The following is a 274,929-nucleotide window of genomic DNA, read 5'->3' on the forward strand; positions in this document are numbered from 1 at the left end:
CCACTTTGTGGAACTTTCTCATGTCACTATTAATGTGGTGAGAGAAACCATTGTCTATGATCTAGTCTTTGTTATGTCTAGCGCTTGATATTAGGGCTCTTTCCACCATTTATTATGTTATAGAAATGAATGTATATCATCATTTTTGTCATTGTGATCTAAATTGGTTAACTCCTCATTAGTCTCATTTTCTTCAAAAATGTAGCAGTGCTTCTTCTCCTTGCCTTTGAAGCATGTCCATCTTTTATTCTTTTCTTTCTTGATAGGTTTAAGACATGTAAAAGTTATATGTTCTATCTTTTTATAGTTGAAAAATTTGAAAGGTAGTTTACCTTTATACTTTCCTTTACCTCTTGATAGCCTCATTGCAAATAGAGATTCCAACTCTTCTTGTTTGACTTATTCAGCTCTTAAGGTATCTTTGATATCTAAAAGTACCTTCCATCTCCTTTCCTTTTTGGGGTGCAATAGGTGCAACTAAAGCTTTGAATGCAATTTCACCCTTTAGTTGAATATTTTCATAGTTTCTCATCTCAAATGCCATCAACTTTCCTATCAAGGCATAGAGATACCTTGATCTCCTCTATTGATCTCAATTCCTGAATGGATGAGACCATTATGGAATACTTTTTTAGAAAGGTTCTCAATATCTTTCTCACTGCATTGTCTTATAGTAGTGTACCTCAAACAATTCTAATGGCTAGCATCACATCCTTCAACCTCTTTCCATATTATGTGATGTCTTCTCCTTCTACAATTCTCATTTCATCATACTTTCCTCTCAAACTGTCAACTTTATCCTTTTGGACATTCTTGTCTCCACCATTTATGATATTAATATTTTTCCATGTCTCATATGACATCTCCAATTCTTCCATATTAGCATATTAAATGTAAGATAGAGTTCTCACAAGAGAATCCATTGTAGTGTGAACCTCTTAATCCCTTACATGATCTTCACTAAGTGGTGTAGCATGTTCCCCATATTTGATCTCGATATGACAACTGTATGCACCTCCAAGAGTGTTCAAATGCAACCTCATCTTTCTACACCATACAGTGTAGTTTTCTTTTGAGAACTTTGTTGCTTATCTTTTTAGCATCTTGATCTTTTAATTTGAGTTGTTAGACTCATTTCTTCTAAGGACATAGGCACAAATACCAATTGTTGTTCACACATAGGCAAACATATTGAAAGGGGGAGGGGGATGAATTAGTATATTGTACATAATTTTAAATTCATTTACCTTTCTTCAATTCACACCAATTTGTAGTTAGCGATGACTATAAATCAACAAGTTAGGATGAATAAAATACAATTAAGACAAAGACAACATCAATAACACATGTATTTATCTAGTGGAAACTAGACTAGGGTGAAAACCACCGTATGTGAGGTGATACTAAAAAAAATTGCATTCTTCTTAAGTGTGCCTGGTGAAGAGCTTATCTCTATTAAAAGATTACAAAGACATTGTTAAGTGCCACCTGGTCAAGGGATTTAGTAAAGACATGTGAGAATATTTCCTAGTTAAGAGAATTCTAGTTAAAGGAATTTGACACACAAACTAATGTGGCATCATATTAGGGGATTTAGTACAAAGGACTTGTTAAAGTCCACCCTCAATGGGATTTTTTGTTGTAGTGGTTAGAGAAAAAAAGAAGAGTTTGATCTAAACAAAATAACTATTGTACTTAGCTTGATATAGATCACTATGATGTTCTTTGGGACTTATTTGCAACTTTCTCTACTCTCTCTTATCTCTGCAACTTAGATAAGATCTCTATGTGCTCGACTTTTCTGGCTGCAACACACTCCATCATGATGTTGCTTTGCACATTGGCTCTCATCAACACACTTCAACTTTACCCTATTCACTTATCTCCTTCTCTTTGAGATTACATTTATCTCACCTTGGTGGTATTTTCCTTGTCAATATTAAATCTAGTTGTTCTTTCAAAAATGAAAGTATTTTTTATGATCCTTCCGTATTTTGTTATAAACCCTAATCTGAGAATTCAAAATTTGAATTCTCCATCCTATGTATAGCTTGTATTCCTATCACATTTTTGTGTCATTCTTATTAGATGTACCTTCTGAGAATGAAAGTCACATATGATCTATTACTTGATATCTTTCTCCTTTGGAAAGAATTCAAAGTTGAATTATTTTATATGTCCTTGATGTGGCAGTACTCAATGCTTTGATTGGTATTTAAGGCATGATCCACCCAATTTGTGACATGGCAAACATATGTATCTTTTCTCTACACTTCATCCTACTGACATAGCTCAAACCTTTCTTCATAAAATTTGATCACATCACATTGTTTGCTTTCCCATCGCCTTTCTTCATATCCATACCTAATTAACATGATTTTATCTAAGTATGGTTGTTCTCTTCATTGCCACTATTTTTCTTGTCCTTTTTATTTCTTCATTCTCACTTGTAGGTTAGATTTATACTTGTGCTCATCACTCTTCATCAATCTTGGCTTCATATAGGTCCATTTTTTGTCTTCTCCTTGATAGTAATGACAACAAAGCCATAACTAGTCCTACTGGTACCTTCATTGGTCTAGTTCCTTAGACTTTTGACAATTATGCCAACAACATATTCTATATATGAATTATTATAATCACGATAATACATTGAGTAAGTATTATCAATAACTAATATGAATCAAGAAGATACATGTCTCTATGAGATACTTGCCTCTTCATATCATATACAACTTCATTGTAAGAGTAACTTGAAACACAAAGAAAAATATATAAGTGCTATTATAAGTTAAAACAAAAAACTTATCTATTTAAATTTAGCATGGTATCAAAGAAGGTACTATCTTGAGAGCCTTTTGAGATTCTAGTGGGATTTGATAGAATTATCTATTACAAGTGTTTCTCTTAACTATGTATTATTTAGTTAAAGATCACTTGCATTCTTCCAATGACTCTTTCAGTGCTTCTACCATGCAATATTGATAGGGAGAGTCTAGGATCTAAATTTCCTTTTGTCTTTCTTGGTAAGGTCTTCACTTTCATCAACCTTATATTTGGACACTTATATTGCATCTATGAAATTTAGGGTGAAACCTACCCCTTAGACACAATTTTAGAAACTCTCAATCAATTCAAGTAGATTTACTTTTCTTTCTAGGTGTATTTTCCCATGCATCCCTAAAACTTACTAAAGGTATTCATGATTCCACCCAAGAGTGGATTGACTTGTAGCATGTCTATTTATAATTGTTTCAACTTAATTTGATAGATTATTGAACTCAAAGCTCACTAATTGAAAAGATTGACAAAATAAAACTACTTGGACAGAGCCCCAATTAAGTCTCTTTTTTTTTTGGATCTTTTCTCCCAAAATTTCCAAAAGACCTTCCAAACCAATTAGAAATCAAGATAACCCCAAAAGATTTTGTGGGTTTTAGGGTTCCAACTATCGTACAATATCCTAGTTCATTTTTTGGGCCTAAATGGCTTGTAAATGACAAAGACTAGGGTATTCTTATAAATAGGTGGTAAGATGACTTAAAGAGATTACTTCCTTCACTCCCACAAAATCTTCTAATATAATACAAAATAATTACACCATTCCATTATCTATTTCAATCCACTCGTACTTCTTAATCATATTATTATGCCTTCAACATAGTTGGGCTTAATATATTTCAATCCTTCAACCATTGATCATGTAGTTTTATATATGCCTCCTAGACCTAATTCAACCAATTATAGGTGTTGGTAGTTATTTTTTGATTGAGTTTCACAAAGTTGCTAAATGTTGCATAAGAAACAATTGCAAAGTTCCAAAGTTGCAATGAAAATTTAGCACAAACTTGTATACCTACTTTCATTTTGGTGCAAAATGGTGCCATTTGCCTCACAAAGCATTCTCAAACTCTAACCATGACCTTACACCCCATATTACACTAATTTGTAACTATGACCAAATTACATCAAAACTAATAAAAATAACCTAGTGGACTATCAACCACCCTTATTACATGCATGGACCCATATAAGGGACTTCAAGCGAAACTTTTGAGGATTTTAGTGTCAAAACCTTAGGTGCTATTGCACCATTCTCCCCATCTAAAAAGAGTTCAAGTCAAAAGAGGTGACAAAAGTGTCATATCAAATTCCACCTTCTTAAACCCATGAATACTCTACATTTGGTAAGCCCTTCCATTTAATTAGGCACTCCATATATGTTTGCATAATGCTCATATTTTTAACTCTAAACCCTGAGATCTTCTCATCCTATGGCTAGCCTTTATAAGGTATCAAATCTGCCACATTGAAGATAGGGGACAATGTTATGTCATTACATAAATCAATTTTGTATGCATTGGACCTATACTTGTCTAGAATTTTGCATGGGCCAATCCTTCTCATTTTGAGTTTGTTGTGAGTTACTTTAGGTAATATTTCTTTGTTCAAATGCACCATCACAAAACCACCAAATTGGTATTGAATGTCCCTTTTCTTCATATCAAACATGTTCTCAATATTTTTGGTGGTATTTATTAGGGCTCATTTGGCTTGTTCATGAACCCCCTACATTGATTGTCCAAAATATTTAGCCTATCTACTTTTATTCTCTGTACTTGTGAGGTCTCTTAATCTATCACTTCCTTGGGGTGTATCACATGTACAATGTCAAGTGGACTTCTACTTGTGCTCTTTTTCACTATGTCATTGTATGAAAATTATGCCTAATGTGTAGCTTGATCCTATGTCTGTCCATGTGCCTTCGTCAAGCTCCTTAAGAGGTTTCCAAGGGTTTTTTGACCACCTTAGTCAATTCATCAATTTGAGGATGGTACAAAGACCCAAAAGAAAAGTTAGTGCCTGATCTTTTCCATAGGTTTTTTCAAAAGTGTCCCACAAACTTGGGACCCCTATCTGAAACAATAGTATGTGGTAAGGCATGAATCCTTATGACCTCCTTGAAGAAAAAATTGGCAATCTTCCAAGAATCATTTATGACCATGCATGAGATGAATGTGGTAATTTTTCTAAATATGTCCATAGCAACATAAATACTATCATCGCCATTTCTAGTCTTTGGCAATCCAACTACAAAATCCATATAGATACATTCCCAAGATCTATTAGGAATTAGTAGAGGCTAGTAAATCCCTACATTTGTGGATGTCCCCTTGGATTTATGGAAAACTATACAACCTTCCACATACTTTCTGATATTCCTTTGCAATAGTATAGCCTCTACACTAAATCCAAGGTTTGATTGATTCCAATGTGCCCTTCTAAGCTATTGTTGTACTTTTCTTGTATCAAATTCTCTCTCATGGACCCCTTAGAGACACATTATTGTCAAACTAAAAATACTAACCATTATGCAAGGTATATTCTCAATGTACACTATGAAAATGTTTCTCAAAAGCTTCACATACCTTATATGGTTTAGAAATGTCCTCATCTTCCTTGTAAAAATCCTTGAAATTGTCAATCCTAATGTTCTTTATTCATATCTCTTGGATAGTTAGTATGGTTCTACTCAAACCATAAACCACTTTATTTCTTTGACCCATTTTGTGGTTAATGGTGAAGCTATAGACCTACATATAGTCCACCCACTTCATGTGACTGTAATTAAGCTTATCTTTTGGATTTAAGAAACCAAGGGCCTAATTATAAGTATATACCAAAAACTCCTTAGGCAACAAGTGGTGCATCAATTTCCTTAAGGCTTGAGCAAGAGAATACAATTATAGATCACATGAAGGGCATCTCATATTAGCTCCATTTATATTTTTAGTGTAGAAGGCTACTAGTCTGCCTACTTGGCTCGAGACTTCTCCTACTATAAAATTTCTTACATCTCATTCAATGGTCAACAACTTGTCAACACTTGGCAATACTAAGATTGGTTAAGTAGACACCTTATGCTTCAAGGTTTCAAACCCCTTAACATTTTCCTCTATCCATTGAAACTTAGTCTTCACACCAACTTTAATTGTGTCTAATATGGGTGAGTGGATCTCACTAAAGTTTCTTATGAATTTCCTATAAAATTGAGCCAATCCATGGAAACTCTTGACTTCACTAGCAGATTTAGGAGGGGGGTTTAGCATTTCCTCCACCTAAGAGGGATCCATCTTTAAGTTACCTTTTTAGACCACATAACCAAGGTACACCAACTCCTACTTCATAAACTTGTACTTATCCAAACTTATGGTTAGCTTTTCCTCATGCAATTTATGAGTGCCTAAGATGATCTTCCTTAGTTTTACTGAAAAACAATATGTTTTAAATGTGTAACCACAAATTTACTTATCCAGTCCTTCAAGACCTCATTCATAAGTGATAAGCCTCATAAATGTGATAGGGGAATTTTTCAACCCAAATGGCATAACTAACCACTCATCCAATCTCTTTGTGGTTTTGAATGTTATCTTCCACTAATCTCGCTCCTTGATTTTGATATGGTAGTAGCCACTTTTAGGTCTATTTTAGTGTAATATTGTGCACCCTCTAAAAAATCCATAAGGTATTCAATTCTAAGCATTGGAAACCTATACCTAATAGTGATCCTATTTATTTCTCTTGAATTAGTACACAGTCGCCAATTTCCCCAATTCTTAGGTGTCAAAACCATAAGTATTGCACAAGGGCTAATGATTTTCCTTATCAAACCACTATCTAGAAGTTCTTGCACTTATCTAGCCACTATCTCATTTTGTAGAGGTTTCATCTTACAAGTTACTTTATATGGCAAGGAAGTGCCTTGTATAAAGTCTATCTAATAGCTAATTTCTCTCTATGGTGACAATGTAGTAGGTGTACCGTCACTCACTATATCCTTGAATTTGTCTAGCATGGTTTCTACCTTTGTAAGAACTTATGTCTTCTTATCATTCTTTTCCTCCACATGCTTTAGAACAAAGGAAAATCATATCATCGCCCTCTTTCAAAGTGTTCAAGAAATCTTTCTCCCCAATTAATAATAAACTAGGACCAATAAGTTTGGGTTCCTCCTCATCTTCTATAGGTTGAATCTTATAAGTGACACCATCCTTTTGAAATGAATAAGAATTTTTCTCACCATCATGGATTTCTTTTCTATCATATTTCCATGGCTTGTCTAACAATAGGTGGCATGCATCCATTGGTAATACATTACAAATTATCTTATCCTTGTACCCACCTATCACCAAAACATGTTGACCTTTATTCAACCAAGTAACCATTTATGGATTGCTATGTGGAATCCTAATTAGTTTCAATTTTTTGACTACTTCAAAAATAATATTATTAGTTGAGCCAGGATCTATTATCATTTTACATACCTTGCTTGCTATTTTGCAGTTGATCCTAAATAAGGACCTCCTCTAGTTAGTTTCCTCCTTGAAATATCTTTAAGAAATATCCTCCTTAGCATGAGGTTTTCTCCAACCACTAAGTCTAAATGCACTTCAAGTAAACACTAGAAACATCCTCTTGAATGTAACTCATTCTCTTATCCCCTCCTTGGGATGAGAAATCCTTCTCAGGGAATATAAAGTTGGGATGTCCAATTTGGTTTCAATTGTATCATTTCATAGTGGAGAAGTAGGATCCTCTCCCTGATCCTCCCGACCTTACTGTATTGCTATTAGATCCTCTCCCTTTGTATCTTCCTCTACTACTAGAGTCTCTATTTTGATCCTATGGTTTAGATTCCACTTGGGATATATGGAATGCACTTCTCCCTCCATATCCACCTTTATGACCTCTTCTTTATTTGTCTCTACCTCTATGGCCTTGCTCCTATCTCTTCTTTCGGTTCTCTTCCACCTTAAGTGGTAGTTGGTAACACATTTTCATTGTGGTAGGCCTTAAGAGTCGGATCTCCTCTTGAATATGCCACTTCAACGCATTCAAATATTTGGCTACTCTAATACTTTCATCTTCTACCACACTAGAGCTCAAAAAAATCTTTTGGAACTCCTCTATATAGGTACTTACATCAAGGTCTCTTTGTTTCAAATTTTGTTTATTTTTGTGCAGTTGGATCTCATAATCCTCTTGTTTTTAATTTCCTTTAACCTTGGCTACCATGCCCTTCCATGTGGAAATTGGGTTCTTTCCCTCCTCTCTTTTTTCTTGAACAAATTCCCACTGAGTTAGGGAAGCTCCCCTTAACCTGGATTTAGCTACCTTCAGCTTTGGACTTCATTAATGCCTTCACATTCAAAATGATTTACTAGCCCTTCAATCCATTTGATCGCGAAGTTCAGTTCTATCTGTTCACTAAAGAAGCACATCCCTTCCAATGATTTGTCACCCATGGCTTTAAGAGCTTCAAGAAATGGCTCCTCGCATAAAATAGGGTGTGATTCAAGGAAATCCTCCTCCTCTATGACTTCCTTTCCTTTTTCCTCCTTTTTAGTAAACTTCACACTCACCTATTAAATCTTTCTCTCTACCTCACCAATCTTTCTCTAAAGCAAGTCTAACTATCTTTAAGAATCCCATTCTCCTCTTCTTTATCTTGCACCTTCTTGGCCAATTCTATTGGTTTCACTAATAGACTCTACAGCTGACATGAAACTTTATTCTTGCCCAAATCTTTAGGCTCTAGTACCACTTTAATAAAGAGAGTCTAGGACCCAAAGTTCTTTTTTTTCTTTTTTGACTAGGCCTTCACTCTCATCAACCTTGTGTTTGGACTATGATCTTGTATCTACAAGATATATGATGAGACTTGCCCTTAGATACAATCCTAGAAACTCCCAATCAATTCAAGTAGTTTCACATTGCTTTCCAGGCCTCATTTTCCATGCATACGTAAAAATTTCTCAATGAAATTTGTGGTTCCAATCAAGAGTGGATTGACTTGTAACATGTATATTTACACTTGTTTCAACTTATTTTGATAGGTTCTCGGACCTAAATCTCGTTGATTGCAAAGATTGACAAAAGGAAACTAGTAGGACAAAGCCCCAATTAAGTCTTATTTCTAGATTTTGGATATTTTCACCCTAACTTTTAACTTCCAAAACCAATCAATATTCAAGATTCCCTAAAATATTTTTGGTTTTTAAGGTTCCAATTGCCCTACAATTTCCTAGTTCATTTTTGGGCCTAAATGGATTGTAGATGACAAAGAGTGGGATGTTCTTGCAAATAGGTGGTAAGATGACTTCAAGGGATTACTTATTTCACTCCTACAACTTCCTCTAATTTAATACAACACAAATCCATAATTCCATTATCTATTTCAATCCACTCTTTTTTCTTATTCACACTATTATGCCTTCAACCTAGTTAGGCTCACTAGCAACTCGCCTAGGGCTTAATGGTAAAATTCACCATTGTGAGTTTTCCACAAACTACCAATTGGAAAAGAAAGATGATTTACCCTACTATAATTTCCCCAAAGGCCATTAATTTCCCATGGTGGAATCTAGAGTTAGGGCCTCATTTTGAAACCAACCCCTCATTCATGCAGTGATAGGGTACTTTCAAAGAAAATTTTATACAACACTCCAAACTGTGCACAAATACAAACAATGTACAAAATGAAATAAGTAATCTAACTCTATCTAAATGCAACAAAAATAATTAACCACTATTCTTATGTACAACAATTGCACGAGTTGTAAGGTAATCATTGTGTAAGAAATTGCAAAAAACTATCACTTGCTTGTATTGCCAAAATGTGCTTAATGTCTTCCAACCCTTCAATCGTCAATCACGAGGCCTTGCATATGCCTCATAGACTTGATTCCATCAATTACAAGTGTTGGTAACTATTTTTTTTTTTTAAATTCATAAAGTTGCAAAATGTGCCATAAGCAATAATTGCAAAGTTGCAATAAAAATTTTGCAAGTTGCAAACCTACTTTCTTTTTGGTGCATAATGGTGCCATTTGGCTCCCTAAGCATTATCAGCTCACACAATGACCTTACACCCCTGTTACATCAATTTGAAAATTTGACCCCTTACATGTGACAACTTTGACAATTTTGGTATACTCAGTGTACATTAGAAATGTGTCACACTCTAAACCATTCTATCCAAATGATTCCATGAGTTGGAATGCTTGGATGCCGACTTAGAGCTCCCTATCCACGGAGTGCAAGAGAGTGTATTTCAAGTTCAAGGGCTCTCAGCTGAGCCTTAGAAATGTGCTTCTTGCTAGTAAACCATGCAATGAGAGGTTCTTTGAGACAAGAGAAAGAGTGAAAATATCTTCACGGAATCCCTCAAGTATGCAATGCAAGATGGAAGACTAAACTAGAATGGAAATGCAAGATGTAGCTATGCTAGAATATGAATGAGTGTTACAATATCATTATTTAAACTATGTGAGATAGATCATTATAATAAAATAACTAAAATAGCATGTAAGTATGAATCTAAACTAGTGTGCAATGGTAATGAGAGAATGAGACAAGAAATGAGAAGTTCTCCACAAAGCTCCAAAGAAACCTGTTAGAAAACCTACAGCATAACAATATTCAAAAGATGGATCGGTCCTTTGAGGGGGAAAGCTCTCTCCCTTTTAAATTCATACGGACGGTAGAGATCAAGATGAAGATGGTGGATGATCAACGGTGGAATTCGAAAATAGGTGTGATCCATGTGCACACACAATTCAACCAATAGAATATAAGTTGACTTGTCATATACGACAAAAGTCTCACAAGCCTTTTCTTTTAATTGTAAAATAGAAAAAGGACTTTATGTGTGCATTTTAAGTGGGTTAGAAGAATGGGGTGTTTTATTTAATTAAAGAGGACATGTTCTTTTTATCAAATAATGAACTTAGGATAGCATAGTCAAACTATAGGTTATAATCAAATAAATTGATTATTAGCAAGTTGGTCTAGATAAATGATTAAATTAATTTAGCCAAAATGTTGAGAAGGGGGCTAATAGTCTAGATGACTATTTTTAGGTGATTACATTTGTCCCTCTTTGACTAATGCGTGATCGATCTGGGAACACATTATGTCAAAGAAAATTGAAGCCAAGTAGGCAATGGTAGATATAGATGTCTAATTCTGAAGAGTGAAATGCAGAAATAGATAGCAAGTCCTGAATGCACAACCTAATAGCGGTAGTACTGAACACTAGGAAGATGATGTTAGGATCCAAAAATAATTCTAACACCTAGCAAAGTGAATAGATTGAGAGCAAGTGATAAGGTCAAACAAATGCTCCTAAGAAATAGATAGCTGTAACAATCAGCAATAGAGCATTTCTGCCCCCTCGGGATCAAAAATGAAATGAGGTAAGGGGATGTAGAAATTGGCTAGACATGAGAAAATTAGAATATAGAAATTTCCAAGATGACAGATAGATTATTAGAACCCAAGAATGACTATAAGAAACTGATAAAATGCCCCAGTTTGACTAGAGTTGACCTTGAAGGATATAGTATAAAAATTAGGTCAAAATGAGTAGAAAGGTGTTTTTAGACATGAAACGGTGAATTTAAGTAGATATGAAGTATGGAAATGATGAAGACATGAAAAAATGAAGATGCCCCAGTGATGATTCAAAGATTAGACCTCAAAAGGTCAGCTAACTGCTCAGAAGAAAGTAGAATTTTAAAATGCAATTTTGACCATCAAGATGAACTCAAATTTTGATTTTGATCCTGAAAATGGATCCAGGATGTCGAAATTAGCTAGGGGTGCAATTTTTGCGCAATTCTGAGGAGTTTGAAAATTAGGTCAAAAATGAGGTTGGAGGCTATAGAAGGGGTCCAAGTGTCATTTTCACTATTCATTTATCTTTTTGTGATTTGAGAGATTTTTTGTGGTCCACATAGCATCATGGCTCAGGCGAACATTCCTCTTCATCAACACCATTTTGAGTGCAGTCGGTTACACAATCGGCCAGAGAGATATGGGGCGCCAATAAGTAATTACCTTTTTGTCACTTTTTTGAGCTTTTTCACACGTTTTAAGTGTTTTTTGAAAAAAGGTTGCGCAATACTTTTAAAGTATCGCATGGGCATTGAAAAAATGTCTTGCAACACTTTTTTTCAAAAAATGTATTGCACCTCTTAGTAAAATGTGTCACTGCAGCTATACCCAAATGTCGCACGAAATGGTGCGAAATATCGCATGATAGAATTATGTCACGCAGTTTTAGAAAAAGTGTCACGTGACACTGTTGCAAAAAATTGTGTCACACGTTTTATAAAAAAGTGTCGCACGGTTGGTTTTGTTGCTTTTCTTAATGCTTTTTTTTCGTCATGTGGCTGTCGCATGCTTTATAAAAATGTGTCGCACAGTTTGTTACTAAGAGTTGCATCTTTTAACTGGACAGGAGGTATTCCTAGCATTACAGATCAGAGCTCCCAGGGTGGTGGGCTTGCACATTTTGCAACATTTGAGCAATGAGGAGCAGACTGCGCTAGTGGTTATGGGCTTGTGGTGGGTTGTATGGATGCCCCGTATTCGAGAAAACCATGGTTTGCTTTCTGCGCTGGCAGAGAGGTGGCATAGTGAGCATAACACCTTTCATTTATCGATCGGCGAAGCGTCTATTACCTTGGAGGACGTATATCGCATTTTGTGAGTGCCATGCTATGGTAAGCCGGTAAGTTACTTGATTAGTAGTTTGTTGATTTAGCAATTTTGATGTTGGATGCCAGGTGTACTGATGTTAAGTTTGATGATGGCACATGTGTATTATGATTCAACCCCAACAGAGGGGTGAGCGTGAGTGCAGGAGCTTTTCCACGATGTGACCATTTTGGTCTATTGCCTGAGTTAGGAGAGATTGATGACTGAGTACGGATATGATTATCCTTTTCCTAGCTTGTTATGTTCTTTGGTAGCTTAGGCCCTGGTGACAGACCGAGGCCAGAAGGGCTTTCCACTAGGATGGGGTTGACTAGTGTATGATTTGATCTCCTAACCACATAGGATGGCATGGGGGCCTACCATATTGGTAGAGATGTACCACAAGCGCCATGAGATAGTATACCATGAGGGTGGGTCATGGGCATGCGGAGTAGTGTTAGCACAGATCTGGGCTTGGGAGCACATCGCTGTGATCCAACAGTGGGTGCATCCACGAGAGCGCAACCAACCTTATATTTTTTGTTATAGAGGTTTTATCCCACAGAGACATAGTGAGATGTGACCTATTATTGGTGGGTACTTGATGAGCTAACGGTGTTCACATGGCGGCCGTACCAAGAGTGTCATTGGTGGTCAGATTCATGGGAGCTAGACTACATGCAGTATAGCAGACCACTGGTGGGTCGGAGCACAGACATTGTGGAGTGGTTTGTGATCAGTTGCGTATGGCGGCAGTTTGCAGAGCGACAGGTGGTATCAGTGGAGACCACTACCTATGCTCGGATGTGCATAGATGAGGGATTAGGGTGGCTACCGATGTTAGACTATCAGAAAATAGTGCGAGATACAACGGCGCTAGTAGCGACTCCCTGGGATTATCACCCAGATGTGGCAGATGCAAGGGCAGATCCAGGGTATCTTTATGAGATGCAGAGACACCCATTCCCTCGGTTCACAGATCCAGATGTCCCACCTGCAAGAGTGGGAGGCAAAGGTGGCAGGGGAGGAGGAGGCAGAGGGAGAGGGAGGGGGAGAGGTGGCAAGAAGATGGAGGGGGAGAGCTCCCGAGCAAGGCAGAGGAGAACGCGAGCATAGATGATGCAGGAGGCAGAGGAGTCATCAAAGTTTGATGATGATGGTGGTGGGGAGGAGGAGGTGCCCCTAAGGAGACGACGAGCAGTGAGGGTTGAGGCACCTGCAGAGCGGCCAATAGGAGGAGAGGATCAGGGTGCGAGGATCTGTGCCTTGGAGGCAGAGCTGTAGGTAGCTTGGGTGACCATCACAGTATAGGATCAGCAGCTGATGGATGAGCGGGTACAAGCAAATGAACTGCGTCGAGAGCGAGATACTGTGAGGCGAGAGGCAGCACATCATGGTGCATGAGCTGCATACTATTATGCCACCTATAGGAGTGTGCTACCACCAGGACAGGGTCTTCCTAACTATTCAAAGTGAGCTGGTAGATTAGAGGGTGCAATGTAGGCACCAGATAGGAGATAGGCTCCTCCACCAAGGCTAGCACCAGCCGCAGAGGATGGTAGTCAGACATGACATCGAGCGATAGCTATGTTTTGATTGTACCCCATGTATTTTTGAGACATATATCCAGATTTTGGATCCCATATTTGTATATGTACCATGACACATTTGATATATATATGAGATACTAGATTTATCGATATTCTTGTGTACTTGTCTCAAAATGTATGTTTCAACTTTCATGTGGTGTTTCAGTTTTTGTTTTCAGCTCATGTATGTGTATATGCTCATGTGTATTGATTTTGATCTCTCATATGGATGGTAAAGACTTAAATGTTTTTGTGAAAATATGTGACACTTGGATAGATCGTATGTGATGTTTTTGGATTAACCCCTTGTGATGACAAGATAGCAAAGAAATGTAGCAAAAGATTAAGGAGGTGAAAAGATATGAAGAAGTGAAAGATGAAAGCAGCTAGCTGATATGTCCACAAAGAAAAAAAAGATGAAGAGAGAGCTCTTCCCACGTGTAGGAATGCGCTACTAGATTATAAATGACATGAACCTAAAATGCAAGCTAGTATGCAAAGTGGTTTACCAACAAGAAACTCATAGCATTTAGACTCTTAATTTCATCACTGAGCATTTATTAGGGACATCATGAGATCATACAATCATCACTAGTATAACTATGAGGATACAAATATGATCGATATCAAATAGGGATGTGGAAATCCAATCTAAGCATCAGAGAAATGTAAGTCAAGATAACTATGCGATTTAGATTCTCTAAGTTTAATTTAGCAAGATTACATCTGTATCAAGGCATAAGTGCCAGGATAAACCCCAAGTGCAGTCTTGCAAAATAGTCAAGGATGATACATTTGTAAGTCAAAATGTTGAATAGGTCAAGCATAAATGCTTACAACACTATAGACAAACAAAGTATTCCCACAAGCCGAAATCAAGAAAATATGTCCCATGCCCCCAGTCTTCTAGTCAATGACATCCTCGAAAGACTATTAGGGAGGGAACACATGGCAAAGAAATTGTCGTAGACAGCACACAAAGTAGACAAAGATTAGCATAGCTCAGTCATTTAAGTGTTAAAGTGTGTGTGTGTGTAAGTTACTTGGCCATTTCTTCAAGACTTGATTCTGATAGTGAGAAATATCGCGACATCAGAGACTGTAGGTAAACTATTTGAAAAGTTTTGAAAAACACTAGATGTCAAGGTGGGTGAAGTGTTGAGAAACATTGTCTTGTGAGTTGTCAAAGAAACCCTAATTCACAAGAATACCTCAAAAGGCCAAGTAGCTATGCCCCCAAGACAAGGACAAGAAACAATTCTAAGCCAAGAATTGTGTAGTGAAGGGGGTGATTGAGACTGATAGACATAGCTGCAAGGGTTTCAAGTAGTGCATGTTTCTAGGTTTTCACCACTTGACAAATTTTTATTTTTATTTTTATTTTTTTTTCAGGACTTTTTTCAATTTTTTTTTGTATTTTTGTATTTTTGTATTTTTGTATTGTTTTGGTGATACATCAAAGTGCCTATTGCTAGGTTTTCACTAAGATGATCATTTTTTCAGGGCATTTTTTGATTTTTAGGAATTTTTTCAAGATCATAGATATGTACAAGATAGCTGAGCAACGAGCTTCTAAGCATAGAACTTCTTCAAGTGTAGGATGTTGATAGGTTCTGCAAGCTCTTCCCCTTCAGGAGTAGACAACTGATAAGCACCAGACCTTAATGTTGTTGTGATAATATAAGGACCCAACCAGATAGGTTCAAATTTCCCTTTCTGCTCTCAATGTTGCTAATTTTTTGGATTCTCTCTAAGCACAAGTTCACCTACTTGAAACTCACGGGGGTGAACCTTCTTGTTATATTGTGTAGACATGCGCTTTTGATAAGCTCTCATGTGATCAAAAGTAGCCTTGCGACGTTCATCCAGAGTTTCCAGTTCTTGTACTCGCATAGCTCTATGATCTTCATCGGTTATTAACCCATGTAATGAGATGCACAAGGAAGGTATCTCAACTTCTAACGGGAGAATAGCCTCAGAGCCATAGACTAGAGAAAAGGTTGTAGCCCCTGTAGGAGTACGAATGGTGGTTCTATAGGCCCAAAGTGTCGGATTTATTTGCAAGTGCCAATCTTTCCCAAACTTGTGAACTGTGCGGTGTAGGATTTTCAGTAGTGTTTTATTAGAGGCCTAAGCTTGGCCATTCCCTTGGGGATAGTAAATAGAGGACCAGTGTTACTTAATTCGAAACTTTTTGCACATCTGCTTTAAGTCCTTATTCTTGAACTGTCCTCCATTATCTGTAACAAATGATGTGATTCAATATAAACAGGGAAACATGTTTGCCTGTAGCAGCAAATAATGGTACAACTTCAACCCATTTAGTGAAATACTCCGTTGTTGTGATGATGAATTTATGACCGCTAGATGAGCTTGGATGAATCTTTCCTACCAAGTCAAAGGCCCATTGCTGAAATGGCCAATATGTCACAGAAGGGATTAACTCTCACCCGTGAGCATGTATCAAGTTGCCATGGAGCTGGCATTTTTGACAGGATTTTGCATAGCAGACAGCATCAGCTTGCATGATGGACCAGTAATAACCCATCCTAAGCAGTTTTCAGGCAACTGCAAGGCCATTAGAATGTGCCCCACAAATGCCATCGTGGACTTCGGCAAGTGCCTTCTCAAACTCTTCTAGCTCTAAACACCTAAGCAACATTCCGTCTAGACCCTTCCTATACAAGTCACCAGAGACCAAAGTGTAGTGTGAGGCATTACGAAGGAGTTGGCATTTTTGGTTGCGCATGAGGGTTTCAAGAATAACCTGATCACACAAGTAGGAGAAAATAGCCACATAGCGGGAGGAATCATGACCCACAATAGTGCAGATCACCTAGTTATCCGAGGAATCATAGGTTGGATGACGCAATTCTTCCACTAGGAACTCAAATCGTGATTCATGTTCTTGCAATTGGAGGATAGATGCTAAGGTGGCCATAGCATTAGTAGCCTTGTTTTCTGCTCTAGGAATCTGTTGGAATGTTACAAAGGTAAAATAATTCCTTAGAGCATCTATCAACTTTTTATAAGGGATCAACTTGTCATCCTTTGTTTGATATTCATTATTCACTTGGTTCACAACCAGTTGAGAATCCCCACAAATGTGTAGCTCAGTTATTCGCCATTCAAGGGTCATTTTGATCCCATTTGTTAATGCTTCATACTTTGCAATATTGTTTGTACATGGGAACAATAGTTCGTAGGACTTTGGGATCGTATAACCATGAGGGGAAATAGACAAAACCCCTGCTCCAGCTCTATTCTGTGTATGGGATCCATCGAAAAAAATCTTCCATGTTCTATCAGTAATGTACATGATCGAGGCATCTGAAAACTCAATTTGCATAGGTGCTACATCTTCAAGTGGGAAGTCAGCCAACTGGTCAGCTATGGCCTGTCCTTTGATTGCCTTACATTCAACATACTGAATGTCAAATTTGGAAAGAATCATTATCCATTTAGCAAGATGACCATTAAGTGCAACTTTACTTAATAAATATTTCAAAGGGTCTATCTTGGAAATCAAGTGAACTGTATGGGCCAACATATAATGTCAGAGTTTTTGGGAGGCAAAAACTACAACAAGGCATGCCTTCTCTATACTTGTATAATTTAGTTCATAAGCCACCAAATTTTGACTGATATAGTATAGGGCTCTTTCTTTACCCATCTCATCACTTTGGGCTAAGAGTGCTCCTAGAGAAGAATCTGTAGCTAAAATGTACAAAATCAAAGGTTTTCCCAGAATGGGCGGCATCAAAACTGGAGGTTTTGTCAAGTAGCCTTTGATTTGATCTAAACTTTGTTGACAGTCACTGTTCCAAATATGCGTAGATCCTTTATGCAGATTTTTATTGAAAGGTTGAGCCTTATCAGCTAATTGAGAGATAAATCTTCTTATGGATTGTAGTTGTCCTTGCAGACCTCTAAGCTGACTGATAGTCTTTGGTGGAGGCATATCCATGATAGCTTGGATCTTTTCAGGGTCAACCTCAATTCCTTTTGCTGAAATGATATAACCTAGCAATTTTCCAAAAGTGACACCAAAGGCACATTTTTTTGGATTTAGCCTAAGTTAGAATTGTTCCATACGCTCCAATATCAAACTAAGGTCTTTGAGATGTGTGTCTCATTTCCTTGATTTTGCCAATGTGTCATTAACATAGTCTTCCATGTTTTTATGCATCATATCATGAAAGATAGTTGTCATTGCTCTTTGATATGTAGCGCCAGCATTTTTAAGCCCAAAAGACATGACATTCCAACAAAAGGTACCCCATGCACATGTAAAAGCCATCTTTTCTTGGTCTGCTAGAGCTATCTTGATTTGGTTATACCCAAAAAATCCATCCATGAGCAAGTACATCTCATAACCTGCAGTAATGTCCACTATCATATCGATGTTTGGTAGTGGAAAGTCATCCTTGGGGCACTCTTTATTGAGATCTCTAAAATTAGTACAAACTCATATGGATTTTTCATGCTTGGAGATAGGTACAATGTTGGAAATTCACTCTGCATAATCAATGGCCCTAATGAAGTTTGCATTCAATAGTTTTTCTAACTCTGTCTTGACCAGTAGGGCCACATGTGGATGCATTTTTCTCAACTTCTGTTTAACAAGCTTGACATCTGGTGAGATTGATAAGTGATGCATGATGAGATCTGTATCAAGCCCTGGCATATCAGAGTATGTCCATGCGAATTTGACCTTCTTGTCTTGAAAGAATTGAGCAAATTGTGTCTTTTCTTCGTATGACAAAGATTGAGCTACATGGATAATCTGAGGACATTCTTCTGTTCCCAAGTTGATAGGCTATGTAGGTTCAATGAGAACCAAAGATCTATCCTGGAAATAGCTTGGAAAACTACCAAGTACCTCATCCGCAGGTGCCTCAGAGAGGTTTTCACCATTAGATATGCCTTTATTTTTACTTTTTTGAGGATCAAACACTGCCACAATGTGGTTTTCGCCATCTAATTGCTTATTTTTCCTTTTAATTTTTTGACTGATGTACTTGATATCTGATTCTATCATGTTAACCGTGGGTTCACTGGTGGAAGAAGTGATAGGTTCAATTGTGTTCAGATAACAAGCGATCTCATAGTCATTTTAGAAAGACCGTATTTTAGGTCTTTGATTTTGGATAGACCAATCTATGAGATTTGGGTGAATTAGCGAGAGTGAAGGGGAAGTTTCAATGTGATTGACATGGAAGGAGTCATCTCTAGTGACCCGTGAAGTTGAGCCTATAGAAAATGTCGCAAAGGAGTCTAGCTTGGGAATAGTCCTGTAGGGACTAGTGTGATGCATTGAGACATGTTGTGAGTCAAACTCATCCAACCCTATACTAGACCGTTCAACTACATTGGGTTGGGTTGTATAGGCATGAATGACATCCACCCCTAGATTGCAAGATACATTAGAGAGACTTTCCCACTCATACTCATGAGAATCTGTACTCTGATCCCTAGCTATGAGATGAGTAATATTCTACCTAATTCATCCTCTATTTATGTCCTCAAAAGTAGACCCTTCTTGTTCCTGTTTTTGGGAGGTAGAAGCTTCTTCATTATTAGTAGTCACTATTTCTTCTCCCAAAAGGAGGGAAGTGAGAGGAACACATCTTGTGCAGTGGTAGCAATTACAGGAGAGTCATCATCCTCTGATTCACTAGACATGAGCAATCTTTGATAACAGGTTGGTATATCATTGTTTAGCCCAAAGCCTAGACCAGCGGTGTCTCGAGTATCACGACCTTGAGTGTGACTTAAAAGTTCAACTAGAGCATTCTCACAACCAGTTAAGGACTCATGGCCTTGGTAGCCCATTTTTGTCAAAAATTTATAGCCTTTTCCATATCTTTTGGGAGAAATAGGAGTAGTCACTGTAACCTCCTTGACTTCCTCTTCTCTGTAGATCCAGTCCCTAAAGGCCTGTTCTTCCTTTTCTGCTTCTAGAGGTATTGAAGACTACACAAAAGTGCCAAAAAGTGTCATAGCAAAAGTAGAAGACTTCTTTGCAATAGTTGGTTTCCCATAGGACTGAGGGGAAATTGGTAAAGCAACAATAGAGTCCAAAGTGTACTCGCCCATACCGAGGCTCATCATTTTCAATTTTTGTTCACATTCTATAAAAGATGGTGCTAGCTCATGAGAAGAGCGATTGTGTGGGACTAGCATTTCAATAGCAGATAATGTGTTGATAGACATGGATTTGTCACTGGGGACAACTACTTTAGTACCATTAAAAGGGAACTTAATGCACTAATGGTACGTAGAGGGTACTGCTTGCATATCGTGAATCCATGGTCATCCCAACAACAAGTTGTATGCAAGTGGTATGTCTAAGACTTGGAAAATGACATTCTTCTCAACTGGACCAACTTTGATTGGAAGTACAATTAGACCTTTAGAAGGCCTTTCAACCTCATCATAGGCCTTTATAGTGATCTTGCGCTTAGGATCGATGGAAAATTCAAACATACCCAATTGTTGGATTACATTGAACGAAATGATATTTAACCCTGCACCATTGTCTATCAAGACTCAGCGGACACAGGTACGAAAGATTTGAACTTCAACGTGAAGAGCAAGGTTATGGGGATGACTGAGAGCTCGGTCATCTTCTTCAAAAAAGGTGAGATAGTGAGGTGAGGAGATGTGGTTCACCATAGCTTGGAATTGTTCCGCATCAATATCTGTGGGAACATTGGCAAAACGTAAAGCTTTCTCAATGATATCCCTGTGCAAAGGAGATAACTCTAGCAATTCAAAAATGGAGATTTGTGCTTGTGTGCATTGCAGTTGGCTAACAAGATCATAGTTGGAGATCTTGGAAGTAATTGGTTGCTTAGATGATGAAGCATTTTTAGGATCATTAGCAACTTTGAGGACAACCTTAGATTGCCCCCTAGTGACAGCGTTAAGTGGTTCACCTTGAGAAGATGAAGACTCAGCCACTCGGAGTACCACCTTAGGTCTAGTATTAGTATGATCTTGAGGAGTGGATCGTGTCCTTAAGATAACTCTTGGTCGTTCATCTTCAGTGTCATAATTTGGTCAGTTGTCATTGTTGGAGCTTGCCATACATATGTATTCAACGGGCTCAAGCATGCCTATAACATTATCAGTGTCAGCGTAAGCATAACTAATTTTGGCATCATGATTCTTTTTGGAAGCTACCCTTGAGGTCTCACCCTTTTCATATTCAGGTAATGGTTTTTGGAAAGCCTTATGATCAGCATTTTTAACAAGGCCATCTGTGACAACTTTTCCAGCTTTAATGAGGTCTTGAATTACATCTTTGAGTTTGAAGCAATTTTCTGTGTTATGTCCTTTACTTCAGTGATAGCTGCAAGTATGATCTTCTCTCCACCATGGATGTCTAACGGGTGGATCATAAGGACGTGAGTTGTCTAGTAAGGTAACCAATTTGTTTGCAATTAAGGTTTTTAAAACTACTTTATAAGGTTCGACCATAGGTGTGTAAACACGTCGCTTCCTTGCAAATTTAGAGCCTTTGTCAAAGGGTTGTGGCTTTGAACCTTCTTTTTGTTTTGTTGCATTGATGGCATTGGAAAGGTTAAATGCAGGCTCCTTAGTCTTAGGAGTGTCCACTACTCCATCATTGACAACATACTTGTTTTTGTTCCAAGGTTTGCCTTTGTCTTTACCATTTCCATTGTTAACTTTATCCTTGTTTATGGCAATGTCACCTCTTTTGATAGCAACATCCTCAATGCGATATGCACTTTCCACCATGGCGTTGAAGGATGTGAATAACTGTTTTCTTATATTAAAGTATAATTCAGGTACAAGCGTATTGAAAAAATGTCAATTTTTTCAGCCTCAAGCACTTGCCGAGGATACCGAGAGTATAAAGATCTCCATCGTTGAAGGTATATTGTAAAAGATTCTCCTAGTTTTTGTTTGATGTTGCATAAGTCTAGCACAGTCATAGGATGTTGAATGTTGTATGAATATTGCTGGATAAAGCATTGTGCGAGTTCATCAAACGTCTTGAGAGGGGGACTCAATTTGGTAAACCATTCCATGGATTTTCCTCTCAAACTTCTGGGGTACAAATGCATAAGAAAGGTGTCTTCATGCATAAAGTCCATGCTAATAGCATAGAAATGTCTCACATGGTCATAAGGGTCACCACTTCCATCATATTTGTCATACTTAGGAACCTCTATATCCTTAGGAAATGGTAGCATGTATAGACTCCAATCAAATGGAAGAGTTCAAATTGATTCAACAAATGATGTTTTAGGTGGCTCTTTTGAAGTTTGTAGTTGTGCAAATTGTTTCCTTAGTTCCTGTATTTCTTCCCTTAAGATTTTAGCCTCAGTAGGCTCTCATTTTGGAATAATATGCTCAACATTAAAACCTTGAGGCAGTTTCCATCCCCTAGCTGCCATGTATCAAAAGTATTGGTCTCCATTTTCCTCTAAAGCTCTAAGCATTAGTTTTTGGGCGAAGCGATCTTATTGAAATTTGATCACGTCTTCGCTAGTTACTTCTTCATCACTATCATGATGAGATGGTTTAGGTGGTGAAGGACATGCGCCAGCAGCAGCTCTAGGAGTCCTTGGAGGTGTGTGATTACCATCATTGTTCTCAAAAGGATTTCGAGGACAAGTTCCTTTATATCCTTCATAGTGTGCTTGATTGTCAGTGTCGACTTGTTGGTTTTCTCTTTCCATAGTGTATATCGCCTCCAAAGTCTTTTTGGTTTCATGTGCTTGTTCTTCTAGGCGACGCTTAATTTCATCAGGGTGCACCATAATGACTATACCACTTGTATCCTTGGGTGTCTCAGAGGGTGTACCAAATGGATTTTCAAAACTATAGAGCGGATTATGCCTAACGTTAGCTGTTTGTGTTTGAGTAGACTCGGGATCTTCCACACAAAGTTGTTTACGAGGGAGCTTAGGTGGTGTCTCCAATTGCTTGAAAATGAAAGGCATGTGGCTACCATTACCAACTTGATATCTAGTTGTGGCCGGCATGTAAAGAGTTGTCTTTGTTTAGTAGGAAAAGAAAAGCGAGCCGAATTTGAAGCTTTTACAATTAGGACTAGTCACTTGTCAAAATGTGATAGATGGCTTGTCAAATAGTGCTCAAGATCTTACAGCATAGGTGACTCGAGCCGAGCGAACGAGCGAGAAGCTCAATAGCGGATAGCTAGAATAAAATAATAGCTAAATTTTGACAAGTGATTCATCAAGATGTTTCAAGACTTACATTCAACGGACTAAACCCATCTTTTCAACCTAGAACGAATTCTTCACACACTTATACGTAGCCAGAATCAAGGGTGACCAACGTGACGCTCCTTAGACCAAAAAAATCTAACTGTAAACTCTGTTTTTGACCCAAATTGACTCTAGGCGATACTTTCTCAAAAGGAGGGTGACATAAGTTCAGCAAATAGTGTCGTGTTACAGAATTTTAACACGGGTGCGACACTTTTTGTTTAAGCGACAAATATTGTAACTGAGTGCGACAGAATTTACTACTGATGTAGTGCCCCGCCCAAAGATCCTTGGAAACAAGGATTCAAATCAAGCCAAGATATTTTTTTTTTTTTACAAGTATGAATGCACAAGACAACATCATACAGGGATCACAAAGATCGCAACGAAAGACTTCAACACAATCTCGGCAACCAACGAATCTTCGAACGCCACTACCCAACTGACACACCCAAACAAAAGCCAACAACCACCACAACAAGATGAGGGCACAAGAAATGACCACTCATCAGCAAAACACCAAACTAGGGTAAAATGCAGAATCTCAAAATTTGGCTAAGCCTGAAATCTTGAAGCCCTAAAAATTGGCTAAGGCTAGATTTCTAAAGCCTTGAAATTTCCTAGAATCCATAACTTATCTCTGAGAGGTCTGAAACCTATCTCAAATGATTTGTCGCATATATTAAAATAATCTATTTACATCACTCACGTTCGCATAAAGCATAACAATGCAGGAATGAAGTAAATAACCATAGCATTAATTCCATCACATAACAAAATCAGAGGTATGTCCAAATACCAGATAACCAGATATCATCATAAAACACACTGTCATCTCGAAATGGCATCATCATGCAATATGATTAACTGAACAACTTAGTAGTCTAAAATCCATGATACTGGAATCAAGATGTAACATCTGACCCTTAGGTCCTCTCAAATATAAACATAACATGAGTAACAAATATCTCTCTAATCATAAATATAACAAGGTAAATGCCCACAACACATAACCAAATAATCTCACATGAACAATCCATTCAATTACTTATGCATTTAATAATAATTGTTTAAACAACATTAAAAAGGTGCTTAAAACACATAAGCAAACACAATCATAAACATGACTAACCACTGCTATAGGAACCTCGTCCAATGTAGCATGGTAAAAGAACATAGTGCAATCCCTGCACACATCTCAGGGTACTCACGGAACAACCTCATGATACCACATCGATCCTGGTAACCACTAGCACAAACCTCAATGAACCAAAAATCACATCATAATCTCAAAGATCAGTCAAAAGCATAATCAAAGCAACTGATACAGAAACATAAATCCAAACATCTCAACGGTGTAGACCACTCAGGGTCACAATCATGATCCCATCACAACAAAAGATCATCAAGGTTGCATCCATTAGGACAGCTTACAAAAGTCAAATGGGAGAGGCACTACAACTGACATGCAACAAATTTTTGGGTAAAAATATGTCGCGCGATATTTCTTGTGAGAGCGTGCAACAGAGTGCCAGTTTTGTGCAAAAAAAGGTCAATTTTTGGTTTGAAGTTTGTTTCAATTTGTCAATCAGACAGTTGTTTCAATCAGATAGTGTTTCGTTTCAGTTCGTATCAGTAAATAGCAAGGTTTGCAAACAGTAAGTGTTTTAACATGTCTCAAAACAATTGATCAAGGGTAAAAACAACCTTGTCAATACACATTTGGGATATCAGAACGGCCTTCCTAACAACTTTTTATCAGAATGTTTATGTTGCAAGAACATTAACACTGGCCAAAACATCAAAAATGATAGCCAAGCAATCTACCTTAGAGTCACGGTTCATTACTCAACAACTTGGCCCATGCTTGATGCTCCTTTGCCTCACACCAAGTGGTTTCCCACAAGAGATATTGGCTTTGTCATAGAAGTGCCATAATCACAACCAAGGGAACACATATGGTGAGTGTAAAATCTTGGGGTGATCTGAGTATTCCACTAGGATCGATCCTTGCACCAAGAAGTTGAGCGGCTAAAAAGAGTAGTTACTAACTTAGAGTTTTAGATCGAGCTTCCATTCATAATGTTCCTCTTGCTCCTAATCATGGGACACCTCACCTTGCGATGAGTAACCGATCTTGTGACCACAAGAGTACCTTAAGAATTCTTGCCTAGTGATCTCCCTATGATCGGAATCTCATAAGTGATCACACTAGGCGAAGACAAACACTACGTCTGCCAAAGTTTTGTGTCCTTGGTAGCCTTGAGTTTATAGTGGGTTGGAAGAGCCAGGTAATCGGCTTGTTCCCACTTGGGTCGTTCCTCTCAGGTTGTCTGAGAGCAGGCCCTCTAAAGGATTCTAACTACACAGAGTGGATCAACTTTTGGAAGTCAAGATTTCTAGTTCACCACAAGGGTGAAGAGCATACTTTCCTATTCCAATCGTTTTCTCCCAAATACACCAAGAAGATTCAGTTACCCCTTTCTTTTGAAACCAAATGGCAAGTCAAGATTTTTGATTCACCACGAGGGTGAAGAGCATACTCTCCTATTACCAAAAGACTCCAATCACAAGTTTTATGTGCCTATAAAAAAATGAACAATTAGTCAATGTCGCACATGGAAACAAAAAATCAAGCAAGTTTGGATTTTTATGTTTTGGGCAACCTTGCAAACAATGTTAGTAGCCCTTGTGCATTTGAAGCTTTGACATGCGTTCTTTTGTATGCACGGTTTCAATTTTTTCTTCACAAAGAAGGCAACCTAAAATCACAACCTATTAGCACCAAGTGTTAGTGTGAAATAATATAAAAACTATGAATTAAATCTCTGTAAAACAGCCTAGAGATCTGCTTAAAAACAACAGTCAACCAGCTAAGAAGAAATTTGATCAAATCCCTCAAGGAACAAGCAAAAAATTGTCAGGCGATACTTTTTGCTGAACGAATGTCGTGCGATACTTTATAGTATAGCAAGGTGATAGTTTATGTTTAGGCGATACTTTTTCTTTAGCCGTGTGATAGAGTTTTGCATAGAGGGCGATAGACTGCAGGCTTCAAGTGCGACACTATTTCCAAAAAAAAGTGTCACACGACAGTATTGTGAACTGTCGCATAAAACTAGAAAAATGTCGCCCAACACTGCAACTATTAAAAAAAATAAGAATGCAGAATAGTAAAGGAAATGCAAGCGAAACTAAGAAAATGCAGGGCGAAACGTACAGTCTGGCCCCACGGTGGGCGCCAAAAATGTACACTAGAAATGTGTCACACTCTAAACCATTCTATCAAAACGATTCCATGAGTTGGAATGCTTGGATGCCGGCTTAGAGCTCCCTATCCACAGAGTGCAAGAGAGTGTATTTCAAGTTCAAGGGTTCTCAACTAAGCCTTAGAAATGTGCTTCTTGCTAGTAAACCATGCAACGGGAGATTCTTTGAGACAAGGGCAAGAGTGCAAATATCTTCAAAGAATCCCTCAAGTATGCAATGCAAGATGGAAAACTAAACTAGAATGGAAATGCAAGATGCAGCTATGCTAGAATATGAATGAGAGTGTTACAATACCATTATTTAAACTATGTGACATAGATCATTACAAGAAAATAACTAAACTAGCATGTAAGTATGAATCTAAACTAGTGTGCAATGGTAATGAGAGAATGAGACAAGAAATGAGGAGTTCTCCACAAAACTCCAAAGAAACCTGTTAGAAAACCTGCAGCATAACAATATTCAAAAGATGGATCGATCCTTTGAGGGGGAAAGCTCTCTCCCTTTTAAAGTCATACGAACGGTAGAGATCAAGATGAAGATGGTGGATGATCAACGGTGGAATTCAAAAATAGGTGTGATCCATGTGCACACACAAGTCAACCAATAGAATATAAGTTGACTTTTCATATAAGACAAAAGTCTCACAAGCCTTTTCTTTCTTTTTTGTTTATTTATTTATTTTTATTTTTTTTAAATGCGCCTGATAAACTTTTTAACGTGACCGGTAGCGCTGGTGCGACACGCCCATCGGTACCACCAACGCTTTGACCTGGAGCTATGAACCAGTGAGGCCACAAATGGGGGACCTCATCCCCATAAGATTTGAACCTGGATGGCAAGGATAACAACGCAACAACTTAACCATCACAAAATGCCACTATTGGCCAAGCCTTTTCTTTTAATTGTAAAATAGAAAAAGGATTTTATGTGTGCATTTTAAGTGGGTTAGAAGAATGGGGTGTTTTATTTAATTAAAAGGGGACATGTTCTTTTAATCAAATAATGAACTTAGGATAGCATAGTCAAACTATAGGTTATAATCAAATAAATTGATTATTAGCAATTTGGTCTAGATAAATGATTAAATTAATTTAGCCAAAATGCTGAGAAGGGGGCTAATAGTCTAGATGACTATTTTTAGGTGATTACACTCAGCAACATTTTGCCAATATTAACCCAACAATGACCAAAGGAAATCAAAACTAATACAAACTAGTGGGCTATCAACCACCCTTATTACATACACGGGTCCACACAAGAGCCTTTAAGCAAAAATTATGAGGGTTTTAGTGCTCATGCACCAGAGATTCTTAGATCAACTTAGATCTGTGTTGTTTCCTTTCTGACTCAGTGCATTAGGTGATTGGATGAAGGATCAGTCAGTCTTATTAATATATCGAGCTTAAAGATCTTCATTCCATACTGATTGTTCATAGTTCATTGTTGAAACCCACATATTGGCAGGTTCATTTGTTGTTGACCTATGCTAAATTGTGCTCTGTGTGAATTCATGTCCCCTACGTCAAGTTTACAAGGGCATATGCAGATTGGCCTTGCGAGAATCATTTGTGCTACTTCTTCTAGTCTTGGAAATAACAATATCGAGTTAATGAATGCAAAATATTATTCCAAGTGATGAATTTGCTAAGGACGTGGCCCCCTTTAACTCTAGTCGTTGCATTCTAAAGATGGGAATTGGTTTGGTAAATGAATTGTCATTTTTTGAAGTCTAACATGGGTGCAATAAAAGGAGGCAAGATATGGAATGGAGGTTCAAGCCAATCATAAATGATACTTGGTGTTTTATAAGGATCGAGTAGGTTGAAGACTGCTAATTTATTAGCCACTACCTTATGTTTTGAAAAGAGCCTAAAGAATATGGAGTATGGATGTCAAAATCATTGAAGACATCAACTATAGCAATTAGTACAAAAGTTTGAGGAGGAATACATAGGCATAATTAGAGAAACATGTACTAGTATCCATGTAACATTTATTGAAAAGTTGTCCAATAGCGGTGGAGAAGAGGATAGACATGAGGAGTTGGACAAATAGCTTGTCATGGATGTTTAGATAGTGTGCGGGTTTTCATATGATGATAATGGAGCTACAATTGTAGACTTAGTGAAGTCATTAGAATGGGATGCTATGGGAGAGCGTATGTTGCTCTTTGTCTAGAACAAGTAAACTTGTGACTTGAAACTAATGTCTATAGACCCAAACAAAGCACACAAATAGTACCTATCAGGAGTGATTATATTTGCTAATATAACACACCATAGTATCATTAATATTTTGGGATGTTGTCATGGAAAGGGGAAAGGTTTTCTCATCTATGAATTTGCCCCCAACAGAAGTCTTGATAGATATGTTTTTTACAATCAAGAGTGTGATATGAATTGGGATGAATGATACGCAATAGCCTGTGATGTAGCATCTAATTTTATTTATCTTCATCACAATCATCAAGATAGTGTCTTTTCCCAATGACTTCATGTCATAAATAATAATGTTAGTGATGACTACTAGGGATATAGTAGGATATAGTAGTATTTACTAAGGTAGTAATTATGATGAGAAATGAAACAACAATTACAGAACATTGATTGTCAGGTGTCTTCAACCATCAAAAAAAAAATGATGACTATAAAAGCCATCAAAACAATGAAATTAAGTCTATTTATAAGAAGGTACAACTATAGTAAAAGAAAATGATCTAATTTGGAAGTTTTGATCAATATTAGTTAATTACAGTGAGTTATGATTAATTGATATAATAATGAGACTCTTGAATTGGAAAAGTTACACCCTTCAAATGTGTGCAATTCAATAAGAGATTTTATTGGCAGATTGAATGTTGGCAATATTATATATATATATATATATATATATATATATATATATATATATATATATATATATATATATATATATATATATGAATTGTGAATAGAAAATTCCAATTTTGAAGTGTTTCTTGAAGGTGTTGTTTTGGCTATTGTAATCATTCATGAGGTGGGAATCTTTGGAGGATAGAAATTGCATTGGTTGAGTTTTGATGTGATTGTGCAAATTGGTTTGACTCGTTGGACATTTTGATATTCCCTCCTGCATCTAACTCGTCTATTGGTTTGGCTAAGAAGTTTGGGAATAGATAATTTGGAAGTTACTATTACTATGATTCAAAAGAAAATTTTGATAACCTATATATTATCCAAAGTTCTAAACAACTCCATTGAGCAAAATAGATGAAGAGGAGAAATTTTTGGGCCTTATATTCCTAAAGGCTTAAATAAGAAGAGAAGATTAAAATTAATAAGTTTATAATTTGAATGTATAAATAAAGAAGATCACGTCAAACTACATACTTACAATGACTTTCAATAAGACAAAGAATATTGCATTAGGAAGGATGTTAATGAGCATCTTGAGATAAGTATTGTTGGTTATTACCTCTTCAATACTAATTTTATTTGCATATCATAATCAATCTCTTAACTATATCCATGCATGTAATATAAGAGTTACTTTCTTTACTATGCTCTTGTTCTTTTCATTCCCATTTGAGCTATCCTTAAAAGAGAGATGTTAGAGAAGAGACAACATCAAGGATGAAAAGGGATGTTCTTCCAAGAAAAGAAGATAGATACATTAGGCATGCTACCAAATATTGTGCAAGACTCAATCTTATGATAGTAACTTCGATGAAGCTTTGATCTAGGATTCATTAATCATTGGTTGATCATGCTAGATAAACTAAGACTCTTGAAGAGAACATCTTTGATGATTGAGATTATGAGTGTCCTTCTATATCAATAGGGAGTCTGGAATTTCATTATAGGAAACCCTACACAAAGAGGTCAAGAGGTTAATAAACATACTTAAAAGAACCACATTATCTTAATATCTAATGTTGTCAATCCTAAGGATAAATTCACAGTTTAGCACATTCACTCATGTTACTATGAATCAAGGTATGCTATTGTGATAGAGGGAGTAGATAGGGGATATGTTGCAGTTGACTCTTGAGGATCTTGATCATATTTATTCATAGGGAGTTAACCATGTCAAGATGAACTCTATAGCGATCAAGAAACTATAGCAGTCAGAGGATGATGATTCATGAGATGTTCCATATGTGAAGACTAAAAAGCCTTTATGCAAATGGTTAAATTGTAGATGGATACTTGGAAAAATATTCAAAGCACATTATCACTAAAGATCTAACAACTGATATTTTCTCCAAGCCTTCTGTCAAAGTGAAGTTTGTACATCATTGAAGACAAGCTTGAATCAAAGCCTTTCGTGAGAGGGAGCTTCAACATCAGTGATTACCTAAGATGTACTTTGAATGAGTCTTTTCTATGTAAGAGAGAAGTTCATAGCAAAATTCCTTGTAACATTTTCCTCTCTTTGAGAGTGAAGTTTGAAGTGAAACTCTTTGTTCCACCCTCTAGAAATGTTCACAATTGGTATTATGTGAGTTACTACATGACTTTGTGGAAACATCATTGAAGGGGATGATATTTCATTGATGTTTGTTTATGGTTACTATAGTAAGGTGACAATATTAGAATAGTCTAATTTTCTATCATGAAAGATGTCATATGGTTGATATCTAAGTAGATCATGATAGATTATATCTTATAAGTCAATATGAACTAAGATATAGATGTCATCACATAGATATCTATGAGTTGTATTGTATAGATATATCATGGTGGATTTAATATCCATGGACAAGCCATGATTTTAATGTTCCTATGGTAAGTATCACAAGGTAGTACATGTGCATAAAACTTACAAACATTTGAGTACTTGGTGAATATCATGCGGCTTGACATTTGAATATAATTACTCTGAGTACTTGGTAAAGATCACATGACTTGATATTTGTAGGTCATTACTCCTGATATCATGAGATGATATCATTATGGTGTATATATCTTGATGAAAGATAGTTGTGGACATGTCATACAATCTAATAATGCATATCTCATGTATCTAGGTTACTAAGATATGACATGGTGTATGTTATGAGACAATATATGGAGACACCATGTGTAGTTTTTTTCTTTGGTAAACATCATGAGATGTGTTGTCAATTCACATACCAAGAAAATACGAGTATGGTGAATATCATATGGTTGATAATATTGGGTCTAGCATACTCCTATTATTACAGTTAGATAAAAATAATACATTGTGTTGTTTATTTGGATAGAGATCATCCTCCCCAGCTAAGAGGGGATGTTAATGACTGTAGCTTCCATCAGATTGTTCCAATCAATAAAATCAAATGTTTAAGTGGTGTATTGGCATTAAACATTTGATATCTATGTTTTCTATTATTGTTATCATGGAGCATTATTATTTTTTATAATAAGTTATTATGTATGTGTGTGTGTCTATATATATACGTACATTTTCTATATATAAATTATTATCATCTTGATTATCCATTAAGTATATTAATAACTTATATGAATTAAGAAGAGACATGTCTCTTCATATCATATACATATTCATTGTAAGAGTAACATAAAACACATAAAAATCAATAAGTGTTATTACAAGTTATAGTAACATAAGATAACATAAGATAAGATAAATTTATTAATGTCCAATGAGAGACCACAAAGGTCTAAGGGACTGAAAAGCGAACAAGATAAAAGACCACTAACAACTAGGGCACCAAGAACTTATCTATTTAAATTTATGAGACACCACAATTTGCTTGCAACCATATATATGCATGAGATCTTTCTAATATAGAAGTAATCAACCCTCTTGAATACATATTCCTAATGGAGAATTGATTGGTGCCACTGTTAATGATCTCTCATAGTCACCTAGTTCAAATACTTGCAGCCTCTAATCCCATCTTCTAGAGATGGCGGATCTACATCCCATAATGGATGTACCAACTCTGAGTCGATCTCCACAAGTGCCTCATTGAATCATATACGTGTGGATCAAAAAAAAAAGTGATGAGCACACCCCACTATCTAGTTACGATAAATAACTCCAACCTCCAGCAATGGATCATTATACAGTACAATCTGTCCACTAGAAGTGGACAAATCCTGCCCAACCTAAGCAACCTTACCACTATCATCACTAATAACCTCTTCAACGATCATATCTAAATGTTGGGCTAGATTAGAGTGTGCCAAATCTATTTTTTTATTTAACTTGACAATCTAATTTTTGGCTTCATAAAATGCCACTAAAGTACCCTCTAGTGTGTCCTTTGCATTCATGAGCTCATACATATGTGCATCTTACCTTCACTTCCTTCTTCCTCAGTGCTTTTGAGTGAATCTTTGCAAGGTCAAAGAGATTATCACAATCTGAAGGAAGGTTTAGGTATTTGATTTCATAGTTTTCAACCCTTCTTAGAATATTAACAAGTGTGAAAAATCCTCTTTAAGTCCCCTTTATTTTCCCTCCATCTATTACTTCCAAAGGTGCTCTTCAAACATCCCACATATGTCATCAAAGCATGATAAAGTCACAATAATCACACTTTTAGTTCCTTTCATTTGACTCACAAAGTAAGGTGAGCTAGTAGGTATATGAGAGAAGTCAAATGGATGAAGTGGGAGAATCCAAACTACATGTAGAGACCATTAAATCCGGATCAGCAATCATAAAAGATGTAAGTCATCATCATTGGTGAATTGAGAAAATTTTCTCATATGCATTATAAACATACCTATCAAGAGCACTATTGTACGTAGCCCCACAAGAAACATCTACCTCCCAATACCAATTAATAGACCTATACTATGATAACGAGAAGGTTGCAAATAAATGATTTCTCTTCTTCTACAAGACCGTAGGTTGATTATTATTTGCCAAAAAATCCTGATACAATTTGTTCACTCCTTTGTTATTATCTTCTTAATTTGAAGTTTATGATTAAAATCCATGTAATCATCATGCGGGAGCATCTTGGGTGTAAGAGCAATCTTGCATCACCCAAAAATATTTTATTTTCAATCTTTTTTATTTTAATAAGTACTAGTAGATAGGGTGGTTACTATTTATGGGAGCTTTCTATTTTTAGTAAGGTTGTCATACGAGCTCAGAATGTTCTCATTTACTACATGAAGGCTCAATTTAGAGTTGTAAGTCTACCATAAAAATATCATTGCTCAAGCTTAAGTATCAGAGCAGTTATTGCGGATTTTTGATGGAAAAGTTTGTAGAAAAATCTTCAGGCTCACCATTGGAGGCCTTAGAGTGCCCGGATGAGGTCTCCAAACTCAATTGAAGGGCACTTGCATTGTTCTAAGCATATAGATCAAAAGTTGGCATTTCTGAAAAGTGGTTATAATAGCCAATCGGAGCAACGGTTCACGAGTTATGGCCATTCAAAGTTGGGCTACCCAAAATATCTAAAGTAATTGTCAAAGATGTATTTGACCAACTCTATATGTATTGTTAGGGTCTATTGGCCCTAGGTATTAAGTTTCAATGTCTAGAACCTTCTCGGGCGGCATAAAATTGCCTATTTAAGAAAGACTCGAACACTGTCTAAGACAGCTCTAGGTGATAGTTCACAACTTGTCTTGCAGATTATTGTAATGAAGGCACCCATGTGGGTTAGCATATCGTACTTGTGAATTTTGTAATACCGCATTTGTGGCTCAAATAAGAAGTCCATATTTTGTTCTCGTGTTTGATGTTGTTTCTTTGTTTCTATTATGAGTTTATGGTATTAAGGGGAGCACCCTTCATCAAGTGGTATTAAAGCTAGAGTTCTTAAGTGTGGACAAATTGCCGACTATGATGCAGTTTGCACCAGGACCGTGGTTTGGGCTGAGTGTGTACAAAGATCATTGATTGTGAGGTAGTTTACACTAGGGTTTTAGCAAAAGCACAAAAATGCCTCCAGGAAGAGAGCGTGCCAAAAGAGCTGTAGGTGTTACACCTGAGGGTTTCCTAGCCCTCCAAAGACAAATGCAAGCATTGGAAGAACAAATGCACAGAGGAATAGATCTTCCTGTAAGAGATGAAAGAGAGGATAAGGGCAAAGTAGAAGAAAATGTCAGAGCAGATGCAGTTTTAAACCCAGAAGAAAAGAGGCTTTTTAGGGCCATCTCCAAGTTTGAAAAAACACCTAAGTTTGAAGTTCCCACAATTTTAGAAAATCTTAATCTAAAGGAGCTAATCGATTGGATCAATGAACTAGAAGAGTACTTTGAGTATAAAGATATCGAAAATCTTGATAGGGTCAAGTTTGTGAAGGCAAAAACGAAGGGACATGTGAAGATATGGTGGCAGGAGGTTTAGTTGGAGTGAAATAGAAAGCGAAAGGACAAAATCACCAGACGGAAATAGATCGTAGCCAAACTGAAGTGACAATTTATTCTCGTGGATTATGTGCTTGATCTGTTGAAGAAAATGCAAGAGTTGAAGCAAGCAGGAAAATTTGTTCAAGAGTATACCAAAGAGTTCTACTGAGTTCTCATTAGAACTGGCCATGTAGAAGCTGATAAGGAGAAACTAGCCTGTTATCTTTATGGGTTAAGGCCAAGCATTCAAGATAAGTTGAGTCTAGTTCGAATGAACATTATTGAGGAGGCATACCAATTTGCCCTAAAAGATGAGGAGAAATTGAGCAAGAATTTCGACAACAAGAATAGCGAAAGAGGTCGCTGTGGAAGATCTAGCGAACGATCTTATGGAGGCCATAATGATGATCAGAAGAACAAGGTGGAGGCTGGAAGTAGCAATCAAAATCAAAGGGAAAACAATTTTGATCATTTCCATGATCAAAACAATAAAGATCAGAGAGGAAGAGGCAAAGGACAAGGATCCAGAAGAGGAGGCTTTCGTGGGAAATGTTTTCACTACGGAGACAAAGGGTACAGAGCATTTGAATGTACCCAGTGCCAAGGAAGGAAAAATCGAAGAACCAAAGGCCAAGCTAGAGTTGCACATGTTGATGAAGAGGCAAGATCCTCACATTCTGAAGATGTTGAAAGAGGAGAAGTCCTAGTTAACAGAAGAGTCCTGCTAAGTGGTGAAAATGAACCTGATCAAAGAATTTTGTCTCGCAAAAGGTTCAAATGTGAAGATAATTGTTGTGATGTGATCATTGATGGTGGAAGCACTGACAATCTAGTATCAGATACGATGGTCACCAAATTGAAGCTGAAGAGGCAGAAACACTTATGTCCATACCGTATTGCTTGGGTGTAAGATGACCACAAGGTCATGGTCAATGAGCAGTGCCTAGTGAAGTTCAAGATTGGAAGCTACCAGGATGAGGTGCTTTGTGATATCATACCTATGGACATATGCCATATGTTGTTGGGTAGGCCATGGTATTTTGACAGGCATGTTGTACATGATGGATGAGCAAATACCTACACTCTGACCAAGGATGGAGTGAAACATAAGTTGAAGTTGTTAAAGGAGAAAGAAGAAAAAGTATGTAGTGCTGCCAAAATATGTTTTGTTGATGGAAAAGAGTTTCTCAAAGGTATGAAGCATGAATATATGTCTTTTGCTATAATTCCAAAAGATAGTAATGAAGAAGTAGAGGAGGTACCTGCAGAAGTTGCACATACGTTGGGAGAATTTTTTGATATTGTATCAGAAAATGTACCTGATGGATTGCCCCCAGTGAGGAAGATTAGCCACCAGATGGATTTGGTTCTAGGAGCCAGTTTGTCAAACAAGGTAGCGCATAGAATGACACCAGTAGAAAGTGAAGAGTTGAAAAGACAAGTTCATGAGTTATTGCAGAAGGGGTTGATTCGAGAGTCTGAGTCCATGTGTTGTACCAACACTATTAGCACCAAAGAAGAATGAAGAATGGAGGATGTGCACAAATTCTCACACAATCAACAAGATCACAATCAAGTATAGATTTCCATTGCCAAGGATGGATGATATTATGGATTATTTGAGTGGAGCTGAGTATTTCACAAAGAAAGATCTGAAGAATGGGTACTATTAGATTCATATTAGAGAAGGCGATGAGTGGAAGTTTGCTTTCAAGACCAAAGAAGTATTGTACGAGTGGTTAGTCGTGCCTTTTGGGCTAACTAATGCATCAAGCACTTTCATGCAACTCATGAATGAGGTACTGAAGGAGTTTCTAGGTAAGTTTGTTATTGTTTACCTAGATGATATTTTGATCTTTAGTAAGACATTGGAGGAGCATTTCATCCATATTTGCAAGGTGTTTGATAAGTTGAGGGAAGAAAAGTTATTGATAAACCTAAAGAAGTGCACTTTTGTAAAGGAATTGGTGTAGCTAGGATTTGTAGTCTCAGCATAAGGTTTAAAAATGAACCCAAAAAAAGTGAAGGCCATACTTGAATGGCCTACTCCAAGGAGTGTGACAGAGGTAAGATATTTTCATGGACTGGCTAGTTTTTATAGAAAGTTCATAAGAGGTTTTAGTAGTATTTGTGGACCCTTGATTGAAACAATGAGAGGGGATAGGAAAGAATTTAAGTGGACTGTAAGAATAGATAAGAATTTTAATCCATTGAAACAAAAAGTTACTAAGCATCCTGTTTCAACACTTCCTAATTTTATCAAAGTGTTTCAAGTAGACTATGATGCTAGTGATATTGCATTAGGAGTTGTTATGAGCCAAAAAAAGTAGACTTGTTTCTTATTTTAGTGAGAAGTCGAATGATGCAAAAAGAAAATATTATATTTATGATCAAGAATTTTATGCTATAGTTCAAGCATTGAAGAAGTGGAGACACTATCTTCTTCATAAGGAGTTTGTTTTGCATACTGATCATCAAGCTTTGCAATATTTAAATAGTTAAGGAAAATTGAACCAAAGGCATTTGAAGTGGGTTGAGTTTTTGCAGAGTTATACATTTTTTTTGAAACACAGGAGTGGAAAGTCTAACAAAGTTGTAGATGCTCTTAGTAGAAGACAACTTTTGCTGACAAAAATACAAATAGAGGTGGTTAGGTTCAAGGAACTCAATACTTTGTATCCAGATGATCTTGATTTTGGTGAAGCGTGGAAGGCTTATACAGAACCTGTTACACTTGACAAGACAAAGTGGTTGCATTTCATGATCTAGGATAGTATGTTGTTTAAAGGAAGCCAGTCGTGCGTTCCCAAAAGTTCAATGAGAGAGAATCTCATCAAGGAGAAGCATAGTGGAGAATTGGTTGGACATTTTGGCAGAAATAAAACCATTGCTTTGGTTGCTAAGAAGTATTACTGGCCACAATTGCAGCAAGATGTGAACAAGTTTGTACAGAGTTGCAGAGTATGTCAGATGACGAAAGGAGTAAAGCAAAATACAGGGTTGTATCAGTCGTTACCTGTACCAAAGAAGTCATGGGAGGATGTCAATAAGAATTTTGTTTTTGGATTACTGAAGACTCATTGAGGGAATGATTCTATTTTTGTGGTGGTTGACAGGTTTTCAAAGACGACACATTTTATTCCTTGCATGAAGACTAGTGATGTTGTTCATGTAGCCGAGTTGTTTTTCAGAGAAGTGGTGAGACTACATAGTCTACCAAAGAGTATAGTTTCATATCGAGATACCAAATTTGTTGGATATTTCTAACATACATTATGGAAGAAGTTGAAGACAGATTTGAAGTTTAGTTCATCACATCATCCACAAACTGATGGACAGACATAAGTTGTGAATCGTAGTTTGGAAAACATGCTGAGATGCTTGGTTGGAGATAAACCAAAAGGAAGGGATATGATTTTACCATAGGCGGAATTTGCATATAATAATTCTTCTATCAATAGGAGTACTAGTAAATCACCATTCCAGATTGTATATGGGAGTAGTCCCAAAAATTCTTTTGAATTGAGGCAATTGGATAAAGGAGAGATAAGTAGTGCTGAAGCAGAAGATGTTGTTAAACATTTGAAGAACATCCATAAGGAGGTGAAGAAGCACATCATAAAGATGAATACATAATATAATGCTAAGGCAGGTGTGAAAAGAGGTATAAAGAATTTCAGATTGGAGATAAAGTCATGGTTCATCTGAGAAAGGACCATTTTCCAATGGGTACATATAAAAAGTTGAAGATGAAGAAGTTTGGGCCATGCAACATAGTGAAAAAGCATGATTCTGAAAATACTTATGAAGTGGAGTTCCCTGCTGAATTGAATATTTTACCAATATTTAACATTTCAAATTTGATAGAGTATTATGAAAGAGGTAATGAAGATGAAGTTGCAAAAGCACAGTGGAGTATTCTAGTAGCTAGTTTAGCTACAAAAGAGATTGAGGAAATACTGGACAGTTGTATTGTCAAAAGTACCAGGAACAGAACTTATGAGGAATATCTGGTCAAATGGAAAAGGAGACCAATTGAGATTCATCATGGCTAACAAAGGAGGAGGTTAACCGTATTGGTTTTCCTTTGAACACTTGAGACATGATGGGGTCACTTCTCAAATTACCCCAAGAGCATCCTAGGTGTAAGAGCAATCTTGCATCACCCAAAAATATTTTCTTTTCAGTTTTTTCTATTTAAATAAGGACTAGTAGATAGGGTGGTTACTATTAATGAAAACTTTCTATTTTTAGTAAGTTTGTCATACGAGCTTGGAATGTTCTCATTTTCTACATAAAGGTTCATTTTAGAGTTGTAAGCCTGTCATAAAAATCTCATTACTCCAGCTTAAGTATCAGAGAAGTTATTTCAAATTTTTGGTGGAAAAATTTGTAGAAAAATCTTTAAGCTCACCATTGGAGGCCTTAGAGTGCCCAAATGAGGTCTGAAAATTAGATGGAAAGGTGCTTGCATCATTTAGAGATTATAGATCAAGAGCTAACATTTTCAAAAAGTGGTTATAATATCCAATCGGAACAATGGTTCGTGAGTTATGGCCTTTCAAAGTTGGGCTACCTAAAATATCTAAAATAATTGTCAAAGATGTATTTGGCCAACTCTATATGTATTAAGGTCTGTCGGCCCTAGGTATTAAGTTTCAATGTCTAGAACCTTCTCAAGTGGCATAAAATTGCTTATTTAAGAAAGGTCCAGACATTGTCTGAGATAGCGCTATGTGATAGTTCACAACTTGTCTTGCAGATTATTGTAATGAAAGCGCCCATATGGGTTAGCATATTGTAGTTGTGAATTTTGTAATACAAAATTTGTGGCACAAATAAGGCGTCCATATTTTGTTCTCACATTTGTTGTTGTTTCTTTGTTTCTATTATGAGTTTATGGTATTAAGGGGAGCACCCTTCACCAAGTCAATTAAGTGTAAATCTTTCTAAACCTATGAAGGAAGTTTGTTGTACTCCTCATATATGTTGAGTACCTTTGTTCTTCTATCGGGCTATGAATTTTGGACTAATTATTGTTGCAACTTAACAAGATCTTTTCAGACTTTCTCTAGGCCGTGTATTTTTCCCATGACAATTATCTTTCCCATTCAAAAATTTCTCAAATAGGTAGCAAATTCAATCAGCCCAAGCTCGAGGTTTTTTGTCATCTCACCTATTGAAAGTTGAGGCTATCAAAAATACCTCTCCAAAAGAGTGAACTCCAAATCACAAAACCAAGTATGTTGAAAATGAGCTACCTCCTTTTAAGAACAAATAGGCAACCCTTCACATTCCCCTTTTTGTTTCTTTATTACCTTTTTAAAATAATACTTTTCACTCACTTCAAAAAATAAAGTACCCATAGTTAATAAAACAACGTCAACAATAAGAGCTTAAGTTATAAAGTTTCTTTATAATAAATCAATTAAATCTTTAGGCATTAAAATCTTTAATCAAATGGACTTGGACATGCATGTGTGATAGCTCGTTAAAAAAGTCTAAACAAGATGCTCCTAATTCAACCCTGAAATGCCAAGAATGTTGAAAACCACATTGAAGTAACTATGATAAGCCTGCAACTAAAATCACCCAGGTCAGAAACTACTTTGACCTTATGTAAAACATAAGTTGCCCGTGGGACCAAAGCAAAATATGCTAATAGCGCAATAAGACTTGCTAGCTAAAAAGGGGGCATCACAAAAGCCCCCCAAACCCTATTTACTTTAATGGGTGTACATGTTGGTCTCCATTAAAATTTCCATTTAGCACATGCAAGGACACTAGCAACAATTGTAGGACTTGGCTTTACACTTGTCAACTATATATAATTGAAAATTTATAGTCATTTCTTGAAATCTTGAATTAGCTTCCTTATAGCCACAACTTCAATCCTGCCACTAAATTGAAGCACACAAATTGGAAAAAAATACTACTTTTGGTTATGCCAATTGCCTTATGCTTGAGATGCCCCTGCATTAGAGGAGCTCATTGTTGTGTCTTACGAGATAGTTATGTATAGTCAAGGGGATTTTCCCAAGTAACGTACAAAAATCTAGAGACACTCAAAAGAAGCAACATCATACAAATTGATTGTAATAAATATATATTATTTTTCGAGTTGGATTTCTTATAATTTATGTTCTTGCTCAATTAATTGCTTCATGTTCTATTCTTAGAAAATGAGCATGTTTTTTATGAGATTTGAATATTGTATATAGTCAAAGGGATTTGCTTAAGTAATGTATAACAAATCTAGAAAGACCCTCAAAAGAAGCAACACCATACAAATTAATTTTAACAAATATACATTATTTTCCAAATTGGGCTTCTTATGATGAATTTGTTGAATTATAGTGTATTTGTGTTTTTGCTCTATTTTAATTGCTTCATGTTCTATTATTTCAATTTTTGTACTAAAGGCATAAGTGGATGAATGTGAATATGCACAAAACTAATTCTCAATAAATAAACAAATTCAAGGATGCAATAGAATATCCATGTCCATAAAGATCAACATTTCCATTATGTTGTATACATTATTTCATAGATCCATTGCACTTACGACGTATCAACCTTCTTTGTTTGTTTATCTTTATATATTATCCTTATTTATGTTTTTTATATTAGTCAGCGGCAAAAAAATTATTCACATATTCTTCCATTCTTACTTTTATTTGTGAAAAACATAATCATCTTATCTAATTAACAAAAGTTGTGTTTACAATATGTTATCAAATAAAAACTGTAAAAATTGATAAATCAAATTATCTCATTTTATATATTAAATGACAATTAAAATATCAAATCTGTTCACTCTATCGAAGAGTTATGTTCTTTACAAATGCTAAACATTTAAATCATTCAATAATGAATTGTATATTACCTATTACTGAAGAGTGGGGGAAATTAAGGTTATATAGAGTAATGAATTGGTCTATTTTCCATTATTATATCTAGAAGCTAACAAGGGGCTACAATTTATAATCCATAATTTTCCTCCTCAAAATTTTAAATTAAATCATTATTTATAAATAAAGAATATGATAAAGTAAAGTTAAAAACAATGGATTGACCATTGATAATAAACTTATAAACACACTGATGTGCTGCAAAATACACAACTACCAATGTAGATTAAAAGGAGTATACGTCATCTAGTAAAACTTCACAATTTATATGAATTAAGAGTAAAAACACGTAGCATTGACTCACAAATGCATAGAAAGCAAAACTTGGTCTTTAACCTTGAATTGGCTACATTTTGCCTTGGATCAACCATTTCTTGTTCTCCTGTGTCTTCTTTCCTGTCGAGATAAAATTCAAAGTTCGTTTCAGCTAAAATGAATTTCACAATTGTCTCCAAATTTTTGCTCTCAGATCAGCATTCAGATGTTCAAGGGTGAAGACATTCCTGTGACGCTTGTACAATGACGGGACACATACATATATATTTTAGTTTAATTCACATGATGGTATTTATTCTATATCTATAAGATTATGATCCTTCGCATTGTCCACAAATCACCTCAAATGAACTGTCTGTTTTTTCACATAATTCACCATATAGATACTAAATCTTCATTAAAACTGAAAAACAGACAAAAAAAAAAGACTTCATTTTCCCACATAATGTGTAGCAAATCATTATCATGACTGATCTTCATGAAAAACGATTTTCTCGATGACAGTAAAATGAAGAAAAGAGAAATACAGTGAACAGAGTCCATGCCCACAAAGATGGGCTCAGTAAAATGAAGAAAAATGAATTACAGTAAACAGTAGTCCATGCCCACAGAGATGGGCTGTAAAAAAGGGAGGGATGTAATTTATTCATGGGAAGCCCTTTTCTATAGATCCGTCGTACATGCCTAGTATGGTGACTAAGAACTTAAGTAACCAATTACACTCATGAGTTAAGGTCTGGTTATCCAGCCTTTCTATTGAGCATGTGATGACAAAAAAAATGTATTTGCTCAATAAGCAAAAAATAATAATGTTCTGAACAGTCAAAAAAAAAAAAAAAATAGGCAACTTTTTCTCCTTCTCCACAACTGTAACTGTTATTAACACATCCTATCTCATTATAATCACCAATCTATAACAATAGCGAGGACGTAAAATATTGAAAGCTATCATTTACTATGATATTTGATAGTCTTTCTTTACTGGAGTACCAGCAGAAATACGCCTGGTAGCAGTACGCATTGTAACAAATTCTTCTGCAGCTGAGGGGTGGATGCCAACCTGAAGCAAACAACAAGAAAAAAGAAAATGAACAAGTCAGAATGCTTCCTGTAACAATCACGGATGACCAAAAATATAGCCTAGCTATAAAGCATTGTCTCATTGCATCTCTAACATTATTACTTTAATTGTCTCAGACTGGTTTCACTTGGTTTCTTGATTGGAATATCTAAAATATAACTGGAAGCATATACCAACTTACAGTAGAATCAAAATGTGCCTTTGTAGCCCCACTTTTCAAAGCCACGGCAATTCCCTGAAATCATCAAAGTCAAACAACTATATTCAACTGCAGCTCCAATCAACAATAAATAATTATTAACTAAGAAACATGGTTACATTTTTGCATGTTTTTTATCAGCTAGCTGTATAAGAAATACTAAAGTGTCCACCCAGAACTTCAGCAACATTAGCCAACATTAAGAAAGGGCATCTAATAGAAGATATATGAGAAGGAGACAACGTCCTCACAAGTAATTGTTTTCTAGTTCTACTCTTAGAAGCTAGTAAATGGAGTCGAGTATAAATAAATAGCTAAGTTGCTGAATCGGGAACACGAAAGGGTACGAAATGCCGATACAGAAAGCACTTTTTTTTGGGTGGGTGGGTGGGGGTCGGGGGTTCAAGTACATTTTTTGGAGTGTTCATACATATGTATGTATGTGTGTATGTATGCAGCTAAACAATAGTATTAAGTTAAGAATGTCATATACCAATATATATGCTAAACAAAACCATTACAAATTTCAAATTTTGAAACATATCATTCTAATTTAAATTCAGGTTTCTCTATCAAAAAGATAAAGCCGGAACTAGATGATAGATAAGTTCAAGAGTTTGCTAATCAGCAGTCTAGGTCTTAAAAATATCTAAAAGATCAAACTAGAATCACTAAATATTTTGGCATTTATAGAACACAAATCCCAGATGTGCACCCACAGAAGATTCATTTCAGAATCTGATTCCAGTATGTTTCATATTTGGAATCAGCTGGAAATATCCCACGATTCAGCAACTTAGATAAATAGCCAAACTAGACCAAAATTCGGTGCTTCATATTCATAAGCAGTTTTATTAAAGCACAAGCATTGCTGAAAAAGTAAAGAATCAGAAAAGTCTCTGCAATCATTAATTGAGAGTCTTTCAGTGTAGGAGAATAATCCATTAAAATAGGTAGATTATAAAAACAAAAATATTAGTCCTGTTAATATTTAAAAAGTACTCATTAATTTATATTGATAGCATAAAGATTGGATCTGTTCTTTCTTTCCTCGAGTAGTTCCAAATACCAGATGTACTAGTGCAGGCACAAACCCTTCCATACTGAGCTTCAGATCAGTTCGCAGTCGCAATTGAAATTGGGGAAATATATGAAAATCAATAAACAAACTTCAGGTTCATGAATATATAGTGGAGGGACAAAAATCTGCTAGGATTATTGGAGGATAGTGGAATCAGATGCAGATAGGAGGATCAATAAGCTACAGATTTGCCAAAAAATTGCAGTATATAAAAATGAAACAAAAAGATTCGAACAAGGCAAATTGTGGAATATATTTAAGGAAAAGGGAAGGATCAAAAAAGAAATGAAATTGTTGAATGAGAAAGTAATCGTGACGGTATGAAAGCATTTCATGAAAAAAACAAAATGCAGAATTGACAGAAATTCTGAATAGGGAAGAAGTTTATTGGAGAGATAAGTCAAGGGAAGTATGGTTAAAGGAGGGTGATGCAAACACCAAATTTTTCCATGCATCAGCTCTATCTAGAAAAGCAAAAAACCAAATTGAAGAAATTGCCAATCTGGATGGAGGCATGGCTTGTGGTCCCAAGGAGGTTGGGGAATCAGCAATAAAAAAATTAAAACAACTTTTAGGATGTCAGGAAAAGTTACAGTTGAGGAAACTTATTTGATCACATTCCCAGAATGGTAAGAGAAGAGGGCAATCTAAAGCTTTGTGAAAAAAATCTTCAAAAAGCAAGCTCTCTTCCAATTACATCCGGACAAAGCTCCACGACCGGACAGAGCTCCAGAACCGGACAGTTTCACGGCTTGTTTCCTCCAAAACTATTGGGGGTCCATGCAAAATGAATTATGTCAGTTAGTAAAAGATTTTTGAAAGTCCCAGAGATATGTAGAAAGAATTAAATGATTTTGTTATTGCTCTTATTACCAAAAAAACGGAATGCACCTTCTTTAGTGATTACATGCCAATCTCTTTGTGTAATACAATAAATAAAATAATAACAAAAGGGTGGATAATATCAAAAGAGCAAAACGGATTTATTCCGGAAACAGAAATCATAGATAGCATTATCTTAACAAGTGAAGTGCCACACACATTGAAGACAGAAAGAAAATCAGGAATGATTACAAAGTTAAGACGTCAACAAAGCATATTACAGGGTGGCTTGGGACTTCTTCTTTAAGGTTATCGAAAGGATGTGTCGACTCTCAACAGACATTGGATAGAACTACTAAGAATTTGCATATCCACTGTCAGCTTTTCTACTTCAATCAATGCGGACAATGTGATTGGGAAGAGATGCCATGTCCATCCATTTCCAGCCACTACCAATTTCTGAAATAACAACCAAGCTCAAAATGTGATTGAGGAAGACTTTCGGGGTACATAAACTGTGTAAGGAGATGACAGAGCATGTGGATGGATTTGACAGAGGCTGGAAAATTTAAAGATTGTGTGTCCACTGAGCCACAGTCGGATGAACAATCACTGCACAATCACTAAACTTGGCGAATAGTGAAAGGAAAGGATGGTGGAAAATCTGCTCTTGCCCTCCAGAAATGGTCACCAAACCTTAATTTTAATGATTCAATCTTTGACTCTGCTCCTATCTAGATTAGGTTTCCTTCGTTGCCATTGGAATATTGGAACTAGGATGGCTTTTAGGGATTAAATAGCGCCTTTGGTGAGCTTCTCTCCATAGACCCTATGACTGCTTCCAAATCTCGAAGAGCTTATGCTAGAATCTGTGTCAATATCCGCCAGGGTGTGGACCTTCCACTTTCCATTGAGATTGTTTCAAAGTTGGGGAAGTGGCCCCAGCCCATTGCAATTGATTCCCTGCCTTTTGCTTGCTATGTCTGTAATAAATCTGGTCATTGGGGTAAGAAGAGCCCCAAGAAGAAGCAGAAACAAGATGACAAGAAAGAACAGAAGAAAGTCTGGAAAGAAAAGAAAAGTGATGGAAACAAAGTCAATGACATGGCTGAGGGGAGCAACTCTGGCCTTTCCCTTCCTAAGTCGTCTACCAAAGGAGATGATGTCAACCAGAATAATAACTGTCCTTTGGTGACAGCTCTGGAAAAAGATTCCTCAGATAACCCCTGCCCCCAGGACCAGGAAGGTGAGGCGGTTGTCTCTAATCGCAACAAGAAAATGCCATTGGAAGAAAGTGAGACAAATGAAAGTGTTGGATCACCAAGCAAAACTGAGGAGATCCCATCAAAGGTTGAAGACTCGTTGTAAGGAGATAAGGACAGCCAGCTCTCAAAGTTTGTTGAAGTTGCTCGGCACTACAATATTTTGGAAGGTGATTGTTCTTTCTTCTCCTCTGATTTAGGAGCCTATGATTACGTCAGATCCATGCCACCCAATTTTCAAATCAATTACCTCTCATGGGGAGATCCCACTTAGGAAAAGGATCAAAACAAATCCAATAAGGAAGGAGAGAATGATGAATAGTGGACAAAAGGCAGAGGTAAAAAAGGGAAGAAAAATGGGGAAAGCCATGTCACTATTTCCTCTTCACAAACTGAAGTTGCAAGTAGAAGAACAAAAGCAGATGTGGGAACTATACGAGGGAGCAGGCAAGCAAGCAGAATGTTGCAGATGGGAAACAGAGAACCATCCAGGATGTCTGTTGACCAGGTAATGAATGAAGATTCCTTTGCGGAATATCAAGGGACTAAATGGCCCTCACAAGCAGGATTTCCTTAGAAACATGGTTGGCGATCATAAGTCGGAAATTATTTGTTCAAGAGACAAAGACGTCTAAGGAGAAGGTTGCGAAAATCAAAGTTTTAAAAAACTGGAGTTGCAGGCTATAGTTCTAATGGGGCCTCTGTTGGTACAGCCATATTTCTGATCAGTCAAATTTCACCATATTAGGGATGATTTCACATGGGTTACATCTAATATCCATGCACCCAACACTAGGTCTGCTAGAATCAAATTTTATATTAAACTTGCTGGATGTAAATAACATAATTTATTAATGCAGAAGAAATTTCAGGGATCTTATCTGGATAATTATGGGAGACTTCAACATTTGGCTTTGTAATGATAAAAAATATGGTGGGATTGCATCACAGATGGATGATAGACTAGATCTTTATGGATTTTATTAGCCAACATGCTCTTACGGACCTTTGATATCCAAGGGAATAACTACACTTGGTCCAACAGGAGGCAAGGAAATGACCTTATGCAAGTCAGATTGGGCAGAGCTCTCATTACTATTGACTAGTTATTTAAATATTTTGTAACCTTACTTTTGTTGCTAGAATTGGATCAGATCATGATCCCATATCTTTCATGGCTAACCCGGTGTCTGTCAAGAGAAATTTACAGTTTTTATTTGGAAAAAATGTGGTTATCTCATCCTAAGTTTGAAGATAGAATTAAAGAGTGGTGGAATGTCAAAGTTGCTTGCCCAACTATGTTTTGCATTGCCCAAAAATTCAGGGTTCTCAAAGACAATATTAAGAAATGGAATAAAGTTGTGTTTGGAGATATTTTTTCTTCCGAGAATGACTTCTAGAATCAACTCAAAAAATTGCAAGACATTATCCAGATTCAAGCGTACTCTTCAGATATTATGGAAAGGGAGACTGATATCTGTAAGTTTTCTGCAAATTCTGATGAAACAATACCGATATAATACCTTTAGCCTTGCTGGAGATGGTTCTTATATATATTCAGGACAGAATATTTAGTGTTCTCGAAGTATGATGTATTATTCTGAAAATGTTTGTATCCCTGCTATAAATCGCATAAGGCAGCAATGCTAAAGGAGCAGACTTATTGTGTTTAGTGTGTCCTCTATCCACATTATTACCTCTTATATATATAGCGCCCAAGAGGCATGTCCTTAGAAAAGGACATGACCCTTTCCAGGTCGGCTCTATATAAACAAAAATATATTTTGCCAAGATCGGCGTCTCTAAGGATTTGCAATTAGTTAGTAATTACACTAACTATAAATATGCAATAAAACATTTAGTAATTATCAATTTGCAGAGCCATGTTTTGACTACCAGACCTCTGATACCATGTAAGTTTTCAGCAAACTGTGATGAAACAATATCGATATAATACCTTTAGCCTTGCTGGAGATCATTCTTATATATATTCAGAACAGAATATTTAGTGTTCTTGAAGTATGATGTATTATTCTGAAAATGTTTTTATCCCTGCTATAAATTGCATAAGGCAGCAATGCTAGAGGAGCAGACTTATTGTGTTTAGTGTGTCCTCTATCCACATTCTTACCTCTTATATATATAGCACCCAAGAGGCATGCCCTTAGAAAGTACATGACCCTTTCCAGGTCGGCCCTATATAACCAAAAAAATTTTTGCCAAGATTGGTGTCTCTAAGGATTTGCAGTTAGTTAGTAATTACACTAACTATAACTATGCAATAAAACATTTACTAAATGCTCCCAAGGAAGGTGCCGATCAGGTTAATAACTTAAAATATTTAAGAAGCAAATCCACTTAAGGATCTTCATGCTTTAACAGATCTGTTAGATCAAAGAAGTCAGATTAGAATGATTGTCAGAGTTACTAATATATATAACAATCTCTCTTAACTTGATAATCATAATGAGAGATAACATATCTAGCTTCATCAATTATGATGATTAAGCATATATTGATACTCTATATCTATCTGAATCTTCTAAGCATGTGATATCATTGTACACATGATACCTTGTCATATTACTATACCTGTGATATGACGTATCGCATATACTGTGATAATAGTTTTGCATGGAATGCAATATACTAGATAAAATCTGGAGAGTGATTAAATTCATCCTTTATCCAAGTTGTGACTCATAGACACTGACAAAGCCTACATCACAATATGATCCTGAGTTAAGATCTGTCAATATACAAGATAAAATTTGGAGAATGGTTAAATTCATCCTTTATCCAAGTTGTAACTCATAGACATAAAATATCTATATCGCAACATGATCTTAAACTCATCCAGATCTACCAGTAATTCTCTACTATTTAGTACATTATCTCAGAGATCGTCATCTCTCATAATGTCTTCTAGACAAGTGTTCATTATCTCAGAGATTGTCACCTCTTAGATAATAAATACAAATGGTGAAGCCCATAACAGTCAATAGCCTAACAATAATAATTTTAACACAAAATTATTTTATTAATAATTAAAGAATACAAATGTATTATAATTCAACCATACCAAGTCTTTTTCTGAAGTGATCTATCTTCACTAAGAGAGAGAGTGAGGTTTGGTAAGAATATCTGTTGTCTGATTTGCAATGCAAATGTATTCTAACTTGACAATTTTTCCTATCTACCATATCTCATACATAATGGTAAGGAATTTCAATATGCTTGGACCTGTCATGAAAAACTGGATTCACAGAAAGCTTGATGGAACTCTAATTATCACAGTGAATAATAGAGGGATTCATGGATTGACCAAATAATCCCACAAGTAGCTTTCTAAGCCAAACTGCTTCCCAAGAAGTCATTGCAGCTGCAATGTATTCGGCTTTTGTGGAACTTTGTGCTACTAATGCCTACTTTTTTGCATATCCATGATATCATCATTGAGCCTAAACTGAAACAACATCTTGAAGTGCTTTTCATATCAGTAACACGTCCAACCCAATCTGAGTTTGTGAAAGCATTTAAGTCCAAGTCAACTTTCTCATACTTGATCCCAAGGTTAAGAGTGCCTTGTAAGTATCTCATAATGTGTTTGATTGCACCCAAGTCAATCTCCTTTGGCTCATACATAAACTGGCTTATGGTATTAACAACATAGCGAATATCAAGTCTTGTATTTACTAAGTACATAAGAGACCCAATCATCTATTTGCAAAGAGTAGAATCTATGGAGGGTGATTTTGATGTTGCTTCCTTAAGTTTGTGATTAGTCTCCATTGGAGAAGACATAGGTCCGTAGTTCCACATTCCAAATCTCTTCAAGGTCTCTAATGTATACTTTCCTTGATTAAGTATGATGTTGTCAAAGATATGCCACACTTCCAATCCGAGGAAGTAATGAAGGAGTCCAAAATCTTTCACATCAATTTGATTAGATCTTTCTTGCATTGATCTATAAGATGATTATCACCTATTATTAGTAAATCATCAACATATAGTGTCAAAATTAACATATCATCTTTATCCCTTCTATACTAGAGATTTGGATCAGCTTCATTCTTATAGAATCCTCAATTGGTGAGATATGTGTCGATTCTTTCATACCTTTCCCTAGGAGCCTATTTAAGCCCATAGAGAGCTTTCTTGAGTCTACAAACAAAGATTTTAGGATTATGAGTTTCAAATCCATTAGGTTGTTCCAAATATACATCTTCTGTAATTTTTCCATTCAAAAATACTGTTTTCACATCCATCTGATGTACTTTATATCCCTTCGATGCTACAATAGCTAGGACATCTTTTACAGAGGTGTATTTGGCAATTGGAGCAAAGGTTTTTTCATAATCAATTCCCTCCTTCTGAGAGAATCCTCTAGCTACGAATCTAGCTTCATATTTTTCAATGCTACCGTCAGCAGCATGCACGATTTTAAATATCCACTTAGAAGAAACAATAGATTTTCCCTCAAGCCTTGGAACAATTTCCCAAACATCATTCTTAATAATGGATTGGTATTCTTCCGTCATAGCATCCTTCCAAATTGTATGTTTAGTAGCATCTGAAACATTGGTTGGTTCTGATTTAGATAAATCACTCATGTTTGTTGCATAACTAGAAAATCTTTTGAGTCTTTTGCTTTCTCTGAAGGTTCAAGATGGTGCAATGAAGTCTTGTGCTTCCTCTACAGTCTTAACGGCCCAAAGTGGTCTTTTCCTTGGATTTTGAGTTTCCTCAAGATTAAGATTTTGAATTTCATCTTCAATTTCTTCTATGTTCTCCCTCTAAAACTCAAATTTAGTATTTTCTTCAAAACTAAGTAAGGGAGAGGGATCTTCAGAACTTAGGGCTCTTTTGAATGCTAATTCTTCTTCAAATATTACATCCCTACTAAGTTCAATGTTTTTTTGACTAGGTATGAAAATCCTATATGCTTTAGATGTTTCACTATACCCGACAAAAATACCTTTCCTCCTAGAGGGCTCTAATTTAGTTCTCTTTTCTTCTGGAACATGTATATATACTAGGCACCCAAATATCCTAAGATGGCTTATTAGATTTAACCTTAGTAAAGACTTCTTCAGGAGTTTTATCTCTAAGGTGGGAGTGAGGACTTCTATTTTGAATATTCCAGATGGTTCAGTGAAGTCTTGTGCTTCCTGTACAGTCTTAATAGCCCAAAGTGGTCTTTTCTTAGGATTTTGAGTTTCTTCAAGATTTTGAATTTCACCTTCAATTTCTTCAATGTTCTCCCTTTGAAACTCAGATTCATGACTTTTTCAAAACTACGTATATGAGAGAAATCATCAAAAATTAAGGTTCTTTTGAAAGCAAGCTCTTCTTCAAAGATAACATCTCTACTATGTTCAAAGTTCTCTTGACCAGGTATGTAAATTTTGTATGCTTTAGATGTTTCACTATACCCGAAAAAAATACCTTTCCTCCCGGAGGGTTCTAACTTTGTTCTCTTTTCTTTTGGAACATGTATGTATATTGGGCACCAAAATATCCTAAGATGACTTATATTTGGTTTAATCTTAGAAAAGACTTCTTCATGAGTTTTATCTCTAAGGTGGGAGTGAGGACTTCTATTTTGAATTTAGACAACACATGAGGCTTCTGTCCAAAAATAATATTCTAAATTCCAATCAAATATCATAGTTCTTGCTACTTCTATAATTGTTCTATTCTTCCTTTCTACTATCCCATTTTTTTGTGGATTATAAGGAACAGTATACTCCCTCTTAATTCTTGCTTCTTTACAAAAATGTTTAAACAAATCTGAAGTATATTCCCCTCCATTATCAAACCTAAGAGTTTTAATTTTGTGTCCTGATATGTTTTCAGTTAAGGATCTGAATTCTTTAAATCTCTTACGAATTTCTTCTGATTCTTTACATTTTAAGTAAATCCATCATTTCCTAGAGAAATCATCTATAAAAAGTATATAGTACTAGAATCCTCCAAGAGAAGGAACAGACATAAGTCCACATAAATCTGAGTGGACTAATTCTAAAACATTGTTAGTTTTTCTAGTGCTAACTTGAAATGGACTTTTGGTGTACTTACCTAGAGCGCATCCTTTGCATATGCTTGAATGATCTTTATTCAACTTAGGTAAACTAGTAACCATCTTCTCCATAGTCGATAAGGCTTTGAAGTTTAGAACCTAACCTTCTATGCCACATTTTGTTTATATCAGCAAGTTCATGAATTAAGGCTTGAATAGGTTCTATATTTAATTCATACAAGTATCCCTTTCTTTGACCAATCAACTTTGATTTCTTAAAGGAAGAGTTCTTAGACCAGGTCATTACTTTACCATCCATGAATGCAACCTTGTGTCCAGCATTTTATTTTACATAAATCTCTCTTAGGTTTGTCATTTCTTTGATTACCCTTCTTCTTGAAGTGCTTCTTCTTACCTTTATACGAATTTGTGTTGAGAATGAGGTTTGTCATCTTCAGTTTTCAATTTTCATCCTTTCTTGAGTTGCCTAGATTCTTCTCGAAGGCAATCTCTTTTAAGTTTATTGAAGTTCGGAAGTTTGTCTCCAGCACTTACTAGTTGTGAGAATGTTTCAAATGAATCCGGTAACCCATCTATAGCCATAATTGATAGCTCTTTGTTTTGAATTACAGTCCCTATACTTGCAAGTTCATCTCTTAGACTAGCCACCCTAAGGAAGTATGAAATCATAGATTCTCCCTTCATTATCATTATATGATTTAGTTGCCTTTTTAGTGCAAGGGTTCTAGTTGCATTGTTAACCTCATATGCATTTAATAATGCACTCATCATATTAAATGTTGTCTGATGTTTCATTAGCATAGGTACTATTTCATTTTTAACTCCATCTAATATGATTTTCATGGCTTTCCTGTTTCTTTTAATCCAAATAGTTTTATGACGATCAACATCAGGTTGCTTGGATTCCTTATCAACAAACTGTATTACATCATTGTCTTCAAGAGTCATCATAATTCTGAATTTCCAAGCAACAAAGAGTTCTTTTCCATCAAACTTGTCTTCGAGTCTGATTGTGCTGGCCATTGAAGGTAGAAGGATGTTTGCTAGATATGTTTTAAATCTAATTACCAATTTGCAGAGCCAAGTTTCGACTACCAGACCTCTGATACCATGTAAGTTTTCTGCAAATTCTGATGAAACAATATTGATATAATACCTTTAGCTTTGTTGGAGATGGTTCTTATATATATTCAGGACAGAATATTTAGTGTTCTTGAAGTATGACGTATTATTTTGAAAATGTTTTTATCCCTGCTATAAATCACATAAGGCAGCAATGCTAGAGGAGTAGACTTATTGTGTTTAGTGTGTCCTCTATCCACATTATTACCTCTTATATATATAGTACCCAAGAGGCATGTCCTTAGAAAGGACATGACCCTTTCCAGGTCAGCTCTATATAAACAAAAACATATTTTGCCAAGATTGGCGTCTCTAAGGATTTGTGATTAGTTAAGAGGCCTGTAATGAGTAGGTGTGGCCCTGCGGGGCGAGTTGGTTAGTTCCCAGGCTAACCATTGAATGACCTGATAGAGTTCCCTGTGCTGTGGCCCATAGGGGAGGACAGACCCCCAATTGTCCTCAAGTGCGTACTGCAGGAGCCCTTAAAATATAGTGGCCTGCCCGAACATAATAGTTGCTCAGCTTGGGGTGAACTATAGTGCCATTGCTGGATTGACTAGATTCTCTTTTGAGCAAGAAACATAACTTGTTTCTTGATCCTTTACAGTGTAGGCTAGCCTGGAGTTTTCTTCTCTTACACTAAAGATAACTATGCAATAAAACATTTATTAAATGCTCCCAAGGAAGGTGCCAATCAGGTTAATAACTAAAAGTATTTAAGAGGCCAATCCACTTAAGGATCTTCATGCTTTACCACATCTATTAGATCAAAGAAGTTAGATCAGAATGATTATCAGAGTTACTAATATATTTAACAATATCCTTGTCAAATACCATGACATTATTTCCAAAGAGGAGACATTTTGGAAACAATGATCTTGGGCACTATGGCTGAAAGAGGGAGATGAAAACACTAGATTCTTTCACTTAACTGCTCCCAAACATATAGAGCGGCTAATAGAATTCCTCATTTAAATACTAAGAGGGGAGCTATCAATAATGAAATGGAGATTAAGAGTGAGATGGTTAGGTTCTTCTCTGGCTTGCTGTCTTCAAATGGCAATCTGAATATTGAAGACCAGAATTGCCTTCTTGATTCAATCCCCTCTATTCCAAATGAGAACCAAAACAAACTGTTAACTGCCATTCCCTCTTCGTTGGAAATCAAGCAGGCTGTTTTTTCTTTTGAAGGGGACAAGGCTCCTAGTCTGGATAGCTTCCCTACGTCTTTCTTTCAGGAATTCTGGGAGATCTTGAAGAATGAATTCTCTAATGCAGTTAAAGAGTTCTTTAAGAGTTCTGTGGGGCTAAATCTCTCTTCAAGGAGATTGATACAACCTTCCTGGTTCTTATTCCCAAGAAGCCAGGTGATGATTCCTTAGACTTCATTCGACTGATCAGCCTCTGCCATTCAGTTTCTAAGATAATCTCTATTGTGCTCACTTCTAGGCTGCTCAAGATTCTCCCAACTATTATCTCTCCTTAGCAAGATGGTATTATTTCTGGTAGACAGCTTCTGGATTCCATCATTTCAGTCCATGAGAACATTCACTCCCTTCAAGTCTCTAATAACCAAGGTTTTCTCATGAAGCTTGATCTTTCCAAAGCCTACGATCGGGTGGACTGGAATTTTCTTTGCAAAGCCTTAAGGCCTTTGGTTTCAGTGATAAGGTTATCCAAATTGCTATGCAACTGATCTTTACTTCGACAATGGTCGTGATTGTGAATGGTTCTTCTTTGCACTTATTCAAACCTTCCAGAGGTCTAAGACAGGCAGATCCCATCTCCCCTATCCTCTTCGTTATATTAGCTGAATGCCTTGGAAGATTTTTCCAGAGACTTATGAACTTGGGAGAGCTGCAGGGGATCAGGTATTCTTTGACTTATTATATGTTCCCATGAGCAGTTTGTTGATGATACAAACATGATGAGTGCATCCTATGTTAAAGAAGCTACACACATGAAGGTTGCTCTTAACAATTACACTAGGGCTACTAGACAATGGATTAACTGGAATAGGAGCTCTCTATTTTTCATAAACACCCCTGTTGGCAGGAACAGAAAAATTTCTAATATATTAGGATGTACAACTGTTAATCTTCCTTTAACCTACCTGGGGCTTCCTCTTGGCCTAAAGGCTCCTGATTCATTCTGGCTTTCTTATTGATTCAACAAAAAACTAGTTGGGTGGAAGGGAACCCTTCTTAGCCAAGCTGGCAAAGTTCAATTGCTCAAGGCTACCCTTCAGAATTCACCCATCTATGCCTTTAACCTCCTTAAAATTCCTCCAAAATATGGTGAGGTTATTGAAAGAACTCAAAAAAAGAAAAAAAATCAGAAATGTTTTCTTAAAAAAAGAATTCAAAACCGTTTCATGTGGTCAGCTATTGAGGAGAAGAATTGTATGCCTTTGGTGGCATGGAACATGGTCTGCAAACTTATAAACATGGTGGCCTTGGTATCAGACCGGCATATTTCTTAATAAGGCTTTACTGGCCAAATAAATTTGGAAGCTCTTTAGCGAGGACAAGGAATGGACTAAGATCTGGAAGGGTAAGTACCTGTATTTTCTCCCCACTTTGGAAATTTTTCTCAATGCTCCCTCAACAACTAATAGCTACTATCTTTGGAATAATATCCAAAAGGCTAAATATATGATTCCCCGGGGAAGGAAATTAAAACTTTGTAATGCAGCAGAATTCGATACTGGGATGATTGTTGGTTGTTAGACAAACCTTTGACTGAGTTTCCAGCATATTCTCAGCTAGCAGAAAGGTGCAACAGCATGCTTAGGAGTAAGGTGGTGGACTACTGGACAGACAATGCTTGGATTAATCTCCCAGCCATTGGCCCATCTCTTTGTACTATCAGGTTTCCTCGAATACATGGTTCATCAAAAGGAATGTGGAAGACTGCCTGGTGAGGAACTGGAATTCTAGTGTAATCTATTCAGTGTGTGCTGCTTTCTCTGTTGGTAATGTTGGTAATGAGTCCCCCCTTTTTGGACTGCTTCATGGATTACTTCCTTGACTCCCAAAATTAATATTATATACTGGCTCTTCTGTAAAAACCCTCACTGGTTCTGACCTTGACAATCACTATTTTTTCTATTTTTTTAGTTGCTTGACATTTCGTCAAACACTTGGGAAGCAAGCTTAATGCTACTATAATGCTGATGGGATGAACAATGAATTCTTTGTGTTTTGGAGATTGTCTCTTGAATAATTGACGAATTAAATATGAATATATTTAATGGGAATGACAATGCTGAAAATATGTTAGCAATCAACTCCAATGTGCTCAAATCAGAAATAATCATCATTTTTTGCCAACTACATTATGACAGTTCTGCACATAGAGTAAATAGCAGCCAGTTCTGAAATGAAATTCAACTGCAACCTTATTCATATTATTTTAATAACCTTACACAAGAGTCCGAACAAGTAATATGAAACCTGAAATTCCCAGCTATGCCCAACTTGCAGCAGGTACCCGACCTAGCATCAATGCTCCACAATAATGCTGAAATGATGCCAAAGAAAACATTGAACTGCATATGCCAAGAATGCTAAACAAGTGATTTAATTAAGACACCCGTCAAGGCTCACAATGCTGCCCAAGTCTCAGCTGAAACTCACCACAGGTAAAGGAATAAATGGTGATCAAATGCAGGTGAGAGAAAACACCCTAACAGCTGCCAATTCCACGCTAATTAGCAGATCACCAGGCAGCTTGAATTTGCCTGTCTATAACAGACTTCCCTCAAAGTAAGTATGGGAATATAATACCAATACCGAGGCCCGATATTAGACTGGAAATGATGCTCGAACAGTGTTAGATGCTTGCACAAAACTCGCACAACCCAGGGTATTGAGCACTAAATATAATTTTCCTTAGGTGTTTCACTTTCAGAATTTACAACGCCTGATTTCTTCAGCAGATACACTTGCCGCCCAATCCAAGATCAATTAATACCAATCTCTGCTCAATAATGCATCCAAGAAATGGTGAACACAGAATTGCAGGACGTCCATCCAGATTGGGTTATCAATTCAAATCAGATGCTTCCCAGTCACAGTGATAACAGGAGAGAACACTCCAAATTCAGATTCGCAAAACAATTCAATACCACTTTACCTCAGTAGTGGATTGATGCGCCAGCTTAATCTTCAACTCTCAGAGCAAACCCTTATACCTCAGCAAGGGAATGGAAAACAATTTCAGAAAACTCAGAAACCCTTCACAGGAACAATAAAAAACAAATAGACAATCAGATGATTTATTTCCTTTATCAAGCCACCTTTTATCATCCCTTGGCTTCATCAACACACCATTAATTAGAAGCTTCCATTAGATCCTTTTAATAAGAAACAATTTCTTGCACTTTTGTATTTAATACTTGGCTTATAACTAATTAAATAAATGGCCTCCTTCCAATGTTGACTCAACCCTCTAGTGAAATTATGAAGTTATATTATAAATTTATACTAAGCCATTTAATAATTTAATAATAATTTGGCCACTAAAACTATAATAATTCCCAAAATACTCATCATTTAAATATGTCGTCTGAAATAGGAGTGATACCTATTATTTGTCCATGTGACCAAATCCACTTTCTAAAAATAGAAAGGGTCAATCTCAATCAACACTTGACTTACCACAAATAGAAAGTACACAAAACTAAGCCCAAATGAAGTCCAATCTGAGTCAAACAAAGACCAACTTGTAGCTTACTGAATTGTGGAGAAGACATGACCCTCTTAAGCCAAGCCTCTGTCTTAGAAGACCCTCTATCCCTAATAATTAGCCTACGAGAATCACAATAATAGGCTAATCTCTCAAACTCAAATGTTGACAAAAATGGGGACATTACAGTCCACCCTCACTAATATTGCTTGTCCTCATGCAATCTTGAAAACCAATAACACATCAGTCTACCTAGGTCCCAAGTGTAGAATCTTGTACTGTTCCTATAATCGCCAACTAGCTCCTGTAGCATCACCACTAATGCAACTGATTGAATGTGCCAACTTGAATCAAACCTAACTCTAGATGTCTCAGGAGTGAACATCTCATAGGGAAGCAACTTTGCAAGCTGACAAACCTCACCCTCCCAAATTGCACAAAGTGAGTTGTCAAACACACTATCTGACACATGCGTAATTGAACTGTGCACCTGAAAAGGATCCTGCACATGAGACTCAAAAGTAAAACCATATGTACTCGGCACCATGTACACATCCCAAAACTCCTCTGCAAGCCCTCTTTGAAATCCCAATCCACTAGAAGGATCTCAACTTCACCACCAACGCCTACAAAAGATATAGCTAGAGGAAAATTGAGTGCAACATGGGGTTCTCTACTACTCATGACAAATACAATCATCTCAACTATATTAACAATAGCCACATCGTCATCAGAATCTATAGATGCAAGAACATCACCAATTGCCACTATTAGAAACCAAACCGCGTTTGCTAATGATGTAAACTGATGAAGTGCAGCATCATGTGTGCTATCAACAACGCACACCTAAACACCTAAGGTATTATGGCTCATCTAGCATGGAAGTAGCTGCTGATATGACAGTATGATCGCACACTCCCTTTCACACTGTCATTGCACCATCATCAAATGCACGATCCTAGGAACTCATTCCAATAACTACATCATTTGGGTCATCTTGACATGATTTCCAATCACCCTCCGCATCCACTATGTCCAACTCATGCAGTGTCTCATAAGAAATGCCCCACACATCTGTACCCACCAATGTATCATCACATTTCTTCCTTGGAAAAAGCAATATCACGCTCTGCTCAAATTTTGGATTTGAAATTAATTTTGTCATTTGTTTGTTTTGTTTCAACTCATCCACTAACATATTCAACTGTTTCACAATATTGAATTGTATCTCAAATCCTCCATCAGTACATCCACTCGGGTATAATGTCTACCTGGAATGACTCTCTTGTCACCATCCATGTCACTAAATACCAACCACAAAGTCACTCTAATAATCTTAGAGGTAAGCATTGATCAATATAATAACTAAGCCCAATTTCTACAGGCTGGTAGGAAACCGCTTTGATGCCATTGTAAAAACCCTCACTGGTCTTAACCTTGACAATCACCAATTTTTCTATTTTTTAGTTGTTTCACATTCCGTCAAACACTTGGGAAGCAAGCTTAATGCTACCATAATGCTGATGGAATGAATAACGAATTCTTTGTGTTTTGGAGTTTGTCCCTTGAATCTTTGAAGAATTAAATATCAGTAAATTTAATGGGAGTGACAGTGCTGAAATATGTTAACAATCAACTCCAATGCGCTCAATTCAGAAATGATCATCAATTTTTGCCAACTACAGTATGACAATTCTCCAGAGTAAATAGCAGCCAGTTCTGAAATGAAATTCAAGTGCAACGTTATTCATCTAATTTTAATAGCCTTACACAAGAGTCTGAACAAGTAATATGAAACCTCAAATTCCCAGCAATGGCTGACTTGTAGCAGGTACCCAACCTAGCATCAATGCTCCACGAAAATGATGCCAAAGAATACGTTGAACTGCATATGCCAAGAATGCTTAACAGGTGATTTAATTAACACACCTGCCAGAGCTCATAATGCTGCCCAAGTCTCAGTTGAAACTCGCCACAGGTAAAGGAATAAATGGCAATCAAATGCAGGTGAGAAAAAACACCCTAACAGTAGCCAATTCCACGCTAATTAGCAGATCACCAAGCAGCTTGAATTTGCCTGTCTATAACAGACTTCCCTCAATATAAGTATGGGAATATAATACAAATACCCAGGCTTGATATTAGACTGGAAAATGATGCTTGAACAGTGTTAGATGCTTGTAGAAAACTCATGCCACAACCCAAGGTATTGAGCGCTGAATACAATTTTCCTTGGGCTTTTCACTTTCAGAATTTGCAACACCTGATTTATTCAACAGTTACACTTGCTGCCCAATCCAAGATCAATTACCAATCTCTGCTCAATAATGTGTCCAAGAAACAGTGAACACAGAATTGGAGGGCGTCCACCCAGATTAGATTATCAATTCAAATCAGATAGTTCTCAGTCAAGGTGATAACAATAGAGAAGATTCCAAATTCAGATTTGGAAAACAATTCAATACCACTTTGCCTCAGCAGTGGATTGATGCACCAACTTAATATTCAAACTCTCAGATCAAACCCTCATACCTCAGCAAGGGAATGGAAAACAATTTCAGAAAACTCAGAAACCCTTCACAAGAACAATAAAAAGCAAATAGACAATAAGATGATTTATTTGCTTCATGAAGCCAACTTTTATAATCCATGTGGCTTCACCAACACACCATTAATTAGAAGCTTCCATTAGATTCTTTTAATAAATAATAATTCCTTGCCCTTTTGTATTTAATACTTGACTTGCCTTATAACTAATTGAATAAATGGCCCCCTTCCAATGATGACTCAACCCTCAACTTAAGTGAAATTATAAAATTAAATTATAAATTTATAATTACTCATTTAAAGATTGAACATAATTTGGCCACTAAAAATATAATAACTCCCAAAAATACTCATCATTTAAATATGTCATCTGAAATAGGAGTGATACTTATTATTTGTCCATGTGACCATATGTAGCTTTCAAAAATAGAAAGGGTCCATCTCAATCAACACCCAAGTTACCACAAATAGTAAGTACACAAAACTAAGCCCAAACGAAGTCCAATATTAGTCAAATGAAGACCAACATGTAGCTTACTGAAATGTGGAGAAGACAAGACCCTCCCAAGCCATGCCTCTACCTTAAAAAACCCTCAATCCCCAATAATTATCCTACGAGGATCACAATAATAGGCTAAGCTCCAAAACTCAAATGATGACAAAAACGGGGACATAACATCTTCCTCAAGAATAAGGTGCTCACTATTGATAATCCTTGTGAAAGAGGCTTTTGTTTCCATAACAGATGTTATTTATGTATGCAAGAGGAACATTCAGCTACCCATCTTCTCTTTCATATCCCTTTCTCTAGGGAGGTCTACTCCTCTATTCTTCAGAAAGTGAATGTTTGCCGGATTTTTTCTGCTCATATTGAGAATTTTTTCTTTCAATGTAAGTGTCCTCATCCAAACTTGAAGGCAAGATCCTTTTGGTCTTCGATTGCTCCCGATGTCATTTGGAGCAAATGGAAAGAACACACTAATAGGATTTTTAAGGACAAGGCATCTCTTCCTATGGTGGTTTCAATTCTCGTTCAAAGTCCTAAGGGCTCGCTATAAAATTACTTCTCTCTTAAAGGCTATCTAGATTTCAATCTTGGGAATGTGATGGGATATTTTCTCTTGAACTATAGTCAAACGAGCAAAAAGTATAGGAAAAGGACTGGTTTGGTGTCAACCGCACCCCCCCACCCACCCCCCCGAATGATTGGGTTAAAGTTAAGGGTAATCCAAGTCCTACTGGATGTGATGCAATTGCTAGGGATTAGTATGTCAATTATCCAAGAGTGATGGCTTATCTTCTGGGAATCCAATTTAACCATGTTTTCGAAGTTGTGGGGGCTCTCAAAGCTCTTAATTTGGCTAGAGACATAAAGTGCAAAAATGTTTGGCTTGAAGGAGATTCCAATAACGTTGTAAATTGCACTAAGGGTATCCATAAGGCTTCATGGTCTGTAGAGCACATCATTAGTGAACCCACCTCTATCATTTTATATTTTGATAAATTCTTCATTACCCATGCTTACTGTAAACTTAATTGTATGGCTAATGGTCTAGCTAATTTGGGTGCCCAAATTAAGGAAAAAATGACATGGTGGTGAGAAAAGTACACTGGAAAAGACATCATATCCCTAATAAGATATAATAAGATCCATAGTAAAGTTGGAGTCATTACTTCTAATAATGGATATGGCAGCTAAGTTTTTCGTAATAAGAGATATTAAGGAGATGGGTTCAGACAAACACGTTGATTTAATTGACAGTTATTCCCCACAAGTTTTGCGAGTATTCATGAAGGCCAGGTTTTTATATATTGATAGAAGCTCTACTTTGAAGACTATTGAGAAGTTTTGAGTTACTATTAATTGCAAGATGGGAGGTGAGCTCAATAGAGAACTTGCAACCTATGAATTATGGAAGAGCTATAAGAAGATTTGTTGAAAGTTGCATAAGGGGGGTGTCTCTCCTTACTTGGAGTTATTGCATGCATATGATAAGGAGGTAACAAAGCTTTTTACTTAAGGTACGAACAATGAACTGTCACCCTCTCATGAAAACCATCACCATTGATGAAGATTTCAGAGCGGATATTACTGATCTTCCCATTACAGGTATGAATTTTTTTTTAAGGAAACAAACTGTTTTTGATAAGGTGGTCATCAAGTTTCCTAAGACAGAGGATGAAAGGGAAATGCTTGTGAAGGTCTCCATTTTTTTGAAGCATAGCAAATCAAGCCTGTTTGGAATAAAGTTATGATGGCTATCACTAAGTACTTTATTGTTCATAGGAGATTTTTAAGAGTTCATAGCTACCATTTTATTTTTCTAAACCACTTTAGGCATAAAATCCTCATGTCGTTCCCCTTTTCCTTGTCAATTCTCTTTCTCATAGCATTATGGAGAATAGGAAAACCCCTAGGAAGCCTTTTCTTCATGAAGGTTTAATTTTCCTTATCCATGATTATTGCCAAGGCCTTTCACCTATGACTTCTCTTAATCCCAATAATCCAAAGGTCGTTGGTAAAAGAAAGCTTTTGTGTTCTGAAAACGAAGGAAAGGTTAACCCCATCTCCCCCTCCTTAATTGCGAGGAAGACTCGTAAGAAGGGCAAGAAGTTAATCGAGGAAGAAAGGATGGACACGAAAGATGAAGGGGCGGATAGAAATGCTTCTTCTGAGTCTAAGAAGATGAAGAAAAAGCTTAAGTCTGATCTAAAAGTCTTCCCATTGAAGCCTCTAGCCAACTAAGTTTAAATGATTTTGATGATAACAAAAAACCAACTCTAGGAGTCCTTCACACTAGTGTTCTGGGACTCTGCGAGTCCGAGGCAAATGGGCCTCTGGACTCGCACTCGGCCGAGTCTTGGCAAAGTCCACGTGGACTTGCCGAGTCCAGGGACTGGCCGAGTCCCGAGCCCAGGACTCTCCCAAATTTTTTTTATTTTATATTTTATAATGCTTTTTTTTAAAATGATAAAGATCTATGGAAGATGTTTTTTTCAATGTATATTAATTCTAAAAATGATGTTGTGGGGCTCACTGCCAATATTGGTTACTATCCATATTTCATTATGAAGAAGTCGCTTTCAGCATGTAGAGTTCAGTAATGTTGTACAGATATTTTCAGATTTACATATATTTGTGTTAGAATTCTATAATGATGTATATGAGGTTTTTTTTTTCTTCTTTTTTTTTTTTTTTTTAGACTACGTGTTTATGAATTTTAGAACTCTCTAGTGTTGTACATAAAGTTATAAACTTTCAGACTTACGTGTATATGTGTTGTTGGCTATGTCCTTCATCATTTTCTTGGCAAATATTTGTAAGCCAACTATAATTGTTATTAACAGACTTCTATTGTTGAAGGTTGTGTTTCACCAAGCAAATTGATAGACATACTTGAGAGTCCTGTTGTCTACAATGTGCACATAAGCTGTAACAAACATATTTCTCAATATCTAAGTCTTCCATGACTTATCTTAGGCGTATTCGTAGGAGGGAATAGGCTACTATGAACCTTACTCTTCTACACTAGCTGATATTTTGATATATGTTTTCAACTTTTGATTCCATGGATTTCATATATTGTAGACATTTGAGAGTGACACTATGTTTAACTTTATATTATGTTATTCAGTTTTTTTCCTTTAGAAATTCGTTGTTATACTTATGTGATCTATGCAAAATTGTGTATGACTGTTAAGCAGCTTCAATTTATCTCAATTATTGTGTATTTGATGTTAAATGACTAAATGATGCATGAAAAAATCTTTAAATCCTTAAAAATCTTTGAATTTCATGGGTTTTTCGATTTTCCAAGTCCTGGCCGAGTCTAAGTCAAAGTCCGAGTTGGATTTTGACTTTCCGAGTTAGAGGCGAGTTCGAGTCTTGTAACTATGCTTCGAACTGCGAAGGCTAAGTCCACCTACTCCTTTAGACTAAATAAATAGATTTTTCGTGAGATCAAGATGCTCAACCTTAGGGTTCGGGCTTGATTGACAAGGTCGAGAAGATGTAGAAGGACAAGGGGAATGAGGTTGTAGCTTCTCAAAAGCCTGATGATTATACATGGTCTCAGGAAGAAAAAAGAGCAATGCTAGAGGAGATGTTTGCTGCTAGAAATAATAACAAAAAATTCAAAGATAAATTTCAGTAAGTTAAGCAAAAGATGGACAACACTGATAATAGTCTAAAAAGGATTTGTAGCATAGCTGAGAAAGCATGGTCATTGCTTCCAACTTGAAGGCACTCGTGGCTAGGCTGGAGGCCCCCAATCACATTAAGTCTATAGTGAATGTGGGCAAGGATGTTGATGAAGCTGGTTAGACTGTTGGTCCTAAGAAAAGGACCTATGCGAGCCTCAAGAAGAAGACTATTGCAGTGCCTGCCGATATCCAAGAGCTCAAGGAGTCAATGCAGAGGATGACTACCCTAGAGAAGGTCACTGAAACCATCAAGGATTGGCTTAGTGTGATCTTGTTGTCTGTTCATTTCCTTGTCGATTTTTTGTTTGTTTTGGGTTTGCTGGTGTGTTGCTTGTTACTTGTCAGCTAGCTTTTGTGTTTCTTCCAGCTGTGTTTTGTCTTGGGAGTCTTAATGCTTAATCTTTTGTAATGTGATGTAAAGGGTTCAGGTCTCTTCAAAACCTGTTAATCAATTAATCAAAAACTAATTTCACCTCAACAAAAAGTGAATTTCTACAAAAGAGTGGCTTAAATACCTTTTCCATCATACTGGTTATAAAGCAATATTTACACATTGTTGTGAGGTTTTCACACCATCGCCCCAAAATTTTGGGGACCCCCCTTTTTTTTATCGCCTCGGCAAATTTTTGGATTCTCCAACAATTTAGATTTTTCGAGAATTTTGAGCCTTAGATACTTTCAGGCCAATGGGAGAGACTTAGCTTATTTTCACCCAAATTTTTTTAACTTGATTTTCTAGAGCCACCGATTCTATCCTTAGGCCGAACAAATTTCAAAGTTAATTCCAACTTGGCAAGATAAAATTGTGAATTTTGTACTTAGACATTTTCTTTTGAAATTTTGGATATAATGGTATAAATTTGGATAATTTTCAAAAAATGAAAATTTTGTTAAATTTGGTCTTTTGGAAAATCTTAATTATTTTTTGGTGAAGAAAATTAATTTTTGTGATGGTGAAGTCAAATTCCAAAATCAATTTTTAGGCTCTAGAGAAATAATTTTATTTGTGATGCTAAAATTGCTTAGCTAAATCGATTGGGATTTAAATTGCAAAATTTGGCTTTAAATGAATTAAATTGCCTTGAAAACTTTTTAGCCTTTAATGAAATTAGTAATTTAATATTGAAAAATGGCTTTTGGCTAGCCAAAATCCGATTTTAATGACGTATTAATTACTAAATCCTCATTAAATGGAAGCATTTAACATCTCCAAGGCATTGTTTACTTTTCTTGTGCAATTTAGAACTAATTGGCAATTTTCATCATGGCAAAATTAATTTTAGCTAAGTATTTAATTGTGAGCCATAATTTTGCATTAATTATTTGTTTTTCTTTCTCCCAGGGTCCAAGTCGGCTAGCTTGGGGGGAGTAAGAAAGTTGGGTATAAGAGGAGGCCTCTCTCCCATTTCCTCCTCACTTCTCACTTCTCCTTCTCAGGGTGTTGGCGATTTTGCAAGAGCAGATCTGCACTCTTCTTGCTTGGCGAAATTTGTGGGGGCCAAAATTTGTGGGAGCCAAATTCTATGGGAGATAAAATTCTGATTTTTGCAAGAAGCTGTGATTTTTGCCCTAAGTTGGGTAATTTTATTGGGAGGTGAATTACACGATAAATTTCTAATTTGCAAGTGGATTTGAAGTTCTTGAGGTCTACTCCTAATTCCGAAAAGTCGCTGTACGATTATTGGTTAAGGTGAATTTTAATCATTTAGAGTTGAAAGGGGTCCTTAAGCTGACATCCTTCTTTCATTCTAGTCTAAGGATTGCTTCCCTTGGTTCTACTTGCCTTCTGGTCCACCACTCTACCATCTCGTAATAGGGCAACGAGCATGGAGGATGTTAATGCAAGTAAGAATCCCAAGTGGACAAACACTAAGAAAGACAAAGAGGATATGATGCCCAAAACACCCTTCTTCTTGAAAATAAAGCAAATAACTGACACCAATATCGATGCAGTGGACATGATACGGATGAAGGACAGACTAAAGGACAATCCCCCTTGGCTATTGGTAAAGGTAATTTCAAATCATTTAGAGTTGAAAGGGGTCCTTAAGCGGATTTCTCTCTTTCGTTCTAGTCTAAGGATTGCCTCCCTTGGTTCTGCTAGTCTAATTGTCCACCACTTTACCATCCCGTAATAGGGCGATGAGATGGAGGATGTTAGTACAAGCAAGAATCCTAAGGGGACAAACACTAAGAAAGACAAAGAGGATATGATGCCCAAAACACCCTTCTTCTTGAAAATGAGGCGAATAAACGATACCAATGGTGGTAGAATAAAAGGATATACAAAAGGCAGTTGCACATCACAGCCTAGGCATCGACACTTCGATTACGACCATGATGAGTGACAATGGAGCAACCCTTGATTTTGAAGACATCCGAGAAGAGGATATCAATGAGATAAGACTTGGATCGAGATTGGATGAGCTAGAAAAGGTTGCCATCAGGAAAAAGCATCTAAGCACCCTTTCCTCTCTCAATGCTCTTATTGGATTTGCGAAAGAATATGAGAAGGATCATGAAAAGATGCTACAAGCAGCAAGCAGTGTGGTGAAGTCAATGGAACTTAGGGCAAAGCACACACCTTGTCCTCCTATGGAAGAAGTTAACGAAAGGCTAGCTAAGTTCATTGCCTTCGCTAAGAAAATGAAAAAAAAGGGAAGATTTATATTAGATCATTTAATGTAAGCCCAAGTGGCAATTTCCCTTTCTTCTAGAATAGGACAAGTGTCTATTTTTTATTGGCCACCATTTTGGTGCCTTCTCATTGGTTGCCACTTTTTGCACTTTTTTCATTGGTCCATTGATGAGGTGGCAGCTTCTCATTGGCCGATGGGGTGGCAACCCTAATTAGGGTTTTGAAGATCCAATCTAGATCGTTGATCTTGTTTTGATCTCCACCGTCTGTTGTATTTTTGGCCCCTATATAAGGCCATTTGCTCTCATTTGTAAACTGTTGGAGAAATTGTTGCGAAGATAATACCAAAATTGCACTCTTTTTCATTGTTGAGATTTACATGGTGATTAAGAACATTGGGTATTGCATGCTTTCTACTTCCACATAGTTAGATTTTCTTCCAAGTTGTTAAAGTTGGTAGTATTTGAAGATGTTTAAGTGAGGTTAAAGTAGATGAATAGTTGTATGGTAGTATTGGTAAATGTTTGATAGAGACCAATACTAGACTACTAGCATCCTAGCGGCTGGTTGGGAAGCCTTGTGTGGTGAACTAGTTTATTGTTCCTTTTTATCATTGCACCTGTGGAAGTGAGGCCGCTGGTCAGCTCTCATTAGGTTCGATCCCAGTCCATTTGCTAGCCTTCCATCCATAGGAGTAAGAGTAGGATAGCAAGTAATTTAGGACTTAGAATTTAGGAGAAGAAAGTTAGAAAAACACTAGTCGAAAGAACCATTCACCCTCCACCACCATCACTTTCCATCAACATCATTTAGCTTTCACAAACCCATCACCATCATTCCACCAAAGTCCAAGTCATCCTTGAATGAATAGCGTAAGGCCGCCTACGTGATTACCAGCGAATCACATCAATAAAACTGAGCGAGTATCCAACGGTGTAAGGAACATTGGAGTTATACTCATGTCCCATGAGCAATAACTTTTCAAGAGAGGAGTTGCATGTTTGATATTCCATATCGAATATTCAAATCCTAACATGTTATGTAAGTGATACAAAACACGCATCAACACACATGTGAGTAGCAAAATTACACATCCCTAATTCTTAAAAGCGTGGGTGGGCATTTGTGTATCCTTGTTTGTGGCTGTTTATAGGTACCTATTCAGCAACATTTACATAAGAGCAGCAAAATTGCACATCCCTAAATTCTCAGAAGTGAGCATGGGCTTCTATTCATCTTTGATTGTATCTATTTAGGGGTACTTGCTTCATAAAATGCTATATCCAAGACTATTATTGGGATGTACATTATTGAGTTCTCCAACATGTCCTTCACAAACTTGTACTAAAAGAATAGCTAGTTCTACTGTTCTTGTAAAGAACCAAAACTTTAAAAAAGTATTTAAATAAATTTAGCTTACAACAAAAATTATAATCATATCTAACCTGCTAATAAATATATAATATTGCAAGAAAGAACATAACAACTATGCACTGTGGCTCAACATAAAAATATGGTGTTGCTTCTGCCTCAAGGTAGAATTTCACAATACAACTATCCTTATTCACTTAGTAAATAATGAACATAGTAATGAGAATCGCCATGAAATCACCTAAATTGCCGGTTTGGCAATTCGATTCATGGTTCCTGATGTTTTTTGAACTGGTGAATCAGATCAGCGATTTCATCTCATGAATCGCCTATTCATGCAATTCATGAAAAAAATGGTCAAAATCACCTTTGTGAATCACAAAAAATCGGAAAAGTGAGAGATTGATGATGAGGCTTGAGCTAGAGCCTTGTTTCTTGTTTATAGATATTGATAAACATGTGTTTCATGGATCTTCATCTTACATACATTCCATGATTTGACTCATTATGATCCTACGATTTCTATTTACTTCAGCTACAATTTACATTTTATGTGTAACATATGTGATGGATTTATCATTTATGATACATGTTTATGTATGTTAGCTTCTATGTGACGATGTTATAGTGTGTTTAAGTTATATTCAACAAAGGGTGCATCAAATAAGTTTTAAATTGTTAAAATCTCTAAATGTCAAGAGTTTTTTAAATTTGTCAATTCAATTCCAATTCATGGCCGATTTGCGATTCGATTTGGCCTTTTTCGTTTTCGATCAGATTCTGATTCTCGTTGCTTTGGTAAATATAGAACATTACTGTTTACCGTACAAGTAAAGAAATTAACATATACAGATAATAATAGCCGAATAGCAGAATAATATTCGCAATAGTATATTCATGATGATTTACAATGATCCCAAACGGGATATAAATACTACCGCCGAACCTTCCCGAAGGAGTCCGTCGGCCACAATTATTTTATCCGCTACAAACAATTTACCGTCGAACCGTTGGCTACAGAATACAGAAACATCGCCAGACCGTCGGCTACAGAAACACCGCCGGACCGTCGGCTACAGAAACATCGCCGGACCGTCGGCTACAGAATACAAAATACCGCCGGAACCATCCAGTCGGCTAACAATTACAATAAAAAGAGCATAAAGAGTTTAAAGTAGTCCTTCAAAATGGAAGGATGAGATGCCACATTAACCTGAAGATAAAATTTCACCTATCAACTATCTTTAAGGATAAACTAGAAAATTAAGTAAAAGGCTGGAAAGTGTCAAAAGTTTTTTTGAGCAAATTCAGTTTTGACTGGAAAGTGTGAAGCCAACATTGGCTAGAAGCTTATACATTATACATATTAAGATTACAGCAGTGTGGACAGCTAAGTATAAGGAGATCATAAGATAATAAGGTGGTCTGAGTGTTTGGGAAGGTGGAAATTTAACAGCGAATGTGAGAAGAGCAGATTATCTTATCAGGCAGTGTTGAAGTAAACTTCAGTGGAACTGTATTTCATGCACGTGGATGATGCAATTGTAACAACACATTTCCTGTTGATAGTACTTTTTCTTAATGGGTAGTAAGCCCTTTTGGTAGTGAGCCCCTTAAAATGTCTCCTTCCCCGTACTAGGCCTTTCTAATGTCTTGTTGCTCTATCTTTCCATCCGGATAGGCTAACAGCATTAATCTAGAAGATATCAGCCAGCCACAAGAATTTATTTGGTTTCTGTGAGTGTGTGTGAAGGTGGAAGTTTAACAGCGAATGTGAGAAGAGCAGATTATCTTATCAGGAAGTGTTGAAGTAAACTTCAGTGGAACTGTATTTCATGCACGTGGACAATGCAATTGTAACAACACATTTCCTATTGATAGTACTTTTTCTTAATGGACAGTAAGCCCTTTTGGCAATGAGCCCTTTGTAATGTCTCCTTCCCCGTGCTAGCCCTTTCTAGTGTCTTGTTGGTCTATCTTTCCATCCGAATAGGCTAACGACATTAATCTAGAGGATGCTAGCCAGTCACAGGAATTTATTTGGTTTCTTTCGGGGAAATATAAAAGCTGAGGAGCTTTTCTATAGTTAAGTCACTTTATTTATAAAGTTACTTTATGACTTAGTCATTTTATAACAAAAGTAACCTAAGTGACTAAAAGATGAAATTGGTTTTTATCCCACATTGCCTAGTTGTTTGTGCTCTCCCTCACATCGAGGTTATGAAAGTAATGGGCTTTCTTGGGATTGTCACCATGAAATATATCAATATAATGCAAGATAAGATTGGTTACTTAAATGTGACTAGCTTTTTTAAGGACGAAACCCCTTAAGAAGATTTGGGAGATTGGACGTAGCCCCAGTATCTCCTGGAAGTTTGCACCCCGGTTCAAGTATGGAAAATGTAGTATAATACATTGTTCAATCAAACTCACATTCAGAAGTAAATCGGTTAGCAATGAAAAGTATTTGCGAACTCGTTTTATACTAGCTAGTAAAACCATATGACCAAGGATCCAATGTATATGAAGAGGTGGGAAGTGTGCGGTAGCAAAAGTGGCAAACAATAATCCCTGTACAAACATGCAGAAGAAGAACAGAGGTAGTCGGGTCACTACTTGAAGGAAGACAATAGTAGTAGTGTTGTAGTAGGGAGTGTACAACAATGTGGGGCGCAAGTAACATCAATACCAATTGGTAGGTATTCATAGTACTTACTATCAATCACGCCAACCTGGGAGGTCCGACCACTGCGATAACAGGGAGCTAGTGCGGCATCTTAGTGGCATAACTGCATGGCCGCAAGTTCTACAAATATCGGGTGCGTGTATGCTTTAACTGTCGTAGGGAATTAAGGAGGCCGCAGGCCCAAACACGCCAACTCCAATGGTAGGTTCCAGCAGCAGACATGGGGACAGTAGTGGCATCAGTGTCAGGTCTTCCAGAACTCATACCCACTGAAGAGCAGGCCCAACTGGAGGCGCATAGACAGCCAGCTCACCCATGGCTACGCCCAGGTTCCATTGTTGTTTCATTTTGTATTTTGTTCACATAGTCAATATATCTAATGTTCAGACCCTGAGTATAAGTGTATGACCTCGCCAAGTAGTTGTTCCCGCAAATCCAATAGTAGATACATCGAGTACTTGGTATGATGCATTTTGGAGAATGATGTGATTTCAGCTTTGTTTTCTTTTCAAGCATTCACATTATATTGAATTAGATTAGTCATATTACTACATCACCGGGATCGGATTATTACACCCTCTCACAGAGAGTGGGCATCTTCTGTAATATACTATATCTAATGATATATTCGGACTTAACACTTTTCATGATTTTTGCCTCATGGGTTCCCACATAAAAATCTGGTGTCACCTGTTAAGGAATGATAGATCAGTAGAGTTTTACCTTTCAATTAGTCTCCAGATAATGATAGATCTGAATGTATCTGAACGCCTCAATTCTATTATTAATTAACTGCAGAGATATAGATGTAAATTCTGATATCTTACTGGTGCTTGAATCTTCCAATGAGCAATACTAATACTTTATTATTTATGATGAATATATATATTATATGCAGATTGCTGGTAATAACACGAGATGTTTGATGTGTTTCCTAGCGATCATAGTTTTTAACATATATACGGAGTGGAACAGTCATGTCTCTATATAAGACAACTCTAAATAACATTAGTTATCATTTATTAACTCAAACAACACTCAGTGATTACATGCTTTGATGGCCCAATCATAATCGGTGTCTGATATCTTATGACTACTCGATCTCAGTCAGTGGATGGAATAATCACAATTTAACTCACGATAGTGGGGAGTAGTGAGTGACAGGATCAGTCACATCCATGATCCACACAAACTATTATCACAGTATGATCGCTGCATCCTAACAAGGATTTAGACAGACCAAATCATCTTGAATAGTCAAGTATAACACTCTCAACACACACACACACACACACACACACACACACACACACATATTGTTTTCTCTGAGCAATAATCAGATATTAGATATCCAACAGATGCTACAAGTTCAACATCACTTTGTACATGTTGTCTCTCTTTAATTTACTTTATTGGGTACACCTTTCACTCTGATGCATGTAAAAAACTAATATGAATCTGCGAAGTAATGAAGCATGAGAAACAACACAGAGATGATTGCCATTATCTGTGACCCCATTTCTCTCCTGTTTCAAGCGAGAAACAAGGATATGGTCCCACTAGGGCATTGCCATTCAACAACAATTGTATGGCAACAATAAGATTCTTGAAACACTTTCCAAATGCAACAAAAGCTTTGTACATTTGTCAAGAAGAAACCCCAGAAATCTGTAGTTAAAAGACATTGAAAACCATCACTTTTGTTAAACCTCAGTCTCTAATATTAAGATCGAAGAAGGTGATTCTTGTGAGAAATCACTTCATAAAATATAACACTAAGTTAAATAACAAAACATTAACATTTGAACTTCAGTATTTTATATAGTCTTCATAAAATTGTGGAAAGCGCTACCAAGGCACCATTAACCATCATGCCATGAGGTCATAGAAGTTAAGGAATGATATTAGGAAATTAAAACGGTGCCTACTAAGAATAGGTGGACTCTTCAAGAAGTGTGAAGAATTATCCAACAAGCCAGCATCACTGTAGTCCCACATACCAAGATCAAAACCACCATCAGACACCAAGAAAAAACCAAAACCAAGCTCTCCAAGATTATTGGAGCCCCCTTGCCACCACTTAATAGCCTATGGAAACTCAACAAGGCTAACAGTATAGCCTACTAAGTAGGCTTGAGAAAGGGATATTTCAAACCTCCTTCCCCAAAATTGCTTGCCCTCAAGCAATTGCAAGTCTGAATGCTGTAAAATTTGCTTACTCTTAAACTTAAACAAATAGTCTCTAATGGTCCTCTTCTTCAAAGTCTTCCACATCTATCACCCCCAATGCATGGTAGGAGGGTCTCTACAATTCTATTGAAGTCATCAATTTCCAACTTCTTAATTAAGATACACTGATTTTGAAATTGACCAGCAAGAGGTAAATCTAGCAGAAAAAGGCATATATCCACCCACCTGCCCCCATCAACTCCCAACATTAAAGTTATGTCTTGCACCTCAATAAAACTTTCTTGTAAATCAAATCCCTTTGGGACTAAATTTCCCTTCCCCATCTAAAGGGGCCAACTCAAAAGAGAGAACAACGTTATGTCCAAGTGCCTTCTTGTAGTGAGACACGTGGACGTCATTTTGCACCTTGTTACTCTTAAGTAAGTCCAACTCAAGCCACTTCTCCAATCTTTATAGTAATCCTAACGGGGTAGAGAGGGCTTCAACTTCTCGGATCCACTCTTCTTGAGAATGGGTTGCCAGTAGGGCTGTAATGTCAAATAGAGTACGTCTCATACCTCAAATACACACTCTACAGAATGCTACTTTGCATACAAATTTTTTTGCTCCTCAGCAAGTTGGAAGTTATCTTTCAAATATTTTATAATACCCTATCTCTTCTGCAGTAAACATTTAGCGTTAGGCACTCTACTATCACCAAACAATAGATCATTGTAGGAGTTTCATATCCATACAAAACCATGAAAGGATACATCTCGATGGACATGATAGGACAATACTCACTTGAACGCTACCACTTCGCCCAGGCCTTTTTCTGTCATGAAACATAATTATAAATGTCTCTTTCAACCTGCTTGTTAACAATTTCTACTTGCCCATCTGTCTGTGGATGTTAACTAGTGCTGAGAATGAGCTCAATCCATCACGCTCTAAACAGTTCCTACCAAACAAACACAACAACTTCTTTTTGCTATCACTGACAATGCATTAGGCTTTCATGCAACTTGAATGCCTCCTTGAAGAAACAAATCTACGACCTGTACAATTTGTAGCTGTTGAAAGAGAAAATAAAAGAGCAAATAGCTTCTCCACAAGCTCATATATGCAGTCCTTCCCCTGCACCTTTGGAATTCTTAGGCTAAAATTCATAGAGATGCTTTCTCATTTTATATTGGGAATAGGCAAGAGCAATAACAAACCAACAAGGTAATTATGCTCATTCTGAGATCTGCCCGTGAGAATTATAAAAACCAAGCTCACCAGCCATAGGTGCATCACGAAATGTTCTCAATATTTTAATCTTAACCTCAATTCAAGCACTAAAAATACCATCTCCTTTTAAAGTACAGGTTCATCAATTGCCTTGTCATCAAGTTCATTGCCATGAAAAGAATACTACTGACAAGCGAGTTATTGGTATACTCGAGAAAACATGTAAATCTATTTTCATCATATTGAACACCATACTCACACTAGAATAAAACAATCACATTATATTACTCATTTCCCTTGCTTAAACCAATTAAATTCTCCAAGATTTTACACCAGTTCAAAGTAACTGGAAAGATAAGTTCATAAAAATGCATCAGTATAAGAACGATCCTATCAATAAATACACAGGTAGTAAATGCCATATGGTATAACTTAACACAATTAAAATAAAATTAGATAATCAAAATTATTCATTGGTGATTGGCCAATGCTATCCTTGGTATAGAAAATTAGGAGCCAAAATTCCTACAAGAGGAAACCTTTTAAAGAGAAGTAAGAAAGCACTGAACTAACACCTGAAAAAAATTCCATATAACATACCTGCATTATTTCAGGAGCATCAGGACCACACATTGATGCTCCAAGGACTTTGTCTGTCTCACTATCAACAATAAGCTTCATGATTGTCTTTTCTTGCCTCCTGTGTTTAAAAGGTTAAAATTAGGAAGACTGGAGATTTGATAAACACCATTGTAAACAAACAAAATGTCTACCGATACAAACAATTATATAAAACTAGAAACCTAAGGAGAAAACTATCCATACAATGCTTTTTTATTGGGTTATTAAAAAAGGTGAAATATAATTTAAAAATGCTACAACTTTCTCTCACCTCATTACAGAAATTGTCAATTTATTTAAAACAGTATAAGCAATTTTTATAATCAAGATTTCTAAATGATTGTCCATTATGCATACACATTGAAATGAATATGACCTGAAGATTACATATAATTGAAACATACATGCTCCATTAATATAAAGAAAGAATCTAGTTCAGAACTCGGGACCTAGAAAGAAACCACTAAGCACTCATCCAAACAACATTGTATTCAAGAGTGTATTCAAAATATAACTGAAACACTTAATAATAGAGTCAATTACATTATGATCAAAACTTCTAAACTAATCAAATTGCAAAAGGGATAACTGTGTAATTTTAGAGTTCCATTCAATAGCAAAGAAATCACTGAACTTTAGGTGGATAAAAGTAAAAATATCAAATATTTATTCAAAATATAGCATTTGTTTAACTTACGCTGAAATTGTATTTTTCATAGGTGTAAATGCTGAAGTGAAGATTGCAATATCATTCTTAGCTTGCTCTATTGCTTGTTGCTCTGTAAGGCCAACCACAGAGAGAGGAGGCATACTGCAGATATAAACCAATAATGTAAAATTAGAAGAGGGAATTAAGCAGGCCTGCAATCAACTTACGGAAACAATGAGCACATGTTTAAGCAATGAAAACTCAGCAAGTACAAATGTATACCCTCAAAAAGTGAAAGCTAAATAAGCACGAGTGGAATAAAAGGAATAAGATACAATCTGTAGAATACAATATTCTGTGCCAGGACCATGCATGCAAGGCAGACTGGGACAGTCAATCTTATCATTAGAAGATCACAATTGTAATCCTTGTAATGTTGGAAATCACATTTGAGGATAAAGAATATCACAACCATGCAGATCCAAAATTAAAAACTGTGGAACAAGTCCTCAGATGTGATTTGTACTCTAGCCAGCAAAATATGATACAGGTCTCAATGATAATTAGATAATTCAATTCAGCTCAATAGAGATAGAGCCTACAACACAACGGTAAATTGTGAGCCTCTTATCTTGGAGGTCTTGGGTTCGAATTTACTTGAGCTTAACTAATACTCGTAATAATTAATCACAACAAATAATAATAATTAACCTTGGCTTCGGCCTTTAACCAATCAAAAAAAACTATAAACTATAAACAAAAAAAAATAGTGGTATTCACTCTTTGTCAATTCTCCAAATCACTTTCTTAAATTGAGGTGTTTCTTATACATAGGACACGAATACAATGGTTGAAAAAATCAGACTTGGCAATTACTCATCAGCCCAATTTTTAAAAAACAAATCAGGACTCAACAAAAGATAGTAGAAATTTGCCAACAACTTGGAGAATTCATCAAACATTTAAAAAAGCATAATTATTATATGTAATGTCCCCATTTTTGCTAGCATCAGAGTTTCAGGGATTAGCTTATTATTGTGATCCTTGTAGGCTAATTATTGTGGATAGAGGGTCTTCTATGGCAATGGCTTGGCTTGGGAGGGTCTTATCTTCTCCACAATTTGGTAAACTACATGTTGGTCTTTGTTTGGCTCAAATTGGTATTTGTTTGGGCTTAGTTTTGTGTACATACTATTTGTGATAAGTTTGATGTTGATTGAGATGGATCCTTTATATTTTTGGAAAGTGCATTTGGTCACACAGAAAAATAACAGGTATGACTCCTATTTCAAACAACATATTTGAATGATGACTATTTTGGGAGTTATTATATTTTTAGTAGTCAAATTATTATTAATTTACTAAATGGCTTATTATAAAGTTATAATTTAACTCTATAATTTCATTTATGTTGAGGGTTCAGTTATCATTGGAAAGAGCCATTTATCAATTAGTTAAATCAAGTCAAGCAAAAGAATCTAATGGAAGCTTCTAATTAATGTTGTGTGGAGAAACTTGCTTCATGAAGTTACATTTTAGCAACAAAAAGGGCATCTAGAGGTTATAAATACAAGCCCATTTGTTGAGAAAAGTACACTTGAATATTTATTTGACTTTGTTGCCTTTGTGGCTTTCCTGAGTGTTGATTTTTGTGCCCTTGCTGAAGTATAATGTAAAGTTTCTGCTAATTCTGTGATCTTTGATCAGAATGTAATCAATCTTTTATTGGTGAATAATAACCTTCTTAAGTTCTGATGTATGGAGGAGTGATCAACTTTATTCTGATCTGAATTAGTTGTATCTCTGCAATATAATCGCTGGATATTGTTGCTTGAAGGAGCAGACTGAATTGTAATTGTGTGTCCTCAAAACTACAACAATAACCTCCCCAAATATCCTTGCTAAAGGGCATGCCCCTCAAAGGAACATGACACTTCCTAAGTTAGCATTTATAATCTCCCCAGAAGTCAGCGATCTGCAAGATAAACATAATAATTACTAACACAACGTGTTAGATTAGTTAATGATTATCAAATTACTCCTTGAGAAATCGTCGGCTCACAAGAGAAGTATATAATCTAATGCCAACCTTATGATATATTAGGTAAGAAGATCAAGGGCGGTTTGCACTTTCAAACCTGTAGGTTATCTGGTTATATACTTAACACTCCCTCTTAACTTGATAATCATACAGAGAGATATCATATCTAGCAACATCAATACAAATGAATAAGCAAGAATTAATACTCTACATCTGTCTGAATCTTCTTAGTATGTGGTATCATAGAACACATGATACAATGTCATATTACTAAACCTGTGATATGACAAATCACTGCTACTAGTGATAATATACAAGATAAATCTGAAGAGCAATTTAATTTCTTTATTTATCCAAGTTGTGACTCATAGAAACTGGTATTTCTATATCATAACAAGATCCTGAGTTTAAGATCTACTAGAATACAAGATGAACCCGAAGAATACTAAAATTCTTCTTTTATCCAAATTGTGACTCATAGACATAGCAATGTCAACATCACAATATGATCTAAAACTCATCTAGATCCTACAGTAGAACTCTACTGTTTAGCACATTATCTAGGAGATCATCATCTCGCATAATGTCTTTTATACAAGTGTTCATTATCTCAAAGATCATCACCTCTTTAAATAATGAATACAAATGTTGGAGCCCATAACAATCAATAGCCTAATAAAATAAAATAAAATTATTTTATTAATAATTAAAAGAGTATAAATGGATTACAACTCAACCATACCAAGTCTCCTCCTAAAGTGTTCTATCTTCACTCTAGATAGAGGTTTGGTTAGTATGTCTATTGTCTGATTTGCAGTGCAAATGTATTCTAATTTTACAGAATTCCTGTCTACCATATCTCTTACATAATGATAAGGAATTTCAGTATGCTTGGACCTGTCATGGAAAACAGGATTCACTGAAAGCTTGATAGAACTTTGATTATCACAATGAATAACCATAGGATTCATGGCTTGCCCAAATAATCCTACAAGTAACTTCCTTAGCCAAACTGCTTCTTGAGAGGCCATCGCTGTTGCAATGTATTCGGCTTTTGTGGAGCTCTGAGCTACTGAAGACTACTTTCTGCATATCGAAAATATCATAGCTGATCCTAAACTGAAACAGCATCCTGAAGTACTTTTTCTGTCTTTTACAGTTCCACCCCATTCTGAGTCGATGAATCCATGCAAATCTAAAGCAACTTTCTCATATTTGAGTCCAAAATTAAGAGTGCCTTGTAAGTATCTCATAATGTGCTCAACTGCAACTAGGTGAATCTCCTTTGGCTCACACATTGGCTTAAGGCATTAACAGCATAGCAAATATCTAGTCTTGTATTTACTAAGTACATAAGGGACCCAATCATCTGTCTGTAGGGAGTAGGATCTATGGAAGGTGATTCTGCTGCTGCTTCCTTAAGTTTATGTAGATTAGTCTCCATTGGAGAAGACATAGGCTTGCAATTCCACATTCCAAATCTCTTCAAAATGTTTGATGTATACTTCCCTTCGATTTAGTATGATACTACCAAAATTCTGTTGTACTTCCAGTCCTAGGAAGTAATGGAGGAGTCCCAAATCTTTCATCTCGAATTCTCTAGTTCGATCTTTCTTGCACTGATCTAAGAGATGATCATCACCTATTATTAGTAAATCATCAACATACAATATCAAAATTACCATATCATCTTTATCTCTTTCATAATATAAATTTGGATCGGCTTCATTCTTGAAGAATCCTAAGCTGGTGAGATACTTATCAGTTCTTTCATACAAAGCCCTGAGAGCCTGTTTAAGCCCATAGAGAGCTTTCTTGAGCCTGCAAACAAAAGCATTAGGATCATCAGTTCCAAATCTTTCAGGTTGCTCCAGATATACTTCATCTGTAATCTTTCCATTTAGGAATGTTGTTTTTACATCCATTTGATGTACTTTCTATCCCTTCGATGCTGCAATTGCTAAGACTGCTCTTACGGAGGTATATCTGGCGACAGGAGCAAAGGTTTCTTCATAATCAAGCCCTTCTAAAAAAATCCTCTAGCTACAAATCTAGCTTTATAATTTTCAATGCTACTGTCAGTAGCATGTTTTATTTTAAATATCTACTTGGAAGAAATAACAGATTTTCTGTTAGCGATAGGATCCATTAAATCTGATCTATAACTTGTAATAGCACTTATAGATATTTATGTGTCTTCCAAGTGATTATATGAATGAATATATATATATGAAATAAAGAGCATGTCTCTTGAAGAGACATGTCTCTTTAATATATTAACCTACATTAGTTATAGTTATAATACAAGTAATATATTCTCAATATATTATAATGGTTATATATATATATAACATAAGTTAAATTTTCTATATATAATATCTGCCATATATTATTTATATATCTCATATATATAATATAATTTATCCGACAGAATTATAACATTAACACTCCCTCTTAATGAAGAAGGATAAAACACATAGATATTATACCATAGGTAATATTTCAAAAATAATACATATAGGAAATCTTTGATCAGAAGATTTCTAGAATATGATATCATGTAAGTATTGGCCTATCAGAATATCAACATATGATATTCACCAATTACTATTTGATATCATATATGGTAACATGAGCATTGGCCTATCAGAATACCAATCAAATGATATTCACCAAATGCTCCGAGTAATGGCCTATCAGAACATCAACTAAATGATATCCACCAAGTACTCAATGTAGTAATGGCCTATCAAAATATCAGGGCATGATATACACCAAGTACCAAAAATATATATATACAAACAACTTGTAGATAATCAAATTAATGATATCAACCGCCTAGTTGTTGATTTACTAGATAAAGCCCTTACATGAAACACTTTCACAAAAATGAATCATGTTACAAGTTATTGTAAGGAAATCACTTAACAACAACTTCTCCTAATACAAGTGATAATCATTTAGAAGTCGTCACTTCTTCATGATGTACACAGGGGGCAGGCTCATATATGTATGACATCAAAAGTTCCCATGAAGTCTCCATGAATACTGTCACGTGGTGTTGTCACAACATTCACCATAAAACATGTCAGAGAATAAGGTTTCTCCCTCTTAGTTTGATATCACCTTTTCTGACCTCTTAACAAAAGGTTCTTTCCGATGAAGTATCAAACTTCCTCTGAATCTATTATCATCCTTCTAACCTCTTGGTAGCAAGTCATCTAATGCTTCCCTAGTTCAATATGTATCCTGATAGCATAAGATCTCCAGCCTACAAACATGAGACTTTATCCCATGAATCATAGTCCTATAGCTGTTATAGTTTCTGACTAGTGGAGAATCCATCAACAAGGTCTACTCCTTCTGAACCAAGATCATCAAAAGTTTGATTGAAGCATTTTATTTTCTGTTCCCTCTCTTTCTCCAAGGTTGCCTCTAGTGAACTGTCAGACTCCCTCTCATAATGTCAATTATCAAGGATATTCGCTTCAAGAGACTCAAATTATCCAACCTGATCATCAGATGATTAATGAATCCTAAATCACAGCTTCTTTGAAGCTACTATCATAAGATTGAGTCTGCACAATATTTAGTAGCATGCCTAATGTACCAATCTTCTTTTCCTGCAAGAACATTCTCAGAGACAAAGGAAAAGATCAAGGCAAATAGCTCTTTATAGTAATTATAAAAATACAAAATAAGATAGAGACTACAATGAGTAGATACATGCAATACCCGAGGATAATAAATACTTATCTGCAATAATAATATAAGTTGCTCCAATGAAGGTCCATATGCATCAAATCAGAAAATGCCTCCATGTAAGAATTAAACAATTTGAGTACGTCTTTTCTGCTCCCATATAAGGACAGTTCAAATGGGAATAGAACATTGGTTATCATTCCCCCTTACAATGCTGAATTCCCACTCTTATATTATTGAACATATAAGTATGCCAACAATGTTGCATATATATGGACATACAACCTATCTCCTTGTAACTCAAGCACATTGGTATAGCTTTCGCAATGTGTCCATACCCATGTATCAAACAATGCTTGCTTACCATCATTTCTTTCTCCATTGCCAAGAAAGAAAATCATTATATCAATATGCACACCATCTTAACATCAATGTTGTTCGACCAAATACATCAACTCCTTCGATGCAAAGCTTATTCCTTATTGTCATCTTTAATTGTATGTGAACATTTTAGATTAATTTCTTGAGGAATCCTCAGATGGTAGAAATTTTTTGTCGATGCCTTTTCCACAAGGTCTCAACATTTCATTGTTGATTAGTCTTTATTTACCTTCTAAACCTTGTGGGACGCAGTGGACAAGTTTTCCAGGAACTTAATTTTCAAAATACTCTTTGAATGTTTCTTTCCTACACGAGTATTTCTTTTGTACTGTCCTACCGGGATTATTACCTCCTCTCATGACGTCCACTTCATTTGTTTGTCTAACTCTCGTGACGTCCACTTCATTTGTTTGAAGTCCTGCCCATATAATTTATGTTTATTGTACATTTTACTAATGTTGATTAGTTTACTTTGGCACCCTTCACATTCAATGCTTTTCTATTTCTATCCCCGATTGGAGAATTTGATATTTTATATCTTTTACCATATACTTCTTCTACGCAGAATCTTGTAGGGGCAATTGTACAATTAATTGTGAATATTATTTCGTAGCATATCACCAATAATATGTGGCTTGCATATCCCTCGCACTTCATCTCTCTCCATATGATTCAGAGTTTAATCTCTTAGCTAAGCCAAGTCCATTCATTTCCAAAGAACTCAATCAAAGATTAAATGTTGAAGTTCACGCTACAAACAGTTGTCATTGCCATGGTCGTTGTTCCCCTAACTAGATTTAGTAGAGTCCTAAGGTTGGATTGAATGTAAATATTGTGCACGAGCAATTTAGGAGACATGCTTTCTGGCAGTCTTTCTTTGTGGTTGCAGGGTACGACGATGCGGATTCAACATTAGACAAAGTGACAGTGGGTTACATGAAACCGTCTGTGCTGCCATTTTTAGGGTTGCAATTTAAGGGGCTTTCTCGAACACAACTGCCCGCCCATGACTCTCGCGACTCCCAGGAAAGCTTCTCTTTTGGAGTGAAACCATCCACGCAACTGCAGAACTAGAGATTGTTGGAGTTGCAACTTTCATAGGTGCCGCAGAGACCGTATACGGTACACTGATCCCTCGGTTGAGACCAGAACGTGTTCCATGATTTCCCGTCAGTGAACAGTGAAAATTGTTGTAGTCCTCCAGACTAGACTAGGTCAAAATGTGAGAGGCCATTCTGATAGTCCTCACTATACATGTGGCATACAAACCAGACTTTGTATCTTCAATGCTAAGATTGACAAAGCCCACCTTGCTCGACATTTCTGGAACTTGACTGAAAAACATTGTCGTCCCAAGTTTCGCTTGCCCAATACTGCTTTGAATTGTTCCATGTCAGCACAAATTTCTTGGAATCCATGTGATAGGAGAAGAGCTCGGGTGCAGGATCGAAGGAGTTTTTTTTTTTTTCTTTTTCTTTTAATAGACCAGTTTCTTTTGGATTGAGTGGCACCAACAGATGTAATTATCGATGCATGGATTTGATATCTCTTTATCGAATGTCCCGCAGGTTCCACCTTCTAGTACTTGCCATGCATCTAAGTGTAATGGTTTTTTTTTGAACTCTATGTCTTGTCTCTTTGTATATTTTGAATTTGGGAATATCTAAAACTTCACAGATCTGGTCCCAAACTCCGCTCTCCCAATATCTTGCAATCGAGTATATGTCATGTTTTTCATTTGCAGTGAGGCTCTTTTATGCAAATATTGTTATTTGATTTGGCCATGTCTTTATTGTTTGAATGCAATTTATCCTGTGTTTTCTCCGAGTTTCACATTGCTCAATTTCTCCATACGCTCCAAACCTTTTGTTCCAACATCTCCCCACAGATCTCTTTCCAATTCTGAGAGAAGCTGGTTGTTCAAATCTCGAAAGCATGGCTAACTTGGATTGCTCAATATATTTACGCATTCAAGGTTTATTGACTGTGCTTTGATCTGCTTTAGTTTCCTCAATGGAAAATTTAAGATCAAGTCAAGGATAGAGCCAAAGACTAAATAGCAGATGGACTTGATAGTGATCTATCCATTGCATATAGACACCAATTTGAATTGTATTAGAATTCTAGTTTGGATATTTTCCTTGATCTTCAACATCTTTATTGAGATATTCATCCCAGGCTTTGCTCTGATACCATGTTAGTGATAGGATTCATTAAATCTGATCTATAACTTGTAATAGCACTTATAGATATTTATGTGTCTTCCAAGTTATTATATGAATGAATATATATATGAAATAAAGAGCATGTCTCTTTAATATATTAACCTACATTAGTTATAGTTATAATACAAGTAATATATTCTCAATATATTATAATATATATATATATATATATATAAGTTAAATTATTCCATATATAATATCTGCCATATATTATTTATATATCTCATATATATAATATAATTTATCCGACAGAATTATAACATTAACATTTTCCTTTAGGTTTAGGAACAATTTCTCAAACATCATTTTTCATAATAGATTGGTATTCTTCTGTCATAGCTTCTTTCCAAGCTGTATGTTTAATAGCATCAAAAGGATTGGTTGGTTCTGTTTTGGATAAATCACTCATGTTTCTTGTATAACTAGAGAATCTTTTAGGCCTTTTGCTTTCTCTGATTATTCCAGAAGGTGCAGCAAAGTCTTGAGCTACTTCAACTGTTTTAATGGCCCAAAGTGGTATTTTCTTTGAATTTTAAGTTACCTCAAGATTCAGATTTTGAATTTCATCTTCAATTTCTTCTAAGTTCTCCCTATGGGACCCAGATTCACTATTTCTTTCAGAACTAGATAAAGGAGAAGGTTCTTCAAAATTTAGGGCTCTTTTGAAAGCAAGATCATCTTCAAAAATTACATCCCTACTTAGTTCAATACTTTTCTATCCACAGGTGTTTCTCTATATCCTACAAAAATACCTTTCCTTCCAAAGGGTTTCAACTTGGTTCTCTTTTCTTTTGGAACATGGATATATATAGGGCACCCAAAAATCCTAAGATGACTTATATTGGGTTTGACCTTAGTAAATACTTCTTCAAGAGTTTTATCTCTAAGGTAAGAGCGAGGGCCTCTGTTTTGAATATAGACAACAGTACAAGAGGCTTCTGTCCAAAGATAAGGTTCTACATTTTGATTAAAAATCATAGCTCTAGCAGCTTCTATAATTGTCCTATTCTTTCTTTTTGCTACCCCGCTTTGTTCTGGATTATAAGGAACAGTGTACTCCCTCTTAATCCCTGATTCTTTAGAAAACCTTTTAAACAAGTCTGAGGTATATTCCCCTCCGTTATCAGTTCTAAGGGTTTTAATTTTATGCCCTAAAAGGTTTTCAATTAATGTTTTGAATTCTTTAAACCTCTTTAGGATTTCTTCTGATTCTTTGCATTTTAAGAAGTAAATCAATGTTTTCCTAGAGACGTCATCTATAAACAAAATATAATACCAGAATCCTCCAAGAGAAGGAACAAACATAGATCCACATAAATTTGAATGAATTAATTCCATAACTTTATTTGTTTTCCTAGTACTATCATGAAATGGACTTCTAGTGTTCTTACCCAGAGTGCACCCTTTGCATATGCTTGAGTGGTCTTTATTTAGTTTAGGTAATCCATTAACCATCTTCTCCATAGTTGATAAGGTTTTGAAATTTAGATGCCCTAATCTTCTATGCCATATTTCATTTATGTCTACAGCTTCATAAGCTAAGGCTTGAATAGGTCGACTAGATTATGTATTCAATTCATACAAGTATCCTTTTCTCTAACCAATCAACTTCGCTTTCTTGAATGAGGAGTTCTTTGCCCAAGTTAATACTTAGCCATCCACGAATGCAACATTATGCCCATCATCTTCAAGCATTGTAATTGAGATTAGATTTCTTTTAATTCCTGGTACATAGAGTACACCTTTGAGAAGAAGAGTATTTCCTGATTTTAGTTTCAAGGTGTAATTTCCAATTCCTTCAACGGAATGTGCTGAATTATCACCAATGGCAACTTCAATGTTAACCTTTTCTGATAAGGAGTCTAGTGTTTCTTTGTATCTCATTATGTGTCTAGAAGATCCACTATCAATTACCCATGCTTTACTTTAAATTTCATTTGATAATGAGGAGTACAATACACGATTCTCAGGATCATAGGTATCTTCTTCCCTAGTAACATTTGTACAATTTGCTTGTTTAGAATTTTCAGGACAATTTGATCTGTAGTGTCCAAATTTTTCACATTTGAAACACTTTATTTTAGATAGATCTTTCTTGGGTTTCCCATTCTTTTGATTTCCCTTTTTCTTTTTGAAATACTTCTTCTTGCCCTTATAGGAGTTTGTATTAAGAACATGAAATTCATCATCTTCTGTTTTTAGTTTCCCTCCTTTCTTTAGCTTTCTGGATTCTTCTTTAAGACAATCGTTCTTAAGTTTGTTGAAGTCAGGAAGATTCTCTAGCACTTATTCCTTGTGCAAAAGTCTCTCATGAATCTAGTAATACATCTATGGCCATTAGTGTTAATTATGTGTCACTAATAACGGTTCCTCTACTTGATAGCTCATTTCTAATGCTGGCAACCCTTAGGAAGTAAAAATTCATTGATTCTCCTTTCTTTATCCGAATGTGATTGAGTTGCCTTTTCAATGCGAGAACCCTAGTTGCATTGTTGACCTCATATGCATTTCGTAATGCTTTCATCATATCAAATGCAGTTTGATGTTTTGTAAACATGGGTACGATATCATTTTTTACTCCATCTAAAATGATTTGAATGGCTTTTCTATTTCCTTTGCTCCAGATAGATTTATGAGGTTCAACTGGAGGTTGTTTGGATGTTCCATCAACAAATTGTCTAACGTCATTCTCTTCAAGAATCATCATGACTCTAAATTTCCAAGCATCAAAGTGTTCTTTCCCATCAAACCTGTCCTCGGGTCTGATTGTGTATGCCATTGAAGATAGAAGATAGTTGCTCGATATATATGAAGTCTAATAATTGAATTTTGCAGAGCCAAGGTTAGACTACCAAAGCTCTAATACCATGTAAAGTTTCTGCTAATTCTGTGATCTATGAGCAGACTTGTAGTCAATCTTTTATTGGTGAATAATAACCTTCTTAAGTTCTGATGTATGGAGAAGTGATCAACTTTATTCTAATCTAAATTAGCTGTATCTCTGCAATATAATTGTTGGATATTGTTGCTTGAAGGAGCAGACTGAATTGTAATTGTGTGTCCTCAAAACTACAACAATAACCTCCCTAAATATCCTTGCTAAAGGGAGGGACATGTCCCTTCCTAAGTTAGCATTTATAATCTCCCTAGAAGTCAGCAATCTACAAGATAAACATAATAATTACTAACACACACAATGTGTTAGATTAGTTAATGATTATCAAATTACTCCTTGAGAAGTCACCGGCTCACAAGAGAAGTATATAATCTAATGCCAACATTATGATATATTAGGGTAAGAAGATCAGGTGTGGTCTGCACTTTCAGACCTGTAGGTTATCTGGTTATATACTTAACATATAAGGGTCTGAATTCTGAGTTGTTCCATTGGACCTATAGCTGAAGTATTGTAGATTCGACTCTGACATTTAATTCTGGGATTGCTTTGCAAACAGTTGCTGAGGTAAAGCTATTTGCTAATATCTCCTACTGTTCATACTGTATCTAGGGAGGAGAATAATTTTGGGAATTTGTTTGGCATTGTGAAAGCAATAATTACCTGCGATTAGTTCTTGAAGGAAGTCAGTGATTTTCTTGAGGGCTGCTGTTTCATAGCAGTTGTGATTTTATTTCACACTGTATTTTATATTGCAAGGTGGTGAGTCCATTTATATACCCACGTCACTTGCAGGAGCCCTGATTTCTTCATTACCAGTGGCTGCATATTTAATCTGGGCACTACAATTAAATCATGGGACTGAGAATTCATAGAGGGAGCCTGCATTACCTTCAGCAAGGCTATGTTAGCCATTTTCTGGGCTGCGGCTTGCATTTTCTGAGGAATTTGGGGAGTATGGTCCTGTTTTCTAAGGGTTGTGATTGGCGTTTTGAGAGTGGGAGTCTCCTGCGGTCAACATTGAAGAAATTGGACAATGAACCATCATTTCTTGGGAGCTGTTATTAAATGCTGAAAATCTAGGCGGATTTCAGATTCTTCATGATTATATTTGTGTTTGTAATTCCAATTGCCATCACTGACAATAGCAATCAGATTTAAATTCAATAAAGGTGGATGTTAGTGCAAATGATAGTTAAGTTTAAGCATTGAAATTCACCATAATTGGTTGCATCATGAGTTATGATTTTGTGTTCGAACTATTTTAGAATTCCATATAAGTGTGTTCTGAATGCAACTACAACAGAGACTTTTCAAAATATTGAGTTAACTTGCAAAGTATTTGTCAAACTGCCAAATTTCTTGAATTTGTCAAAGTTATAACCAGCTGAGGGTTATCACATTATAAAATATTCTTTTACTAAAAGATGAGGTAAAAATTTATTTGATACAAAAATAAGTGCAATGTAAGAAAGGCCAAACATCCATTAGATGAAAGATCACTATACAGCCCTGTCTTTATCCACTAATTGATCCAAAATTTGAGATAATTCCAAAGATACTTGTAACCTATCCACAAAATTCCAACCCTAATCAAAAGCTTATTTGACCAAACAAATCTACTACTCCATTCCACTTCCAATGAACGTGACTAAACATGACAATTACAGTAATACCAAAAAGCCGCACAACCTGAGACTGTGTCTAATAACCGAAGCCAAGTGCCAACAAAAACAAAGATTTAACGTCATTAAAAGAATCATTTTATGCAAATTCAAAAGCAGACTTGACAAAGTTTCAATTGTAACTAGAGAAGCAGCAGCTTATTTCGATGCCTTTGTCACAGGATATTTTAGAAATCTTCTATATTGAGAATCCCAACACCACCACCATTTTTAGTAGACGCTATTCTTTAAGAGTTCTATGGATATTTATGAAATAAAAAAGGAAAGTACAGTTTAAGAATACCAATTTCTAGTGACTATGAAAAGGCAATTTGAGATGATTTTTTAGTGATTTAAAATCAGAGATAAAGTGTGACAGAAAGAAAGAGGAAGTACAAATTTACGTTTAATGAGCAAAAATAATGAGAAGTTTTTCAAACAGAATACAGAAGTATTTTTAAGTAGAAAGCAAAGTTTTTGAGCAGAGTATAGAAAGTTATTTCAGGTTGCTGCCTCACACAGGGTGCTCAGAGGGAGTTGCTGCTTCTAGTGTGTTTGAGCTCACATTTATAAGTCCGGTATCTTGTGTGAGTTGTTGCCTGTAATGTCCCTTGTTGGGACTTGACTTAATTTACCCTAGCTCTCAATCAGGGTTTGGATTGTAATGCCCCTGATAGAATTAGTCATTCACCTCATTACACTTCAATTATCTTTAACGCTCATGTCCAACCTTATTACTACTTCACCTCAAGATGGAAGGAATAGGTCTTAAACAAGCTGCCTACAAACCTGAATTACCAGATTCTCTCTAGGACCTAGGAATCCTTGGTTCAATTCTCTCAAAAGTTTGGTCCTTCATCAAATTCTGTCAAAAGTCTACCACGGAGACCGAATTTCGCTGGAAATTCTCTCAAAAGAACCCTAGCAAATTCCAGATGACTTTTGAGCGTAGGAATCCTTGGTTCAATTCTCTCAAAAGTTTGGTCCTTCATCAAATTCTGTCAAAAGTCTACCACGGAGACCGAATTTCGCTGGAAATTCTCTCAAAAGAACCCTAGCAAATTCCAGATGACTTTTGAGCGACTTTGGATTCTAGCATAGGAACCCCAACAGAATATCAGACTTGTTGATCCAAACACACCTTTTTGTTTACTCTTTCAAGAAGTTTCTAATGCCAAATTAGAGTCCGAATTAGACTCGAGCACATGACTAGACTCAAATTACTAATCATATCTAATTTGAATTATTTGCTACTTGAGAAGAATAAAGATGTATAAAAGTGTCACACATCTATTATGGAATGTATATAATACACCACAATTTCTGCATATAGCCTAACATGTATAGAAATCTATATATTGAACAAAATCTAAAGAGATCTTTAGTATGGTTAAATCTGGATCTAAAGCCTTCTTTCTCGAATTCATCCAGTCTGATCCAAAGCTGCTTTCTTTGAACCATTGAGTATCACAATTAATGTGTGACACTTATAATATGGCACAATCACAACATTGACCTTAAAAGGTCCTATAGCATTACTTTTTGTCCTAATTTGCAACAGTGGAATGATGATGATTTGCTTGATGGTTTTGTACGATATTTGATCATAATGGCTGATTATTAATGTTGAAATTATTGTTTTTGAACTGAAACATTGATATGGTGGTGTAATTTGCTATGTTGCTTCAAAATTAGCATAGTGGTCTACGAATTTAATTGCTGCTGCATATTTGTCCACACACACACACACACACAGATATACATTTAAAAACGTATATTTTTATTCTTGTATAGATGAACCCAAAACGAATCTGAACCCAACCCAAAAATTAATTGAGCAAATTTTGAACCCATATCTCGAACCTGAATCCAAACTGGCAACTTAGCTAAAAACCGACAATGGATTCCCTCAAAGTTTACAGGTCCAAATCCATATCACAAAGGCTTCAAGATGCTGACCCCTAACCTCTCTTAGGATTAGATCCATTTGCTTGGATTTATACAAGCCCCTCCTTGGTAACACTACAATTTCCCTCTTATAAATCAATAGTAATAGGATTCAGATATACATAACTTTGTCAATTTTTGATGAATATATTCATAAGAGTGTGTGTGTGTGTGTGTGTGTGTGTGTGTGTATAAATTCTGATTGTATTATTATTTTCCACATACAAGGTCATTTGAGAATCCTTGCCCATAATACAAATCATAGTTGGCATAATCGCAACTTCCCTTTTATAAATCAATACTAATAGGATTCAGATATATATAACTTTGTCAATTTTTCATGAATATATTCATAAGTGTGTGTGTGTGTGTATAAATTCTGATTGTATTATTATTTTCCACATATAAGGTCATTTGAGAATCCTTGCCCATAATACAAATCATAGTTGGCATAATCGCCAAATAATCAACGAGTTTCTACTAATCACCGAGTTTTTGGGACTGGTGAGTTTTTCCCAAATTTAATCACGAGAAAAAATCACCGTTAATCGAAGAGTTCGGCGAGTTTTTTAGAAAAACTCTTTTTTTTTTAAATAATTTTTTTTAATTTTTTTTTTTAATTATTTATTTTTTGTTAAAAACAAAAGGCAAAAAGCCTATATATATTATGTAAGATAGAGAGGTAAAGTATGCTAGTAGAGCTAGCAAGAGGAAAATGTGATTGTAATGATGTTTTTACTTCTAGTTTGACACAAACTATTTACTATTATGCTTCCCGCCGTCAACATTCGGCATGAGAATGCGATTTTGTACCCACTATGCATTTATATATATCTAAACTCCTACTTGTTTCTTTTGTGTTCTCTATAATGAACTCATTAGATGCATCTTTTCATTGAAATTTGCAAAAAAATGTTTTTTGAATTAAATTTTAACAGTTTTTTAAGGTTCCCGAGTTTTTTTTTAAAATGGCCAAGTTTTTCTCGATTAAACTTTTGGGGGGCTTGGCAATTTTTTGGCTTTGGCGAGTTTTCCAACTATGATACAAATCATATAAATCTTAGTCCATATAAATGTATGAATACCAATGAAATTCCCTATGCGATTCAAACTACAGTCATTTCAAACATTCTCTCTTTTCCTACTATACCCAATTGTATATTCTTTTCTATTCAATTATAATCATTATATTTTCTTTATATTTAGTGATATAACTCCTCTTATGGTGCCAGCATGGACATGTTTATTTGTTGGCTATCTAGTGGCTCAAAACTATCTTAGCCTCGACAATCTGTAGTGCCTGCCCCTAGTTCGCATTTTGCTAACATTGTTGAACTCTTTTAGGGCTAGTTTTATGTTGATGGTTAGCAGCATTGTTTTGGGATTATCAAATATTGTGCTATGGATTCAGTTTATTATGTGTGAGATCACTTAGACTTTATATTTCATGTATGTATGATGATTATTACATTGCTTTCAATTATTAATGATGATTAGTAAGATGATTTATTATCATATGTGTTTTATTATGGATACTTACCCCATACTTGCATGTGTATGGTGTGCGTGTTTTCTTTGCGTGTTTGCTTTTGTATGGCGTGTCTGATGTGGTCAAGGAAGGGAGTCGTAGTCACCTGCTAGTCGGGATCTACACGATGCACCACTTCTTACCATTGCCTGTTTAGCTTAGTATATATTGTGCTTGTACATGCGTGGTTTTTATGCAAGTTGCAGGTACCGGGTATCGACTTCCCTGAATTGCCAAGATCTATCACACTATTTCAATGATAAGAGAGGGGAGATAAATTCTGAAGTCCAAATCCCAACCCTTTAAGTCATTTGTTCTAATTGAAAAATTAGGACAAGTATCTGAGTTGAGTACCCTCCGAATACGTTGGATGACGTAATTCGAGATTTAAACCTTTGGTTTGATTTTGTATGTATTTTTGTTATGATGGGTTTTCATATTTTTACCTTATGAGTCTTTGAATTATTTTCTATTAATTAAGCCTAATTAAAAGTTTTAATTAATGGTTTAATTTAAATGGAAAATTAATATGATATTTTAATATTTATTTTATTTAATTAATTGGGAAATTAATTAAATAAAATAATTAAATTTAAAAATAAAAGTTTAAAGTTTAAATTTGGTATGTGACAATATTTAATAATAATATATTTGGAGCTCATTTTTTAAATAAATGACTAAATAATATTAATAAATATTTTAGCAATTAAGTTTTGGAAAATGAAATTCAAAAGTGGAAGATATATTTAAATTAATAAAAGATTCTAAATCTCATGTGATTAAAATATAAATATATTAAGATTGAAAAGTGAAATTATTAAAGTTAGTGCATGAGATTTAATAAATAAATAAATAAAATTGGAAAGAGTAAATTAAATATTATATTAATTAATGTGTATTATTTTAATATTTGCTCACATAGGAGTTGGCAAATTCTCGGGAGTTGTCACGTAGACAACACTGGAGTTTGCACTCTAAGAATGCATAAGTTGTCTACACTTAGAAGTTAGCATTTTATTTGAGCACATGGTGTCTACAACCTTAAGACTTATCTAGAAGGTTGGAGAAGGCTCATGCTTGGTTGTCATACTTATCTTCTAGTTGTTTCTAGAGACACTCTAGATGCATCTTAGAGGCCTATAAATTGAGGCTCTCCTAGTGTGTTTGGACAAGCTGAAGTAGAAGCAAAAATGAAAGCTTAAATGGAAGCTTAATGGAAGCTACAAGCTACAAGCTTTAAATGGAAGCTTCAAAGCTTACATGTATTGGAGAAGCTCATATGCTCATATGTTCCTACATGCTACTATGCTCCTTCTAGCATTTCTGGTCACTTGGAGGATTCGATTGGCTTGGATCTTGGAGGGATTGCGAATGATGGAGAAGGAAAGGATTTTCTATGGACTTCTGAAGCATGGCGGATTAGCATCAGTGTTCAGTTGCACTCGTGATATTCGCACATTCTCTTTGCACTATTTCTCTTCCTGTCTTCATCATGTCTATTAGATGTGTCTGAATACTCTTGTGATTGAATCTATAATTGAAATTGGAATCTAGATATGCTATTTGGTTGAGAAGAAAACAATAGAAAAACCCTAGATCCAATTAAGGAAGAAATTAGATCTAAACGGGTTTGGGTTCGAATTAAAATCAAATTGAAATAGATTTAAAAATGGTTTCAAGATTTATGGCCAAATCCATTAGTGAAATTATTGGATAAATTTAGAGAACAATTACCTTTAAGAGAAAAATTTTAATTCATCACAAATTGTCCTGTCGCTGCTCCTTGGATAGACCCGAACTCAGTCATTCATAACTTTTTATCGAGATCGAATTTATTCGATCGCTACGGTCAGAATTGGCGCAACTTGGCCGCCTCCAACATATTTAAATTTCAGCCCGATCCAACGGTTCATTGGGGAGATATGACCGTCGTACTGAGACTATTTTATTCAATGACAGATATTTCTCCATTTTCCATAACCAAGAGTTTTTTATGCTTAAACTTCACAAAAATAATATATCAAAGCATAGAATGAATTAAAGATATTATTGCAATCTTCTCTTATTAGAATCTTATTAATATGCATTAGTTTTATATGGTTTATTATCTAATCTAATTAAATCAAATTTAATTAAGATTAGTAAATAGTAGAAGAAGTGTAATTAATTATTAGTCAATCTAAGTAAATGGATTTTTAAATGAGAGAAAATTAAAAGAAAAGAGATTTTAATATAGTTTATATATTTTATAATATATATTAAATACTATTTAATATATATTATATTAATTTAGAGATGGTAATTTTATATTATGTTTTTAAATGAAGAGACTTTAATGATAATGGATTAAGATTTAATTGACATGGAGTCACTGTTATAACATTGTTATAATTTGAATAACAATGGTGTTATTAAAACATTATATATTATTAACTAAATTATTGATAGATATACCTTAATGGTATTAAGAGTTAGCTAATGAGTTCTATGTAAAAGTTCTCTAGATTGATTATTTATAATTGTGATAAGTTTATTATTTATTAATGTTTGTTGGGTCTAACAAACTATTAATAAATAATAGTATAAATAGTTTAAATAGTTATCAACTAATACGAACAGAGTTACTCTAAAGGAGATTAGTTAATGATTGAAGTACTGTAAAAGATATTAATCAAATTGAATTGGGTAATAATTTGGAGGAGTATCAATTAACTGAATCAACGTAAATAGGGGAAACTTACTTGAGATAATAATACTTGGTATTAGAGATTTATTATAACTTGTTATAATTAAAATATAAATGTGAACATTGTTGTAGAGTGACGAATGTGGTCATTATAGATTTATTAATAAGATTCCCAATATAGCTTGTTATTAGATATTAACAAATTATTATTATTAAATTATTAATATGATCATTATAGTTGACTTTCATCTTACAGAATTCTAGTTAGTTATTAGTCAACTAATATTAATTGGAACATTTCCTTGAATATGTAATTATTAATTAAATTAATGAGAGTTAATTAGATTTAATTAACAATTAAGTTAAGTAATGGAGATTTAATTGATATAATTCTTTTAATGAGATTGTAAAAATATCGATATCAAAATTGATAGGTCTTATTCTGATAACTTGAATAATGACCATAGATGTTTTAACGATGAGACTTAGTAGGCTATGGATTGTGTACCTAAGTTAATTGATGGATTTAATTGATCATTCTAATAAAGTTATAATTCTTCTTATTCGAGGATTGATAATTGGTTCTATTATAAAAGAATAATGATCCTTTGATAATGTTGAAATGTAGAAATAACATTAAGGAAGAGTTATTCAATTAATAATATGGATCTTGGGCAAATAAAGAGAACAAGTTAATCAAAGGTCAATGATGATCAGTTTAATGAGTAAATAGTTATTCTTAAATTATTCTTAGAATGTAATTCTTAATAATGGAAGGATAATGCTATCAAGGAACAAATGGGTTGACTTGTAGGTCAAATGATGAGACTTAGACACTTGAAGTATACTTGAAATAAAAATCGAAGCTCTACACTTAATTCAACTATGAGATAATAGCAAAACCAAAACATGTGTGTGCATCGTGTATTCTAAATGCTTCTTGTTTTGGGTTTTTGGGTTGACTAGTGTTGACCAGTCCTAGGTTGTTACCAGAGGCTCGGGGGTTATGAGATGTGTTGGCATGTTGATTTTATTTGGTCTCGATCTTTATAAGCCCAACCATGGTTATGTGATCGTATGCTCTATGAAATGTTTGTATTTGTTCATCAGTCTTCATGTGTGAAGCTGAGAGGTATGTGTATGAGACACTTGAGCTAACCATTTTTGAGTCATCGATCAATTATCCTTGGATTATTTTCTAGTCACCATGATGGGACTAAAATGTGGATTTATTTCTTAATAATGTCATGTTGTGACATGCTTTGACTCAACCATTTTTGGAGTCTTCGATCAGTATGATTTTGAGATATTCTTGGTTGCTTGTTGAGAACCAAGGGATGTGATGATTTATTTTGGTTATTGGAACCAATTGATACTTATGATTATCAGTGATGCTTTCAGTTGCCAATAGAGAACTGTTGTGATCATGATTTTCTATGGATGTTTTTCAGATGCTCATGGAGATTTTGATGATTCTTATCTTGGTGATATGATGATTCTTATTATAGATATTTGATGCTTATATTGTGGATATTTGATGATTCTTTTTATGGATTATCTTTTGGATTTTCTTTACAGTCGCTTGTACAGGACTGTGGTGATTTATGATTCCATGAGCATTAGGGTAGGTAATCTACTTGTAGTGTCGGGAAGTGGCTTGCAATGGGGGTCGGGGCCCTAAGTGGCTGCCAGGGTAACTCATTGTAAGTTTTGTTAATAAGTGATAACATTTACACACTAAATGGGGATTAAATGAACCTAAAAAGATAATTGTTTTGGTTCTCGCCCATGCCTTGAGTGCTTGTACAGGCTAGGATGGGAGTAGTGAGAACGCATGGTTGCGACCTTGCATTCCGTAGTATGCCTCGTCAGTATGAAAGGATACTAGTGGCCGCATGAGATCAGTATGGACCCGTGGAGTTTAGCTAACTGCCAGGGTAACTTGTACGTGATAAATGCGATGACACTTTCCCGCTTGCAGAGTAGGTTTCCTACATGTCATTGTTGTGCCTCTGGGAATTAGATGTCAGATTTTGTGTGACGGAACCTTTGAGTAGTATATTTTTTAGGATTCCTGGACTTAAAGAGATTTATGTTTTGTGGTTTTGATATCCTATTTGGGACTTGAGATTATCTCCTCAGCACGGTGGGAGTGGACCATTTAGGTTCCACGCGGTCGGGTGGTAGTGTATTTTCCACTCTTATCATTTGAGATCCGTCCGAGACACCGTGGCTGGAGCATTCTTGGTTGGTATTTATCTTCATTATGTTCTTGGATCATTATGATAGATGATATACCTTATGATGGATGTATTTACTGGTATGTTCTTGTATTGATGATTTGCATATGTTAGTTGATGATATGTTATGCTTTACTTTGCATGTTAGTAGGATGTTTTAGGAGTGACATTCCTACTATGATAATACCGATGATCTCTTCGGTGCTTTGGAATGTTGCGCACGGAGGGATGGCTAGGATCCACGATGGTCTAATGATGCTATTTACGGTTGGGAGGAACCGTGCACTTAATTATTTATGTTTGTGATATATGGTTATCTTTTAGGATGGATGTTTATATCTTTATGATGATGATATATCATGTATGGTTTATGGTCTCATTATGTTATTACATCATGGATTAATATTGGATGATGATGTACTTTATTTACATGGATGTTTATTCTTTTAAGCTTTTCATACCTTGTAACATGTATAGTGGATGATTGAGCAATCTAAAATGTACACTTGTATATTGTTTAAGTACATTGGATGCATCATTGTTATTTCATAAGGATGTGATGTTAGATGAATAAGTTATGATTAGAAGTAATTCAACGTTAAGGAATCTTTAAAGAATGTAACTGTTATGTATGTTATGATTACTTGCAGTTGGATGTTACTATTGCTTCCGCAAATGTTGTAAATGGTTTATAATTTATGTCTTAAAAAAAAAAATTGTTTGGTAAACTTAGTGATATTTTAGTGAAATTCTTTGGATCCCTTGGCGGGGCATTACACAATCTACTACTTGTTTGACTATAATGACTATAATGTCTCCTCAACGTAGATGGCTTATTCCATTCCATTGTTTATATGTTCTCTTCCTTAACTTAATTCAAAGGAATCCTTAAATGTATGCTACCGGACCAAAGGTCACAGGTCGTGACTTTTCCTCCAACCCAAATTTCCATTGTTTCATAGTTCTCTGTTTGTTATCCAATTATTTGTTAAATCAATTAATACAATATTTTATTATTGTCATTTTTTCTAAAAAATTAGCATCCTTGAATAAATAACTTCGACTTAATGGAGTTGATCGGGTTGTCATGTCCCTCCCCATCACTTGAGCTATAGGATAACACTTATGCCTATTCCACCACCCCGATAGACCTAAGTTTCTAGCAAGGGGTGTATTGAGGTGTGGCAATATATATTATTATTTAAACTTGTGCCTAGTGTTTTAATGTTTATTTTCCCACCAACATGCTTCTAGCTTGGTAACCGTTTGAGAGTAAGACTCTTGCTTCATTGTCTCCACAGTGGCATCCACATTGATTTCCTAGTCCAAGGTTTGAAGGTAAAGCTTGGGTAACTACATGCATGAAGAGTCATTGGCAATGCTCGATCTTGGTGACTAGCATGACAAAGGGAGCTTTAGAGCTTGCGTGAGGAGATCTTTGGACGTCTATGGTCAATTCTAAGAATGGTATGCAAGGTAACAAGCTACTAGGAAGGACGACACTCCTCTCTTTCATGAATAGGACGTGGCCCCTGTTCATGCATTTTGTTTTTCCTTAATCGATGATTGCTATTCATAACAGGATTTATACGCAAGTGGAAGGAAGGAATGTTTACTGGTCATCAAAATTGGTTCATTGTCATCCTCATGCAAATGCCCAAGGTGATAACCTAACATAGCAACTTCATCAAAGACGAATCCCGAGAGGACGTGGTTTTGGTTTGGATGTTGCAGCCAAATCAATCTGAAACCTTTTCTACCGAAATTTCCTTGGTGGGTGCCTAAGACCTATAGAATTGGTGGCTCGACGTACCTATCATACGTATGCATGGATGAATGTCTTTGCATGGGACTTCTTCCAGCACCTTGTTGCAGGTATCTGTATACTCACATTCTTCTAAAGTCTTAGTAGAGATATATCGCAATATAATTACTTTCCAGAAGGCTTTGCCTATGTTATGCATGTTAGGATGATAAGAGGCTCTCAAATTTTAAGAGACTGATTATTGGCATTCCTACTGTTATGTTTTGTAATAGCAATTGGTTGCATTTGAGTTAATTGGACAGTATTGGAACTTCATAAATTGTTTAGCTGTTGCACTTAATGTTGGTCTCATGAATCATATTTGCTCAATAGACTAGCCCCATCTGATTAAATAATAATCCAGGGAGAGGCCATTACAGTGGTATCAGAGCAGCAAACCTGCTGCCTTGTGGATTTTGTTTTTTGTGAATTTGCCAATATAACAAAGGACCACGTGGAATTTTGAAACCTCCATCAATTCCTAAAGGCAAAACAGTTTCAGAGGTCATTGTGGTACATTCCATGGCAGAAAGGGTAGCAAATGTAGTAGAGGAGGCAGACAGAGAAACAAGAGACAACCTCAGGGCTCTGCGAGAAGGATAAAATCAGATTGCTACTGTTCTGCAGCAACTCACTCGAGCCATACAACAAATGAATATTGGGCCTAGAAGACCTCAAAGTCATCACAGTATGGGTGGGAGTGTAGTTGGATCACCATGTGGCAGAGAGACATGCACTTGAACTGCAGATAGGACTTTGATGTCGATATTTGTTGAACAGCATGACAAAATTGTTGCATGAATTACAGGAGACACACCTGAAGATGCAATGGCTATACATGCGGAATGGGACTTGTTTCCTGACAATGTTAAGGCGGTTCTGGGTTTTGTCCAATATATGAATTAGCAAAGAGAAATAATGAAAGCTAGACAGTATAAGAGGCCAAGGACTCCTAGTAGAGATTTAAAACATGCTATGAACAAGCTCTCATTTCCAATATTTGATGGTGGCGGGAAAACTACAGCCAAAGCTTGGATACTCTAATAACCTCTGCTGGATTTGGATTAAAATATTGAACTAAAACTGACAAGCATTTCGTCAAACAGTTGGAATATAACCAGTTCTTTAAAAAATCAAGTAATTACTGTCCTAGCTCTTTACTATTTTATGGAGTTAATACTAAGAACATGCCAAACAAGATTCCAATAAATTCAATCAAGTCGGACTTTGAAGCTGAATACAGATTCACACAAACTTATATTCAGACCAATAAATCGATGAACTTAAAGCTGCAATTTGAAGATGTGATTTAGTCATATAATATCATCAGATAACAAAATGAACATATTATGGAATGAATAATAAAGAACAGACCCGAATCTGATGAATGCCACTAAGAGCCTTGAATCCGGTAGCAACCACTCAATCTAACAATGATTCCAGTTACTCAACTCGACTGCCAACTGTTGCTGAACTCTGAACATTGAAGGAATCTGACTCCTACTGTAGGTGTGGATAATGCCGACCCATCTTCTATATACTGCTAACTGGCTATACTTAATCACCTCTGTCTACCTTCTAACCTCAACTACGGTTTACTTGTGTCTAGTATGTGACCTAGCAGAATGATTAAGGGATCTCTAGTGTTATGTGAATGTGTCCGACTTTCTGCAGATACGTATGCCGTCCACCCTGCATATGACCCAACACCCGCAAGTTATGTCTGCTATGATTCCCAATCTGTTATACTAAAGAGATGGTCATGAAAATAGGATTTCTGAGACATTATCCCAGGGCAGTCCAACTCCTCCTACTGCTAAGCATTCAACGCCTCCACCTGATGCTAAATGGTGTAGCTCAACTGATTGGAAATTACAGTGCATTTGAGTATGAAGCCACTATCCTTTGCTATGCATTCCTTACTGCGCTATACTACTGAATATTGCCGCCACCATTACTGGAGTGTGGAGAAGGAAACTTACGTCTGAAACTCCTACCTGTCGCAGGCGAAATGACTTAATCCTTGATGTCTACTCCACTGCTAAAGAAGGGCCTGTGTGTTACTAGGTTCCTGTTGACTTCATTCACCAAATCTGACCTGGAGCTATAATCTCCTGATATTACACCAGACTAAATGCTGAAAATACAATTGTGAGTGCCAGGTTTGCATCCAGCCTCACTAATTTCCTTAAGGGTTTCGTCCTTAGGAATTATCCAGTCACTCAAAAGCAACCTTTAGGAATTTGATATAATGTCATATATTCGTTGTTTTAATCCCAAACTCCACACTTTTATAACCTCGATACGAGGGAAGACACAAACAACTAGGCAATGTGGGATTAAAAGCCAATTTCGTCTTTTAGTCACTTAAGTGACTTTATAACTTTATAACATTAAAATATTTAAATAAGTCATTTAAGTCACTTAAACTTTAATATCTCTTGAAATACTTGTCTGATTGCCATGCCGTCTGGAATAGGAATCTCTCCTCATAATTACCCATGTGAACAAATACACTTTCTAAAAATAAAAAGGGTCCATCTAAATTACCCCTAACTTACTATACATAGTATGGCGAATGGAGTCCAACTGACATTGAACGAAGGCCAAATCCATAAATCGTTGAATGTTGGAGATGAACCAATCTTCAAAAGACTCTCTAACCATCAACATTAGCCTACAAGGATCCAATATTAGGCTAATCCCAGAAATAATCATGCTGGCAACCAATGGGGACATTACAGATACGAAAAATTGGATACTTTTCTCACACTTAAACCCATGTCTAAAACTGATGCCATCAAGTTTGCTACCATGCATTTAGAGCTAACTTGCCGGTTTGGATTCGAGTGCTGATTAGGGTTCGAGATTCAGGTTCGAAACTCATTCAAATTTTTTGGGATTGGGTTCGGATTCATTTTGGGTTCGTTCATACAAGAATACATGTTTTAAAAAATATATGTGTATGTGTTTGTGTGTGTGTGTGTGTGTGTGTGTGTGTGTGTGTGTGTATATACATATATCAATGTTTCAGTTCAAAAATAGTAATGTCAAAATTAATAATCAGCCATCATTGATCAAATATCATAAAAATCCATCAAATAAATCATCATCATTCTGCTGTTGCAATTTAGAAGCACAAGAAGTAATGCTATAGGCCCACTTAAGGTGAAGGTTGTGATTTTTGCCACATTGTAAGCTTCACACATTAACTATCATACTGGATGATTCAAAGAAGGCAACTTTGGATCAGACTGGATGAAGCAAGAAAGCAAACTTTGGATCCAGAATCATCCACGGTAAAGATCTCTTTAGATTTTGTTCAATCTATTGCTTTCTATACATGTTGGGCTATATGTACAAATTATGGTGTTAAATACATTCCATAATAGATGTGCGACACTTTTATACATTTCGAATTCAAACTATATATGATTAGTAATTTATATCTAATTTGGCAAAACAATCTTTTTGAAAAAGTAAGCAAAAGGGTGTATTTTGACAAACTTCTCTGAAAGTTATCCTAAATTCTGTCTAGGTTCCTCTGCTGGAAACCAAAGTCACCCAGAAGTCATCTAAATTATGCCAAGGTTCCTCTCAAAAAATTCCCAGCAACATTCAGTCTTTGCGGCAAACTCTTGACAAAATCTGACAAGTACCAGACTTTTGAGAGAATTGAACCAGGTATTCCTAGGTCCAGGAGAGAATCTGGTAACTTAGATTTAGAGGGATCAGCTTATGATTGGTGGCACCATAGCTTGGTAACCCAAGATCATGGTATGATTTGTTCTTACAAGGAGTTTAGCAATAAGTTGATTGCTTGAGTTGATAGGAAGGACATTGAGGTCTACTATAGGGAATTAGCTCAACTCAAACATAGTGGATCCTTAGACACCTACACTGATGAATTTCAGAGGATATCTATCATGGTCCCAAACATGACTAAAAAACAGGAAGGTAATGCTATTTGTATAGGGATTACATGACAGATTCAAGAGATTCGTCAAGGTGTTGAAACCAAGTACTTTACAAGATGCAATCAATATGGCACTTGATATGGATAGCTCATCTTCAGCGGTTCAACCTTTCAAAAAGCCCTTCAAAGGATCCAAAACCAAATTGAAATCATCAGATCAGAATAACGGTGATCCACCTAAAACTAATTTTGAGTCAAGAATTGAGCTAACAAGAAATTTATGTTTTACATGCGAAGAACCTTTGCTGCCGGATCATAAATGCAAGGGAAAAGGCAAGGTTCACTATATTGAAGTAGTTTCAGATGAAGAAAATGATGGTAACAAATCTGATGACAGCAAGGAGGATGATATTCATGAGCAGCCCTAGTTGGGAAAGGTAGATAAACAGGTTCCAAATCAGCCACCTACAGTTGCTACCCTCTCTGGAGATCTTACAGGTAGTCTGATTCATCTAATAGCAGTCCTAGGATCATTTCAGCTCATAGGATGGAATCTATTCTAAGACATGAGGACACCGAGTGGGCAGCATGTTGTTTGATTTCCACCAAGTCTGATTGAGACTTGGGACAGCAGCATCACATTGATATTCAAGATGTGTTATATAAACACAAGGGAGTTTTTCGTGACATCCCCTTGGTATGCCTCCTGATCGTGGGTTTGAGCATGTGATCGAGTTAGAGGAAGAAGCAAAGTAAGTAATTACTACACCATATCGTCATCCAAGGCACTATAAGGAGGAGATAGAGCAAACTATTCGAGAGTTGATTGACATGGGACACATAAGACCGAGCTCTAGCCCATTTGCTTCATCCGTAGTCTTGGTCAAGAAGAAGGATGGGACTCTACATATGTGCATAGATTATAGGGCATTGAACAAGAGGACTATTAAGAACATGCATCCCATTCCTCATATTGATGAGCTTTTGGACAAGCTACATGGGGCTGTCTACTTCTCAAAAATTGACCTTCATTCAAGCTACCATCAAATTAAGGTTCATGAGGAGGATGTGCATAAGACAGCATCCAAGTGTCATTATGGCTACTATGAGTTTTCTGTGATGCCTTTTGGGCTCACAAACACTCCTGCTACTTTCCAGCCATGCAAGGATTACATATTTAATAAGTAGTTGGGTAAGTTTGTTTTAGTATTCTTCAATGATATTCTAATTTTTAGCAAGACATGGGAGGAACAATTGTAGCAATAGGAGGAAGTCCTAGGAATTATGGAGTGGCACTCATTGTTTGCTAAAGATTCCAAATGCAAGTTTGGCTTGACAAAGATTATGTATTTGGGGCATGTGTTTGGTGCTAATGGAGTTAAGATGCATGCTATTCTAGAGTGGCCACCAACAAAGAATGTGTTAGATTTGAGAGGCTTCCTTGGGTTGTGTTCATACTACAAGAGATTTCTAAAGGGCTTCTCACAGCTTATAGCACCTCTTAATGATCTCAAGAAGGCAGGGACTTTCAAATGGTCTAAAAATTTGGAAGTGATATTTGATAAAGTCAAGAGGGTGATAAGTACATGCTTTGTGCTAGCACTACCTGATTCCACCAAATCATTCATCTTGGAGTGTGATGCTCTAGGTTATGGGATTGGGGTGGTCCTCATGCAAAATAGGCACCCTACTGCTTATGAAAGAAAAAAACTAAAGAATCGTGAAAAATTGTACTCCATCTATGACAACGAGATGTTGGCTATCATGCACACCCTAGCTAATTTCAGATAGTACCTAGCATGTGGTCTTTTGACGTAAGAACAAATCATAATAGTTTACGTTTTTTCTTGGCCCAAAAGGAGTTGAATGAAAGGCAACAAAAATGGATCAGCGGGATCTACACTTCTGACTTTGACATTGAGTACATCAAAGGGAAGAACAATGCAGTTGTTGATGCATTATCCAGGAGACCAGCCAATGACACTTGTTGTTCTATGTCAGAGATTTCAGCTGATTGGAAATCTCAACTATTAGTTAAGTACTCCAAAAACACCTTCACCTACGTGGATATGGCAGGGCAGATTCAGGATGATAGGTACAGAGTAGTAGACGATATTATTTACTACAAAAGTAGGATTTACTTGGTCCTCAAATCCAAATTGAAGGTGCAGATTATGCATGCAGTTCATGACAGCCCTACAGCAGGTCACCCTGGGTAATTTAACAGCTATAAGCAGATACACGAGAGTTTTACATGGAAGGGTCTTAAGGACGATGTTCTCTGCCATGTTAGGAAGTGCGTACCCTGCCGACAAAACAAATCTGAACATGTACACCCCGCTGGTCTATTACAGCCCTTACCAATTCCAAAGCACAAGTAGGAGAGTATATCCAAGGACTTTATCACAGGCCTACCGAAGGTGCAAGGTAAAGACAGTATTTTTGTGGTGGTTGACAAGTTGACCAAATATGGACATTTCTTTGCAGTTGCAACTGATTGGACAGCTTCACAGGTACCAGCATTATTCTTCAGAGAGGTTTTTAGGCTGCATGGTCTTCTCCAAACCATAGTCAATGACAGGGACAACAAGTTTCTTAGCAGCTTTTGGAAAGAGCTATTCAGGATGGCAAGAACCCAGTTGACTCCCAGCACTAGTTCCCACCCCCAGACACATGGCCAAACACAGATAGTGAATAAGTGGATAGAAGAGTACCTTCGCAATTATGTTTTCGGGCAGCAGTGGGCTTGGATCAGATGGTTGTATCTGAGTGAGTACTACTACAATTCAACCCAGCATATAAAATTGGTATGTCCCCTTTAAGAGCACTCTATAGGTACAAGCCCTACTCTTTTGTAGATGTCACCTTAACGGATAGTCAAGAAACCTTGGCCAAAGATTGGTTGCAGGAACAACAATGTATCCTATGCTCACCTAAAGAAAGTATGCAGTGTTTTCAAAATCAGCAAAAGATCTATGTGGACCGGCACCAAACGGAGAGGGTATTTGAGCTCGATGAGATGGTATTTCTATGACTCCAGCCTTACAAGCAAAGTTTTCTTAAAAGGAATAGGGCCGAGAAGCTCAGGCCTAAGTTCTATGGACCCTAAATAATGGCAAGGAGGATAAGGGAAGCACCATATGAATTGGAACTGCCCTCTAACAACCGGATTCACAATGAATCATGTTTCTTCCCTAAAAAGGGCATAGGGGAAGCATATCACTACATCACCTAGATTGCCCCCACTTAATAAAGAGGGTAAATTGGAGTTGGTTCCTACAGAAGTGCTCAGCACCCAGAAACAACAATTAAGGAGCAAAACTATTAAAGAGTATTTGGTTGGATGGGCCAACTTACGAATTGAGGACACCACATGGGAAGGTGATCAGATTCTCCAGCATCGTGCTCTTCGATAGCTTGGGGACAAGCAATCTCGGGAAGGGAGAACTGTTATGTCCCTGCCCATTGCTTGAGCTCTAGCACAACTCTTATGCCTATTCCCCCACCCCGATAGGCATAAGTCTCTAGCAAGGGGTCATGGCAATATATATTATTATTTAAACTTGCACCTAATGTTTTAATGTTTATTTTCCCACCAACGTGCTTCCAATTTGGTCGTCATTTGAGAGTAAGACTCTTGCTTCATTGTCTCCAGGTTGGCATCCACATTAATTTCCTAGTCTGCAATTTGAAGGTAACGCTCAAGTCACCACGTGCATGGAGAGTCCTTGGCAACACTCGTTCTTGATGACTGAGTGAGGAAGGGAGCATTAAAGCCTATGCATGGAGATCTTTGGACATCTAGGGTGAATTCTGAAAATGGTATGCAAGGTAACGAGCTCCTAGGAAGGACAACACTCCTCTCTTTTATGAATAGGACGTAGTCCCTAATCATGCATTTTGTTTTTTCATAATCGTTGATTGCTATTCACGAAAGGATTTATACGCAATTGGAAGGAAGGAAGAAATTAACTGCTAATAAAAACTGGTTCTTGATGACTGAGTGAGGAAGGAAGCATTAAAGCCTATAAATGGAGATCTTTGGACATCTAGGGTGAACTCTGAAAATGGTATGCAAGGTAACGAGCTCCTAGGAAGGACGACACTCCTCTCTTTTATGAATAGGACGTAGTCCCTAATCATGCATTTTGTTTTTTCATAATCGTTGATTGCTATTCACGAAAGGATTTATACACAATTAGAAGGAAGGAAGAAATTAACTGCTAATAAAAATTGGTTCATTGTCATCCTCATGCAAATGCCCAGGTGATAACCCAACATAGCAACTTCATCAATGATGAATCCCAAGAGGACGTGGTTTTGGTTTGGACGTTGCAAACAAATCAATCTGCAACATTTTCTACTGGAATCTCCTTGATGGGTGTCTAAGACCTGTAGAATTGGTGGCTCAGCGTACCTATCATATGTATGCATGGATAGATGTCTTTGCGCGGGACTTCTTCCAGCACCTTGTCACTGGTATCTGTATGTTCACATTCTTCTAGACTCTTAGTAGACATATATCGCAATATAATTACTCACCAGAAGGTTTTGTCTATGTTTCGCATGTCAAGATAATAAGAGACTCTCAGATCAATTAAGAGACTTATTATTGGCTTTCCTACAGTTCTGTTCTTGTAATAGCGATTGGTTTAAGTTGTTTGAACAGTATTCGAACATCATATATTGTTTTAGATCTTGCACTTAATGTTGGTCTTATGAATCATATCTGCTCAATAGACCAGCCCCATTAGATTAAATAATAATTCATGGAGAGGCCATTACACGAGTATCGATTAAGTATTAATATTAAATATATATTGATTATAATATATTAAATTGATTATATTAACAATAGTATGGTTTAATATTAATATCTATTGTATTGATAAATACTATTAATTATGTTTATTCGTATATTTACTATTCCTGAATATTTTACCAATAATATTAATCACTTATTTATTGTAAATTTCAATTATGTTATGACCTAATATTAAATTTCATTACTAGAGGGAGATATGCATTGCCTATAGTTTATAAGAAGTTAATAATAGAAATATTTTTCTGTGGTTTCTTCCATTAGTTGTTTTCCACATAATTTCTATGTTCATGCTTGTGGCATTTGCTCTATGCTTTTGAAGTTATATTTTCATATTTGGAATTAGTGTCAAAATTTGTCCTAATACTGATTCAACCCCCTCTGAGTATTAGCATGTGCTCTTCATTAACACACAGATGAGACAACTTGGAAGGCACAAACCAACGTATTAAAGGAGGTAGAGGTAGCATGGATCAATACATGCATTCCAAAAAAAGCCATATATTAACTGCAAAAACCTACGTTACCGATGCACCAAAGGCAGATGGGGATCCTCTTTGGAAGAACACAAGATGCTTGTCTAACGGATAAGAAAGTTACCCTGGCATTGGTTTACAGCCAACGTGGTGACTTTGAATTGTTCGGGCAAAGCGATTGCTTGATTCTGATTAAATAAAAGCTCCATCTGATTACCAATGAGCAGATGGCATAGACAAGATGCGTTATTCTTCACCACAGTTACAAGGCAAGCAAATGGTTTGTTATATGGCATGAAAAATTATGAAGAGTACAATCTAAATAATAACATCTCATTGAAATAGCAGAAAGGAACGATCAACAGTGGTAATATAGTTTGGAAAGAATATTTAAGTAATTATTATGTGTCGCTATATACTTCATGGATGCTAACAAAACTCTCCATATGTTATCGGGTATTACATGTCACCAAGTCCTACGTTAAATGGGTTGTTTTTCGGTGATAGCAGATAATTTAAATAAACAACTATATATTATTATATATTATAATATATAATATATATTATTATATATTATAATATATAATATATATTATTATTACTATTATATATCGAAGCGCATCTAGAACTCTTAAAAATAGATTCACGCATCTGAGTATTGGATTCCAAATATATATATATATATCCAGATGCATCTAGAAATCCTCAAAATAAATTCACGCATCCGAGTATCGGATTCTAATACCCGCATCTGCATCTGAATTGCTAACTTGGGGAAAAACAAATGTCATGGCATTTAAATTGATACCTCCTAAAATGTGTCATATCAACCACAAGAATCACACAAGTTAAGAGCATCAACCATGGGAGTCACATCAGTGGTTCAAAATCAACTAATCTTGTGTATGGAGAAGATAAAGCAGAATGATGAAGCATGCATATATGGATGCATTACACAACAGATCACAGAACATAGACATAGAATAATTTCAAGTAAACAAAATTCACACACCATCCATGGAATTTACATGCAAAAAGCATGGTCAAGAACAAGGAATAATGTAAATAATAGTTCTCTGATCTGGTTATGCATTACTATATGTCTCAGTTTAAAATTTGCCAAAAACTGGCTTCCTCTAAAAGAAAATATATGTCCCAAGTGGCACTTCAAGATGATGTGCTAACTGAATACTGAAAACCAAGAAAGTCACTTTATTATGGCCAATACTCAAAAAACCATAGCCCAAAATTAACCATACAAAATCACCAGAAACCTAAGGGTTTATACAACCTATCAAAATTTTTGCAAGTCCATTGTACAAAATTGAACCTCAAAATAGCATACCAAATGACTTGAAATTTCCAAAATAAAGAAATCCTTTAAATTTTGAAATTTATTAAATTTAAAGCTTGCTTTTACATGAGTTTCATGTCAGGATAGACTATTGCATCATGTAAGGCATTACAAAATCAAACACAAAGGTCATTAATTTCTTTTCTTTTCTTTTCCTTTTTATAACACTAAACACTTAAAAAGGAATCGCCAGCCAAAAGTAAGGAGTGCTTTTATATGAATTTGTTATCATAACAATTTTGTCAAGCTTCTTCCCAGAAACATTTCGGAAGGTTTTACTGGATTCCTAGACAAAGTACCTCAATTATTAATTTTTAGAATAGCTAGAAGGAATTGCCATCCAACTTTAAAAAGAAAAGCTTTTAGCTTCACATCTATTCGTAAAGTTTGCTACTTCTTAAAAATTAACCTCAATTTCAATAAAGCTTCCGTTACTGTTCCATGTTGATTCTGTTCATTCCCTTTAATTTCATTAATTCTTTTATTATGCATTTAATTTCCTAACTTCTAGTGTGTTGTCCACCATATTATTATATTACCAACTATATCATGATCAATTATGTCATAACAGTTTGTTGCAAGTTTAAATATCTCATCATTCAAAGTCAGACTACAAGAAACACAGCCTCAAGAATTGCAAATTTCAAAATATGCTCCCTGACATTTGAAACAATATCAAGCAGCACTCCAATAGAAGCCCTTCAAAGATCAAAGTTCAGATTAATGCTCAAAAAACTCCTTTGATGAATAGAAGGAGACAATGGAGCAATTTGCTGATATCCTTTTACAAATGATGTCATTTGCACTCAACCTTTTGTTAAGCAGAGTCTTGGGAAGTTCAGAAAGCTTAAGCATACCAGTGAATTTAGATATCCCTCTCTTTGAAAATATTAGAGTTGGCTTCACCAATTGAAATTATATTTTGGTAATTTAAATAACATCTGCATTCCTAAAAGTTGCTTCCCATGTCATAAAACAGGAGGACTTCGATTACAAAATATCTGAAGATTTTTAGATTTAGCACAAGTATTGATACTTTGACAGGTCTGTCATCCAATCTGAATTGGATTGTCAACTTTATTTTCAAACTCAGACTTGAAATTATTGAGACTGTAATATCCCCTTCCACAAAGTAGCGGGCATGACTCATCTAGCCTATTTAATTCCCAAGGGATAATTCTGGGATATCAAGTAACAAATTAAATTAATTAAATAAGTTGTCAAATAAATTAAATTTTATGCATAAATTTAATTAATTCAATATACTGTCTTAGGTGAAATTAAAAGGCAAAAAGTCACTTTATCATTGAGCTATAATAAAGTATTTTGAAAAGGAATTTGAAAAGCCTTTCAAGAGTGTCTAAGGGACAATATAAGAAGCTCTAGGAGCTCATTTGTATTAGAAAATTTTTAATATCTTACATTCTCACTATGTTTAGCACGTTCTTCTAGAACCTTAGCTAATGGTCATTTAGGCTTTCTTATTTAGTTTGCATAATCAGTTCTTTATTTAGATGTCTTTATTTAGACAACTTTGCATTTTTGTTCATACTATAATTAGGTTTTGTAAACTCTATTTAAGAATTCATTGTTGATGGTAATAAAACTATTAACCCTCTTTTAACAATTTCATGGTATTGGAGTGAATTTTGTGGGAAAAACATTTTTGTAATTAGTATTTTGTCAACAAGTGAAGAAATATAAACTAATATTTCTACATTCAAAGGTAGTCTGCAACGAAACCTGTTTCCTGTTATCAGCAGCTAGCACTTTTTTTCTTGCCCGTAAACATCCAGCTCAATGCTCCAGCCACGCAAATGCCTCAGCCCCATCTTTTCCCCAGCAGACAAGCTCTTGATAAGCAGACTTTTTTAATCTGCACAGCCTCTAAAATTGCAGCGTCTTGGAAACATCACCCACAAAGTCTGCAGCCTGTGTTTTCTAAGGCCAATAGGGTTTACTGTTGTAACTTCCATAAAACACTTTTTGGCCTCAACGATTTTCAGTTCTGCCAGCTCTGCAGTTTTTTCTATCAGTTCAGTTCACTGTATTCCTTTTTTGAGAAGCTAGCAAGTTCAGTTAGCAGTCGCTAATTACTGGAGCTTGCCACCGATTTTGGGTAATTTATATCCAATTGTTTTTTTTTTTTTTTTTTTTTGAGAATTTCTTTCCAGTAAAACCCCAATCAGTTTTTCAGGTTCTCAGGTGCTAGGCTTTTTAACCCTAATTTTGATTAGGGTTTTTTAAATATTTTTTCTAACAATTTTTTTTCAGGCTCATCATGTTTGTTTTCTCCAGTGTTCTATCTGCCTCGATTTTTGCGTCTTCATGAAAGTAATGTTGGAAGGAAATCAACGATTGAATGGCAACAATTACAACACCTAGAAGCAATGCATAATGACAATATTTGAATATCACTATCTTGCTAAAGATCGTTTTGGGTATGGAACCCTGTCCTACAACAATCGAGACAGATGAAGATAAATGTGATGAACCTAACTGGGAAGCTGTCATGGTACTCAAACTTTCAGTTATAAATGATCAGCTCCCTCAAGTGCCTTCTGGTAAAACAACTAAAGAAATATGGGATCTCTTAAAGGATATTTATGAGATGTCTGATAAAAGTCGTGCTCCCTTCTAAAGAATTTGTTGTTCTCTATTATGATGCATGAGACGGCATCTCTCAAGGAAAATTTGTTAAAAACCAAGGATCTACATTACCAATTAAAGGCTATTGGTTGCATGACGGAGGAAGAAGATATAGAAGTGATCACATTGAAAGGCTTCCCCAATCCTACAAGCACTTCATATAGATGCTCAATATCACCTCTACTAGTGGTACCCTAACAAACTTTGATCTCTCCAACAAGCTTTTGCAACATGATATAGCAATAGTTCGGAAGTCATGCCACTTCCTCCTTTGCTAACAAATGGCCTTAACAGTCAAAGCTTGCAACAAAAATAAAGGTAAACCTCAGTCCGCCCTGCAAAAAGGGTTGGGTAAACTTTTGGTGCCTTCTAAGAAGAAGAGTATTCAGTGTCATTACTATGACTGGTTTGGTCACCTGAAGATAGATTGCAGGAAACGGTTGGCATCCATGCAGTCTTCACAATGAGGGTCTTCGCCAAAGGCCTAGCTACTACACATTCTGATCAAGAACCTCCCTCCTATGTGGTAATGGCCACATGCCCATCATCATTAGGACAAGTTTGCAAAGTTCATGCCCTTCTCTGATTCAGTTGTTTTTGGAGGGGAGAAGTATACAATTGTCAGTAAAGGAAATGTACCAATTTCATTTTGTTGGAGGATTTTGACATTTCTCAATGTCCACTTTGTTCCAAGCATAAAGCTCAATCTATTGTCACTCGATTAGATTATGCTTCATTCTCCTCAATTGAGTGTTGTTCTTAGTGTGCACAAGAGTACTATTGTTGACAGGGGACCTCATTCTACAGTTACAATTGGCCACAAGGATCATGGTCTATATAGCCTAATTGATACAAGTGATTCTCTTGAGCGACCCATGGCAGCCAAAAGTGCTTTTCTCAACCATCTTTGGCATTAGCGATATGGACATCTAGATACTCACTCTCTCTCAATTGACTCAAGATATTCTAGCTGTTGTCTTACCCGAGATTCAAACAATGGAGTTTGCAGAGCATTTCAAGCTAGGAAGAAGCATCAGACTCCATTTTCAAATTGTGATGCTTCTATGACATCCAAGCCCTTGCAATTGGTCCATGCAAATGTTTATGGGCCAATGAACACTCCATTTGTCACGTATTTTCTCTTGATTGGATGATTTCACCAGTAAAATGTAGGTCTATTTTCTTGAGCAGAATCAGAGGTGACCAACAAGTATCAGAAGTTCAAGGCCTTAATGGAAAAAGGGTTTGATCGTCAAATTGTCACTCTTAGGTCCAACAATTGTGAATTATGTTCATTGGAGTTCTCTCAATTCTATGCATCACACAGGATTAAGAATCACCTTACTACACTTTACAACCCACCAAAAGACGGGGTTGTTAAGCACAAGAATTATACAGTCACTGAAACAGCTTGATCGGTGTTGAAGCATCGCAATGTTCCAAAGAAGTTTTAGGCAAAGGCAATCTTTATAGTTGTTTATCTTCTGAATCACTCACCCACACAAGTCATTGAGAAGATGAATCTAGAGGAAGCTTGGTTTGGATGAAAGCCCAAAATCGGTCATCTGAAGGTTTTTGCTTCTATATAATATGTTTGGAATTCAGAAGCCAAGTGCCCCAAACTAAATTCCATGACTCAAAAATCGATGTTCACATGATATAGCAATAAACATAAGGCTTACTGGTTGATTGATGTTAACACTACTTGTCTCATATCCAACTGTGATGTGATACTTCCATTTTCAGTATGCCAAAAGCTTGTTGGACAAATTTCAGATGCAAGATTGCAACCCCATCACTACACCTATTAAGAAAGGGTTGAAGCTTTCAGCTAAATCGGATTCACTAGTGGAGATTGAGCCAAAGTTCAGGCAACTAGTGGGCAGCCTTATCTCATTGCCACTAGACCTGACACCAGCTATGTTGTCTATTATATTTCTTGCTTCATGACAGCCCCAAAGGTTGAACATTGTGTTGCCGCAAAATGTATGTTGCAATATGTGAACAACACTTGATTTTCGCATTTTGTGTCAAAAGTCAAGATTCTCAGTTCATTGGTTATAGAAACTCAAATTGGGGAGGTTATATAGATGATCAAAAGTTTACTTATACCAGTTTTCAGTTTGGGCACAAGTGCACTCACATGGACCAACAAGAAGCAGTAGGTAGCATCAATCTCATCTGCTTAACCCGAATACAAAGGAACAATTAAGGCAGCTTGTGCAGCAGTTTGACTTTGTTGGGTGCTTGTCGACTTGCAAATGCTTCATGCGGGCCCTAATCTCCTGTTCTGTAATAATGATAAGAGTTTTGAAGTGAGCCAAGAATTCAGTCTTACATCAACAAGCAAAGCATGTAGATCTTCATTGTCAATACATCTGCCAGCTTGTTGAAGATGGAACTGTGATGTTGCCATATGTACGCACTGAGGACAACACTGCAGACATCCTCCCCAACTCTCTCAATCTGGAAAAGTTTATCATGTTTAGGGGCAACTTGGTGTAGTTCATAGAATGACCACTAAGGGAGGGTATTAGAATATTTTTAATATCTTACATGCTCGCTATATTTAGCACATTCTTCTAGAACCTTACTTAATGGTCATTTAGGCTTTCTTAGTTTGCATATTCAGTTTTTTATTTACATGTTGTCTTTATTTAGACGTCTTTGCTCTTTTGTTCACACTATAACTAGTGTTTGTAAACTCTATTTAAGAGTTCATTGTTAATAAAATCATGAAGCCAATAGGCTTATTCCTGGGAGGATCGTGGTCGGAATGTTATGATTTCCAGACATTGTCGGATGCCAGGAACAAGGAAACATTGTTGAAAAATGTGAAACGGGGTAAACCATAATCACTTCTCAAATTTTCGTTGTTTGTTTCTTCCAGTCATTTTCTCTACAATTTTGAAACCAATAATTCCCATTTTTCGCTTGTAAATCTCCATAACATTTGACAGGATTCGCAATATGATATATTTGCTCTGTTGATGATTTTCTATAAACATTAATATAAAATGCTTCCAGTATTTGCAATTTCACTTCTGTTGGCTTGCTGAGAATTCAGCCATTTTCAAGATAATACTGTGGACTTGTAGAGAATACATGGACAGTCATTAAAGGTCTGTCATTTGAAACCAACCTTGCAAAATATGGTCTATTTGGTCCAGGAGATTGGCTTCCCTTCGAGTTTTATTTCAGATCGAAGGATGTAGATGGCGTTTATGGGAGAGCTTGTAATAGATATTTTGGCTCCATTGGTCTGCACACTTCTGCAATGCTACCGAAACTCAAATTGGAAAATGAAGGTAAATCAGTGGTGAATTAGTTTGCAAGGAAAGGTCCTAATCTACTTGTTTTATCTCTGTCCAACCGTGATATATATATATATATATATATATATATATAGAGAGAGAGAGAGAGAGAGAGAGAGAGTATTATAAGTATGTACTAAGTGTAGATAGAGTTCATTCAGTTAAAAGAATTGTGTTCCTTTGGATGTATAAGACATAATACAATTGGCCCACAAATTTTGTAAACTACGAACCAGCGAAGGCTGTGAAGTTTGAAATCATAGTTTTCTTTAGTATTGCCGTGTAATATCACTTTTATTTCCAATAGAGTAACTGAAGCCAAAAATTTACTTGTTAAGATGTCCTCATCTGCTTTGTTTTGTCTCTCACCATGTCATGCTTGGTGTAATGCTTGTGCAGTAAGTGCAGGTAGGTTTACTTTTGTTTGATACCAACATCTCCAAATCTCTATTTGGAGTTAAGAAGGTTTCCAAAGTTTAAACTTTTTATTTCTCATAGTTAATTTGTCAACTGATAAACTTGCACATATACAATTACAATACGATTTTAACTGTTTATTTTGTTCTTACAGATCAGCTCGTAAAAGTTAATTTGTTAAAGACATCTATCAATTTCAATTAAACATTGCATAAAAATAATACTAAATAAAATGAATAAGTAGACAAAATTCGCTCCATGAACCTGCTGTGGCACACTGATTGGGACTCAGGACGCGCACTTCAATAATATTACATTATAGGTCTTAAAGTGTTTTCTTTAATTTTTAAAAGTAATCTGACAAATGAGGATTATGGCTTCACTCTAGGGCTGGTATATGATATTTGTGAAAAATTAATAAAATTAAATTGTATAATCTTCAATATGATATTGTGCCAATTTTGTCAAATAAGATTTCTTATAATTGTCTCAATATTAAAATATATTCGCATAAGATTAACACTCCTCTCAAATGCGGATAGGAACAATTTCTATTGCCATATATTGGACGTACAATTAGCTTAATTAAATATTTAAAGGTGACAAATTTAAGAGTAACAAGTAGCATGACTCTTAACCTTCCCATTATATCCCCTTGCCAACTGGCTGTGCTTTTGTCGTTTCTTGATGTGTTTTTATATTTCTACATTTAACTTGTTTAATTTTTATGGCAAGATGACCTGTAAAAAGTCCATAAAGTTTCCTGTGATTCTCACTGGGTTTACCTGGAAGTTGATTGGCAATATTTGGGATTTTAAGATTACTTCTGGCTGTTCGTAAGATTCAAGTAGAATGATATTTTGCTCTATAATTTGTAATACCCAACAGTTGGAGATGCCCAATGCAACATCAAGCTTAGATCACTGTTCGGAAAGCTCCCATTTTTAGCAAAGCAATTTATAAAGATTTCAAGTCATCAGATGGTCATGTAATCTGACACCACATGATGCAGGTATTAGATATCCCCTTTACTGCTAAAGAGGAATGCTTCATGGCTGGTGCGAAAAAAAATACTTGCAATTCCTAATTCCCCGTTAAACTATTCATCATTAAATCATTCATTGCTAAGCTTAAAATTTAATACATTCAAACCATTATAGCTTGTATAGAATTGCAACATAAAAAATTGCCTTCTTGTGTTTCTTACAATCTGGTTATCACCGTGCCATTTTAATGACTTGGTCAACAGTTTTATAGATCTTCTTTAAAAAAAATCTAAGTTCTAGGTAAGGCTGAACATTGCCATAGAGACAATTATACAACTCATCAACTTACTCCTTCAAATCTGTTTTATTATTTACTACCCTTCTTAGAGAATTTCCAAAAAGCATAAGAGATCCACGTATAAAGGCTTGGGATCAGTTTATTTGAAAAATCTGAAATTAGTTTTATTTAGTTAATCCTTAAGCTAAGATAATTAGGTATCAAATGAGAAATGTTTAATAGATGTAATTTGAAATTAAGGATTTAGTTATTTAATGAAGATAGATATGTATAGATTAATTTTAATGAGTGTGGATCTCTAAATTATTTTCATTAAATTAAGTAAAAATTGAGGTTACGAGTATTGCATTAAGATGGAATTATATTATTGAAGTTTTTGGGGTATCTCTTTATAAATTGTCAATTGATATGATGGATGTGGTTTATTTATGCTATAATATTAGCTTAAGTAGAAATTGCTTAGTAGGCATTTGACAATTGTTCTTTAGTATCTTTGATTAGTTTTAGTTAGTTATTGAAAGATACAAGGAAAACAACAATGTTTTTCAAAATATACATATTTACTAAATTAGCATTTCATTTGCCCGCCAACAATAAATTGACAATTCTTAATATGGTTCTACATGAAAAAATACAAGTTATGTTTTTATATTTAAAATTTGTTTACTTAATTTTTTTATCTCAATTATTCTTATTATAAATAGGCAAGAGCCTACACAAGCTTCTTATTAGAGAGGTCTTGGGTTAGAATAATAATTAATCTTGAGATAAGTCAACTTCTCTAATATATTATATACACAATGTGATTATTTAACAAGAATATTTTTTAAATAATATTTAAATAAATATATATTAATATTCAAGTTAAGAAATTCAGACAACGAAATCATATAAAATTAAATATAACAGAGACAACAAATTTCCAACAGAATGAAGGGTGGGTAGGACCTCCTTTATGTAATAGATATGATGTCTGATTAATAGTTAAATGATTATTTTCAAATAGTAACTTTGTAGCATTGCAATTCAATATTTTCTATATTATCAATATTCAATACAATAGATACTTTAATTTTTATTTTTTTTGCATTATTAAATTTTTCAATAATATAATTTTCTATCATCAATCTTCAAAATTGTGAGATTTGAATTTTTTTTTATCAAATTCATTTATCTCATAAGTTCACAAGAAGACAAAATAAGAGATGAAAAAGGTAATTTCATAGTCTACAATACTAGGGCCTACACATGAGAGATAGCAATGAGTGATAAAGTGCACCATTCATTGCATGAAAGATGGATTCTCGTGAACCATACTAATAAAATATAGGTCAACGATTTTGAATCAAATGACATAATAATATGTATAATTTGTATATTTTTATTAATATGATCTATATTTTTTTTGTGTACATTTTTCATCACATGTTAACATAGTTAGATTATAAAAAGACCTAAAAATGAAACTAATTAAATAATTTTATTTGAGAGATTCCTGACAAAATGTCTATGTTTTCTTATTGATTTGTAATACATAATATTTTAGTTTTCCCCAACTTATTCCCCCACTTCACACAACCATTGTTTTTCCACACTTCAAGATCAACTTTTTATTGTTCCCTTCTTACAAAAGTTCTGTAAAGATGAAATATGGTGATTTAATTATTTTTAAAATGTTAATTTTTGAATGTTCTTAATATATTTCAGTGAGAAAAAAAGTGAGCATTTATTTTCTTAAAAATAAATAGGATGTATTTATGATTTTTTATATGTGAAAGATTCAAATCTAAATAAGTAACATGATTAAAAAAATATATATTGTATTTAAGATTTTTTTTTCATTTTGATTGAAATTTATGAAGACTTAAAGATATGATGATTGAAGTGTGTCTATACATACATACATACATACATGTATTTATGTACATATAGATTCATACATAAACACACATTTAGATATACATATGCATATACTCATATGTATCTTATTATTATTTTTTGCCCAATTAATAATAAGTAGTAGTTTATATATTTTAATAATCTTTAAATAAATTATATTTCTAAAAAAATTCTAAGATTGTTTACATCCCTCACTTTTAAAGTCTAAGAATGTGAGTTTGAGTTGGAGTTTAGAAACTAGTAAACTTTACATACTCATTGTACTAAATTGTATGACTCTAAATAAATCATTCCCAAATTGATACTTATTGTTCTAAAGAAATAGTTTAACTATCATAGTTAAGCCAAATAATATTTTTATAGGAACAATTATTATTATTTATTCTAAATCTATAATGAATAAGTGAATACATTCTTAATTGTCAAGGTTTGTGACTCAAACATGAGAAATAAATCTTGGACAAAAACCATAGTTGCACCATGACCTAAAGAGTTATGAGGGAGGGAGAGATGTTCAAAGAATGAGAACAAGAATACAGAGAAAGAGATAGACATGGGACGTTATATATGAGTGGACTGAGACCAATAAATAGTGGGATGGAAGTGAAGGGATAAGTGTCAGTATGACAGGGGAAAATGGGGGGAGAGTGTAGAGAGATGGATCAAAATAAAATATCAAAGTTTCGTATAGTCATGAAGGGAGGCCCAAAGAGGAAGAAGTGGGTGGGAAATAAATAGGAAGTGGAGAGAGTAGAGGGAGGAGATGACGAGATCAAAAATGGGATATATAGATAGTGGCTATATGGATCAAGATAGATCTTGAGAGATAGATAGATACATAGATACATAGATAGATGAGAAATAGAGGAAATGAGATATGTATAGAGAGGGGTGAAGGGTAAATAGAGGGGTAGGATAAGAGTGATGCAAAGGGAGAAGAAAGGGTATATAAGAGGTGATAGATGGATAGTAGATAGATAGATAGATAAATAGATAGAGAAACAAAGGAATTAGGATATGCATACAAAGGAGAAAAAATTAAATAGGAGTGAGATAAAATAGAGATAGGGGAAGAAAGGAGTGTCTATGTACATTTAAGAAAGATATAAATAAGGAGGTAGGAAAGTAGGCATGAAGAGTTTATGAATAACTATTCAAGGACATCATTAAAAGTATACAATACTATTGGCTTAATCTTTGCACCCTTCAAAGGTGCAAGTGCTAGTTATTCTACTTTTAACAATTTCATGCTTGTTTACTTTCTCTATTGTAATTTGGAGCTTCTAATAAGAGTAAACTCCTAAGATGGGAATCCTAATCAAAACTGGTTTTGGTAGTGAGAGATCTACCCTACTTGGTTCAAGTGTAATCACATGGGTTTCACTCAATGATTTAACTATTAAAGATTCAAATTAAGAATATATGCATAGGACTGCCAGAAGAACAGAACTATTTGTTTTGGATATGGCGGCCTGTATTAAGGAGCTGCTCTGATGCTTCTGGTGTTCTTGTGGATGGTTGAGTCCTTGGTCTGGTTTCTGGTTTTTGGCTGGTTGTTTTTGCTGGGTTTTGGCTCTGTAGGTTTTGCACGTTCACAGAATAGTTTCATTGTGGGTTTCTTTCTGAATATTTCTCTGTAACTTTTTGTAATGAGGTTTTGGGTCCCCTCAAAATCTGGTTTTGCTATTAATCCAAAACAGAACTATTTGTTTTGGATAAAATTTTCAGATTCTGACTGAGATTTCTTTACCTAGCCCCCAATCTTCCTAAGTGTTAAGCAATAGAGTCTCATTAAAAGTTGGAGCAATAGAATTATTTTTACTAGCTGCCATTTTTACTCCAAGCTTTCAAGTAGCAGGACATGGGTCTTTGCCTTCAAAATCTCAATACAGGAAGTCATCTGGGGATCATTAAGCTGGTTGATTCATCTTGTGTAGTTGGGAATTGGCTTTCAATGGTATGTTGTCATCTTCTGACAGGGTGAATAGGGCAATTGCTTTTAGCATGAGTGGTCATACCCCAACTGGGCTATTGATAATCACAATATTGGACATATCATTAACATACAGTTCGACGATACTATCCTCTATGCTGGGTGTTTAGCATTTCATTCTATACTGGGCTTTGAAGTGCTTATTGCTGGGTCTGACTTTATCTTGGCCGGGTGATTATGTTCTTCTGTATGTGTGGGAATATTCCCAATTATATTCACTTAGAGTGTGGATCATAACATATGAATTGGGAATTGCTGTTATAAATTTCAAGACTCATTCAATGGTTAAATTCTACAAGGTATTGAGGTCATGCATTGTTATTGTTTGATTCTGTTATTTTACACAGTATGACAACATACAGTTCTATTCATTCAGACCTTGGAGTGGTATAAACTGTTTGATATTATGCTCATCAAATCTGTACATGTTCATTTTAGTTTCACAAGCATTTATGACATTGTGGTTCGAAAAAATACCAGAAACTTTTGTAAGATATTAAATTCTATAACTCTTCAAATATGATGCATGCAAACTGTTTGATTTCATGTCAATCTACTAAACTATTAAGGAAAGGACTAAAAGATTTGTTGTAGAAACAGCTCAGGCTTTTATAGGGACTAGCACTACCTTTACTTGAAGAAGCAAAATCTTTTTCTAATAGAAAACTTGATTAAAAAGAGCCTCCCTTTCAAATAAAGGTGGGGAATACAAGTTGCAAAGGCAATTGTTACCTTTGAGAAATTCATTTGATAAGAAGGAATTTCCAATAAGATGACAATCCAAGAGCCACAACCCAATTTTACAATTTTACTAAAAATCATGCAAATAGGCGTTAAAAAAAGTTAGGACGCACAGAAATGCTTTAAAGCCATTAATCACATCATGAAAATTATAAACAAAAAATAGTTACAAAATAAAATCAGGGGCCTAAATCTCAACATACAGATGTAGATTACCAGAAAACTGCACAAGGAACATGCTTGTAATCTGGCTTAGTAGGCTGTCCACCAAAAACAGTTTTCTGCCGGCATTATCCATTACAGCAGGTTAGTCATTAGTATACATAGAGAACAGCAATGGCAGGATAAAACATGTCAGCCACAATACAAGAATGAAAAGAATGAAACAATGTTATCGAACAGGATAACATCAGGTTACGCATTTGTAAACTTACAGCAAAACAAGTGCCCTCCATTAATGCCACAGGTGTAAGATTGATTCGATTTGTTACATCACCAACTGCCCATATGGTAGGCACTGTGCTTTGAGAGAACTCGTTAACCTGAATATTGAATAAAAAATGAGAAATGAAAACAGAAAATTACTCTCGCTGCCTTGAACAAGGTCAAAATATAAATCCACCAAAAAATGTAAGTCCTCAGAGATGTCATGAGCTGGAAATGTAAAAACAATGAGTGAAAACCTTCACAGCTCCTATTTTATCAACTTCAACTCCCACTGCTCCTAGATTGAGCCTCTTTGTGTTTGGCAGTCTACCTGCAGCAGTAAAATACAGTAAAATGCTCATTTAGTGTGTCATCCCTAAATTATTTGACAGTGTCACTTCAACAATGACATTTGGAGTAGACTATTCAACAATAGATATTACAATATTATGAAAGAATTGTAGAAATGGCACAAGTTTGAGAACTTAATGGAATCAATAATATTTTACCACATATAATAATTTAGTTTTCAACATAGAAATTAAATAAGACTCAAAAATTGATTATTTAAACAAACTTTGATTACATGCAGTACTCTTTGGTCATTGCCTAGTCTCCTTTCCGATGTTGTGGGTTTGGCTTACATTCTGGCCATTATGGCGACTCGTGAGAGTCTCACCCATCCTCTTCCTAGTGTTGCTGGATACTAGTGGTTGTCGGTGTGCAAAGAGGAGATTTGGGCCTCAGCGGGGTGTGCGGTTACGGAGGTGTTGCTTGTTTGGTTAGAGATGGCCTTTTCAATGTTTACCTCAGTGGTTCATTCTAACACCACTGCTAGGTTTATGGGGATCCATATTATTTTCTGTATTAGTCGTCATCTCGGAGATATCTTCGTGGTGGTATGTTACATCCCGTCGGCTTCCTCTCTGTATTTTGTGCATGATGTTGTGCACAATCTTGAGGATGGTGACCCTTTTATAGATTTACACGACTGTAACTCCAAGTTTTCTACCTTGGGTGACATCATTATTTTGGGTGACTTTAATGCATAGAATAGGGATATACAGGTTCCTCTACACAATAGTGACTCTGACCTGATTTGCACTCACAAGACTGAGCCCAAAAATTTGGGTCTCTAGCACCTCTTTAACGATTGTCATGACCCTCTTTCATGCTACAACTGACACCTTCTTCAGTTCTGTAAATCCTCTGGCTTGGTGATCTTGAATGGTCCTTATTACTACCTTGGTTCTGAGCTTTTTACTTGTTGGCCTCACTCTCGAGGAGTGAGTGTTGTGGATTATGTGTTAGCTGGCACCTCGTTCATCTCCTCCACTAGCCATTTCACCATCACCCGCCTCTAGCTGGTCTATCACGCCCTCCTTGGCATCTCTATCCACTTTCCCCCCAGTCCCTAGTCCCCCCTCATCAACCCTTGTCAATGATTGCTAGCCCCCAGTACATTTTTCCAGTATCTTGAGAGCAATCAGGCACTCTTTATCCTCCATCTTAGATATCTCCACCCCATAGATAGTTTTGCAAATACTAGCCAACTTTCTTCTATGTTTGAGTTATTAGCTACTAGGATTTGGGAGTCGGCTCTCCTTTCCATACCCCACCACATCACTCCTTCCCCTCTTAGCCTAATGCATAAGAAGAACCTCCCTGTGAACTAATGGTTTGACAATGACTACAAGCCTTTCCACCGCTCTCCGCATTTGGCTTTCGCTGGTCACTCTCACTCTTATTCCCATTAGTAGCTTTCGTATCACCGCTTTCTTCACCATAAGAAGCAGCTATACATTGCTTCCCAATGCAAATTCCTTTGTGATGTGCTTGTTTATTGGCCAAAGTTGTTCTAGCGCACCCTGTTCAACTCGACCTTAATTCTCTCAACTCACAAGCCTCCACTCTCTACAACATTCCCAACCAACCCTCCATTCACCCCACCCCCCCCCTCTAACACTTATCTACTCCCTCCAGTATTTATGTTGTCGTCAGATCATTGAGATGTAGCAGAGCGACTAATGAGGAAGGATTCCAGGCAATGCTACTCAAGTTTCGTATTCCGGTTCTGAGCCTCTACCTTCCTATGCTCTTAAATAGGGTACTGTGCACCAATTTTCCGGACTCTTGGTCAAGACACATGATTTATCTAATTCATAAATCCAGGTTGGTTTCGGAACTCAATAACTATAGGACCATCATGATCGAGCATAACTTTGGGAAACTCTACGCCACTGTGCTTATTGTCATTCTTCCCGTTGTACTTGACAGTGGACATTGTACGGCGAGAGAATAGGCAGATTTTTCGAACAAACTTTCAAACCATGGACCATATCTTGACGTTGCGAACTATAATTGAGGAGGCTCGTCACCGTTCAGCAAAAGTATAATGACATGTTGTAGACTTTTGTAAGGCATTTAATTTTGTTCCCCAGGGGGCACTTTTCCAGAGACTTGGAGACATTGGGGTTTCAGAGACTTTATTGATGATGATCATGAGGCTCTACGAGACTATTATGAGCAGATTTAGGGCTCCCGAGGGCCTTTTGGACCCGATCCAAAGCACCATTGGGGTGAAACAAAGCCTCCTTCTCTCCCCCACTTTGTTTGGCATCTATATTCATGAGCTTGAGGCTTACCTTGAGGATTCCTCGCTCCCCCATGACGACTACTACTTACAACAAGTCATGATCTCTATTCTCCTCTTGTCAATGATGTGATTCTACTAGCATCTTCCACTAAGGGGCTTCAAGGACTTCTTGATAGGCTGGCCTCTTTTTGCGATTAGCGTCACCTCGTTGTGAACCTGAGCAAAACTCGAGTTATGGCCTTCAACAATCTGAAGACTTCAAACCTCCATTTTCATTTACACAACCAAGAGAAAGATATTGTTTCTCCGTACACTTACCTCTAGGAGAAGTTCCCTGGCCCCCGTTTCAGCTTGAGCCTCGTTGTTCGTCCTAGGATTAACAAAGGGTTGGGCTCCCTTGACGTGTTAGAGCGACGGTGCTTCAAACACCATTTTCATGACACTTCCTCCAAATTGTCCCTCCTAGACTTTTTGATCAGACCCACAATTTTATATGGTTTAGTGGCTTGAGCCCCTCCCTCCTGGAATGCCACTGCTCCTTTGTAAAGCATGTTCGGATGCTTTTCCTCAAGCTTACCATCAAATGTCACCATTCCACTCCCTGTAGTGTTATTTAGGCCGAGTTTGAAGCTAAACCCTTCAAACTTGCGGTCATATTCTACCTAGATTAGTTTCTTCACTGTCTTCGTGGCTCTGCAAATTCGACTAGCGGCCAACACATATCCATACCTAGCTTACTGCTCTTTGATCACCGTTGTTGATTCTAATCCATTCACTACGGCCCGCTACTGGTATGCTAAGCCCACTACTCTAATGGGTTCGATCAAGAATGAGATTGATCGTCTTTGTCCCTATCTATATTTTCTCAATGCTCCCGCTCACCTCCTCCCCTCTTGTTAGGAGCTAAACGAGCATGTGAGACTCGATATTTACAAACAGTCCATTACAACAACTTGGATCATTCCTTTGGGAGAGCTGCATCCACGGATGGCCTTTTATGCCCAACACTTCTTAGATGTCTGTGATGGGATTATTTCCCGTCCTGCATATTTGTCTCTTGGTTCCTTCAGAGTTGGAGCCCATTGGCTTAGATAACAGAATGACATCACATCTACAGAGAGGACCATATTTGTCGTTTATATACCTTAACAGGAAAGAAGAATGGAGATTGACTTCATATTTTGTTAGCCCATCTACTATGAGATGAAAGGGAGGTTCTACAATCTTTTCCGAGATTGGAGGTCCTTATTGGCTTTTTCCAATTACATTAACCAACATTGTCTAGCGCTCTATCTTTGAGAGGCCACTCAGCTTCAAGACCATACTTAACAGTTGCTTTTTCCTCAACACCAAGCTTTGGATCAATGTATCACCGACTTCTACACACCCATGCCCCCACGTCAGGGGCAAGAAGCATTAATTCTGCAATCCTACCCCTAGCCACATCATATCAACGAGATCCTGTTTTAGACTCACCAAACAACAACACTCCTCATCCAATAGTATTGAGTGACATTCTGGAACCCTTAGTCACCCTATTCCTTATCCTTTGGTGATGGACTTCTTTCCTTTGTTTCTTTGTAGCTTTGTTCTTTCATCACCATCATTTGGTGCCCCTGCTATGAGTGGTTTTCATTGTTTGTAAACATTCAGTCCCTTAGACCCAATTCCTAGATTAATATTTGCTTGAATATTATAATCTTCATGTATGCTCTCATGTGAAGCTTGTTCTACTTTTGAACACTTTTCCCAATGTGATGCACGCTCTTGTAGGCAATGTGCGATAAAACACTTTCTTTTGTCCTTTAGTCACTTAAGTGACAGTAACTTTTTAAAATAAAGTGACACATTAAATGAACTTTAATAATCACTTAGTTAAAACCCACATAGTCATCAGGCATTAAAATAACTGATCAAACGACCTCGGATAAGCTCAGAAACAGAATTGCAAGGAAGGAGGCAGCCTTGGTAGAACAGATCATCTGTGACGAAAATTTTTGCAGATCCGTGATCAGAAACAGAATTGCAAGGACTGAATTCAAAATTGAGCTCTTTCCCGGACGAGGATGATTTCAAGACTCACTTGCAGATATTTATCACCAATCTCCATGGCTGAATTAGGGATCTTTTCTTCTTCCTTTTATCTGTGACTGACAGATCTACCAAAGATGGAGCCTCGTCATCTGTTTCAAGATCAATTCCTTGACCAGAACCAGTAACAAATACAAAATTTTCCATTCTTAAATTGTCTAAATCATTAACAAGAAGAATTCTCAACAATCTGTATGGACAAATGTTCCTTCCCGATGATCAATGGAAAATGAAAGGAGAAAATTAAATTGTAAGCATTTATTGCTGAAACCCCGTATAAATTAATCCATCGGATTTGCCCTTTTCCAGAAAAGCCAAAAGATTTGTATTGATAACTTCATAAGGCAATTGCACAATCCAAGAGGTCCAAAGACTCAATTGCCTCCATTAGGATGATGTCCTTGTCTACAAAAAAATACAATATTGCCCATATATTTCCAAACTATATCACTGGGGATCTGCTCTATTTCTTGCATGTTCTGCTAGAATGATTTGAAGAAGCTCCAATCAAATGTGCTCCTCATAGTGCCATAAACTATAAGCTCTCTACAATTTTCTACTTGTTTTTGGGCCCTTGCTTTAGTGTCCATTCTCCTTTGTCATTTCAAGCTTATTTGGGGTCCTACCACATCCCACATTTTTTTCAGATAGTCAAATTAGGACATGATTTGGCATCACAAACCATTCCATTCTGTGCACCTTTCAAGGGTCCAATTTGTATAAGTACATGTTGCCAAATAGGTCCACAGTGCCTATTTGAGTCACCAATAAGTTTTATGGTGCCTATTAAAGTCACCTATAAGGTTTGCGGTACCTACTGATGTAGTCCTAGAAACATTAGTCGAAATTTAAGCCCATGGTATCATCGGCTTTTCCATTTGCAAATCTGGTCTTGATTTTTACATGGGAGCATTGAAAGCTTGCCTAAATGCAAAAATAGCTTGAGAACTCTATATAAAGGAATCATCTCTAATTCATTTGAGCATCTTCATAACCCCAAAGTTTCATTCAGGCACTCTATTCCTTGATTGAAGAGAAAAATCTGCAGCATCAAGCTACAATTGTCTTCAAGTATGTTTTCATGTTAGATTTTGTTATGATTTAAACTTCACATTGCTAGCAACTGAATTTGCAAACTAATGGTTCAGATTTACCAATATAGCAGCTGCTGCGAGACAAAAAAGATCCTTCTCTAAAACTAAAATAGCAATGTCCCTAAAATGCCTATAAATAAAGGACAGCATTTTGAGAGGTCAAACTGTTCTATACAATATCTTGCAGATTCTTTTGTTATCAATAATTTTTCAGTATTTGTTTTCAGCATAACAATTTTACCACAAAAAAAAAAGGAATAGTACACACCCAACCATTATGGTCAAATAACGTTTGTGAAAACTGTACATAACGGAGCTGACATTTACCATTTGGGAAGTATCCATGGTTGTCAAACACGTTATAGATTCACATCCCATTATGATCAGAAAGGGGGGGAATTACATTAACAGCTAAATCATACCCCACCTTGCTAATTGATATCATATCCAAAGAAATTAAAAGTTAGATCCAAATTCAAAGAAACTTACCAATAGCAAATAACACAACATCTGCTGTCAATTCCTCCCCATGATCCGTGAAAACTTTAATCCCCTCTTTGGTCTTTTCCAGCTGGAAAATAAACATAATGATTACAACAATGTTATTTCAATATAAATCAGGAATCCAAAGGTAATCAGGAGGTTTCTGTGAAATACTTTTGATAAACTTGTACTGGGATGCAGCTTGACACCCCTATTTTCTAAGTTCTTTGCAACAACAGCTCGCATCTCATCATCAAAACCTCTGCAGTGTGCATTAAAGTTAGAACATTAGTCATCATAGATTTTCAAAGACTATACTGCACAACATCAACCAAGACAGGGTTAACCAAACAAAAAACAAGCTGAGAAATGTGTTTCTAAGAAAACAGACTCTATTAATGAGGAAAATTCTTGCAAGAGTACCGCATAATTCATACACCCTTTCATTAAAAAGATATAAACAGCTTCATGAATTCGTTAGTAAAATAAATATACAATGTTAGTTTAACATTCAGCTTATATTGACTATTATGACCAAACAATTACACAAGAAATGTTATTCTAACAAGAAATTCAGAAATGGTAATAATTTGGCACTAGGCAATATATAAAAATAACTAAAATATATCAGGTTGAAACACATCACTAAAAGGAGATGTCCTACCTCAGTGACAGGTGAATAGAACAATCCACAATGCAAGACAATTAAATGAGAAATTTTCTATAGACAATACATTATATTTTTGCATTCATCTCCCAAGAACACCAAGGACAATAAAACACCTTGTAATTATATGCATCATAGAGACCTGAAGTTCAGAACAATGTAAAATGTATTCTCAGATCTGAGAACCTTATAACAAGAGATATATTACCATGTTGATGCCAATTAAGACTGGTTCCGAAATGTTACAAATGTAGCAATATCACCAGTGTGGGCCCTTGGGAAGATCCAAGAGTACCACATACCTCATGCACTCTTTTGTTAGAAAAGAATAAACAACTTCATGGACTCTATGTTGCCGGATTCGGACCCTAGAGCTCAGGTCCGGGTCCGGATTCGAGCCTGGGTCCACGACGGGTCTGGGCAAGGTCCGCGTTTTGGCCTATGGGTCCGCCTGGGTCCGTGCTTGTGGACCCACAAGCCAAAATGCGGACCCGTCGCAGACCCGGGTGAATCCGGGCGGACCCGTGGCAGGTGGGGCCAAAAAGTGGCCCAAAAAGCATTAAAAATATGTTTTTTTTATTGTTTTTTTTTGCCAAACCCTAAAGTAAGGCTTATTAGATGCATTTCATTCATCTAATCTCTCATTTGCTTTGTCATTTTGCTCTCTCATTTTGGTGTGGCCATTTTGCAAGTTTGAAGAGAAGGTTGTAGAGATTGTTTGTGGAGTCTCAAATCCTTCAAATAATCAGTGTTGAGTGTTCCAGGTAGGCATTTGATCCTTCTTTTTGCTTCTTTCATAGTTTGTTTTTAGTTTTTTTTTTTAATTTATTGTTCTAAATTTTTATCAAATTTTGTATAAGTTTTGAAATATTTTTTTAAATTTGTTTTTATAGATTGCAAGAATCCAAGAATGAGTAGTCAAGGTTTAGTGGGTGGGGTGGGATCCCAAAGATTTAAAATTGATAAAGGCTCTCCTTTGTGGAAGTATACAACAAGAATTGAGCAATGTGCTGGTGGGGGAGGGTATATATGGAAATGCAATTTTGGCCAAAACCAATATAGAAGCTCCTATTACTGGGTTAAACATCATTTGATAAGTCCACCAAGTCAAGGGAATTCCATGTGTGAGGGGCCCCCAAAGGGAGGTAAGTTGTCGGCTGCTCAAATACCAGGCATGTTAAAAGAACAAGAAGAGGCTGATAGGTTAGTGTCAAAGGCAAAAAAAGATAAGTCAAAGCAAAAACCACCAACACCACCCTCTCAAACAATTAGTAAACCACATCCCTTCCTACCTACCCCATCTATGGATGAAGATGAAATAGAAACACCCGCATTCCGCAAGAGAGGCCCATTAGATATGGCATTTGAAAATGACAAGAGAAATTGCTGCAATAAAGATTAGGCATTGCCTCATTACAAATGGCGTTTCATTCAATGTAGTGAGATCCCCTTATTGGAGAGAGATGGTGAAAGCAATAAATGATGCACCTCATGGTTACCAATCCCCTGGATATGAAAAGTTGAGAACCACCATATTGCATAAGGAGAGAAAGAATGTAGAAAACCTCCTCAAACCAATAAGAGATTCTTGGATCCAAACGGGGGTGAGCATTGTCTCTGATGGATGGAAAGATTGCAAAAATCGTCCATTAATAAATGTGATTGCTGTTTGCCCCAAGGAGGCAATGTTTTTGAAGGCGGTTGATTGTGAAGGGCAAGTAAAGGATGCAAATTTTATTGCCCAACTTCTCATTGAATCCATAGAGTCCGTGGGAGCTGACAATGTTGTCCAAGTAATAACAGACAATGCTAAAGTTTGTAAGGCTGCAGGTGCTTTGGTAGAAGCATGATATGAGCATATCTTTTGGACACCATGCACTGTCCACACCTTGAACTTGGTGATGAAAACAATGGGCAGCCAAATTGAATGGATGAAATATGTGTATGAGGAGGGTGAGCAGATCCAAATGTTTGTGACAAACCACCATATGTCACAAGCAATTTTCAAAACTTTCTCCTGCTTGGAATTATTGAATGTAAATTTTAAACTTTATTTAGCTTCATTTATCATTTTAATTTTTGTGTCATACTTTACAAAATTTAATACATATTCTTAAATTTTTGTGTTATCAACTTATCATATTAACTTACAATTTGAATTAACATGGTAATAGGTTGTTGAAACAAGGTTTGCTTCACAACAATCGTCCTTAGATGACTTGTGAGGGTGAAAGAGGCATTGGGTCAAATGGTTATTAGCAACAAATGGGGTGGATGGAAGCAAGCTGATACAAAAAAGGCCAAACCTATAAAGGATTTGATCTTGAGTGATGATTTTTGGAATAGGGTGGAATATGCATTAGAACTCACCGAGCCCATCATGTTTATGCTTCGGTATGCGGACACGGATGAGCCTTGTTTGGGGAACATATATGATGCCATAGACTCCATGCTAGAAAGAATGAAATCAGTAAGTTTAAATTTTTATACAATACTTTATCCTTGTTTATTGAGAGATTTTGATTTTTTATTTTAATTAAGTTATTAACACTACATCAAGATAACTTACATGTACATCATTTGACATCCCAGGTTATTCAGAGGAGAGAGCAGGATCCTAATACCTTGTACACTAAGCTGGAGAAAATTGTTTTACATCGTTGGAACAAGATGACTACACCTTTACACCTCCTAGCATATGCACTTTCTCCTAGACATTATAGCAGTGAGATACTTGCTATTCCTGGTAGAGTGGCACCATATACAGATCATGAAGTTGCTCCTGGGTATAAGAGGGCACTTAACAGGCTCTTTAGTGATCCTAATGTGGCATCAAATGTTAGGAGAGAGTTTTTTGATTTTGTCTCAAGCAAAAATGCAGAACTTGATGCAATCAATGACAAAAGTAGATTGGATGCCATTGGATGGTGGTACTTACATGGGGAAAGTTACATGTATCTCCAACCTCTTGCCATTAAGATCTTGTCACAAGTATGTATTTAAGTTTTTTTTCCTTTTCTTATGGCCACTTAGCTTGTCGAATTAGCACTCTCAAATTCCTATTGTATTGTAAAATTACTTAGCCAATTTTTTTAAATTTGTTGGTTGTCTCTCTAGGTTGCGAGCTCTTCTGCTGCTGAGCGGAATTGGAGTACATACTCCTTTATCCACTCAGTGAAGCATAACCGGTTGGGTTCGAAGAAAGCAAAGGACTCAGTATTTATTCACAACAACTGGCGCCTCCTATCATGCAAGAATCCTGGATATAAGAAGGGACCAGAGAAGTTGTGGGATGTACTACCTAAGACTTCTGACTTGGATATGACTGTCCAAGACATATCTAGAATTGCCTTGCTAGATGTTGAGGAGGACAAGGAGGAGGATGTGGCTGCATCTGGGGCTAGTGGAACCGGTTTGGATTCCAATGATGAGGAAAATGTCAATGATATAGATGAGGATAAAGCCATTGATCCCTCATATTTTGATGACCCATTTGACCCTTGAAGGGCATTTGCATCTTTGATAAACTATGTTTAAACATTTGTCATTGACTCGTTGAGTTATTTTTGATTTATCACCATGTTTCACAGTTTCAAACTTTATTAAGTCATAATTTATTATCTATCAATCTGATGAAGTAGTCTATGTTTTGAAATTCCATTTTGCATTTTAGTAATTCAATGTATGATTTTATTTACAACATTGGCATAGATTAATGAGTGAGTATTTAATGTTTATCTTTGACATTTGGCATTGATCAATAACCAAGTAGCATTGATATATTCATACTATGGAATGACTTAGTTTTACTTTTACAACTATGTGAGTTTTTTTTTTTTTTGCATATATATATATACACTCACGAACCCACCCACGAACCCAAATGGGGAAAAAAAATTTTGCTCGAACCCACAAACCCAAACCGCGAACCTGAATCCGTCCCCAAACCTAAATCAACAACTTAGCATGGACTCTTAAGTTAAAAAATAATAATGCTAGTTTAACAGTCAGCTTATATTGATTGGTTTGACTGAACAATTCGACGAGAAATTTAATCACCACAACAAATTACAGAAATGATAATAATTTGACACTAAGCAATATGTAAGAATAACTAAAACATGTCAAGTTGGCCCTATGATTCTAAGTGCCATGTTGTAGGTGTATTCTATAATGTTTACTGTTTATAGACTATAGGAGATGGATGGAGCAGCCAGTCAGATAGGTAGGGTCACCTCCACCAATCACTATAGTATATAGGTAGGAGTTCATAGGGACCCTACTGAGAAAAGAAGAGAGCTTGAAATATCAAACAAGAGTTTCCACCCTATGTATTCTATCATAGGATAAAGGCTCCTATAATAACATCGAGAACCCTAACTCCTCCCACCACCTTGCGAGTATTGCCCTATCTATGGCACCTATCCCAAGGAAGGTTCCCCAGGCCCTACCTATCATATCTTGATCTGAGGTGTTGGTTTCTAACATCGAGAAAGGGTGGTCTTGTTCTCCTTTCAAAAATGTGGTTGTATACCATATAGAATAGATGGTCATATTGCTCTCTTATATACAATACCCACACAAAGCTTGGACATAAACAACCCAACACCTACCAACCCAAGGAGATCCTAGGGGGCTCACCTACTAACATTGAATTGAAATTGAAGCTACTACTAGACATTTGAATATAGGGTGACTTATCACCATCATTTTTTGAACATTCCCTACAAATGGAGTTAGTTTGCTCAAAAAAAGATTACATTCACAAACTTTACATTTTAAAAATCCCTCAATTTTGCACCACTATACGGACTACAATCTCTCTAAGGAGCTAAAATGATCAAACATTCACCTTAAAAGGAGGGTTCAAATTTAAGTAAAAGTAAAATATGTCATAGAAACTAAGAATGTCCAAAGAGTGTACCCTTCAACTTAAGAGGGAGAAGGTTGCAATGGAAAGGATATTACCTAGTTTCTTTGAACCCACAAGCTCCATAGATGTGGAAACACACATAAAATTTCTTCTAGGCTAAGGTAAGGCTTATCACAAGAGACAATCTAGACACGGGTACCATTCACTATCATAAATGCATATACAAAAAAATTAATGTAGTCACTTTCTTTGAACAGAAGTATAATTCCCTCAATGTCAAAACAAAATAGATCCACTCTACACCTAGAATAAGATTATGGCCTAGGGCAGACTAGTCCTAATACAAGAAGAATGGTGTTTCACAAGCTTTTTTTATCATCCCTGTATGAATCAATTTTATCATATGTTAGTAGGTCCTTGTATTTACCTTGCGATGCACAAATGGTTTGAAACAAGACTAATTCAACTCAGATACACGCAAGCAACGCCTAGGCATCTAGGCTCCCTAGGGGGAAACCCAAGATGCCTGGCCAATACTCTACGCATACATTGACAAACCCAAACACACCTATAGCCCATGAATCTTCAAAAATATATAAAGAAGTAAAAATAAATGCATTGAAAAACAATCTTCTAGAAGTATAATTACTTAGAGACCCATCTCTTACCCCCCCTCCCACCTGGAGACACGTCTTGAAGGCAAGGACATGTTTCCAATAACAGAGACATAACGAAGACATCCCCAAAGGCATCTCCCGCCCTCTCCAAAATCTCCCAACCAAAAATTGGCATCTCCCGCTAGAAAACATAGGGCATAAGTTGTTATAAAAAACTCTCGTTCTTATTCTCTCTCATTACCCTTGAAAAATATATTACTTATCTATTAGTAATGATAATTTTAGCCAGCAAAGTCTTTGATCAATCTACTTAGTTGCCTCTACAGAAAGACTCATTACTGATGCACAATTACTCACTTTTCTTGTACTGGCATGATTTACCAATAATTGTTCTTTTAAAGAAGTCACCAAAATAGTAATTAGAGATCTTTGTGTAACATCAACTCAATATCTTCAGCCTTATCAATACAAATCCAAGCAAACCTTCTCCACAACCAAAATGACAATATAAAATTTCTCACTAGTATGCATCTCATCTCCTTCAGCACATGCATCATCATCATCAAACTATCAATATTTTTGAATTTCAGTATCTAATGATAAGCTAATATGAAATATGTATTTTAAGTTTTTAACTCCGATTCATCAACATAAAGACATTTGTATATTTAAACATTAACTTCATGATAATCTTTGTCACTGTAGTTGTTTTTAAATTCTATGCAATCATATGCTCTACAGATTATTAAAACACATTAAACAAAAATTGGTGTATCCAAGTACCTCGTCTCCTATTTTGAAATTAGTTGTACTAGTATCAATACTAGTATGTAGTCTTCAAGTACCCTTATCTCTTGATAACCTTTCCTAAAAGGCTTTAGACGCCCTAAAGTGAGGGCATAACGAATACTTCACCTCATTTGGCAAATACAAGGGCAAAATTGCCAATGTTGGATTTTGAAGGTTGATTCATTTATTACGAAGTTGAAGACCACAAGAGAGCTCAAATACACCAATTAGGCAGAAATATTTGCACAAAGATGTAATTATCAAGGATGAGTAAATATTTCCCTTTTTCAAGTTTTGAATTTTCTATTTTTTGGATAATTGGCAAGTTTTTGTTTAATTTTTGGTAAGCCTTGAATAGTTTTTATAATTTTTATACAAAGGGAATAAAATGCCTTTTTTTTAAAAACTGAGTTGTAGATTTGTTAATTTGTAATATTTTTATTGTTTTAGGTTCAAACATAATGTAGTAGTTCTAGTTTCATTGCCCCAGTTACGAAGAGTTCATTTAAATTTTATTGTCACCTCTTTAGCAACATAGGTCAATGATTGAACAACTTCTTAGAGGTGTGGGTTATCTTTGTCATTGTATACATTGTGCAAAAGAATATAAGAGCTCACAATCCTGATTGAAAGCTCAACTGCACACTATTCATTTAACAGGAACAAGAGTTTGCCTTGGGAAAAACAAAAATGGGTAATATTGACTAATATTATAAAACAAAAGGATGTAAATATTGCAAGAAATAATTAAAAGGCTCTAGCACATCCTCTTCTCAAGAAAATTATAATGTCCCCTTACGATCCCTTGGGATTTGGGCTAATTTCTTTAAATTCAGTTGTAGACGATTTCTTTCTATTATATATTATACAATTAAAGAAGTGTAACACGGCCGCTTTGGTACATTGGTACGTTGAAATGCAGAGAAGAGTTTCCAGAACATGGGTACAAAGGGCCTTAATTTTGAGATAGTGACAAGGTGCTAGAACTTGATATGCTAGTTACGAAATAATGTTTCAGTATAACAAAGAAAAAATACAACATGAACCAGAATCATAGAACATTCAACGTAGTAACATAGTACATACCAAATAGAAACATTAAAAATTCAGAATTAAAAATGATATTCAAGTACTATCCCTGTCGGTGGCATGGTTGTGGAATGGTGAAGGTAAGGGTGCTTGGTTACTCCAAGTATCCAGTACGACTACCTATCAGAGATGGGCATTTCAAGAGGTATTTTTGTTCTTTTTTTGGGTCGGGGTGCAAGTCGAACCCATACTCATACCTGAGGGTAAATTAATTGCTGTAACAACATACTCAGTACCCATGCCCATACCAGAAATGATAAATTAGATTTTATCCAACAGCTATGTGAGACATCTATGTCCCTTAGTGAATTTAATAAAGAAAGCAATCAGGTTGCCAATGCAGAGGCATCACTCCATGGAATTCCATCTATGAACAAAAGTCTCCCATGAAAAAGGGGCCAAAAACCTCAAATCATGATACTAAATGTCATTCCATAATGAATAACTCAAATTACCATACAAAGAGTAGCATCTCCTTTTGATGTCATAGGAGATAGCATACATGTAAACAAACTGTTCCTTACACTCCACCTGCTTAAGGAATACAGCTGGAAATCATGTCCACGTGAAGAATATGGTACTCAGGCTCAAGTTCAAGTCATAAAAGTTCCTTAGCCTCCACCTTGTTCATGCATAGAACCCATTGCTCCATGACTCCAGCATCTACTTTTAGGTTGTATAAATACTATATTTCCCAGACCATATTCAATTTCTGAAACTCCTTTACCAATTTATTTAAGAAATAAAGAATTTGTTTATGATGAATTTTAAGCAACATTTATCATGTAGTTTGGCCTGGAAATATAAGGGCTTATTTTTAAAGATTTCTAACGAAAATTATATATATTATTTCAAGCTCAAGAAATCAGCCATTACATGCCACCAAATGCAGATTCAGAAACTTATAGAAAAGGGGATATTTCTAATCATATTTTTCCAGGCAGAATTGCTGTTGCAAACACTCAAGAGTTCAATGATACGTATGCAGTTGTTTCTGGTAAAGAGATCATGGCTCCTACAACACTTCAAACTCTGGCGATATATACCAGACCCTTAATATAACTGCTGTGCTTTTGTATCTCTGCCTACACCTATCTGACTATATTCCAATGAAGCTGATAATTTCTGCTGTCCTGATGGTTGTCTCAGATTGGGGAAATGAGTTATCTGGGTCTGAGAAAAGGATGCCAAATCACTGTAAACTCTTTGTTTGTTTTCGGTGATTGCTGCAAATGTATTTACATTGCCTATTACGGTATATGTTTTTGAATGGCAATGATAGCGCTCTTATTTATATTAAAGAAGAGACATGTCTCCTCATGAGACATGTCTCCTTATGAGACAAGTCTATCCATTATTATCTAATTAATATAATACCAAATGATTATTTAATTATATAATATCTCATATTTTTAATATATATATATATATATATATATATATATATTTCTCACTTCAGTCTCATAGCTTATCCAACTGAAGCTACCAAACATCAATACTCCCTCTTATCTAGGGAGGATAAACACATGACCATATATAACCTCAATGTAATATAAAGATATTGGGAGTAATGGCCTCCTGAATGGTGAGTTGCAAGATATTCACCAAGTACTCTGAGTAATGGCCTCCTAAATGTCAACTCATTTTGATATTCACTAGGTCCTCTGTGTAATGGCCTCCTAAAAATTAATTTGCATAGCATTCGCCATGTACTCAAAATGTTCATAAGATATGTGCACATGCATTCTCGTAATGCTTACCATATGAACATCCACAATGCAAATTATAATCTATCATGATTTGCATAGACATCATAAGATATCCATCATAATAGAAAATTAAGTTATTGTAAGATCATCAACTTTCAATAACTTTTGCAAATACAAGTGATGATCATTTGGAAGTCATCACTTCCTAGTAATGCACACAGGGGGTAGTCCCATTAATCTTGTAGTCACACACATGATACCAAAAAATTACATTAAGTCAAAATTCCCTCTCATTATGATATCATCAAAATCTTCAAAGATCAACTAACATAATCTTCTGGGCTCCTTTACCTTTGAAGAAGCATCAGACTCTCTCTGAATCTGATATCAATCTCCCTCTTCCTACAATAACATTTTTGGAAGAAAAGATCAAGGAAAATAGCTTTACTAGTACTTATAGAAATACAATTAAGAGATTAACAACAAAAATAAAGGTAGTTTTCCAGATATAATAATCTGAAAATACTTCTCTTTTGTAGTATAAGGATAATGTCATTCAGACAATACTTGATCCACTTTAGCACTATTGATAGATTATTGCTCCAAGCTCATAGATACAATATTAGTTTCAGTCCTTATATCTTCCTTATAAAGAATATCAAATACAAATTATATTCTCTTATTCTCCCATATTCTTTATTTCCATATATAACTCAATTCCATTATACACTATTATGATTTAAACTTAAAAGTTATTAATTTCATCATACATATATAGCAATCACTATAATAATCATAACAATGAGAATACCATCTAATATCATAACAACAATAAAATTATGATACCTAGGAGGGTGAGCAATCTTGTACCCATGCCTACACACTTATCCTTATAACCATCCTATCACAATGACATCCACGTCACCTTTGCTTGGCGGTATCATGCGTGCCTCTTTGACTTTCCTCACAAACTCTCGTCTTCGATGCTAGTGTCAAGCAATGGGCTTGGATGATTTTGTATGGACCCATGCATGACTTTTGCATTTATTATCAAGTTGAGCCAATAAAGGGGTTGCATTTGTAATCTTTTAACACCAGTCACATATATGTTATGTCTTAGTAGTTATTTTGCTCATTTCAAATTATTTCATTTATCTGCCTTTGTTGCGTGTTATCCATTCAATTTTGCTACGTTACCATATTTGCCTAATCTCTACAAAAATCGCTGCAAAGTCGACGTGCAGGACCTTGGTTGATTTGGCAATAAATATGGGATAACATTTGTTTTTGAGTGCAAAATGGGAATGACTTGTCAACAAATTTTGCGATTGCGAATATGTTGACTTTTCCAAATTCATTTTTAATGTTTTCTACCAAATGAAAGTATAAACCTAATTTTTAAAAAGTAAGAAGCGAAATCAGGATGTCCTAAACCGTTAAACATTAAGACTTAACTCTTCCTCCCACAACGGCAAACATTACATCAGACGTTTCAATGTCTCAATGCCGCGACTCATGATTGATCTTGCGACTTGACGTTTCACTGATTCATTTCGCCGCCATGAAATTGTGGTATGATCCTGGAAAAACCCAGATGGATCTATCAAGAACCGAAAGAAAGAATTCAAATTTCAAACCTATGCAATAATTTGTTAATATTTGGTTTTGTTTTTTATTATTACTCTTGACCTTGTCTGGGGAAGACAGAATTGGGTCTATGTAAGTAGTTTGCATTTTTAGTGCCACATTTGTAATGTTTTCTACTCCTACAAATTTAAACATGAACTCTAATTGCCTTTATAAATCAACAAAACAAGAACATAAACCTTTGTTCTTTATTTATTCGAGTTAAATCATGTTTTACCAAAGTTATTAATAACTAGCATTAATCAATTTTTAGAATTAATAACATATTTATATTAATATTAACTTTATTTATTATTTGATTGTTATATTTTATATTAACTTTATTAATATTGTATAAGGCTCATAAATAATCCTTTATATTTAAAAAGGATTAGGAAATATATATATTTACTCTAATATACATGTAAGTAATTTTCCTTTTTTTTTTTTAAAAACTTGTAGGAACGAACCCAAAAAGAACTGAACCTAGCCCAAAAAAAATTGAGCGAATGCCGAACCCGAATATCAAACCCACATACGAACCAGAATCCAAACCGACAACTTAGCATTTTTGTCGTTGATGATTATTTCGTTTTATATTATATGCTAGGCTATTTTCTAAACCTACATTAATGGGTTGAAGCACCAAGGAAAATGTCTTCCTATTCAATGATGTTATTTCTCTCTACGTTATATATCTCCTCACATATTTCATAATATATCTCCTCACGTATACTCATCCTTATCGCTCTATTTGTGGGTGTCATTTAAATGATGATTCTCATATTTATTTTTTTCGGAGGTTATATCCCATTTGCACAACATCGACAAACAAGACCACATTTATGCAAAGCGTCAATGCCTAATTATATGGAGATGTGTAATGGCTTTCTCTATGCACCTAGATTATGTCCAACTTATGCCCAGTTGTATATAAAACTCTGTTAAATGCAATTGGTAGTAACCATCTATTTTTGTATGATGATCGTACTGATTTTCCAACAGACTATGATCCCACCTTTGATGAAGTATGGACATTTGCGCCTAGAACAATTGAGACCTGCTGACTGTACTCCTTTGTAAATTCCAAGTGGTTGCAAAATTAATTTGCTCATGACTCAATTAAGGTCTCCCACTGTCTATTGCTTTTTATAAACATTGGTGGTTCTTGCACAGATTTTTGTCAACTCTTGAGTCTTTGGTCAGACTTAATATCCTTTTGCCCTTCGCTATTCTCCTCCATCATTGATTACCTCCCATCTTTGCATTTTTTTTAATGCCAACATTGGTAGATATTCTTATTAAATCTTCCTCCCAAGAGAGATCTTCTTGTATTATTGATTTGTGACTCCTTCATTACTTCCTAAGACTAGAAGTAAGACAGAATTCTGACAACATTATACTTAATCAAGGGAAATATACATTAGATATCTTGAAGAGATTTGGAATGTGGAACTGCAAGTCTATGTCTTCTCCAAAAGAGACTAGTATACATAAACTTAAAGAAGCAACAGCAGAATCACCTTCCATAGATTCTACTGTACAGATAGATGATTGGGTCCCTTATGTACTTGGAAAATACAAGACCTGATATTTGCTATGCTGTTAACGCCTTAAGTCAGTTTATGTGTGAGCCAAAGGAGATTCACCTAGTTGCAGTCAAACACATTATGAGATACTTACAAGGCACTCTTAACCTTAGGCTCAAATATGAGAAAATTCACTCAGATTTACATGGATTCAGAGACTCGGATTGGGGTGGAAGTGTTAAAGCTAGAAAAAGTACTTCAGGCTGTTGTTTCAGTTCAAGATCAGCAATGATATCTTGGATATGTAGAAAACAGTCTTCAATAGCACAAAGTTCCATAGAAGCCGAATACATTGCAACAGTGATGGCCTCTCGGGAAGCAGTTTGGCTTAGAAAGCTACTTGTGGGATTATTTGGTCAAGCCATGAATCCTACAATTATTCATTGTGATAATCAGAGTTCCATCAAGCTTTTGGTGAATCCAATTTTCCATGACAGGTCCAAGCATATCGAAATTCCTTACCATTATGTAAGAGATATGGTAGACAGGAATATTGTAAAATTAAAATACATTTGCATTGCAAATCAAACAGCAGATATTCACACCAAACCCCTCTCTCGAGTAAAGATAGATCACTTCAAGAAAAGACTTGGTATGGTTGAATTGTAATCCATTTGTATTCTTTAAATTATTAATAAAGCAATTTTATTGTCGACCTATTGACTATTATGGGCTCCACCATTTGTATTCATTATTTTAGAGGTGATGATCTCTGAGATAATGAACACTTGTATGAACAACATTATGCGAGATGACAATCTCTTAGATAATGTGCTAAATAGTAGAGTTCTATTGTATAACCTAGGTGAGTTCAAGATCAAATTGTGATGTAGATTAGGCTTCTTGGATCCGATCCATAGTACCATTGGGGTTAAACAAGGTTGTCCTCTCTCTCCTACTTTATTTCGGTTATATATCAATGAGCTTGAAGACTTTCTCTTGAAGTCTTTGCTCCCAGGGGATGATCGTTTTCTTCATTAGGTTTTGATCTCCGTCCTTTTTGCGGATGATGTGGTTCTTCTTGCTTCCTCTCCTGATAGGTTACAAAGACTTCTTGATGGCTTAGCTTTATTTTGTGATCAACGACAGCTTGTGGTTAACTTGGGTAAGATTCGGGTCATGGTCTTTAATGGTTTAATGACTTCTCATCTTCACTTCATTTTTCAGGGCCAAGAGATTGAGATCACTTCATCCTACACATATCTGGGGGTTATGTTTTCCGGTCCGCGGTTTAGTACGAGACCAGCTATTCAGCCTAGAGTTAATAAGGGTATGGATTCTCTTGCTTTGCTCGAGAAATAGTGTTTCAAGCATCACTTCCAAGATACCTCATCTAAGCTATCTCTCTTAGATGCTCTTGTGCGGCCGACTGTTCTTTATGGATCTGTGGTCTATGGCCCTTCTCTTCTTAGCTCTAATTGGGCCTTGATTGAGAGGGTTCAGACTATGTTCTTGAGGCACATCATCAGATGCCATAGGTTCACTCCTCACAGGGTCATTTTTGCTGAGTTTGGTGCTCATCCTTTCAGACTCGCGGCCATTTTTTATTTGGTTTGGTTCCTTCATCGTCTTCGTGAGTTTGTGGATACTACTGGGGGCCGGAACCGCTACTCCTATTTAACTTACTATTCTTTTGTTTCTACTGCGGATGCTAAATTTGGTTCTCGCGCACGATGTTGGTATGCACAGGTTTCTTCTTTACTGTGTTCAATTGGGATTGACATTGAGCGTCTCCCCCCTTTAAGTTCTCTTTGGATGCCCCTTTTTATCTTCTCCCCTCTCGGCAGGAGTTGAATGAGCATGTTCATTTTGATATCTACAGACGTTACATTACCACTACCTGGGTTAACACTCCTGGCGGGTTACGCCCACGGATGTCCTTTTATGCAGAGCATTTTTTGGAGATTTTTGATGGGAACATTGTCTGTCCTAGCTACCTTTCACGGAGATGATCTCATGCCCTATGGATCTCCTCAGGTTCTTTCAAAGTTGGTTCCTCTTCGAGCTCAGACTGATCATCATATTGATAGTGGGCAGCAGATCTGTATGCTATGTACTTTAGGGGAGATGGAGAATGAGGCTCATTTCCTTTTTCGATGCCCTATTTACTATGAGATCAAAGAGAGATTCTTCTGTCTTTTCCGGGAGTGCTTTTCTCTTTACGACTTTTTCAGCTATTATGATCAAAGATGCCTTGCACTTTATCTTTGTGAGCCCACCACGCTCCGTGATAGCACGATCCAATCATTGCTTCCTCACCGAAACTCATCTACTCAGCTCATTACTGCCTTTTTTACACCATTATCTCCTTTGCGGGGTGTAAAAAGGCCTTCCAGCTCTATTTGTTCTTATGGGCTTTCTAGATGTGTCAAATCCCATTCTGGGTATTTGCACCGGTGACACTCCTCTGCGAATAGCCAGAGACAATCCAGTGCCTCACACATTAGCATGTGTATCATTCAATGACTAATTTCTTCTCACCCAAGAAAGACTCCTAGCGTTTTCTGTGTTCTTTGTTGGTTGTTATTGTTTTGGTTGTTTTCGTTTATTTTCGGACACCTTTGTGTGTTCCTGCTAGTCTCAACCTAACTGTTTGTAATCTTTCAATCCCATAGACCTCTTTTTGGTCTTTTGTTGGACATTAATATCATTATCTTATCTTATGTCTATAAGTCACAATTTGGATAAAGGAAGAATTTTATTATTCTCTGGAGTTTATTCTATGTTCTGGTAGATCTTAACTCAGGATCATGTTGTGATATAGGAATACCAGTTCCTATGAGTCACAACTTGGATAAATGAAGAATTTAATTATTCTCTGGATTTAGCCTGTATATTATATTCTTTGCAATACTGTTATCACTACTATCAGTGATATGTCATATTCCAAGTTTAGTAACATGACATAGTATCATGTGTTCATGACATCACATACTCTGAAGATTCAGATAGATATAGAGTATCAATCTATGTTTATTCATCTTAATTGATGATGCTAGATATGTTATCTCTCAGTATGTTTATTAACTTAAGAGGAAGTGTTAATTCTGTAACTTATTAATCATGCTGATCTGACAGTAAAGACCGTACAGATCAGAGTAAGTAACCTATGCCTTCATTGTGATAGGCTACATATATAAATTGCCTTGTCTTAGTAAGGATAGGCGTCTCCCTTGGGTTATTTAGATAAGTCTAACTTGTCTTTGATTAGTTAGGATAAACACTAACTAATGTCTTTTCCCTTGAGCGCTGATTCTAGATAAACTAACCATGGCCAACCTAGATAGGGACATGTCTCTTAGAGAGACATACCCTTTGGTTTGATATTTATATAAGATGGAAATGTAGTTAAAGGACACACAAGAAATATAAGTCTACTCCTTTAAGCAATTCTACCTATAAGAATTTATTGCAGAGATGAAACAAATTTCAGAACAGCATTTAATATTCTGATAACACCTCTTACATTCAGAAGATAAAGAAGATCATCTACAACAAGCATAGAAGGTATTATCTAAGTCTGATTTAATAACAGAATTTGCAGAATATTTACACTATTATGGTCTATGTTTTCCAATGGCAACGATATCACTCTTAATTATATTAAGGCAGAGACATGGAGAGACATGTCTCCTGAGACATGTCTATCCATTATTAACTAATTAATATAATAACAAATGATTATTTGATTATATAATATCTCATATATTTAATATATATATTTAATTTTTATATATCTCACATATATGTAATATATATTTTCCTGCACTTTAGTCTCATACTTTATGCAACTGAAGCTACCAAACATCAACACTCTTCTTATTTTCCCTAGCGCTAACCTTATATCATAAAGTGCAGCCTCCCCAGCTCAATTACATCATTAAATCATTTGTATGCCTCCACTGGACTAGGGTTTCGTCCAGACCACAGACAATACAGGTGTTTCATCATGTAATCGGAAATTGCAAAGCTCCACAAACCTTTGATACGATAAAAAGAAGTAATGAATAATGATCCTGTCTGATTGTATTCCAATGAAGCTGATAATTGCTGCCATCATGATAATTGTCTCAGATTGGAGAAATGAGTTGTCTGGGTCTGAGAAAAGGATGCCAAAATCACTGTAAAGTCTTCTTATTTTTCCCAGTGCTTACCTTATATCATAAATTGCAGCCACCCTAGCTCAGTTACATCATTTGTATGCCTCCATGGACAAGGGTTTTGTCCAGACCAGGCAATACAGGATTTCATCCTGTAATCAGAAATTGCAGATCTCCACAAACCTTTGATATGATAAAAAGAAGTAATGAATAATGATCCTCAATTCCCAACCCATACTCTAATTCAAACTCCAGAAAGCAGTCGATATCTCTAGATGTGTCCTTCCAAGTGACTTAGAAGAATTAATACAACTTCATTCAATATTTAAATAGCTCCCTATGTAATATTACCTAGGTTGATATAATGTTATATCTTAGTATGGCCCCCCTCTTTATATTTTAATGAATAATTATAATTATTATTCATTGTAATTTAGCATTTTGGCCATATTTCACTTGTTCCCTTTATTAATTATAAATTGTAGCTTATAATTTGAGATATGGCAGCCTATAATTTGACTCCCTATGACCAGTCATTTGAGAAGGGACATTACAGTTTCATATGCTCCAATTGAATGTTCTGCTATGGATTTCTTACCAAAAGAAAATTGGGACAAAACCAAAAGACATTTTGTACTAAAGATCTCAAAAGAAGCTTCATGATTAAGAGCTATGAATTAGTAATTAGGAATCAAACAGAAAATCATTCAAGCTCATAACTCAGGGCATTTTCTTCTTCCAAGGTGCAAAACGTGTCACCCAAATTTGCTTGCAATAAGCGAAGAGCATAAGCAAAGAGCTTAACTTCAAGATATTTGTATTGGTTCTTTCATAATGGAATACCTAATTTGCTTGCAATAAGCAAAGAGCTGAACTTCAAGATATTTGGATTGGTTCTTTCATAATGAAATACCAATTTGATCATTCAATGTTCGAGATACTAATAGTAATTGCAGACAATAGGATAGTGAATGAGAAATCTAGAAAGCAAAAAGAATGATGACAGCAAATGAATGAATTTTGCAGTGTTCCATAAACATTTCAAACAAATATTTATACCTTAATGGAAGCTCTTTTCTATATAATAAATCTACTTTGCTGCCCATTCCATTCCATATTCCAGCGAATTCAACAGCTATATATCTGCAAAACAATTCCAGAGGTCAATGGATTCATCAACTGTCAGACAAAGCTGCATCAAAGCAGGGAATATTTAACTTTAATTAGCATGAATCATATAAACTTAAGTGGGCATCTTCAATATAAATCTCTAAAAAAGGTCTCGTAATGCAAAGAAGGTTATACCCTCCACCCAAAATAACAACTCGTTTAGGTAGCTCTTCCAAACTTAATGCCTCGTCTGAAGTTATTGCTAAATCCTGCACATTAATCAATGAAAAAGTAATGAACTTGGAGATAAAATAATGTAGTTTTATAATGCTACAGTACAAAGCTATCTGTTAAAACAAGGCAATCTTGTTACATACTACTATAGGACAATCAATTGATAAAACAACTAGTTTGCTTCTCATACCAAGATCAACCAAATAAATGCATACATAATTCTGTTTGCCATGATTGTGCACATTGTATATTCAGTTTACTAAGATTCAACAGTAGTTGGACAGCTCTATAAGACAGAACGATAGTATACACTTCAGCAGCAGCTTACACAGCTACGACAATTGAGCATCACATCCAGATTTTGACCATGCAATATAACTTGCCCTTGACAAGACTAAGAACAGTTTTCTTTTTGTTTTAAAGTCAATTTTCTTTGCATTAAGTAATAGAAAAGGGTCATGATTATGTGTTAAGATCCTTTAGTTAGATGGCAACTTCAATTAGAGAGTTACACCAACAGTTTTAATATCCCAAATAAGATAAAGAAAAATTGTCCTTGAAACAAATCTGTAATATTCCCACCAAATAGATGGCCTCCATTTCTTGAAATGGTTCAACAAAATAGTGTTCCATAAGAGAAACTCTGTGTTACTTGTAAATTGGAGAGAATACAACACAACAACAAAACTGAGAGACATTACCCAAACAAGCAACATATTTCATTGTTCACGTAGTTGAAAATCCAACCACATTATCTCAGTTTAATTGTGCAATGCTAGAGTGTCACCCTCATTTGCTCACAATAGAGTTTACCTCATATCTAGTTTTGTGTTGAAATAACTCAAAATTTTCAGATGGTTTTTCTGCAATACATCCAAGAAATCCAGGGACATTACAGAAACACAGAAGGCACATCTCAAAAAACCCCAAGAATTTCCCAAAACATAGGATGTACCACACAGCCCCAGAAGTGTAAGAGTTCCCCACCTCCAAGCGAAAATGAACAAAAGAACAAAAGATACGATTTCCTTTCAAAAAAGAAAAACAGTGCCTACAAATGCAATGACTAGTCGAAGTATTGAAATCGATAATCAAAGATTACATGGCCAAGTGGCTCGATTAATATTATAAGACAACGTACAAGCAAGGAAGCTTACTACTAATAATATTTAGTAATTATTATATGTCACAAGGCCTAATAATGATAGATAATAGACTAAAAGATATAAACTAATATTATTAATTTTGGTCTAATGATATAATATATTACTAATATGATAATGATAGATTATTAAGAATATATAAGCTGTCATGGACTTTCATTAATGTACACCCAATATATTAATCTAATAATACACATAATTATTTTTCTTGTAACTAATTTAGTAATACACACAATTGCTTTACTTGCAATTTACATATAATCAATATAATTGTAATAATCATTTCTTAAATTAATAACATCATTATATAATAATCATTATAAGGTTAACAATAAATTTTAATAAATGAAATAACAAAATATAATAAACTAACTTCATAAAGTTAAATAGATGAATGAATCTTAATATCAACATGATTCAATAATCACTAAATGCAAAATAACAAAGATATTAAATAACTTATTAAACTGATAATGTTTTATAATAGAATGACAAGAATTTTAATAATAAACTATTTTACTTACCTACACAATGAACTACGTAAACAAAGGGGCATGTCCCTTGAGTCCAAAGGCATATATAGCCATTGACATAACGGGGTCAAAGGGCATCAGACAAAAACACAGAAACAAAAAAGAAGACATCATCCATAGCGATCAAAATACAAAGGAGGTTACATTCTCTATATTATATTTGACATGGATATTAGTTCCAAAGGAAAATCATAGAGTAAAACAATTCATAATAGTCAAAACCGAAATTGTAGGGGGGTGAAATAAAGAAACTTGTAGCCACGTAGCAAGATGACTGCACATCGTAGGTAAGGTGATGAGAATTATTAATTACAAGGGACATCTTTTTAATTAAAACATTATGTTTATAAAGATGTATACCCATTAATTTTAGCAAGATGAATGGATATTGAGTTGTATTAGGATTTTTAATATATGACAAGGTACTCAATACATAAATGATAATTTGATAGAGAAGATTATAGAAATATATTATGGGACTATTTATATTTATTAGGGATATATGTGATAGTAAATGCTTATATAATAATAAATAGATTTATATGTATAAGTAATTGCAAAGGAATTAGAATGTTTAAAGTTGAATCTCTTATTTTCTTATTATACTCTTTAGAATTGATAGATGGTGTTGTGTAGGTAGAGGCAGAGTAAAACCAGAGGATGTATTGGTGTCCAGCACCCTACAACAAGTAAATCCACATTCTCCTTAGGATAGGTGTAGGAGGGATGTAAAGAATCAAGGTTTAAACATGTTAATTACTAGATGCATTACAGGATATATATTGTTTACTTAAAAATAATCAAATTGTTTGTGTAGTAATGGATGATAAAAAATAGTTATTGATAGCCTCCAAATAGGGGACATTACATTATACAACTCAACACAAACAGATTTATTGCGTATTTGTTATGAAGAGATGTGAGGAGCCATACACACATCTCTTAGAATACAACCAAATTCGCAACAATTCCCAAAATGCACTATATATAATACCAATCAAACTTAATTGAAGCTAGAAAAAAAAGAAACAAAAGAATAGGAGATTATTAAATATAATTCATATTGATCACTGAATAGAAAAAAAACAATTATTTACATCTGATATTCAAAATACATATCAATAATACCTATTAAAAGAGGATTCATTTTATTAGATGTCTGGCATGTATCATATGACAGCATAGTGATATACAGTAATTTATCTATAAATCAATGATGAATTGCAGAATATTTTATTTGCATTCTATTAGGATGAGAGATCCTTATATATATCATTGATAATTGTATACAGAAATTATATTTAAATCCTATTACTATATGATTAATAGAAGGGAAGTCTGTGATATTACCAAGGAGGAGCTTGTATGAATCCAAGCAAATGGATCTTTTCCCAAGAGAGGGTAGGGGTCAGCATTCGATAAGCCTTCATGATATAGACTTGGACCTATAAGTTTTAAGGGAATCCATTGTTGTTTTCAAGGCATCTTGGATAACACCTACACCTTCCATCCTTGGGTGGAAATAGTAATAAGGTTGGATATGAGTGTTAAAGATAGCTTAAATCTAATAACATGAATAACAAATCCTATCAGGGAACAATACAATTCAAATCTAATACAGAAATTTAGTATAAATTAAGTCCCAACAGAAGACAATACAGAAGTCAGAAAAAAAAAATAAAGAGTTCAGAATGTGTAATGCATGAACATTAGGAAGGTAATTATATGTGATGACAACACACAATAATGTGTTCTGATGACAAGCAAAGAAGAAAAGAGCTGGAGACTGCAAGAATATTTAAACATACAGCATAGAAAAGATGAAATATAACAAATCACATAGAATTCCGGAAATACTAGATCATACAAAGAGTTGTGTAAATAGATGGATGATTTAGCAGAAAACTACCTTTCCGGGAATATTTAGTTGTGAAGCTCGACTACCAGTCGCAATTAAAATATGCTGAGCTGTGTAGTGCTTGTGTGCCCCATCTGGAAGTATCACCTCAACTTCATGCTGTTCAACTAACTTGGCTTCCCCTTCCAACATTGTAACCCCAGAGTTGGTAAGCAATCTTTTGTAGATTCCATTGAGCCTTGTTATTTCTTTTGTCTGTAATAGTCGAGAAAAAGCAGTTAAAACATAATTATAATCAAGAAAGCTATCTCTTTCACTGTCTTACAATGGGGATTCTAGCAGGTTTCTTGCCCTCAAATTTTAAAACTATCTCGTACTGTGCAATATATTATCAAAAAAGAATTCAAATGATAAGTATCACTGAATAAATTTTTAGATGTCAATCCAAAATAGTAAAATATTGGATGGTTTTGAACACAAAGTGCACAATGGGATCAACCCATTAGATGAGAAAAATGCACTTTTGGGAAGACCAAGTAGATAACAATTAAAATGAAGGCATTACTATTTAACAATCAAAGAGAAACGCATTCTTCTTAAAAGATTAATGTTACAAGGCATGATAAGCTGTTGTATCAGCTTGAGGAAAACATAACATAGAATATATCTTACTACTTGCAGAATAAGTCGGACTAGATGATCAACTTAAACTACATGAGAAGTCTAAAAAAAGTTTAAAATCAGGGTAAGTGTTAAGGCCATACATTTTAAACAAATCCTAAAAAGAAGCTATAAAGCTCAACATTGAAAACTACAAGAAATTTGGACTTCCGTGTAGTCTTCTCTCAGGGCAAGGCATTATAATCATGTTCCATCAACAGTAGGAAAAAAATGATTCCTTGCAGTTTACAAAGAAGCCAAATATAACTGTTGTGAGATATTGAAAGCAGAAGCAACTCTAAAGATATAGCTAGAAACAGCATTAGAAAAAGGAACAGACTGTATGCGAAAATTTAGCTAATATTTGTATTCCAAGCTGCTAACAGAACACAAACCAAAACCTTATTCCAAAAACATATTCTCAACCAATCCCTTTATGTAAATATCAAAAAAGCATTGAAATGAGTATAATATGGAAATCTAGCTCTACAATCCTTTCAAATAGAAAATCATTTGGACCGACCTTGTGTAAACCAATTACAAGAATTACATGAATTTGCCCTGTAGCATTCTATCTATCATACTAAACATGTTTCAATACCTTATTTTCCAGAAGCCTTTTCCAGTCAAAAGTGATTGGCCCATTGATATCCCATCCAAAATTTCTTGAATCCTGGATGTCATGCAACAAGGATAAATTAAAGTATTTCCTATAAATCAACTGGAACAAATTCAATGGAACCCCAGTGAAAATCAAAGAATAAAACAAATGAATAAGTATTTCCCCCAAGTCCTTTAACTCTCATCTTAATTATATATTTGATTGAGTTGTCAGTCCTGATATGTGTGTAGGTATGAGGATCCAGTACTTTTGTCTTCTGTTTCTTGTTTTTCTACATGGGTTTGTTACATCTTGTGGATGGCCTTACAAAAGTATGTATGATATTCAAAATTTTGATATTAATGGCAAATCAATATATTTCCATAATATGCATAAAATAAACAAAATTATCCATAAAATACTACCAATATATTGTAGTTCGATATCTTTTTTCCCAGCATTTCAACTTTTTCTTTTCTCTTCTTAAAAGTTTGTGTAGTTTAATTAGGAAATTTAGAGATCCAGAGTCAACCTCGGTAATGATTTCATACTATATGATTTAAAGAGTGACTCTGCTCCCTGCACATGTAGCCCAATTTTATCTTAGAGAAATCGCACAGAAAATGCAAAATCAGGGCAACTCAACTGTCATGAAAAGAACATTATGCTTAGTTCAAAAAAGGTCCAGTTGAATCCCTGTAAAACAGTATTATTGCCATATCCAAGTCTTGTCAAACCAAATTAGAAGCTGCACTAAATATGCAACTCCCACTGACAGAATCTGTTATTATTGCTATGAACAATGTATAGCATTCAGAATCATATTTTCAAGGTGGTTTTGATTATGCATATATATTTACAATATTTCCCATTTTTCCATAAGTTGTAGTTACTTTGTAGCATACTCAACTCATAAAAATTATTAGTCAATAATCACAAATCAAGTGGAACCCGCAAAGCGCACAAGCACCTCTAAAGCATATTTGTTATACCTTGGAGAGTAAACATTGATTTCTCAAAAATTAACAGCTTTGGCTTCTAACCCTCTAGCATCTTGCCCAATTAATAATTGCTGCTGGTATGTATGATGCATCACATTTATTGTGAATGTGTGATTGTTTCAAAGCATACTTCGAGAGAGTTTCATGATGGAAGGACAAAGGGGTGAGTTTCAGGGTCAAGTGGCCCAAGGGCCTCAGTTTGGTTATGGTAGGGGAATGGTGGAGTGGGGCGATGAACATACGGCGCAAACTCGTGGTACTTGAAAAATCAGTTACAAGATGTGTAAGAAAAAAACTATAAGAATTGCACATGGAACTTTGACATACAATGTAAAATTTACCCTAATAAACAATGTTAAGTTTATGGGATGGGTACAGCAGCAGGCAATTTTCTCGGACGACAATTTTTTCTGCCAATTTGGGAGATGGCTAGGGGACGGCAAAGAGGACAGCTATATGACAATAAGGAAAATTAAAATATGTAGAAAAATTTAAAACATTCATATTAAAACATGGATAAAGCATGCACTGATGCATAATAGAACCTTAACATACAAGAATGAGCAGAATTCATATGCCAAATTTGTGTTACTTTGAGAGTCAAAATCAGATTTCCTCTAGAAGTCAAAGTCAAAGTCCCCTAGGTGTCCCCCGTCCGCAGAATGTTTCCCAGACATGCACGGCTGAAAAAAAAATACTAGGGATGCATCCCTGGCTAACACTTGCAATAAACATTAAGAACATGACAATGATAACATTGACATTCAAACATTAACAATGGTGGAGGGAGATTTCGAACTTTGTGAGAAAATCAAGAACAAGAATTGTAAATGAAACTTGGCATACTAAGTGAAGTTCAAGCTATTAAACATAAAATAACATCGCAGCGATTGAATTAACAATAGCAACAATGGGTGGAAGTATGGAGTCAAGGGAAAGTGCCCCTAGTGCTGTCAAGGAGCACATCCCTTGCAAGAAAACACAAATAACTCCTCCAAAACCACACAAACCTTCATTATGAATGTCACTTTCACGATTATATCACCTTTTTCTGTTTGAGTTGGAGTTTTTGACTAGGTACCATGGGAGATGCTTTGGCATCCCCAAGATGGTTAGGGGACTCCTAGGTGTTCTATGGGCACCATGAAGGAGATGGTAAGGCAGAAGGTGAACATTTCTCCCAAGTCACTGCATGCCAAAGTTGTTCCTATCCTAGAAATCATCCTCGTGGTTCACCGTTTCAAAGCCAATATGTTGTTTGACTACACCATGTAATCTCCCATTGCTTATAACATATGATACATTTTCTTTGAGATATTTGAGACATTGTGTTCCAATATAGTAGTCTCAAACAACACAAAAGCCAAGGGTCCATGTTGCTCTTCCAAGAATAGTCAGCATTATCATTAGTAATTGCCTTTGGCTTTGGCACCCCAAGGATCATCTCCTTGCAAAAATTAGTCATTGGCATGGTTTACACCTATTGGTTAGAATCACCAAAAAAAAATTGTTAAGATAAAAATTTATATCAAGGAATATTGCAAATGAGTGGTCATCAAAGAAACTAAAATGCTCAAATGAATGCTAAGAAATATTTGTTGGGGTCATAAACGATGATGAACATATTACTAACAAAACAGTTCTGTATTCATCTCTTTGCCAGTCTCTCTCTTAACAATCCATCAAAACAATCAAATTTCAGATAAGTCTAAAGAGTCGACTCAATTGAAGGTATAGCATTTGTGGCATGTAGGTTGTGGTCAAAGTAAAATTTACACATTTAACTGTATGGTATTATTCAACAAAATCAATTTGTTTCTGACCCTCAACAATGTATCCTTACTTTTTCATTAGAATATGCAGTATAAGTATTTTCCCCATTGCATAACGAGTATATCAAGAAAGGCTGCGTATTCATTTTTTGGAAAAGATTTAAACGCAGAGTAACAGTTCTTTCTTACCATTACATAACAAACTTTCATCAACTACAGGTTTGTGTCCGTGTTTCATCTATGTATTTCTTATTACAAAATCATGTGGGATTACAATTGACAAATGCCTTATTTTGAAAAATAGGAATCAGCATGCAGATCACATGGTGAAGAAATCACAAATTTGAGAACTTACTTCCAAAGCTCCAAGCAAAAAAACACAAGTAAAACATAAAATCACCTCAAATTCAGAACTAAAAGATGCACCATAGACCAAAATTTTCTTTGGGACACAGCCACGAATAACGCACCTGTGATATCAAAAAAATAAAATGAAACAATTCAGTACAGCTATGAAAGAATAATATGACATGAGACGATATCAGAATTCAATGCATTAAGAGCATAGAACAAGATCATATCAAAACCAGGAAATTGTCAGCATTAGTTTACCCTTCTTTTCCAATTTATATATATATATAGGCTTCAACAATTTACAGCAATAATTTTCTGATATAGCTCTTTCCTTGTAGCACATATTCATCAAAATTATATCATACAAAAATAGCATCAATGACATCAAATATTCTTAATGCGGCATTTCAATAAAAGTGCCATGCAAATAACATATCAATCTAAGACAGTTGCCTGCAGACTGCATAAATATATGATTATGAATATTCCCTTTTGAGTCTTCTCACAAGCAAAGCTCTGACGGATTTCAATTTAATTTGTACAAGTGTGTAAAATGAATTCTTTCTCCCAGCTTAATCGCACCTTTTGTTCAAAATAATTGATATTACATCTCTGCATCGCAAGAAGATAATATAAGACCTTCCTAATCCAAATTCCTTCACAAGTAATATTCACAACAACTCTAATTCAAATCAGTTTATATTGATTAGAGGAAAGTTTGGTTGTTTCATATTAATTAAAGGAAATTGCCAAAATTTAAAGCTATAATAAAAGAATACAATGAATAGATCCTTTAAAGTTTTTATCCACCCAAATTGGAACCTGTGTATCCTTTTATGACTTGCAAATATTGCATGCAAAACAACCATATAACAAAGATTTTGTCAAATCTATCATCCCACCAACCACTCGTCTTGAATCTGCAATATTATAAATTGTGCCCTTGTGTACTTTACCATTATGTGATGTCCCTACCTTAGCCGAAATACAGAATTCCATGCAAGTCTTCATTTTGCCTTGTCCTCCATTTAGATTCTTGGTCACAAGCCCTAGTTGACCCAAATAAGTGCACCTAGCGGAAACGTCCAGGCAACACTCATTGTTTCTGCAAATCTATATGCCTGCAGTGATGCATTGAACCATTACAACTACCACCCCAACAGTGCAACACCTCTTGCCACCACCCATCAATGCCTAAAGTCAAACCAGCAACCTTAAAACTCCATTCTTGAGCTTCAATTGGCCGCCTTCAACTTTCTTGATTCACTTTGGCTCTTGAGGTATACCACTTGGTCTTCAATAGCTTCTTCACAATCTTCTTATTGTATTGGGACGGTTTGAATACAACCTTCTGGTCTTCACAACATTGAATCTTCATCATTGTGGCCTCTTTTCCTTTGTTCCATCAAGCTTGATCTTCGAGGGAGGTCATTCATGTGATGTCCCCAAAGTGGGCCCCTAACGGAAGGTGACGTAGGTCTGTCCGTGCGGTTTGTCGCTACCACGTGTCCGGGGTCCTCGCCAGCGAGGCTATCCTGGGGTTGCCCCCTTAACGCGGGGAGGTGCCGTTTACTAACAGTCCGTTGAGAGGGTGGATTAAAGCTCTCAACCCTCCCACTTTGCAGGAAGCCATTAAGAAGCTCGTGACATGGATTCCTCTTCAGCTTCTAAAAATAAATTCCAGGCAAAGAGTTTCCCTTCAGGAAAAGATAGGGACAGGAAACCCTTTCATAGAGAGGCGCAGCTACCTAAGGAGGAAAGTAAGAGGTTGGACAAGGAGACACTTAATGACTTGCGTAGGAAGAAGCTATGCTTCTATTGCAAAGGCCCGTATGAGTATGGCCATGACTGTCCTATGAGGCCAAAAGGGAAGACCAACCGAGCAATGTGGGCTTATTACGAAGGCTCAGATTCAGATAGTTCAGAACATCATGATGAGGATCTTGATGAAGCAGAGGGAGAGCAGGAGATAGACAGTGCAGGGCAACAGCAGGGAACAGAGCTACATTTACAGGAAGCACGACTGTCTAGTATCCAGAGAGAGGGATCTTTCAGACTTCGGGGAGTTTTGGCTGAGTAGAAGGTTATTACATTATTGGACACAAGTGCCACACATAATTTCATTGATGCACGATTCGTGGAGAAGCGTGGACTCATTACTGAGGAGTTCGTGGGACTAAGAGTCAAGGTAGCTGATGGATACACTCTTCGTTGTGACAGGATGGTATGAGACCTACCTTTGCGCCTGAACAACTATGAGTTTAAGGCGGACTATCATGTGGTCAACATGGGTGACATGGATATAGTACTTGGAATGCAGTGGCTACATTCATTGAAGGTGGTTACCCTGAGACTAGAGGATATGGAGATACAATTCGAAGTGAATGGTAGGACTCATGTGCTTAAGGCTATCCGTAATGGAGACATCAGGACTATCTCATTTAGGCGGCTGGAGAGATTAACTAGGCATAATGATATAGAGTGGGCAGCAGTTTGTACTTTGACACCTACACAGGAGGAGCAACATAAGACGGAATATCATCCTAATATTCAGAAATTGAGGATTAAGTACGAAAAGGTATTCAGTGAGATTCCACCAGGCAGGCCACCGGACAGAGGCATTGAGCATGTTATTGAGCTAGAGGAAGGTGCTAAGCCTATCATGATCACACCATATCGACACCCAAAGCGACTCAAGGATGAGATCGAAAGGACCATCGAGGAGTTGCTAGCTATGGGGCACATCCGACCAAGTAAGTCACCTTTTGCATCTTCTGTTGTTTTGGTAAAAAAGAAGGATGGAACTCTTCGGATGTGTGTTGATTACAGGGAATTAAATAAGAGAACCATTAAGAACAGGTATCCCATTCCTCGCATTGATGAGTTGATAGATGAATTGCATGGGGCTTGTTATTTCACGAAAATTGATTTGAGATCAGGATATCACCAGATCAGAGTCCGTGAACAGGATATTGAGAAAACTGCTTTCAGATGTCATTGTGGGCACTTTGAGTTTGTAGTCATGCCTTTCGGCCTGACCAATGCACCTGCCACCTTCCAGTCCACTATGAACAGAGTTTTCCACCACCAGTTGAGGAAATTCGTGCTGGTGTTTTTTGATGACATTTTGATCTATAGCCGATCATGGCAGGAGCATCTAGAGCATTTGGACACAGTGTTGAGCATTTTACAGAAGGAGTCCTTGTATGCAAAAGAGTCCAAATGTGACTTAGGGATGACCGAGCTGTTATATTTGGGACACATTATTAGTGCAGATGGAGTGCGGATGGATCCTGAAAAGATTCGCGCTATTGTTGATTGGCCTCCACCAGAGAACCTTACACAGTTGAGGGGGTTCCTCGGTTTATGTGGTTTCTATCGCAGGTTTGTCAGTGGCTACTCACGACATGCAGCTCCCATTACAGATCTACTAAAAAAAGGGGAATTTGTGTGGACTCAGAAGGCACAGGACTGTTTTATGAGATTTAAGGAGATAATGACTACGTGCCCAGTTCTAGCATTACCTGATTTCACGAAGCCATTTGAGCTTCAATGTGATGCATCTGGAGAGGGAGTAGGTGTTGTACTTATGCAGAATAAGCACCCCATAGCTTATGAGAGCAGGAAGCTCAGAGGCCCCGAGCGTTCATTCAGTATATATGATAAGGAGATGTTGGCCATCATGCATGCTTTGGCCAAATTCAGACAATATCTTGTGGGTAGCAAGTTTTGTATTAAAACTGATCATAACAGTTTGAGGCATTTCTTGGGACAGCGGGACCTGAATGATCGCCAGCAAAAGTGGGTAAGTAAGTTGCAGGCATATGATTTTGACATCTCATATGTCAAGGGAACTCAGAATGTTGTTGCAGATGCTCTTTCTCGAAGGCCACACCTCACTCTTATGGTTCAGATATCAGAGGATTGGCGACACTTGATTATAGCAGAGTATGCCAGGGATACATGGGCCTCCGATATAGTGGAGGGAACAGTGATTGATACCAGATACACACTTGTAGATGATTTAATCATTTACAAGAACAGGATTTACCTAGTCCCAGGATCGAAGGTTAAGCAACTGATTTTGAGAGCATTTCACGACTCACCGACAGCAGGCCATCCCGGGTACTTCAAGACTTACAAGTCAGTTCGTGAGCGGTTCACTTGGAAGGGGCTGAAAGCTGATGTTTTGCAGTACGTTCGAGAGTGTCTTGTTTGCCAGCAAAACAAACAAGAACACACCTATCCGGCAGGGTTCCTACAGCCACTTCCGATTCCTGATAGGAAGTGGGAGTGCATCTCCATGGACTTTATCACAGGTTTGCCCAAGGTACAAGGACGGGATTGTATTTATGTGGTGGTAGATAGATTAACAAAATATGCTCATTTCTTTCCTATCACCACTACCCACTCAGCAGCTCAGGTGGCAGAGGTTTTCTTTCGGGAGGTTTTCAGATTGCACGGATTGCCTCGGAACATTGTGAGTGACAGGGATAGCCGTTTCATGAGTCATTTTTGGCAGGAGGTATTCCGGTTATGTGGCACGGAGCTTACACCCAGCACTAGCTATCACCCACAAACCGATGGTCAGACGGAGATTGTGAACAAATGGGTGGAAGGGTATTTAAGGAATTATGTGGCAGCTCAGCAGCGAGCTTGGGTCAGATGGATATATCTCTGCGAGTATTGTTACAATACTACATATCACATCACTATACAGATGACACCCTTCATGGCACTTTACGGTTATGAAGCACCTAGTTTCTTGGATTTGTTGTTGGGCGACAGCCGGGTACCCAGTGCAGGAGAATTATTATAGGAGAGTAAGGATATAGTTGCTACTCTCAAAGATAATATTGCGAGAGCTCAGAACCAGCAGAAGCAGTATGCAGACCAGAAGAGGACTGAGCGTAGTTTTGAGGTGGATGATATGGTTTACCTCATGTTGCAGCCATACAGGCAATCTACTCTTAAGAAGAGTGGTGCAGAGAAACTCAAGCCACGCTATTACGGACCATTCAGGGTTATCAGGTGAATTGGTGAGGTGGCTTATGAGTTGGAGCTTCCGGCAGACAGCAGGGTGCACAATGTGTTTCATGTGTCCCGCCTCAAGAAGGCGTTGGGTCAGAATGTGGTGCCTTCCGCAATATTACCTCCTTTAGACGATGAGGGAAAATTGATTTTAGTGCCAGAATCTATCCTGGAGAGCAGAGAAAAGCAGCTTCGCAGAAGAGTGATCAGAGAATACTTGGTTAAGTGGAAAGATCTACCTGTTGAGGATGCTACTTGGGAGGGGGAAGCTATTTTGCAGCACCCGGCATTGAGATTGCTTGAGGCCAAGCAATTTCAAGAGGGGCGGACTGTAATGTCCCCTCTTTAGTTCGACATGACATTGATCATGGATTTTGCCTATTCCAGACTCTCGTAGGCAAATGGTGTGGAGAGAGAGTCAATTCTACGGATCAGATGGTCATATCTTGCTCTTGAAGAAGTGTTAAGAGGTTATATTTTATTATTATGTGTTATTGGGGCCTACATGTTATAATTTTAAGTTGAGTTGCCCTTTTTATTTTATAAAATTACTTTATTATAAAAAGTGCATTATAATGAGATTTTATAAAGGATGTTTCTAAAAGTTCTAGAAAAAGTGCATTATAATGAGATTTTATAAAGGATGTTTCTAGAAGTTCTAGCAACTTCTTAGAAAAGTGAATAAATAGAGGGCTTGGCCTCTCATTTTGGACATGCTTGGATTTGAGATTTCTTCTACTTCTTCCATTGTGGAGCAAATTTGTAGTCTCTTGGGTCTGCAAATTATTATTTGATCTTTGGGAACGAATCGTTCCCTTGGATTGGCGACTTTGAGGGTGTGAAATATCACCTGAATTGTTGCATTTGAGGAGTTGGTAATGCAGCCATCTCATTTGAACTTCATTGAGATTCAGTTATAAGGGTTTACTTTGGTTGGAATAAGGGTTTCAGTTGTGCCCTAGCATTTGTGGATTGATTAACAGGGTTTGAAGACACAGTTGTGCATTATTTTCAAACTGCCAGTCTAGGGTTTGGACCCACGTTTTTGCTCATAACTCCTAATTGGCTTGACGGATGAATTTCATATTTTAGGGGGTTATTCAGCAACCCTAGGCGCCAAGATTTATTGGTTTTGGAGTGGCAAAAAACGCTGCAATATTTTTATCTAGCAGCCGTACCAGGCAGTACCTGTACGGCCCTGTCAGTTGGGCAGCAGCAGCAATTTTGTGAATCGGTTTGGGGGCAGATTGTGAGGTCTTCGTGTGGCATTAATCCAGCATTCATATCCGGCAAAATTGGAGCTGTTCCAGGTGCACAAAATATTGATTGCCAAAATATTGCATGTTAAGGATTAGAACAGTCAGCACTGTCATTGCATAAATAGTTATTTCCAGTCATTAATAACTGTTGTAAAAGTTTCGTCATTTGCATTCCAAATCTGAACTGGGTTATTGTTCATGTCATAACATTGCATTGTCAAGAGCTTGATGTATTAGAAGTGCATAGTTGTGACAGTCTCTCATTGTAATCAGTTCTATTTGTTGTCATAAAATCAGAATCATCTATCTCTTAGATTGGTAGTGTTATAATCTGGAATTGTTGTTCATACATTATTGGCATCATATATTGAGGTTTCGTTGTACAACAATTAGTAATATTGCAGCCTTATTCGGTTACATGCCAACTGTTTGACAAAATTCCTAAGTCCAGTTTGAGGGTTTCAGTGGCCTTTATAGTAAGGGTCATTACAATTCACACCATTCTTATTCCGTATACGAATAGCATATTGTAGTCTCTTGATCTCATTCTTCTTATACTATCAATTATATCATTTATCTTTTATTGTTTTTTGTTATCTATCATTATTGTCTATTTGGCTGTTGTGGAGGTGGAAACACCAAAATAGAGACTTGAAAAGCAAGTCTTGAAACAGCTCAACTATTTTCTCATTTCCATGTGTGCAGTTTTTTATAAAAGGAAGGAGGGGAGCTTCTCTTGTAATTCTTCGACCTCCTCCAGTTATGAGTTTCTTTATCATCCTCTATCCCTTTGTTTCATCTTGACTTTTGCAATATAATTGTTTTTTGTGTTTTCTGCTATTAGAAAACTTTATCTCTATATTCACTTAGTTTGTGGGATTTATGTCTCAATTTTTGTACCATGTCCATATTGGATGACTGTGCATTGCGATCATGTTGTGCATCCGCGTTGTTGCCCTCAATCCACACAGGTGTTCATGGCAGTGAGACTTCGACAATTAATCTGTAGCCAGCAAATCCATTTTTAGTATTCAAAAAAAAATTATCTGTAGATAGTGAGTAGCTATTTTCAGTTTCTTGCATTTTGCATCTTAGTCTTTTAATGTTTAGTTGTCTTGTTCTGCTAGCTTACAACAGCACTAGTTAAAGTGAGGTGGCCCAAGGGGTAGTTCATCCCTTCAAACTTTAACTAGTCTTGAGGCTAGTGAACTTTTCCTTTGTACTGTCCCCTTCTCCGCGATAGGCCTTTCCAACGCCGTGTTGGTCTATCTTTCCATCCGGCATTGATCTAGAGGATACCAGCCAATGCCAACCAGTCACAGGAATTTATTTGGTTTCCTTTGGGGAAATATTGAAGTTTGGGGAGCTTCTCTATAGTTAAGTCACTTTATTTTAGAAAGTTACTTTATGACTTAAAGTCATTTTATAAAAAAGTTAAGTGACTAAAAGACGAAAAAGGTTTTAATCCCACATTGCTTAGTTATTTGTGCTCTCCCTCATATCGAGGATATGTAATGTCCCCTTTTTCTGGGACATTAAAATACTGATAGGCCAACCCAATATATTACCTTTGAGGACTTAATACAGGATTATTAAGTCAAATTTTAATTAAAGGAGAGTAAAAAAGAGATGAGTTGACATGAGGGACACAGACAAGAATACATGAGCTGAAGAGTCACAAGTTGGATCTTTAAAAGGAGAAGGAGAGGTTCATTTCTCTAAGCTTGGTTTATGATTCAGATTTCAGTTTCTCTCTTGAGAGAGTTATTTGGAAAGTTCAACTTTCATCCAACGTGAGGACGTAAACCCTCGTGCTTGTAGACAATGGACGCAAACCCATTGTCCGTGGAGACTTCACATCAGGTGTCTCGCATGTGCTTATAGGTTCCTTTCTTAGTATTCCAATCTAACTGTAAACTGTGTTTAAGATTGGACTTTTGAATATTAGTTATTGTATTGCTGTTGTATAATGCAACAACATATTTTAAGGTGTTTTATGAGAATCTACTGGTTTATATTGTTGGTTTATAATGCATCTTCATATGTTTATGTTCTGAGAATTATCTTGAGAAAAAATCGGGTCAATATCTATTTAGGATATTTCAAGTTATAAAACCAATAGGCCTTCTTGGGATTTGCACCATGAAATATACCAATATACCGAAAGATGAAGTTGGTTTCTTAAATGTGACTGGTTTTCTTAAGGACAAAACCCCTTAAGAAAAGTTGGGAGGCTAGACATAGCCCCAGCATCTCCTTAAAGATTGCACCCAAGTTTAGGCATGGAGTTTGCAATATAATACATTGCTCAGCGAACCTACATTCAGAAGTAAGTCTATTAGTAGTAGAAGCATTTGTGAGTGATTTACACTAGCTAGGAATCCGCACGATCAGTCTCCAATGCATCTAAGAATGTGGGGAGTGAGTGGCATTGGAAGCGACAAGTGGTAATACCAATATAAGCACACAAGGGAAAATTAGAAAAGGTCAGGTCACTATCTGTAGTAGGCCAGTAGCAACGTTGCAACCAACACCCGTGGGAAGTATAACAGAAGTTGCAGGTAAGAGTAGCATCAGCAACAGTTTGGGAGTCTTGGTAGTCATTACCATTGGCACCCAAGGCCATGTCATAGTGTAGTGTCCCTTGCTCCAACTAATGCGGAAAATGAGGACAATCCGGACAATCCCTTTAAAACTTAATTTCCAGATATCACTTCCCCAATCACGTTGTTTTTACCTTTGATATGGAGAGTATGTATAAGATGGTTAGGTATGTATGCTTGTATTGATAATGATCAGTATTACACTTACAAACTGCTAGAGTTAATCTTCTTTAACATTGATAATAATTATGCATGAACTTCTCACAATGTTGTTGTGCGAAGGTGAGATTCTATGTATGTAATAAAGATGGCGATATGGCTCAAGTGATGGGACTTATTCAATTTAAATGTGTATTCAATAATATTGATATAGTCACCAATAGATACTTGGATACTGATTCTATATGACTTCTGTTTGGATGCTAAATTGATTACGAGTCTCTTGTTTGATGTTCTCTTTTCCCTTTTATATGGTTACCTCTGCCCTAGAGTTCAACCGCTAAATGTCTAAGATGTTGATCAGATTCCCTTCCATCACATCTCTGATTTGTTTCTCTTAAATAAATATGAGACTCTGCTAGTAATGAGTTCGTCCACCATTGTGTTGCTTCTTTTATTATTTTCTACTCAATGGTTCAACTAATATTACTGATTGAAGTTCCTTATGTCCCGTTTAAGTATTTCTCCTTCAAGTTAATGAGTCTATGATGATTCTATCATTGAGTTGATATTTACTAGTATATATGGTTCTGATATGTCCTAGAGTTACCTTCTAGACGTTACTTTATAATGGTACTAAGTGCTACTTCAATATATATGTGGTATTGATGTTTCCAGCTACCCATCTCAACCGTTGGCAGCTCAAAGAGTGTTGGTTGTATTTGTCCCTCTTGACTAAGGCCCCTGCGGTGTATGCTCGGAAATGAAGCTGACGTTGGGGATTTGGGTAGAGATAGATATCCTACCACACTATCTTCTTTCTCTGTCTGTTATCTCTGATTCTGCTGCTGTCAATATCAATGATTAAAGTGTTCGACAGTCCTCTTTTTCTTCGGAAACAATAATGATCTCTCTCGACTAACTATATTATTTATTTATTCATTTTGATGCCCATATATTCTCCTCCATGTTCCTTACTTCCTCTCTCGTGAACTGGTAATCTCTTCCATGCGATGGCTGACTACTCTTCATACGCAAACCAAAATGTGCTACGCTGATAATGAAATCATTTGTATCACCTTCGATTCCCGAGATACTCCTACGGTCTGCGTTGCTTGCCCCATCATGCGGGTGTGTGTCCACTATGCAAGTGGGTGGTTTGCTTCGCTCAAGTGTGTGAATCTTCTGTCTGGGATATTGATGCACAGCCCTCCTCTCCTCCCCGACCATCGATACTCAACTCTTATATATATTAAGGTCAATTGGTAATGTGTTTGTTTGAAAAGACATGTCTATCTATACAGCTTAGGTTTATTAGTTTATTATCTTAACTATTTTCTTCTTAATCGATGTTCTTAGATGGGTTTGAAATATTATTTTCCATTCTTAATAATTATTAATATACTTATTGTATATCTCAACTTTTGTACATATATGTTTATATATATATTCCACCTAATGATTATGTATAATATTTATTATATCTTACCTATAATAGGTGTTTATCAACTATAGAATATAATTACTCATTCTATATAATTTGGTTAACTATTATCTTATTTATTGATAATACTAAATTATTATAATTTATTATTTATCATCATATTAATCATATTTAAAACCATATGATTATATCAATCAATATAAACTATATGTCATCAATTTTCTAGTTTATTTATATTGTTATTTTATTCGCACTATTATTTTGTTATAAATCTTATAAATATGGGGACATGACACATAGTTAGAAGAACACACGGCAGGATATTATCGGAAGGTTTCATCACCCCAGCAACAAGAAACTAGCACAGCACCTGATTGACATAGTTGTTGGCCACAAGTCTCTACAAGCTCACAACTATCGAGCATGAGTTTGACTCAAACAGTATCATAGGGGATTGGGAAGACCGCAGGCCCAGGCACGTCAACTCCAGGTTCCCTCCTTATATATTGTATTTTGTTTGCACAACAATACTATATCTGTTGTCCAGGTTTCTAGTTTGCGTGTTTGAGATTTCCATTCACTGGGTATTACGTGCTCTCTATTTGGATAAAAATACATCAAGGAAAATGAATATGTAATGTGATGCAATTTTTTGGAGTATTGTATGATTCATGAATTATATTTCCACCTTTTTATATTAGTGCATGTTGTCACTAACATAACATTGGAAGACTGAACTCATGGTCTGGTTTAACGGCACTCTCTCTTCATTGTTTGTTTTTGCTAAGTGTTTTTCGTTGCCCCTCGGGTTCCGGATTTTCACAACCTTCTCCTTAATTTAGTGAACCTGATATGAAGCTTTTGTTAAAATCTTGTCTGTTACTTTGGATTTTGTAAACTGTTATGAGTTTCATGACCTAGACTACTTTAAAAACAGTTGTAAGGAAATCTTTGAGACCTAGTTTCCCTCTAGACCAATATAGTCCAACTAGACTAGGCCCAATGTTTGCTAGGAATAGGGATCCTAATGACCCTGGATCCCATTTCTTCTCCAATATTGGGACTAAATACTTCTCCAAAATTTGAGTCCAGGACTGCTACTCCAACAAATTCTCCTCCTGCACCGCCTCCCATGGTGGCTCATGAATCTGCTCTTACTGCCCAGTGTGACCAGAATCAATCCCTCCAGGAAAATCCAAGTGATTTCTCAAATATCAAGAGCTTTGCCTTGAGGCTTGTACCATTGTTCGTAATCCAAGAGAATTAACAATCTCCGACCAGCAAGGCCTTAAGGTATGATGGAACTCTAGTTTTTTGAGTTTCCACTTTTAAATATGATGGAATATAATAGTGGTTTGCATCTTATAAGCCATATACACATGGAACTGAAAATAAAAGAAAGCAATGCACAAATAATTGGGTTGAAAATCAATATTTCCATTCACAGTCAATATCAGAGTTGTGGTTGTAAATGACACAATCTGGGATAGAGGGCGGCCTTATACATGGTATTTCATTGCAAGAACAGCCCAACACACATAGATAGTGATTAAAGAGATTGACAGAATGAACAGTCAGCTATTCGAAACAATGTATATCTGGAACAATGAACAGTCTATGTTAGAGCCAGTGATTTAATATACTATAATAGGGAATGTTTTGCATTAAGCAAGTAGCAGGGACTATATTTCAGATAGCAGCAATTCTGATGGTCAAATTCTTTGATGGCTCACTTAGAACATAATGCCAAGTAAAATGATTCAGCTTGAAGCAATAAAAGAAAAATATAAATCATACTCAATGATAAAGAATACAGGTATCGAATGGATTGCAGCAATAATAATTTTGAAGATTTTAGCAACAACCAAATGCCATGATGGAATCAAATCTATTACTCAGTGATGAAGGTATCAAAGACGTTAGAAGGAAATTACTGCCGGCAGTCAGAGTAGCCCTATAAAAATATTGAACGCCCAGCATCACAATACTCTTCAGATGGACATTCAAATACACTCAGGATGTTTATTCGATTTCACTTCAGAAACAATATGGTCTCTCCTTGTTGCGATCACAAATGTCAAGACGTGATTATTCTAGGAGGGATGGAAGGTGCTCGATACCACAGCCCTGCAATGTCAACCCTGTGCATATGCGTGAGGTTTGAGTCTAGCCATAATTTCTGAAAAAACAGGTTTCACGACATTCATGAGGCATCGTATTTTCTGAGTCACAGTATGATTGCCCGCTGTTTTGTGAGAACTTGCGGCAGAATACAAAAATATATATACATTACAGGATCATGGTCTGCGATAGTAAATAATATCAATCTGAAGGAATATAAAACATCGTGCCAAAAAACCAAAGAATAATCAAGTTCCAGATGTGATTAAGAGACTTTAATTGATAGATTGAGTAGTGATTAAAGTTTATGCAAGGAAAAGTCTTCATATGAATCAACGGCAAGACAGAAGAAGCCTGATAATCAAAATGGTTAAAAGGGAATGCTTATGATAAAAGATGTTAAAGGCATTAATAGTGCCATTAGGGTCTCAAATATTAAAAATTTAATTCAAATGGAAAGTTGTGTTGTTAATAAGGGACATCTTGTTTCAAACAAATACAACCCTTATTTGAGATATAAATAATGACACATCTACAGACCAAGAAAAGGCAGACATTGTAAGATTCATATATCCAAACATTCATACACTCTAAAGGAGTATTTTATGTTTATTTATTGTATAGAGGAATAAGGGGCTCATTATGACTTTGTAATATAAATTCTATTATTTTATTTTAAAAATAAAATAAAATGTTCTTTGTTTATTATTAAAGGCGTGGAGATTTAAACTGCAGATGAACATTTTAATGTCAAATAAGTGGACATGGTCATTTAGCATTTCAAATTTGATCATCACAAGTGGTGTGAAATAGTTAATTGTTTCTGCATCTGTGTCCAGTTTGTCTCCCTACCAAAGGAGTTAAAATTCAATCTGGACTAATTTAAGATTGCGTATATATTTGATCTATCGTATCTTGATTATTTAATTGTAGGCAATATAAGTGCACAAAAACTTTATGAAGTTGTACGTGAAATTCACTGAAGTTGAGTCTATTGCCCAGATAAGCAGAGGCACTAGTCTTTCTATTATTGAAGTCAGAAAATCTATATATTCCTTCTACAAGCATCAGATCCATTTTTAAAAACCTTATACAAAACATTCAACCATTACTCAGCATTCAATTTCAAGTTCAAGGACCTTGCTAGTTGGAGAACTCCAAAGTTTAAATTTGCTTTAGAAAAGTTGCGAACCAGGTGATCAAGTTTGAGGAGAAGGTCTACCCACCTAGGTGTAGCGGAGCCTGAAGTACAAGGGAATCAAAAAGTATTCCCGTTCGTTGGCCAGAACTGATTGAGAAGTCCTATCGGAGAAGTGGCAGGCTCTTGGATTTCCAATCTACAGTTTTGGGAACCAACAGGATACTCACAGCATTAAGATGGATTGTGGATGATAACATATCTCTTCTCCTTCAAACTCCCAAGGAAATCATCATAATGTTGTCAAAAAATAGGTTAGCAATGCTCTACTTAGGGTGTCTGTACAAATAGTGGAACCAACATCTAATGCTATCCCTTACTAGGACTAGCATTAGTGGGAGTAAACCCCTCTTGGGATACAATTCACAAAACACTAGTGCTAATTTTGTTTCTGGTCAAGGTGTCCATAGTGGTTGGGTCAATCCACCTCCACCTCCACCTCCACCTCCTTGTCCTCGTGACCCTATTCTCAATACCATATTGCAAAATATGGGGCACTTTTAGAAACGAGCTAGAAAATTTATCCAATTTGACTCATCAGACTTCTCTCACTCCACATTCTCACCACAGACCCTTGAACATGCATTATCGAGTACTTAACAACCACAGGGTGCTAAATTCCTAAAGTTTGAAAGCTACAACATTGATGGAACCTGCATCTTCATATCAAATCTTTTTGTACTCAGTGCAATGATTACCATAATCTAATTAAGTGCAGCTTAAGTTCTCTCAATCCCTAAAGTGAACTTCCATGGAATAGTACAATTCCCTCCCTGACATTTTGTTAACACTTTTAATCAACTAATGAACATTTTGCTTACTCGGATCTAGGATAACATGAGCAACAAGATCACTATTGCTAATCTTGTTCATTGTAAGAAGATGAACATAAATATTAAATGACTTCCTCTAACTATACTAGTCTATCTCTATAAATATTCCTTACACCCTACCCAATAGTGACCTCCCAAGGATGTTCATCGAAAATTTACAACTAGCATTGAGGGAGACACTTTCTCTAAACAATATCCTAATTCCACAAATCCTTCTAGTGTTTTTACTAGTTAATAGAATACAATGGCTTAATTTGACGATTACTCCTTCAATGCTTATGGAAGAATATCTTCCTCTATGGGTCCCAAAACAACAAGGTTGTGGCTAGTGTTTGGTACTCATATAGCCTTCGAAGAGGAATATTATAAAAAAAAGAAAAACATAATAGAGTTGGACATTTACTAAGTCGGTTGATTCTTAAGCGAGTAATTTCTGAAAAGGTTGTTAAGGGGCAACCTAGTGACTCCCTAAAAGTAAAACTCTCCCTAGTAATCTGTCATACCCTTGTCTGTATGACGGATCAAAATTTTGTCAATACCCTCATGTGCCCAGTCATGGCACTAAACATTGGGTGCGCCTTCAATAAACAATCCAAGACCACATAGATAGCAATGATATCTAGGTAAGCAATTGGGAACCAAAAACAAATCCATAACCTACCAAGACACACCTTTGATAAGCCTTATAAATGTAGTGACAAATTGATGTAAATATGCTTGTTGTTTGCTAGATTCATGGTTTTCTCCTCCCAAAAAAATCTATGAATGTTCTGTTGTAGAATCACACTTAAGTGGTATCTCACACCTGTGGGCGATTAAAATTGTTAGTGTAAATAATTATTATTTACACTTAAGTTTACTTAGGATAAATACATTTTTTTATTATTTCTTAGGTTAGACACCTAGGAGTTTGCGTACTCATTCAAGTTGTCATATTGATAACACAGGAGTAAGCAACTCTATTTTAGCACATGGTGTCTACAACACTGGAGTTTGCATAATCAACTGAGTTGTCATGTAGACAACATAGTTGTTCGCACTCTTAATTAAGCACATGGTGTCTACAACATAATTGTACGTGCTACACCTTTGTAGGCTTATCCTCTCATCATCGCACTAAATCCTGTGCTTAATGGAGGATAACCCACCCCTGGTGGACATGTGCTTAGTTGTGAGGCTTATCATATGGCTAACTCCTAGACATTCTAGATGCATCATAGAGGCCTTTTATATACAGGCACCTCTAGTGTACTATCATATCAATTACAATCAATTGAATACTATATTGTTATTCTAATCATACTTTGTTGGTCTATTCTGTGCTTGTGCTCGAGTTCCTTGATCTTGGGTGAATTTTCCCCGAAGGCAAATTCTTACAAAAATCACACAAATTCTATTCTCAGAAGCTTGGATCTGCTCAAAACTCCTTTCAGAGATCTCTCACAATTAAACAATTTGTTCTCAAATCTGGATGCCCCCCAAAATAGCTATTTTTCTTTCTTTCATTTCAATTTGTCCTCCTTGAGCTAGTTTGAATTGCTTCTAGGGGTTCCCCACCCTTTCCAAAAAAATATATTTTTCTCTAATCAAAGTCCCTTCCTAGGGATTATTCAATATATAGTTTGTCCCACTTTATTATGTTATAACCTATTTATTAAGTAGGGAGTTTGGACAATTATTTTGATAAGTTATTATATCATAAACTCAATCTAACAATCACTTTTATTATTAATTTATTAAGACTAACTTAGGAAGTAATTAAATTATTTCCAAATTATTCATAGCCCACTTATCTAGACCCCGGTCTGAGATTTATCTAATGATGCATGTCTATTGATGTTGTCTGACCACTATGAGATGTTAGTAACTAAAATTTAGGAACCTTCCCTGCCAATAGGAACTACAACAAAAGTCTTCAGGTTAATCGTTGAGGTCTCTTGGTGTGTCCTAGACAATGCAATTCATCCCTAAAAAATTGGGATTCTTTCTAAAATCTAGGAGGCTCACAAACTAGTCAAACTGGCTCACAAAGCCATGATCAACTTCATAAGCTCCTTAACGGGTTCCCTACATAGTTTGTTGGCCTATTAGAATGATACAATAGGCCAATCCCAATGATCAACTAACTTGCCAAAGGAGGAGAGAGTAGAGTCTGCCCTCCCTGAGGTTACTTGTCCCTAAGCAACCTCAAGCCCAAGTGCTATAAAATTTGTTCACTCTTCCATGTAGTTTCTTCGACCAGCAAATCCTTCTACTTAATAGATAATCCCCAATAACCCTCCTCAACGTCCTCCCACATGTATCCACAATAGCCTCAGGAACTAAAATCAAAATGCCCTCATCAAAGTGTAGTAGAACTGTAAAGGTTATCACATTATGTCCAATTCTTCTTAAGACAAGACACATGGAAAACATTATGTATCCAACTATCAGCTCGTAGCTCCGATTCATAATCCACTTCACCTAAACGCTTGATGACCCTGAATGGTCTACACTAATGTCCCTTGAGCTTTTTAGTGCCACTCTTCTTGAGAATGAACTATTTGTAAGGTTACAACTTAAAGTATGCCATATCATCCACCTGAAATGAATGCTCAACCCTGCACTAATCAGCATGTTGTTTTTGTTGATTCTAAGATTTTTGGATGTTCTAGGCCCCCATGATATCCTATCTCTCTTGTAAAAGGTCCTTAGCACTAGGTACTCTACTACGGTAACCGAAAAGAAAATCTAGAAAGCTAGGTGCACCATATCTGTATAATGCAATAAAGGGTGACATCTGGATGGACATGCAGTAGGTTATATTGCAAAAATACTCGCATCTATATAATCACCTACTCATGTGAGTTTTATCCAACTACAACATGCAAAATTGAAAAATAAGTATCCCTTAATGAAATACCAAATTTCCAACTCTCTCCTAAATAAGGATGCTCAAATGCTCAACAATGTACAAGACTATGATCAAATGAGACAAGCCTATGGTTCCTTCTTATTGTAGACTTTCCCTCAATTTTATGATGTGATATATTGGTTATCACAAAGTGACTTATGTTGTTCAATCAATGGATATCAAATTGACCTTTGTCAAACAAGGATCTTTTCTACAGAATAATCTAACCTTGTAATCTATCAGACCTGAAACTGACTACTAAATATGCTTTTAGTATTTATCAAAACTCTGAATGTATTAATCTGAAATGAACAATTTCTCTAAATATAATAATGGTGAATTTAGATGACTGTTGAATCAACTAGATGCCTTGGTGATTAATCGATTGTCTTTTCAGCAGTCACCAGTCTCTTTTTTATACTATGCTTGAGGGTCACGACCATGAAAAGTTGTGACTTCTCCTGTGGCAAAAGCCATGGGAAGTCATGGCCTTTCATGGTCGTGACTCTCTTTAGAGAATCGATTACTTTGAGATATAATAGTCACTAAGACTAATCTGCCGATTCAAATGGAAATATCAAAGACTGATAATAATATATATATTATATATATAAGATAACAGAGTACATCATATATATTGTATTATCACATCATATATATCATAAAAATCCATATTACATATATGGATAAAAAAAGGATGCTCCAATCTGAATGAAGCTATATCCTTAACACTCCCTCTTAGAAGAAAAGACGATTGAAAGCATACTGTACTTGACTTAAACCATTATCACTATTCCTGTCTAAACCATAAAAGAATCTAGTGATAACCATTGTATCAATAAATCAAAGCATTTTGGATTATCAATCCAATATAGTCAATCTTGATACATCCGTTATTATGTATTTCTCAATTTTAGAGATACATAACAAGTCAAACTATTGTTAAGATCGTCACCCTACAACAATGACCTCATCCACAAGGAAGATCATCACCTTTCTTGCCACAACATATACACAATATTGCAATATTGATTTTATTAAATATTAAATAACAATTTTGTATAATATTGAATTATAGTTTGCTTAGACCAAGTTTGTTCCTGAAGTATTCAAGTTTCAACTTTGCTAGAGGTTTGGTGAAGATGTTTGCCTTTTGCTCTTCAGCGCTAATGTACTTCAGTTTGATAACATTTTTGTCTACCATATCTCTTATATAGTAGTAGTGAATCTCTATATGTTTAGATCTGTTATGAAAAACTGGATTGACTGAGAGTTTAATACAGCTTTGGTTGTCACAATGAACTATGGTGGACTCTAATGGTTTGCCAAATAAGTCATATTAAAGTTTCCTTAACCATACTGCTTCGTGTGCTCCCATGGAGGCTGCCATATATTCTACTACCATAGAGCTCTGAGCAACAGCGGACTCTTTTCTACTGAACCAAGATATCATAGCTGATCCCAGACTAAAACAGCACCCTATTGTACTCTTAGGATCAATGGAACAAACTGCCCAGTCAGAATTAAAATAACCTTGAAGTTGTAGTTCAGTATTATCACTTTAATCCAAGTCCAATAGTTCCTCTTAAGTATCTTAAAATATGTTTGGCAGCCATTAGATGAATCTTCTTAGGTTCACACATGAAGTGACTTAATACATTTGTAGCATAGCAGATGTCTAGTCAAGTGTTTACTAAGTACATAAGGGATCCAACAATTTGATGATAGTGAGTAGGATCTACTAATTCTAAGTATGCCACTTCACTCTTAAGTTTATGAAGATTTGTTTCCATTGGAGTAAATAAAGGCTTACAATTCATCATCTTAAATCTGGTCAATATATTTGTTGTGTACTTTTCTTGATTTAGGAAGATGTAATTTCCCTTCTGTCGTACTTCTAGACCCAAAAAGTAATGTAGAAGGGCTAGATCCTTCATGTCAAATTCAGCTATGAGATCATGTTTACATTCGACTATAAGATGATTTTCCCCTGTTATTAACAAGTTGTCAACATAAAGTACATGTATCAACATATTATTATTAGATATTTTGAAACATATATATATATATATAGATCTCCTTCATTCTTGGAGTACCCTAATTTGAGAAGATAGTTGTCTATTCTATCATACCAAGCCCTGGGAGCTTGCTTCAACCCATAGAGGCCTTTCTTTAATTTACATACATATAGCTTTCGATCATGTGTAGTGAATCCTTCTGGTTGTTCTATAAATACTGACTCTTCAATGACACTATTCAAGAAGGTTGTCTTTACATCCATTTAATGTATTTTACATCCTTTGGATGCAACAATGGCAATTATCGTTCTTACTGAAGTATAGCATGAACCTGGAGCGAATGTTTCTTCATAATCAATTCCAGCCTTTTGAGAAAAACCCCTTGCAACAAATTTGGCTTTGTGTTTTTCAATGCTTCCATCAGGTACGTACTTGATTTTAAACAACAATTTAGAGGATACAACTAATTTTTCTTTAGGTCTAGGAACAATATCCCAAACATCATATTTTAGAATGGATTGATATTCCTCTACCATTGCATCTTTCCATGCTTGACATTTTAAAACCTCCTCAACATTAGTTGGTTCTATTTTTGTGAGTTCTGTCAATAATGCAACATAGCATTTTTTATTTCTTGTTTTCTTATTTTCTCTAGAAACCTCATCTAGTTCCACATTGATCTCTTCAATCATTCTCCTTGTCCATAGTGGTCTTTTCTTGTGATTTAAAACTTCATCATTCTCCCCATTAGATATAGGTGTGTATCTGTCTTCGAAAAGACTCTTCCTCAGATTTCTAGTTGAATTTTCTTCTACAGTGTTTACCCTCTGATTTTCAGTATTATAATCCTCTTCTATGATGAACTCCCTCTGATTCTCAACTTCCTCATCTTCTTTGTTTAAAGATGTTTTGAAAGCGATATCTTCATCAAACTTAACATCCCTATTGATTTCAAAAGACTTTGTACTAGAACAATTACTCTATATCCCTTAGTTGTTTCGCTTTAGCCAACGAATATGCCTCTCTTTCCGGAAGGTTCTAATTTAGAAATTTGTTCTTTGGGAATGTGAAAGTAGACTGGGCAACCGAAAATTCTTAGATGACTAAGATTTGGTTTGTTCCTTGTGAAGGCTTCTTCGGGAGTTATATTTTCTAATGTTACATGTGGACTTCTGTTTTGAATGTATATTGATGTACTTGTTGCTTTGGCCCAAAAAGACATAGGGAGATTTTAATCATGAATCGTGGCTTTTGTTGCTTCTATAATAGTTCTATTTTTCCTTTTTGCAACCCCATTTTGTTGAGGATTATAAGGCACTATAGTTTCCCTCTTAATCCCAACAGAAATACAAAATTCTTTGAAGATGTCTGATGTGTACTCACCTCCATTATCTAATCTTAATGTTTTTATTTCCTTTCCAATGTAATTTTCCAATAGGGCTTTAAATTCTTTGAATTTTTGTAAAACTTCATTAGATTCTTTAAGTTTTAAAAAGCATATCCAAGTTTTCCTAGAGTAATCATCAATGAATGTTACATAGTACAACAGCCCCCCTAGTAAAGGTGTTTACATGGGTCCAAGTAAATTAGTGTGGACATGTTCTAGAACAATTTTTAACTTGTGTTTACTTAAAGGAAAGTATCGTTTCTTCTTTTTTCCTAGGGCACGCCCTTTACAAATACTAATGTGATCAGATTTGAGATTAGGTATGCCTGTAGTGATTTTCCCTATGGTAGGAAGAGCACTAAAGCCAAGGTGTTCTAATCTTCTATGCCAAAGTTCATTTGTATTATGGACTTCATGATTTAGTGCTTGTTGTTTTGCTTTAATATTTAATTTGTACGAGTTTCCATCTCTTGATCCTATACTAATGGTGTTCTTAATGTTGGAGTTTTTAGTCCATAGTAACACTTTATCCTCATTGAAGGTGACGATATATCCTTGGTCGACTAGGCCTAAAATGGAAATTACATTTCTTTTTATCCCTGGTACAAATAGCAAATCTTTTAGTTGAAGAGTCTCTCATATTTTTATTTGTACAGAGCAGGTCCCAATTCCTTTACTAGATAAGCGGAATTGTCTCCAATTGTGAATTCTTCCATTCAATACTCTTTGAATGCTTGAAACTGATTTGTGAATCCAGTTATATGTCTTGAAGCTCCACTATCTATTATCCAAGCATTATTACTTGTATTTAACTCACTTAACAAGGCTAAATATAAAAGAGGATTTTCCACTTCATGAGATTCAGATATGGTAGCTTGAATTTTCTTCCTTACAGGAAAAAAATTCCGGATGTGACCAAATTTATCACATCAGTAGCATTCAACTTTGGATAGATCCTTTTATTTGTGGTATTGAGAATTATTTCCTCTCTTTGATTTGAACTTCCTCTTCTTTCCTTTGTTGATGGCATGTAGGGCTTGAATTTCCCCTTCTTGATTTGTGCAGATTCCTCTAGAGATTAATCGAGATTCCTCTTGAATGCACTCATTCTCGAGTTGATCAAATTTTGGAAGTGAGGGACAACTTACACATTGAATGAAAGGTTCCCATGATACCAATTAATGTAAGTTCCTCGTCATCTGCATTGTTACCAATAATGGCAAGTTGGTCTCTTATCTCAGAGCTTCTTAAGAAGTAATTTGTCATTGACGCCTTTGCTTATTTTTATATTTAGGAGTTGATGTTTTAATGTCAATATTCTGCTTGCATTGTTTATTTCAAATATATCTTTTATAGTTTTAAACACTTCATATGTTGTTTTCAATCATGCTATGGAAGGAAGTATGTGATCCCTTACAGCATCAATTATAATTTTCTTAGCTTTATTGTTACGTCTTTTCCAAGTTGTTTTTTCTAATTCTTCTTCAGGCATCTTAATGTCTTCTTCTATAAAAGACTCTAATTCAAGTTCTTCAAGTAAGGCTATATTTCGAATTTTCCATGAAGAGAAGCTTGCAGCCCCTTTCAATCTGTCTTCTACTTTGATTCCGTTCACCATTTTGATTTAGGTTGAGTTTGATTTCTATAAGGCGAGGAACAAATCTGAGTACTGATTTCAATAAGACAAGGAACAAATCTGAATACTGATTTTTCTCTAGTTAAGCTCTAATGCCATGTTAAACAAGGATCTTTTCTAGAGAATAATCTAACCTTGTAATTTAGCAGACCTGAAACTGACGACTGAATATGCTTTTAGTATTTATCAAAACTCTGAATGTATTAATCTGAAATGAACAATTTCTCTGAATATAATAATGCTGAATTTAGATGACTGCTGAATCAACTAGATGCCTTAGTGATTGATCGATTGTCTTTTCAGCAGTCATCGATCTCTTTTTATACCATGCTTGAGCGTCACGACCATGAAAAGTCGTGACTTCTCCCATGGCAAAAGCCACGAGAGGTCACAGCCTTTCATGGTCGTGACTCTCTTTAGAGAATCAAAAAGTTTGAGATATAATAGTCACTAAGACTAATCTGCCGATTCAAATGGAAATATTAGAGACTGATAATTATATATATATATATATATATATATATAAGATAATAGGGTATATGTATATATATATAATATATATTGTATTATCACATCATATATATCATAAAAATCCAAATTAAATATAAGGATGCTTCAATCCGAATGAAGCTATATCCTTAACAACCTTAACTCCTCACCAAACAAACTACAAAGGATAAGGGTTTGGAGAATCTAATCTAACTCTAAGAATGTAAAAAAAATGTTGATGATGAGGGTGATCCTCTAGCCAGTCCTTTCTTTTCTATGTCAGCTAGACATAGGAGGGTGCTATCTTATAAGGATGTGGGAATGGTTTTCACATTGACGATACTCACTTAAATAGCCTATCAAGGCACAATCTAGATGAACATCTTCAAGAGAAGTTAAGCACTTGCAATTTAGGCTCAAACTAACCTTGCATTGTTACTTAAATCAGAAAGTACCAAACGGTATGGACATAAGCTCCATTATTAATCACCATTCAACAATATCTTCCATTCATCTACTTCTACTTCTACATAACATGAAATGAAAACCTAATCAAAGTGAGGAAATAAAGAAACCATTTAATATTCCAAACCAAGACAAGAAATACATCATGAAGACCACCAATGATTGGCAACTATTTTGATAGCATTACTTGAACAATTTCAACAAATTTCTCTCTGTTGTACTCTATCTCTAATCACTTACAAATGGGAAGGCCTTGGCCTTATCTAGTGATCCCCGACACAAAGAATGGCCAAGATTAATCCAACACGACCCTAATTAGGGTTTCATAACTGTCACTAACAATTATTAAATGCTCACCCAATTATAAAGCACCACCTTGTGGGCCAACTGGAAAATTACAATGCTTTGTGGGACAATAAGAGAATAAGATAGAAGCTTGTGGAAGGGAACTTGTAGAAGAAGCCATACTTTTAATGAACCAATAAGAAGATGCAACTTGTATTTCTAGTGAGTCGTCCTTAACATTATTCTTTCATTTATTCTTTTCTCCTTTGGCATATTAAATGAATCTAGACATAATTGATGAAGTTCCTCCACTAAGACACTTAATGTGTTTGAAATGGTTGGAGAGAAATGGTGCCACCTCATCCTGTTTATCTTATAGACTTGATAAATACCCCTTGATGATGTGGAAATATTTGTTGATACTCAATAGGTAATAGCTTGTTGAAGGAAACTTGTAAAAGAAGCCACACTTTTAATGAGCCAATAGGAAGATGCTACTTGAATTTATAGCAACTCATCCTTTAAAATATTCTTTCCTCTATTATTTTCTCTTTTGGCATATTCAAAATGAATCTAGACATGACATGATGAAGCTCTTCCACAGGGACATTTGCTGCATTCCGATTGGTTGGTAAGGAATGGGTGCCACCTCATCATGCTTATCCTTTGGACTTGATAAAAATCCCTTGATGATGTGGAAATACCTCCTGATACTCAATAGCTAGAAGCTTGTGGAAGGAAACTTGTGCAAGAAGCCACTCTTTTAATGATCCACTAAGAAGACATAACTTGTATTTATAGCAAGACGTCCTTGAAAATATTCTTTCCTTTATTCCTTTCTATCTTGGCATATTAAACGAATCTAGATATGATATGACGAAGCTCCTCCACTAGGACACTTGATACGTTTTGATCGATTGGAGAGGAATGGGTGCCACCTCATCATGCTTATCTTATAGACTTCATAAATACCCCTTGATGATGAGGAAATATCTCTTAACTCAACATTATCAAGACTTGGATCTATGTTGGATGACCAAGTTATTTCTTATTCATAAATTTCCTCTACTCTTGGAAATATTCTCACTAACTTGGCTTATTCTCAGATTCTTTATTTCTTCTTGATGTCTTGATCTTACACTTTACATTATTGACATAGTTTATTGAATGTGTACTTGAGTTTCCAATTCCTTTTGGAACACTCTTGCTTATGTTTGAGCAACTTGTAGCTTGTTGCAAGTCTTCGTATTGTACTTTGCTTGAAATTCTAGTTAATCATTCATGTTCCTGAACAATCCCATCTTGTACTTTGTCTCAAGCCTTTCACCTTGCGAAACAACATCCTTTTGTCAAATTTTTGCATTTCAAATTTTTCAAACCAAAGGCTATCACATAAAAATCAAAGCTCCTGATAAAGATATTCTCTAGGTAATTGTTATGATCATTCCATGAATTCAAAATGCAGAACTTCTTTCATTGAGTTCCGATTTCACTTAAACAAATGAAGATTTCAAACCTAAACAATCCAGTTATAATCACAACCTTCATTCAAATCCCTTGTCAAAATGCATACACTGCCTCTCATGTTCAAGAGTTGCCAAAAGAAATTACACTCACCTTGTTGTGTATGACAGAAATCTGAATTTTGATGCCCAATTCTGGAAGTATTTCAAATTCTGCAAGGTCGGATTTATAGCAATGAAATCTAGGCTTGTTTCAAAGTTTAATCGGGATTCTTGATGTTACCAAGTCTAAGATATACTTGCCGTCAGATTTGGAAGACCTCTTCACAGTCTTGATTTGCCACAAGTAGCTCAATGCTTATTCAAACACGGCCTGCTATAATTCAATCTGTTATTTAATATCTTTCAAACCAAGATTGCTTCTACACAATTTTCTGCAAGGGATTCTCACTTTGCACTTTTTGATTTCAATGTACAATTTCTATTTGTTTTAGTTAGAGTTGGTGCTGAAATGGTTTCAACCCCCAACTCTATAGCGGTTGAGCCCCAAAGGTGGCATCTCTTCAATTAGGCCAACTTCGGCCTTTTCATTAGACTTATGCTCCATTAATCAATTTGAATCCCTTTGCATTTAATCCATGTCCTTCCATCTTGAATTTGTGGCTTTGTTGTTAAACTCGATGCAATCAAATTTTGGCCATATCTTTTAATATTTAAGGCCAAAACCATTGGATTCAACGCCCATCGATTGAAAAGCAAGGCCCATGAGTTCAAAGTTCAGTCTACACAAGGCTTCTTTAGGGCCTACCCTACTAAATTTGAGGCCATAGTCATCAAATTTAAAACAGTATACCCAACTTTGAGACCTCACACTTGAAATTAATGCCTATACACTTGAATTTGAGGCCTATACATCTGATTTAAGGCCTTGTGTTAAACATTAAGGCTTCTATGCTTAGCAATTAAGTCACAGGCTAGAGATTTAGGTCCTTGTGTTTGGAAATGAGGCCTAGCTCATTAAATCTGAGGGCCATTTGATCAGATTTAGACCTATATGCTTCAGGTTTGATGCCATATGATCAGATTTCAACTCACACTTTCGATTTTAGGTCCCCATGTTGCAACAAGGGCATACACTATGTTATGTGACTAATTCTCCAGGAGAAGGTCAAGTTATGAAATAAGCCTTTTGAAATTAAAAGGGAGATAAAAGTAAATGATATTATAATTCTTTGGCTTAAAGAAATAATAAAGGATGTTAATAGAAAAACTCTAAAATAGAGTTATAATCCTATTTATGGAAGGGTAGATAAAGATGACCTCTTGGAAAGGATGTTATGGTTTGGAAATCATCCCTTAAAAGGATATATAAGTCATTTATGTAAGAATTTTAAGGGACATGGAAATTACTCATGAAAGGACTACAAAAGGGGAAAAGAAAAAAAGAAGGAAAGAATTTATACAGTGCGTACACAAAGTGCATAGTGACAGTCTCGGTTGAGACTTTTGGCATTGGAGAAGAGGCACACAGTGTGTCCAACTCAGGGTACAATGTACAACTGGGTGTCCTGACCAGAGTTGTGTTATTTTCATGTTGTAGGGCATGTGTTTCATACTGTGAAGGTATGCAATGTTCTGAGTAAGAACCCTATTCTCTTCTGAATGCTTACATGCCTGAGGAGCTAAGACTTGTATTTATCCTCTCTATGTGTCTGTGGACAAAAACATCTGACCTGTCTCATTAAACAAATATGTATCCAATTATGTATTATGCTTGCAAACAATAATGTTCAAAGATTCAATTTAAGTTGTGTACATTAACTATAATAATGTTTATTCGTTAATGTTGATGTACGTTACTATCATTTATATTTAAGTTATGAGGAGCATTTATATATAATCACTTCATTTGAAATAAAGGGGCTTAAGATTATCATATTGTTTTTAATAATTAAAATACTTATGGCATTATTATAAATAATACTTAAATTTGGGTAAAAGGGGAATTATACGCTAGGACTTTGGTCTCACCTTTATGGGAACAGGGCCATACACTTGGATTGAGGCTTATACATTTGACTTTAAAGCCACAAGTCAGGAGCATGGTGCCAGGTTTAGGTCTGAATGTCTGAAATTAAAGCCATGATTATTAAATGAGTCTACTTCTGCTTCTGCTTCTGCTTCTGCTTCTGCTTCTCGTCTTACCTAATGGATTAAAAGAAGAGATAAGTTTCCAAATCTATTACAAATTCCTTCTTCGCTTTATACCTCTCAATGTGAGGGAGAGGTTGCACATTTTCATCATAAATGTCCTTTGGCAAGAGATACGACCTTTCACCATTAGCACCCTTTGAAATAGTGTAACTGTTTATTATTTCTTTTGTTTGAAAGGGACACAATCTTTCACAATTAGACCTGAGCTTCTTGTTTAAATCAGATATGTACTTCTGATTCCTGCATTTCTCATAACAGAACAAATACTTATTTCCTTGATCCCTTTGGATGCACATTGCAAATGAATCCTTGTCCCTCTTATGTTTTCCCATATGAGGGAGGAGTCCTTTTTCATTATTTTCCTATTTTGAAAGAGTCACAACTCTTGACCCTTAAATTATAATTTAATTATCTTTAACTGTAGGAGACTGTTAAATTATTTTATTTATTTTCTTGAAGGGATGTGACATACATCACTTGGCACTCCTGCTTGTAATATGAAGTTTGTCAGCCCTTCTTTCCAAAATTGATGCTCATGTATTTTGAATGAAAATCTTGTAAGTGTGATTTCTGGTGCAGAGCTCAAGCACTTTGATTTGTTGAACATGGACAATCATAATGTCCCTGTTTTAGGTCTCCATTGTTTGTGGTTTGAATTAGCCTACTTGTGGCTCTCGCAAGCTAAGCCAGATGGTTAGGGGGTCTGAGTTGGCAGAACCACAGATCAGTTCTATTTTAGAGGACAAGAGAGTTAAGGATTGCAATTTGTTTGGTTCAATTTGGCACACTTGCTATTTAAGGTGTCTATTTTAGGAAAGTCGGGGTTTCTATCTTTAGCAAGGCACTTGACAGGTTGGTGGCAGTGTTGAGTTTTGGCACCAATAACTCTAGTATATATAGCAAATCAATATTGAGGAGTTACTATATGTGGTAGGGCTAGATTCAAGGTCTACTCAGTGGTTGACTCATTTGTCAATTGGCTTAGTGGAATAACTTATTGAGCGCGTTGGTATTATTTCATTAATAAAGTCGCTTTGTTAATGTTAAAGTCGTTATAAAGTTATACTAAAACATTATTTAAAAAGCGGTGCCAAATAACTTTTAAAGTGCATTAAATGATTATAGTATTAAAGGAGGCCAATTATTAAATGTTAACTGGAACACATGGGAAAAAAAGGAAATGATTTAATGAATAAAAAATAAAAGCAACATGATAGTATATAAAGGACAAAAAGGCAAAATTCAACTCATTATGCATATGCTTTTGTCTTAGATTTTGGCATGAGCTATATATTGAATTAGGATTTGGGCAATTTGTCCAAGGGTTTCAGAGTTTCAGCTTAGAGAATTGGAAATTCTTCAGAGTTTTAGCACTTTAAGTTGGTCAGAGACACAATGGTTTTGTGCATTTGTGAAATGGCTTCATCCAGGAGTCATTATTGAGCTTGAATTGACGGAGTTTGAAAAATGGTTGGTTTAATTGAATAGCGACAGATTATAATAATACGTGCCCAGCTTATAGGCATGGTTCAAGGAGCAGAACTGAGCATTAAAAATAGCAGCCGTACCTGATTTATGCCAGCCATGGTTCACTCTTGTATCTCAAATGAGCCTTATAGAAGCAGCATTTGATAACTCCTAGGTATCATTTGCAATCTGGAGGCTTACATTTCAATTAGTTTGAGTATTGAATGATATCAACACATTGTATGGAGACAATTTTTGATGAATGGTGATATATAGAACTTCTGTGTTGGAATACCAGACTTCCCTATTATCTGCTAAATAGTTTTCAGTTGTGATATTTGCAAAAATATTTTCATTGTAAATTGCTTCGAAAGGAATAAGCAAATCTCAGTTTATGTTTACTTTGGTATTCAGATTTTAGTTCATTAATTTTCATTATGATCAAAAAACTCAAAAAGAAAACACAATAAAGATTTACCATTGCAAAATCTATTAGTCGCCGGGTTCTTTAGAGTTAAAGCAGGGTTCTTACAATAATAGTGTACATCATTGATGCCAAATGCAAACTTTTGCTCCTCAAAGGAGCAAGGAAACCCACACAATGGGGAAAATTCGCAAATGCCAAATCAGGAAATGATCTTTGCATTTCAGGACTTGGTCTTTCACAATTCCTTCAATGTTGATTCTTCACAAGATGGAGGTCGAACAATGCTTCCACTATTGGGTGCTTCTACATCAATTAACCCACTAGGTTCATCCCACCATTTTCTGGTTGTAATGTCCCCTTCTAGAGTAGAATTTTACATTAATAAAAATTTAAATATAAGATTAAATAATTAAATAATTAGATATATATTATTATTATTATAAATATAGTGATCTAATTAAATAAATAAAAATTATTATTACAGTAAAAGAATATTATAATATTAAATAAATAATAATATAAAATATAAAAGAAAAATTAATTATTTCATAATCAAATAAGGCTAAATCATTTCTTATATTAGTCACTACATAGAATAGATAATGCCTAAATCAATTGATTTAATAAAAGACAAGAGTCCCAACAACTTTAAGGTCGTGATCATTGGTCCAACGGGCATGCCCTTCAGCATAGGCAACCTTTCTCTACTCCGGCAAGAAGGATATAAATGAAGAAGATACATAGACACAAGGGATAAGAAGGAAGAGACATAAAGTTTGGTATCCTATGAGCGAACAATGAATGCACCAACTTTGTAAATAGTAGACAAGGCATTGAAGAGGAAAGAAATATATTGGAAGGCTTCATCGAACAACAGAGACAAAACACAGAACAAACAATTTCCTATATCCAACACCAACATATACATTGGGACATAGCATGCGGCCCTAGACATTGAAGCTCAAAAGAAAAGATGGAAGACACAGAATTACTGACATAGACAATCATCATCTTACAATAGAACAGAGAACAAACATTCCCACACACGTATATATATACATCAAGGAATAGCAGGTTGGTGTGCATGATCAAACAGAAATATATTGGCAAGCATCATTCGAAAAAAGAAACACCACGGCAGAGATATAAACAAGATCGCACCCTACAAATAGCATGGCTAGAAAGCAAAGACAATTATTATAGGAAGTGAGATCACAAATAGAACAAAAGCAAATGCCATTTCCTCCACAAAAGCTGATGGGAACAATTAGGAAGCATCGAACAATCATCATTGAGTAGAAGAAATATATCATCAACTAAATCTAACGTAAAAATGGGTTCAATATCATCGAAGGCGTGGGTGAATATTAAGAGGAAGACAAAGAAAACAAACGTTGGAAATAACTAGAGTGACATTAGACACATACCAGACACCAGCGATAAGAGGGAGACACAGATTATATATAGAGGAATTTTAGTTAGTCGAGTATTATTACCAATAACCGATAATCATTCAAGCAAAGATTAAAAGAGAAATAAGAAAAAATTCAAACCGAATATATTAAGTACAAAATAAAACATCACGCTGAAGTAAATAAGAAAAACCATTAACCACGCAAAGCAACCAACAAAGTCCTATATTGATAGAGGAAAGGAGAGACCATATACAGGAAGAAAAGATATAAATATCTCCGAGGCAATCATGATCACACAACACACGTGATGGGTAAGGGAAGATGTCGGAAGAATATAAAGAGTTATCAGCAACTGCAAAACGAAAGGAGAAGGATTGAATAAATGAAATCCTAGATTGAACTGACTAAAATAGTGAGGAAATAAGAAGGGCAATTGATACCATAGATCATATCTATCCCTTGGATCGTTGACAGATGTAATTCTTATCTCATCTTATTGGAGATCAGTGGATACACTCACAGATGAAAAAGTCGGTGATTACTCGGCGAGTTTTAAACACTCGCCAAGTAGTTTAACCTGGTGAGTAAATCCCCCAAAAACTCACCAAAAAAAAAACTCGGCAGCAAGGTAAAAACTCGCCAATTACTCGGCGATTTTTACTAAAAAACTCGCGGTTCAAGAAACCCACACCCGATGATGGCTAAATAGGGCAAAAATCATTGTTTTTTGCATTGTTTGTTGCATTCGTGTGGAGGGAAGAAGGTTTTAGCTAATTGCAAGTGATTCAAGGAATATTTGAGTGGATTTTAGAGGATTCTAACCGGATTTAGAAGAGAAATTTCTTTCCAGGTATGTTCATCTTATCATAGTTTGAAATTTTTTTATAGTTTTAAGTAAAGTTTCTATTGTTTTTGTTGTTGTTTGTAAATGATTTCAAATCATTTAAAATCATTTTAACTCTATGCTTGAACTTTGAATCATTTGAAACCCTAGTTGTTCTAAACTTCTAGCTTCTAAATTGTAACTTTGTTTATTCATTTTTCTATAAATTTATGTGTAGGGCAGCGGTCAAGCATTAAGAAAACATGACAAACCCACAAGAAGAGTGGCCACAAACACCATGCCCATCCGGATATATAAGCACTCGGCCTAAAAATGCAAGAGATAAGGCATGGCGGTATGCCTATGAAGCTCCAAATGATGTCAGGAAAGTGATATGCATTCCATGTGAGAGAATTATTTCACGAGGCATAAACTACCTCAAATACCACCTTGCAATCATAAAGAAACATGATTCAAATCCTTGTCTCAAGGTAACTGATGAAGAAAAAAGATTCATCAATGCCCTACTTGCAACTACTGAAGAGAAAAAATTGAATAGGGAGAGGGCGAAATTAGCTATGAGGGCAGCCATAGTTGAATCTGAAGGAGCTCCTTTTGATATGCAAGAAGAAGATGCACTTGAGAACATACCAAGATCTCTTCGTGGCCCACGGATCCGCAAACAAAATATCTCTTTTACTAGTTCCACTTCTTCTACATCTCCTATTTCTTCATCACCATCCATATCAAGGATAGGGGGTTATTTTGTGCCCAGGAACACACCTGGAGCATAGCCATCATTAGAGGGCACTGCATGGTTCAAGGAGGTGCATGAGCAAACTGATATTGCAGCATCTGATTTTTGGTTTTTCAACAATATCTCAATGAATGCCGCTAATAGTCCCTATTGGGTCAATATGGTGAATGCAATTTCAATATCGGGCAAAGGGTACAAGCCGCCTAATCGCAAGGATATGAGTGGAAGGTTAGTATTTTACTATTTAGTAATTGTAAATAATTGTGATTCACTTTAGTTAATTGTTATATTTTAAATCTTAATTGTTATAACTTATTTCCTTTTTTTTACTAACACTTTATTTAATATTACACCTAAATTTTGTAAGTTGCTTGACAAAGCGGTTGGTAGGGCAACAGTATTGATAGAAGACCAAAAGAAAGAGTGGAAGAAGTATGGTTGCCCCATTTTACTTGATGGGTGGACAGACGAAAGAAGTAGAATCATTATTAATTTCTTGGTTGCTTGCAAAGATGATGTGGTGTTTTGAAAATCTATTGACGCCTCCAACAAAGTGAAAAATGCAGCCACATTGGCTTTAATGTTGGAGAATGTTGTCATGGAGGTGGGAATAGAGAATGTGGTGCAAATAATCACAGATAATGCAACAGCATGTGGCAGCAGGTAAATTTATTTTTTTATGTTCGAATCAATATGAATCATGAATGTAATGCCATGGTATTATTCAATTTAGATTTAATGTAATTTGTAAATACTAAATATGGAAAGTTTGTAACTAATTATTGATTTTTTGCTAATCTTTTAGGTAGAATCCTCCAAGAGAGGCATCCCACACTTTTTCGGTCACCTTGTGCAGCACATGTCCTTGACCTTCTTTTGGAGGACATAGGAAAACTTGATTGGGTGAGTCCAGTTGTGGAAGATGCTAGGCGAGTCACCAAATATATCTATACTCACCCATGGGTTCTCAATTTGATGAGAAAGCCCACTAAAGGCAAAGATTTGATGAGACCTACTATGACAAGGTTTGCAACAGTCTTCTTGATGTTGCAAAGTATTCTTGACCACATATTGGCTTTGAAACAAATGTTTGTGTGTTGATTGGGTTGCTTCATCTTACTCAAAGAAGCCCGAAGGAGAGGCTGTGGCACGGATAGTCTTTGATGATAGTTTTTTTGCAAAGGCTAAGGAGATTATGGAGGTAACTTCAAGAATCAAAACATTATATTTTTAGTTTATTCAAGTTTCATTATTAATTCATAACTTACTATGTTATTAACTAATTTGTATTTTTCAAATTTCAAATGTAGATGTCTCTGCCCCTGGTTCTAGTCTTGCGCATATGTGATGGGCAGCAATCCCTAATGGGAGGTCTTTATGAGGCCATGGATAGGGCGAAAGAGGTTGTTAGAAGTTACTATTATGGGGACAGTCTCAGATTTGACCCCATTTGGGAAATAATTGATAGGAGGTGGAACAATATGCTCCACCAACCCATTCATGCAGCAAGATACTTCCTCAGCCCCAAATTCAAGTACTAAGATTGTCCTTGAAGTTGGGATTTTACTAAGACTTTATTTTACTTTACTTTTTAAGGTTGTGTAGTAAGACTTGATATCATTATCTATTTGTTTTAGGGCTGATGATTCCTACTCAGATCCTAATGGAGAGGTCATGGAAGGTCTCTCTAAATGCATTGAAAGAATGATATCCAGTGAAGCGGAGAAAGACCTTATTGTAACCGAACAACAAATCTATGTGGAATCGAGGGGTCCTTTGTTCTCTTCTATGCTAGCAAAGAGAGCAAGATCTACTCAAGCACTAGGTAAAGCGTCAAACTTTAAAACTTTTGCTAATTGATAAGTTGTGCTTCTAATTATCTTTTTTTATTGCTTTATAACTTTTTATATTTTGTTTTGCAGATTCTTGGTGGGCAAGTTGGGGTGGTAATACCCCCAATTCAAAAAAATTTGCTCTCAGAGTCCTATCCCAACCTTGTAGCTCATCCCATTGTGAGTGCAATTGGAGCTTATTTGAGTCCATCCACACAAAGAAAAGAAACATAATGACTCAAAAACGGTTTAATGACCTTGTTTATGTGCACTATAATCTCAGGTTGCACATAAAAAAGGCACAGATCTCAGAACTACCTGGTCCACTTGATCTAGATGAGATAGATCCTTATTCTGATTGGACAGCACAGGAGCCAAGTCCATTGTTTACACCAGATGAGATTGCTAATTTGGAGAGGCAGGTCATGGAGGGGGATGCTGAAACTGATTTTCAGTTCACAATGGACAACATTGAGGATGAGGACGAGGAGGATGATGATTCAGGCTCAAAGGATGAGGCATTACCATTAGGAGGAGATGCATCCTCTTCCAGGACACCGAGCCAATCGAGCAAGGGGGCACAGCCACAGAGTTCACAATCACGCAACTCACGCCCTATCCCAGTGCAGGGCACTTCTTCTAGGACTAGACCCCTCGCTTTCCTGCTAGTGCAAGTGGAAAGAGGAAGATGTGATTGTATTGATGTATTTAGACTTTTAGTATTTACTTCTAGTTTGACAGATTGAAACTATTTACTATTTTGATCATTCTGCATGAGAATGCAATTTTGTATGCACTATGCATTTATATACATCTAAACTATGCTTGTTTCTTTTGTATTGTCTTTAATTAACTTATTAGATGCATCTTCTCATTAAATTTTGCAAAATAAATGTATTTTTAATTAAATTTCAGTGGTTTTTTAGGTTCCCGAGTTTCCTGAGTTTTTTTTTTTAAATCGCTGAGTTTTTCCCGATTAAACTTTTGGGGGGCTTGGCGAGTTTTCCAACTATGGATACACTAACCATTGGATACTCTAAAAATAGATCAAAGATTGTCAACAAAAAGATTAAAGAGATTCTAATAAAGCAAAAGACATTCAGAACTATAAAATTGGATATATGACTACAAAACCGATTAGTATAAGATCAATTACAAATGGAGGAGTAAAATAAATGATCATAACTGGTGGCAGAAATCAGAATTAAAAGCTAACAACAATGATACTATAATTGGAAGAGTTAGTGCCAAATCATACACAATTGAGAGTTGTTCAGATTTATGCACACCAGTGATGTAAGGATCGATGACAAGGAAGATCAAAAGCCAAGAAAGATAAGATATAAACTCAATTAATGATAGAGATATAAACCACGTGATAAAGACATACAAGTGAATAACTAAAAGAACTTTTTCCAAAAAGAAGAGAGGAACCTTGTATAAAGAATAATTGCAGAAATAAGAGACCAAGGCCATCTTGGTAGAGGGCATTCTTTGAGAATATCGAGTTTCTCATTAAGAGAACTCAAAGAATAGAGGGCATTCTAAATGAATGTCAAGATTTCCAAATGGGAATCTAGGGAGAGATTCATTAAGAATCTCTAGAGACAATATATATTGTAGTGGTCAAACATATGAATATGTCAGAGATAAGAGGCTTGGTAGAGGTGGGATCTCTACCAAGTAATGTTTTCAAGAGATCCCAAAGAGGCCTAAGTAAGATGCTCTTTTAATGATAATCATCTAATCGAGATATAGTTCTCATCAGAGGGTTAGGTGGTTTGAGAAAGATCTCTTTCGAGGCATAGATGGGGTAGTCTGGGAAGAGTTTTAGATTAATATTTACTATTTCAATACTTCCAATATGTTTTAAATGCAATTTTTTGATATTGGACTAACCATTTGTTGCAGGGTCTAGAATTCGAACCTAACCCGTAAAAAGGGAACATCACATTGGCCCATTCAATTTGTTTATGACATAGGCTTCGATCTTTACTTGCTCCCCTCCCTATTTCCACCTCCTAAACTCATATTTTAAATTTTTAGGCCTTTTGGAGTTTTCCCACCAATGTTTCATACTCTAGCCTGGCAAAAATGTCCCCCCACGTCTAGTCTTCATTTGATCTCATATTAACCTTTCATGCTTCCGAATTCATTTTCCCTTTTCATTTTAATTGTCCCCAATAGTTAACCTTGGGAAATTTTTGGATCAAATCCATGTAAAAATAAAGGTTCCTTTACTCCTAATTGGACAGCAACCAAAATCACTTTATCCTTCTAATTTAAAGTCGTCTTCTTTCTACTCTTCTATTGTTTGGTGACGAAAATTTGAACTACAAGATTTTGATCTCCTAGCTTTCCTAGGAGTCTAACATCTTCAAAACTGCATACTTTTGGATTGGATTCACTTGACTGCTTTCTCAAACTTGACCTTCAATCTTCCAAATTTCTGCACTCACAATTCATAAGCTCCACAGGAAGAGGGTCGATGCATCAGTCACCAAACCTACAACGTGCAAGCTAGAGGGATCAAGATGAGGTTCATCCGGTCCAAACTATTGTATTTATCTTATTCACATCACATTATGGAGTTTGTATGATGATGCATCATTACTACTACAATTAAACTAGACTAATGTTTTACTCAGTTTCCTTACCAGATGCACAGCTCCTTTAAATAAGTTGATTGTGTTTCAATGCTCTGTTTTCATTGATCTTATATTAAGAGAAAAAACATTCTTTGTCATCCATCTTGTTTCGTTCCTTCACAATTAAAGTCACCGAAATGTGAAATTGGTGACAAGATTGTCCATTCTTTTCCTTTTGGCTCTCAGGTTCCTTCCTTTTCATGTAACAAGAAGGGACATCAAGAATAAAATATGGTGAAGAATTTGCAAATTCGTCCAGAATCAAAATGTTACATAAGTAATATAAGGAAATAAGATAAGAACAAAAGTACTTCTCTAATCAATTATATAATGGTAAGGAAATCAATTCCAAATTATGTAACCCAATATTATCATTAGCTATGAAGCTAGCAAGCTTTGAACTTGAGCGGATTTGATTAAACCAACTGACCTCAAGATGCACTCAGCCAAGTGGCAAATGAACCACTTTTCTAGCTAGGAAAATCAGCTGCAGGTTGCTAATAAAACTTTTGTTGGGAAAGAAGGAAATTCTTGTCTCTAACAACAACAAATGCAATCACTGGCAGAAATCCCAGGAGGACATGCTTTTTATGATGAGAATGATCATCATAATATCCAAACACAAACTGCTCCTAATATTCAAGCTAGAAGAAATTACCACTTCATTGATATATATGCACCACCAAATGAATCTGAGAATCATGTTGATTAAAAAACGCTCATGGCAGGATTCAAGTGCATTTAATTCTAATGATATTCAAGAGTAAACCCCCATTAAAAACTGCAAGCATATTATAAGTCAATAATGATTTAGAATTACAAAATTGATATTACATAAAATTCCACTTTCAATTCAAATAAAAGATATAATTGATATAAGAAACATATACTTACGTTCCACCTACACCTCCTATTGTCTCCGAACTGATTGGATGGAATGGAAGCTCACAAATTGCAACCTAGCACAGAAAATGACCCATAGATATTTAATTCCTGATATAATAAAAAGTATGATAACAATGCCATTTTTCTCTGTAACTTCATCTACAACAGAATCAATGCTATAATAGACAATTTGCTCAGGAAACAATATCAAGAATGTTAATATCTCCGCAATTCATGCAATAAGTGCTATAAGAAGTTGCTAGAATAAATAAAAATTCAATCATATAGGCTTAAGAAGTTCAAACAGAAATCCTGCAGATTTCCATGGAGGGTATGCTATTTAGGATAATATAATAAATAAAGCTAAAATTAAACAAAATGATATCTGGAGCCAAAAGTATACGAAATAGACTAGAAAGAAAAATGCAGATGCCTGAATTAAAGTATTTTTAAGAGAAATATAGCCTCTGGTTGATGATCTGGCATTGACCTAAAACTCTTTACTTCAAGTCCACTTCGGTCAGATTTTATTTTCGTTATAATAAACTTGTCAAACAGGTTGTTCAACTACAGCTAATTTAATCGCACCATAATTCCCTAAGGATCCATCCCAAGGAGGCAATGTAAAACTGCTTCTTGTAGGAATCAATGACAACAAAGAAATTGAAAATCTCCCGAATTGATCCCCTTTCACGGGAAGTGGTTAACATTCATTAATTACCTATAATTCTCCTTAGCAAGCCATACTTGACAAGAAGACAACTCCACCAACCCATGTTGAAAGATCTTGTGGGACTTGCATTGGTCCCTCAACCCATGATGAAATTACCAACCTCAAATACATTTTTGTGCACAATATTCATGCATAAATATATGGAAATCCACTAGCCCAGGGAACTAGGATGGACCTACTTCCAATTTTCAAGTAATTCTTGTGCAAATAAAAGCACAAAAGTATGTGGAATTCTGCCAATTTGATAGAAAAAGGAGCGTGACACTAGCATGGATTTTCTTCCAACATCTCCCACATGGATAGGCAAACGAGCACAAAAAATATATAACAAAGCAATACACCAAATGACCTAAATATCCCAAAACACATCACTCGATCCCAATCTTACACGTAAGGGCTCAAGAGGTGATGCTTAATCATCAAGTAACTTGGTTAATGAGCAACGCAATATCCGTTGATGTAATAAACATAAGAAAGAACTATAAGATCAATAGTTGTCAACTGTAATGTCCTATGGTCCTTAAGGTTTCCAAGATAGGAATAGCATGGGATTGGCTGTTTTGAGGGCCATGTTTTGAGGGATGGCAAGGGACAGCTATGACAAAATAGGAACAATTTCAAATCTTCATAGGACAACCATTATCAAGCATTCATCATAGACATTATAGAACCCTAGTGAGCATGGGTTAATTACATATATAAGAAATAAATTAAATATAAGGAAATTTCAAATGTTCACATGATAAACATTATCAAGAATTCATCATTAGACATTGTAGGACCTTAGTGAGCATGGGTTAGTTTGTGTGTGTGTGTGTGTGTGTGTGTATTGCATGAGTTAATAAAGACACATTTGACAAAAAACACTTGTTATTTTTAAAAGTTCACTAGAAAATCGCTCTACAACTCGTACAGTCGTAGAACACGTTAGCTGCCTCCATATTCGTACTTGTTGCGTTGGCCTTTGATGAGCACACTTTGTGGGGCCTTTTTTTTGTGTCCTCCTTTGGTTTTCTTTTTGCTTGGTCCTTTATTTTATTTTTGTGGGCATTTAGGGTTTCATTCTCTTTTTATCCGTGCCATTATTTCTCTGTGTGTGAAATTGCCTCCCTGGTTCACCTGTGTGAAAGATAATGGATGGCACTGATATAATTAAGAGGAGGGGAGTTGGAGATGATAATGCTCATATTATTAAGACGAGAAGAGTTAGAGATGGTAATGATGACAAGATGGGTCCAGCAGATAATAAGAGACTCGACCTTTTGAATTCTATTAAAAATAAACCTACATACAAAGCTATTGTTGCAAAAGATTTGTCAGCAACTTTCCCTCCCATGGTGTGCTTTAACAGAGAATTATTCCTCAAACTGAGGGCGGGAAGTCGAACAGTTAAGTCTTCTCCCCATGCTTTGAACACCCTCTCCCTCTCGCCAAATGAAGCTACGGTAAGAGCTATTCGTTTAGAGCAATTGAGGCTTAGAAATATTGCAGTTTTTTGTTTGTTTGGATAAAGAACCCCTTCCTTCTTCCAATTTTTTTGATGAATGGATCATTAATGTATGCAGTAAGAAACTGGGCATTTATGTTAACTTTTGCAGAATGATTCAAAAGGAATTATTTGTTATTTTTCGTAAAATCACATAACAAGCAAGAAATAATCTTAAGGAAGAGATTCTGGAATGTGGGCAAATCATTATTAGGGTTTTTCCATGGTCTTCAAAAGGAGATTTTGATGAACTAATTGCTAAGTTTTTCCGGACATGGGTTGAGATAAAGAATCTACCTGCTGAATTTTGGCCATTTATTCATCAAATTCTTAAGGCTATCAGCTTTGTTTCACAAGTTGAAGACTAAAATTACTCTTCCTCATCTTAATGCTAGGGTCTTAACAGCTCTCAACCCACAGGAAAGTTTTCGGGATGTTATTTCTTTTAACATAGAAAATGAAACTTACTCTTGGGATATCAGTCTATTGGGCGACTCGGGAGCCTATTTTAACTGCAAGAAGAATGGCCATGCTAGGGAAGATTGTTCGGCCTTGGTTAAACCATAGAAAGCTAATTTTGTTGTTTCTTCGAGTTCTATCAAAGATGGTGTTAATAGTTACAGTTCTATTCCCTCTAATGAGGTCGAGGTGACTATACCTGTTGAAAAATATTATGGTAGGGGAGTTCACCGATAATACATCTGCCCGTGACCTCCCCTGTAGTGGTGACATTGTTACATTAGCTAACCCTCTCTTTGATAATGATTTTGATGTTTTGCCTGCTAACTGTGATACCTCAGATGGCTCTAAGGTTCTTCCCTCTACCCAACCCAGTCTTAAGTCTATTGTGTGCATTAAGGGCAATAGTGAGGTAGTGGTTAAGGGCAAAACCCCATCTAAGCTTAATGCTCAACAATTAGCTTTAGCAACCATTGTTGAGAGGGTTGAGGCTAGTAAGGTTGCTAAGCAACCTATGTTTGAGAAGAACACTCACTCAGATGATAACATGCCTTCCATGATGGAAATCTCCCCAAATAAAAGAGGTCCTTTCAATAAATTTGTCAATAAGCATGTTTAGAAGAGAGGGAAAGTCGTTGAGAGCCAGGATCTGTCTAATAGTGATGGGCATAAGAACAAGCAAACTGATATTCCTGATTGTTTTAATAGGCTTTATCACAATGGTAAACCACCCCCTAAATAATTTTAATGATCAATATCCACAGTTGGAATATTAGGGGGCTGGAAATGATATATACAAAAAATATTGTTAGAAGATGGTGTAATGAACTGAAACACAAAGGCTTTATTTGCTTGCAAGAAATTAAAGTTGTTTCGTTTCAAGCTCACACAGTCCTTAAATTTCTTTGGGATCGGGTGATTAGTTTTCATTCTAACCATAATAGGGGTAAGGGGGGAGTTGCTATTCTTCTCGGACCTGAATGGGCTGGCTCAATCATTGATAGGGGTGTCTCTCCACGACAAAGAGCAATTTGGATTGATTCTAATAAAGATGGTTGTAATTTTGGTATTTGTAATATATGTGAGGCCAATGATTGCAAAGATAGAATGAGATTATGGCATTGGACCATTTCAACTTTGCCTAATGCTCTTTGGATTTTTGTTGGGGACTTATAATATGATGAGTATAGTGAAGAAAATCAGGAGGATTAAACTTTAAGTGGAAGGGTTATGACCTTTTCTTTTGGAACAGATTCAAAAGAAAATTTAATATTCTTGATCCTATGGAGAAGTGGAAGAAAGAATTTCCTGATATTTGGTTTACCTGGTGTAAAAATCAAAAGGGTTCACAGAGACTGTATTGCAGACTTGACAGATTTTTTATGCTGATACTTCATATTTTTCAATCTTTTGCTGAAGTTGGTCATTCCACTATTGTCGTCTCCACTACTTCCATCTCAGACCATTCCCTCTCTGCTTGACTTGACAGATTTTATGCTGATAATTCATATTTTTCATTCTTTGCTGGTGTTGGTCTTTCCCTTATTGTGGTCTCCCGTGCTTCCATCTCCAATCATTCCCCTATCTCTGCTTTTATTGAGTTTGAGAAGGATGCTCCCTTAGAAAAGGCTCTCCTAGAAGCTCTTTCAAACTAGATGATCCCCTATCTCTGCTTTTATTGAGTTTGAGAAGGATGCTCCCTTACAAAAGGCTCTCCTAAAAGCTCTTTCAAACTAGATTTAGCTCTTTTACAAGATCATGGTACTATTAATGCTATAAAGATGGTTTCCTATCTCTCAAAAATGTACAATAATTATATCAGGCCAAGAAATGATGGGATAATTTAATTAAATCTTCGAAAAATATTTTTCAAATCACTAGTAAAAAGAAGAGTATGAATCTGAATGTAGAGGAATTTGTGGCCCAGCTTAAACTTAATCACATTGAAAAAGAGTTCAAAGTAAAGATGAGGATCAAAGTAATCTTTACTGGCTAATATTTGCCAATTGGCTAATTTTAGAATTTTTGGCTAATAATTTAACATTTAAGGCAACCTAAATTGCCACATTTTTATAAAATTTAGTTCTAAAATATTTAAAATCGCTCAATAATTTATTTTATTGAAAAAAATAAGCTCAGAGTTACGCCACAATATTCAATGCTTGATTATATTAGATTCACCTAAATTTATATATTTTTGGAGAAATTGTAATTAATTCACCAATAATTATCATAATTATTAGTTACTTTAAGGATATATCATCAATATTTAGTTTTCACTATTGATTTAAAATATAATGTAATGATCCTCATAATAATCCATGAGGTAAAAAATGTTCAATTTGATTTGAAATATTCCATGGTGATTAATAAACTTCCTCTTATTATTGAGATTCGCAAATATTTTCTATATAAAAATTATGATTCCAAAATAATCACCAATATAAATAATATTCAAAATAAAAAAATTTAGAGATTCGCAATAGAAATAATTTCATTTTTCAAAATAATGAAAGATTCACCAATAATTATCTTTTTTTGGAGGGGGGTTTCTTAAAGTTTACCCTATTGAGGATATTCAACTGGAAACTGAGCTTATCAAGGCTAAGAATTTTCTTAGAATGGCGCAAAACTATAAAATTCAAGTGAAGAAAGTTGAGCTAAGATGAATTGGCTTCATGAGGGTGATAAAGGTTCAAAAAACTTCTTTAAACTTATCAGAGCTAAAAATGAAAGTGAACTTATAGAATCTATCTAAATTGAGGATGGACACTCTTTTGAACCGGAGATAGTCAAGAATGCTTTCTATGATTATTGTTTTCAACAATTTTCTTCTGAACAAGGAGCTGAGAATCAAGAGGCCTTTAATAAATGCCTAAAGTTGATTCCTAAGAAATTGTCCAGTGATGATATTGTTAGGCTAAAAGAAACACGTCTCTCTAGAGGAAATCAATGATGCCATTAACTCATTGGCTAATGATTAGTCCCCTTGTTTGGATGGCTTCCCTGCTGAAGTCTATAAGCATAGCATTGATTGGATTCGTGAGCAACTATTGGCCTTATATGAAGATGCTTATGATCAAGGTTCATTGGGATCTAAGATTAATATGGTAGTAATCAAACTTATACCAAAATCAGGAGATAAGACTTTGGTGAAAAATTGGAGACCCATAACTCTCTTAAACATTTCTTATTGATTATTGCAGAAAACTTGGCAAGAAGGATAGCAGATTTGTTAGACAAGTTTACCTTTGTTACTCAGACGGTTTATTAAGGGTAGGTATATCTTGGAGATTCTTATTACTAGTTGGGAAGCCATGCACTACACTAAGGCAGATGGGCAGGATGTTCCTATGGTGCTTCTGGACTTTGCGAAAGCTTATTACAGAATTGAATGGCCCTTCATCATTAGTATGCTAAGAGCTTTTGACTTTCCTGATTATTTTGCAACTGGATCCAAATCCTTTTTAAAGACTCTTCAACTGTTATTGATACTAATGGTAATCTAATTGAGCCCATCCCCTTACAGAGGTATATTAGACAAGGCTGCCCCATTGCTCCAGCTCTGTTTGTTATTGTTGCTGATGCCTTATTTTATATTCTTACATCCTCTGTTCTAGGTCCCCCCCTCAAAGGTCTTGGTCTTCCCAATGTTGGTGAGCTCATTAATGCCCATTTTGCTGATGCTACCTCTTTGTTCTTAAAATTCTCAGAACCTAATTTTGTTAATGCTCTAGAAAGACTTATAGATTTTCTGATTTGCCTCTGGTGCTTAAATTGCCCCTCATAAATCCTCAATGCTTGGGTGGTCTGAGGTGGCTACGGATTGGCTCCCTTCCCATGGGTGGACTGGCCCTAAAACCATTTTAAGATATTTAGGCATCCGATTTGCTATTGACCCTTCTACCAAGGACATCTGGTTATGGTTGTTTGATAAGATTCAGAAGAAATATGTCAAATGGAAAACACCCCATCTATCTCTTGTTGGTAGATTCAAGATGGTTCAAAAAGTTCTTGATTCTCATCACATCTTCTTTGCTCCAGCTTGGCTATTTGCTAACTATCAAATGAATAAAATTGAAAAATAATTGACAGATCTTTTGTGATCTGATGGGGTTGGCAACAAGAAGAGACATTGTGTTAATTGAAACTGGTGGTGCAGACCTAGGCATCTTGGTGGTTTGGGGTTAAAAGAGATCAAAGCTCATGGTATAGCTCTCGCATCTATATGAATTTTGAAAGCAGTTGATGGTCACAAACCTTGGAAGGTGCTAATTTGAAACAATATCGAGAAGTCCACCACTACCAAAGGAGAGCAATGGAGGATATCCCATTCTGTGATATTTTGTTGGGAGACTTTAAGATTAAGGTTTTGGGATCTAATGTTTTTGCCGCATTATGGAAAGCATGGTCTCATGCAAGAAGACTCCTTTCAGACAGAGTTGCTATAGGGTCTTCCCCCTCTTATGCAGTGATCAATAAATCTATTTGGTGAGGTTTATGCTTAAATGAGAAACGCTTTGCATTGACTCAGAGTTACTCTGCTAAGAACTGGAACAACATTGGTATTTCTTTGATCAGAGACTTGTTTATTGACAACCAGTTGGGGTCTTGGAAGGAGGTTAGGGACAAATTTGGTATCCCTTATTCGCGAAAAAAGACTTATACATTGATATCATAGGCAGTTGGTAATTCTAACTTGACTAAAATGCTTGATTAAGTCAATTACACGAAGCAGTTAAAATGGGTTGATGGATCTAAGTTTAATGAAGTATCCACCAAACAGATTTATAATATGTTAATGTCAGAATCATCTGTCTTTCAAAGGGTGATCAAGGGTTGGGGATTGAAGTACCCCTTTTCTGGATGGACTTTCTTTTTGAGTTTTTTTGGCAGTCTTATTTGTGATTGAACCCAAGAAGTTGTGTTTTAAATGGCTTCTCCTGCTTAAGAAAATAGTTGTGGCTCCAGCCTAAGTCACTGGAAACATCAAATTTCATCCATGAGTTTCGAATTTCAGCAAATATTTACCCTTCCCAAACTTCATCCAAATTTTATGATATTTAATATAAAACTGATATTTAATAGAATATTATTTTATTTTAAAATGATATTGAGTTATTTAATTAAATTATTTAGCAATGTTAAACTATTCTGACAGTTTTGTGGATATATTACTAATATTTAAAAATACATAAATATGTAGAACTTGAATTTAATGTCAAATTTTTTTTCCAATTTTTTACCATTGTCGAATTTCATTCAAATTTTATGATCAACGAACTCGAGATCACATTTGCACCTTGTGACTTAGGGTCCAGTTTGAGTCTTTAGTCTGGGACATATTCAATGTGGGTTTTGCTCAGAGCCTAAATCTTTTGAACATGTGTTTTTTAATTGTGAATTTTCTCACAAAGTCTCATCTATATTTTTGGGATCACCTATTGTATGGAATAGTCAGCTTGGGTTATCTTATAGTGAAATTCTAGCTGGTTATGTGAATATATTTCGTCTTCGACATAATAAGTTTTGAGCTGCTTTGACATGTGAAGTTCTTTGGTTTTTGTGGAAAGAAAGGAATTATGAGGTGTTTCAAAAGAAGGCTAAAAGACTTACTGAGTTTAGGCTTAAACTCACTCATTTTTCTATCATGTCACAGGTTTCCTTATTTTATTGGAGATTCCAAAGAACCAGTTTATGATGCTTGTCCTGGAAGATTTTGTACTTATATACAAAGATGATATTAGAGTTCTCCAATATCTATATCAATACAAATCCTTGGTGGACACTGTTGAGCTGAATCAATTAGAATTAATGATGAAAGATTTCACCATTACAAATGACAGTAGAAGAACATCTGTTTGCTTGAATAATGAGTCTACCGCTGGTAATTCAAGTGATGCAGCCAATGCACCAACAGACTATGAAGTTGCAGGCTGGGATGATCAATTACATTCTGCTGATATGCTTAAGGCCCTCAATGCTAATGATGGTTGCAGCACTTGAGCCTGATTATGTTAACCTGTCAAAGAAATTTTGTTGGCTTTCTTAATATTGCCATTAGTTCTTGCTCAATGAGTACTTGCATATATCCTGAAAGTAAGCTTATGTCAGTTTTAAGGTGATAATATCCTGTTCCCCGATTTTGTAATTGTGTATATCAGGGGGACAAGTATTTTATTAGACTGGTTATGAAGGTCTCTGTAATAGGATATCTATCTGCTGCCAGTTTTGTTGATTCGTACAATTCAAACTCATTGTGATGTAATTACCTGTTCATACTATTATAATATCAAAAGGCGCATTTGACTAGAGTGCATATTCAGGTAAGGAATTTTTTTTTGAAGTTCTCCTGAAGCCTTCACGACTAAAAATTCTGTTGTCAAATTCATTAAGAAAGAGAAACAACTAAGTAGAAAAAATAACTAGTTATGTTGCAGTTTGACCTTATAGCTAGGATGGTAATAGATATGATTGGTCTATGAGTTGTCCATACAGGGCACAATTGATACCTTTTGTACGTTATGAAAGTGGAAATCCTATCATCACAAAAAGTCGCTTGACTCTGATTACCCTTAAATACTGATTAGGTTATCCACTGAGTAAACCAAGATACTCAATAGGCAGATATCTGTAACTGCAGATATGTATTTCACAATTTTGTGATTATGATCAATGATTGGTCTATTACTTGATTAGGCTTGTAGGGCTTTAGGGGCAATTTCCCCAATGAGGTTGAAGGGAAATGCCTTTTGATTCTGATTACCCTTGCATACTGATTAGGTTGTCCACTGAGTAAAACAAGATAATCCTTGACTGAGAATTTAACATCAATAGGCAGATATCTGTAACCGTGGATATGTATTTTGCAATTTTGTGATTATGATCAATGATTGATCTATTACTTGGTTAGGCTTGTAGGGCTTTGGGGGCAATTTCCCCAATGAGGTTGAAGGGAAATGCCTCTTGTGGGGATTAGATAAAAACCTACAAAACCAGACCCGTTAATGGGTATATGAAGGTTGATCTTCATAGAGGAATAGGAAGGAAGTCAAATGGAGTGCCCTAGAGAAAGGATGGATAAAGGTTAATTTCGATGGGGCGGCTTAGGGCAATCCAGGCCCAGTAGGGGCGACGTTAGTAATGAGTGACTCAAATGGAAATATTTTGGCCACAAAAAAAATAGAAATCGTTGGGGGTGGACACCAACAATGAATCATAAGTTCAAGCTGATCAAATGGGGGCGCAATTGGCGCAAAGATTGTTAGTCAAAAGTCTTCATTTGGAGCAATTCTCAAATTATTGTAAACATCATTGCGACTAGTAAGATGCACATATGAAAATTGCACAAGGTGGTAGATATTATAAGGACAAAATTGAGACAAAAAGTTTCAAAATTAGGCACATCTATTGAGAAGGAAACACGTCAGCTTACACATTGTCCAAGTCGACAATTGATGTGACAATGACATAGCAAGAGGAAGAGCGATGACATCATGGCACCCATGGAAAAAGTTTTGATGTTACCGGATGAGCTAGATGATAAATTCACTAGTAGTGAAGGAAAGTTTGCGCAGTTAATTCAGTCGAAAGGTAGCACAAGTAAATTACTTTCGTTTGCTTTGCACATTTCCTTGTGTGAGCATTAATTGCAAGGAATGTATGCTTTATTACTTCAAGCTTTTGTGGCTTTCAATCACATTTGTTTGGCTGCAAAACGATGAAGAGTGGAGAATAGAGAAAGATGTAGGAAACTATGGAGGTGAACTTTGCATCTGGCACCACAAAATAGTAGATGGCCTTCAAAGAGCCAGTAATAGAGGAATGCTTGAGGAATGTATTCACATCCATGTATCCATTTTTCATCAACATAATTTGGTAACTCTTTGGTTTCGCGTATGCAATCTCAAAATTCAAATGGAGGACTAGTGCCAACATCGCCTCCCTTTTCTTTGCCTAGAGATTGCATTTTGGCCCCAAGGAAGAATGAAACACGGCTTAGAAAGAGGTAAGAAAGAAGAGTGTCGTGTCGAGCTGGAGGAAATTCTAGATTATGTGATAGGGAGAGGGTTTGTGGCTACTCGGGGGGGGGGGGGGGCTGGTTAGGCTTCCCTTCCTACCACCCCATGTCTTTCCTTTCCTCATTCAACAAGGTTTCGAGGATTTCTTGGCAAGAAAAAATGATGTCACAAGGGCTCGGGCCCTCCTTGTGAATTGTGTTCATGACTAGGATTTGGAGTTGGCGTTTGGACTTCCCAGGAAACAAATTAATCCGGACTTATTCCGTTTGCAACAAAAGTGTGTATGGGAATATATCGAAATCTTGCAGAGGGAGTGACAACGAATAAAGCGAGCCAGAGGTCATAGTGGTGGCAGCGTGAAGGAATATGGTGGTTCGCACGGTAGTAGTGGTTCGGAAAGGGTTTTAAGGTTTGGCCGAGCTCCGTAGAGGAGTTGTGGTCGTGGTCGCGAGCGTGGAATGCTACTGAAGATGATGCCCATTCAGAGCTGGTCGAAGCATCTGAAAATTCCAATGTGCAAATGGTTATGCGAGGTGGCTTCTTTGAAATCGATGAGTCCTCAAGTGCTGGTGGTGTGGTTACAACAAGGGGTTCATTGCCCTCCCTTCAAACATTACAACTAAAATTTAGTTAAGTTTAATGAATGGTCAAAAGGCATCAAATGAAGAGTTGTGACAACCTCAAGCATGACATATAAAAGGGGGAAGAGTGCATTCGAAAAAAGATATGAAGAAAAAAGAAAGACGAATCATAGGAATGATCAAGGAAGGATCAATAGAAAGGAATGGGAAGAAAATAAGGAAGTGATTGCTTGAAGGGCAGATATTATGAAGCATGGTACTCCTTCAAAAGGATGTCATTTTGAAAGGTCGTGACTCTTACAAAGGATAGTTATGAGGAAGATCTACAAGAGAAATCAATATGGAAAATATTTATTATTCTCAAAGTTATCTATGGAGGGCGATTATTAAAGTCGTATGGTGGTGACCCTTTCACCAATGAAGCATAAAGAAGAACTCACTTGAAGCATTCAAGGATCACACATCAATAAGCACTTGTTAATACATCATATAATCGCCCATTAAATCATCATTCACCAATATATCAAAACAAAAAATCAAAGGAAATCATTCTGAAATATCCCAAAATCCAATAATGCAGCAGTACGAGAGAAAATCCAATATATGTGACAACTTGAAAGGGAATAATTTTAGAGTCTTATCATCCTCCAAGCATGCTAGACCAAGCCCACATTTGTCTATTACAGAATTTAAATCTACACAGTGATATGCAAAGTTTGAACCATCAACACCCTATTGATCACATGAATACAATCACAATTGAAGGGAGCAAGAACCTTCACCTGGAATGTGTTTGTTGATGACATTGTTGTCTATACGAGTCCCCTTGTTTTGCTCTCCAATACACGTGCTTGCTGTTGGTTCCAATTCTGGATTCCACTGCTACACTCACATCTAATATACTAGTATAATCAGAGATGAGTAGGATGTATCCACAGCTTCCCCTATTTTCCTTGCGGCACAAACAACACCACCCCCAAATAGGTGCAGACGTGCGAATACAGACAGAGTGTCTAGGATCCCACCGTAAACTATTACTGCAGAGCCGGGTCTTCCCACGTTAACGGTTAGATGACAGACCTGGCTATCTCCAACCTGTTTGGATGTGATCCTAGTTTAAACTGCCTCCCAAACTCCCACACTATAGTCTGCAACTGCTGTTCCCCTTACTCAGACCTATGTCTGTGATCTGCCTGTGCCCGATTACTGTCACCTGCTTCTCCCTCTTTCTCCTATAACGTTGATCACTGATCCCACTTTTCCCACCTTAGCTAATACAACTAATCCTCAACAATATTTCACTGCTAAATGCTGGAGAAGGAACTAAAACAAACAATACTCTGTAATTTCTGTACCTGAAGTTGAGTGCATACTAGCAGGAGTTACTGGGGCTACGTCCAGCGTCTCCACTATCTCAAGGGGTTTCGTCCTTGAGTTTTAACCAGTCACATTTAAGCAACCCGTTTATATTTTATTAGTACTATATCTCATGGTGCAAATCACAATGTAGCTCCTTACTTTTATAACCTCGATGTGAGGGAAGATGCACATAACTAAGCAATGTGGGATAAAAGCCAATTTCGTCTTTTAGTCACTTAAGTTACTTTTGTTATGAAGTGACTTTAAATGATAAAGTAACTTTATAAGATTAACATGACCTAACTTTAGGAAGTTCCCACTTAAATATATCCCCAACGAAACCAAATAGACTCCTGTGACTGGCTGGCATCCTCAAAATAAATGTCGTTAGCCTATCTAGGTGGAAAGATAGACCAACAAGGCGCCATAAGGTCTAGCAAGGAGAAGAGGACATTACACATTTAATAATCAATTGGAAATGACGAAATCAAGCAATCAAACCAAGTATCAATTCAAACAATCTAATATCAATCATTCAAGCATCCACCATTCAAACATAAACTATTTAAGCATCAACTATTTTATGATCAAATCAGCATCGACTATTTTATGATCAAATCATTCAAATATCACTCATCAAAGCATCAAGCCATTCATGCAGCATTTAAGCATCCACTACCGATTCTTCAAGAAATATGAATTAATTATAAAGAGAAACCATGAAATGATTGATACTATCAAAAACACCTTGAGAAATCATATTTCAATGTAATGAAGTGTCCTACAAACAGGAAGAATGGCCCCCTTTCCAAGTCCACAGGAGGTGAGGGGATGGCACCCCTCTCAAGCTCTTACTAAGTATGTCACTCAGAGATGGAATGGACAGCCAACCTTTTCTGATCATGAGCCAAAAGTTGGAATAGATGGCCCACCCTTTGTGCTCTTGGGTTTGATCAAGAAGTGTGTCAGTGGGCTGGAAGTTATGATAATGAACCCCCTTACATATGCCGAAAAATATTGAGGATGACCCATCTTAAAATTCCCATGTGCAAAATTCACAATATGATTTGCTATGAGGAAGATTCTAATATGTAGTGATCCTAATATTAAAGATGCGATGATTTATTTCTCTAGATCTTATTGATCTTCAACTAGATAGTCCAAGGAGAGTTATTGTATATAATCAAGATGAGCTCTGACATTCGAAATATTCTTAGAAATTTACGTTGAACATTATAATGAAATGTCTTCAATGTTGATAAAATTATATTTTAAAATATATTGCAATTTTCATTCTAAGATGGAATCGTTGTTTTTGGGCAAAATTTGAGAATATCCAAAAAAGGAAATTACAATGACAATGACTTCGACAATGAAGATGGAGTGGTCTACAACCATAAATAAGTATTTTGCACTTTTTGTGATCATGATTAATAATTGGTGTATTACTTCGTTAGGCTCAGAAGAATTTGGGGGCAATACCAGTAGCGGAGTGGGGGTTTAATGGTACATTCAAAACCACATAATCATTAATGGTACACAACATTTTCAAAATTCTTTCAAATACTAGATGGTCATGTCATAAACCAAACATGCATTGAAAGGTTATGAGATTTCTTTTTAGAGTAACTAAATTGTTCCTTGGTAAGTGAGGAAAGGAGACAGGATGTTAATCCCCTAGCATACCCACTGTACCCTAGAAATATTTTGATGTCTTGACAACATTTTCAAAATTTTGTAAAACACGGGATGGAGTAGGGGCATTTCTTACTCGTTCCTACATCCCCTATAGGCAACATGTTCATTTTGAGTAAAGGTGATCACTATGAAGCATTGACAATATATTCTAATATATCACGAGCTATACATTGCAATTTACAAAATTTACAAAAACTCAATGAGTAGCATAAAAGCATAAGATAAACATACGTCAAAATTCAGATATCACAAAAAAGTTCAAGCATATCAACTAACTCATCCACTAGACATAACAAACAAGTTGGTTCTAAATATGTACCAAATTGAGAGAACACATATCATGCAAGCTTGGTATAAGGTCCAACCATTTATGACCTTATTCAAAATCTTTCTTCTGAATCTTGTGATATTGGGTAGCTTTAGACTTGGCATGTTGCCACTTTAACCCCCAATTTTTAGTCCCATTTTCATCTTAGTTGATAGTAAGATCTTGGTTGAATAATTCTACAAAGCATGGTTCCTTGTGTGATAGTGTTAAATCGTATCAATTAGGTTAATGACTTTTCCTTGGGTATATATGTGATACTCATGAGTATTGTATTTGTTTTTTTTTCTATTCTTCTGTGAAAAGGTTAATCCTCTATTATGTTGAATTAAGATTCAATCAATGATGCAACCTACATTAGTTGACTCTTAATTTTGGTAAGGATTAAGGTATATTGGTGTCCTTTTCAACCAATTGAATAAATGAATACATTTGATATATATAATGTCATCAGGGGATGAATTAAAATTAATGGCATTACCTTGGAGACAACTTTAGTTGTGTTTGGTTGCAATGTGTTTCTTATTATGTTTTACAATGTTTTTAGGTCGTACTTGATAACTAATTGATCAATGTGTGCATACAATAGATGGCTTGACCATTTATGTTGAAGCTAACATCAAATTGTATTGATAATATATTTGTGAGTTCTCATAATGGTCAACTATCGTGGTTTAAGGGCTACACATAACCATTCTAACTCTTTTAGATATGTAAATGAGATTCTAATTATAATTTTAAAAATTAATTCGAACTCATTTAAGTAAGGAGAGGTAAGATTAATTCATATTTTAAACTTGAGAATAATGATGATGGATTTATTAAGATGTAACATAATAGCAAAGTTTGAAAACTCAAACTCAGCACTGACTTGGCAACCCAAATTAGTACTCAAATTCGAGACTCGATTAAAAACTTGGTAGGACTCAACAAGGAAGAAAGTCATAGTTTTACAAACAAACAAAAGGAAATTAATCTTTGATTTCATATGCAGGTCTTCTTCAAACCCTACTTCACAATGCAAACTTGTTTTGGACACTCAAGGGCTAAATGAAACAAAAAAAAAACCTTAAAAAATATTATAAAGTAATTGGTAAAAAAAATACTTGTTTGTTATTAACAAAGATCATTAGGTCAATATATACAAAAGAATAAACGATGCTTTTGTTGTCACAAAAGTTTGCACCCTTATCTAAAGTTTTTACCTAAAAACAACCTTGTGAAACATGGAAACAACCTCCAAGCTGTGGGACTTGAACTATGAGGCTGAGTCTCCGGAGAAGGTCGGCTTCCTTTGCTATCAGGATGTACCTACACTACACTTGGAGAGGAAAAGGGAGAAGGAATGCATAAAAGAAAGCTACCTAATCTATTCTATGGAGGTGATGCACCAGTAAATAGAGTGTTTGATCTTATCTCTACCCATAAATACACAGTTAACCAATTATAATCTCAAAGAATGTAGATTCAGACCTTGCTTAATCCAACAGCCACATGTAGATCAGACAACACAAGAATGCTATAGTAAGAAACTTCACTCAATATCGTTCAGGTGCCAAAATAGATACAATCATATAGTTGCAGAATACAGACAAGAACATTAACCAGAGGCAAAGGAGTCTTGCACAATGTGTTAATGGCTGAAAGAGATACAGCAAAGAATTACAATGGCTCAGAGGCACGGGAAATTACAGTAGCAAGTATATAATACAATGCTAGAGAATCAGAGAAAGATTGACCAAAGAAAGGTTACAAAATCTGTTTTTATAATGCAAGCATAACTTAGATAGCTTCTACCCTAAGGTAGAATTCAACAATTGCATTCAACTTGTAGAGAACAATTACTGCAAAACCGGGAAAAATCTGATCATGTCACAAATCCAGACGCACGAAGATCACTTGTTCACCAAACAAATCTTTGAGTATATAGGAATGGCGGCCATTAACATTCTGACTTAATTAGATGGATCAAAAGGCGGTGATGGAGTGTTCTTTCATATTATCAGACCTGGGGAAGATGAAAGTGGTTGGAGTAGATCAAAAAGACTAGATCTGCCATCAGAGAGTTGCTTACTCTGTTTATTAGTATACCAAGTCAGCCATGTCATCGGTCAACTAGAGTCAATCCCCAGATCTTGCCACGTGGACCAATTATATTCTATCCTTCATGTTTGACCTCCGACTACAATTGATCGCGGCTTCACAACCCTTCATCTTTACTAACATCAAAGGCCTGGGACCACACGAACCATACCATTATCACTACTACGCAGCCTACCCCTAACATTTCTCACTAATTGTCGCGACCTCGCGAAGACTGGGATCCTTAACTACCATCGCGCCTTAACCCAAGGTCCATCTCTTAACCTTGCGACCGAGTGAAACAAAGGAAATTGCTAGATCGCAACTCTAAGCGCAATTCTTGCCTAACTCCTCGCGACTATGCGAACAAAGGAAAACGCAGTGTCGCAGCCCTGATCATGGTTGAAAGATCTACCCCTGGGACCGAGCGATCATAAGGCATTCACGACATTGTGGACTTAACCTCAATTAATCTTTAACACGCTACGACCGAGCAGAGACAGTGCAGTCGCCTTGTCGGGAACCCGACCATGGTTAAGCCAACTAACTGCGACGATGCGAGCACAATGTAATCACGCCATCACCGCCCTTACTCCAGTTAGTGCTTAACCCGCCGCGATTGTGTGACCAAGGGGTGATCGCACGATCGCAACTTAAAACTTTGAAGGCATAGTATGAAAAGGGGCGTGAGACTTAGGATAAAAGAATATGGCTAATGTTCAATTCATTCATGAGACTCCTTTTAATATTTTTCAAAAAAATGAAACCCTAGGTGACCTTTGGGTGACCTAGCATTTGAAATCAATTTTCTGGCACGAGGGCATTTTTGGCTAACAGATTCCTTAGGAAATGATCATAAAGAATAGAAACATTCTATGCTAGCTAACAGCTAACTAAAAATTAGAACATTCTATTATTTACAATAGATTACAAATAGATAACCATTAAATAAGAATAGAAACTATCTATTATCGTAATAACCTCCCTTAATGGTTAATCTATCCACTACACCAAGTTGTCCTCTGAATTTGACAAACTTATCTGGACCAAGAGGCTTCGTGAGAATATCTGTAGTCTAATTTGCAATTACTACAACTCTATTGTCTCGCCTTTGACCAGTTGTCGTATGTAGTGACAGTGAATGTCCACATGCTTGGTCCATTCATGGAAGACTGGATTTCGGGCTAACTTGATAACGCCTTTGTTATCAACAAAGTTGTCGAGCTTGCTAGTGATATCTGCATGTCCCCAAGCATCTAACGAAGCCAAACAGCTTCACAACCCGGCTTAATTGTCCCTTTGTAATCAGCCCCTGTAGAGGAGAGAGAAACTTCCTACTACTTATTGGTCAATGTGACAACACTGAATCCCTAACTAAACACATCCAAAAGTTGACTTTTTCTCATCAACAGAACCCGCACAATCAAAATTTGTCAACCCACTGAGTTTAGGATTAGAACTCCAAGACTGAAGAAGTCCATAAACTATAGTGCCCTTCACATAACGAAGCACGCACTTTGCTGCCATCCAATGATCAACCTTGGGAGTTCTCATAAAGCGTGAGATGTAGCTGACTGTGAAGTTGATATCAAGTCTAGTAGCAAAGAGGTAGGTGAGGCTACTTACTAGTTGCATGTATGTAGTATCAACAACTGGAGGAGAATCAAACTTGGCTAATAACTTCAAACCCCTCTCCAGGGGTGTAGATGTTGGCTTGCAATACTACATACAAAATTTGTCTAACATAGCTCTGGCATATTTGGACTGAGAAATGAATATACCAGAAGACTATTGCAAAACCTCAAAACCTAGGCAATAATGCATGAGCCTGAGATTAGTTATATCAAAAGGCTGGCATAAACTCTGTTCAATTCCCTAAATCAAAGATGGTAAACTGCCACCGATGATCAAATCATCCACATAAAAGACCAAAAGGATGATGTCACTATCAATAGTCTTCATGTGCAAATTTGAGTCTGAAGAACTCCTCTGGAAGCCTTGATCATTGAAGCACTTATCAATTTTCATATACCATGTCCTAGGGGACTGCTTCCAACCATAGAGAACTTTCACTAACTGAGAACTTGATGTTCGTTACCAGCAACCTTGAAACCAGGAGGTTGCATCATGTAGACCTCTTCTTGTAGGTCACCATTCAAGAAAGCAATCTTGACATCCATCTGATGGACCTTCCAACCAAACTATTTTGTCATGACTAGGACTAATCTGATAGTGTTCATCTTTGTTGTAGTAAAAAAGGTCTCCACATAATCAATGCCCTGACACTGAGAAAAGCCCTCTGCAACTACACAAGCTTTGTACTTATCCAAAGTACCATCAGACTTGTATTTTATTTTGTAAACCCATTTGCAGCCAATGGGTTTCCTCCCTAGTGTAAAATCAAAAAGGACCCAGGTGTTTTGATTTCATGTCTTGTTCCCACTATGGAATTCCTTTAGCCTTGGAGTATGTTTGAGGTTCAAACACATTGTGAATGTTTGCCATAAGAGCAAAATTAACTGACTCTATAGGTTTGCTCATTTTCCAAGCAATTCTCCATCAATGAGCTTTTCATCTCAAAGATCAGCATGTGTCTTACCCCACCACTTGGGTCGGAATGAGCTCTATGATCAAGTTCCTCATCAAAAGAATCTGAATAAAATTCAAGCGAAGCATCTCCAAATCTGGGTGATCCCGCAAGAGAAGTCGGGGGTGTTTATACAAGATAACTAGTAGAACTAGAGTTGCAAAAGCTACTCAAGCCCTCCCATCAGGTGGACCTAATGGAAGCCGAACTCCCAAATCATTACCCTTCATAGGCTGATATCTTGGATCTGAAACAAGAGAAACAAGCATGAATGGTCCTCGTTGTTCATCATAGACTACATTACGACCATACAAGAGACAAGGTGGCTCAATGTCTATTAGGCAGTAGGCTTTGTGAAGACTACTATATCTAACAAGCATGAGTTTCTGACTCTTAGCAACCAACTTGGTGCATGATGCATTAAGGATACAATCAAGGATCCAAACATAGGCAAGGGAGCCAAAAACCTTCAGGTGACTGATTTTGATCTTGCAACCTGACCAGGCTTCTTCCGAACTCTTACCTTTGACCGCTGCAATGGGTGACTAGTTCAAAAGGTAAACTACAATATTAATTGCTTCAGCCCAAAACTTATTTTGAACATGTTTGTGGTTGGGCATGGATCGAGCCATCTCAGTAATTGTTCTAGTTCGACGTTCAACTACACTATTTTGATGTGGTGTGTGGGGAGTGGTTAATTGGCACTTGATGCCATGAATCTCACAAAAGCTAGAGCATTCGTTGGAACAAAATTACCCTCCATTGTCTGACCTAAGAGCAATAATAGATTTCCTCGACTCTTTTTCAACTAGAGGTTTAAACTTCTAAAATACAGTAAATGCTTAAACTAGAGGTTTAAACTAAGGAATATGTTGTTGGAAGTTGGACCTGTTGGCTTGAAAATTAAGGCGCACAGGAAAAACATACAACCCCCCAATTGTGCTCTCAAAAAACCCACTAGGAATGTATTAAAAATATTTGGATCTGGTACAAAAAAATTAGGGTTTCAAACAAAAAAAGCCTGGGCTGAGAAAAGCTTCGAAACAATGGCGGATTTAGCAGAAAAAATAATGATTCTGGGTGTGGATCTGATGTTAAGGGTTTAAGAAACCCTAGACGTCACTCATAGTTGTAGATATGCAAAAAACATGGGTTATAATGCCTAAAAATGACCATGTTTTTTGCAAAAATAGAGCTCACAAGCTATCAAAATATGCAAGCATTTTGCAAAGAATGTTGGTCATAGGTTGCACAGTAACACAACCAAAAATCACGTCTCACAACCACAATCAAACAGCAAAAACACCGCTAAAAAACACAACTAAAGACACAAATTAACACTACTAAAAATCATGATCAGAGATGAAAAATTGTGCCAAAAATGGCCAAAAAACCCTAGTCAGGGTCTACGAAAAAAAAAGAAATTTTCTACCAATGATTTTTCCAGAAAAATTATGCAAATAATTTGTAAGGAGAAATTATAAATTTTTCGAAAAGAATTTATGTTAGCTTTGATACCATATTATAAAGTAATTGGTAAAATATACTTGCTTGTTATTGACTGTGATCAATACATCAATATATACAAAAGAATAAATGATGTTTCCTTAGGAAATGATCGTAAAGAATAGAATATTCTATTCTAGCTAACGGTAAACTAACATCTAACTAAATCTTACAAACATTCTAATATTTACAATAGAATACAAATAGGTAACCATTAAATAAGAATAAAACTATCTATTATCGTAATAGGGCATTTCCAGCCAAGCATGACAATCCTACCCAAAGCTCCCACTTCCCAATGCAAAACTCCAGAGTGCTAGACCGAAAATTTCGAATTGCAACGCAAAACTCTCATTTCGTAGCCAACAACTCACCTCTGAAACTGCTCTCCAATGTCAAATTTTCATATAAAAACTGAAACCACAAAGAGATGAAATGTTGAATTAATGTTAATGATCTAGAACAGAACTCAATTAATATACTCTGACTCCTATAAAGAAAAGAACCAACCCACCCAAATGTACGCCACACATTTAAATTGAAAACTAGATCCTACTTAAATCAAGATGGTGCACAAGTGAGCCCACTTGAATGTGCCCCCTTAAATGGTTAACTCTTGGGGGACCAAAAGAGCTAATAGAAATAAAATGGGTCTAGCTTAAAGAGGTGACACGAAAATTTCACCTTCCAAAATTTACTCACCATCTCATGTGGCATCCTCGATTGCAAATCCTTCCACCGAGCAAGGTATTCCTTGATAGTACATGTAATGAGCCTCCCCTCTCAAACATTGATGACTTTAGCAAGGTCTAATGTGAGTTTCCCCTCATCACATAACAAAAAGCTCCTCGGAAATTGTGAAGAACAACTCAATTGTCTCCTTGAGGCAAGACACGTGAAACATGTTGTGAATCCAACTGCCGTCTAAAAGATCCAACTCATAAGCAACCTTACCCTATCCTCCATATCAATTTATAAGGCCCGTAGAAGTGAAGGTTAAGATTATTGGCCCTACTCCTCTTTAAGGAAGACTGCCTACAGGAATGCAAATAAAGATAGACCATATCTCCAACCTCAAAACAATGCTCAATGAAGCACCAATCTACATAAATCTATTGACTCTAGACTTTTTGTAATTGTTACTTGAGGGAACGAAAGATGGCAAGGCTCTCTTGTAATAAATCCTTATCATTGTTGTACAATTGTATCCCAAAGATAAATCGACAAATGAGGTGGCCTCAACCATAAAATGCCCTGAAAGAGAACATCCCTATCAACATGTGGACAATAGTGTTATAGAAGTGCTTTCCAAGATGTAGCAAACAAATCCATGCCTTCAATTGTGCTGCCATGTAATTCCTCAAGAAGCTCTTCGCCCATTAGTTCACAACCTTTGTCTATCCAGCTGTCTAGGGTGGTAACTAGTACTCGAAGTCAACTCAATGCCTACTAACTTGAAGAGCTCCATCCAAAAACTAAAATATCTCCTGAAAGAAAAACTATGCCATGTAAACTACTTGAAATTTTATAGGAATGGCCATGAAGTGAGCATAATTAGTCAATTGATCAACCATCACGTAAATGCAATCGTTGCCCTACACCTTGGGAAGTCTCATAATGAAGTCCATCAAAATGTTCTCCCACTTTTGATCAAGAAAAGGCATTGATTGAAGTAGCCATGCTGGAAAAGTATGCTCAAATTTGTTTTGTTGGCACGTGATTCAATCCTTGATGCAACGCAACACATTGTCCTTAAGGCATTTCAATGAGAACCTCACATGGACCTATCTATACGTCTTACAATGTCTAGGTCCTAGGCTACCTAGCTAAAGGTCAATCAAGAACCTCCCTCCAGATTTCCTTCATATTTGACTCCTAACAGCAAGAAAATCATGTCCTTGTTATAGATGACACAATCCACCACCTTGTATCAATCGTCCTAAATTTGTACATCAAACAATTGGCAAGAAAAAGTGTGTTTGGAGTACACCAACAAATGAGCTTTCCAATCAGCTAACACCTTAGACAATGAGCATATGGCAAGTCTCTTGGATAATGCATCAACCACAACGAAGTCGTAGGCCTAAATCTTGCTCACCTAGCTTCTATCTCTCATTCAACTCCTACTCCAAGAAATGTCAAATACTGTTGTTGTCAATCCTTACCAAAAACTTCTCTCCAACCAAGCATTGCCTAAACTTGGCCAAAGCATGCATGTTAGCGAGCATCTCCTTACCGTAGATTGAGTACAAGTACGTGAGACCGTTGAGCTTCCAACTCGCAAAGGCAATAGGATGACAATTCTACATTCAAACTACTCCAATGCCTTCCCCAAATGCATCACACTCGAGAATGAAGGGTTGATAGAAATCAAGCAATGCTAGTACTAGGGTGTGTACTCATAGTCATCTTCAACTTGTTGAATGCCTATTCCATAGACAAGCTCCCTTCTCCATGAGATTAGTTGACAGAGCTTCAAGTTGAGAGAACAGTTTCACAAACAGCATATGGTAGCTACATAGGCCACAAAAAACTCGCAACTCTTGTAGTGTCCTAGTGCGGACCAATCGAGAATCTCTTGAATCTTCTCCTTGTGCATTTATACTCCTCATACGCTAATGATGTGACCCAAGAATAGGAAACATGTCCGAAATTGGTAGATGGACCTATTTGCAAACAAGGATTGTGACTCCATGATTACCAACATCTCGTCCAAATGACTTAATTGTTCCTTCCAAATCTTGTTGTATATTATAATGACATCAAAGAAAACTAACAAGAATTTCCACAACTTCTTGTTAAGGATGTGAACCATGCAAAACTAGAAAGTACCAAGTTCATTAACCAAAATAAAGAGCATGACCAAGAACTCATAGTTACCATTGTATCAATGTAAACAGTAATTGTCTTGTACACATGTTGCTCCCTCACTCAAATTTGACGGAATACCAAACGGAGATCAATCGTCAAGAAAAAATTTAATTTGAGAAGCTCATCCAACTACTCCTCAATCCTCAGAATAGAGTATCGATTCTTGATGGTCTTCTTGTTCAAAGCCCTATTGTCTATACACATTCAGAGAGTCTTGCCCATCACAAAAACCACCAAGGATGTAAAAGGATTCAAGCTAGGTCCAATGTACCCCTTCTCTACCTCATCCTTGAACTGCTTGGGATGACAGTAGGGAGAGATGATGACTAGTATGGCCCCTTCCTCCAACTCGATCATATCCTCAAAGCCTCAATGCAAGCGAATTCCTTGTGGAATGTCATTGACAACCACATTGTGCATGCGCAAGATTGACTGGAGCTCATCATCATAATAGTATTAGTGTTACCCACTCAAGGATTGGATGAAACCAAACAGTGCATTGCTCAAACATCCTCATCATATTTGAAAATTGACTCCATGCAGTCGGCCATAATCACCCTAGGACCTCCATTAGACAATCCTCACAGCATCACCTTCTTTCCATCCATTTTGAATGAGAACTTTATCTTCTTGAAGCTTTACATGTACTTGTCAAGGGTCTCCATCCATTAAATGCACAGAATTACATCCATGTTATCTAAGCCCACCACAAAAAAAATCATTTGTGACTATAAAGTTTCCCAGGGTGATGCTCAGTTGTCGAACCAAATGTGTTACAGGTAAGAGCAAACTTCCCACCACCTTGACCTCAAACCCTTCATGCTCCAAAGTGTGCAATTGTCTCTTAGCAACTAGAGATGAGTTGATGAAATTGATGTGGCTCCACTATCAAGCATGATTAACTCACTACTGCTAAACTAAGCTACCAATTCAGATGCAAACGTTGATGCAAGTACGAGAATTCGATATGCTGATGCATGACTTTGTAGGACTTTTAGACATGTTTTGATGCGTTTAAATTTATATAATATTATGATGCAGGAGCATCCTAGGCTTTCTTGCAATCCTACATTTTGGGAAGCTTGGCTTTGGAGTTGTGGACTCAGTCGCTATTGGGTATAGTTTATGCCTGGGAGCTCGGCCTACTCTGGGAGCTCGGCATACACTATGGAGCTAGACATGCTATGGGAGCTCGGCATACACTATGTTGCTCGGCAACGCTTTAAAGCTCAGCATGGTATTGGAGCTCGCTATGGTTTGTGGTGCTCAGCCTAGTCTTGGAGCTCGGCATGATCTGTGGTGCTCAACTTGGTTTTGCTGACACTCGGTCTGATCTTGGCTTCTGTTGGTGCCAAGTTCTCTGTGAGCCAACTTTTGGCATTTAATTTCTGTATGGGTATTTAATTTATTGTTGTAGCCGACTTGTGGCTCGACCAATATTTAATGCAAGGGATTTAATTTAGTTTGTAATGGGTTGGGCCGACTTGTAGCTTAGTTGGGTATAAGTAAGGGTTTTGTAGACTCTTTTGGCATTAGAGAAGTGATCATTCCAGCTTGGAGAAGGAGAGGAAGTGTGGATGCAAATTTTGAAGAGCTAGGGCTGTGGCTTAGGAACCATAGGATTGCTTAGTGGACCTGAAGGTACAAGTGTGGATTCTTCTTGGTGTTCTTATCTAGTTGTGGATCTGGAATAGCTGAGATTGGATTGAATTGTAAGTTGGATCTTGTTGGATCTTGCAGAACTGTTACTTGTAATTGTTATTTGTATTTGGCCCTAACCCAAAAGGCCTTACAATCGGGCATATTGCATGTAATCAGTTATCTTATGACTAAAGAGTTGTGATTTGGTATCAGATCTTGCATTGTTATTGCTTTGTTGTGTTGTTTCCGTTGTGTAGTTATTTGCTGGGGGTTAGGACATCTCCTTTGGGGATTCTCCTGCCTTGTACTACATCAAGTGGTCTCAGAGCAAAGGTTGTTCCAAAGTGTGTTGACAGATCGCCGAAGTTGAGGTAGTTTACACTAGGATTTGCAAAGGGCATTGATATGGTGGCTGATTGATCTTCTGGATTGGTGATCTATTGCTTAGGGTTTGCAAAATTTTGGAAGATCCCTCCAAGAAGATTGGACCCTAGAGCAATTGATGATCTTAGTGATGTTGTGGAAGAAAGGATCTCAAGGAAGATGAGAGCAGAGTTCAGATATGAGATTGCATTGATGAAGAGTGACATGATTGCTGAAATTGTGAGTGCTTTAGGTGGCATACCTAGTCATGTGGGTACTAAAGGTAGCTATGAGGAAGTTGTTGAAGACTTTGAAGTTACTAGATGTAGTGTTGAGGATAGAAATGATCATGTGGAGAGACCTGTTGACACTAGGGCTGGTTGGTTTCCTAGGCTTGGATCTCAATTGAAGCTGAAGCATAAGATGAGAATTCTAATTTCTCAAGGACTTTGACTCCTGAAGACCTGATTGATTGGATTGGTGACTTGGAAGACTACTTTAAGCTTGAGGATATTGAGGATCCGCTTAGAGTGAGGTTGGCACAAACCAAGTTGAAAGGACATGCTGCTCTTTGGTGGAAAGAACTGCAAAGAGACAGAGAAGAGGAAGGTGAAATGGTGATTACTAGATGGAGATTGATGGTGACCAAGTTGAAGGCTAAGTTCATCCTTGCTGATTATGAACTTGAGTTGTTTAAGAGGTTGCAGAACTTGAAGCAAAAAGATGTCTGTGAAGGATTGTACCGAGGAGTTCTACAAGTTGACTATTCAATCTAGTCACAAAGAATTGTCAAAAGAAAAGGTAGCTTGATACATTAATGGTTTGAGATTCAATATTCAGGATGAGGTTGGTATGCTGATATTTCTTCAATTGAGGAAGCTTATCAGTATGCCCTAAAGGCAGAGGATAAGTTGAAGAGGAAAAGTCAAGGTAATGCTAGAGGGGAGGAGAAGCAAGATACTTCGGCACAAGCTAAACCAAATGCTGATGGTGAACTTAAATCTGTTAGGAGGACAGCTGGAGGTGTGTTTAGAGGTAATTGTTTCAGATGTGGTAGGGAAGGGCATAGATCTTTTGAATGTCCACTTAGTGGGATGATTGTTGTTGTGAATGAGGATGTAGTTCAAGATAGTCAGCCTGAGCAAGGTGAAAGTTTGCTAGCTCGGCGAGTACTAGTTGGTGACAAGACATTGGATTCTTGTCAGAGGACTAGTTTGTTCAGGACTTGTTGTAAGTCTGGTGGTAAAGTCTGCAAGGTAATTGTGGATGGTGGTAGTACTGATAAGCTTGTTGCTGAAGAGATGGTTCAAAAACTTGGTTTGAAAAGAGTGAGACATCCTTATCCTTATAGGATAGGTCGGTTACAAGGTCAACATGCTTTGGAAGTGAGAGAGCAATGCCTTGTTGATTTCCAGATTGGGCAATATAAGGATCAAGTGTTGTGTGATATTGTGGACATGAGCAGTTGTCATGTGTTGCTTGGTAGACCTTGGCAGTATGATTGCAAGGTTGTGCATGATTGTGTCAAGAATGTGTTTACAATTGAGAAAGGAAGCAGGATATTTTCCCTAATTCCTTTGCAGAATGAAGAGCTCGGTAGGAGGAACCTGAGTATAGTCAGCCAAGTTGAGTTGGCAGATTCCGAGAAGGTTGAAGATCAGTATGGAAGGAAGAATTATAGCACACCTAAGATGGATACGAAGAAGCAGAAGAAGAACAAAGGAAAGTGTACAAGTTTAAGACTTGGAGAATATGTATGTGAAGAACCAGTTTGGGATTTATGTGCTAAATCCCAGAAGATGTTCTTCCAGCTACTAGAACATCTTTTCGAACCTGAGGTATCTGATGCAGGAGCATTCTAGGCTTTCTTGCAATCCTAAATGTTAAGAAGTTTGGCTTTGGAGTTATGGACTTGATCACTATTGGGTATAGTTTATGCCTAGGAGCTCGGCATACACCATGGAACTCGACATGCTCTAGGAGCTTGGCATACACTATGTTGCTCGGCAATGCTTGGGAGCTCAACATGGTCTTGGAGCTTAGCATGGTCTATGGCGCTCGACGTGGTCTTGGAGCTCGGCATGGTCTATGGTGCTCAATTTGCACTACGAGCTCAGCAATGCTTGGGAATTTACTTGTGCTCAGATTGGTTTTGCTGACACTCGACTTGGTCTTGGGTTTTGTTGGTGCCGAGTTGTCTGTGAGCCAACTTTTGGCATTTAATTTCAGTATGGGTATTTAACTTAGTGTTGTTGCCGACTTGTGGCTCGACCAATATTTAATGTAAGGGATTTAATTTAGTTTGTAATGGGCTGGGCTGACTACTGGCTTAGTTGGGTATAAGTAAGGAGTTTTGTAGACTCTTTTGGTATTAGAAAAGTGATCATTCCTGCTTGGAGAAGGGGAGGAAGTGTGCATGTGAATTTTGAAGAGCTAGGGTTGCAGCTTAGGAACCATAGGATTGCTTGGTGGACCTGAGGGTACAAGCGTGGATTCTTCTTGGTGTTCTTATCCAGTTGTGGATCTGGACTAGCTGAGATTGGATTGGATTGTAAGTTGGATCTTGTTGGATCTTGCAGAACTGTTATTTGTAATTGCTATTTGTTTTTGGCCCTAACCCGGAAGGCCTTACAGCTGAGCATATTGCATGTAATCAATTATCTTATGAATAAAGAGTTGTGATTTGGTATCAGATCTTGCATTGTTATTGTTTTGTTGTGTTGTTTCCACTGTGTGGTTATTTGTTGGGGGTTAAGACATCTCCTTTGGGGATTATCCTGCCTTGTCCTACATCATATTATATTATACTATATTTTTTATATATAATATATTACATATTATTTAATATTTATACTACAAATCAACAATTATCTGCTACCACTGAAAAACTGTTTAACGCGGGACTTCGCATCAAATGATACCCGATAACATATGGAGAGTTTCCTCAGCATCCATAAAGTATTTAGCAATAGATAATAATTACTTAAATATTCTTTCCAAACTATATTACAACTATAGATGGTTCCTTTTTGTTATTTTGATGGAATGGTATTATTTAGATTGTACTCATTGTAGTTTTTCATGCCACATAACAGAATGTCTATCTGCCTTGTAACCGCAGTGAAGAATAATGTGTCTTGTCTGTGCCAACTGCTCATTGCTAATCAGACGAAGTTTTCTATTAATCAAAATCGAGCATTGGCTCTGCCCGAACAATGCAAAGTTGCCACGTTGGTTGTAAACCAATGCTAGCATAATTTTCTTTTCAGTTAGACAAGCAGCATTGTGCCCTTCTAAAGCGTATCCACATCTAGATGCATCCACCTCCGCCTTTGGCCCTAGATTAAGCACATTGATAACGTAGCCCTAAAGGGTGCTACATACCCAAAATACACTACATCAAGGAGTCTCAAATAGTGCATCAATGGTATATCTTTTCCTCACAAGTGTGGCAACCTTCTTCGCATAAGGAGTCTCTTCTTCTTCCTCAAGCTCCTTGAATCCCTCCTCATTGTCAAACACTACCTTGATATAGGATATTCCCCTTGCCAAAACAACAATGACTTAGTTGCAATGGCTCCTTGCAAATGAAACAAAGTTTGACCCTCCCAATATCTTGACTGGTAACCTCATCCATAGGGAGCTTCTTTTGAAATGGCTTGCTTCTCTTTTCTTTTTATGAGATAAGGGACTTAGGGTATGTGTAGCTCTCGGAAGAAGAGGTCCACATATTGCATGCCTTCTTGATTGCCTTGGCAAGCATGTTAGGGTTTAGGCCCTTGACCTAACCCATAGTTCAAAATATCACAAATAAATCAACGATAAGTTCTTTCATTAGGATAAGTTGGTTGTGGCAATAAATACATTTTATTGCTGCATTTATCACCAATAACTTGGGATTTTATCGTCAATAAAAATCTGAACTCATCATTGATAAACCAGCAATAAGATGGTTATTTGTCGATCACAATCTGCTAATAGGGATTGTTGACCCAATTCAAGTTCATTTACATTTTGAGAGTTACAAATTGTTGCTTGGGGAGAAAAAAGAGTTCCAAGGAAAAGAAAGGTGATTTGTAAGGATATACAGGATCTTTAAAAAATCAAGAAAATGGCATGCACCATGGAGTTTTGTGTGGTTCTCAAGATGCTAATTTGGTCTTGGCAATGGAGGTGGTTTCCCTCCAACCTGCCCTATACCGCAAAAGGAAGCAAACCTAGGGCATTGCCATCAAATCCCACATGATATTGCGACCAAACCCCCACTTTATTTTTGGAGTACAATACAACATTGAGTTTGTAAAATAAAAGTCATTATCTACAACCTTGTCATTAGTCTTTTTGGATATTACTTGATGTATACTTGGTGCTTATTGTGTTAGACAATACAAGTCGAGTCACAACTAGTTGTGGTACAAGCACAGCGGACTTCTAGAACTAAACCCTTTACCCCTACGGTAGTTTTTTGTAGAGTTGTTGGGAAGGGGAAGATGAACATGTAGACCATTTAGATATTGTACTTGTACTTATAGTTTCACAAATTTTCTATTTTTTTGTTTTTTCAGAGTTCAAACTTTTAGGCTTTGGCTGCCAGCTATCAATATTCGAGATGAGGATGCAATTTTATAACCTATTTGCATTTGAAATATCTAGACTCAAATTTTGTTTTGTTTACTCATTTATTGACTCATTGGAAACATCTCATCATTGAGTCTTACATGACGAAATGCATTTCTAATTAAATTTAAGCAATTTTAAGTTCCCAATTTTTTGTCAATAACATGTCAATATCTCTAATATTTTTTTTGGCCCTTGGCAATGTTGGAATGAGTAATTTCGCCCTCAAATGAAATGTAAAATCATAGTAGAGGATTTTAGAAATTCTTGGATAGATGAATAGGGTTAGGTAAAGTTTTGGAAGTCATAGATAATTCTAGAAAAGTTTATTTGTTCTATGTCAGTCAATTTAGATGTTTCCAGAAATGATCAAAGACCTCTATAAATAGAGGCATCGTGTAATGTAATTGATATGGACAGATATGGACAAAATGGTTATTGAAATATATCACTGCCGCAGCAGATTGAGTATTTTTCAGTTTTAGTTTGTTTTGTCCATCCACCTTTCATAAGGTGTATTGGAGTTGTCTTGGGTTTCTACAAGTGGTATCAGAGCCTATGTAAGAAAATCCTGTCACCATCTGTGATAGATGAATCAGAGCCGGGTTAAGAAAATCTTGTCACCATTTGTGACAAACGAATCAGAGTCGTGTAATTGGGAGTATCCTATAATGTCCCCTTTTTAGCATTCATAGCATGATGTTGTCGTTAGCCTATTTCCCCGCGGTCTCGTAGGCTAACCAAGACATTAAAGGGGCTTAGAGGCCATTTGGCCTAAATAGTTTCAGTTGCAGGTCTTTCTGAGGGGTTTTGAGGTAACTTTGGGCATACTTACTATTTATAGTAAGTCATCTTGGACATGGGCGGGCATCTAGTGGCAACGGTATGTCGATGGTAATTGTTTAAAATCGACAAGAAGACTTGTTTATCATTGATAAGATTTGTTATGCATTGATAAAACTATTTTATAAAGTTAAATTTAAATATTTAACTTTATTAATGCATAGACTATAGTTTGTGGGAAATATTAAAATTAAAAGAGTCCCTTTTTATTTTATAACACATCGGAGACATAAGTTACATAAAGGGAGTTATGTTTTATCCCATATTGAGAAAACGAAGAATGGAGCTCTTGTGAGAACACTATAAAAGAAATGGAAGAGCTTCTTTTAAGCATGCTTGAAAATATCAAAGAAATTGAGAAATTTTCTGGAGATTATGTCTCAATAGTTTGAAGGACGAAATCCCTTCAAGCTGGAAATCTTGACGCCATTGAAAGATATGGTCTTGAAATTTAACATGGTAGCAGTCCGAAAAAGCAAATACAAAAAAGCAGTCTGAAAAAGCGAAACCGAAAAAGCAGTCCGAAAAAGCGGAACCGAAAAAGTAGGCTGAAAAAGCAGTCCGTAAAAGCAGTTCAAAAAGCAGATCCGAAAAAGCAATTCGAAAAAGCAACTCAGAAAAGCAAAGCAGAAGGGGCAGCATTGAAGGACATTATTACAGCCATCTACAACCAGGTTCCCTTGTTAGTATTGTTTTTAGGGTATTATAAGTTTCAGCTGTAAGTGTGCATTATACCAGCATTATCATTTTGTAATCCATGTAAATGCCAAAAGTCTTGGCCATATTTCATGAGCAATGTATTGAAAATTTCATTGCAATTAAGAAGATAATAGTTGCTGGTGTCATTTAAGCAATTCAATATCATTATTTATCAGCTAGTTAGTTTGCATACCAACTGTTTGTAAAAATGTCAGTTGGTTGTAGGTATTCATTTCTCATGCTTAGATCATATATATGCACTGAATATTGTCAAAATTAGTAGCACACTCATGTTAGGTCATTGTGTAGCCCATTTGGAGTCTTCTAGCACAAGATTCTCATTGATGCAAATTGAAGAAAGAGTCATTTAAAGCCAGCTAAAATACTATATCAGTCATACGTCCCTTGCATTTACATGGATTACAAAATGATAATGCTGGTATAATGCACACTTACAGCTGAAACTTATAATACCCTAAAAACAATACTAACAAGGGAACCTGGTTGTAGATGGCTGTAATAATTTCCTTCAATGCTGCCCCTTCTGCTTTGCTTTTCCGATTTGCTTTTTCGAATCTGCTTTTTGAACTGCTTTTACGGACTGCTTTTTCAGCCTGCTTTTTCGGTTCCGCTTTTTCGAACTGCTTTTTCCTATCTGCTTTTTCGGACTGCTGCCATGTTAAATCTCAAGACCATATCTTTCAATGGCATCAAGATTTCCAGCTTGAAGGGATTTCGTCCTTCAAACTATTGAGACATAATCTCCAAAAAATTTCTCAATTTCTTTGATATTTCCAAGCATGCTTAAAAGAAGCTCTTCCATTTCTTTTATAGTGTTCTCACAAGAGCTCCATCCTTCGTTTTCTCAATGTGGGATAAAACATAACTCCCTTTATGTAACTTATGTCTCCAATGTGTTATAAAATAAAGAGGACTCTTTTAATTTTAATATTTCCCACAAACTATAGTCTATGCATTAATAAAGTTAAATATTTAAATTTAACTTTATAAAATAGCTTTATCAATGCATAACAAATCTTATCAATGATAAACAAGTCTTCTTGTCGATTTTAAACAATTACCATCGACATACCGTTGCCACTGGATGTCCGCCCATGTCCAAGATGACTTACTATAAATAGTAAGTATGCCCAAAGTTGCCTCAAAACCCCTCAGAAAGACCTGCAACTGAAACTATCTAGGTCAAATAGCCTCTAAGCCCCTTTAATGTCCTGGTTAGCCTACGGGACCGTGGGGAAATAAGCTAATGACAACATCATGCTATGAATGCTAAAAAGGGGACATTACAGTCCGCCCTTCCCGAAATTGCTTGTCCTCAAGCAATTTCAACTCTGGATGCTGTAATATCTGCTCATTTTCCCAAGTAGCATCCTCCACTGGTAGATTTCTCCACTTGACCAAGAACTCCTTGATGATCCGCCTGCGAAGCAACCTCTCGCTGGAGTCAAGTATAGCCTCAGGAACCAAGATAAGCTTTCCCTCATCATCAGGAGGTGGCAATACTACTGAAGGCACCACATTGTGGCCCAATGCCTTCTTAAGGCGTGACACATGGAACACATTATGCACTTTACTGTCTGCAGGCAACTCCAACTCATAAGCTACTTCGCCCACTCTCCTGATTACTTTAAACGGTCCATAGTAGCGTGGTTTCAATTTCTCTGCTCCACTCTTCTTGAGAGAGGACTGTCTATATGGCTGTAACATGAGGTACACCATGTCTCCTACCTTGAAAGACCTCTCAACCCTGTGCTGATCAGCATATTGCTTCTGCTGATTTTGTGCCTTTTGCAAATTTTCCTTCAAGGATCTCATAATGTCCTGACACTCCTGCAAAATATCCTTGGCCTTAGGCACCCTATTGTCCCCAAATAACAAATCTAGAAAATGAGGAGCATCATACCCGTACAGTGCCATGAAAGGGGACATTTGAATAGACATATGGAAAGAGGTATTATAGCAGTACTCCCCTAGATGTAGCCACTTCACCCAAGCCCTCTGCTGCCCTGCAATATAGTTTCGGAGATATCCCTCAACCCACTTGTTCACTATCTCTGTTTGCCCATTGGTTTGGGGGTGGTAACTGGTACTTGGAGTGAGCTCTGTTCTACATAACTTGAACAACTCCTGCCAAAAGTGGCTCATAAATCTGTTGTCTCTGTCACTGACTATGCTTCTTGGTATCCCATGTAGTTTGAATACCTCTCGAAAAAATAGTTCTGTTGTTTGTGCTGCTGAATACGTAGACGAAATTGCAAAGAAATGTGCAAATTTCGTCAATCTGTCTACCACAACAAAAATACAATCCCGACCCTGTGCCTTGGGGATGCCTGTGATGAAATCCATGGAAATGCTATCCCACTTCTTCTCTAGTATGGGTAGGGGTTGTAGTAAACCACCTGAAAAAGAATGTTCCTGTTTGTTCTGCTGACATACTTGGCACTCCCTAACAAACTAAAGCACCTCTGTTTTGAGTCCTTTCCAAGTGAAGCACTCTCTCACCTGCCGATATGTCTTAAAGAATCCAGGATGTCCTGCCAATGGTGAATCATGAAATGCCCTCAAAATCTTCTGCTTCATAGCAAACCCGGGTACTAAATAAATCCTTTCCTTGTAGATGATCAGATCATTTACAACAGTGTATCGACTATCCTGAATAGTTCTTTCAATAACACTAGATGCCCAACTATCCTTGGCATACTCTGCCAAGATCAACTCTCTCCAATCATCCATGACTATCCCAACAGCAAGCAAATGAGGCCTTCTGGATAAAGCATCTGCGACAATATTTTTCTTCCCTTTGACATAGACTATGTCAAAATCATAAGCCTGTAACTTACTCACCCATTTCTGTTGCCTGTCATTAAGATCCTTCTGTCCAAGGAAATGTTTCAAGTTGTTATGATTTGTTTTTACTGTGAATCGGCTCCCTGCTAAGTATTGCCTGAACTTAGCTAGCGCGTGCATGATTGCTAGCATTTCTTTGTCATAGATGTTGTAAGTTCTCTCAACACCTCGTAATTTCCTACTTTCATATGCGATGGGATGTTTGTCTTGCATGAGGACAGCTCCTACGCCCTCTCCTGAGGCATCACACTGTAGCTCAAAAGGCTTGGTGAAATCTGGAATGGCTAAAACAAGACATGTACTCATCAGCTCCTTGAACCTGTCAAAACAATCCTGAGCCCTCTCTAACCACTTGAAACTGTCTCTCCGTGTCAAATCTGTAAGTGGTGCTGCTATCTGTGAAAATCCCTTCACAAATCTGCGGTAGAACCCGCAAAGCCCAAGAAATCCCTTGAGTTGTGAAGTGTTCCTCGGCGGTGGCCAATCTAGAATGGCCCTGATCTTGTCTGGGTCAACCCGAACACTTCCTGCACTAATAATATGCCCTAGATAGAGCAACTCTGTCATCCCGAACTCGCATTTACTCATCTTGGCATATAATGACTCCCTCTCCAGAATGTTGAGCACTGCATCAATATGCTTCAAATGTTCCTCCCAAGTACAGCTGTATATCAGTATATCATCAAAAAAGATCAACACAAACTTCCTCAACTGATCTCTGAATACTCTATTCATACAGGTCTGGAAAGTGGCGGGGGCATTAGTCAACCCAAAGGGCATGACTAAGAACTCAAAATGTCCATAGTGGCATCTAAAAGTTGTCTTCTCCACATCCACCTCTCTAACCCGTATCTGGTGGTCGCCGTATCTCAAATCAATCTTAGAGAAGTAGCATGCACCGTGCAATTCATCAATAAGCTCATCGATGCGCGGAATAGGGTATCGGTTTTTTAGTGTCTTATTGTTTAGCTCCCTATAATCAATGCACATCCTCATTGTACCATCCTTCTTCTTTACCAATACTACTGAAGAAGCGAAAGGACTCTTGCTTGGCCGTATGTGCCCCATGTCAATCAACTCCTTGATTGCCTTTTCTATTTCATCCTTATATCTCTTTGGATGGCGGTAGGGTGTGATGATGACTGGCTTAGCCCCTTCCTCTAACTCAATAACATGCTCGATTCCCCTATCCGGGGGTCTCCCTGGAGGTATCTCACCAAACATCTTAGTATGTTTGGTTATTATTTTTTGTACATCAGGTGGATACTCCTGTTTATGCTGCTCTGTCACCTCAGACATTACTCTGAACTCTGTTGTCCACTGCACCTAGTCGTGTCTGAAGAAACTCTGCATCCGCTTGAGTGACACCACTCGAAGTCTCCCATCTAACAGACCTCTGAGCACTATCTTCTTACCATTTGCCTCAAACCTCATTTCCATTTTCTGGAGGTTAAATGTAAACTCTTCCAGAGATTTCATCCAATTCATCCCAAGCACCATATCCTGATCACCAATGTTAACAACAAAAAAATCTCCCACCATGTCATAATCTCCCAAACGACGCTGCAAGTTGGAGATTTTCTTTGTACAGTCGATTTTGAAGCCGTCGGCAACCATCACCTTAAATCCCTTATGCTCTTCTGTATGTAGCCCTCTGCGTGACACAAAGTTTTCATCCATGAAGTTATGTGTTGCCCGTGTATCAATGAGTGCCACAAATCTTTGTCCATCCAAAGTTCCCCTAACTCTGAAAGTGACGGTCTCCTGTATACTGGACAACTGAGCTATCGTGCTATCACTGTGCACTTCCTCATGTGAAGAATTATCATCTCCATCTGATTCTGATGACTGCTCTGAATCTCCATCCACTGACTCTTCGGCTGAAAAGCACTCCATTTGCTTAGCTTTTGCTTTCAATGGACACTTATGTGACAAATCCCACGGCTCCCTGCAATGAAAACAAAGCTTCTTGTTCCTAAGATCATTAAGTGTCTCATTGTCCAACCTCTTGCTTTCCTCCTTAGGTGGCTGAGCCTCTCTATGAAAAGGTTTACTATCCTTATCTTTCCTTGAAGGGAAACTCTTTGCCTGGAATTTATTTTTAGAAGCTGAAGAGGAGTCCATGTCACGAGCTTTCTTAATGGCTTCCTGCAAAGTGGGAGGGTTGAGAGCTTTAATCCACCCTCTCAACGGATCAGCTAACCCATCCATAAATAGAACCAGTATCCTCCGTTCAGATACATCTGTTACTAACACTGCTAGTTTCTAAAATTTTGATATGTATGTTTCCAATGATCCCCATTTTCTAAGCTGAGCTAACTCCTTGAAATGGAGTTCTGGATCCTTCCTATCAAAACATTCGATCAGCCTCTCCATAAACTCCACATATGAGGTAATGTGTGCATGACCCATAGTGACCATACCATGATGCCACCACTCGTGTGCTAACCCATCCAGATGAATTGCTGCATACTTAATAGCTTCTTCCTCAGGCATAGGGTTCAATTGAAAGTATGTGTCAAGCTTTTGAACCCAAGCTCTTGCTGTAGACTTCCCCGAACCATCATAATATGGTAACTGAAATTTCCTTACTTTCTTCCGTAGCTCATAGCTCTGGTTCCTGTCATGTCCACGTGGCATATGTTTCATCCGCACATCCATATACTCTCTAAAGGTAATTGCAGCAGTAAAATCTGGACCTCCGGCTTCCCAATCTCTCCTCAACTGGTCCTGTATATCAGTGATCTGGGGCTCTAGTACGGGCTGCTCTGGAGCTCTAGGAGGAAATGTGGGAATCATGGGCCTCGAACTCACTGTCCTAGCTTGCTGGGGTGCATGACCGAAATTGTTCCCAACTTGTTCATCTCCATTATGTGTCCCATCCTGATTATTCCCATTCTGATTGTTACCATTCTGATTATTACCATTCTGATTATTTCCTCCACCTATGTTAGCGTTCAACCCCATTTGACGAGCCATCATCTGCATCATAAGCTCCATTCTCTGATTTTGTTCCTGTGCCCTCTGTTCTGCTAATCGCTGTCCCTGTGCCAAGGTCTCTAATAACTGTAAGAATCTTTCCTCTCCAGGATCCCGAGCATTCTTGTCTCCCATATTGCCAATAACCTGTTCACCTGTATCAATATGATCCTCTAGATTTCCCTGTTCCTCTTGTCCTATGTTTAGACGAGCCCTGGTTCTTCTTAAATTATAGTGATGAGTTAAAAGTTGAACACTCCAATCTGTCATATCATCACCTATTCATTGTGTTTGTACCCACTAGGATGGCAGGATAAACAAGCTCTGATACCACTATAATGGTTACCCTAGAAATAGCTCTGATACCACTGTAATGGACACCCAGGAATGCCCAAAAGCTGAACCAAGGCTGAAATTATATTAATGCTGAGAATGCTGCAATCAATTACAAAGAGATGTATTCCAAAGGCCAAACCCTAAGGGAATGACGTCTAGAATGTTACAACAGAGAATGAACGTCCTCTATTGCCCAAAAAGGAGTGTGATTCACACATCCAAGCTCTTATCAAATGCAAGTCATAATCATCCCTTGATCAGCAATGAAACTTTCAGCCCTACTTATCATTTTCTTCATCCTTCTGGAAGGAACTAAACATTAATTAATTGCATGAGCTAGAAGCTTCCTCCTTCCAATAATTAATGCATACCCTAGAAATTCCTCCGTGGCAATAATTAATTAAATCACGAGAAGCTTCCGTCCTTCCAATAATTAATACATACCCTAGAAGCTATTAATACAAAGTCACCTTTTAATTTTAATTGAATGACTTTAATTTTTCTTATCCTCCACTTAGACTTTGGAGAACATGAAGGCCAAAAGATGGGATCATTACATATCCTGTCATTATTTTTTGACAGAAGCAGCTAATCAATGGATAGTTGAAGAAGGAAGGAATTTGTTTGTCACCATTTGTGACAGCAAAGAGATTTTTATTTTGTAGAGCAAGATTATTTGGAGAACCCTATCATCATTTGTGACAGATGAAGCTATCAAAGGGTAGCTGAAAGAAGACATGATTTTGATCAAGGTTATCAATGAATCTTGTCACCGGCATTTGTGACAAATGAGGCAAGATTATTAGTGGAACCTATGAAAAGAGGAAATTGTTGGTAAAAGATTCAGCCAATTGCTGACAAAATATTTTTGGAAATCAAAGGCCACAACCTTGGAAGAGACTATGCATCAAGAAATTAAGGGATATGAAGCATTTTGTCATCAGGCAAAAGAAAGGATTTGGATTCATATGCAACAACATTTAAGGTTGAAATTAGGGGGGAGTGTTGGAATGAGTAATTTCCCCCTCAAATGAAATGTAAAATCATAGCAAAGGATTCTAGAAATTCCTGGATAGACGAATAGGGTTAGGTAAAGTTCTGGAAGTCATAGATAATTCTAGAAAAGTTTATTTGTTCTATGTCGGTCAATTTAGATGTTTCCAGACATGATCTAAGACTTCTATAAATAGAGGCATCATGTAATGTAATTGACATGGACAAAATGGTTATTGAAATATATTACTGTTGCAGTAGATTGAGTATTTTTTAGTTTTAGTTTGTTTTGTCCATCCACCTTTCATAAGGTTTATTAGAGTTGTCTTGGCTTTCTACAAGCAATTAGTTACCAATAACGATATTTTGAACTATGACCCCACCATTCAAAGGGTCTAACAACCCATCCATTAATAGCGCTATAGTCTCCTCTCTAAAATGACTGTCACCAAAATTGAAAGCCTTTGGAACTTAGCAATGTAGAAATCCATGGAACTACTTTGTCGCACACTAATTTCTTGATATTGAGCTTCAGGTCCTTCCTATCAAACTGATCAATGAGTCTCTGTGAAGTCGACATATGAAATGATAGCTTGGACATAACCATGGTGCCACCATTCATGTGCAATCCCAGCAAGATGTAGGGCTGCAAATTTGATTGCCTCATTCTTGGGCATAGGATGGACCTGAAAGTATGTTGCTGTTAGAAAAAATAGTCCACCAATATAACTGAGAGGGGTATGACAATTTAAAACATTTATCCTCTTAAACAATCTTGACCATTCAACCAAAGTAAACAACAACCATAAAGAGATGCACATAAACAATTACACCAGGTATGTTGACTAGGGAAACCCTTGATCAGAGGGAAAACCCCGGTGGGAATGATGCCCACAAAATGATGTACTAATATGAATATTCCTTGTTAGAGGATGGACCCTGTTAGGAGTCTATTACAAAGAGTCCTTGTTAGGAGACTTTGAATCCCTGTTAGGAGTTGTGGAAGGTAGCTGAACCCATTGTCTAACCAGCTTCAGGATCAAATCAATGAACCCACTGTCCAATTGACCTTGGTACTATTCCTTTCAAAATAATAGATGTGTAACAAGCTTTCACTTCTTCCTCTATCCAGTACGTCGAACTTCTTCACCTTCAGATCATGCAATTAGATCTGGAACTCTAAACTCAATAACAATAACCCTTAAGGACACTTACATGCATAGGTAGGTCACTCTGCTTTTGTATCGCTTTGCTGCTCAGTAATTCGCAAGTCTTCTCTACTCACACTATTTAGAACACGGAAAACATCTTTCCTTTATACCATACTCAATAATAAATCCTTGAGTCCGCTTTCCATAAAGTAATTAAATGAAATACATATTTAATTAATGCTGTCGACTTGCAATTATACACAAACTTTCACACATGCAACTTTCGTACATGCACACTCTCTGACGTCATCAGCAGTCAATATCCTATCTCCAATTAATTACGCAACCCTTCACTATAATTGTAATGAACTGTAGCAATCATACAATAGGAACTGCTTTCCTAATACTCTGTTTCCATATGGTTCTCTGTGAATCAATCATATCTTCCATACATTGTCAATTCAGGTTCTGCACACTTACCCTTGTCACAAATATATACTGTAGTATGCGCTAGTAACTGCGCATCATCAGATAGGTAATATAACATTCTCAATACAAAAATCACAGTCTGCTGCTCTATTAGTCTTTTACAAACTTATTACTATGTTGTCATCAATGACAAACACAATGATGAATACATCATATCAATGTTCTACAATGCTCCCCCATAGCGTCAACATTCATGCTAACAATCTCCCCCTTTAGCATTGACGGCAACATAGGTGAAAAACATCTAAGTTCCAAAAATACCATCATGTTCTGCTTTCTTCTCAATTAAACTACACAGAATGTTTTTCATGTCACTTTCTCCCCCATTGGCATCAATGTCAAAGATAATACACAGTTGGTTCAATTTTTTTTTAACATCCAATAATTTATCAACACGACCACAAGTCAGTTTGTTGCTTTACAACTTTTATATAAAATTCCATTAACAACTCAAGTGTCTAAAGACACTGTTGCATACCAATTACCAACTACCAAGCATCCTTTATTGACTCTATTCATCACAAATACTCCCCGATTGAGGAAGCAACAGCGTTCAGTCCAGTCTAACAATGGTGCTATGTACCCTGGACTGATGCACATTTGCATCTTCTATTCAAAAGTAGGTTGGGGCATGACCCCAAGCATACCTCTTAGATACTCAAATGTGTCCTTTGGTAAGGCCTTTGTGAAAATGTCTGCAATCTGTTCCTTAGTATTAATATATTCCAATCTGATTTCTTTCTCTGAAACTTTCTCTCTCAGCACATGATACTTTATAAAGATGTGCTTAGTCTTAGAATGCAAAACAGGATTCTTAGACATACTTACTGTACTTGTGTTATCACAATAAATAATAACAGGTTCTTTGAATGTAATTCCAATGTCCTTCATCATCTGCTTAATCCATATAACTTGATTACAGTTGTTTGTTGCTGCAACATATTCTACCTTTACAGTACTTTGTGAAGTGCAATCTTGTTTTCTACTAAGCCAAGAAACTAGTCTTCCACCAAGAAAGAATGCTCCTCCACTGATGCTTTTTCTATCATCCATATCTCCAGCCCAATCAGCATCAATATAAGTGTAAAGGGTAAAATCATTACTTTTGTCATACCAAATGCCATAATCAAATGTCCCTTTCAGATATCTTAATATCCTTTTTACAGCTGCGCAGTGATATCCTTTAGGATCAGCCTGAAATCTTGCCACAATTCCAACCGCATTAGCTATATCTAGTCTACTATGAGCTAGATATTGTAATCCTCCAATCATAGATCTGTGCTTCTTTTGTTCAACAGTAAGTGTCTCATCCTTTCTTGATAACTTGTGACCAGTTACCATAGGAGTTGCAACAAGTTTACAATTTTCTAGTCCAAATCTTTTCAGCAGATCTTTCAAATACTTGGTCTGAGAAATAAAGATACCTTCTTTGTTTTGAACAATTTGCAATCCTAACAAAAATTTCATTTCTCCTATCATGCTCATCTCAAATTCATTATTCATATCTTCTGAGAATTTGTTACCGGCTTCATCATTTCCTCCAAAAATGATATCATCAACAAATACAATGATTATCAGCAAACCATTTTCTATTTCTTTCAAGTACAAGTTGCTATCTGTTGTTCCCTTGGCAAATCCAAGTTTTGCTAAGTATTTATCCAACCTTGCATACCAAGTTCTAGGTGCTTGCTTTAATTCATAAAAGGCTTTCTTTAATCTACAAACCATATCCTTCTCTACTGTCAAAAGGAAAACCTTTTGGTTGCTCAATATAAACTTCTTCTTCAAATTCTCCATTCAAGAATGCTGACTTAACATCCATCTGATATACCTTGAAATTTTTATTTGTTGCATATGCCAAGAACATTCTGATTGCTTTCGTTCTCGCTATAGGTGCATATGTTTCCTCCTAATCAATTCCTTCTTGCTGAGATTAGCCTTTGCATACTAGCCTTGCTTTGTTTCTCATTACTTCTCCTTGTCCATTCATTTTATTCCTGAATACCCATTTTGTGCCAATCATATTTTTGTCCTTGGGTCTAGGAACTAATTCCCATGTGTCATTTCTTATTATCTATTGAAGTTCTTCCTCCATTGCTTTTATCCAATGATCATCCTTGATTGCTTCATCTGCGCTTTTTGGTTCTACTTGAGATATTAGGCATAGTTCTTCATTGATTCTGCTTCTTTCATTACTCCTTTTTCTTTACTTCCTATTATCTGATCAGCAAGATGATTTCTTATCACATTCTTATTTGGGGTAGGAGTTACTGCTTCAACTCTTATTTCAAGTACTGCGCTCTGTTCTTCTCTTACTTCTTCAGTTTGCAAATTATTCTACAAGTCATTGTTAGTCTTGAGAAATAATTCATTACATATGTTGATCATCCCAGAATAATTATCTTCATCAGAGTTATAATCCATCATTTTCTCTTTAGTGCCAAACTTTTCATCTATTCTCACATTTGCACATTCTACTATAGTTTTTGATCTATAGTTGAAACATCTGTAAGCTTTACTTTTTAATGAATAGCCAAGAAACATACCTTCATCGCTCCTTGGATCAAACTTACCAATATCATCATCTCTTTTGATGTAGCATTTGCTTCCAAATATTCTAAAATATTTGACTGATGGTGAGTAACCAAACCATAACTCATAAGGTGTTTTCTCCATACCTTTTCTAATAAGGTATTGATTGCTTCTCTCCAAAAAGTCTTTGGTATATCATTTTCGAATAACATAGCTCTTGCTGCTTCAGCAATTGATCTGTTTCTTCTTTCAACAATCCCATTTTGTTCAGGTGAATGAGGTGAAGATAGTTGTCTCTTGATTCCATGTTCTTCGCAGTAGATATTGAAATCTTTAGAAGTGAATTCTCCTCCTCTATCGGATCTTAAGCTCTTGATTTTAACTCCAGATTCATTCTCTACTTTGTTCTTGAATATCCTGAATTTCTCAAATGCCTCTGATTTTTCTTTAAGAAAAGCTACCCACATCATTCTGGTAAAATCATCAACAAAAATCATAAAATACCTTTCTCCATAGAATCCTCTTATTCTTGCGGGAACACTCAAATCTATATGAACCAATTCCAGCTTTTGTGTAATACCAAACTGCTTGCTAGGAAATGAAACTTTCTTCTGCTTAGCCAAGATATATTCCTTACAAATAATGTTAGCGGGCTTAGTGATCTTAGGTAAATCTCTCACAGCAAGTGTATTTACTAGCTTTCACAATGTTATCAAAGTTTATATGACAAAATCTTATGTGCCATAACCAATTGTTGTCAACTTTAGCTACTAAACATGTTATTTCAATGGTGTTTAACTGAAATACATTACCTCTGGTTCTTGTGCCAGTACCAAGCAATTTTCCCTTCTTGTCCTTGATGATGCATGTGTCATTTCCAAACTGTAACTGGTAACCTTTGTCCATAAGCTATCCAACACTTAACAAGTTATGTTTTAGTCCATCAACAAAATAAACATCATCAATATTTGTTTTACCATCAAGTGTGATAGATCCAATTCCTCTAATGTGACAGGCTGCATTGTTCTCTACTCTGACAATTCCTCCATCATGGCTTCTAAATTTGACAAATTTGCTCATATCACCAGTCATGTGATGTGAACCACTATCAATGATCCAATCTTTCCTTTCAAATTGTGAAATCAGTGTGCTTTCTTCTCTAATCTCTCTATCAAGATCATCCTCCTTTATAGCTACAAATCCTAATTCATCTTCAGATTTGTTTTGATCAGATTCTTCTTCTTCTTCTTCTCTATTAACATATAAACAATTTCTAAGTCTTCTAGATTTGAATCTTCCTTTATACTTTCTTTCTCTTTTAGGACACTTAGATGAATAATGACCATATTCATTACATGCCCAACATTTAAAGATATTCTTACCATCTTTTTCTCTTTCCACAAGAAGAGCCACTCCTTCCTAGATCTTTTCCTCAATAGACTTGCTGCTGCTAGCAATGTCTCCTTGCGTTTTTGTGTTCCTTGCTAGACCAAGTTTAATATTTAATGCACTAAATGTTGTCTCAACTTTTGCTAATTCTCCAGATTGTTTCAAATCAAATTCTTCAGCTTCCAATCTACCAAGCAATGTTTCTTTGGTGAGATTAGTAGTACAAGGTATCATCACCCAAATCATCTGTGTTATTGTCTTGAAAGGTGGTGTCAGACTTTTCAAGATCTTCCATATTACTTCATCATCAGATTTCTTTCCACCAAGAGATGTGATTCTTGCAACAATCTTAGATATTCTACCAATATAGCTTCTTACAGATTCATCTTCCATCATTCTAGCATTTTGGAATGCAAAATACAGATTTTGTAATCTAACTCTTTTTGCTTGTGTATCACCCTCATAATTAGCTTCTAAGGTTTTCCAAATTTCATGAGATTTTTTGAGTTGTTTTACTTGGCTATACTCACTTTCAAGTAGAGCTGACAATATTGCTTCTCTTGCCCTTATGTTGCACATAAATACTTCTCTTTGTTCCTTAGTACAGCTTTCAAGATTGTCTTCTTTTTAGATGCCTTCGTTACAAGCTAATATCCTGGACCCATGCACAAAAGATGAGTCTTCATTTCATCCTCCCAACTATCGTAATTTGTGCCATCAAATCTCGGACTTTCCTTTCTGAACATGTTTGCCATGGATCTCCCAAAGTTGTTAAACTTTTTCTTCAAGGACTTGATGCTCTAATACCAATTGTTAGAAACAATAGTCCACCAATATAACTGAGAGGGGGGGGTGAATCAGTTATATGACAATTTAAAACATTTATCCTCTTAAACAATCTTGACCATTCAACCAAAGTAAACAAGAACAATAAAGAGATGCACATAAACAATTACACCAGATATGTTGACTAGGGAAACCCTTGATCAGAGGGAAAACCCCGGTGGGAATGATGCCCACAAAATGATGTACTAATATGAATATTCCTTGTTAGAGGATGGACCCTGTTAGGAGTCTATTACAACATTTAGTACAAAGAGTCCCTATTAGGAGACTTTGAATCCCTGTTAGAAGATTCCAACCCTGTTAGGAGTTGTGGAAGGCAGCTGAACCCACTGTCCAACCAGCTTCAGGATCAGACCAATGAACCCACTGTCCAATTGACCTTGGTACTATTCCTTACAGAATAATAGATGTGTAACAAGCTTTCACTTCTTCCTCTGTCCAGTATGTCGAACTCCTTCACCTTCAGATCATGCAATCAAATCTGGAACTCTGAACTCAATAACAATAACCCTTAAGGTCACTTACATGCATAGGTAGGTCACTCTGCTTTTGTATCGCTTTGCTGCTCAATAATTCGCAAGTATTCTCTACTCGCACTATGTAGAACATGGAAAACATATTTCCTTTATACCATAATCAATAATAAATCCTTGAGTCGGCTTTCCATACATTAATTAAATGAAATACACATTTAATTAATGTTGTCAACTCACAGTTATACACAAACTCTCACACATGCGACTTCCGTACATGCGCACTCTTTGACGTCATCAGTGGTCAATATACTATCTCCAGTTAACTGCACAACCCTTCACTATAATTGTAATGAACTGTAGCAATCATACAATAGGAACTACTTTCCTAATACTCTGTTTCCATATGGTTCTCTGTGAATCAATCATATCTTCCATACACTATCGATTCAAGTTTTGCGCACTTACCCTTGTCACAAATACATATTGTAGTGTGCGTTGGTAACTGCGCATCATCAGATAGGTAATATAACATTCTCAATACAAAAATCACAATCTACTGCTCTGACAATCTTTTACAAACTTATTACTATGTTGTCATCAATGACAAACACAGTCATGAATACATCATATCGATGTTCTACAATGCTCCCCCATAGCACCAGCATTCATGCTAACAGCTACTTCCTTTTGCACCCAATCTCTCATTAATAACTTCCCACATCCATCAACAGTATGAAGGTTTGCAATGCCAATCCTTCACTTGAGATCATTGTTCTAGCTTCCATTATTCTTGGTAGTCGAAAATCTCATCATCAACTCCATGTGATCCTTAAGAGTCAACTCTAATCCGAGTCCAACATCAAGCCAATCTGTTGGCTTTCCTCTTTGTAATTCCACCAAGAAGAGAGTTTGTTCTTCGTGTAGTTTGGTCCTTGGAAGAAATGTGAGCATCTTTGGACATGTATGGGCTTGTTGGGCATGTAATCTCTCATTAACCAAGTTATTGCCATGACCATTGTGTTCTCCCATCAACCAAGTGCGAAAAGGATCTCATTAATTTGTTGTTGCCCTTTTTTAGGGTCTCTTTGAGTTAAAGTTGCACCTTGTAAATTCCCTCAACAAAAAACCATCATGTCAAAGTGTAAATCCTCCATCCTATCAAAAGAATGATATCTCCTTCAATATACTAAAAGCTCACGGTGCGTCAAATTCTTTCTAACATGTTCACAAGCTCACCAGCTCTACTACAACTGTAATGTCCCAAGAAACGGAAACTGATAAAAACAAAGAATTGACATGAAATTCAAGCAACGAATCAGAGATCAATTGATTATTAGTTTGAAAATTGCAAACAAAATGTCCAGCAGTCTTCAACAATTGGCCTCCCAGTGATAGGTATTCATATTGTGATGTGTCGATACTAATAAATATACAAATCTAGTAGGCATAGAAAGGTTTCAGATGATCGGAAGTTACTATGATTAGAACAATCAATATGTGTGCACAATCGGAATGCCTCTAATCTCTATGTGATATCCCTTCAAATTGCAATCTTAGAATGTTATGAAATGCCTTCAAACTATGATCTCAAAATGTCTTCGATCAAGGACTTTGTTCTATGAATTTGCATTGTGCACACAAACTCTTTATATCTCTAAACTATTCATGTATGGTATAGAAACTGTATATGTTCGCAAATTGTGATCGCGCCTAGTGAAGGATATGCTGCAAATGATGGCTAAATGGTAAAAGTGATGTCGTGTAAGAAGATAATTGTTTTCAAAGGATAGCGGAATCATTATGTGTATATCTTTGATGATATAAGTCCAAACTATGTTTATGACCTCTCAACACCTTCAATCTACAGATGCGGCCTCTTTATATACCAAACTAGAAGTGTAATCTATGTATGAAAAGTGATGATTGCATGTGCTTCGAAATATGATGCACACTATGTGGGATAAGTGTTGTGCACCTGTATATGGTGTAGAACCATTGCCCAAAGCATTACAAACACCAAGATGGCTCAATCAATGTCAAAGCATAGAGACATTCCAAAGATGTTTTGGATTGGAGCAGTCTTTACAGCAGTTTATCTTCTAAATCAGTACAGGGGTAATTTTTTTAATAGATTTTTTAATTTTCTAATCCTAAAATACAATTTGGTAAAAAATAACTAAAGATGATAACTATCACACTGTGTTTGAAAACTGGTCTACTAAACTGGCAGATCGTACAGTTTAAAAAAATAGCCCATAAAATGCAAAAGAATGTCACAAGTAAAATTAAACACAAGGCTTTAAAGACAGCAACTAGAATTCTAAGCAGAGACTTCTATAACCAGAAAAATATTTTTATCTTATACAGAAGCTTATTGTAAATTACGAACTAAAAATCTTGGCATGGCCTTCAAAGGACCAATCTCCGATGTTCATTGATATGTTTCTTGCCATCCAAAGGAGATTCTGGGTGTAGATTATTTGGAGTCTGCACCTTAACATGAGGATCCATGTTAACTCAGAAGTGCCTTCTTATTTTCATTCTAATCTTGTCTAATTGGTCAAGAACAAAGCCACAGCGAAGGAAGTAGGGGAATGCCTAGTGTAGTTGAGATTCAAGGGAGGTTTCAATTAGTACTGAGTGTTGGAGATATCTATATCTGGTGTGAAGTTCAGAGGCATTGTGTTTATGGGCTCATTCTGTACGCTTGGGAAAAGGTTCTAGATCTGTCAGAACAAGTGACATTTTGAAAGCTGTACTTGTTTATGGACAAACAAACGAGCTGTCACAAGTTTGATTTCAAAGAATTTAGTAAACCCTTCCTTACAGCAGTGTCTCTCTTGGATCAGGAAAGAAATGTGAAGCCAAGGAAGTTGGTTTCTGCAGCAGGGGTGGTAACACTTGATAAACACCTGCATATTAGAATTTTCTTAGCTTTTAATCTTTCCTTATTTTTGTCCTAATGGGGATTTGTGGTTCATGACTAGGTTGTTAAGACTGATATAGCTAGAATTTAGTAGGTATTAAACTAGTCTTACGTTTCCCTGATGTCTTTAACACTTATCAGGCATATGTAATTAGCAATATGTGCTGATATGCCATTTTTTGAAGTTAATATAATGGGGAAGGGACCCTAATCCCTTATCCCAAAAAAAATGTCTACAGGTGTTTTCCCATTTGAACAATTCTAGACAAATGATCTCTCGTATCATAGATTCAAAAGATCTCTCATATTATAGATTCGAAAAAACCTTGTGAAATCTAAGGGCTTTATATTGATCTTAGTGGAGAGAGATTGATGAATCGGCATTTTTTTATGGGCATTTCATTTATTAGATTCGCTAATTTATAAATTCTTTCAGGTCCTTGACATTTTTACACTTATAAATTTAAGTATTTTTATTTTATGGAGTTCAATTTCATTTTAAGCTGCCTTAAGGCTCTTTCACATAGCCATGTACCCTATTTTCTGAAAAACGGCATGCATGTTCCCGCCTGCCGTCTCAAGATGATTAAGTTAATAATTCTCGACACGATTTGTTTTCTCAGTTCATGGTAAAAACACGTTTTCGTTAGAGGCTGAGAGAAAGGGAGACGCTTAGACAGTGGGTACATTAGTAATTTCGAGTTTTTGAAGTAAAACCGACCAGCGGTCCAATACCTCCTTTATATGCATTTGTGTGTCCGTCAGTTTCTCGGCTTGTAAAGATCAAGGTCGCATGTTCAAATTACAAAATTATCATTTCGAACAACCGGCATGACAGCCTGCTGACTGACAAAGAGACAGTTCCAAAAATTGGATCAAAATTTACATTAGGTGCTACAGTGCAGGTATGATGATTTTTTTAGCGAGGGAAATTTAAATTACAGGCCTTAAAAGAGCAATCTTGAAAATGAAAGAGCAATAATGTATAGACCTTGGCACCGAAACCAGCTGCAGTGCGGGCAGAACGAACTCCACCGCTTCCCGCACCGATCACAAACAAGTCGAAGTCGTATGCGGCCTCCTCCACGCCGTCCTTCAACATCATTTTCCTCGCCATTTAAATATTCCTGCGGAAACTCAATCAATACATCACGCCACCCAACTTCACTACATAACCCTCATAATTTGCAAATATCATCAAATTAAACTGGCAAAACCTTATATTTTCTACTCCCGATTCTGTTAAAGGAAAAGAGATGGTAGAGGGAAAACCCAGAGCAACTGCAAAATTCTTTGAAATGGCAATGTATCCGCCCTGTTCAGGTGCAACGAATCCGCCCTGTTCAGGAACAATGACCTTAAATGTAAATAGCCACCTAGTCAACTCCGGAGCCGTCTCTTTAAGTACACGAAGATTGTCAAACGTCCCGCAAGAAAGAACGAATAAATGATTTCCGTGCACAAATTCCCTTCTACTCATCTTTCTGTCGTGGCACCAGATTCGATCCTCCAGAGAATATTGCACTATTGGAGGGACCATACACCACCATTAAATATTAAAATATCTAGGCTAGGCGGTTTTGGCTATAGAGGGGCCAAAATGCTCTTGCATTTGTATTTTTTAACAAATTAACATTCATATAAAAAATTATAATTAATTAATAAAAGTGCATTTTGGTCTTTGTATAGACAGTGCCTAGGCTAGGCTACTTAACAATTAATTGACATAAGTACGATAGTAAAAGAATTGATTTAAGTTTGAGTTTATAGGGAATTTGAATAAATGAACAAATTTTTTGTTTACGCGGGTAGTTATTGTTGTTTTTATTAGATTCAATTTCTGTTTTTTTAACGTATCAATTAGATTTTTCAAGATTTATAAGTCTGTTTATATTCACTACCTATTTGGTTGCGAATAAGACTGGAATAGAAAGATGAAATTAGAATATGTTTTATATTTGTTGTTTGGTACGTTCAATCAAAATTGGGAATAAGAAGACAAATTCTAATTTTGCCCCTAAAATGAGCATATGTCTATGCCAAAAAATAGTTGAAACTGAAATATCCATTCCTATTCCCAATCTGTTTTTTTATATAAAAAAATAAAATATAATTCCATTCCCATTCCATTTTTCTATTCTAATTTTCTATTCCTATGCCAGCAACCAAACGGTTGGTTGCTGGAATAGGAATAGACATTCTAGAATATGTTTTCTATTCTCTGTTTGGTATGCCAAATTGGAATAGAGAATAGGGTTTCGTATTCCAATTTTACCCCTAGAACGAGCATAAGTCTATGCCAAAAAAAAACCTGTTATTAGAATAGGCCATCCCTATTCTCAATCCTATTATCTCAAATTTCATATTTTTTCGGGTCTATGAGTTTGCCCATTAGGGCAAAAAATTTTTGGTGTCCAAATCATTTTAATCTACATTGGCTAACATTTTGGCAGCCAAATCATTTGCAAGGTTTTTTTGGCAGGGTTTCTTCTTCGCTCCACAATGGCTTCACTCTCCATTTGGGTTTCATCTACAACAGTATGTAAAATCTCGAAGGGTTTGACAATTTTTTTTTTAAATTGTTTTGGGATACTCATCTATATAACCATGATGTATGGAGGTTCAGATTACTTCTAGATCCCTAGTTTTCTTTTATTTGATATTGGCAATATTATGGCATTTATTTCCAAGGTAAAGTACAGTCGGAGTTAACCATGAGTGCTTCGAACAGTCACAAACCTTTATGGAGGTCTCATTAACAGCTACTACTTGATATCGTTCAAAATGTCGCTTCAAAATGCTCTGTGTAACATTATCGTTCAACTCAGACCACATATAATCTGCAATGAGCACTTTAGGTTGCCCGTGTGAAACATTCTCCACCATGGGGATATTATAAATAAATCTGCGATGTTTTATGTGAATCTAGACTTCGGAGAAGAAGGCATTGATTAGGGTTTACACATTAGGGTTTTATAGGCTTGAGGTGGCCTTCTTCAATCATCAAAATTTCCACACTGATGAATAGCAATGCAATGTCATGCAACATTGCACATGATAAAGTTTCTAGCCAGTTTGTAGTTGTTCCATTCAATATGAAAATGCGGGCATACTGAGCCAAAATATTCTCATTCACCGTCATTTTTGTTATGTAATCGTTTATGCATTGTGGGCATATGAGCGTTTATCAACTTCACTAGGAAACATTTATCTAGTGGCACATACATCTACTAGAAAAAATAGTTTGAATGCACAATAAATAGATATTCTTTTGTAACGTGCACAATAAAAGAACTTCATGCATTTTATACTTTTTTTTCACATATCTAGCATTGCATAAGCCATCTTTAATAGCTGGATCAAAGCCTTATGTTATATTAGCTTTGAAATTTTGTGTGAACTTTTCTATTTCAATTTTGAATCAAAATAATGTGTTTTGACTAACAGAGCTTTTGTTGTCCTATTACAATAGGACCTCCTTCATGACTTGAAGACTGTTAAAAATCATATGTGCCTCTATGTGTCATGTGATAACACTAATCTTGAGTCTAACAGCTATGAAAGTATGAGTAAGTGATTGCATTGTATCAATGTCTCATTGCTTTGATTGATTTGATTGTTGCACTTGTATGGCATTTGTTACAGCCTACTCTCTTGTTCTGCATTATTAGTGCCTTCTTCTCCAAAGTCTAGACAATATTTTTAGGATGGGAAATCTTTAAAAACCATTTTGCCTTGGCTGGTTTTACATCTTGCAGTTCATTACGATCATTGAGAATTCCATATTGCAGACATGTTCAAGGTCCTGGTATGGTTATATTAGTGTCAATGTGCAATTTGATACAAAACCTGGTCATAAGTAGTCACTTCAGGAATTCATCCATTCCAGAAGACTTGAGGAAACACTATTGTCTGGTACACTTTGAGGTGGATGGCATGGCTCTGATTCCCTTTGCTTTTGGTAGAGTTGTAGATGTGCAACATGGACAAAATAAAAATTGTTTCTAGTGTTAAACTTTAAGGAAGCAAAAGCTTCCAAATAGATTAAATAACAGTGACATGTATGTAACAATTGGAGTTAGCTATCACAGATTAGACAATTTATACTTTCATCTCCATTGTGGTTTGATATCATAAAATTAATTAATTTGTTTTCTCCATTGTACCTAATTTTATGAAATTAATCAAATATTTTTTACCCACTGTATTTAATATTGAATTGACTATTGAGGTGTATACTTGGCTATACAGGTGTATCCTTACATTGTATGTGGATGGAATGGTGAGGGATGTTCTCATTTATTTGAAGTAAACCTTCCACATTGTGTATGCTGCTTGTTTGATCCTAAGCATGTATAATGTGTTCTTATGTAATATTGTCACTGTTTTGTCTTGCTAGGAAATCACTTATAAGCTTTTATTGTTGTCTTCAATTTTCCTCTTAATGAGAGAGTAGTTTTCCTCTTAATGAGAGTTTTGTGAAGCCTTAATAGTTATGTTGTTATCTATGTACTTACAGGGCTTCTATAGTTGCTTTTCTTTAAGAAGTGCCCCTTTTCTATTAGTTTGTTGATAAACTGAGAGCAGTGCAATGATAATCAATAATCTTTTCAAGTAATTTTGCTTGTGTCGCCAGTGCTTGTTATGATAAAACATTTATAACTTCTTACCTTGCCTTCTAGAAGGATATTGCTAGAACAACTTCTTGAATCATCAAAGAATTAATGGTTTCTTCACTATATTCCCATGTGTCATCAATCAGAACATCAAAAAATGATATCTAGCTTACTTTTTAATTAGTTGCAAGTTGGATTCCATCTTTTGTTATATGAAAGTTTGTAAATGGGACTTTGCCTACTACAAAGGGGATGAGAAATCCTAGAAAAAATATTTTGGTTCAAAAATATAACTTCCATGAATTGTAACAACACAAATTTAAAATAAACTGCATTTTTGTACATTGTGTGTGAATGGCCATATTCACTTAGCGATGGTGTATGTTTGAGAAATGAGAGACCAAGACTGGGATAGGGTTACCACATGCCAAAAATGGCACAAGGATTTCTAGAAGATGGAAAAATATATAATGAATAAATTATATAAATTTTACAATTTTTGTTTTAATGTTGCATCCCTAGCATGTGGTTTATTGGCACAAGCTAATATCATGGAGTATCCATCTTCCCTTCCTAAACCAATTGATAAAACTCTTGTGCCCATAGTTATCTCAAGCCTTAGTAATAGTTGATAAAACTCTTGTGCTCATAGTTATGTCAAGCCTTAATAATCTTTTATTGGGTACTAGATATGCTTCTAATTTTATAAGATAATATAATGTTACAAAAAAGCCAATAGCATTTCATGCCAAATTTTCAAAATTATTTGAGCTTGGCCTTTGTTACATCTGTACAATGTGGTAATTGAGTGGCAAAGGTGCTGCCACCACTTCATCTAGTTATTTTATATGTTATTGTATTGATAAGAGTGGTGATGACTCAAACCCCCACTCATCTAGTTGTTGTTGAGAGCATTGCATATGTTAGGTTATTATCATGCATGTTATCTAAAGCTAACAATCAACATTTTGGTTTTCTCTACGTTGAATATTGCATCTCCATGGTTCCAAAAAAAATTGGGGATAGTTATTACATGGTTGTAGGATGTGGCCCCTGCCAACACTATCGATAAGTATTTTCTGTTCAATCATTGCATAGCTAGTTAGTGTTACATCAAATAATCAGGTTCTTTTCCTGTCCTAATTTAGTGCATGATTTTTTAAGATTCTCACTTAATTGTTTTGTTTGATCAAGCTCATTTTTAAGCCCAAGTAATTCCTTGATTGCATTATTACTTTCTTTCAACCTATTTTCCAACACATTTTTTTCTTGTACCGATTGACTGAACAATCTTTGGATAAGATAATATCTGAGATTCATAACAGATGTGATTTAGGCTAGTAAATATTGTTTACGTGAATAAATAAAAGTTGTAGAATGCAATTTATGTTTATTTTTAGTGTCATCTTTATGGATGAAAGCCATGATTGGAGGCTTTTTTTTATTTGGTTGAAGACCAATAGGAAGAATGATGTAGAACAGTAATGAGTGACCTTGAAATATAACAGTAATGGTGTAGAATAGTATTGTGATCTATTGAAATTTATTCACAAATGAAAATCTTGTCTTCCTTAAAGAATTGGAGGTTATTTTTGATGGATCATAATGTTGACTGTATCAGCATCTATGTTTTGATATATATTATGTAGTATGCTATGATATATATCTATGTTTAATATGTCTATACAAGTCCATGTGATTAATGCTTGCCTTACATTTTATATATTTATATATTATTATGTGGGTATGCCAAACATTTAATCCATTAAGTGGTTGTAGGTCATTCAATGGATCCTATTGATGATATAGAAATCCAAGGAGCCATTGTTAAGAAGATTAAGGTCATGCGCCTACTCGCTATTTTTCTTGCCAACCTTGTCCTAATCATAGTAGCATCTTTTGAAGAAGCTAGAAGTCAGAGACGTAAGCGAAGAAGACCTTTACGTCCTTTTTATAAGTGCATTATCCAATCAAATAAATATTGATTGCCATGACCAAATATGCATGAGTAGAGTAGCCTTCTTTTGCTTGGCCACAATTCTAAGGCAAAAGGGAGAATTAAAGATACGCCAAATTTAACATTAGAATAACAACTTGTTAAGTTCCTTCATACCATTGGACACAATCTGAGGAATCGTAAGTTTGGTCATAACTTTGGTCATTCTAGGGAGACAGTGAGTCGACACTTCCACAAGGTCTTGAAGGCTATCTTAGGGTTGCATAATGAGTATCTTTTACCCCCTGTTGCAACCACTCCTCTAGAAATAGCTGGGAAAGACCATTTTTCATCCATTCTTCAAGGTAAATATACTAGTGCCATGTATTTCATCACTACAAACTTAAATATATTAATATGTATTTGATAAGATTATTGCTTATTATAGGATTGTATTGGTGCAATTGATGGAACCCATATGCCAATTACGGTTAATGTGGACGTCCAAGCCAAATATCGAGATAGAAAAGGCAACTTGTCATAGAATGTTTTGAGTGTTTGTTCGTTTGACCATAAGTTTCAGTACATTATTGCTGGTTGGGAAAGGTTTGTTGTAGATAGTCAAGTGCTTGTTTCAGCTCTCTCTAGAGTGGATCCCCTTGTGGTTCTCCCTGGTATATTAATTCATATTTTTATATGGTTATATTTTGATTATATTAAATGAAAACCTTATGCTATATGTTGATGATAACTTTATTTGTATTTGCGTAGGAAAATTCTATTTGGTTGATGTTGGGTATCCAAATGTACCTGGATTTCTTACTTCATACTGGTGTACGCGCCTCGAGTTATTTAACCATCGACACTCCTCTGTTAGGAATGTGATAGAGCGTACATTTGGTATCTTCAAGCAACACTTCCCTATCTTGAAGCATGCGACATCATATAATATCATGACCCAAACAAAGATTGTTTTAGCATGTGGCATATTACACAACTTCATTATGATGGAGGATGTTATTCCAATCAAAAGTGGAAATTGAAGAGGATGATGATGATTGTGGTGGGATTAACGTGTTAGTTCTTGAGACTTATAGGATGAACTAGCGAGATAGAGATGACTGGGGGAAATTTCGAGATGAAATAGCCCAAAGGATGTGGGAAGACTACAACTCTCGAACTTAGTTGTTCTAGAAAACATGAACATTTATTTGCAATTTGTACTTAATATAAATTGCACTTTATACTTATGGGTACTGGACACTTGAGTTTGTCTAGTGTGTATGGACTTATATAGTTTTTTTAGATATTTAGAATTAATGTACTTGGTATTTCTATAGAAAGGCTCTATGGTTGCAACACGTCTGGTACTTGGACCATCTTTTATTAGTAATTTCTAAATATAACTACATCTATTCATCTAGATTTTCTCATTACCTACATATATTATCTACATAACCAGTTCATAGTTTAAAATATATATTGTCTACATAACCAAAGCATAGATAAAGTGTTTAAAATAAGTTACTATCATACTGTTGAGCCTTATCCATCAAAAAATATCCTTGTCAGAGTTGGATTCAGTTGTCAGTTCTGATATCAACTTTTTGTATTGTTTATCATTTTTTCCTTTGTGGATGTGAGTTTTTGCAAGACATGGTAAAGGCTTTTGAGATGAGGGGGATTTTTTTTTCATAGGTAAACTTGCTAAGGAAATAAACTTTTAAAAACATTTTTGGGCTGCGAGGCAACTTTATTTTTCACTATGAATGTTTTTCATCAGACAATTAACTGAACTATAAATCAAATCTGTGATATGCAAGGTGAGTATAAAGTTAAGAATCCTTTTTAAAGAACAAGATTAAATTTATGAATTTGTAGCTTGCTTATGCTCATGCTTGGAAATTATTATTTTAGTTTTATTTTATTTGTTCAAAGAAATATTTATCAACCAATTTTGTAGGCTTTCACGACTAAAAAGATTCAGTCTAGGCATTGTCAATTGATATTGGAAAAATGAAAATAGAGTAATATGTTATATCTCCATTATCTGAGATGTCAAATTTTCTTACTAGAAAAATAAGAGCCTAACTCCTTAAGACTCATAAAATGGGTAGGAAATGCACTGACAATAATATGTACACATTTATGTGATTATTAAATTCAGTTGTTCATGTTTTTATAATTTTGAAAGATAGAAAATGTGATATTGCTATCAGCATTAGCATTTAACTGTCTAGTTTTTTCGTCAAATTTATTGATCCATATTTCATGAGTAGTAGTTTACACAAATTCATCTCTTATGATAATGAATAGAACACCTGGCACTCATTGCATCTAAGTGATGCTCAAAAAGGTGAAGCATCAGAGGTCAGCTCAACTACAGGTCAGCTTGACTACATGAGCTTCCTTTATTGTTAAAACCACTCTTCTTGTAACCTCATTTTCAAGTAGGGTGCAACCAACCCATTTGCAAGTAGAGTGGGTTTAACCATAGACACAACTCTGTAGTTAAGCGCACTTGACTAGGAAGTCCTGATGCCCAGCTTTGTTCTATTCATTGTTGTGAGAGATAGATTTGTGTAAACCACTACTCATTAAATATGAATCAACGATTTTGACTCAAAAACTACACATTAAATCTTTAAAGATAGAAAATGAAAATGAGTACACAACTACTAGCGACATTTACTTGTGTGCTATAATGAACGATTGAATTTAATAATTACATAAATGTGTACAGATTATTAGTTACTTGAAATTTTATTGAGACAACTCCTTTTCATTTTTAAGGAATATCTTGAGATATCTTTGAGGAATTCTATCAAACAATTTAGATTGATATTCATACCCATATTTATTGCATTATGTGCCTCCATATTTACTATAATCTTCATTTCCTCTATGCTTTGATTGATATTCATACCCTATTCATATTCCGTTGAGGTAGGGTAGTTGTTTAACAACATAAATGGCATTCAAATTGCCTTATTGTGGTAGCAAGTAACCTCACACACATCTATCTTCAGCTCTTGATATAATTCTGCATCTTAATGATGACAATGAATTATTTTATGGAAGTTTTGCAGCTACCAATTCATTGCTAAATATGTCGTTCACCAATCTTTTGACAAGAGTAGATGAGGATCTTCATGTGACTGCAATTCATTCATCATCAATAAATACAAAAGTAGTTTGGACAAGAGACATGGAGCAGAAATTGTTGGATTTGCTCGATGCAAAAGTTTAGTTAGGCAGAAAAGGTGAAGGTGGGTTTCAAAAAGAAGCTTGGACTGCCATCGAAAGGAGGTTCAACGAAGACATGAAGATGAATCTAGGAAGGGAAAACTTTAAGAACAAATTAAAAACATGGAAACAAGGCTACAAGAATTATGAAAGAATTGAGAAATACGAGAAGATCCACATGGAATGAGAGTACGCAATGTGTGATGCTGATGATACTATATGGGAAGAGTTGTTGAAGGTAATGTAGTCTTGACAATATTTTTATGCTAGTAAAATATCTCTTTATTAATTGTAATAAAAGACATATATCTAATTCCTTCTTCATCATATAGAGGAGGGATTTTGAAAATGCCAGAGTGTACAAGAAGCAACCATTCCTCTATTTCAATGACTTAGCAGTCATTATTAGGAATGACATGGTAGATGGAACTCAAGCTGTAACAGCCACAGAGACCGAAGATGGTCACCTTTTTTATGAGGTTGTTGACCTTGATGATGATAGGGACTTTAGTATGCCCATGGATGACACTCCTATTGTTGATGAAGAGATTGTTCATGAAAATATTTCTAGTACATCTGTTAGATAGAGTCATTCCACACCATCATCAAGAAGGCCAAAGAAGAGGAAGGCAAGCATGGCTTCTTCTTTGGATGTTATCTGTGAAAGCATCCAAGACATACGTACGGGCATGAAGGAGGCTCACACTATCAAAGTTGACAAAGGAGAAACTAAGCAAGATATAATAGCTGCATTTGCAACCCTCAAAGCCATACCAAGACTAAGACAATAGACTCTGATTATTGTGTATGACACTTTCACTTCTGAACCTACGAAAGCATGGGGTTTCCTATAGATGAGTGTAGAGGATACAAAAAATTATGCGAGATATAAGTTTGGAGGATCTCAATGATATCCCAACTCTTCACTTTAAGAAGCTTTATTGTAAGAACAATCACATCTATTCAATGGATCATATTTGATATGGGACCTCCTATTTTTTGAGACTATGAACTTACCATCTTTTTGAAGCAATTAATGAATCATATTTTATAGCACTATTGTAGCTTCTTCATTCCTTGTGTCATTTTCACTTCATCAGCTCTAATCTTTCATATCATGTTGTTGTGTTGTTTTAAATGGAACAAAGAATCTTGAACCTATATTTCATAGTGTTTAAGAAATCAGGCCTCTTCATATGCCTAAATTGTAGATGATAGTCATGTCAAGGTTGTGGTAAAGTAGAACATAAATTGCAGGTGGTGAACCATTAATAGTATGCCTGAAAATACTCTAGCGAAGGTCAAACTAGCTTGTTTGCCTCATATTCTTGGAATACCAAAATAGTCCTAGATTTTAAATTATAATCTACTTTATACCTAGTAAACTACATACTACAAGCTATTGTAATCCATTACAATGGAAAAGTAAAGCCATGGCTGGACATAGCATTTCCACACCTAAGACCTTTTTGGAAAAAGTATTTGGATTATAGGTAGTGGCTAATTGGTTGTTGGCATCCATAACCTACAGCCAGTGGCCAAGGGTAGGAAGGCTATGTATGAAATTTCTAGGTAGTGTAAATTTATGGGCAGTGGCCAAGGCTAACAAGGTTAATATTTTGCATTACAAATCCTTTTTCTGGAAATCAAATTTCTTGTTTCTAATTTTTCTTGTTAACTGCTAAATAAGAGGACATGGTACTAGTAACAATTGCAGTTGATCCATGGAAAATGCATGCACCACAGTAAGTCAAATTGTGATATTGGTGTCTATGTAGTTTTTTTATTCAAACTCATTCACATCAATCCATCTCTCAGGAGAATCATTGGCCCATGTTTGATGAGTAGTGATTCACACCAATCCATCTCTTGTGAGAATCATTGACCCGTGTTTGATGAGTAGCGATTCACACAATCAATCTGTTGTGAGAATAAATGGAACACTTACTCATTGGATCTAGGTGATGTGCAGTACTACTCCAGCTTGAGCAAGCTTAACCCACTCTGCTTGTAACACCATTTGCAAAACCTTCACAAATGTTGTGCCTTATGAATCATTCATTAGAAAGCTTCTTAAGTTCATCAAATGATAAAAATGATAAGTAGGAGATATTTGGCTTGTTGTGTAGACATATAGATCCAATGAGTGCTAAGTGTTGAATCACTACCCATGAAACATATGTTAATGAATCTGACTCAAAAACTATAGAGTTAAATCTTGATAGAAATATCACAAAACTAATTATTTCATAAATACCATTCTTATTCAAATTGAAACCCTATCCAAACACAATTACTTTTCTTACAGAGTAGACAATTATTTTGAAGTTTTTAAATAATTATATTTGATACTATAGATCCTCCCCATAGAAACTTTCAGTACTTGCTTGTGATTGTGTTCTCAAGGCTATGATCCTCTTAGGCACCTGCACACTTGCATCAACATGAGCCTTCTTATTGGGAGAATCCTCTTTCCCACATAAATTTTCATTTCCACTATTACTCTCCTCTACGACACATATCTTACATTCTTTCTCTTGCATGGCAACATCAGCCGCAGATGGTCATCCATGCAGAATTTGGCCTTCTTGTGTCGAGAACAACATGCAATAGGAAAATCCATGACAGAATCGAGGAAAGCCAACTCCGAAGACGCCCAAGATCACCTGCATGCGAACCTGTCAAAGAGAAGCCAAGAAGGGGAAGAGCATGGAGCAAGGGAAAACCCTAAACGGACATGAGAGCAAATTATGCAAACACAATAAGAAATGTATTTACAATATGCAATATGATATATGTTGTGAAAATACAATGACAGAGAGCCCGAATATAAAGAGCTCATGGAAGCTTGTAGAACAAGCTGGAAGGTGGTAGAAGATAAGTGTGATAACTAGAAGGGAACAAACTCCCGTGTTGTCAACAACTAACCACTACATGCATTAAATACTAAATATTAAATAAATGCATTAACCTAAGTAAGCTTAAGTAATAGAATAAATAAATAATTATTAATTATTTACTCTAACACCCCCCCTTAAGTGCAACTTAGGGAAATGCCTTAAGCTCACAAAACTAAGATGAATGCATAATGGGTCCCGACAACGAGGCCATGTTAGGTACCTAAGTACGATGCAATAAGAATGCAACCTCTGTAAGCGGGGAAAGAGAGAAAACCACATGAGAAAAACCCTCCCCCAAAAAGAGGTAAGAACCTAGTGAAGAACTGAAGAAGTCTCCAACTAGGGAAATTGTCCCCTAAAACAGGAAGAAAGAGTGATCATGAAGAAGCAGCATCACTGAAGCATGAAGAAGCCGCAAATCTTCCAAACTGCTGATCAAAAGAACCTCCATGGAAGAAGAAGGCACAAATCGAGCATGTCTATATGGTAGATGATCCATCTCACCGAAATGCATAGGTAGCCAGCCACTGCAATCGCCTTGTATATAGGATCAACCACTAAATACATAGTTCATACTATCGAACCATCGAACCACGGATGCATTAGAACAACAACATAATCCCCCCTTAATGCAGACAGGGTGTGATGACAAGCAACTGAGAAGGTGAGCCAAAGTCTCCTACGGACGAACCAAGAACGAGGAGAGAGGAAAAGAGGTACAAACACCTATAAAGACACGGTCAAACTGACTCTACATGGGGCTAATGTTGTGTAAGGGACACTCACTTGACAAAGGGAGAATGCCTAAAACAGCAAACAATAATCCCCCCATGTTGCTTTATGAAAAAAGTGCAAGTACAACTGACTCAAAACAATGTTCATGATTCCCAGAATGCAAAAGTGGCACTTTATCTCAGTGCGAAACAAAAAAGTGCTTCAAAATGATAGCTACAATGATCAGAATGAAAAAAGAGTTGTAACAAAAGAAAGTACAACCAAAAACAAAGCAAACCATGCCAGAAAAACGATCCTCGGGCCTAAAACACTCAAAATATCTACCATATAGCAAAAATGCCAAAACTATGATAGAAAGAGCAGAGGCCAAAAGTGAAAAAAAAGGACTACATTTTTTAAAAGTACACAGAACCAGCTTTCCAAAAATATAAAGTTTTCAAAAAACAGGCATGGGACGCAAAAGATATGCATGTCAGAGTCAAAAACAAGACTTTAGACTTCAACTAAAAAAATGGGCAATAAAAAAGCATCAAAAACAAAAAATACCTGCACCAAAATCTCTGTCTTGGAACCAGCTTTCCGACGCTTCTTTCAGATCGGAAAAATAGCTTCGTATGCAAAAGTTATGGCCAAAAAACCACAAGTAGGTCCAAAAATAAATCAGGAGAGGTGCATGCAAGGTCTGAGGCAGCGCTGACCTCATGGTGATGTCAGCAATTTAGGGCATTAAATTTGACGGCCCGTCAGCCGTCATCGCAAAAAAGAGCCACGTGGCATCGCCATGTGGTAGAAGTGCTGACGTGGCAGAGTCCACATGGCAATGTACCACGTGGCACCCCTGCCACGTGTCTCATGCGGACTGGGTTGATAGATCCTCCACGTGTCAGTTGCAGAGGTGGCGGGGCGAACGGGTTGACACCTGTTGAGCGGAGCAGATCAACGGAGGCGGAGATCGGCGGGCGGAGGTGGCCGCAGGACCATTGAGCGAAGAAGGGGGCAGCGCACAAAATAGAGGGCGCCACTGAGCGGAAACAGCCCGCGGCGGAGCAGAAACTGCCTGGTGCAGACGGAGGGTGGTGGGCCGGAGGCTTGAAGAACGGCGGTGAGCTGTGGCCAGGAGGAGACCCAGCCGGAGGAGCTGGGCAGGGGCGGCCCCGTGGTGGCCGGTGGCTGGTGCCGCGGCGGCGAGCTCTGCGTCCCTTTTTTTTATTTTTTAAATCGCCGTGCATTCATACGATTCGTACAGCAGACCCTAGAGGCTTCAAAAAATCCCCAAAATTGCCCTGTGTCCAAAATCGAAAAGTTTTATATGAATCCTGACTGCAAATGGCCTTCCGGATCCAATGGTGATGTCCGTTTGGGCTGAAAGTGCTCCAAAAATTTGCTGATCCTCCGATTTGAAGAAAAAATGCATAAACAAACTAGGGTTTGTGACTTCAAATCACGGCTTCAAAATTTCTTCAACGAAGCTGCAGCAGGAAGGCTCTGATACCATGTTGGAGTTGAGGAAAGCCAACTCCGAAGACGCCCAAGATCACCTGCATGTGAACCTGTCAAAGAGAAGCCAAGAAGGGGAAGAGCATGGAGCAAGGGAAAACCCTAAACGAACATGAGAGCAAATTATGCAAACACAATAAGAAATGTATTTACAATATGCAATATGATATATGTTGTGAAAATACAATGAGAGAGAGCCCGAATATAAAGAGCTCATGGAAGCTTGTAGAACAAGCTGGAAGGTGGTAGAAGATAAGTGTGATAACTAGAAGGGAACAAACTCCCGTGTTGTCAACAACTAACCACTACATGCATTAAATACTAAATATTAAATAAATGCATTAACCTAAGTAAGCTTAAGTAATAGAATAAATAATTAATCATTAATTATTTACTCTAACATTAGGCACCTGCACACTTGCATCAACATGAGCCTTCTTATTGGGAGAATCCTCTTTCCCACATAAATTTTCATTTCCACTATTACTCTCCTCTACGACACATATCTTACATTCCTTCTCTTGCATGGCAACATCAGCCGCAGATGGTCATCCATGCAGAATTTGGCCTTCTTGTGTTAAGAACAACATGCAATAGGAAAATCCATGACAGAATCATAATCTTTTCCATTATTATAACTTTCCCCTTCTAAGTCCATGCTTAACTTCAGCGTCTTGGCCATGGATTTCAGAAAGTATCTCCTTCTATCTTCCTACAAAAAGATGAGGCATAAGAAAATAGTTAACACTTTGTTGAAAGCCATGGATATCATTGGAATTAATTGTCATAAAATTGTGTACCTCCTTTTTCATGACTTATGTTTTCAAACTGAGATATTTATAGACAATTGATCTCCATGAAGCCATTGACCTCTTTAGTTTGTATATACTTAGTTTGTAGTTGACTAGGTATAAAGTAGATTGTAGTTGAAAAGTTGAATACTATAAGCATCTAGTTATTATTTATGTAGTATGAAGTAATCCAACAAGTTTTTGTAATCCATTACAATGGGCAAGCAAAGCCATGGATGGACATAGCATTTCCACAACTAGGGCCTTTTTGAACGAAGTGTTTGGATTACTTTGAAAATTTCATTAGTTTGAATCTTTTATTTGTTCTTTTATTTATGTCCATTAAGTGATAAATGTTTGCTATGCACATATGCATCAAGTAATAGATATTTTTTGTTAAGTGTTGCAGCATAGTGATTGTAATGGAGAATGACTTACTTGGTTATGTACATTTTCTCTCATTTTAGTGAAACAATGTCTGTATATCCATGGCTAATCATGTGTCAAAAGTTGTAAGTCACGAGGTATTTGCATTACTAGCAGGATTGGACTGAGAAATCACAACATAGTCCATTGAATATAGATATCAAAATATATTTTACACCTTTTTAGTAATTTCTCATTATATTTGTTCATTATTTATATAGGGTCAATGGATTTGACAACTTTTCCAATGTGTCGATGTGGTGCTGGAACTGTAGCAATGAAGATTGCACGTATAGAGAATAATCCTAGGCGTAGGTTTTTGTGTTGTCCAGATAAAAGAAAGGTTGTTACTAATCTTTTATATGTTTATTTTTTATTTCATTATTATGGCAAGCCCTAATGTAGTTGTGGAATGCAGGGGGACAATGACTGCAATATCTTCAAGTGGGTCAAAGATGGCTCATCTATGTCAACCACATCGAAATCTATCGAAGAAGAAAGGAATGATTGCAAGTTGTGTATTGTGTGGGGGAGAGCTACTAGGGAGATTGGTTTAATGGCAAAATCTGAAATCATGTTTCAATGTAGACTTAATTTTGTTCTAGTTTTTATAAACACCCTATTGGTGTTGGTGATTGTAATTTTAGTAATGAAATGACCATTTTGTTGTAAAGAACAATTATGATCATGGAGACTAAAGCTTTTATGATTTTGTATATAAATGGTGAGCAAATTTTACTAATTTCAAGAGTATATCATTATGTATAACATTTTTATGTTTATATCCATTCATTTAAAAAATGTTGAAATTAATTAATTTAACATCATCAGATTTCCACAATCCATTTGTAAATACTAAATTTTTTATATACGAAATTAATTAATTTCTTATTAATTTCATTGAATAAAATAGAATTAAAAAATTTATTTTCTTTACTAATAAGTTGAAATAATTAACCAAATCCATTCATTTAAAAAATGTTGAAATAAATTAATTTCTTATTAATTTCATTGATTAAAATAGAATTAAAAAAATTATTTTCTTTACAATAAGTTGAAATAATTAATCAAATCCATTCATTTAAAAATTGTCAAAATAAATTAATTTCTTTGAATAAAATAGAATAAACAAAATATTTTCTTTACAATAAGTTGAAATAATTAACCAAATATAATAATATATTAAAACAAATAAAATATATTAAAATAGAAACTTAACTGCATTCCAATTCCAATTTTGTACAACCAAGCAACGGAGTAACATATTCCCAGTCAAATACTAGGCGAACCAAACAAGAATGGGATTACTCTTTTCCATTCCTATTCCACATTTGCATTCTAATTTTCTATTCCTATGCTTGCAACGTTTTGTTGCATGAATTGGGTGGGAATAAGAAAATCTAAATGCAACAACTTATTCTTATTTCTTATTTCAATTTTTAATAAATCCAATTTGATGGGTTCTCCAGTCCGTGACATTGTTGTTTGATTGTATTTTGTCACTCGAATGTGTTTTTGGACTATTTGCTTTGTTCATCATAAGATATAAACTAGGTCAACATTATTTAACGTTTAATATGTGTCTTTTTTTAAATGACAAAAAATACTAATATCATAGTTGATATCTTTTCTAAACTTTCATAAAATTGTCTTTATAAATAAATCTTTTGTTTAGTCTTATAATTAAAACTATGTTGAAAGATAGGCAAGAGCCTACAACACAATGGTAAATTGTGAGTCTCTTATCGAAGAGTTCTTGGGTTCAACTCTACACAAGCTTAATAAATAATAATTAATCACATCACATAATAATTATGAATATTAGCTTCGGCCTCTTAACTATAAAAAAAAAAAAACTACGTTGAATGATCATTTAAATATCATATTAATGATCTCGACTTATTTGTATTTTTTATTTTCTTTAATATATTTTAAAATAAAATGATTTTAGTTTTGATCTTATACTCGTTAAAATAATTTGATTTAATTTAGAATTAAATTTATAATATACAATATAATATGTCCTTTCAATTTCAACGAGTTTCAAAGGTTCTGGTATATCTTTCACTTATAAGGTCAAATTTAAAAAATAAAATAAAGACTAATTAAAATAATTTGGCTTTTTAAATTTTCTATAAAAAAAACTTATTTTTTTAAATAAAAAATCTTGTTTATTTAAAATTCTAGTTTATTTAAAATATTACCAAACAAAATATAATAATTTATTTATGAAAATTTAAAACAAAACTTATTCCAATTCCTATTTCAATTGTTCCAACCAAACAGAGAATATGCATATTTCGACTCCTCTTCTAGGTCAACCAAACAGATCCAAATGATATTCCATAACTTATTTTAAGAATGCACAAATACTAGAAGTGAGCTTATTCCAACATAGATGAATGTCGCATTCAACAATTCTTGTAGCCAAACGAGCCTTAAAAAAATTGTAGGTGTAATATATTTTTAGAATTTAAATAATGTTATTTGTTTATTAATTATCTTCATTGTTCAAAAGATTTTTCATATTTCTTTTATTCCAATTCTATTAGTTATTATACAAGTTCATAATGATGATATAATTTCTACAAGTCAAATTGTGATATCGCTATGAGGTTTCAATTATACAATTTTTGAGTCAAACTCATTGACTTGTTGTGGAAATTATCTCCAATCATTGACCCATGTTTCATCAGTACTTAGTGGTTTGCTAGACACCATCTCCCATAATAATGAAAGGAACACTCAACACATTGCATTTAGGTGATGCATTAGGACTTCCCAAGAGGTCACCCATCTTAGTACTTAAAAGTTTCATCTTGAGTGTTATTATATTTATTTATTATCTTGAAAATAGATAATTAGTGTGAATTTCGTGAGAAAATGTTAGTTCATGAGGCATGAATTGATTGTAAGATCAATAATAGAGGTTACAATAGTATATCTACACATTTACCCTTATTTGTGGCATTAAATATATGAATTACTTTTACAACAATACTTGAAAATGCATGTATCACATTCCAACCCAAGCCCCTGCTAAATAGATGAAGCACAAACAAGAAACAATCAACATTTATGGAACCCAAAAGCCTATGGCACTAATTATAAAGTTTTTTTTTGGGTATTGGTAAATGGTCGAAGCCTTGTATTATATTAGACAAATAAATAAATAAAGAGGTTATAGAGTTCTCCATTCAAATGGGCACTAGTAGGAAAGAACAAAGTAAGAAAACCTCCAGTCTTGCCTTGGACCAAAGTCCTATATTATACAGTTTAAAAGGGGCATACCCTAGTTGATTTATAAATTCTTTCTTATAACCTTATACAATATTAATAACTGATGAGGAAATTACAAAGGACAAAGAATTAAATATTTTGAAGAGTGACAAGATATCAAGCTCCGCATCGAATGTCCTACCAATATGTGATAGTCTTAACTACATCATGACAAAACATGGCTAGCTTCCAAAAGAGGGTTAGATACCAAAGTTGAGATGACAAAAAGATAAAGGGATAAATAATCAAATTCCAAAAGCATACTTAGTGTAACCATTAAACATTGCCTCAATGAATACTGACCTTGTTATCTTTTTCTGTAATTACCAGATTTCAGATCTCCACATTAATACATGATGCGTAGTATTTTTAAGAGTTCTAATATGAGATCATACTATCTATTATTAGCCTTATATGACAAAGAGTAATCTCTTAATCTATAGTAATGAAATTTTCCCAATGGGTTTTAGTATAATGTTATTTAATGTTACCTTTCCATAATGTCTTCTCTTTTACCAGTATAATAGATTAATATTTAGATTCGTGAATTGACACTTGACTTTTTTGGGGATGTTTATGTAGAGAGTTAATTAGATGTTAGCCATATCTTTCCCTTAAATTAGTTTCTCTTGAAAGCCTCAAAGATTGACTAAGTTTAAAAGTTAAGAATGCTAAATTCAAGGAACATTTGTAGAATAATCATTATTGCAATAAATCTGGAACTCTACAGTCTCTTAAAAGACTCTACCTTTGAATTTTCCTATCCATTCATTCATCATTTCAAGGGTGTCAAATTAAAACATTATGAGATATCTGAAGCTGATTCCATTTCTACTGTATTCAAAATCAAGAATAAATATAGATAGAAAAAATGATATATTGTATCCAACTTTATAATATTTACAATAAAAAAACCTTTAGTTTGAAACCCACGGAGCTTAAGCTAAAATCCTTAGAGGCAGAGCTAGAGCGAACAACAAAAACATAAAGATACAAAAGGGGCCAAAAATATACATAGGGCAAAACCAAAAAAGGTGGCTCCAAGGCACTAAACAAAGCCCTAAAGACAAAACCCTGCACACAAGATTCGCTAAAACCTAACTACATAAAGAAGCTAAAAAGTATTTAAATTTCATCATTTTTAATGTACACCATTATAATCTCTATAGCATCTTTGTTGTTGGTCATCGGGCACCTAGGCAGAAAGATAAACGATGTCTACTCTTTGCTTGACTTGTACAAATTTGGGAGTAAGAATTCCACATTCCCCAAATCTTCCAAATTCACCTTCGGCTCCATGCATGCAGAATACAGAGTGAGATAATTTTGGAGCCAAACTGCATTTGGCTCAACCACTAATCCCCTCCAGTATAGAAGGAAGAAAATGTTGGCTTCCATCTTTTGTCAGGCTCTGTAAAACTGGATATTGTCTCTAATGGTCATGATGGGATGCCTAAAGACCTTAGCAGAACCTAAACTGCTAGGTGGATGATTCATGTAAACCTCCGATAAGAGGATCTTCTGATTAACAATGCCCAACATTGCATGTTCTAATCCTTCCAGTTAGGTAGGATCAAAGATGTCATGACACAAATTAATGATCAAGCCCTCCTCAATATTAGCCCTAGCTAGACATGCTATGAAGGAATCTATAACAGAGTTGTTCATATGCCAGGTAAAATCGTAATTGAAGATTTTCTCTCCTAGCACTCTGCTAATAATGACCTTGGAAAGATCTTCCATAGGATTTAAGATCCTATTCCATCTTTCTAGTTTGACGTTCCCCCTAAAAGCCATAGTTCTAGCCTCTAAAACATGAAAACTACTATAGTTGTTTCCATAATAATTTGCATAAAAGTTTAGCAGTGTGATACTTGACAAAATATTGAAGAGACACTCTATTTATAAGTGGATGCATCGAAAGCTCTAGAAGGCTGAGCTAAACATGATGACAATCTCTATTAGTTGTGTCGATTAATAATTACCTCATTATTTAAGAGTAGTGTCTAAGGATTCAAATGGTTATTTTTAATCGTATTTTAAATCCTCTAGATAATTAATATTTATAAGATTTATGAGACTTTCTTGACCATTTAAAGATTAATAATTATTTACCATCAACTCCTATATTTGCTAGACTATCCACTATTCGATTTCCTTCTCAAAAAATATGCTGAAATCTCAATTCTTTGAATTGATCTAATAGCTCTATTACTTCTTCTAGTTTAGAATTTAACACCCAATTAGGAGTAGTCCTTTTCCTTAATGCGTTGAGCACAATCTGGGAGTCCCCTTCAATAATGAGTCTCTTAACTCCTATGTTAATGCATAGTTGGAGACCTTCTTGGAGAACTTCCAGTTTTGCTAGATTATTTGTTAGAATTCCCATAGATTTCACTCTTTTGACAATCCACTCCCCCAAATTATTGTTTATAATGCATCATATCCCTGCTTTGCTTGGATTTCCTCTTTATGCCCCGTCAAAGTTCAATTTAGTCCATCCTTACGAAGGTGGAAGCCATCTACATTTGTCCCTAGCCTCTTGGTTACATTTCTTATTGGTTAGAGGAGGATTAATTATGCTATACCAATTCCTTTTCATCTTAGCATCCCATTCTGAGAATGTACCTTCAACTTTGCTAGTTTTCCTTAGGTGCCCATTCATGACTTCAGTGATGCTTGCTTCAATTTTGTTTAGTAATACAGAGCTTAACATTTCCTTGTCATTGAAAATCCTTATATTCCTTTCTTTCCAGATTTCCCATATGATAATAGAGGGACATATAGTCCAAAGTTACTCATATATATTCAAAGATTTGTCGTTTGGCCAACCTTTCATATTACTCTCCATTTTGTCTGATAAGGGTGAGGTCCACGCAAGCTTTTGCTTGAGCCATTCCCAACACTTTTGAGCATAGAGGCATTGGAATAATAAATGATCTATAGTTTCATAGCTATTTTTGCATAATACGCATCTAAAAGGACCCTCAAAATCGATCTTCTTAAGCCTTTTTGCTATCAAAATTCTCTTTTGGAGGGTAGCCTAGAGGACAATTCTCGCTTTAGGAAGACATGTTGAATTCCAACATAGTCTAAGTGGCAGATCTACTTCTTCCCATATTTGAGATTGAACTATGAAATCATAACCTCTCTTAACACTATATCTTCCATCTTTGGAAGCTCTCCAAATGATTTTTTCTCCTCTCTCCATTTGATTTACTTTCGTCTTTAGTAGTAGATTCTCAAATATCTCATTTTCTCTAGCTTCTAGATTTATACCTTCTAGAGGCCTCCAAACCTATTTTTCTTTCCTATTTTCTTCTTTTTTTGTATTTATAATTACTAACATACTTCCCCCATAGATTAACTAGAGCGTCTTTAACATTTGTTGGAATTCCTAACCCATCTATTGGGGTATGTCCATCCCATGAATCCTCTCAAAAGAGTGCTTCCTCTCCCCTTCCAATGTCCCAAGTGATGATTTTTTTTATTAGCGATTTGCACTTTTCCATGAAGTTCCAACTTACAGAGCCTTTGGGTAGTTGATGCATTCTAAAGAAGGAGGTAGGATCTAAAGCATTTAAATATTTATTGTAAAGAATTTTTGCCCACTTTTGATCCTTTTCTTGGTATAATCTCCACACCGTTTTTTCTTCCAATGCTTCATTTTGCCAATTTAGATTTTTTATTGCTAAACCCTCAAGTTCCTTGGGTTTACAAATCATTTCCCATTTGATTAATCTCATTTTTTAATGTTCTTCTACATCATTCCAAAAGAAGTTCCCAAGTTTAGCTTCAATTTTCTTGTTTGTATTTTTATTTAATGGGAGACATGACAATTGATAGGTTGGAAGTGCCGGCAATACTGTTTTAATTTTTGTCACTTTGCTTGCTTTGGTTAGCCATTTTCCTTTTGAGTTACTTATCTTTTTCTCCATTCTATCCAGGATATTTTTCCATCCTCTATTACTTCTATTGCCTTTCTCTATCTCTATCCCTAGATATTTACAAGGAAATGTTCCTTTTTTATACCCCATTATATGACGTATCTGATCTCTCATTGTTGGTTCTATGTTTATAAAGAAGATTTTAGATTTATCTGCATTTACTTTTTGACCAAATGCTTCCATATATTGCCTAATTATGTTTTTCTAGTTTTGGGCTTCTCTTAAAGAGCTTTCTCTTGGCAAAATTGTATCATCTACAAACTGTTGATGTGTTATGTTAGGAATATTTCAGTCACTATAATCCCTTTACTTCTTCCCTTGGATTGTGCTTTTTTAATTGATCTTCTGAAATCCTCTGCCATGATTATAAACAAAAATGGAGACATCAAGTCTCCTTGTCTAATGCCTCTAGGCATGTCAAATAATCCTTCTGGGGACCCATTAATCAGTAACGATATTTTTGGGGTTGAGATGCATTTAAAAATGTAGTTCACCCATTGGTTGGAGAATCAAAAGGCTTCTAAATTTTTACAAAGGAATCTCCAGTCCAACATATCATATGCTTTCTGTATATCTAGTTTCAAAAACATACTTGCTTATTTATTTTTGTTTGTTGAATGTAGAGTTTCTTGTATAGTGATTATTCCATCTAGTATCGATCTACTAGGAACAAAACCTATTTGTTCCTTCGATATAATTTTAGGTATCTAATTAATTTAAGATGCCTAGATAAAGTTTTAGACATAATTTTGTAGATAGTGTTACAAAAAGCTATGGGTCTGAAATCCCCTAGGGCTTTGGGATCAACTTTTTTGGGTATCAATGTTAAGAAAGTGTGATCAATTTCTAATAATATCAAACCTCCATTCCTTGACACTTCTATAGCTGCCCCTAAATTTGCTCCGATTATATCCTAGCACTTTTGATAAAAAAAAGGCTTGAAATCCATCTAGTCCTAGAGATTTATCTGGATTCATACTAAAGAGAGCAAATTTCATTTCTTCTAGTGTGAAAGGTTTATTTAGAAATGTATTATCTTCCAAGGTTACTAGTTTTGGAATAGATTCTAACATTTTCCTTTGTGTCGTCATATTAGAACTATTAAAATTATTAAGAGAGTGTGTGTAATAGTCTACAAAGGTTTTTGCTATATCAACAGGATTCTCGATTACATTCCCTGTTGAATCTTTGATCTTGGTGATCTTATTTCTTGATCAATTTAATATAGTACTATTATGAAAGAATTTAGTGTTGTGTTCCCCTTCTAGTAGCCATGTTTCTCTTTATTTTTGTCTCTACAAGGTTTCCTCTTTTGCCAATATCTTTTTTTGTTTTGCTAGCAAGTCTTTTTCTTTAGCAAATTTTGCATTATCCATTCCTTCTTTTATTATTTCCTCATTTAGATTTTTTAGAGTTTATTCATTATCTAATTTTTCTTTGAAAATGTGATTAGTTCATTTAAGTATATTTTCATTTAACATTTTTATTTTTGTCACGAAACAATATTATTTTTGCCCTTTAAAATCTCCTAGTGTCCACCATATCTCAATTTGATCCATAAAACTCATATCAGGAAACCACATTTTTTTACATTTAAAAGAATTTCTTTGAGGTTTAATCGGTTTTGATAATTCTATTCTCACCGGAAAGCAATCTAATCTTGCTATAGGTAAGATTTCAGATGTTAGTTCTATACTAGATTTCTTATGTCCCCTTTGAATAAAAATTTGTCTAATTTCTCAGCTATAAAAGTGAAGTTTTTCCGTCTATTATTCCAAGTATATATTTGATTGTTACTAGGTATGTCTAATAAGTTATTGACTACAATCCAATTATTAAAGTCTAAGGATGCTTGTGAACGATGTTGTAATCCTCCATACTTTTCCTCCAGATTTAAACTTACATTAAAATCTCCTCCTATTAGAATATTTTCATTGTTGCGATTATTTATGAATTGGTTGATTTCCTCCCATATCTGTTTTTAATCTATGTTGTGTTGGTCCATATACATTAATTAGTATTATTTGTAGATTGTTTCTAACACTATTGACTCTACAACCCATCCAATTTTGATTGGAATTAAGCAAGTTTAGGTTAATTTACCTAGGATTCCATATTATACCTAATCCTCCTGAGGCTCCTCTAAAATCCTATAGAATCATATTCCAACTACCTCATTTATTTTCTAATTTGTTCCCCTCTTCCTTGTTTAGTTTTGTTTCTTGTAATAATATAATTTTTGATTTAAATATTGTTAAGTTTCTTTTGATTAAACTTTTTTCTCCTAGGGGCATTTAGGCCCAAGCTAGCATTCCAAGTTGTTATTTTCATGCTGATTCAGGAAGACTCTTCCCCTTCCCTATTTTTAGTAAATGGATGATTTTCTATTGCTCTTTTTGTCTGGCCATCTGCTTCTCTCATCTCTTTCAATGATTTCCTTCCTCATTTCCGTTTTTGTTTGCCACATTTTGGAGTTTTGATCCCTTTCTAATTTTTATAGATGCCTAGGTACTCCGTATTTTCTTATGCGTTATTAATACTCTAGTTTTCTTCTGCTTCCTCTTCTTTCTCTCCTTCTATTTCCCTTATTATTTGTTCTGCAATATTCATTTGCTCTTCATTTTGATCTATATCATCTTTTATGTCCGTGATCTCTATATTTTTTGGTTCCTCTATTTGTCTTTGTTCCATATCCATCAACACACCATATTCTTCTCAGTTCTGCCATGTTTCTTTTTCATTCTCTTCTATTTGTTTTTGATCCTCTCCTTGTTCAGATAAATTCTTGATTTTTGTTGGGCTCCATTCTTTAACTCTATCTATAGGTTTGCTTGTCTTCTTTAGTTCTAAATTCTCCTGACCTGCAAAGGGATCTACCCCATTTTCTGGTGTTTCCCAGAACTTGTAGCTTCATTTTTTTGCTCTTTTTCATTATAGTAATATTACTCCACTGAGTAGATGATGTTGGAGGAATTCTTCCTTGTAAGTTATGTTCTTCATTCACATCTCCATTTGCTTCATATTCTTTTATCAATGTTGTTTTACCTCTAATTTGTGTTGGTGTCTTTATGCTCACCCTTTGAGTAGCTTCTATATTGAATAGCCATAGATTTTCTATATCCTCCATTGATTGTATTTTTTCTAGTTCCTGTTCCCAGTCCTTAGGCTTACTAATTGTCCTTGATTCATCCTTTTCTACCTATCTCTATTCCTATAGTTGTTCTTTTTCCTTGCTCTATTTGATTTTGTTCTTCTATCCTCTAGTGTCATTTGATTTTTTCTTTTTGTGGCTTTCGAGAGTCTCTAATGCTCTTATAATTTCAATTTGGTCTATAACATCATTCATTTTGAAAGTTATTTCTTCATTTAGTCTCTTTAATTCTTTTATATTTTCCTCTATTTCATATACCTCAGTTTTCTCTATCTTGTGTTCTCTTTTAAAGATTTTTGCTTCTTCCCCTAATCCGTTGAGGAATTGGATTCCTTCCTTGTATCTTTTTTTGAATCTTTTGGCTTATATCCTTTTCCTCTGCTTTTTATGGTTTCTTTTCTATACTTCTCATCACACTCTGAATCATTTTTGTATCCATTATCTCCCCTTCTTCCACTTCCTTATTATCCATAATCACTATACTATCTATTTTGTTATTCATTTTGTCTGTACTAAGCTTCTTTTCTCATGTCTTTATAATCTATCTTGTTTCGTGTTCCCTTGTATTTTCATCTAGATTTATTTCTCTAAAGTCTGAGCTACTTATTCCCACCTTTCTTCCTTCTTTTAGATAGTTAATACATTTGATTTTCCCAGAATAAATGGAATACTTGATCATATAAATTGATCTATTGGTTATCATTTTAATTTTTTCTTGATCATATAGCTCTGGTTTAAGTTTGACAAGCAATTTCACATTGGAGGATTTGGAGTTATGCAATTCATATCCTTTTATACCTCCCAAATTTTCTCCAATCTGTATGAAGATATTTATGTTACATAGTTCTGTTGGAATATTGTCTAATGTGATCCATATAGGTAAGTTTAGATTCTTGACCTCTTCATCAGTAAAATTTGGTTTCCATTTTAAGAAATTTAAACTATGTCCATTTATTAATTTTAACCAATTCTTCAGCAACTCTTCTCTATACTCTAAATTTCTACAATTCATATAAACTAGAAAGAATCTGAAAGGAAAGAGATACTTACCTGGTTTGGATCCATTATAATAAACCATTTCACCATTTTTGATCTCTCAGCTACTAGTCCCATCCATACAATATATAAACTGTTTCTTTCACATTCAAACCATTTATCTTCTGAGATTTTGTTCCTGATAATAATTGCATTATCCATATTTGTTCTTGTTGCAACGTCTATTTGTGATCGATGTTCTAATATTCTTGGATTGAAATTTCCAAATTGAAAAGTATGTTGATAGGGTTTAACAGTTATATCCAAGATGGACCAATTTGACAGGATTTTAGGGATACATCTAGGGTTAGGTTTTGAAGGAACACCATTGGCTTCAGATATGATGGAGGGTTTAGGGTAACTAAGACTTACAAGGTGATTAATGTTATTTTCCTTCTTAGGCATATAGATGAATTTTGTACTTTGCTTTTGCTCTTTCTTGCATACTTAGTTTTTTGAAAAAACTTTGTTTGTTTTTCCTGTCTTTCTTCCCTATTTTTGTCATAGATATGTGCAACTCTTCCTCGATCCACCATGAAGGTTTCCTTTGGGTAACTCTGATTTTGAAAATGAACTTGTGTCCATCCTTCCTATGAAGTCAAGATTTTATCGAGATCAGATCGCTTTTGTGGTCAAGGATTTAGATGTTTATTTTTCTCTGACTCATTTCTTCGATTATGAGCCACAATTTCTTTCGAACGTTCTTCATGCTTTTCTACTAGTATATCAAATTGATTTTGCAACTTTATTAGTGTGAGGCCTTACCTTGACCCATCCTAGCACCGATGATACATTATTATTTTGATACTCATGCCTTGTTATGTCAGAGCATTATTGGATACATTGAACATTTTTATGCTATTTTACGATGTGTGATGCTTTACTTTAGTTATCTGATTTTGTCATTTAATGCTTATAAATATGTATAATGAGGAAGAAAATGTATGCAACACTAACACTTTTGGTTATGCAAGTTGAAGGGTTAGAAATATGAGTGGAATTAGAAAAAAATAACTATTTATTAGGAAATGGATGCTTAAATTTATAGAATTCTGTTGATATGTAATTCACATTATGCATGTGGTTTTTTGACCTACTAATGTGTGCAATGAGTGTGCAGGAAAATTAGCCGAGACAACTCAATGGAAAAATGGAGCTAAATTACTTGTTAATTTTGTGCTAACCTTGTATTGTAATTCTTTAAAGGTTGTAATTTGATCTTACTATTCTCCTAACTTTTAATTGTTCCTAATAAGTCTTTAAAGGCTTAGAAACATTAAATTTAAGTACCCCTAATTTTCCTTCTTAGGCATATAGATGAATTTTGTACTTTGCTTTTGCTCTTTCTTGCATACTTAGTTTTTTGAAAAAACTTTGTTTGTTTTTCCTGTCTTTCTTCCCTATTTTTGTCATAGATATGTGCAACTCTTCCTCGATCCACCATGAAGGTTTCCTTTGGGTAACTCTGATTTTGAAAATGAACTTGTGTCCATCCTTCCTGTGAAGTCAAGATTTTATCGAGATCAGATCGCTTTTGTGGTCAAGGATTTAGATGTTTATTTTTCTCTGACTCATTTCTTCGATTATGAGCCACAATTTCTTTCGAACGTTCTTCATGCTTTTCTACTAGTATATCAAATTGATTTTGCAACTTTATTAGTGTGAGGCCTTACCTTGACCCATCCTAGCACCGATGATACATTATTATTTTGATACTCATGCCTTGTTATGTCAGAGCATTATTGGATACACTGAACATTTTTATGCTATTTTACGATGTGTGATGCTTTACTTTAGTTATCTGATTTTGTCATTTAATGCTTATAAATATGTATAATGAGGAAGAAAATGTATGCAACACTAACACTTTTGGTTATGCAAGTTGAAGGGTTAGAAATATGAGTGGAATTAGAAAAAAATAACTATTTATTAGGAAATGGATGCTTAAATTTATAGAATTCTGTTGATATGTAATTCACATTATGCATGTGGTTTTTTGACCTACTAATGTGTGCAATGAGTGTGCAGGAAAATTAGCCGAGACAACTCAATGGAAAAATGGAGCTAAATTACTTGTTAATTTTGTGCTAACCTTGTATTGTAATTCTTTAAAGGTTGTAATTTGATCTTACTATTCTCCTAACTTTTAATTGTTCCTAATAAGTCTTTAAAGGCTTAGAAACATTAAATTTAAGTACCCCTATGGGTAAGGGTATGGGTGGGGGTACTTTCCAACCCTTTAGCCTCCTAGGTTGATCACTCAAAAACCCTATTTTAGGTTGACTTCGAAAATGGGTTGTTCTTTACTTGGGTTAGTGAAACCAAACCCCCATCTTGAGTTACTTGAAGCCTAGTGGAGTTAAGGACCATACTTAGAGGCATTTTGGGAGTAGTTTTGGTTTTTATCACCCAATCCTCTAGTTTTGGGGGAAGTTTTGAAGATTGAAGGAAGAAAGGGAAGCTCTTCTCAAACCACCATTGCCATAACTCTTCTATGAAGGTAGGAGTTCTTCACTCCTTGAATGGTTCTTTATGTGTGTTCATGTTTTGAATCTTACTTAAATCATGTTTGAGACATTGTGTAGTTATGCATTTCTTGCTTGTGTGTGTTGGGGGTGGATTTGGGAGGGATTTTACCTTGTTTTCTTTTGATGTTATTCATATGCTTTCTTGATGTTTTGATTGTTTTGAGAGGTTTTCATGGGGATGTTTTGGCAACACTCACCCTTGGATAGGGAAGAAGTGGCCATGTTTGGGGAAAGGGCCTTAGTTGGACCTCAATAGTGTAGAGTCTCCTCTCATGGTGAGAGGAGGGAGAAAGGATAGGGTGTATGGGCCCCTACTTGTCATCTCATACCTTGTTGTTATTAAGAATTCTTGAATGTGGAAAAGAATGAAAATCCTTGTGGATATAGCCTCGAAAGGGCCTTGTAAAAGAATGGAAGCTCTTGAAGTTTTATCCCCGAAAGGGCTATGTGATGGTATGGTGATTGACTTCTCCTATTGAGAAAATCCACCTTTCCCCTATATTGGTTCATTGTTGGACCTATTGTGCAACTAGGTGGGAATGCATGTTTAATTTGCTTATCTCCTTGTGTTGTTTATCTCCATGTTGGTTCTTGTCTTTTCCATGTTTTCCCTTGTTGCAATGAAGACATTTGAGAAAAGTTCTCTTGTGAAAGCCTTGAAAAAAACTCAATGAATTGTAATATTATGTAAGTTGTAATTGAATTTGATGTAGTGGCAAAGACATCGAGTTTTCTTACTGGTTCTTTCCCGATGGAGCCTTGAACCAGGATGAATAATAGAGAAAAGAAAAGATTATGAAATTCTCCTTGCATTGCTCTCATGTGGTTCCAAATTTTGGCATATGTATGTGAGAAATTAGAATGATAGCTAATGTCTTGAATTGGGAAATTCTGAGTTTTCAATTATGATAATGAAAGGCAATGGATGTGTTGAAGTTTCAATTCAATGTTTTGAACATTAACATGTAATAATAATCCTACATTGTGATCACCAAGCTAGCACATTCATTGTTAAGCTTCATTAGTAATGCAATTAAATTTGATAAGAATTATTCATCACCTTTTTAAATTCTGAATATAGGATCATAACTCCTTGATAAGATTCATAAACAACAAGAGCAATTTGATTAAGAGGTTTTGAATTTCTTTGAATTTAAATAAATAAGAAAGAACACATGCCTTGTTATATGATGACTATATACAAACCATACATCCTTGTCTTTAGATGATTGAATTAACATGAACTATAGTAGAAAAAAGAATTATAATCCTTTGCATCCTTTTGCATTAGTGTGCTTTTTCATAGGAACTCTATATTACCTCTAGAAATGTTTAGACTCATCTTGCATAACAATGAACTTAGCAAGAAAACATGCTAGCACTTGGCAAAAAGAAATTGGTTTCCAAATTGAGCACCTCCAGGTCTAAAAAACCTCTCTGGAAAATGTATGGAGAAGTCTTAAATTTCTCCATGCCACAGAGAATATTCTATGAGATATTCTCCTTGAATTGCAAATCAAAAATCATTGCTAATTCATTAAATAATATGACTTAAATAAATTTGAACATATAACATCTAAATATATATATATGATAATGCTTTTAAATTCAACTTCCCAACTATAAAACTTTTGGGCATTTAATTTCATAGGCCTTAGAGATTTGAGGCATGATACAAGTCGAATCACATAGAGAAGTTTAAAATAAAAACTCCCAACCACCTATCAGCAAGTACAGGGGTCGATTCATCATGAGGAAGGGCAGGAGAATGTTTAAAACTCTTTTTTTTATAAGCTAACCTGTCATGTTACTTCTCCCCACTTAATGCTTGACCTTGGGATGACGTGGAGGGCAAGTGGAAGCATTTTTTTAAAGAAAAAAAACTAGCATAGGCTAGTAACGCCTTCACAGGCCCCTGCGTACCTTCTCACCCACGCAAGTAGGTGGGGACAGGCCTGCCTGCTCAGGCCTCAGACCGCGCGTGTCAGGCCTAGGGGAAGGGGTAGGTGGGTCTAGGGTTAATGGCAGTAATAGGATGGGTGGGAGGGAGATGACTTAAGGTTAAGTATATATTGTTTGGGGGTAAGAGTTAGATATTGTAGTTGGTAGTTATAGATTTTAGATAGTTTATGTCATTTGTAGATTAGATTAGTAAGTTTAATTAGTAATTAGGTTAGTTGTGTAGTTAGATTTATAGATTTTAGTTAGTCTAAGTTGTTTTCAATTTGAAGTTAGGTAGAATAGTTTTAACTTTATTTGAATTAATTTAGTTGTTATATCCTTAGTGTAGTACTTGTTATGTTAGATTAAAAATTTAAATATAAGTTAATCTATTTTAGTAGTAATTAATTAGTCAAGGATTGTTCTAACTAATTATTATGTTTAGTTAGTTTTTAGATGTATGTCTTATTTAATTAGGGTTAGCTTTAAGTATTAAATGGTGTGTGAATGTTAGAATCCTAAGCTATTGTTTTAATTTAGAAAGTTTCAAATATGAAATTAGAATATCTCAAATGGACGACTTTAATGTTTATTTAATTCGTGTTATGCTATGGTGTGCGTATAGATCAATTTTAATAAGGATCTTAAAGTTACAATAATTCAAATAAAGTTAGATTAAAATATAGATTCATTGAATTTGTT

The 274,929-nt window shown here is 35.9% G+C and overlaps 1 protein-coding gene across 2 annotated transcripts; it reads right to left on the reverse strand.

Moving 5' to 3' along the window:
• Window positions 1-42,685: 42,685 nt before the first annotated feature.
• On the reverse strand, window positions 42,686-243,575 carry LOC149561875 (glutathione-disulfide reductase). Of its 2 annotated transcripts, none has more exons than XM_089825405.1 (17): window positions 243,472-243,575; window positions 243,191-243,326; window positions 193,353-193,417; window positions 155,638-155,707; window positions 152,465-152,536; window positions 151,255-151,458; window positions 147,611-147,684; window positions 147,365-147,448; window positions 129,421-129,508; window positions 129,253-129,334; window positions 123,240-123,313; window positions 122,991-123,098; window positions 122,773-122,837; window positions 76,626-76,739; window positions 75,908-76,007; window positions 43,424-43,477; window positions 42,686-43,221 (listed from the first exon to the last, which is right to left on the reverse strand). In XM_089825405.1, exons 2-17 carry the CDS (start codon window positions 243,314-243,316, stop codon window positions 43,117-43,119), a joined length of 1,485 nt encoding a protein of 494 aa, XP_089681531.1. In that variant the 5' UTR covers window positions 243,317-243,326; window positions 243,472-243,575; the 3' UTR covers window positions 42,686-43,116. The 2 variants fall into 2 exon arrangements, with proteins under 2 accessions (XP_089681531.1, XP_089681530.1); XM_089825404.1 differs by having other exon boundaries at window positions 243,417-243,575.
• Window positions 243,576-274,929: the final 31,354 nt, after the last annotated feature.

This window comes from Cupressus sempervirens, chromosome 4, assembly GCF_028749045.1.
Source record: "Cupressus sempervirens isolate cs-2001-9-10 chromosome 4, ASM2874904v1, whole genome shotgun sequence".
In the NCBI taxonomy this organism is placed as follows: Eukaryota; Viridiplantae; Streptophyta; class Pinopsida; order Cupressales; family Cupressaceae; genus Cupressus; species Cupressus sempervirens.

Bases quoted from the DNA above. Each gene is read 5' to 3' on its own strand.
- LOC149561875 (XM_089825405.1), bottom strand. From the start codon at position 243,316: ATGGCGAGGAAAATGATGTTGAAGGACGGCGTGGAGGAGGCCGCATAC. The intron at 151,459-152,464 runs GTATTGAAACAT...CGACTATTACAG, and splicing joins AAAGGCTTCTGGAAAATAAG to ACAAAAGAAATAACAAGGCT. The intron at 129,509-147,364 runs GTATAAATATTT...TGCACACTGCAG, and splicing joins AGAAAAGAGCTTCCATTAAG to AGGTTTTGATGATGAGATGC.